Genomic DNA, 263,078 nt, shown 5'->3' with positions numbered 1-263,078 from the left:
TATCAAATAAAAGGTGTTAATGAGTATTTTAAAAGGGCGTGGGCCTTAGTTCTATATGTGGACGCCTTTTCGAGATATGGCCTAAAGGTGGACCAGGGATGACTTTAGAATTTATTTGTACGATATGGGCATCAAATAAAAGGTGTTAATGAGTATTTTAAAAGGGCGTGGGCCTTAGTTCTATATGTGGACGCCTTTTCGAGATATCGCCATAAAGGTGGACCAGGGGTGACTTTAGAATTTATTTGTACGATATGGGTATCAAATGAAAGGTGTTAATGAGTATTTTAAAAGGGCGTGGGCCTTAGTTCTATATGTGGACGCCTTTTCGAGATATCACCATAAACGTGGACCAGGGGTGACTTTAGAATTTATTTGTACGATATGGGTATCAAATAAAAGGTGTTAATGAGTATTTTAAAAGGGCGTGGGCCTTAGTTCTATATGTGGACGCCTTTTCGAGATATCGCCATAAAGGTGGGACAGGGATGACTCTAGAATTTATTTGTACGATATGGGTATCAAATGAAAGGTGTTAATGAGTATTTTAAAAGGGCGTGGGCCTTAGTTCTATATGTGGACGCCTTTTCGAGATATCGCCATAAAGGTGGGCCAGGTATGACTCTAGAATTTTTTTGTACGATATGGGTATCAAATGAAAGGTGTTAATGAGTATTTTAAAAGGGCGTGGGCCTTATTTCTATATGTGGACGCCTTTTCGAGATATCGCCATAAAGGTGGACCAGGGGTGACTTTAGAATTTATTTGTACGATATGGTTGTCAAATGAAAGGTGTTAATGAGCATTTTAAAAGGGCGTGGGCCTTAGTTCTATATGTGGGCGCCTTTTCGTGATATCGCCATAAAGGTGGACCAGGGGTGAATTTAGAATTTGTTTGTACGATATGGGTATCAAATAAAAGGTGTTAATGAGTATTTTAAAAGGGCGTGGGCCTTAGTTCTATATGTGGACGCCTTTTCGAGATATCGCCATAAAGGTGGGCCAGGTATGACTCTAGAATTTTTTTGTACGATATGGGTATCAAATGAAAGGTGTTAATGAGTATTTTAAAAGGGCGTGGGCCTTAGTTCTATATGTGGACGCCTTTTCGAGATATCGCCATAAAGGTGGACCAGGGGTGACTTTAGAATTTGTTTGTACGATATGGGTATCAAATAAAAGGTGTTCATGAGTATTTTAAAAGGGCGTGGGCCTTAGTTCTATATGTGGACGCCTTTTCGAGATATCGCCATAAAGGTGGACCAAGGGTGACTTTAGAATTTGTTTGTACGATATGGGTATCAAATAAAAGGTGTTAATGAGTATTTCAAAAGGGCGTGGGCCTTAGTTCTATATGTGGACGCCTTTTCGAGATATCGCCATAAAGGTGGACCAAGGGTGACTTTAGAATTTGTTTGTACGATATGGGTATCAAATAAAAGGTGTTAATGAGTATTTTAAAAGGGAGTGGACCTTAGTTCTATATGTGGACGCTTTTTCGAGATATCAGCATAAACGTGGACCAGGGGTGATTTAGAATTTATTTGTACGATATGGGTATCAAATAAAAGGTGTTAATTAGTATTTTAAAAGGGAGTGGGCCTTAGTTCTATATGTGGGCGCCTTTTCGTGATATCGCCATAAAGGTGGACCAGGGGTGAATTTAGAATTTGTTTGTACGATACGGGTATCAAATGAAAGGTGTTAATGAGTATTTTAAAAGGGCGTGGGCCTTAGTTCTATATGTGGACGCCTTTTCGAGATATCACCATAAACGTGGACCAGGGGTGACTTTAGAATTTATTTGTACGATATGGGTATCAAATAAAATGCGTTAATGAGTATTTTAAAAGGGCGTGGGCCTTAGTTCTATATGTGGACGCCTTTTCGAGATATCACCATAAACGTGGACCAGGGGTGACTTTAGAATTTGTTTGTACGATATGGGTATCAAATAAAAGGTGTTAATTAGTATTTTAAAAGGGAGTGGGCCTTAGTTCTATATGTGGACGCTTTTTCGAGATATCAGCATAAACGTGGACCAGGGGTGATTTAGAATTTATTTGTACGATATGGGTATCAAATAAAAGGTGTTAATTAGTATTTTAAAAGGGAGTGGGCCTTAGTTCTATATGTGGACGCCTTTTCGAGATATCGCCATAAAGGTGGACCAGGGATGACTTTAGAATTTGTTTGTACGATATGGGTATCAAATGAAAGGTGTTAATGAGTATTTTAAAAGGGAGTGGGCCTTAGTTCTATATGTGGACGCCTTTTCGAGATATCACCATAAACGTGGACCAGGGGTGACTTTAGAATTTATTTGTACGATATGGGTATCAAATAAAAGGTGTTAATGAGTATTTTAAAAGGGCGTGGGCCTTAGTTCTATATGTGGACGCCTTTTCGAGATATGGCCTAAAGGTGGACCAGGGATGACTTTAGAATTCATTTGTACGATATGGGCATCAAATAAAAGGTGTTAATGAGTATTTTAAAAGGGCGTGGGCCTTAGTTCTATATGTGGACGCCTTTTCGAGATATCGCCATAAAGGTGGACCAGGGGTGACTTTAGAATTTATTTGTACGATATGGGTATCAAATGAAAGGTGTTAATGAGTATTTTAAAAGGGCGTGGGCCTTAGTTCTATATGTGGACGCCTTTTCGAGATATCACCATAAACGTGGACCAGGGGTGACTTTAGAATTTATTTGTACGATATGGGTATCAAATAAAAGGTGTTAATGAGTATTTTAAAAGGGCGTGGGCCTTAGTTCTATATGTGGACGCCTTTTCGAGATATCACCATAAACGTGGACCAGGGGTGACTTTAGAATTTGTTTGTACGATATGGGTATCAAATAAAAGGTGTTAATTAGTATTTTAAAAGGGAGTGGGCCTTAGTTCTATATGTGGACGCTTTTTCGAGATATCAGCATAAACGTGGACCAGGGGTGATTTAGAATTTATTTGTACGATATGGGTATCAAATAAAAGGTGTTAATTAGTATTTTAAAAGGGAGTGGGCCTTAGTTCTATATGTGGACGCCTTTTCGAGATATCACCATAAACGTGGACCAGGGGTGACTTTAGAATTTATTTGTACGATATGGGTATCAAATAAAAGGTATTAATGAGTATTTAAAAAGGGCGTGGGCCTTAGTTCTATATGTGGACGCCTTTTCGAGATATCGCCATAAAGGTGGACCAGGGGTGACTTTAGAATTTATTTGTACGATATGGGTATCAAATAAAAGGTGTTAATGAGTATTTTAAAAGGGAGTGGGCCTTAGTTCTATATGTGGACGCCTTTTCGAGATATCACCATAAACGTGGACCAGGGGTGACTTTAGAATTTATTTGTACGATATGGGTATCAAATAAAAGGTGTTAATGAGTATTTTAAAAGGGCGTGGGCCTTAGTTCTATATGTGGACGCCTTTTCGAGATATGGCCTAAAGGTGGACCAGGGATGACTTTAGAATTTATTTGTACGATATGGGCATCAAATAAAAGGTATTAATGAGTATTTTAAAAGGGCGTGGGCCTTAGTTCTATATGTGGACGCCTTTTCGAGATATCGCCATAAAGGTGGACCAGGGGTGACTTTAGAATTTATTTGTACGATATGGGTATCAAATGAAAGGTGTTAATGAGTATTTTAAAAGGGCGTGGGCCTTAGTTCTATATGTGGACGCCTTTTCGAGATATCACCATAAACGTGGACCAGGGGTGACTTTAGAATTTATTTGTACGATATGGGTATCAAATAAAAGGTGTTAATGAGTATTTTAAAAGGGCGTGGGCCTTAGTTCTATATGTGGACGCCTTTTCGAGATATCGCCATAAAGGTGGGACAGGGATGACTCTAGAATTTATTTGTACGATATGGGTATCAAATGAAAGGTGTTAATGAGTATTTTAAAAGGGCGTGGGCCTTAGTTCTATATGTGGACGCCTTTTCGAGATATCGCCATAAAGGTGGGCCAGGTATGACTCTAGAATTTTTTTGTACGATATGGGTATCAAATGAAAGGTGTTAATGAGTATTTTAAAAGGGCGTGGGCCTTATTTCTATATGTGGACGCCTTTTCGAGATATCGCCATAAAGGTGGACCAGGGGTGACTTTAGAATTTATTTGTACGATATGGTTGTCAAATGAAAGGTGTTAATGAGCATTTTAAAAGGGCGTGGGCCTTAGTTCTATATGTGGGCGCCTTTTCGTGATATCGCCATAAAGGTGGACCAGGGGTGAATTTAGAATTTGTTTGTACGATACGGGTATCAAATGAAAGGTGTTAATGAGTATTTTAAAAGGGCGTGGGCCTTAGTTCTATATGTGGACGCCTTTTCGAGATATCGCCATAAAGGTGGACCAGGGGTGACTTTAGAATTTGTTTGTACGATATGGGTATCAAATAAAAGGTGTTCATGAGTATTTTAAAAGGGCGTGGGCCTTAGTTCTATATGTGGACGCCTTTTCGAGATATCGCCATAAAGGTGGACCAAGGGTGACTTTAGAATTTGTTTGTACGATATGGGTATCAAATAAAAGGTGTTAATGAGTATTTTAAAAGGGCGTGGGCCTTAGTTCTATATGTGGACGCCTTTTCGAGATATCGCCATAAAGGTGGACCAAGGGTGACTTTAGAATTTGTTTGTACGATATGGGTATCAAATAAAAGGTGTTAATGAGTATTTTAAAAGGGCGTGGGCCTTAGTTCTATATGTGGACGCCTTTTCGAGATATCGCCATAAAGGTGGACCAGGGGTGACTTTAGAATTTGTTTGTACGATATGGGTATCAAATAAAAGGTGTTCATGAGTATTTTAAAAGGGCGTGGGCCTTAGTTCTATATGTGGGCGCCTTTTCGTGATATCGCCATAAAGGTGGACCAGGGGTGAATTTAGAATTTGTTTGTACGATACGGGTATCAAATGAAAGGTGTTAATGAGTATTTTAAAAGGGCGTGGGCCTTAGTTCTATATGTGGACGCCTTTTCGAGATATCGCCATAAAGGTGGACCAGGGATGACTTTAGAATTTGTTTGTACGATATGGGTATCAAATGAAAGGTGTTAATGAGTATTTTAAAAGGGCGTGGACCTTAGTTCTATATGTGGATGCTTTTTCGAGATATCAGCATAAACGTGGACCAGGGGAGATTTAGAATTTATTTGTACGATATGGGTATCAAATAAAAGGTGTTAATGAGTATTTTAAAAGGGCGTGGGCCTTAGTTCTATATGTGGACGCCTTTTCGAGATATCGCCATAAAGGTGGACCAAGGGTGACTTTAGAATTTGTTTGTACGATATGGGTATCAAATAAAAGGTGTTAATGAGTATTTTAAAAGGGAGTGGACCTTAGTTCTATATGTGGACGCTTTTTCGAGATATCAGCATAAACGTGGACCAGGGGTGATTTAGAATTTATTTGTACGATATGGGTATCAAATAAAAGGTGTTAATTAGTATTTTAAAAGGGAGTGGGCCTTAGTTCTATATGTGGACGCTTTTTCGAGATATCAGCATAAACGTGGACCAGGGGTGATTTAGAATTTATTTGTACGATATGGGTATCAAATAAAAGGTGTTAATTAGTATTTTAAAAGGGAGTGGGCCTTAGTTCTATATGTGGACGCCTTTTCGAGATATCGCCATAAAGGTGGACCAGGGATGACTTTAGAATTTGTTTGTACGATATGGGTATCAAATGAAAGGTGTTAATGAGTATTTTAAAAGGGCGTGGACCTTAGTTCTATATGTGGATGCTTTTTCGAGATATCAGCATAAACGTGGACCAGGGGTGATTTAGAATTTATTTGTACGATATGGGTATCAAATAAAAGGTGTTAATGAGTATTTTAAAAGGGCGTGGGCCTTAGTTCTATATGTGGACGCCTTTTCGAGATATCGCCATAAAGGTGGACCAAGGGTGACTTTAGAATTTGTTTGTACGATATGGGTATCAAATAAAAGGTGTTAATGAGTATTTTAAAAGGGAGTGGACCTTAGTTCTATATGTGGACGCTTTTTCGAGATATCAGCATAAACGTGGACCAGGGGTGATTTAGAATTTATTTGTACGATATGGGTATCAAATAAAAGGTGTTAATGAGTATTTTAAAAGGGATTGGACCTTAGTTCTATATGTGGACGCCTTTTCGAGATATCACCATAAACGTGGACCAGGGGTGACTTTAGAATTTATTTGTACGATATGGGTATCAAATAAAATGCGTTAATGAGTATTTTAAAAGGGCGTGGGCCTTAGTTCTATATGTGGACGCCTTTTCGAGATATCACCATAAACGTGGACCAGGGGTGACTTTAGAATTTGTTTGTACGATATGGGTATCAAATAAAAGGTGTTAATTAGTATTTTAAAAGGGAGTGGGCCTTAGTTCTATATGTGGACGCTTTTTCGAGATATCAGCATAAACGTGGACCAGGGGTAATTTAGAATTTATTTGTACGATATGGGTATCAAATAAAAGGTGTTAATTAGTATTTTAAAAGGGAGTGGGCCTTAGTTCTATATGTGGACGCCTTTTCGAGATATCGCCATAAAGGTGGACCAGGGATGACTTTAGAATTTGTTTGTACGATATGGGTATCAAATGAAAGGTGTTAATGAGTATTTTAAAAGGGCGTGGACCTTAGTTCTATATGTGGATGCTTTTTCGAGATATCAGCATAAACGTGGACCAGGGGTGATTTAGAATTTATTTGTACGATATGGGTATCAAATAAAAGGTGTTAATGAGTATTTTAAAAGGGCGTGGGCCTTAGTTCTATATGTGGACGCCTTTTCGAGATATCGCCATAAAGGTGGACCAAGGGTGACTTTAGAATTTGTTTGTACGATATGGGTATCAAATAAAAGGTGTTAATGAGTATTTTAAAAGGGAGTGGACCTTAGTTCTATATGTGGACGCTTTTTCGAGATATCAGCATAAACGTGGACCAGGGGTGATTTAGAATTTATTTGTACGATATGGGTATCAAATAAAAGGTGTTAATTAGTATTTTAAAAGGGCGTGGGCCTTAGTTCTATATGTGGACGCCTTTTCGAGATATCGCCATAAAGGTGGACCAGGGGTGACTTTAGAATTTATTTGTACGATATGGGTATCAAATAAAAGGTGTTAATGAGTATTTTAAAAGGGAGTGGGCCTTAGTTCTATATGTGGACGCCTTTTCGAGATATCACCATAAACGTGGACCAGGGGTGACTTTAGAGTTTATTTGTACGATATGGGTATCAAATAAAAGGTGTTAATGAGTATTTTAAAAGGGCGTGGGCCTTAGTTCTATATGTGGACGCCTTTTCGAGATATCGCCATAAAGGTGGACCAGGGGTGACTTTAGAATTTATTTGTACGATATGGGTATCAAATGAAAGGTGTTAATGAGTATTTTAAAAGGGCGTGGGCCTTAGTTCTATATGTGGACGCCTTTTCGAGATATCGCCATAAAGGTGGACCAGGGATGACTTTAGAATTTATTTGTACGATATGGGCATCAAATAAAAGGTGTTAATGAGTATTTTAAAAGGGCGTGGGCCTTAGTTCTATATGTGGACGCCTTTTCGAGATATCGCCATAAAGGTGGACCAGGGGTGACTTTAGAATTTGTTTGTACGATATGGGTATCAAATGAAAGGTGTTAATGAGTATTTTAAAAGGGCATGGGCCTTAGTTCTATATGTGGACGCCTTTTCGAGATATCGCCATAAAGGTGGACCAGGGGTGACTTTAGAATTTGTTTGTACGATATGGGTATCAAATAAAAGGTGTTAATGAGTATTTTAAAAGGGAATGGGCCTTAGTTCTATATGTGGACGCCTTTTCGAGATATCGCCATAAAGGTGGACCAGAGGTGACTTTAGAATTTGTTTGTACGATATGGGTATCAAATGAAAGGTGTTAATAAGTATTTTAAAAGGGTGTGGGCCTTAGTTCTATATGTGGACGCCTTTTCGAGATATCGCCATAAAGGTGGACCAGGGGTGACTTTAGAATTTGTTTGTACGATATGGGTATCAAATGAAAGGTGTTAATGAGTATTTTAAAAGGGCATGGGCCTTAGTTCTATATGTGGACGCCTTTTCGAGATATCGCCATAAAGGTGGACCAGGGGTGACTTTAGAATTTGTTTGTACGATATGGGTATCAAATAAAAGGTGTTAATGAGTATTTTAAAAGGGAATGGGCCTTAGTTCTATATGTGGACGCCTTTTCGAGATATCGCCATAAAGGTGGACCAGGGGTGACTTTATAATTTATTTGTACGATATGGGTATCAAATAAAAGGTATTAATGAGTATTTAAAAAGGGCGTGGGCCTTAGTTCTATATGTGGACGCCTTTTCGAGATATCGCCATAAAGGTGGACCAGGGGTGACTTTAGAATTTATTTGTACGATATGGGTATCAAATAAAAGGTGTTAATGAGTATTTTAAAAGGGAGTGGGCCTTAGTTCTATATGTGGACGCCTTTTCGAGATATCACCATAAACGTGGACCAGGGGTGACTTTAGAATTTATTTGTACGATATGGGTATCAAATAAAAGGTGTTAATGAGTATTTTAAAAGGGCGTGGGCCTTAGTTCTATATGTGGACGCCTTTTCGAGATATGGCCTAAAGGTGGACCAGGGATGACTTTAGAATTTATTTGTACGATATGGGCATCAAATAAAAGGTGTTAATGAGTATTTTAAAAGGGCGTGGGCCTTAGTTCTATATGTGGACGCCTTTTCGAGATATCGCCATAAAGGTGGACCAGGGGTGACTTTAGAATTTATTTGTACGATATGGGTATCAAATGAAAGGTGTTAATGAGTATTTTAAAAGGGCGTGGGCCTTAGTTCTATATGTGGACGCCTTTTCGAGATATCACCATAAACGTGGACCAGGGGTGACTTTAGAATTTATTTGTACGATATGGGTATCAAATAAAAGGTGTTAATGAGTATTTTAAAAGGGCGTGGGCCTTAGTTCTATATGTGGACGCCTTTTCGAGATATCGCCATAAAGGTGGGACAGGGATGACTCTAGAATTTATTTGTACGATATGGGTATCAAATGAAAGGTGTTAATGAGTATTTTAAAAGGGCGTGGGCCTTAGTTCTATATGTGGACGCCTTTTCGAGATATCGCCATAAAGGTGGGCCAGGTATGACTCTAGAATTTTTTTGTACGATATGGGTATCAAATGAAAGGTGTTAATGAGTATTTTAAAAGGGCGTGGGCCTTATTTCTATATGTGGACGCCTTTTCGAGATATCGCCATAAAGGTGGACCAGGGGTGACTTTAGAATTTATTTGTACGATATGGTTGTCAAATGAAAGGTGTTAATGAGTATTTTAAAAGGGCGTGGGCCTTAGTTCTATATGTGGGCGCCTTTTCGTGATATCGCCATAAAGGTGGACCAGGGGTGAATTTAGAATTCGTTTGTACGATATGGGTATCAAATGAAAGGTGTTAATGAGTATTTTAAAAGGGCGTGGGCCTTAGTTCTATATGTGGACGCCTTTTCGAGATATCGCCATAAAGGTGGACCAGGGGTGACTTTAGAATTTGTTTGTACGATATGGGTATCAAATAAAAGGTGTTAATGAGTATTTTAAAAGGGCGTGGGCCTTAGTTCTATATGTGGACGCCTTTTCGAGATATCGCCATAAAGGTGGACCAAGGGTGACTTTAGAATTTGTTTGTACGATATGGGTATCAAATAAAAGGTGTTAATGAGTATTTTAAAAGGGCGTTTGCCTTAGTTCTATATGTGGACGCCTTTTCGAGATATCGCCATAAAGGTGGACCATGGGTGACTTTAGAATTTGTTTGTACGATATGGGTATCAAATAAAAGGTGTTAATGAGTATTTTAAAAGGGCGTGGGCCTTAGTTCTATATGTGGACGCCTTTTCGAGATATCGCCATAAAGGTGGACCAAGGGTGACTTTAGAATTTGTTTGTACGATATGGGTATCAAATAAAAGGTGTTAATGAGTATTTTAAAAGGGATTGGACCTTAGTTCTATATGTGGACGCCTTTTCGAGATATCACCATAAACGTGGACCAGGGGTGACTTTAGAATTTGTTTGTACGATATGGGTATCAAATAAAAGGTGTTAATTAGTATTTTAAAAGGGAGTGGGCCTTAGTTCTATATGTGGACGCTTTTTCGAGATATCAGCATAAACGTGGACCAGGGGTGATTTAGAATTTATTTGTACGATATGGGTATCAAATAAAAGGTGTTAATTAGTATTTTAAAAGGGAGTGGGCCTTAGTTCTATATGTGGACGCCTTTTCGAGATATCGCCATAAAGGTGGACCAGGGGTGACTTTAGAATTTGTTTGTACGATATGGGTATCAAATGAAAGGTGTTAATGAGTATTTTAAAAGGGCGTGGACCTTAGTTCTATATGTGGATGCTTTTTCGAGATATCAGCATAAACGTGGACCAGGGGTGATTTAGAATTTATTTGTACGATATGGGTATCAAATAAAAGGTGTTAATGAGTATTTTAAAAGGGCGTGGGCCTTAGTTCTATATGTGGACGCCTTTTCGAGATATCGCCATAAAGGTGGACCAAGGGTGACTTTAGAATTTGTTTGTACGATATGGGTATCAAATGAAAGGTGTTAATGAGTATTTTAAAAGGGCGTGGACCTTAGTTCTATATGTGGATGCTTTTTCGAGATATCAGCATAAACGTGGACCAGGGGTGATTTAGAATTTATTTGTACGATATGGGTATCAAATAAAAGGTGTTAATGAGTATTTTAAAAGGGAGTGGACCTTAGTTCTATATGTGGACGCTTTTTCGAGATATCAGCATAAACGTGGACCAGGGGTGATTTAGAATTTATTTGTACGATATGGGTATCAAATAAAAGGTGTTAATTAGTATTTTAAAAGGGAGTGGGCCTTAGTTCTATATGTGGACGCCTTTTCGAGATATCGCCATAAAGGTGGACCAGGGGTGACTTTAGAATTTGTTTGTACGATATGGGTATCAAATGAAAGGTGTTAATGAGTATTTTAAAAGGGCGTGGGCTTTGGTTCTATATGTGGACGCCTTTTCGAGATATCGCCATAAAGGTGGACCAGGGGTGACTTTAGAATTTGTTTGTACGATATGGGTATCAAATGAAAGGTGTTAATGAGTATTTTAAAAGGGTGTGGGCCTTAGTTCTATATGTGGACGCCTTTTCGAGATATCGCCATAAAGGTGGACCAGGGGTGACTTTAGAATTTGTTTGTACGATATGGGTATCAAATGAAAGGTGTTAATGAGTATTTTAAAAGGGCGTGGGCGTTAGTTCTATATGTGGACGCCTTTTCGAGATATCGCCATAAAGGTGGACCAGGGGTGACTTTAGAATTTGTTTGTACGATATGGGTATCAAATGAAAGGTGTTAATGAGTATTTTAAAAGGGAGTGGGCCTTAGTTCTATATGTGGACGCCTTTTCGAGATATCGCCATAAACGTGGACCAGGGGTGACTCTAGAATTTATTTGTACGGTATGGGTATCAAATGAAAGGTGTTAATGAGTATTTTAAAAGGGCGTGGGCCTTAGTTCTATATGTGGACGTCTTTTCGAGATATCGCCATAAAGGTGGACCAGGGGTGACTTTAGAAATTATTTGAACGATACGGGTATCAAATGAAAGGTGTTAATGAGTATTTTAAAAGGGCGTGGGCCATAGTTCTATATGTGGACGCCTTTTCGAGATATCGCCATAAAGGTGGGCCAGGGGTGACTCTAGAATTTTTTTGTACGATATGGGTATCAAATGAAAGGTGTTAATGAGTATTTTAAAAAGGCGTGGGCCTTGTTCTATATGTGGACGCCTTTTCGAGATATCGCCATAAAGGTGGACCAGGGGTGACTTTAGAATTTATTTGTACGATATGGGTATCAAATAAAAGGTTTTAATGAGTATTTTAAAAGGGCGTGGGCCTTAGTTCTATATGTGTACGCCTTTTCGAGATATCGCCATAAAGGTGGACCAGGGGTGACTTTAGAATTTATTTGTACGATATGGGTATCAAATGAAAGGTGTTAATGAGTATTTTAAAAGGGCGTGGGCTTTAGTTCTATATATGTACGCCTTTTCGAGATATCGCCATAAAGGTGGGCCAGGGGTGACTCTAGAATGTGTTTGTACGATATGGGCATCAAATGAAAGGTGTTAATGAGTATTTTAAAAGGGCGTGGGCCTTAGTTCTATATGTGGACGCCTTTTCGAGATATCGCCATAAAGGTGGGCCAGGGTGACTCTAGAATTTTTTTGTACGATATGGGTATCAAATAAAAGGTGTTAATGAGTATTTTAAAAGGGCGTGGGCCTTAGTTCTATATGTGGACGCCTTTTCGAGATATGGCCATAAAGGTGGACCAGGGGTGACTTTAGAATTTATGTGTACGATATGGGTATCAAATAAAAGGTGTTAATGAGTATTTTAAAAGGGCGTGGGCCTTAGTTCTATATGTGTACGCCTTTTCGAGATATCGCCATAAGGTGGACCAGGGGTGACTTTAGAATTTATTTGTACGATATGGGTATCAAATGAAAGGTGTTAATGAGTATTTTAAAAGGGCGTGGGCCTTAGTTCTATATGTGGACGCCTTTTCGAGATATCGCCATAAAGGTGGGCCAGGGGTGATTCTAGAATGTGTTTGTACGATATGGGCATCAAACGAAAAGTGTTAATGAGTATTTTAAAAGGGTGTGGGCCTTAGTTCTATATGTGGACGCCTTTTCGAGATATCGCCATAAAGGTGGGCCAGGGGTGACTCTAGAATGTGTTTGTACGATATGGGCATCAAATGAAAGGTGTTAATGAGTATTTTAAAAGGGCGTGGGCCTTAGTTCTATATGTGGACGCCTTTTCGAGATATCGCCATAAAGGTGGACCAGGGGTGACTTTAGAATTTATTTGTACGATATGGGTATCAAATAAAAGGTGTTAATGAGTATTTTAAAAGGGCGTGGGCCTTAGTTCTATATGTGTACGCCTTTTCGAGATATCGCCATAAAGGTGGACCAGGGGTGACTTTAGAATTTATTTGTACGATATGGGTATCAAATGAAAGGTGTTAATGAGTACTTTAAAAGGGCGTGGGCCTTAGTTCTATATGTGGACGTCTTTTCGAGATATCGCCATAAAGGTGGACCAGGGGTGACTTTAGAATTTATTTGTACGATATGGGTATCAAATAAAAGGTGTTAATGAGTATTTTAAAAGGGCGTGGGCCTTAGTTCTATATGTGGACGCCTTTTCGAGATATCACCATAAACGTGGACCAGGGGTGACTTTAGAATTTGTTTGTACGATATGGGTATCAAATAAAAGGTGTTAATGGGTATTTTAAAAGGGAGTGGATCTTAGTTCTATATGTGGACGCTTTTTCGAGATATCAGCATAAACGTGGACCAGGGGTGACTTTAGAATTTATTTGTACGATATGGGTATCAAATAAAAGGTGTTAATGAGTATTTTAAAAGGGAGTGGGCCTTAGTTCTATATGTGGACGCCTTTTCGAGATATCGCCATAAAAGTGGGCCAGGGGTGACTCTAGAATTTTTTTGTACGATATGGGTATCAAATGAAAGGTGTTAATGAGTATTTTAAAAGGGCGTGGGCCTTAGTTCTATATATGGACGCCTTTTCGAGATATCGCCATAAAGGTGTGCCAGGGGTGACTCTAGAATTTTTTTGTACGATATGGGTATCAAACGAAAAGTGTTAATGAGTATTTTAAAAGGGCGTGCGCCTTAGTTCTATATGTGGACGCCTTTTCGAGATATCGCCATAAAGGTGGGCCAGGGGTGACTCTAGAATTTTTTTGTACGATATGGGTATCAAACGAAAAGTGTTAATGAGTATTTTAAAAGGGCGTGCGCCTTAGTTCTATATGTGGACGCCTTTTCGAGATATCGCCATAAAGGTGGGCCAGGGGTGACTCTAGAATTTTTTTGTACGATATGGGTATCAAACGAAAAGTGTTAATGAGTATTTTAAAAGGGCGTGGGCCTTAGTTCTATATGTGGACGCCTTTTCGAGATATCGCCATAAAGGTGGACCAGGGGTGACTCTAGAATGTGTTTGTACGATATGGGCATCAAATGAAAGGTGTTAATGAGTATTTTAAAAGGGCGTGGGCCTTAGTTCTATATGTGGACGCCTTTTCGAGATATCGCCATAAAGGTGGGCCAGGGGTGACTCTAGAATTTTTTTGTACGATATGGGTATCAAACGAAAAGTGTTAATGAGTATTTTAAAAGGGCGTGGGCCTTAGTTCTATATGTGGACGCCTTTTCGAGATATCGCCATAAAGGTGGGCCAGGGGTGACTCTAGAATTTTTTTGTACGATATGGGTATCAAACGAAAAGTGTTAATGAGTATTTTAAAAGGGCGTGGGCCTTAGTTCTATATGTGGACGCCTTTTCGAGATATCGCCATAAAGGTGGACCAGGGGTGACTCTAGAATGTGTTTGTACGATATGGGCATCAAATGAAAGGTGTTAATGAGTATTTTAAAAGGGCGTGGGCCTTAGTTCTATATGTGGACGCCTTTTCGAGATATCGCCATAAAGGTGGGCCAGGGGTGACTCTAGAATTTTTTTGTACGATATGGGTATCAAACGAAAAGTGTTAATGAGTATTTTAAAAGGGCGTGGGCCTTAGTTCTATATGTGGACGCCTTTTCGAGATATCGCCATAAAGGTGGAACAGGGGTGACTCTAGAATGTGTTTGTACGATATGGGCATCAAATGAAAGGTGTTAATGAGTATTTTAAAAGGGCGTGGGCCTTAGTTCTATATGTGGACGCCTTTTCGAGATATCGCCATAAAGGTGGGCCAGGGGTGACTCTAGAATTTTTTTGTACGATATGGGTATCAAATGAAAGGTGTTAATGAGTATTTTAAAAGGGCGTGGGCCTTAGTTCTATATGTGGACGCCTTTTCGAGATATCGCCATAAAGGTGGGCCAGGGGTGACTCTAGAATTTTTTTGTACGATATGGGTATCAAACGAAAAGTGTTAATGAGTATTTTAAAAGGGCGTGGGCCTTAGTTCTATATGTGGACGCCTTTTCGAGATATCGCCATAAAGGTGGACCAGGGGTGACTCTAGAATGTGTTTGTACGATATGGGCATCAAATGAAAGGTGTTAATGAGTATTTTAAAAGGGCGTGGGCCTTAGTTCTATATGTGGACGCCTTTTCGAGATATCGCCATAAAGGTGGACCAGGGGTGACTTTAGATTTTATTTGTACGATATGGGTATCAAATGAAAGGTGTTAATGAGTACTTTAAAAGGGCGTGGGCCTTAGTTCTATATGTGGACGTCTTTTCGAGATATCGCCATAAAGGTGGACCAGGGGTGACTTTAGAATTTATTTGTACGATATGGGTATCAAATAAAAGGTGTTAATGAGTATTTTAAAAGGGCGTGGGCCTTAGTTCTATATGTGGACGCCTTTTCGAGATATCACCATAAACGTGGACCAGGGGTGACTTTAGAATTTGTTTGTACGATATGGGTATCAAATAAAAGGTGTTAATGAGTATTTTAAAAGGGCGTGGGCCTTAGTTCTATATGTGTACGCCTTTTCGAGATATCGCCACAAAGGTGGACCAGGGGTGACTTTAGAATTTATTTGTACGATATAGGTATCAAATGAAAGGTGTTAATGAGTACTTTAAAAGGGCGTGGGCCTTAGTTCTATATGTGGACGTCTTTTCGAGATATCGCCATAAAGGTGGACCAGGGGTGACTTTAGAATTTATTTGTACGATATGGGTATCAAATAAAAGGTGTTAATGAGTATTTTAAAAGGGCGTGGGCCTTAGTTCTATATGTGGACGCCTTTTCGTGATATCACCATAAACGTGGACCAGGGGTGACTTTAGAATTTGTTTGTACGATATGGGTATCAAATAAAAGGTGTTAATGAGTATTTTAAAAGGGAGTGGACCTTAGTTCTATATGGGGACGCTTTTTCGAGATATCAGCATAAACGTGGACCAGGGGTGACTTTAGAATTTATTTGTACGATATGGGTATCAAATAAAAGGTGTTAATGAGTATTTGAAAAGGGAGTGGGCCTTAGTTCTATATGTGAACGCCTTTTCGAGATATCGCCATAAAGGTGGACCAGGGGTGACTTTAGAATTTGTTTGTACGATATGGGTATCAAATGAAAGGTGTTAATGAGTATTTTAAAAGGGCGTGGGCTTTGGTTCTATATGTGGACGCCTTTTCGAGATATCGCCATAAAGGTGGACCTGGGGTGACTTTAGAATTTGTTTGTACGATATGGGTATCAAATGAAAGGTGTTAATGAGTATTTTAAAAGGGCGTGGGCCTTAGTTCTATATGTGGACGCCTTTTCGAGATATCGCCATAAAGGTGGGCCAGGGGTGACTCTAGAATTTTTTTGTACGATATGGGTATCAAATGAAAGATGTTAATGAGTATTTTAAAAGGGCGTGGGCCTTAATTCTATATATGGACGCCTTTTCGAGATATCGCCATAAAGGTGTGCCAGGGGTGACTCTAGAATTTTTTTGTACGATATGGGTATCAAACGAAAAGTGTTAATGAGTATTTTTAAAGGGCGTGGGCCTTAGTTCTATATGTGGACGCCTTTTAGAGATATCGCCATAAAGGTGGACCAGGGGTGACTCTAGAATGTGTTTGTACGATATGGGCATCAAATGAAAGGTGTTAATGAGTATTTTAAAAGGGCGTGGGCCTTAGTTCTATATGTGGACGTCTTTTCGAGATATCGCCATAAAGGTGGACCAGGGGTGACTTTGGAAATTATTTGTACGATACGGGTATCAAATGAAAGGTGTTAATGAGTATTTTAAAAGGGCGTGGGCCTTAGTTCTATATGTCGACGCCTTTTCGAGATATCGCCATAAAGGTGGGCCAGGGGTGACTCTAGAATTTTTTTGTACGATATGGGTATCAAACGAAAAGTGTTAATGAGTATTTTAAAAGGGCGTGGGCCTTAGTTCTATATGTGGGCGCCTTTTCGAGATATCGCCATAAAGGTGGACCAGGGGTGACTCTAGAATGTGTTTGTACGATATGGGCATCAAATGAAAGGTGTTAATGAGTATTTTAAAAGGGCGCGGGCCTTAGTTCTATATGTGGACGCCTTTTCGAGATATCGCCATAAAGGTGGACCAGGGGTGACTTTAGAATTTATTTGTACGATATGGGTATCAAATGAAAGGTGTTAATGAGTATTTTAAAAGGGCGTGGGCCTTAGTTCTATATGTGGACGCCTTTTCGAGATACCGCCATAACGGTGGGCCAAGGGTGACTCTAGAATTTTTTTGTACGATATGGGTATCAAATGAAAAGTGTTAATGAGTATTTTAAAAGGGCGTGGGCCTTAGTTCTATATGTGGACGCCTTTTCGAGATATCGCCATAAAGGTGGGCCAGGGGTGACTCTAGAATTTTTTTGTACGATATGGGTATCAAATGAAAGGTGTTAATGAGTATTTTAAAAGGGCGTGGGCCTTAGTTCTATATGTGGACGCCTTTTCGAGATATCGCCATAAAGGTGGGCCAGGGGTGACTCTAGAATTTTTTTGTACGATATGGGTATCAAATGAAAGGTGTTAATGAGTATTTTAAAAGGGCGTCTTTTCGAGATATCGCCATAAAGGTGGACCAGGGGTGAATTTAGAATTTATTTGTACGATATTGGTGTCAAATTAAAGGTGTTAATGAGTATTTTAAAAGGGCGTGGGCCTTAGTTCTATATGTGGGCGCCTTTTCGTGATATCACCATAAAGGTGGACCAGGGGTGAATTTAGAATTTGTTTGTACGATATGGGTATCAAATGAAAGGTGTTAATGAGTACTTTAAAAGGGCGTGGGCCTTAGTTCTATATGTGGACGCCTTTTCGAGATATCGCCATAAAGGTGGGCCAGGGGTGACTCTAGAATTTTTTTGTACGATATGGGTATCAAACGAAAAGTGTTAATGAGTATTTTAAAAGGGCGTGGGCCTTAGTTCTATATGTGGGCGCCTTTTCGAGATATCGCCATAAAGGTGGACCAGGGGTGACTCTAGAATGTGTTTGTACGATATGGGCATCAAATGAAAGGTGTTAATGAGTATTTTAAAAGGGCGCGGGCCTTAGTTCTATATGTGGACGCCTTTTCGAGATATCGCCATAAAGGTGGACCAGGGGTGACTTTAGAATTTATTTGTACGATATGGATATCAAATGAAAGGTGTTAATGAGTATTTTAAAAGGGCGTGGGCCTTAGTTCTATATGTGGACGCCTTTTCGAGATACCGCCATAACGGTGGGCCAAGGGTGACTCTAGAATTTTTTTGTACGATATGGGTATCAAATGAAAAGTGTTAATGAGTATTTTAAAAGGGCGTGGGCCTTAGTTCTATATGTGGACGCCTTTTCGAGATACCGCCATAACGGTGGGCCAAGGGTGACTCTAGAATTTTTTTGTACGATATGGGTATCAAATGAAAAGTGTTAATGAGTATTTTAAAAGGGCGTGGGCCTTAGTTCTATATGTGGACGCCTTTTCGAGATATCGCCATAAAGGTGGGCCAGGGGTGACTCTAGAATTTTTTTGTACGATATGGGTATCAAATGAAAGGTGTTAATGAGTATTTTAAAAGGGCGTGGGCCTTAGTTCTATATGTGGACGCCTTTTCGAGATATCGCTATAAATGTGGACCAGGGGTGACTCTAGAATGTGTTTGTACGATATGGGTATCAAACTAAAAGTGTTAATGAGTATTTTAAAAGGGCGTGGACCTTAGTTCTATATGTGTACGCCTTTTCGAGATATCGCCATAAAAGTGGGCCAGGGGTGACTTTAGAATTTTTTGTACGATATGGGTATCAAATGAAAAGTGTTAATGAGTATTTTAAAGGGCGTGGGCCTTAGTTCTATATGTGGACGCCTTTTCGAGATATCGCCATAAAGGTGGACCAGGGATGACTTTAGAATTTATTTGTACGATATGGGTATCAAATGAAAGGTGTTAATGAGTATTTTAAAAGGGAGTGGGCCTTGGTTCTATATGTGGACGCCTTTTCGAGATATCGCCATATACGTGGACCAGGGGTGACTCTAGAATGTGTTTGTACGATATGGGTATCAAATGAAAGGTGTTAATGAGTATTTTAAAAGGGAGTGGGCCTTAGTTCTATATGTGGACGCCTTTTCGAGATATCGGCATAAAGGTAGACCAGGGGTGACTCTAGAATTTGTTTGTACAATATGGGTATCAAATGAAAGGTATTAATGAGTATTTTAAAAGGGAGTGGGCCTTGGTTCTATAGGTGGACGCCTTTTCGAGATATCGCCATAAAGGTGGGCCAGGGGTGACTCTAGAATTTTTTTGTACGATATGGGTATCAAATGAAAGGTGTTAATGAGTATTTTAAAAGGGAGTGGGCCTTAGTTCTATAGGTGGAAGCCTTTTCGAGATATCGCCATTAAGGTGGACCAGGGGTGACTCTAGAATTTATTTGTACGATATGGGTATCAAATGAAAGGTGTTAATGAGTATTTTAAAAGGGCGTGGGCCTTAGTTCTATATGTGGACGCCTTTTCGAGATATCGCCATAAAGGTGGGCCAGGGGTGACTCTAGAATTTGTTTGTACTATATGGGTATCAACTGAAAGGTGTTAATGAGTATTTTAAAAGGGAGTGGGCCTTAGTTCTATAGGTGGACGCCTTTTCGGAATATCGTTATAAAGGTGGACCACGGTTGACTCTAGAATGCGTTTGTACAATATGGGTATCAAAGGAAAGGTGTTAATAAGTATTTTAAAAGGGAATGGGCCTTAGTTCTATGGGTGGATGCCTTTTCGGGATATCGCCACAAGCGTGGACCAGGGGTACTTAAGAATGCGTTGTACAATAGTTCTATGGGTGGACGCCTTTTCGGGATATCGCCATAAGCGTGGACCAGGGGTACTCTAGAATGCGTTTGTACAATATGGGTATAAAATGAAAGGCGTTAATGAGTATTTTAAAAGGGCGTGGGCCTTTGTTCTATATGTGGACGTCTTTTCGAGATATCGCCATAAAGGTGGACCAGGGGTGACTTTAGAGTTTATTTTTACGGTATGGGTATCAAATGAAAGGTGTTAATGAGTGTTTTACAGGGGCGTGGGCCTTAGTTCTATATGTGGACGCTTTTTCGAGATATCGCCATAAAGGTGGGCCAGGGGTGACTCTAGAATTTTTTGTACGATATGGGTATCAAATGAAAGGTGTTAATGAGTATTTTAAAAGAGCGTGGGCCTTAGTTCTATATGTGGACGCCTTTTCGAGATATCGCCATAAAGGTGGGCCAGGGGTGACTCTAGAATTTGTTTGTACGATATGGGTATCAAATGAAAGGTGTTAATGAGTATTTTAAAAGGGCGTGGGCCTTAGTTCTATATGTGGACGCCTTTTCGAGATATCGCCATAAAGGTGGGCCAGGGGTGACTCTAGAATTTTTTTGTACGATATGGGTATCAAATGAAAGGTGTTAATGAGTACTTTAAAAGGGCGTGGGCCTTAGTTCTATATGTGGACGCCTTTTCGAGATATCGCCATAAAGGTGGCCAGGGGTGACTTTAGAATTTGTTTGTACGATATGGGTATCAAATGAAAGGTGTTAATGAGTATTTTAAAAGGGCGTGGGCCTTAGTTCTATATGTGGACGCCTTTTCGAGATATCGCCATAAAGGTGGGCCAGGGGTGACTCTAGAATTTTTTTGTACGATATGGGTATCAAATGAAAGGTGTTAATGAGTATTTTAAAAGGGCGTGGGCCTTAGTTCTATATGTGGACGCCTTTTCGAGATATCGCCATAAAGGTGGCCAGGGGTGACTTTAGAATTTGTTTGTACGATATGGGTATCAAATGAAAGGTGTTAATGAGTATTTTAAATGGGCGTGGGCCTTAGTTCTATATGTGGACGCCTTTTCGAGATATCGCCATAAAGGTGGCCAGGGGTGACTTTAGAATTTATTTGTACGATATGGGTATCAAATGAAAGGTGTTAATGAGTATTTTAAAAGGGCGTGGGCCTTAGTTCTATATGTGGACGCCTTTTCGAGATATCGCCATAAAGGTGGACCAGGGGTGACTTTAGAATTTGTTTGTACGATGTGGGTATCAAATGAAAGGTGTTAATGAGTATTTTAAAAGGGCGTGGGCCTTAGTTCTATATGTGGACGCCTTTTCGAGATATCGCCATAAAGGTGGGCCAGGGGTGACTCTAGAATTTTTTTGTACGATATGGGTATCAATTGAAAGGTGTTAATGAGTATTTTAAAAGGGCGTGGGCCTTAGTTCTATATGTGGACGCCTTTTCGAGATATCGCCATAAAGGTGGGCCAGGGGTGACTCTAGAATTTTTTTGTACGATATGGGTATCAAATGAAAGGTGTTAATGAGTATTTTAAAAGGGCGTGGGCCTTAGTTCTATATGTGGACGCCTTTTCGAGATATCGCCATAAAGGTGGACCAGGGGTAACTTTAGAATTTATTTGTACGATATGGGTATCAAATGAAAGGTGTTAATGAGTATTTTAAAAGGGCGTGGGCCTTAGTTCTATATGTGGACGCTTTTTCGAGATATCGCCATAAAGGTGGGCCAGGGGTGACTCTAGAATTTTTTTGTACGATATGGGTATCAAATGAAAGGTGTTAATGAGTATTTTAAAAGGGCGTGGGCCTTAGTTCTATATGTGGACGCCTTTTCGATATATCGCCATAAAGGTGGACCAGGGGTGACTTCAGAATTTTTTTGTACGATATGGGTATCAAACGAAAGGTGTTAATGAGTATTTTAAAAGGGCGGGGGCCTTAGTGCTATATGTGGACGCCTTTTCGAGATATCGCCATAAAGGTGGACCAAGGGTGACTTTAGAATTTGTTTGTACGATATGGGTATCAAATGAAAGGTGTTAACGAGTATTTTAAAAGGGCCTGGGCCTTAGTTCTATATGTGGACGCCTTTTCGAGATATCGCCATAAAGGTGGACCAAGGGTGACTTTAGAATTTGTTTGTACGATATGGGTATCAAATGAAAGGTGTTAATGAGTATTTTAAAAGGGCGTGGGCCTTAGTTCTATATGTGGATGCCTTTTCGAGATATCGCCATAAAGGTGGACCAGGGGTGACTTTAGAATTTGTTTGTACGATATGGGTATCAAATGAAAGGTGTTAATGAGTATTTTAAAAGGGCCTGGGCCTTAGTTCAATATGTGGACGCCTTTTCGAGATATCGCCATAAAGGTGGACCAAGGGTGACTTTAGAATTTGTTTGTACGATATGGGTATCAAATGAAAGGTGTTAATGAGTATTTTAAAAGGGCGTGGGCCATAGTTCTATATGTGGACGCCTTTTCGAGATATCGCCATAAAGGTGGGCCAGGGGTGACTCTAGAATTTTTTTGTACGATATGGGTATCAAACGAAAAGTGTTAATGAGTATTTTAAAAGGGCGTGGGCCTTAGTTCTATATGTGGACGCCTTTTCGAGATATCGCCATAAAGGTGGACCAAGGGTGACTTTAGAATTTGTTTGTACGATACGGGTATCAAATGAAAGGTGTTAATGAGTATTTTAAAAGGGCGTGGGCCATAGTTCTATATGTGGACGCCTTTTCGAGATATCGCCATAAAGGTGGGCCAGGGGTGACTCTAGAATTTTTTTGTACGATATGGGTATCAAATGAAAGGTGTTAATGAGTATTTTAAAAGGGCGTGGGCCTTAGTTCTATATATGTACGCCTTTTCGAGATATCGCCATAAAAGTGGGCCAGGGGTGACTTTAGAATTTTTTGTACGATATGGGTATCAAATGAAAAGTGTTAATGAGTATTTTAAAGGGCGTGGGCCTTAGTTCTATATGTGGACGCCTTTTCGAGATATCGCCATAAAGGTGGACCAGGGGTGACTTTAGAATTTATTTGTACGATATGGGTATCAAATGAAAGGTGTTAATGAGTATTTTAAAAGGGAGTGGGCCTTGGTTCTATATGTGGACGCCTTTTCGAGATATCGCCATATACGTGGACCAGGGGTGACTCTAGAATGTGTTTGTACGATATGGGTATCAAATGAAAGGTGTTAATGAGTATTTTAAAAGGGAGTGGGCCTTAGTTCTATATGTGGACGCCTTTTCGAGATATCGGCATAAAGGTTGACCAGGGGTGACTCTAGAATTTGTTTGTACAATATGGGTATCAAATGAAAGGTATTAATGAGTATTTTAAAAGGGAGTGGGCCTTGGTTCTATAGGTGGACGCCTTTTCGAGATATCGCCATAAAGGTGGGCCAGGGGTGACTCTAGAATTTTTTTGTACGATATGGGTATCAAATGAAAGGTGTTAATGAGTATTTTAAAAGGGAGTGGGCCTTAGTTCTATAGGTGGAAGCCTTTTCGAGATATCGCCATTAAGGTGGACCAGGGGTGACTCTAGAATTTATTTGTACGATATGGGTATCAAATGAAAGGTGTTAATGAGTATTTTAAAAGGGCGTGGCCCTTAGTTCTACATGTGGACGCCTTTTCGAGATATCGCCATAAAGGTGGGCCAGGGGTGACTCTAGAATTTGTTTGTACTATATGGGTATCAACTGAAAGGTGTTAATGACTATTTTAAAAGGGAGTGGGCCTTAGTTCTATAGGTGTAATATCGTTATAAAGGTGGACCACGGTTGACTCTAGAATGCGTTTGTACAATATGGGTATCAAAGGAAAGGTGTTAATAAGTATTTTAAAAGGGAATGGGCCTTAGTTCTATGGGTGGACGCCTTTTCGGGATATCGCCACAAGCGTGGACCAGGGCTACTCTAGAATGCGTTGTACAATAGTTCTATGGGTGGACGCCTTTTCGGGATATCGCCATAAGCGTGGACCAGGGGTACTCTAGAATGCGTTTGTACAATATGGGTATAAAATGAAAGGTGTTAATGAGTATTTTAAAAGGGCGTGGGCCTTAGTTCTATATGTGGATGCCTTTTCGAGATATCGCCATAAAGGTGGGCCAGGGGTGACTCTAGAATTTGTTTGTACTATATGGGTATCAACTGAAAGGTGTTAATGAGTATTTTAAAAGGGAGTGGGCCTTAGTTCTATAGGTGGACGCCTTTTCGGAATATCGTTATAAAGGTGGACCACGGTTGACTCTAGAATGCGTTTGTACAATATGGGTATCAAAGGAAAGGTGTTAATAAGTATTTTAAAAGGGAATGGGCCTTAGTTCTATGGGTGGACGCCTTTTCGGGATATCGCCACAAGCGTGGACCAGGGGTACTCTAGAATGCGTTGTACAATAGTTCTATGGGTGGACGCCTTTTCGGGATATCGCCATAAGCGTGGACCAGGGGTACTCTAGAATGCGTTTGTACGATATGGGTATCAAATGAAAGGTGTTAATGAGTATTTTAAAAGGGCGTGGGCCTTAGTTCTATATGTGGACGTCTTTTCGAGATATCGCCATAAAGGTGGACCAGGGGTGACTTTAGAATTTATTTGTACGGTATGGGTATCAAATGAAAGGTGTTAATGAGTATTTTACAAGGGCGTGGGCCTTAGTTCTATATGTGGACGCTTTTTCGAGATATCGCCATAAAGGTGGACCAGGGGTGAATTTAGAATTTATTTGTACGATATGGGTATCAAATGAAAGGTGTTAATGAGTATTTTAAAAGGGCGTGGGCCTTAGTTCTATATGTGGACGCCTTTTCGAGATATCGCCATAAAGGTGGACCAGGGGTGACTTTAGAATTTGTTTGTACGATATGGGTATCAAATGAAAGGTCTTAATGAGTATTTTAAAAGGGCGTGGGCCTTAGTTCTATATGTGGACGCCTTTTCGAGATATCGCCATAAAGGTGGACCAGGGGTGACTTTAGAATTTGTTTGTACGATATGGGTATCAAACGAAAGGTGTTAATGAGTATTTTAAAAGGTCGTGGGCCTTAGTTCTATATGTGGACGCCTTTTCGAGATATCGCCATAAAGGTGGACCAAGGGTGACTTTAGAATTTTTTTGTACGATATGGGTATCAAATGAAAGGTGTTAATGAGTAGTTTAAAAGGGCGTGGGCCTTAGTTCTATATGTGGACGCCTTTTCGAGATATCGCCATAAAGGTGGACGAGGGGTGACTTCAGAATTTGTTTGTACGATATGGGTATCAAACGAAAGGTGTTAATGAGTATTTTAAAAGGGCGTGGGCCTTAGTGCTATATGTGGACGCCTTTTCGAGATATCGCCATAACGGTGGACCAAGGGTGACTTTAGAATTTGTTTGTACGATATGGGTATCAAATGAAAGGTGTTAATGAGTATTTTAAAAGGGAGTGGGCCTTAGTTCTATATGTGGACGCCTTTTCGAGATATCGCCATAAAGGTGTACCAGGGGTGACTTTAGAATTTGTTTGTACGATATGGGTATCAAATGAAAGGTGTTAATGAGTATTTTAAAAGGGCGTGGGCCTTAGTTCTATATGTGGACGCCTTTTCGAGATATCGCCATAAAGGTGGACCAGGGGTGACTTTAGAATTTGTTTGTACGATATGGGTATCAAATGAAAGGTCTTAATGAGTATTTTAAAAGGGCGTGGGCCTTAGTTCTATATGTGGACGCCTTTTCGAGATATCGCCATAAAGGTGGGCCAGGGGTGACTTTAGAATTTGTTTGTACGATATGGGTATCAAATGAAAGGTGTTAATGAGTATTTTAAAAGGGCGTGGGCCTTAGTTCTATATGTGGACGCCTTTTCGAGATATCGCCATAAAGGTGGACCAGGGGTGACTTTAAAATTTGTTTGTACGATATGGGTATCAAATGAAAGGTCTTAATGAGTATTTTAAAAGGGCGTGGGCCTTAGTTCTATATGTGGACGCCTTTTCGAGATATCGCCATAAAGGTGGACCAGGGGTGACTTTAGAATTTGTTTGTACGATATGGGTATCAAATGAAAGGTGTTAATGAGTATTTTAAAAGGGCGTGGGCCTTAGTTCTATATGTGGACGCTTTTTCGAGATATCGCCATAAAGGTGGGCCAGGGGTGACTCTAGAATTTTTTTGTACGATATGGGTATCAAATGAAAGGTGTTAATGAGTATTTTAAAAGGGCGTGGGCCTTAGTTCTATATGTGGACGCCGTTTTGAGATATCGCCATAAAGGTGGGCCAGGGGTGACTCTAGAATGTTTTTGTACGATATGGGTATCAAATGAAAGGTGTTAATGAGTATTTTAAAAGGGCGTGGGCCTTAGTTCTATATGTGGACGCCTTTTCGAGATATCGCCATAAAGGTGGGCCAGGGGTGACTCTAGAATTTTTTTGTACGATATGGGTATCAAATGAAAGGTGTTAATGAGTATTTTAAAAGGGCATGGGCCTTAGTTCTATATGTGGACGCCTTTTCGAGATATTGCCATAAAGGTGGGCCAGGGGTGACTCTAGAATTTTTTTGTACGATATGGGTATCAAATGAAAGGTGTTAATGAGTATTTTAAAAGGGCGTGGGCCTTAGTTCTATATGTGGACGCCTTTTCGAGATATCGCCATAAAGGTGGACCAGAGGTGACTTTAGAATTTGTTTGTACGATATGGGTATCAAATGAAAGGTGTTAATGAGTATTTTAAAAGGGCGTTGGCTTTAGTTCTATATGTGGACGTCTTTTCGAGATATCGCCATAAAGGTGGACCAGGGGTGACTTTAGAATTTATTTGTACGGTATGGGTATCAAATGAAAGGTGTTAATGAGTATTTTACAAGGGCGTGGGCCTTAGTTCTATATGTGGACGCTTTTTCGAGATATCGCCATAAAGGTGGGCCAGGGGTGACTCTAGAATTTGTTTGTACGATATGGGTATCAAATGAAAGGTGTTAATGAGTATTTTAAAAGGGCGTGGGCCTTAGTTCTATATGTGGACGTCTTTTCGAGATATCGCCATAAAGGTTGACCAGGGGTGACTTTAGAATTTATTTGTACGGTATGGGTATCAAATGAAAGGTGTTAATGAGTATTTTACAAGGGCGTGGGCCTTAGTTCTATATGTGGACGCTTTTTCGAGATATCGCCATAAAGGTGGGCCAGGGGTGACTCTAGAATTTGTTTGTACGATATGGGTATCAAATGAAAGGTGTTAATGAGTATTTTAAAAGGGCGTGGGCCTTAGTTCTATATGTGGACGTCTTTTCGAGATATCGCCATAAAGGTGGACCAGGGGTGACTTTAGAATTTATTTGTACGGTATGGGTATCAAATGAAAGGTGTTAATGAGTATTTTACAAGGGCGTGGGCCTTAGTTCTATATGTGGACGCTTTTTCGAGATATCGCCATAAAGGTGGGCCAGGGGTGACTCTAGAATTTGTTTGTACGATATGGGTATCAAATGAAAGGTGTTAATGAGTATTTTAAAAGGGCGTGGGCCTTAGTTCTATATGTGGACGCCTTTTCGAGATATCGCCATAAAGGTGGGCCAGGGGTGACTCTAGAATTTGTTTGTACGATATGGGTATCAAATGAAAGGTGTTAATGAGTATTTTAAAAGGGCGTGGGCCTTAGTTCTATATATGGACGCCTTTTCGAGATATCGCCATAAAGGTGTGCCAGGGGTGACTCTAGAATTTTTTTGTACGATATGGGTATCAAACGAAAAGTGTTAATGAGTATTTTAAAAGGGCGTGCGCCTTAGTTCTATATGTGGACGCCTTTTCGAGATATCGCCATAAAGGTGGGCCAGGGGTGACTCTAGAATTTTTTTGTACGATATGGGTATCAAACGAAAAGTGTTAATGAGTATTTTAAAAGGGCGTGCGCCTTAGTTCTATATGTGGACGCCTTTTCGAGATATCGCCATAAAGGTGGGCCAGGGGTGACTCTAGAATTTGTTTGTACGATATGGGTATCAAATGAAAGGTGTTAATGAGTATTTTAAAAGGGCGTGGGCCTTAGTTCTATATGTGGACGCCTTTTCGAGATATCGCCATAAAGGTGGGCCAGGGGTGACTCTAGAATTTTTTTGTACGATATGGGTATCAAATGAAAGGTGTTAATGAGTATTTTAAAAGGGCGTGGGCCTTAGTTCTATATATGGACGCCTTTTCGAGATATCGCCATAAAGGTGTGCCAGGGGTGACTCTAGAATTTTTTTGTACGATATGGGTATCAAACGAAAAGTGTTAATGAGTATTTTAAAAGGGCGTGCGCCTTAGTTCTATATGTGGACGCCTTTTCGAGATATCGCCATAAAGGTGGGCCAGGGGTGACTCTAGAATTTTTTTGTACGATATGGGTATCAAACGAAAAGTGTTAATGAGTATTTTAAAAGGGCGTGGGCCTTAGTTCTATATGTGGACGCCTTTTCGAGATATCGCCATAAAGGTGGACCAGGGGTGACTCTAGAATGTGTTTGTACGATATGGGTATCAAATGAAAGGTGTTAATGAGTACTTTAAAAGGGCGTGGGCCTTAGTTCTATATGTGGACGTCTTTTCGAGATATCGCCATAAAGGTGGACCAGGGGTGACTTTAGAATTTATTTGTACGATATGGGTATCAAATAAAAGGTGTTAATGAGTATTTTAAAAGGGCGTGGGCCTTAGTTCTATATGTGGACGCCTTTTCGAGATATCACCATAAACGTGGACCAGGGGTGACTTTAGAATTTGTTTGTACGATATGGGTATCAAATAAAAGGTGTTAATGAGTATTTTAAAAGGGCGTGGGCCTTAGTTCTATATGTGTACGCCTTTTCGAGATATCGCCACAAAGGTGGACCAGGGGTGACTTTAGAATTTATTTGTACGATATAGGTATCAAATGAAAGGTGCTAATGAGTACTTTAAAAGGGCGTGGGCCTTAGTTCTATATGTGGACGTCTTTTCGAGATATCGCCATAAAGGTGGACCAGGGGTGACTTTAGAATTTATTTGTACGATATGGGTATCAAATAAAAGGTGTTAATGAGTATTTGAAAAGGGAGTGGGCCTTAGTTCTATATGTGAACGCCTTTTCGAGATATCACCATAAAGGTGGACCAGGGGTGACTTTAGAATTTGTTTGTACGATATGGGTATCAAATGAAAGGTGTTAATGAGTATTTTAAAGGGGCGTGGGCTTTGGTTCTATATGTGGACGCCTTTTCGAGATATCGCCATAAAGGTGGACCAGGGGTGACTTTAGAATTTGTTTGTACGATATGGGTATCAAATGAAAGGTGTTAATGAGTATTTTAAAAGGGCGTGGGCCTTAGTTCTATATGTGGACGCCTTTTCGAGATATCGCCATAAAGGTGGGCCAGGGGTGACTCTAGAATTTTTTTGTACGATATGGGTATCAAATGAAAGGTGTTAATGAGTATTTTAAAAGGGCGTGGGCCTTAATTCTATATATGGACGCCTTTTCGAGATATCGCCATAAAGGTGTGCCAGGGGTGACTCTAGAATTTTTTTGTACGATATGGGTATCAAACGAAAAGTGTTAATGAGTATTTTAAAAGGGCGTGGGCCTTAGTTCTATATGTGGACGCCTTTTAGAGATATCGCCATAAAGGTGGACCAGGGGTGACTCTAGAATGTGTTTGTACGATATGGGCATCAAATGAAAGGTGTTAATGAGTATTTTAAAAGGGCGTGGGCCTTAGTTCTATATGTGGACGTCTTTTCGAGATATTGCCATAAAGGTGGACCAGGGGTGACTTTAGAAATTATTTGTACGATACGGGTATCAAATGAAAGGTGTTAATGAGTATTTTAAAAGGGCGTGGGCCTTAGTTCTATATGTGGACGCCTTTTCGAGATATCGCCATAAAGGTGGGCCAGGGGTGACTCTAGAATTTTTTTGTACGATATGGGTATCAAACGAAAAGTGTTAATGAGTATTTTAAAAGGGCGTGGGCCTTAGTTCTATATGTGGGCGCCTTTTCGAGATATCGCCATAAAGGTGGACCAGGGGTGACTCTAGAATGTGTTTGTACGATATGGGCATCAAATGAAAGGTGTTAGTGAGTATTTTAAAAGGGCGCGGGCCTTAGTTCTATATGTGGACGCCTTTTCGAGATATCGCCATAAAGGTGGACCAGGGGTGACTTTAGAATTTATTTGTACGATATGGGTATCAAATGAAAGGTGTTAATGAGTATTTTAAAAGGGCGTGGGCCTTAGTTCTATATGTGGACGCCTTTTCGAGATACCGCCATAACGGTGGGCCAAGGGTGACTCTAGAATTTTTTTGTACGATATGGGTATCAAATGAAAAGTGTTAATGAGTATTTTAAAAGGGCGTGGGCCTTAGTTCTATATGTGGACGCCTTTTCGAGATATCGCCATAAGGGTGGGTACTATATGTGGACGCCTTTTCGAGATATCGCCATAAAGGTGGGCCAGGGGTGACTCTAGAATTTTTTTGTACGATATGGGTATCAAATGAAAGGTGTTAATGAGTATTTTAAAAGGGCGTCTTTTCGAGATATCGCCATAAAGGTGGACCAGGGGTGAATTTAGAATTTATTTGTACGATATTGGTGTCAAATTAAAGGTGTTAATGAGTATTTTAAAAGGGCGTGGGCCTTAGTTCTATATGTGGGCGCCTTTTCGTGATATCACCATAAAGGAGGACCAGGGGTGACTTTAGAATTTGTTTGTACGATATGGGTATCAAATGAAAGGTGTTAATGAGTACTTTAAAAGGGAGTGCGCCTTAGTTCTATATGTGGACGCCTTTTCGAGATATCGCTATAAATGTGGACCAGGGGTGACTCTAGAATGTGTTTGTACGATATGGGTATCAAACTAAAAGTGTTAATGAGTATTTTAAAAGGGCGTGGACCTTAGTTCTATATGTGGACGCCTTTTCGAGATATCGCCATAAAAGTGGGCCAGGGGTGACTTTAGAATTTTTTGTACGATATGGGTATCAAATGAAAAGTGTTAATGAGTATTTTAAAGGGCGTGGGCCTTAGTTCTATATGTGGACGCCTTTTCGAGATATCGCCATAAAGGTGGACCAGGGGTGACTTTAGAATTTATTTGTACGATATGGGTATCAAATGAAAGGTGTTAATGAGTATTTTAAAAGGGAGTGGGCCTTGGTTCTATATGTGGACGCCTTTTCGAGATATCGCCATATACGTGGACCAGGGGTGACTCTAGAATGTGTTTGTACGATATGGGTATCAAATGAAAGGTGTTAATGAGTATTTTAAAAGGGAGTGGGCCTTAGTTCTATATGTGGACGCCTTTTCGAGATATCGGCATAAAGGTTGACCAGGGGTGACTCTAGAATTTGTTTGTACAATATGGGTATCAAACGAAAGGTATTAATGAGTATTTTAAAAGGGAGTGGGCCTTGGTTCTATAGGTGGACGCCTTTTCGAGATATCGCCATAAAGGTGGGCCAGGGGTGACTCTAGAATTTTTTTGTACGATATGGGTATCAAATGAAAGGTGTTAATGAGTATTTTAAAAGGGAGTGGGCCTTAGTTCTATAGGTGGAAGCCTTTTCGAGATATCGCCATTAAGGTGGACCAGGGGTGACTCTAGAATTTATTTGTACGATATGGGTATCAAATGAAAGGTGTTAATGAGTATTTTAAAAGGGCGTGGGCCTTAGTTCTATATGTGGACGCCTTTTCGAGATATCGCCATAAAGGTGGGCCAGGGGTGACTCTAGAATTTGTTTGTACTATATGGGTATCAACTGAAAGGTGTTAATGAGTATTTTAAAAGGGAGTGGGCCTTAGTTCTATAGGTGGACGCCATTTCGGAATATCGTTATAAAGGTGGACCACGGTTGACTCTAGAATGCGTTTGTACAATATGGGTATCAAAGGAAAGGTGTTAATAAGTATTTTAAAAGGGAATGGGCCTTAGTTCTATGGGTGGACGCCTTTTCGGGATATCGCCACAAGCGTGGACCAGGGGTACTCTAGAATGCGTTGTACAATAGTTCTATGGGTGGACGCCTTTTCGGGATATCGCCATAAGCGTGGACCAGGGGTACTCTAGAATGCGTTTGTACAATATGGGTATAAAATGAAAGGCGTTAATGAGTATTTTAAAAGGGCGTGGGCCTTTGTTCTATATGTGGACGTCTTTTCGAGATATCGCCATAAAGGTGGACCAGGGGTGACTTTAGAGTTTATTTTTACGATATGGGTATCAAATGAAAGGTGTTAATGAGTATTTTACAGGGGCGTGGGCCTTAGTTCTATATGTGGACGCTTTTTCGAGATATCGCCATAAAGGTGGGCCAGGGGTGACTCTAGAATTTTTTGTACGATATGGGTATCAAATGAAAGGTGTTAATGAGTATTTTAAAAGGGCGTAGGCCTTAGTTCTATATGTGGACGCCTTTTCGAGATATCGCCATAAAGGTGGGCCAGGGGTGACTTTAGAATTTGTTTGTACGATATGGGTATCAAATGAAAGGTGTTAATGAGTATTTTAAAAGGGCGTGGGCCTTAGTTCTATATGTGGACGCCTTTTCGAGATATCGCCATAAAGGTGGGCCAGGGGTGACTCTAGAATTTTTTTGTACGATATGGGTATCAAATGAAAGGTGTTAATGAGTATTTTAAAAGGGCGTGGGCCTTAGTTCTATATGTGGACGCCTTTTCGAGATATCGCCATAAAGGTGGCCAGGGGTGACTTTAGAATTTGTTTGTACGATATGGGTATCAAATGAAAGGTGTTAATGAGTATTTTAAAAGGGCGTGGGCCTTAGTTCTATATGTGGACGCCTTTTCGAGATATCGCCATAAAGGTGGCCAGGGGTGACTTTAGAATTTGTTTGTACGATATGGGTATCAAATGAAAGGTGTTAATGAGTATTTTAAAAGGGCGTGGGCCTTAGTTCTATATGTGGACGCCTTTTCGAGATATCGCCATAAAGGTGGCCAGGGGTGACTTTAGAATTTGTTTGTACGATATGGGTATCAAATGAAAGGTGTTAATGAGTATTTTAAAAGGGCGTGGGCCTTAGTTCTATATGTGGACGCCTTTTCGAGATATCGCCATAAAGGTGGACCAGGGGTGACTTTAGAATTTGTTTGTACGATGTGGGTATCAAATGAAAGGTGTTAATGAGTATTTTAAAAGGGCGTGGGCCTTAGTTCTATATGTGGACGCCTTTTCGAGATATCGCCATAAAGGTGGGCCAGGGGTGACTCTAGAATTTTTTTGTACGATATGGGTATCAAATGAAAGGTGTTAATGAGTATTTTAAAAGGGCGTGGGCCTTAGTTCTATATGTGGACGCCTTTTCGAGATATCGCCATAAAGGTGGGCCAGGGGTGACTCTAGAATTTTTTTGTACGATATGGGTATCAAATGAAAGGTGTTAATGAGTATTTTAAAAGGGCGTGGGCCTTAGTTCTATATGTGGACGCCTTTTCGAGATATCGCCATAAAGGTGGACCAGGGGTAACTTTAGAATTTATTTGTACGATATGGGTATCAAATGAAAGGTGTTAATGAGTATTTTAAAAGGGCGTGGGCCTTAGTTCTATATGTGGACGCTTTTTCGAGATATCGCCATAAAGGTGGGCCAGGGGTGACTCTAGAATTTTTTTGTACGATATGGGTATCAAATGAAAGGTGTTAATGAGTATTTTAAAAGGGCGTGGGCCTTAGTTCTATATGTGGACGCCTTTTCGATATATCGCCATAAAGGTGGACCAGGGGTGACTTCAGAATTTTTTTGTACGATATGGGTATCAAACGAAAGGTGTTAATGAGTATTTTAAAAGGGCGGGGGCCTTAGTGCTATATGTGGACGCCTTTTCGAGATATCGCCATAAAGGTGGACCAAGGGTGACTTTAGAATTTGTTTGTACGATATGGGTATCAAATGAAAGGTGTTAACGAGTATTTTAAAAGGGCCTGGGCCTTAGTTCTATATGTGGACGCCTTTTCGAGATATCGCCATAAAGGTGGACCAAGGGTGACTTTAGAATTAGTTTGTACGATATGGGTATCAAATGAAAGGTGTTAATGAGTATTTTAAAAGGGCGTGGGCCTTAGTTCTATATGTGGATGCCTTTTCGAGATATCGCCATAAAGGTGGACCAGGGGTGACTTTAGAATTTGTTTGTACGATATGGGTATCAAATGAAAGGTGTTAATGAGTATTTTAAAAGGGCCTGGGCCTTAGTTCTATATGTGGACGCCTTTTCGAGATATCGCCATAAAGGTGGACCAAGGGTGACTTTAGAATTTGTTTGTACGATATGGGTATCAAATCAAAGGTGTTAATGAGTATTTTAAAAGGGCGTGGGCCATAGTTCTATATGTGGACGCCTTTTCGAGATATCGCCATAAAGGTGGGCCAGGGGTGACTTTAGAATTTGTTTGTACGATACGGGTATCAAATGAAAGGTGTTAATGAGTATTTTAAAAGGGCGTGGGCCATAGTTCTATATGTGGACGCCTTTTCGAGATATCGCCATAAAGGTGGGCCAGGGGTGACTCTAGAATTTTTTTGTACGATATGGGTATCAAATGAAAGGTGTTAATGAGTATTTTAAAAGGGCGTGGGCCTTAGTTCTATATATGTACGCCTTTTCGAGATATCGCCATAAAAGTGGGCCAGGGGTGACTTTAGAATTTTTTGTACGATATGGGTATCAAATGAAAAGTGTTAATGAGTATTTTAAAGGGCGTGGGCCTTAGTTCTATATGTGGACGCCTTTTCGAGATATCGCCATAAAGGTGGACCAGGGGTGACTTTAGAATTTATTTGTACGATATGGGTATCAAATGAAAGGTGTTAATGAGTATTTTAAAAGGGAGTGGGCCTTGGTTCTATATGTGGACGCCTTTTCGAGATATCGCCATATACGTGGACCAGGGGTGACTCTAGAATGTGTTTGTACGATATGGGTATCAAATGAAAGGTGTTAATGAGTATTTTAAAAGGGAGTGGGCCTTAGTTCTATATGTGGACGCCTTTTCGAGATATCGGCATAAAGGTTGACCAGGGGTGACTCTAGAATTTGTTTGTACAATATGGGTATCAAATGAAAGGTATTAATGAGTATTTTAAAAGGGAGTGGGCCTTGGTTCTATAGGTGGACGCCTTTTCGAGATATCGCCATAAAGGTGGGCCAGGGGTGACTCTAGAATTTTTTTGTACGATATGGGTATCAAATGAAAGGTGTTAATGAGTATTTTAAAAGGGAGTGGGCCTTAGTTCTATAGGTGGAAGCCTTTTCGAGATATCGCCATTAAGGTGGACCAGGGGTGACTCTAGAATTTATTTGTACGATATGGGTATCAAATGAAAGGTGTTAATGAGTATTTTAAAAGGGCGTGGGCCTTAGTTCTATATGTGGACGCCTTTTCGAGATATCGCCATAAAGGTGGCCAGGGGTGACTTTAGAATTTGTTTGTACGATATGGGTATCAAATGAAAGGTGTTAATGAGTATTTTAAAAGGGCGTGGGCCTTAGTTCTATATGTGGACGCCTTTTCGAGATATCGCCATAAAGGTGGCCAGGGGTGACTTTAGAATTTGTTTGTACGATATGGGTATCAAATGAAAGGTGTTAATGAGTATTTTAAAAGGGCGTGGGCCTTAGTTCTATATGTGGACGCCTTTTCGAGATATCGCCATAAAGGTGGCCAGGGGTGACTTTAGAATTTGTTTGTACGATATGGGTATCAAATGAAAGGTGTTAATGAGTATTTTAAAAGGGCGTGGGCCTTAGTTCTATATGTGGACGCCTTTTCGAGATATCGCCATAAAGGTGGACCAGGGGTGACTTTAGAATTTGTTTGTACGATGTGGGTATCAAATGAAAGGTGTTAATGAGTATTTTAAAAGGGCGTGGGCCTTAGTTCTATATGTGGACGCCTTTTCGAGATATCGCCATAAAGGTGGGCCAGGGGTGACTCTAGAATTTTTTTGTACGATATGGGTATCAAATGAAAGGTGTTAATGAGTATTTTAAAAGGGCGTGGGCCTTAGTTCTATATGTGGACGCCTTTTCGAGATATCGCCATAAAGGTGGGCCAGGGGTGACTCTAGAATTTTTTTGTACGATATGGGTATCAAATGAAAGGTGTTAATGAGTATTTTAAAAGGGCGTGGGCCTTAGTTCTATATGTGGACGCCTTTTCGAGATATCGCCATAAAGGTGGACCAGGGGTAACTTTAGAATTTATTTGTACGATATGGGTATCAAATGAAAGGTGTTAATGAGTATTTTAAAAGGGCGTGGGCCTTAGTTCTATATGTGGACGCTTTTTCGAGATATCGCCATAAAGGTGGGCCAGGGGTGACTCTAGAATTTTTTTGTACGATATGGGTATCAAATGAAAGGTGTTAATGAGTATTTTAAAAGGGCGTGGGCCTTAGTTCTATATGTGGACGCCTTTTCGATATATCGCCATAAAGGTGGACCAGGGGTGACTTCAGAATTTTTTTGTACGATATGGGTATCAAACGAAAGGTGTTAATGAGTATTTTAAAAGGGCGGGGGCCTTAGTGCTATATGTGGACGCCTTTTCGAGATATCGCCATAAAGGTGGACCAAGGGTGACTTTAGAATTTGTTTGTACGATATGGGTATCAAATGAAAGGTGTTAACGAGTATTTTAAAAGGGCCTGGGCCTTAGTTCTATATGTGGACGCCTTTTCGAGATATCGCCATAAAGGTGGACCAAGGGTGACTTTAGAATTAGTTTGTACGATATGGGTATCAAATGAAAGGTGTTAATGAGTATTTTAAAAGGGCGTGGGCCTTAGTTCTATATGTGGATGCCTTTTCGAGATATCGCCATAAAGGTGGACCAGGGGTGACTTTAGAATTTGTTTGTACGATATGGGTATCAAATGAAAGGTGTTAATGAGTATTTTAAAAGGGCCTGGGCCTTAGTTCTATATGTGGACGCCTTTTCGAGATATCGCCATAAAGGTGGACCAAGGGTGACTTTAGAATTTGTTTGTACGATATGGGTATCAAATCAAAGGTGTTAATGAGTATTTTAAAAGGGCGTGGGCCATAGTTCTATATGTGGACGCCTTTTCGAGATATCGCCATAAAGGTGGGCCAGGGGTGACTTTAGAATTTGTTTGTACGATACGGGTATCAAATGAAAGGTGTTAATGAGTATTTTAAAAGGGCGTGGGCCATAGTTCTATATGTGGACGCCTTTTCGAGATATCGCCATAAAGGTGGGCCAGGGGTGACTCTAGAATTTTTTTGTACGATATGGGTATCAAATGAAAGGTGTTAATGAGTATTTTAAAAGGGCGTGGGCCTTAGTTCTATATATGTACGCCTTTTCGAGATATCGCCATAAAAGTGGGCCAGGGGTGACTTTAGAATTTTTTGTACGATATGGGTATCAAATGAAAAGTGTTAATGAGTATTTTAAAGGGCGTGGGCCTTAGTTCTATATGTGGACGCCTTTTCGAGATATCGCCATAAAGGTGGACCAGGGGTGACTTTAGAATTTATTTGTACGATATGGGTATCAAATGAAAGGTGTTAATGAGTATTTTAAAAGGGAGTGGGCCTTGGTTCTATATGTGGACGCCTTTTCGAGATATCGCCATATACGTGGACCAGGGGTGACTCTAGAATGTGTTTGTACGATATGGGTATCAAATGAAAGGTGTTAATGAGTATTTTAAAAGGGAGTGGGCCTTAGTTCTATATGTGGACGCCTTTTCGAGATATCGGCATAAAGGTTGACCAGGGGTGACTCTAGAATTTGTTTGTACAATATGGGTATCAAATGAAAGGTATTAATGAGTATTTTAAAAGGGTGTGGGCCTTGGTTCTATAGGTGGACGCCTTTTCGAGATATCGCCATAAAGGTGGGCCAGGGGTGACTCTAGAATTTTTTTGTACGATATGGGTATCAAATGAAAGGTGTTAATGAGTATTTTAAAAGGGAGTGGGCCTTAGTTCTATAGGTGGAAGCCTTTTCGAGATATCGCCATTAAGGTGGACCAGGGGTGACTCTAGAATTTATTTGTACGATATGGGTATCAAATGAAAGGTGTTAATGAGTATTTTAAAAGGGCGTGGCCCTTAGTTCTACATGTGGACGCCTTTTCGAGATATCGCCATAAAGGTGGGCCAGGGGTGACTCTAGAATTTGTTTGTACTATATGGGTATCAACTGAAAGGTGTTAATGACTATTTTAAAAGGGAGTGGGCCTTAGTTCTATAGGTGGAATATCGTTATAAAGGTGGACCACGGTTGACTCTAGAATGCGTTTGTACAATATGGGTATCAAAGGAAAGGTGTTAATAAGTATTTTAAAAGGGAATGGGCCTTAGTTCTATGGGTGGACGCCTTTTCGGGATATCGCCACAAGCGTGGACCAGGGCTACTCTAGAATGCGTTGTACAATAGTTCTATGGGTGGACGCCTTGTATCAAATGAAAGGTGTTAATGAGTATTTTAAAAGGGCGTGGGCCTTAGTTCTATATGTGGACGCCTTTTCGAGATATCGCCATAAAGGTGGCCAGGGGTGACTTTAGAATTTGTTTGTACGATATGGGTATCAAATGAAAGGTGTTAATGAGTATTTTAAAAGGGCGTGGGCCTTAGTTCTATATGTGGACGCCTTTTCGAGATATCGCCATAAAGGTGGGCCAGGGGTGACTCTAGAATTTTTTTGTACGATATGGGTATCAAATGAAAGGTGTTAATGAGTATTTTAAAAGGGCGTGGGCCTTAGTTCTATATGTGGACGCCTTTTCGAGATATCGCCATAAAGGTGGCCAGGGGTGACTTTAGAATTTGTTTGTACGATATGGGTATCAAATGAAAGGTGTTAATGAGTATTTTAAAAGGGCGTGGGCCTTAGTTCTATATGTGGACGCCTTTTCGAGATATCGCCATAAAGGTGGACCAGGGGTGACTTTAGAATTTGTTTGTACGATATGGGTATCAAATGAAAGGTGTTAATGAGTATTTTAAAAGGGCGTGGGCCTTAGTTCTATATGTGGACGCCTTTTCGAGATATCGCCATAAAGGTGGGCCAGGGGTGACTCTAGAATTTTTTTGTACGATATGGGTATCAAATGAAAGGTGTTAATGAGTATTTTAAAAGGGCGTGGGCCTTAGTTCTATATGTGGACGACTTTTCGAGATATCGCCATAAAGGTGGGCCAGGGGTGACTCTAGAATTTTTTTGTACGATATGGGTATCAAATGAAAGGTGTTAATGAGTATTTTAAAAGGGCGTGGGCCTTAGTTCTATATGTGGACGCCTTTTCGAGATATCGCCATAAACGTGGACCAGGGGTAACTTTAGAATTTATTTGTACGATATGGGTATCAAATGAAAGGTGTTAATGAGTATTTTAAAAGGGCGTGGGCCTTAGTTCTATATGTGGACGCTTTTTCGAGATATCGCCATAAAGGTGGGCCAGGGGTGACTCTAGAATTTTTTTGTACGATATGGGTATCAAATGAAAGGTGTTAATGAGTATTTTAAAAGGGCGTGGGCCTTAGTTCTATATGTGAACGCCTTTTCGCGATATCGCCATAAAGGTGGACCAGGGGTGACTTCAGAATTTTTTTGTACGATATGGGTATCAAACGAAAGGTGTTAATGAGTTTTTTAAAAGGGCGGCGGCCTTAGTGCTATATGTGGAAGCCTTTTCGAGATATCGCCATAAAGGTGGACCAAGGGTGACTTTAGAATTTGTTTGTACGATATGGGTATCAAATGAAAGGTGTTAACGAGTATTTTAAAAGGGCCTGGGCCTTAGTTCTATATGTGGACGCCTTTTCGAGATATCGCCATAAAGGTGGACCAAGGGTGACTTTAGAATTTGTTTGTACGATATGGGTATCAAATGAAAGGTGTTAATGAGTATTTTAAAAGGGCGTGGGCCTTAGTTCTATATGTGGACGCCTTTTCGAGATATCGCCATAAAGGTGGACCAGGGGTGACTTTAGAATTTGTTTGTACGATATGGGTATCAAATGAAAGGTGTTAATGAGTATTTTAAAAGGGCCTGGGCCTTAGTTCTATATGTGGACGCCTTTTCGAGATATCGCCATAAAGGTGGACCAAGGGTGATTTTAGAATTTGTTTGTACGATATGGGTATCAAATGAAAGGTGCTAATGAGTATTTTAAAAGGGCGTGGGCCATAGTTCTATATGTGGACGCCTTTTCGAGATATCGCCATAAAGGTGGGCCAGGGGTGACTCTAGAATTTTTTTGTACGATATGGGTATCAAACGAAAAGTGTTAATGAGTATTTTAAAAGGGCGTGGGCCTTAGTTCTATATGTGGACGCCTTTTCGAGATATCGCCATAAAGGTGGACCAAGGGTGACTTTAGAATTTGTTTGTACGATACGGGTATCAAATGAAAGGTGTTAATGAGTATTTTAAAAGGGCGTGGGCCATAGTTCTATATGTGGACGCCTTTTCGAGATATCGCCATAAAGGTGGGCCAGGGGTGACTCTAGAATTTTTTTGTACGATATGGGTATCAAATGAAAGGTGTTAATGAGTATTTTAAAAGGGCGTGGGCCTTAGTTCTATATATGTACGCCTTTTCGAGATATCGCCATAAAGGTGGGCCAGGGGTGACTCTAGAATTTTTTTGTACGATATGGGTATCAAACGAAAAGTGTTAATGAGTATTTTAAAAGGGCGTGGGCCTTAGTTCTATATGTGGACGCCTTTTCGAGATATCGCCATAAAGGTGGGCCAGAGGTGACTCTAGAATGTGTTTGTACGATATGGGCGTCAAATGAAAGGTGTTAATGAGTATTTTAAAAGGGCGTGAACCTTAGTTCTATATGTGGACGCCTTTTCGAGATATCGCCATAAAGGTGGGCCAGGGTGACTCTAGAATTTTTTTGTACGATATGGGTATCAAATGAAAGGTGTTAATGAGTATTTTAAAAGGGCGTGGGCCATAGTTCTATATGTGGACGCTTTTTCGAGATATCGCCATAAAGGTGGGCCAGGGGTGACTCTAGAATTTTTTTGTACGATATGGGTATCAAATGAAAGGTGTTAATGAGTATTTTAAAAGGGCGTGGGCCTTAGTTCTATATGTGGACGCCTTTTCGCGATATCGCCATAAAGGTGGACCAGGGGTGACTTCAGAATTTTTTTGTACGATATGGGTATCAAACGAAAGGTGTTAATGAGTTTTTTAAAAGGGCGGCGGCCTTAGTGCTATATGTGGACGCCTTTTCGAGATATCGCCATAAAGGTGGACCAAGGGTGACTTTAGAATTTGTTTGTACGATATGGGTATCAAATGAAAGGTGTTAACGAGTATTTTAAAAGGGCGTGGGCCTTAGTTCTATATGTGTACGCCTTTTCGAGATATCGCCATAAGGGTGGTCCAGGGGTGACTTTAGAATTTATTTGTACGATATGGGTATCAAATGAAAGGTGTTAATGAGTATTTTAAAAGGGCGTGGGCCTTAGTTCTATATATGTACGCCTTTTCGAGATATCGCCATAAAGGTGGGCCAGGGGTGACTCTAGAATGTGTTTGTACGATATGGGCATCAAATGAAAGGTGTTAATGAGTATTTTAAAAGGGCGTGGGCCTTAGTTCTATATGTGGACGCCTTTTCGAGATATCGCCATAAAGGTGGGCCAGGGTGACTCTAGAATTTTTTTGTACGATATGGGTATCAAATAAAAGGTGTTAATGAGTATTTTAAAAGGGCGTGGGCCTTAGTTCTATATGTGGACGCCTTTTCGAGATATGGCCATAAAGGTGGACCAGGGGTGACTTTAGAATTTATTTGTACGATATGGGTATCAAATAAAAGGTGTTAATGAGTATTTTAAAAGGGCGTGGGCCTTAGTTCTATATGTGTACGCCTTTTCGAGATATCGCCATAAAGGTGGACCAGGGGTGACTTTAGAATTTATTTGTACGATATGGGTATCAAATGAAAGGTGTTAATGAGTATTTTAAAAGGGCGTGGGCCTTAGTTCTATATGTGGACGCCTTTTCGAGATATGGCCATAAAGGTGGACCAGGGGTGACTCTAGAATTTTTTTGTACGATATGGGTATCAAATGAAAGGTGTTAATGAGTATTTTAAAAGGGCGTGGGCCTTAGTTCTATATGTGGACGCCTTTTCGAGATATCGCCATAAAGGTGGACCAAGGGTGACTTTAGAATTTGTTTGTACGATATGGGTATCAAATGAAAGGTGTTAATGAGTATTTTAAAAGGGTGTGGGCCTTAGTTCTATATGTGGGCGGCTTTTCGTGATATCACCACAAAGGTGGACCAGGGGTGAATTTAGAATTTGTTTGTACGATATGGGTATCAAATGAAAGGTGTTAATGAGTATTTTAAAAGGGCGTGGGCCTTAGTTCTATATGTGGACGCCTTTTCGAGATATCGCCATAAAGGTGGACCAGGGGTGACTTTAGAATTTGTTTGTACGATATGGGTATCAAATGAAAGGTCTTAATGAGTATTTTAAAAGTGCGTGGGCCTTAGTTCTATATGTGGACGCCTTTTCGAGATATCGCCATAAAGGTGGACCAGGGGTGACTTTAGAATTTGTTTGTACGATATGGGTATCAAACGAAAGGTGTTAATGAGTATTTTAAAAGGTCGTGGGCCTTAGTTCTATATGTGGACGCCTTTTCGAGATATCGCCATAAAGGTGGACCAAGGGTGACTTTAGAATTTTTTTGTACGATATGGGTATCAAATGAAAGGTGTTAATGAGTAGTTTAAAAGGGCGTGGGCCTTAGATCTATATGTGGACGCCTTTTCGAGATATCGCCATAAAGGTGGACGAGGGGTGACTTCAGAATTTGTTTGTACGATATGGGTATCAAACGAAAGGTGTTAATGAGTATTTTAAAAGGGCGTGGGCCTTAGTGCTATATGTGGACGCCTTTTCGAGATATCGCCATAACGGTGGACCAAGGGTGACTTTAGAATTTGTTTGTACGATATGGGTATCAAATGAAAGGTGTTAATGAGTATTTTAAAAGGGAGTGGGCCTTAGTTCTATATGTGGACGCCTTTTCGAGATATCGCCATAAAGGTGTACCAGGGGTGACTTTAGAATTTGTTTGTACGATATGGGTATCAAATGAAAGGTGTTAATGAGTATTTTAAAAGGGCGTGGGCCTTAGTTCTATATGTGGACGCCTTTTCGAGATATCGCCATAAAGGTGGACCAGGGGTGACTTTAGAATTTGTTTGTACGATATGGGTATCAAATGAAAGGTCTTAATGAGTATTTTAAAAGGGCGTGGGCCTTAGTTCTATATGTGGACGCCTTTTCGAGATATCGCCATAAAGGTGGGCCAGGGGTGACTTTAGAATTTGTTTGTACGATATGGGTATCAAATGAAAGGTGTTAATGAGTATTTTAAAAGGGCGTGGGCCTTAGTTCTATATGTGGACGCCTTTTCGAGATATCGCCATAAAGGTGGACCAGGGGTGACTTTAAAATTTGTTTGTACGATATGGGTATCAAATGAAAGGTCTTAATGAGTATTTTAAAAGGGCGTGGGCCTTAGTTCTATATGTGGACGCCTTTTCGAGATATCGCCATAAAGGTGGACCAGGGGTGACTTTAGAATTTGTTTGTACGATATGGGTATCAAATGAAAGGTGTTAATGAGTATTTTAAAAGGGCGTGGGCCTTAGTTCTATATGTGGACGCTTTTTCGAGATATCGCCATAAAGGTGGGCCAGGGGTGACTCTAGAATTTTTTTGTACGATATGGGTATCAAATGAAAGGTGTTAATGAGTATTTTAAAAGGGCGTGGGCCTTAGTTCTATATGTGGACGCCGTTTTGAGATATCGCCATAAAGGTGGGCCAGGGGTGACTCTAGAATGTTTTTGTACGATATGGGTATCAAATGAAAGGTGTTAATGAGTATTTTAAAAGGGCGTGGGCCTTAGTTCTATATGTGGACGCCTTTTCGAGATATCGCCATAAAGGTGGGCCAGGGGTGACTCTAGAATTTTTTTGTACGATATGGGTATCAAATGAAAGGTGTTAATGAGTATTTTAAAAGGGCATGGGCCTTAGTTCTATATGTGGACGCCTTTTCGAGATATCGCCATAAAGGTGGGCCAGGGGTGACTCTAGAATTTTTTTGTACGATATGGGTATCAAATGAAAGGTGTTAATGAGTATTTTAAAAGGGCGTGGGCCTTAGTTCTATATGTGGACGCCTTTTCGAGATATCGCCATAAAGGTGGACCAGAGGTGACTTTAGAATTTGTTTGTACGATATGGGTATCAAATGAAAGGTGTTAATGAGTATTTTAAAAGGGCGTTGGCTTTAGTTCTATATGTGGACGCCTTTTCGAGATATCGCCATAAAGGTGGACCAAGGGTGACTTTAGAATTTGTTTGTACGATATGGGTATCAAATGAAAGGTGTTAATGAGTATTTTAAAAGGGCGTGGGCCTTAGTTCTATATGTGGACGCCTTTTCGAGATATCGCCATAAAGGTGGACCAGGGGTGACTTTAGAATTTGTTTGTACGATATGGGTATCAAATGAAAGGTGTTAATGAGTATTTTAAAAGGGCGTGGGCTTTAGTTCTATATGTGGACGCCTTTTCGAGATATCGCCATAAAGGTGGACCAAGGGTGACTTTAGCATTTGTTTGTACGATATGGGTATCAAATGAAAGGTGTTAATGAGTATTTTAAAAGGGCGTGGGCCTTAGTTCTATATGTGGACGCCTTTTCGAGATATCGCCATAAAGGTGGACCAAGGGTGACTTTAGAATTTGTTTGTACGATATGGGTATCAAATGAAAGGTGTTAATGAGTATTTTAAAAGGGCGTGGGCCTTAGTTCTATATGTGGACTCCTTTTCGAAATATCGCCATAAAGGTGGGCCAGGGGTGACTCTAGAATTTTTTTGTACGATATGGGTATCAAATGAAAGGTGTTAATGAGTATTTTAAAAGGGCGTGGGCCTTAGTTCTATATGTGGACGTCTTTTCGAGATATCGCCATAAAGGTTGACCAGGGGTGACTTTAGAATTTATTTGTACGATATGGGTATCAAATGAAAGGTGTTAATGAGTATTTTAAAAGGGCGTGGGCCTTAGTTCTATATGTGGACGCTTTTTCGAGATATCGCCATAAAGGTGGGCCAGGGGTGACTCTAGAATTTTTTTGTACGATATGGGTATCAAATGAAAGGTGTTAATGAGTATTTTAAAAGGGCGTGGACCTTAGTTCTATATGTGGACGTCGTTTTGAGATATCGCCATAAAGGTGGGCCAGGGGTGACTCTAGAATTTTTTTGTACGAAATGGGTATCAAATGAAAGGTGTTAATGAGTATTTTAAAAGGGCGTGGGCCTTAGTTCTATATGTGGACGCCTTTTCGAGATATGGCCATAAAGGTGGGCCAGGGGTGACTCTAGAATTTTTTTGTACGATATGGGTATCAAATGAAAGGTGTTAATGAGTATTTTAAAAGGGCGTGGGCCTTAGTTCTATATGTGGACGCCTTTTCGAGATATCGCCATAAAGGTGGACCAAGGGTGACTTTAGAATTTGTTTGTACGATATGGGTATCAAATGAAAGGTGTTAATGACTATTTTTAAAGGGCGTGGGCCTTAGTTCTATATGTAGGCGCCTTTTCGTGATATCACCATAAAGGTGGACCAGGGGTGAATTTAGAATTTGTTTGTACGATATGGGTATCAAATGAAAGGTGTTAATGAGTATTTTAAAAGGGCGTGGGCCTTAGTTCTATATGTGGACGCCTTTTCGAGATATTGCCATAAAGGTGGACCAAGGGTGACTTTAGAATTTGTTTGTACGATATGGGTATCAAATGAAAGGTGTTAATGAGTATTTTAAAAGGGCGTGGGCCTTAGTTCTATATGTGGGCGCCTTTTCGTGATATGACCATAAAGGTGGACCAGGGGTGAATTTAGAATTGGTTTGTACGATATGGGTATCAAATGAAAGGTGTTAATGAGTATTTTAAAAGGGCGTGGGCCTTAGTTCTATATGTGGACGCCTTTTCGAGATATCGCCATAAAGGTGGACCAAGGGTGACTTTAGAATTTGTTTGTACGATATGGGTATCAAATGAAAGGTGCTAATGAGTATTTTAAAAGGGCGTGGGCCTTAGTTCTATATGTGGACGCCTTTTCGAGATATTGCCATAAAGGTGGACCAAGGGTGACTTTAGAATTTGTTTGTACGATATGGGTATCAAATGAAAGGTGTTAATGAGTATTTTAAAAGGGCGTGGGCCTTAGTTCTATATGTGGGCGCCTTTTCGAGATATCGCCATAAAGGTGGACCAAGGGTGACTTTAGAATTTGTTTGTACGATATGGGTATCAAATGAAAGGTGTTAATGAGTATTTGAAAAGGGCGTAGGCCTTAGTTCTATAGGTGGACACCTTTTCGGAATATCGTTATAAAGGTGGACCACGGTTGACTCTAGAATGCGTTTGTACAATATGTGTTTCAAACGAAAGGTGTAATAAGTATTTTAAAAGGGAATGGGCCTTAGTTCTATTGGTGGACGCCTTTTCGGGATATCGCCATAAGCGTGGACCAGGGGTACTCTAGAATGCGTTTTTACAATATGGGTATAAAATGAAAGGCGTTAATGAGTATTTCAAAAGGGCGTGGGCCTTAGTTCTATATGTGGACGTCTTTTCGAGATATCGCCATAAAGGTGGACCAGGGGTGACTTTAGAATTTATTTGTACGATATGGGTATCAAATGAAAGGTGTTAATGAGTATTTTAAAAGGGCGTGGGCCTTAGTTCTATATGTGAACGCTTTTTCGAGATATCGCCATAAAGGTGGGCCAGGGGTGACTCTAGAATTTTTTTGTACGATATGGGTATCAAATGAAAGGTGTTAATGAGTATTTTAAAAGGGCGTGTGCCTTAGTTCTATATGTGGACGCCGTTTTGAGATATCGCCATAAAGGTGGGCCAGGGGTGACTCTAGAATTTTTTTGTACGATATGGGTATCAAATGAAAGGTGTTAATGAGTATTTTAAAAGGGCGTGGCCCTTAGTTCTATGTGTGGACGCCTTTTCGAAATATCGCCATAAAGGTGGACCAAGGGTGACTTTAGAATTTGTTTGTACGATATGGGTATCAAATGAAAGGTGTTAATGAGTATTTTAAAAGGGCGTGGGCCTTAGTTCTATATGTGGGCGCCTTTTCGTGATATCACCATAAAGGTGGACCAGGGGTGAATTTAGAATTTGTTTGTACGATATGGGTATCAAATGAAAGGTGTTAATGAGTATTTTAAAAGGGCGTGGGCCTTAGTTCTATATGTGGACGCCTTTTCGAGATATCGCCATAAAGGTGGACCAGGGGTGACTTTAGAATTTGTTTGTACGATATGGGTATCAAACGAAAGGTGTTAATGAGTATTTTAAAAGGGCGCGGGCCTTAGTTCTATATGTGGACGCCGTTTTGAGATATCGCCATAAAGGTGGGCCAGGAGTGACTCTAGAATTTTTTTGTACGATATGGGTATCAAATGAAAGGTGTTAATGAGTATTTTAAAAGGGCGTGGGCCTTAGTTCTATATGTGGAAGCCGTTTTGAGATATCGCCATAAAGGTGGGCCAGGGGTGACTCTAGAATTTTTTTGTACGATATGGGTATCAAATGAAAGGTGTTAATGAGTATTTTAAAAGGGCGTGGGCCTTAGTTCTATATGTGGACGCCTTTTCGAGATATCGCCATAAAGGTGGACCAAGGGTGACTTTAGAATTTGTTTGTACGATATGGGTATCAAATGAAAGGTGTTAATGAGTATTTTAAAAGGGCGTGGGCCTTAGTTCTATATGTGGACGCCTTTTCGAGATATCGCCATAAAGGTGGACCAAGGGTGACTTTAGAATTTGTTTGTACGATATGGGTATCAAATGAAAGGTGTTAATGAGTATTTTAAAAGGGCGTAGGCCTTAGTTCTATATGTGCGCGCCTTTTCGTGATATCACCATAAAGGTGGACCAGGGGTGAATTTAGAATTTGTTTGTACGATATGGGTGTCAAATGAAAGGTGTTAATGAGTATTTTAAAAGGGCGTGGGCCTTAGTTCTATATGTGGACGCCTTTTCGAGATATCGCCATTAAGGTGGACCAAGGGTGACTTTAGAATTTGTTTGTACGATATGGGTATCAAATGAAAGGTGTTAATGAGTATTTCAAAAGGGAGTGGGCCTTAGTTCTATATGTGGACGCCTTTTCGAGATATCGCCATAAAGGTTGACCAGGGGTGACTTTAGAATTTGTTTGTACGATATGGGTATCAAACGAAAGGTGTTAATGAGTATTTTAAAAGGTCGTGGGCCTTAGTTCTATATGTGGACGCCTTTTCGAGATATCGCCATAAAGGTGGACCAAGGGTGACTTTAGAATTTGTTTGTACGATATGGGTATCAAATGAAAGGTGTTAATGAGTATTTTAAAAGGGCGTGGGCCTTAGTTCTATATGTGGACGCCTTTTCGAGATATCGCCATAAAGGTGGACCAGGGGTGACTTCAGAATTTGTTTGTACGATATGGGTATCAAATGAAAGGTGTTAATGAGTATTTTAAAAGGGAGTGGGCCTTAGTTCTATATGTGGACGCCTTTTCGAGATATCGCCATAAAGGTGTACCAGGGGTGACTCTAGAATTTGTTTGTACGATATGGGTATCAAATGAAAGGTGTTAGTGAGTATTTTAAAAGGGCGTAGGCCTTAGTTCTATAGGTGGACGCCTTTTCGGAATATCGTTATAAAGGTGGACCACGGTTGACTCTAGAATGCGTTTGTACAATATGTGTTTCAAACGAAAGGTGTAATAAGTATTTTAAAAGGGAATGGGCCTTAGTTCTATTGGTGGACGCCTTTGCGGGATATCGCCATAAGCGTGGACCAGGGGTACTCTAGAATGCGTTTGTACAATATGGGTATAAAATGAAAGGCGTTAATGAGTATTTTAAAAGGGCGTGGGCCTTAGTTCTATATGTGGACGTCTTTTCGAGATATCGCCATAAAGGTGGACCAGGGGTGACTTTAGAATTTATTTGTACGATATGGGTATCAAATGAAAGGTGTTAATGAGTATTTTAAAAGGGCGTGGGCCTTAGTTCTATATGTGGACGCTTTTTCGAGATATCGCCATAAAGGTGGGCCAGGGGTGACTCTAGAATTTTTTTGTACGATATGGGTATCAAATGAAAGGTGTTAATGAGTATTTTAAAAGGGCGTGGGCCTTAGTTCTATATGTGGACGCCGTTTTGAGATATCGCCATAAAGGTGGGCCAGGGGTGACTCTAGAATTTTTTTGTACGATATGGGTATCAAATGAAAGGTGTTAATGAGTATTTTAAAAGGGCGTGGGCCTTAGTTCTATGTGTGGACGCCTTTTCGAGATATCGCCATAAAGGTGGACCAAGGGTGACTTTAGAATTTGTTTGTACGATATGGGTATCAAATGAAAGGTGTTAATGAGTATTTTAAAAGGGCGTAGGCCTTAGTTCTATATGTGGGCGCCTTTTCGTGATATCACCATAAAGGTGGACTAGGGGTGAATTTAGAATTTGTTTGTACGATATGGGTATCAAATGAAAGGTGTTAATGAGTATTTTAAAAGGGCGTGGGCCTTAGTTCTATATGTGGACGCCTTTCGAGATATCGCCATAAAGGTGGACCAGGGGTGACTTTAGAATTTGTTTGTACGATATGGGTATCAAATGAAAGGTGTTAATGAGTATTTTAAAAGGGCGTGGGCCTTAGTTCTATATGTGGACGCCGTTTTGAGATATCGCCATAAAGGTGGGCCAGGGGTGACTCTAGAATTTTTTTAGTTCTATATGTGGACGCCGTTTTGAGATATCGCCATAAAGGTGGGCCAGGAGTGACTCTAGAATTTTTTTGTACGATATGGGTATCAAATGAAAGGTGTTAATGAGTATTTTAAAAGGGCGTGGGCCTTAGTTCTATATGTGGACGCCGTTTTGAGATATCGCCATAAAGGTGGGCCAGGGGTGACTCTAGAATTTTTTTGTACGATATGGGCATCAAATGAAAGGTGTTAATGAGTATTTTAAAAGGGCGTGGGCCTTAGTTCTATATGTGGACGCCTTTTCGAGATATCGCCATAAAGGTGGACCAAGGGTGACTTTAGAATTTGTTTGTACGATATGGGTATCAAATGAAAGGTGTTAATGAGTATTTTAAAAGGGCGTAGGCCTTAGTTCTATATGTGGGCGCCTTTTCGTGATATCACCATAAAGGTGGACCAGGGGTGAATTTAGAATTTGTTTGTACGATATGGGTATCAAATGAAAGGTGTTAATGAGTATTTTAAAAGGGCGTGGGCCTTAGTTCTATATGTGGACGCCTTTTCGAGATATCGCCATTAAGGTGGACCAAGGGTGACTTTAGAATTTGTTTGTACGATATGGGTATCAAATGAAAGGTGTTAATGAGTATTTTAAAAGGGAGTGGGCCTTAGTTCTATATGTGGAGGCCTTTTCGAGATATCGCCATAAAGGTGGACCAGGGGTGACTTTAGAATTTGTTTGTACGATATGGGTATCAAACGAAAGGTGTTAATGAGTATTTTAAAAGGTCGTGGGCCTTAGTTCTATATGTGGAAGCCTTTTCGAGATATCGCCATAAAGGTGGACCAAGGGTGACTTTAGAATTTGTTTGTACGATATGGGTATCAAATGAAAGGTGTTAATGAGTATTTTAAAAGGGCGTGGGCCTTAGTTCTATATGTGGACGCCTTTTTGAGATATCGCCATAAAGGTGGACCAGGGGTAACTTCAGAATTTGTTTGTACGATATGGGTATCAAATGAAAGGTGTTAATGAGTATTTTAAAAGGGAGTGGGCCTTAGTTCTATATGTGGACGCCTTTTCGAGATATCGCCATAAAGGTGTATCAGGGGTGACTTTAGAATTTGTTTGTACGATATGGGTATCAAATGAAAGGTGTAAATGAGTATTTTAAAAGGGCGTGGGCCTTAGTTCTATATGTGGACGCCTTTTCGAGATATCGCCATAAAGGTGGACCAGGGGTGACTTTAGAATTTGTTTGTACGATATGGGTATCAAACGAAAGGTCTTAATGAGTATTTTAAAAGGGCGTGGGCCTTAGTTCTATATGTGGACGCCTTTTCGAGATATCGCCATAAAGGTGGACCAGGGGTGACTTTAGAATTTGTTTGTACGATATGGGTATCAAATGAAAGGCGTTAATGAGTATTTTAAAAGAGAGTGGGCCTTAGTTCTATATGTGGACGCCTTTTCGAGATATCGCCATAAACGTGGACCAGGGGTGACTCTAGAATGTGTTTCTACGATATGGGTATCAAATGAAAGGTGTTAATGAGTATTTTAAAAGGGAGTGGGCCTTAGTTCTATAGGTGGACGCCTTTTCAAGATATCGCCATAAAGGTGGACCAAGGGTGGCTCTAGAATTTGTTTGTACGATATGGGCATCAAATGAAAGGTGTTAATGAGTATTTTAAAAGAAAGTGGGCCTTAGTTCTATAGGTGGATGCCTTTTCGAGATATCGCCAAAAAGGTGGGCCAGGGGTTACTCTAGAATTTGTTTGTACAATATGGGTATCAAATGAAAGGTGTTAATGAGTATTTTAAAAGGGAGTGGGCTTTAGTTCTGTAGGTGGACGTCTTTTCGAGATATCACCAAAGAGGTGGGCCAGGGCTGACTCTAGAATTTTTTTGTACTACATGGGTATCAAATGAAAGGTGTTAATGAGTATTTTAAAAGGGAGTGGGCCTTAGTTCTATATGTGGACGCCTTTTCGAGATATCGCCATAAAGGTGGACCAGAGGTGACTTTAGAATTTGTTTGTACGATATGGGTATCAAACGAAAGGTGTTAATGAGTATTTTAAAAGGGGGTGGGCCTTAGTTCTATAGGTGGACGCCTTTTCGAGATATCGCCATAAAAGTGGGCCAGCGGTGACTCTAGAATTTTTTTGTATGATATGTTTATCAAATGAAAGGTGTTAATGAGTATTTTAAAAGGGAGTGGGCCTTAGTTCTATATGTGGACGCCTTTTCTAGAAATCGCCATAAAGGTGGAACAGGGGTGACTCTAGAATTTGTTTGTACAATATGGGTATCAAATGAAAGGTATTAATGAGTATTTTAAAAGGGAGTGGGCCTTGGTTTTATAGGTGGACGCCTTTTCGAGATATCGCCATAAAGGTGGACCAGAGGTGACTTTAGAATTTGTTTGTACGATATGGGTATCAAACGAAAGGTGTTAATGAGTATTTTAAAAGGGGGTGGGCCTTAGTTCTATAGGTGGACGCCTTTTCGAGATATCGCCATAAAAGTGGGCCAGCGGTGACTCTAGAATTTTTTTGTATGATATGTTTATCAAATGAAAGGTGTTAATGAGTATTTTAAAAGGGAGTGGGCCTTAGTTCTATATGTGGACGCCTTTTCTAGAAATCGCCATAAAGGTGGAACAGGGGTGACTCTAGAATTTGTTTGTACAATATGGGTATCAAATGAAAGGTGTTAATGAGTATTTTAAAAGGGCGTTGGCCTTAGTTCTATATGTGGACGCCTTTTCGAGATATCGCCATAAAGGTGGGCCAGGGGTGACTCTACAATTTTTTTGTACGATATGGGTATCAAATGAAAGGTGTTAATGAGTATTTTAAAAGGGAGTGGGCCTTAGTTCTGTAGGTGGACGCCTTTTCGTGATATCGCCAAAATGGTGGGCCAGGGCTGACTCTATAATTTTTTTGTACAATATGGGTATCAAACGAAAGGTGTTAATAAGTATTTTAAAAGGGAATGGGCCTTAGTTCTATGGGTGGACGCCTTTTCGGGATATCGCCATAAGCGTGGACCAGGGGTACTCTAGAATGCGTTTGTACAATATGGGTATAAAATTAAAGGTGTTAATGAGTATTTTAAAAGGACGTAGGCCTTAGTTCTTTAGGTGGAAGCCTTTTCGAGATATCACCATAAAGGTGGACCAGGGGTGACTCTAGAATTTATTTGTACGATATGGGTATCAAATGAAAGGTGCTAATGAGTTTTTTAAAAGGGCGTGGGCCTTAGTTCTATATGTGGACGCCTTTTCGAGATATCGCCATAAAGGTGGACCAGGGGTGACTCTACAACTTTTTTGTACGATATGGGTATCAAATGAAAGGTGTTAATGAGTATTTTAAAAGGGAGTGGGCCTTAGTTCTATGGGTGGACGCCTTTTCGGGATATCGCCATAAGCGTGGACCAGGGGTACTCTAGAATGCGTTTGTACGATATGGGTATCAAATGAAAGGTGTTAATGAGTATTTTAAAAGGGAATGGGCCTTAGTTCTATAGGTGGACGCCTTTTCGAGAAATCGCCATAAAGGTGGGCCAGGGGTGACTCTAGAATTTTTTGTACGATATGGGTATCAAATGAAAGGTGTTAATGAGTATTTTAAAAGGACGTAGGCCTTAGTTCTATAGGTGGAAGCCTTTTCGAGATATCACCATAAAGGTGGACCAGGGGTGACTTTACAATTTTTTTGTACGATATGGGTATCAAATGAAAGGTGTTAATGAGTTTTTTAAAAGGACGTAGGCCTTAGTTCTATAGGTGGAAGCCTTTTCGAGATATCACCATAAAGGTGGACCAGGGGTGACTTTACAATTTTTTTGTACGATATGGGTATCAAATGAAAGGTGTTAATGAGTTTTTTAAAAGGACGTAGGCCTTAGTTCTATAGGTGGAAGCCTTTTCGAGATATCACCATAAAGGTGGACCAGGGGTGACTTTACAATTTTTTTGTACGATATGGGTATCAAACGAAAGGTGTTAATGAGTATTTTAAAAGGTCGTGGGCCTTAGTTCTATATGTGGACGCCTTTTCGAGATATCGCCATAAAGGTGGACCAAGGGTGACTTTAGAATTTGTTTGTACGATATGGGTATCAAATGAAAGGTGTTAATGAGTATTTTAAAAGGGCGTGGGCCTTAGTTCTATATGTGGACGCCTTTTCGAGATATCGCCATAAAGGTGGACCAAGGGTGACTTTAGAATTTGTTTGTACGATATGGGTATCAAACGAAAGGTGTTAATGAGTATTTTAAAAGGTCGTGGGCCTTAGTTCTATATGTGGACGCCTTTTCGAGATATCGCCATAAAGGTGGACCAAGGGTGACTTTAGAATTTGTTTGTACGATATGGGTATCAAATGAAAGGTGTTAATGAGTATTTTAAAAGGGCGTGGGCCTTAGTTCTATATGTGGACGCCTTTTCGAGATATCGCCATAAAGGTGGACCAGGGGTGACTTCAGAATTTGTTTGTACGATATGGGTATCAAATGAAAGGTGTTAATGAGTATTTTAAAAGGGAGTGGGCCTTAGTTCTATATGTGGACGCCTTTTCGAGATATCGCCATAAAGGTGTACCAGGGGTGACTTTAGAATTTGTTTGTACGATATGGGTATCAAATGAAAGGTGTTAATGAGTATTTTAAAAGGGCGTAGGCCTTAGTTCTATAGGTGGACGCCTTTTCGGAATATCGTTATAAAGGTTGACCACGGTTGACTCTAGAATGCGTTTGTACAATATGTGTTTCAAACGAAAGGTGTAATAAGTATTTTAAAAGGGAATGGGCCTTAGTTCTATTGGTGGACGCCTTTTCGGGATATCGCCATAAGCGTGGACCAGGGGTACTCTAGAATGCGTTTGTACAATATGGGTATAAAATGAAAGGCGTTAATGAGTATTTTAAAAGGGCGTGGGCCTTAGTTCTATATGTGGACGTCTTTTCGAGATATCGCCATAAAGGTGGACCAAGGGTGACTTTAGAATTTATTTGTACGATATGGGTATCAAATGAAAGGTGTTAATGAGTATTTTAAAAGGGCGTGGGCCTTAGTTCTATATGTGGACGCTTTTTCGAGATATCGCCATAAAGGTGGGCCAGGGGTGACTCTAGAATTTTTTGTACGATATGGGTATCAAATGAAAGGTGTTAATGAGTATTTTAAAAGGGCGTGGGCCTTAGTTCTATATGTGGACGCCGTTTTGAGATATCGCCATAAAGGTGGGCCAGGGGTGACTCTAGAATTTTTTTGTACGATATGGGTATCAAATGAAAGGTGTTAATGAGTATTTTAAAAGGGCGTGGGCCTTAGTTCTATGTGTGGACGCCTTTTCGAGATATCGCCATAAAGGTGGACCAAGGGTGACTTTAGAATTTGTTTGTACGATATGGGTATCAAATGAAAGGTGTTAATGAGTATTTTAAAAGGGCGTAGGCCTTAGTTCTATATGTGGGCGCCTTTTCGTGATATCACCATAAAGGTGGACTAGGGGTGAATTTAGAATTTGTTTGTACGATATGGGTATCAAATGAAAGGTGTTAATGAGTATTTTAAAAGGGCGTAGGCCTTAGTTCTATATGTGGACGCCTTTCGAGATATCGCCATAAAGGTGGACCAGGGGTGACTTTAGAATTTGTTTGTACGAAATGGGTATCAAATGAAAGGTGTTAATGAGTATTTTAAAAGGGCGTGGGCCTTAGTTCTATATGTGGACGCCGTTTTGAGATATCGCCATAAAGGTGGGCCAGGGGTGACTCTAGAATTTTTTTGTACGATATGGGTATCAAATGAAAGGTGTTAATGAGTATTTTAAAAGGGCGTGGGCCTTAGTTCTATATGTGGACGCCGTTTTGAGATATCGCCATAAAGGTGGGCCAGGAGTGACTCTAGAATTTTTTTGTACGATATGGGTATCAAATGAAAGGTGTTAATGAGTATTTTAAAAGGGCGTGGGCCTTAGTTCTATATGTGGACGCCGTTTTGAGATATCGCCATAAAGGTGGGCCAGGGGTGACTCTAGAATTTTTTTGTACGATATGGGCATCAAATGAAAGGTGTTAATGAGTATTTTAAAAGGGCGTGGGCCTTAGTTCTATATGTGGACGCCTTTTCGAGATATCTTCATAAAGGTGGACCAAGGGTGACTTTAGAATTTGTTTGTACGATATGGGTATCAAATGAAAGGTGTTAATGAGTATTTTAAAAGGGCGTAGGAATTAGTTCTATATGTGGGCGCCTTTTCGTGATATCACCATAAAGGTGGACCAGGGGTGAATTTAGAATTTGTTTGTACGATATGGGTATCAAATGAAAGGTGTTAATGAGTATTTTAAAAAGGCGTGGGCCTTAGTTCTATATGTGGATGCCTTTTCGAGATATCGCCATTAAGGTGGACCAAGGGTGACTTTAGAATTTGTTTGTACGATATGGGTATCAAATGAAAGGTGCTAATGAGTATTTTAAAAGGGAGTGGGCCTTAGTTCTATATGTGGACGCCTTTTCGAGATATCGCCATAAAGGTGGACCAGGGGTGACTTTAGAATTTGTTTGTACGATATGGGTATCAAACGAAAGGTGTTAATGAGTATTTTAAAAGGTCGTGGGCCTTAGTTCTATATGTGGAAGCCTTTTCGAGATATCGCCATAAAGGTGGACCAAGGGTGACTTTAGAATTTGTTTGTACGATATGGGTATCAAATGAAAGGTGTTAATGAGTATTTTAAAAGGGCGTGGGCCTTAGTTCTATATGTGGACGCCTTTTTGAGATATCGCCATAAAGGTGGACCAGGGGTGACTTCAGAATTTGTTTGTACGATATGGGTATCAAATGAAAGGTGTTAATGAGTATTTTAAAAGGGAGTGGGCCTTAGTTCTATATGTGGACGCCTTTTCGAGATATCGCCATAAAGGTGTATCAGGGGTGACTTTAGAATTTGTTTGTACGATATGGGTATCAAATGAAAGGTGTAAATGAGTATTTTAAAAGGGCGTGGGCCTTAGTTCTATATGTGGACGCCTTTTCGAGATATCGTCATAAAGGTGGACCAGGGGTGACTTTAGAATTTGTTTGTACGATATGGGTATCAAACGAAAGGTCTTAATGAGTATTTTAAAAGGGCGTGGGCCTTAGTTCTATATGTGGACGCCTTTTCGAGATATCGCCATAAAGGTGGACCAGGGGTGACTTTAGAATTTGTTTGTACGATATGGGTATCAAATGAAAGGCGTTAATGAGTATTTTAAAAGAGAGTGGGCCTTAGTTCTATATGTGGACGCCTTTTCGAGATATCGCCATAAACGTGGACCAGGGGTGACTCTAGAATGTGTTTCTACGATATGGGTATCAAATGAAAGGTGTTAATGAGTATTTTAAAAGGGAGTGGGCCTTAGTTCTATAGGTGGACGCCTTTTCAAGATATCGCCATAAAGGTGGACCAGGGGTGGCTCTAGAATTTGTTTGTACGATATGGGCATCAAATGAAAGGCGTTAATGAGTATTTTAAAAGAAAGTGGGCCTTAGTTCTATAGGTGGATGCCTTTTCGAGATATCGCCAAAAAGGTGGGCCAGGGGTTACTCTAGAATTTGTTTGTACGATATGGGTATCAAATGAAAGGTGTTAATGAGTATTTTAAAAGGGAGTAGGCCTTAGTTCTATATGTGGACGCCTTTTCGAGATATCGCCATAAAGGTGGACCAGAGGTGACTTTAGAATTTGTTTGTACGATATGGGTATCAAACGAAAGGTGTTAATGAGTATTTTAAAAGGGGATGGGCCTTAGTTCTATAGGTGGACGCCTTTTCGAGATATCGCCATAAAAGTGGGCCAGCGGTGACTCTAGAATTTTTTTGTATGATATGTTTATCAAATGAAAGGTGTTAATGAGTATTTTAAAAGGGAGTGGGCCTTAGTTCTATATGTGGACGCCTTTTCTAGAAATCGCCATAAAGGTGGAACAGGGGTGACTCTAGAATTTGTTTGTACAATATGGGTATCAAATGAAAGGTATTAATGAGTATTTTAAAAGGGAGTGGGCCTTGGTTTTATAGGTGGACGCCTTTTCGAGATATCGCCATAAAGGTGGACCAGAGGTGACTTTAGAATTTGTTTGTACGATATGGGTATCAAACGAAAGGTGTTAATGAGTATTTTAAAAGGGGGTGGGCCTTAGTTCTATAGGTGGACGCCTTTTCGAGATATCGCCATAAAAGTGGGCCAGCGGTGACTCTAGAATTTTTTTGTATGATATGTTTATCAAATGAAAGGTGTTAATGAGTATTTTAAAAGGGAGTGGGCCTTAGTTCTATATGTGGACGCCTTTTCTAGAAATCGCCATAAAGGTGGAACAGGGGTGACTCTAGAATTTGTTTGTACAATATGGGTATCAAATGAAAGGTGTTAATGAGTTTTTTAAAAGGGCGTTGGCCTTAGTTCTATATGTGGACGCCTTTTCGAGATATCGCCATAAAGGTGGGCCAGGGGTGACTCTACAATTTTTTTGTACGATATGGGTATCAAATGAAAGGTGTTAATGAGTATTTTAAAAGGGAGTGGGCCTTAGTTCTGTAGGTGGACGCCTTTTTGTGATATCGCCAAAATGGTGGGCCAGGGCTGACTCTATAATTTTTTTGTACAATATGGGTATCAAACGAAAGGTGTTAATAAGTATTTTAAAAGGGAATGGGCCTTAGTTCTATGGGTGGACGCCTTTTCGGGATATCGCCATAAGCGTGGACCAGGGGTACTCTAGAATGCGTTTGTACAATATGGGTATAAAATTAAAGGTGTTAATGAGTATTTTAAAAGGACGTAGGCCTTAGTTCTTTAGGTGGAAGCCTTTTCGAGATATCACCATAAAGGTGGACCAGGGGTGACTCTAGAATTTATTTGTACGATATGGGTATCAAATGAAAGGTGCTAATGAGTTTTTTAAAAGGGCGTGGGCCTTAGTTCTATATGTGGACGCCTTTTCGAGATATCGCCATAAAGGTGGACCAGGGGTGACTCTACAACTTTTTTGTACGATATGGGTATCAAATGAAAGGTGTTAATGAGTATTTTAAAAGGGAGTGGGCCTTAGTTCTATGGGTGGACGCCTTTTCGGGATATCGCCATAAGCGTGGACCAGGGGTACTCTAGAATGCGTTTGTACGATATGGGTATCAAATGAAAGGTGTTAATGAGTATTTTAAAAGGGAATGGGCCTTAGTTCTATAGGTGGACGCCTTTTCGAGAAATCGCCATAAAGGTGGGCCAGGGGTGACTCTAGAATTTGTTTGTACGATATGGGTATCAAATGAAAGGTGTTAATGAGTATTTTAAAAGGACGTAGGCCTTAGTTCTATAGGTGGAAGCCTTTTCGAGATATCACCATAAAGGTGGACCAGGGGTGACTTTACAATTTTTTTGTACGATATGGGTATCAAATGAAAGGTGTTAATGAGTTTTTTAAAAGGACGTAGGCCTTAGTTCTATAGGTGGAAGCCTTTTCGAGATATCACCATAAAGGTGGACCAGGGGTGACTTTACAATTTTTTTGTACGATATGGGTATCAAATGAAAGGTGTTAATGAGTTTTTTAAAAGGACGTAGGCCTTAGTTCTATAGGTGGAAGCCTTTTCGAGATATCACCATAAAGGTGGACCAGGGGTGACTTTACAATTTTTTTGTACGATATGGGTATCAAATGAAAGGTGGTAATGAGTGTTTTAAAAGGGAGTGGGCCTTAGTTCTATAGGTGGACGCCTTTTCGAGAAATCGCCATAAAGGTGGGCCAGGTGTGACTCTAGAATTTGTTTGTACGATATGGGTATCAAATGAAAGGTGTTAATGGGTATTTTAAAAGGGAGTGGGCCTTAGTTCTGTAGGTGGACGCCTTTTTGTGATATCGCCAAAATGGTGGGCCAGGGCTGACTGTAGAATTTTTTTGTACGATATGGGTATCAAATGAAAGATGTTAATGAGTATTTTAAAAGGGAGTGGGCCTTAGTTCTATATGTGGACGCCTTTTCGAGATATCGGCATAAAGGTGGACCAGGGGTCACTCTAGAATTTGTTTGTACAATATGGGTATCAAATGAAAGGTATTAATGAGTATTTTAAAAGGGAGTGGGCCTTGGTTCTATAGGTGGACGCCTTTTCGAGATATCGCCATAAAGGTGGGCCAGGGGTGACTCTAAAATTTTTTTGTACGATATGGGTATCAAATGAAAGGTGTTAATGAGTATTTTAAAAGGGAGTGGGCCTTAGTTCTATAGGTGGACGCCTTTTCGAGATATCGCCATAAAGGTGGACCAGGGGTGACTCTAGAATTTATTTGTACGATATGGGTATCAAATGAAAGGTGTTAATGAGTATATGCTGATTCGGTTGAAGCCACGCCCAGTTTTTATACACAGTCGACCGTATGTCCTTTCGCTCGGCCTTTAACACGATAACTTCAGCAAAAATTGATATATCTTTACTAAACTCAGTTCACATACTTATCTGGACTCACTTTGTATTGGTATAAAAAATGGCCGAAATCCGACTACGACCACGCCCAATTTTTCGATATCGAAAATTACGAAAAATGAAAAAATGGCATAATTCTATACCAAATACGAAAAAAGGATGAAATATGGTAATTGGATTGGTTTATTGACGCAAAATATAACTTTAGAAAAAAACTTTGTAAAATGGGTGTTGTGACACCTACCATATTAAGTAGAAGAAAATGAAAAAGTACTGCAGGGCGAAATCAAGGGCTTTGAATCTTGGCAGGAATACTGTTCGTAGTATTACATATATAAATAAATTAGCGGTACCCGACAGATGATGTTTTGGGTCACCCTGGTCCACATTTTGGTCGATATCTCGAAAACGCCTTCACATATACAACTACCACCTCCCTTTTAAACCCCCATTTATACCTTTCATTTGATACCCATATCGTACAAACACATTATAGGGTCACCCCTGGTCAACTAAAAAAAAAAAATAAATGTAAGGCGCGATAACCTCCGAAGAGATCTAAGGCCGAGCTTCTCTTCCAATTTGCGTCGTGCTCCTCTTGATTTTTCCCTACAAATTGGCCGGACGGGACCTACATGTTTTATGCCGACTCCGAACGGCATCTGCAAGGCAGATGAGTTTTCACTGAGAGCTTTTCATGGCAGAAATACAATCGGAGCGCTTGCCAGACACTGCCAAGGGGCGACCCCGCTTAGAAAAATTTTCTTCTAATTGAAAAATCTTATTTCTAAAATTTTGATGTTGCTTTGCCCGGGAGTTGAACCCAGGGCATACGGTGTGATAGGCGGAGCACGCTACCATCACACCACGGTGGCCGCCAACCTCCCCCTGGTCAACTCTTATGGCGATATATCGAAAAGGCATCCACCTATAGAACTAAGGCTCACTCCCTTTTAAAATACTCATTAACACCTTTCATTTAATACCCACGCCCTTTTAAAATACTAATTAACACCTTTCATTTGATACCCATATCGTACAAACAAAATCTAGGGTCAGCCATGGTCCACCTTTTTGGTGATATCCCTAAATGGCGTTCACCTATAGAACTATTGCCCACTCCTTCTTCAAATACTCTTTAATACCTTCCATTTGATACACATGTCATACAAACACATTCCAGGGTTACCCTAGGTTCATTTTCCTACATGGTGATTTTCCCTTATTTTGTCTCCATAGCTCTCAACTGAGTATGTAATGTTCAGTTACACCCGAACTTAGCCTTCCTTACTTGTTGTTATTAAACTTTGAAACAAACACAACACTATGTATTGCCAAAAAAAAAAATGCCATGAAAAGAATATATATCTTTTTGTTTGCAAGGTTTTTAAAAAATTTTATATTGAAAAGTAATAGTATTACAAATAGAATAACTCCGTGAAAACATGCGGTATAAAAACTTTAATATCTGAATTAAAAACACATTTACCTGTCCTAAAAGAAAATGTAACAAAATTTGATTAAGGCTAGGTTAGGTTAGGTTGAACTGGCCGGTCCATGAGGACCTCACATAGACTGAATAAGTCCGTAGTGTTACCAGACGTTTGTTTTAACGACCAAACTGAAAAACCCTATCAAAAGCCAGGACCTATGTTATAAAATAACTCCGTCCTCTTGGCAAATACTAGAAGCTTCCTAGGATTTAAGCCACTTGCTGCTTCTAGATCTGACAGCTGTATCACTCCTAATAGCTGGAGTCTTAGCCTGCCAAGCGCAGGGCAAGAGCACAGAACGTTCTCGATAGTTTCCTCCTCCAGCCCGCACTTCCTACATCTGCTATCACTAACCAAGCCTAATTTAAAGGCATGTGACGCCAGAAGGCCGTGTCCAGTCAGAATACCCGTCATGAGTCTACAGTCCACTCTTTTTAGTGGTAGAAGCAACTTTGTTAGTCTAAGGTTGTAAGACCTGCACATAATCTTTGACACTTTACAGCCCCACGCTTGAACCCACGCCTTTCATGCTTGGTCAATCATGTGCACCTCTCGTCTCCACCTTTCACTAGTCATCTGTCCGAAAGGACTGCTACGATCAACCAGCGCCACAGTCAGTGACTGCTTTACCACATCACTCATCTTCTCGGGAAAAGCCGGCGTCTTATTGTTAACTCCCTTTGGCCCCTCCGAGAAAGCTGGAATCTTAGCGTTAACTCCCTTTAGCACCTCCGAGAAAGCCGGAATCTTAGCGTTATCTCCCTTTGGTTTATCTCCTACTTCCGTAGTTGGAAATCCCCTCTAACTCGCAGCTACCTCGCTATTGGGGTCCATTTGTGTTACAGCTTTGGCCGACTTGTCTTGTCTATGCGACTGCCCTGCCTCGCGGCTCTGGGACTGGGTCCTTTCTGCCTCTTTGAAGCAGTCTTGTCGCCTTCTGCCGAACGTTGCCCCTTCATTCTGCCATTCGACACTTCTTCCTCCTAATATCGGTTTCAGAACCGGGTTTTTCTCGCAGCAAACCTTTTGAACTGCCTTCCACCGCCTCATGGGTCCATTCCAAGTGCTCGATCTCCACTTCTGTTGGATCGACCACTGCTCCCAGGCGTTGGACAATTCTTAGTGCTACACGGTACTGCGAGGGAGCTCTTTTACTTCCTCTGCTCCGCACCCTTCTCCACTCTTCTACTCCGTTTTCATTTGTGTGCTTTTCCAACACGGAGTTCATTGAATCAGCACTACTCTCGCTCCCCGAGTCCGACGCATCGCTTAGTGCGTATTTATCGTCCTTGGCATGCGACTCAGTACTCCTCTTATCATCCTCCTTATTACAATTTGGTTATGAGTCGTTCATCTTGGTCGTACGACCACCTGCCCGACAAGGTGGGCTCAGCGGTCCAGTACTATATACGGGGAAAGAACCGTCAGCCACAGTAGCGCCCCTTACTGTGGTAAGGCCATCAATACATTCCGAGGTGGCCCAGTATCCGGAAGGCTCCGTTCGAATACAGCCCAATTTATCCCCTGGCTGCAAATCGTCCAATAGGCACGGTCCGCATAACACCCTGGATTAGGGGGTTGACAGTTCTTGGTCACCGACATCCCGCCGTCAGTTCTCATATTCGAGCGCTATGGAGATCGGCTAAGCCTAACACCATCGAGAAGGTGCCTACCCTAGTGAGGGTTGATTAAGGCTAAACAAGTGAACAAATATTTAGGTTAGAAGGGTATATGCTTTTTAATCCGAAAATATATCGAACTGCACAAAATTTCTATACAATTTTAGAGGTTCGCGGTTAGCTCCGTTGACGTTGCAGATGGGTTTTTGGGTATGTATACTATTCAATGGACATCTGGAACGCCAGGGAGTATATTCAAAAAAAATTGAAATATTTTGAAAAATCTGTGAGTGGCTTTATTTCTTCTAAAACAAAAAGTAACTGGTATTTTACATTGTTACTTGTACAATCAATATTTTATAAAAAAAATAAATAAATGTAAGGCGCGATAACCTCCGAAGAGATCTAAGGCCGAGCTTCTCTTCCAATTTGCGTCGTGCTCCTCTTGATTTTCCCTAAAAATTGGCCGGACGGGACCTACATATTTTATGCCGACTCCGAACGGCATCTGAAAGGCAGATGAGTTTTCACTGAGAGCTTTTCATGGCAGAAATACACCCGGCGCGCTTGCCAAACACTTCCGAGGGGCGAACCCGCTTAGAAAAATTTTCTTCTAATTTAAAAACCTTATTTCTAAAATTTTGATGTTGCTTTGCCCGGGGTGCGAACCCAGGGCATATGGTGTGGTAGGCGGAGCACGCTACCATCACACCACGGTGGCCGCCGTGTTAGTTCATTATAAAGCCCTGAACTTGTTGGCAAAACTTCGCTCGTGTGTATGTCTATATCCGATCTACCTCATCCATGTTTCCATCACCTTACCACTATATTGGTTTCCTTATTCATCCATTTTTTGAGGTTTCAATTGAGTTAAACGCTTTGACCGATGTTACTTCTGGTTTCGGTTGTAACACGGTCGGTATGAGTGAGAATGGCAGGGAATATATTTGTCTTTTGAGCATGCCTCTCATAGCCTGAACTGACCTTCCCACTCAAGGCTGGCTCAATGCAAGTTCCAGGTCGGCATCTACCTTGTAGGGTGTAAATCATCGAAGCAGTCATGCCGTGCGGCATTTCGTAAGTCAACCATTTTATTGCGACCAGATATATTGGTAAGGCGGGTCTTTTTGTCGCATTGATTGCCGGATCCTTTTGCTACACAGCGCATCATCAAAAAATGTGCCCATGGCTATGGTTACTGTTGTTGGGCATGTTTCTGGATTTCACTTTTTTATCAGTTTTATTTTCGGGGGCTAAGCTTTGAGCTCGAGTACACCCGCATTCCTACTGTTGCCTCTATCCACTCACCCATTTGAACGCCCATTGCACGCTTTTTATTTTTACTCCAGCTTTTCCTTTTTTGTTTCCAAATTGTGTGGAATATTTTTCGGCGCGTACACCAAAACTTGATCAGTGAGATAGAATTTTTAGCACTGAGTTCAGAGCTCAGCAGCTGATGAAAATTGAAATTCAGAAATATGTTTTAGCACCCATCGCTGTAAGAACTTTTCTTTTATTTTATAAATAAAAATGGATATGTGTGTGGCTATGTGTGACCTTTGAACGTGCAAAGCACACAACTGATCTTGACAAAAATTTACCAATAGGTTTAAGTGGCCACCCGGTACTTTCTGGCTTTATAAGATTTTGAAATAGGGAGCGGCGCCCGTCCCTATTAGTAAATATTTGAATTACTTTTATTCTCGTATTATTTAAAGCAAATTGAGATTCCAAATATCAAATAAATTAAGTTGTATTGGTGAAGGTAATAGACATTAAAATCAAAGTAGGAGCAAGAGTAAAAGTAGAGGTAGGAATGAGTGGGAGTCATGGTATACATTTGCTTTTCCGTATATGAGCTTATTTAGGTTGGAGAGGTAGAAGGAATGAAAGTGGGAGTGAGGGTGGTGAATTGGAAATGAAAGTCGGAGTAGAACGGAAACAAAAATTTAAATTCGCTATATATATGTATCTGTATTAAGGAGGTATACAATATTTGGTATATATGTAGATTCTAAATATATATGAAGTAAATAAGGTGGAAGAGGTAGAGGCCCTGAAAGTTGGATTAGGAGTGAGATTGAGAGTGGAACAAAAGTGAAAATTCGCGATATCGCCGCAATTATTTGAAGGGGTATCTATACAATCCATATATGATGCTGTTTAGGTGGAAGAGGTGGAGACCGTAGTAGAAGGGGCTGGAGTGAGAACGTGAATGAAACAAAAGTTTTATTCTCAATGGCTCTATAATTCTTTTAAGTGGGTATCCATTATTTTGTATATAGATTTCATACATAAAGTAATTTAGATAGGAGAGACAGAGAGTGGACGAGGGAGTAAGAGTGGGAATGGGAATAAGAGAGGGAGTGGACATGAGAGTCGGAATGGGAGTGAGAGTGGGAATGAGAGTCCACTTTTCAAATACAGTGCAGGACAACGTCTGACGGGTACACTAGTAAATAATAAAATAAGGAAAATTTTATAAAACACTATAAGTCTGTCCCCCTAATCAAATATATATAAAATGTTGGCATTGGTATAAGAACATTTATTTCACTATTTTTAGCAAGAAATAATTAATATTGTAATGAATTTTGTGGGATTCCGATAATTATGCACCGTTTGCTAACGTTCGAATCACTAAACTGTCGATTAAATAACTCAAATATTCAGTATTGCATAATGGTCTCTATTTAGACTACTTTGAGAGAAGTACTTCACAATTATACTTCACTTCACAACTAATAGTGTGCTTAGATGAAAACTGATTATTTATTCCTCAGCTTGCGCTGCTTTTATACTCTCTGTTGCCTTGTTCTCATATTTCTGCTAAGGTCTACACTTTTCACGAACACGGAACAGTTATATCGCGTACTTGGTTATTTAGCTATATGCGTGTGTATGTGTGAGTAACAACTTCTGCTCATAGCTGATGACTACGTGTGTGTAGGTGAGATATCTGTTCACTTCGAGATGCTAGTTATGTGTGTAGAATATCCTTTGTTACCTTGTACATAAGTGTGGCTGCTTGCTTTAATGTGTACATGTACATAAGTGTGGCTTCCTGCTGTTGTGATTATTTACTTACAGCATAGTGATGCTAATATTCGCCACAATATGAGAATATTCGCATGACGTTATTAGATCATTTTGCAAAAATTTGGCGAATAAAATACTTATATTTCTTTTTATTTATGTATATCTATACATAGGATAGGATAGGATAGGTTAGGTGGTAGCTTCCCTGATAAGGATAGCTCACTTGGACAACACGAAGGTCCGTTGTGATACCACATACACCAAAAATAACGGTGACCTAGATCCAGCTACTTAGAGAATCGTTGGGTAGCAACGATAAAGCTCCGAATGATACCGATCTCAACTTTGGATATATCCTCCGGAGATCCAAGTGAGTCGCGACCGAAGTACTTTCGCCTAATTCTGGCAAAAGCTGGACAATCAAGCATAAAGTGATTTGGTGATTCCACCTCATCATCCTCCATACAGCTGCAGCAGGATGGAGTTTCCAGTATATTGAGACGTACCGCATGGATACCCATGGGACAGTGCCCTGTCAAAACCCCAATGACCATTGATAGGTGAGCCTTAGTGAACCCAATTATTTCAGCAGACCTCCTGCCATCCACTTTCGGCCAGAAAGATCTTGCTACCCTGCAAGACGTGGTATCCGCCCAACGTTTGCTGAGCTGATTCGAGGCCCAGCTATGGAGGAGCAATCCACAGGTGGCCAGCGGGATCCCGAAGTCCCTACAGCCATCTTCATCCGGTTCAGTTGTACCGATGCGGGCTAAGAGATCCGCTTGACAGTTACCCGGGATATCACTATGGCCCGGGACCCAGATAATCTTAATTGTAAAATAATTCGATGCAATCGCAAGCGAGGTCAGGCACTCCCAGACCACCCTCGATCGCACTGTAGTTGAGCTCAAGGCCTTGATAGCCGATTGGCTATCAGAGTAGATGTTAAATTCCCTAACCGTGGTAGCACTGGATAGCATTCCATCCACCGCATCCTTAATCGCAGCAATTTCTGCTTGGAATACACTGCAGTGATCAGCCAACTTAAACTTGCGGCTTAAATTTAGCTCTTGACAAAAGACCCCCCCACCAACCTTTCCATCCAGCTTTGACCCATCCGTGAACAAGTTAACCGGTCCCATGCCCCAGATAATTCCTCTTCCCCAATCCTCTCTCTCTGGAATAACTGGGGTGAAGGTTGTATAGGTATATATCTATACATAAGTATTAACAAAATACTTATTAACTATTGTAATTATTTACTATTATTAAAATCAACTGATGTGAATAATTGCGAATTGCTAAATGGAACACGCGTGAGGCTATTTCATAATAATTTCATAGTTATAAAACTGAGTAAAGGGCATTGAACTTGGTATATTTCAATCTATAATTGATCAGCTAAATTGGTGGCGTGTCACTAACTATGCATAACAGAAAATAAACAAATATAAGCACAAAATATTTTTCAATCTCTTTGCGATAAAATGTCTCTCATTTGTCACTAATCGAGAATAATCACCGGAATCATCTTCTTCTATTTGTATAGAACACATAATTTCATCTGTCCCCTTAATCAAAAACCTGACCAAATAAAACTTGAATTCATATGCCACATATTGCCTAACTACACCCAAAAGCACAGACAACTTCTTTTGGGAGTAGCCATTATTTAAATTGCATAAGTGCTAACACAAACACGATCTATGAACCGGACATGCGATCGAGTTCTTGGCTAAACGAAAACTTGCGTAATGGGTAAGAGATGGTGCGAACTGACGCTTTCAGCAGAACAATTTTTCGGTTTGTCCAAATTGTAGTGCGCTTTCTATTTGCTCTTTTGCATTCGAAGTCTATTATTGGGCAGATGCGATACAAAAATTAAACGGCCATCACTTAATGCCGCTAACAGTGACATTCTGACAGTTGCAGAGTTGCATTAAAGCAAAATGGTGCGATGTGGTGCATTTGCTTATCGCGTCCGCCTATCTGGAACAATTTCCACCAATTTGCATGTGCATAGTTGAGAAACACTTTTACGTTCACTTCTTCCTAAGTCCTCATTCTCTTGAGTTGCAGTTCAACGGAGTTTGATGCCGCCAGATTTTGTAAGCGTACTTGTAAGAATATCAAACGAGTTTTCCAAGAAACTTCATCCTGCTTCGAAATTGACCTAGATGAACGCGCGGTTCGTCCCTACACTCGCCCCCACCCCACCCCCCTGGGAGTTAGCATCACCGACATGCGCTTGATGTGAGCTACGAATTTAAACTGCCCGATCCCGGCAACGTGTTTCAGAGAAAACTGCCGTGCTTGAGCGCGCGGCGGATGGAAAGAAATCTAGTGCTACTACTCCTAAAGAACGACACATCTTCTAGGATAGCCAAGCGACTATTAAAGCCTCGAGTTCAATAGTGGTGAGCTCGAAGGAGGTGTGGGATTTCTGACCTCGCTCTCGATTGCCTCGAATAATTCTGAGATTAAGATCACTTTGGCCCCGAGTTATAGCACCTGACTCTCGAATCTCTTATCCATCATTGGTACAACTGAACCCAATGTAGATGTACGTATGGAGTCCGAAGTTCACCTGTTGTCCCGTTTCGATAGCGTATCTGCTTAGAACCATGGAGAATGATGAGGTGGAATCATATCGCTTCCTTCCAGGCGAAAGTATTTCAGTCTTGACGAAGGTCAAGATATGTCTTATTCGTTGCTGTCCTATGTTGTATCAGAACAGACCTTCATGCTATCCAAGTAAGCTCTACCTGGCAGGGTGCCTACTACTTTTCGCTAGGCCATTGCTGTGGAACGTGACCACTGATGAATCCGGGGTTGCAAGAACCTCTCTCGCTCCGACATCCAGAGCGGATTCCCACTTCACCCAAATCAGACAATCGCTATGTCGACTCAATATTCTAGCAAAGTTACCAGCCTGAAAAGACGGCTGGTACCGGTATTATTAATATCTAGTATGCTAAAGACACCTCTGGAAGGCGAAAATTTTGAATTGAAGCACATTCGCTCAGTTCGGAAACCACTTATATACAGACTTGACTGGAAGTGTTGAAGAGACCACCGCTCCCACTCCACAACCCATTTCACAGTCGTCCGTGAAAACTGTGATGCCGAATCTCTAAGCCGTAAATCCTTTCAGGGGCATGTCTTATTTCCTATGTGATCGCCTCATAATCAGATCCCAGAACTTTTCCTTGTGTACTATGCATCTAATGCACCTCGACTGCCTTCTATCACACCCGTGCCTCCTATGTTAGTATAGATCCTCAAATGTCCTCAAATCCCACTTTTTGTCTAGCGTTTTTTCACAATCCCACATTGCTCTGTAAGTTCTTTTGACTCCAAGGTCTGTATTTGGCTTCCAGTTCAGCATAGGTGACACAGACACTCCTAAGTATTGGCCACTATTAGAAAGACTTAGAACGTACCCATTAAATTAAGTGAGGTAAAAGTTAAGACTTTCGTCCTGGTGGCGAAGAGCACCAGTTGTGTCTGTTTCATCTACCTCAATTATACCTGCCTAGCCCCGCTGATCACGTCGAGGAACAGACCATGGACGCTGCGAGGTAAGCTGTTTGCAATTATCCAACCTGCTACGAATGTGGAAGTCCAGCAGGCCTTATTTTTTTTTTTTTGTTTTGGTAACTATCTGGAGTTTTTCCTGCAGGGTTATGGCTTTGTAGCTTCATAAGACTTCAATTCTAGTTGACGACTAAGACTTGCATTTCTTGCAGTTGTACTGCTATGCGATAACAATCTGGTACGTTCGATGAGCTTCGAACCACTTTGTATGTTAAATACAAACATTTTCGTGACCTTTTTAGTTGAAACTTCTACAATACCTGACGATAACTTTTGAGAATTTATGTTTTGATAATAAATTGATAATGCAAGGATAACATTCTAAAGCTAAAGCATCACAAGGCGTCTTTATTGACGTGGCAATCCGGCAAATTAAGGTATTGAGAATGAGCCACGCACGTCGTAAAAGGTGACTAAAGACTACATACCATAGAGTCCTGTAGGTAAAAAAAATTATTTCCGCGGCAATGAACTAGCAGAAGGTCATAATACCGCAGCACTTTCAAAAACTTTCGGGAAGTAGTTTTATGGTTACAACCACAACTGTAAACTAAGTGTGACACAGAATTCCGCAGGCAATAGGTGGTCTGAATCCTCCAGACTAGCTTACAGCCCCAACCGAAGTGAGCTTTAAACACTTGACTAGTAGTGGTAAAGGAACCAGGATTAGGAAAGCCTCGAAGGTAGATAGGCTTATTCTCTCTGTCTGATGTCTTAGTGAGCTTAAGATGTTCCTTGATAGTCAGGCCATTGTCGGCAAGTGTCTGAACTTGCTTGCGGTCGTATCGAATTATTTTTTGATACAAATTATCTGGCAAAGTGACACCGCTAACAATCTTCAAGCAGATCTGTTTGTTCGAGGTGGAGCTGTATGCCAAAGGAACATAGATGGCCAGTTGCAGTCTGCTTCTGGAAACATGGGCCTTGATTGGTCAGTCCAGTCATCTTGTCACTTGCCGGGATCCTTCTGGCCAGTTGTTGATGTCAAGCATTCTGCGAAACTACCAGGCTAATCACTCAATGCTGATTGGAGAGTTGATAACGCAGCGCCGGATAGAAATCCATATGGCTAGATTGCGTAAGGTTGGATGGTAGTTGTTCAGCTAAAGAGCAACTCACTTTCACAATTTTTTTTGATCCATTTCCTTTCCTTATAGATACCTTTTCTCAAAAAGTTGTTAGATATCACCGCAAGTGAGGCAAAGCAATGCCTCACCGTCCTCGGCTTCACAGTAATTGAACTTTGCGATTAGATGGCTGCCTGACTATCTGAGTAAACATTGAACTCTCTAAGAGTTGCAGCGGCATATCGCATTCTATCTAGCGCATCATTTATGATAGCGCTCTGGGTCTGGAAGACGTTGCAGTGATCGTGCAACCTAAATTTCCGAACTCATGGCTGAATACTTCATCCCAACTCTCTGGTTCAGAATGTATGCAGTCATGATCATGTTCACTGAACGGCCGTCCTATATTTATCCATCTTCCTATTCCTCCCTTGAAGACATGTAACGGTGAATGCGGCAGCCGGAGCGAAAGCCGACACTCACTAGTCTGCCCTGCTTGAGATGAGTCGGTCAGAATGCTGGAGTGCCCGTTAGGCATAAGCTCACTTCCCGCGCTACAAAGTTGCATTTCCTCCTGGCTGTGGTAATTTTGCCCCCCATGTCAACCGGGTACAGGCACAGCATTGCCTTTAATGTAGGTATTGAATTAAGCGGGTCGCTTATTCCCAATCGCAGTACTGCCTCCGCCCTTTTGACAGTAAAAGAAGTATCTACACCGTATGGAGTGGCTGAATATTTTTGAAAACCCCAGTTTTGTTTGTAGGAAGGCGAAGGCATAAAAATATATATAGGCAGGGATTCACATGACACTCCGGAGGAACACACTCCTAACTTAAGACATTAGGACTAAGGATACCATAATCTAATCGATTAGAGCATTTATGAATGAGCTCGAATTCGACATTCGAATTCGACATTCACCAACACTCACGACATACATATATTTGTAAATGCTCCCACCAATTGCATAGTATTTACAATACTCCACACACCAAAACCGCTAATGCCTTTTTATCTAAAATGCATTACATCTAAATATTTATGCCTGGTTCAAATTTATTTAACTGAATACATAATAAATAATAACCAAAAAACATTATAATAAGTCAAACATCTAAAAGAACTGGTAAAACTACTCACTTAAGCAGCCGATTTGTGTCAATCTTCCTTTTCGTTATATGAACTCGCCTCCAGAGACTTTGATGCATCTTATAGAAAGACTGCGGCTTACAGCAGAATTGGCAAACAACATTCGGAAATTCTAATGGTCGGTACACCACCTCCACTGAAGAAGGAGACACATGTCGCTGCGAAATAGTATGCGTCCTGCACGCTCGTAGAACTTGTTTGTCAGCGTTTCTTTTTTTGTGCCGCGTGCATCCAATTTTTGCCACAAGTAAACCTGTCCACTTAAGTTCCTTGGCTGGCGATTTACTAAATTAGAAAAAAATGAGTAAGAACGTTTCTTGTTCGCGTGAATCAGCATAATTTATAACTACCTGCGGGTGACATAACAAAATGTTTTTTAACGAATTATGGGGATTTCTGATATTTAGGCCTGCTGCTAACTTTCGAATCGCTAAACTGTTGAATAAATCACTCCAATATTCTGTATTGCAAAATGGTCTTTATTAGACTACTTTGGGAGTAGTACAATTATACTTCGCAACTGATAGCGCGTTTAAATCAAACTGATTACTGATTGTTCAGCTTGCGCTGCTTTTATACTCTCCGCTGCTTCGTTCGCATATTTCTCCAAATGTCTAGACGTTTTACCTTCTAGAACTCTTGCATCTCCTGCTTGATAATTAGTTATATGAGTACATGCATATTTGTAGTTTATAGCCGTATGCGTCTGTATGTGTAAGTAACTACTTCGGCTTATGACCACATCTGTGTGTGTGGGATAGCTCTTCGTCGCCTTCTACATAAGTGTTGCTAGCTTTGATGTGTACATGTACACACGAGTGGCTACATCATGTTTTTGTTATTGTGTGATTATGTACTAACAGCTTAGTGATGCTAATATTCGTCACAGTATCAATAGTATTGCTTGGGTCAACTTAAGCCAGACGCTTCGCTACTGAAACCCGAAAAGAAGTAAATGAGAGATTTTATAAGATTTTACAATAAGGTGAACGCCTCTAACTCCAACAACTCCTGGCTGCAAGAGCGAGTGTAGTGGACAACCACATTACTGCAAGACTTAAAAAGGACTACCCTTCAACCTTGTCTCAAAAGATGAACCGTAAGCTATCTGTGATGTCGGAAGTCATCACTACAGTTCAGGAACTAATATTAAACTAGGAGTGGTGTCCTATCCCACTATTGTTTAACTTTAACATATCGAAGCTCACTTCACCACCCGAAGGAGTCACCATTGTTTCCTATGCGCGGTAGGTATGCCTGTCGTAAGAGGCGATTAAAATACCGGATGGGGTTTTGTGTAGCGCAGTCCTTTCAGGTTGCCAGCGCAGTATATAGCTTCTCCAAACATAATTGAAAACCTCACCTATCTGTGGCGAATCCTGTTTCATTAACAATCGAGGCTCTGGCGACCCCGAACTCCTAATGGTTCTAGGGGGTGGGAGGGCGGTATGGCCAAGAAGGCCGCATGTGGTCATAACAAATCGTTCCCGAGATGGTCAGGCTTGGTACCGGAACGTGTCCTTATCGCTACAACAACAACATGCCGAAAACTGCGCTAAAAAGGCAACCAGTTCTGGCCCTTCAATATGATGAGCTATGCTATAAAATGAACAACAATACTCCTAGTATTTCCAATTTTTCTGCCTTGCCCAGTGAAATAGCTGTTAAAGTAGACGTACAAGTTAAAAAAGTTTAACAAATAATTGGTTTCAGGTGAATGTACATCATAAAAGTACCTTGTGCGCTAGTTGAGTCCGCTCTCAAACAAAAAACGATTGAAAAAGAAGTAGATCATCCCCAAAGTTTAAATCTTTAAAAGAGAGTCGTACATCATTTTTCTCTCTACACCATCCTGTAACCGTATATGGTTTTGCCCCAAATGATGTTTACATTCAAAAGCCAAAAAGCTTCGCTGGCTAAGTCATGCTATGCGAATGGACGAAGATGCTCCTGTCAAGAAAGTATTTAAATCGACGCCGTAGTTTGGAAGCAAATAAAGGGGTAGACCTCCACTGAGTTGGGGAGGCAGGTGCTCCCAGTTATCGCGAAACAGTTTTAATCTTAAATCGCGTATGCGGTTAGGGGTCAAACAATGATGATATTTTAGTTATCGCTTTCGGGTTTCATCGTACTAGTAGGCAATGAGGACGTTGGTGACCTACTGCATAAAATCATAATCATTTCTGAAACACTCTGCCTAGTATCTCAGTCGGTCAGACGTTAATTCTGGAGCGTGCTGAATTTAAATCCGGCAAAAGGCTACCAAAACCTTCGGAGGGAGTCTCTTTATCGTTACAACAACATAACCAGCAACAGCATATCCCTAAGCATTTTGCTGGTGCATAGTGGAGGTGGTTGTCATTCGGCTTCGGCTTGTTACAATTCCCAGAGATATCCAGAAACGATGCGCCGATGGATATGGATATGGCGAGCTAAGATATACGTAGTAGCCTATGTACAAACCCGCTGGTTATAAGTAGTCAAGATTAAAATTTCGGCACGAGGTGCTACGACTAATCTTCTTTGCTTGCACCACAGACACTCCTCGTATGGTCAGTGCCGCACAAGCCGCATATGACAAAAACAAAAACAGGATAAATAAATATATTACTGCGAGTCACCTGCAACACTTTAACAGCGTAACATTGTGAAAATAACTCACGGAGCAAAAAAATAAAAATGCAACAACAAAACGGGAAACGAATTCTTTGCAATCAACTTCGCACATAGCGCACGCTTTCGTGGCAGTGCGTAGTCGAACTGCTTCAACTTTGCATATGCCCCGGATTGGGTGCCTTCAAATTTTCGCCACATAATTTCGGCAACTTAAGTACAATTTCAGCTTGCAATGAGATGAAGCTTTGCTTGTGTGCATGCCACTTGAATGCTTGCTTGAATGTTGCGAGGACGATTTCATATTGCAACTCACACTTGTTGCACTCAAATGTGATCGCCATAAATCTATTTTGACGCGTCTTACAAGATCAGTTGCGGATGTTAGTCTACTACAGTCAAGTTACTTAGGCGGTTTGCGGTTGGCTGAATTATTTGAAGTTGTATTGCAAGATTGGCGCGTGCGGTCAACTTACTAATCCTGCAACACACTTTTAATCAGGAAACGGAGATGATCGAGATCTGTAGATCAATCTGCATATATACACACACATAAATACATAATAGCTGTTCATAGCGGATGCCAGCGTAATAAACAGGTTGTCGGGCCTGACGTTTGCATTGGCGTTCAGTTTAGTTGTTTCAAACTTTTGTTCGAACTCTATGTTTGTATATATATGTTTGTGTCAATTATTGTAATGACGTTGTTTCTTATGTTGGCTGCTGGTCGTAAATTGCTTTTTGATACGATCGCCGCTTGCTGATGTAACAACATTTGCGATCTCATTTCAATGTGGTTATTATTATTCCTTTTTATACTCAGCTGAGCAGAGCTCACAGAGTACATTAATTTTGTTCTCATAACGGTTCCCCGTAATGGCATAAACTAATCGAGATAGATATAGACTTATATATATCAAAATGATCTGGGTGAAAAAAAAAATTCATTTAGCTATGTCCGTCCGTCCGTCCGTCCGTCCGTCCGTAAACACGATAACTTGAGTAAATTTTGAGGTATCTTAATGAAATTTGGTGTTTAAGTTCCACTCATCTCATCTCGCTATATAAAATGAACGAAATCGGACTATAACCACGCCCACTTTTTCGATTTCGAAAATTTCGAAAAACCGAAAAAGTGCGACAATTCTTTACCAAAGACGGATAAAGCGATGAAACTCGGTAGGTGGGTTGGCCTTATGACGCAGAATAGAAAATTAGCAAAATTTCGGACAATGGGCAAGGCAACGCCCACTTTTAAAAGAATGTAATTTACTAGTTTTGCAAGCTGTAATTTGGTAGTCGTTGAATGATGAAATTTGGTAGGAAAATTTTAAGAAAAAATTGAATATCTTTACAGTATATGTATAAGTAAATCTTGTCAATATTCAACTCCAGTAATGATATGGTGCAAAAAAATACAAAAATAAAAGAAAATTCAAAATGAGCGTGGCTCCGCCCTTTTTCATTCAATTTGTCTAGAATACTTTTAACGGCATAAGTCGAACAAAAATTTACCAATCCTTGTGAAATTTGGTAAGGGTATAGCTTCTATCCTGGTAACTGTTTTCTGTAAAAATGGGCTAAATGGGTTGAAGCCACGCCCAGTTTTTATACACAGTCGACCGTCTGTCCTTCCGCTCGGCCGTTAACACGATAACTTGAGCAAAAATCGATATATCTTTACTAAACTTTGTTCACGTACTTATCTGAACTCACTTTATCTTGGTATTAAAAATGGGCGAAATTCTATTATGACCGCACCCACTTTTACGATATCAAAAACTTCGAAAAATGAAAAAAATGCCATAATTCTATACCAAAACGAAAAAAGGGATGAAACATGGTGATTGGATTGGTTTTTTGACGCAAATTATAACTTTGGAAAAAACTTTGCAAAATGGGTGTGACATCTACCATATTAAGTAGAAGAAAGTGAAAAAATTCTGCAGGACGAAAAAAAAGCCGTTGGAATCATGGCAGGAATACTCTTCGTGGTATTAGATATATAAATAAATTAACGGTATCCGACAGATGAGATTCTGGTTCACCCTGGTCCACATTTTGGTCGATATCCCGAAAACACCCTCACATTTACAACTAAGGGTCACGCCGTTTTAAAACCCTCATTAATACCTTTAATTTGATACCCATATCGTACAAACACATTCCAGAGTCAGCCCTGGTCCACCTTTTTGGCGATATCTCGAAAAGGCGTCCACCTATAAAACTATGGCCCACTCCTTTCTAAAACACTCATTCCAGGGTTACCCTAGGTTCATTTTCCTATATGGTGATTTTCCCTTACTTTGCCTCCAAAGCTCAGCTGAGTATGTAATGTTCGGTTACACCCGAACTTAGCCCTCCTTACTTGTTTTTGCTGACCATGATTATTGGCATTATGTAGAGTAACGAATTGGCCAACTAAAATATAGACATACATTTATATAGCGCAATTTTGTACGCCCAATTTCCACGTCAAGCGAAAAAAATATAGTTTTCAATAATAAATTTATGTATGTTAGCGGAATGCATTTAAAATTGATCAAAATGTGTTGTTGTATATGATTATTATGTCAGTGCCATAACTCAATGGCATTCATTTTACCTTGATCCTAATTTAAATTGCAAAAGATATTCTTATTCGATTGACCCACAATGCACAGGCGCGTTAAAAGTTTTTTCATTTTTTTTATTTATTTTGGAAGTGATGCAGACAAGCTGATGATCGAGCTACTGGTTTCTTTTCTATGGAAAGCTAGAGGAACTATGAAGAACTCACCTTAATATGGCGGCAGTACAAGAGCTGGGGTCCTCTTCGGAAGGAAGAATTTTTGTGCTTAACGTGTTTGATTTTATGATATGGCGTTTGTCAAAGGCTAAGGCAGCACTCATTTAATACAGATGCAAGTACAGGCTGCAACGATTAACGCCGTCTTTTGCGCGCATAGGTCGTTCATCATTAATTGGCGCTTAGCTGCCTTAGCGATTTCGTTCGTTTCGTAACAAGTCACCCAACTATCCATGTTTCGTAATAACTGCCGCCAATTGGAGCCTCAAGGGAAGTCTTCTTACGCCTGTCTCTCCAAACTCTGTGGACTCCTATTTTGCTTCCAAATGGCGGTGTTGATTGAAACACTCCGGCAAAGAGGAGCTGGACAGGAGTATAACAGCCACCTAATCTGCTATGGACAACATTTGCGATTCCGGGCAATACAACAGGTTAGGTATGATGATCGAACCTTAGAACGTTCGTCGAGAGAAGACTTTACTTTTTAATTTCCTACGTAGTAGAAAATAGCAAGTGTTGACAGAAGCTTTTTTTTCAAAGGAAAGCTTTCATTGTGTGACTGCGCGCACTTTCTTTGCCGCATAGAGAAGTGTACGTATCTTGGCTACCACACATGACGTTTGCATCTGAGCGCGGACATGCAGAACACTGAAAATAAGTCGGCTGTCGATCATGACGTGATGAACTTTGTACCATATTCTTTGATCGGGATATTCCTTTTAGCTTTTGATGTAGAACCAGGTCCTACATATGACCATATTTCAAGCCGCGGCGAAGTAAATCAGCATCAACCTGCACGCAAGCAAGCGATGATAGGGAAACAAAACAAGAGAAAAGCTTGACGTCGAAAATGTACAATCGCACGCGAAAGCCAATGATTTCACAATTCGACTCTCACTCCTGTTCTCCAAGGGTACAAGTCAACCCGACAAAAACAAACTGGTTCAATGCAGAGTGCAACGCAAAAAAAAAACAGATTGCCCGGAGGTCACCGTTGAGACCGAATAAAACAAAAAGGGTTGAAAAGGTAAGCGACCTTCTTTTAAATAAGAAAGTGAGAAAAACGCGTTAGTTGGAAGATCTTGATCTGGCTGGCAGCAAGTAGGAATGCCGCACATAAATTTTTCCTAAGCTATCAAGAGACTGGAGGAATGTTTTAAACTCGGGGAAATATTCTGGAAAAACAGGACGCCGATATGATAACAGATGGTTAGAGAGTACTTGGATTAAATGAAGACAACGAGCAAACGCAAAGGGAGTTAAGGACTTGAACCCACAAACTAATACAATGTTATTACTGTTTTCTTCGACTCGACTATAATGGGGTTAGAACACCAATATATGGATTAAAACAAACCTGCGACTTGCCAACAACCAGAATGGCTTCTGGAAATTTAATAGCACCGCCGCCGTGTTTAACGTAATCAGCACACAAATAAATTGTAGATTAAACCAAAAGCCCCAACATGGAATAGAATTCGTAGCGCTAGACTTATCAAAAGCTTTTGACAAAGTCACCCACGGCACATTACTGTACGATTTGGAAGGGTATATCCTTCCAGCTTGTCACAAGAGGGTATCGGTTCAGTACAGGATCGTCACAACAAAACCATAAAGAATTAAACAAGGCATGCTTTTTCGCCATTTTGTTTAATTTTTACATATCGAAGCTTCTTTTCCCACCCGAGTGAGTTGCCATTCTTGACACTTCCATTGGTGGGCCTTCCTTTAGAGTTAACGGCTTTCTCTCAAATGTTTCTACTTTTTCATCTCGCGTAGCTTGCGCTATCGCCGACCAAATCTTTCACGACCTTATTAACGACGTGGACGTGACAAATGTCAGCAGTATTGGACATTCACAAATACAATACCGACTGGCCGTCACCCAAAAATATTTGGTGCGGCGTTTGACCTGCATTTTGATGCAGCCGCAAGTGTGCTTTAGGTTCAGCGGTAGCAAAATCCTTAAGTCCCTCTCTGGCAGCACTCGTAACTACCTATAAAGCAGTTGACCAGCCACTTACGCACTACCTTTATCCAATTTTTTGCCGACCTTAAAAGAAACACACTGAAGGAATCTGCACGCCTGGTAAACCACCGCGAACAGAATTGCCATATCATATATTCTTATGTCACCAGAACATCATCTACACAGTGAGGTGAGAAGGGGGTGTATAGAGGTGAAAAACGAATTGCTGAATAAACAAGTTCTGTTGTCCTGTCAGAAGCCTTGCTATCCTAACAGACATCTCATGCAAGCAGCCCTGCCTCCCACTGACAGAAGAAGTCATCTCCGCAAAAACTATTTCGAGCATAAACAGGCCCACATCCTCATCTGCGATGAGTCGGAAAAGTCGTATGCTGATAAATACCCGGCGAGCCCCGTGCTCAGAATCGGAAACCCAAAACTTGCAGTTGCGTAGAGCTGATTACCAAGGGAGAAGCGCCTTACTATGGCACAACTTCGATCTGGATATTGTAATAGGTTAAATCCTTACTTAACCATAAACAACCTCGACATACGAAATGTGTGTCCTGCAGGTTATGTATTGAAACTACAAGTTTCCTTAGATTGTCGTTAGAAGATATCGGTGCAACTCGTGAGTGATCGTATCCACTGGATGGGGAGAGACTACTACAAACGAGAAGAAGAAGATCAGATTTTGACTATGCGCAAAAAACGAATTGCAGAACAAGGCAGAGGATTGACCCACATCAATACTGGTGATGGTTCAAATTATTATAATTATTTTTTATATTCCTCTATTCTGTGTAACAATTTCAAGATGCTCGCATTTTCAGTTTAATTCATTTATTATGATTATATTATTAAAAAATTGTATTCGCTTCATTTATTTTAGTGTTAAGCCTGACACATTTACACTTCCTTATGTAAGCAGTACGAGGTGTGTTCAAAAAGTATCGCGAATTTTGAATTTTCGCAGGTTACGTATATTCGAATTTCGATTTTTTTGTGGTGTTATGTTGGTAATGATGTCTCTCACTTATGCCGACAAGCTCAGCCATTTTGAATGTTCACTTAACTGTTGACAGCTGCTTTGCTTGCATGTGTTTTGGCTCGTCTTCGATTTTTACCTATTCAAAAAACTGGATCAAAGAACATGTATCACATTTTGTGTGAAAAATGAAATTAAGTGCGCCGGTGCATTCCGACTGTTGACTGTGGCATACGGAGACGCTACTTTGGACCGAAGCAACGTTTATCGGTGGTACAAAATGTTCTCAGAAGGCCGAGATGATGTGAACGACGAAGAGCGTGCCGGACGCCCGAGCACTGCAACAACTGACGAAAAAATTCGTTATTCGATTTTTATCAATGATTTGGGCATGTGACGGGTCGCCGCGAAATTCGTACCAAAATTGCTCAATTTCGACGCGACTTTTTGGCCAAAAACAATAACTAATGATGCCGCAGCTACCGTATTCCCTAGATCTGGCCCCCTGTGACTTGTTCTTGTTTCCTAAACTGAAGGGGCCCATGAAAGGGCGACGCTACGCCACGATTGACGAGATAAAGGCGCCATGTTGTTGTTGGGGATTGTTATCGATGTTGATGGTCCTTTGCCGGATGCATATTCGGTACATTCCGGTACCAAGCCCGGGAACAATTTGTTATGACAACATGCGACCTTCTTGGCCATAGCGCCCCCCATCCCCGAGATCCATGAGGAGTTCGGGGTCGCCAGAGCCTCGGCTGTTAATGAAACAGGATTCGCCACAGAAAGGTGAGGTTTTCAATTGGGATTGGAGAAGCTATATATTGCGCTGGCAACCTGAAAGGGTTGCGCTACACAACCCCTTGAATCTGGTATTTTAATCGCCTCTTACGACAGGCATACCTACGGCGGGTATATTCTGAACCCCAACCCGCTGGGGGACGCCATCGAAAGAGGAACTGAACAAGATAAAAAATTATTTTTTGAAGTGCTTCGAAGATTGGAAAAACAGTTAGTGCAAGTCTATAATATCTCATGGGGATTACTTTGAAGGGGACAAAATAGATATTCATGAATAAATAAATAATTTTTGAAAAAACACAAAATTCGCGATACTTTTTAAACACACCTCGTATGTACGAGTTACAAACTTATTCGCATAACTAATTATAGATATTGAAAATTCTAAGCACTCGCCATGATAAAAATACAATTTTTATACATGCAAATACAAGTTTTTTTATATGTTTAATTATTTAATTCAAACATTGCGCATGCATATGAGGCAATCAATGTGCAACATGTTAATATGTTGCTGCTATAAACAAATGTTGCAAAACTTGTTCGTTGACACGCTGCATGCAGATATACCCACATTATTGATCACTTGTTGTTGTTGTGTAATAGTAACCTTCTTAAGCCTGTACTTCGAATGCCAGATTTCGCATGAAAAAGTGTCTGTCTCCAACATTATTTTGCATAAAGATACCACATGGGGCTTACACACCTGACACATACACACACATCCATAAACATAGCCGTAGACTAATATGTTATTGGTCATATTTGGCAGAAGGTCCACCGCTCCGTTCCATTGCGCTTTAAGTGGTAATTTTTGATATTTTTCATAGACGTTTAGTAAAGCAGGCATGAGTGTTGCTTTTGTTGTTCTTACACACGCAAAAGTCCCTCACGTGCAACGCAAGCGAAGATGTTGCTAATGGTGCAACCTTTGTTGCAAGTCAACGACAATTTTTGCAGTGGCGTAGGCAGGCATTCTATAAGTGTTTAATGTGAAGGTTAGGTTAGGTTGCAAGGGCTGAGCTGGACACTATGGTAACAGCTCATTACTTAGGCCACTAATGGGCCCATTGTAATACCCTATACGGTTCCAAAGAGGACCCCTACCCTGCCTAAAGCGGATCTAACCACCTCGTGGTAATTATAAATTTTGCTAGAGCCTTTACTTCATAGCTAGAGACCTCAGCGAGGTCATGTAGAAAAGGTTTACCAAGGCTGGCCAACCTACGCCTACTAAGCGCTGGATAATGACAGAGAAGGTGCTGGACACTCTCTTCCTCTTCTGTACATCTGCAGCTGCGACAATAATCGAAGATCGTTACCGCGATTCTAGCACCATGAGTGCCTATTAAGCAATGCCCTGTTAGAACCCTTATCAGGGACTATAGAACTGATTTTATAAATCAGAAGTGCTTCTGTGCGCCCCTTGTCATATGGGGGCCAGGTTTGTCTGGATGTCTCACACGATGATATGGCTGACCATAGTCCATTTGCAATTCTTATAGTGCTTGTGTTCACACGAAGCCTGAAAGTGGCCATGGGTATACCTACCGAATCATTTCCCGGAAGGATATGGTCGGTGGTGCCTCTTCTGGCCAGCTCGTCTACTCTGCAATTGTCTTCAATATCCCTGTGCCCAGGTACCCATATAAGGCTGATACTGAAGTGCTGAGCCATCTCGTTAAGAGTTCTGCGGCATTCAGTGACCGAATTTGCGTTGTCGACGAATTAGTCCAGGGCCGTTAATGCGGCCTGGCTGTCTGAGAAAATAAACACCCGTTTACCATCCTTACGCATAGACCCGAGATGGTTCACAGGCCTGTGTATTGCCAGCATTTCCGCTTGGTAAACACTACAGTGATCTGGTAGGCGAAAAGAGACCTCTAGACCCAGATCCGGCGAAAAGAGGCCTGCTCCCGTTTAATGTGAAACTGCGAACAAAATTTTGGCAAAGCTGTGGAAAAGTGCAACGCATAGACATAAAGGTCAATGACTGGCGAAGAATTCCTTAAGTTTCTCCCAAATTTTTTCATATCTCAGATTGCGCATGAGTTTTTTCATAACCTAAAGTCTCTTGGACGGCACGATAAATTGTCGAATGAAACCAGGCTAATCCTGTTCACGCATCAACACCCTGTAGTACGCTAGGCATTACGTCCACGCTCAGCATGCGAGTTTCTCTGCGACCTCTTTCAGCATGCATGACTCACGTCAATGCCATTTTCTTCACAGTGGTGCCTCAATATGTCTGCACAAAAGATGACGTACTGCTCGTGACTTTTTAATTTTTTTGACATATTCAGACAGATGCCCGATTCCATTTTCAGACGTATCGGCCATTCCAGTCGGTGGTGGGTCAATTTAGATCCGTACAACACTTGTGCTGCTTATAGTATTATTGAGTTGGTTACTTTGGACAATATCTGGCTGGTAGATTCGCTAAGTGCTGAAGTCTGAAGTGTTCCTTAAAAGTAAGTTTTCAATCTTTACTTCTAAATATTCAAAGTAAGACCTGGATTTTTTCTCAATATCCTATGATTATGACTAATTCATTCACAGTCCGCTTTGAGCTCACTAAAACCGCTTCTTCCTACCATCTCCAGCTTTATATTTCTCAGCCTTTCATCTGCAAAGCCGACAATTTGCGTGTCTTCAGGACGCTAAATTTTAGCACATCGTCATAAATAGCATTCCATAGCGTCGGTGATGTTTTGCTGTCTATTTCCGTAGCAAAAATGAGCTCTCTGTCGCACAACTAGCTACCAGTTATTCTTCGTAGAAAGAATGTGCGCCAAAATATCGTAACGCTTTCAATATCTGCATCCAGTTCGCAGTGTTAAAAGCATTTCTAATATCCAAAGTAGCAAGTGAATGAAGCTTCCTTTTATTTCCCACGTCGCAGTCTATTTGGATTCGTAAGTGAAAAGTGAAATTGAGTCCCTCCTGTAGATCCCATCCCCCTCCACTAACATTTCGAGGAGAACTTTCCCTCATCACTCCTGCCAAAACCTAGCGATGGTGTGTGGTAGTCTGGAGCCCCACTAGGAGGCCTTCAGAGGATACTACTCTGACCATACTGCATCGAGTTCCAAGAGTCAAACTCACGAAAGTCGAACTGCTCAACAGTCTGCAATTTTACTTATATATAGGTCCAAAGAAAGATTGTTTAGGGTAAGATTTAGTGCTTCAGATGGGCACGACTGCTCCTTTTTTTCTCCCTCGTTGTACTCATTTATCTTTTTAATATTTATAGTTTTTCCATGGCCAGCCACGATAATATAGCCTCATGTTTTAAATCGGTGGACGACGTATGTATGCAGCCACTTGACAAGAGCCCAGTTTCTGAGCAGAATTTTTTGCATGAATAGAAGGATATGGCGGCCTTCTTCACCCAAATATCTATAGAAGTTTTCCATCTTTGTTTACTGTCCATTTCGACGCCCAGATACGTGACTTTATTGGAGAGGGGGTATTCGAAATTATGGTATTTGTTGTTTGATAATAAACAGTATCAACTCCGTTTTCCCAGGATTTTCGTTAAGACCGCTTTTGGTTGCCTAGGCATGAATTGAGGTCCTAGATGCCATATCTTTGATGAACATTTCAACTGTTAGCAACTTGTTAACCAAATACAGAGCGTCTGTGGAAACTGTTCTAATATCCCTTACTGTCACAATACAAGTAGAAAGTATTGACTGATTTCCTTGAAGGGCCTTGAGCCATTTGCCTCCTCCCCCTTCAAACGTCCATTCGCTGCCCATACTATGTAATCTACCTAAATACGTACTTGATTATAGTTGTTCGATTTGGTCAGTGCTGAAGTCAATGTTGTTTGCTGGCTTTGGAAGTTAAGCTTTACAAATTGCCTTTTTTTGATTGCCAATTGCAGCACGATTATAGTATTTTGTTTGCATATGCCAATCTTCTACTACCACATAGTATTTAATACTTATGCAACATACTTCGACAAATATACTTACATGCCAGTTCATACAAAAATATCCTCCGGTTATATGCGCAATCTTGTATGCGCGCTTTATTTTTAGATTTAGTCCTCCGCTAGCACAAAACTTTCCCAGCCACTTTGCCACAACGGCGGCACCTTCAACTTCAAATCAATTCGTTTGTGTCCATGTTGCCAAACCTACTTCCATAATTTTTTTCTCACCCTTTCTCTTAATCCCTGTTATGTGCCTTTTGTTATACTCAGTTGAGCAGAGCTCACAGAGTATATTAACTTTGATTGGATAACGGTTGGTTGTACAGGTATAAAGGAATCGAGATAGATATAGACTTCCATATATCAAAATCATTAGTATCGAAAAAAAATTTGATTGAGCCATGTCCGTCCGTCCGTCCGTCCGTCTGCCCGTTAACACGATAACTTGAGTAAATTTTGAGGTATCTTGATGATATTTGGTATGTAGATTCCTGGGCACTCATCTCCGATCGCTATTTAAAATGAACGATATCGAACTATAACCACGCCCACTTTTTCGATATCGAAAATTTCGAAAAACCGAAAAAATGAGATAATTCATTGCCAAAGGCGGATAAAGCGATGAAACTTGGTAGATGGGTTGAAGTTATGACGCAGAATAGAAAATTAGTAAGAGTTTAAACAATGGGCGTGGCACCGCCCACTTTTACAAGAAGGTAATTTAAAAGTTTTGCAAGCTGTAATTTGGCAGTCGTTGAAGATATCGTGATGGCAGGAACGTTACTACTATTACTATATATGTGCTAAATAAAAATTAGCAAAATTGGATGAAGAACAAACAATTTTTTTAAATTCAAATTTTAACAAAAAATTTAATATCTTTACTGTATATAAGTAAATTAAGTCAAAATTCAACTCCAGTAATGATATGATGCAACAAAATACAAAAATAAAAGAAAATTTCAAAATGGGCGTGGCTCCGCCCATTTTCATTTAGTTTGTCTAGAATACTTTTAATGCCATAAGTCGAACAAAAATTTACCAATCCTTCTTAAATTTGGTAGGGGCATAGATTCTATGACGGTAACTGTTTTCTGTGAAAATGGGCGAAATCGATGGAAGCCACGCCCAGTTTTTATACACAGTCCACCGTCTGTTCTTCCGCTTGGCCGTTAACACAATAACTTGAGCAAAAACCGATATATATTTACTAAACTTAGTCCACATACTTATCTGAACTCACTTTATCTTGGTATAAAAAATGGCCGAAATCCGACGATAACCACGCCCACTTTATCGATATCGAAAATTACGAAAAATGCAAAAAATTACATAATTCTATACCAAATACGAAAAAAGGGATGAAACATGGTAATTTGATTGGTTTACTGAAGCAAAATATAACTTTGGAAAAAACTCTGTAAAATGGGTGTGACACCTACCATATTAAGTAGAAGAAAATGAAAAAGTTCTACAAGGCGAAATCAACAACCCTTGGAATCTTGGCAGGAATACTGTTAGTGGTATTGCATATATAAATAAATTAGCAGTACCCGACAGATGATTTTCTGGATCACCTGATCCACATTTTGGTCGATATCGCGAAAACGCCTTCACATATATATCTAAGGGCCACTCGCTTTTAAAACCCTCATAAATACCTTTAATTTGATACCCATGTTGTACAAACACATTCTAGAGTCACCCCTGGCCCACCCTAATGGCGATATCTCGAAAAGGCGTCTACCTATAGACCTAATGCCCACTCCCTCTTAAAATGGTCAGTAACATCTATCGTTTGATACCCATATCGTACAAACATTCTAGAGTCACCCCTGGCCCACCCTAATGGCGATATCTCGAAAAGGCATCCACCTATAGACCTAATTCCCACTCCCTCTTAAAATGCTCAGTAACATCTTTCGTTTCATACCCATATCGTACAAACATTCTAGAGTCACCCCTGGCCCACCCTAATGGCGATATCTCGAAAAGGCGTCCACCTATAGACCTAATGCCCACTCCCTCTTAAAATGCTCAGTAACACCTTTCGTTTGATACCCATATCGTACAAACATTCTAGAGTCACCCCTGGCCCACCCTAATGACGATATCTCGAAAAGGCGTCCACCTATAGACCTAATGCCCACTCCCTCTTAAAATGCTCAGTAACACCTTTCGTTTGATACCCATATCGTACAAACATTCTAGAGTCACCCCTGGCCCACCCTAATGACGATATCTCGAAAAGGCGTCCACCTATAGACCTAATGCCCACTCCCTCTTAAAATGCTCAGTAACACCTTTCGTTTGATACCCATATCGTACAAACATTCTAGAGTCACCCCTGGCTCACCCTAATGACGATATCTCGAAAAGGCGTCCACCTATAGACCTAATGCCCACTCCCTCTTAAAATGCTCAGTAACACCTTTCGTTTGATACCCATATCGTACAAACATTCTAGAGTCACCCCTGGCCCACCCTAATGACGATATCTCGAAAAGGCGTCCACCTATAGACCTAATGCCCACTCCCTCTTAAAATGCTCAGTAACACCTTTCGTTTGATACCCATATCGTACAAACATTCTAGAGTCACCCTTGGTCCACCTTTATGGCAATATCTCGAAAAGGCGTCCACCTATAGACCTAGTGCCCACTCCCTCTTAAAATGCTCATTAACACCTTTCATTTGATTCCCATATCGTACAAACACATTCTAGAGTCACCCCTGGTCCACATTTATGGCGATATCTCGAAACGGCGTCCACCTATGAAACTAAGGATCATTCCCTTTGAAAATACTCATTAACACCTTTCATTTGATACCCATATCGTACAAACATATTCTAGAGTCACCCCTGGTCCACCTTTATGGCGATTTCTCGAAAAGGTGTTCACCTATAGAACTAAAGCCCACTCCCTCTTAAAATGCTCAGTAACACCTTTCATTTGATACCCATATCATACAAACAAATTCTAGAGTCATCCCTGGTCCACCTTTATGGCGATATCCCTAAATGGCGTCCGTCCATAGAACTATGGCCTACTCTCTCTTAAAATACTCTTTAATACCTTCCATTTGATACACATGTCATACAACCACATTCCAAGGTTACCCTAGGTTCATTTTCCTACATGGTGATTTTCCTTATTTTGTCTCCATATCTCTCAACTGAGTATGTAATGTTCGGTTACACCCGAACTTAGCCTTCCTTACTTGTTTTCCTTTTTCATTTAACGGTGTTATGCAAAACTTTGTACTCACGCACGCACACACAAACATTTTTTATTATCGAATTTCCAGACAATTTTAGATTTGTGAGCTTCTTCTATAGCTGTTTCTTGCATGCAATTCAGACTCGTCTTGTAAAAATATGTCTATATGTATGTAAGTCGTTTTGTCTATACAATAGAATGGGCCTTCAAAATAAACCAATGCCATTTTCTTTTGGGTCGTAAACCTCGAAGTTTTATTCGTTAACAATTTCATGAATGCCACCTGCTGCTGCTATCGACAAATAATTGTTACAGTGTTGGTTTAGCAAACACTTTTCTTTATAAACTTTTTATGGCCTTTCGACACATACTCATTAACACACACACACTCATAAGTGCATTCATACATTTGAGGCCACATAATTTTATTGAATTTTTTTGGCAGCGCTGTTAACACTCTTTTCTCGTTTAGAATGCACACAATGAATTGTTTTTTTTTTCGGCCTCGATTAATGTCCATTAAAAGTAACCTTTCTTTTGACACATGGTGACAGGCCACTTGTGCCTTGAATGGTCAACATTTTTTATACACTGTAAAATTGTGAATTGTGGCTGTGTGAATCACCGAAATGCTATTTTGGCAAAAACAAAAAAAAAGCAGGACGATTGTTTTCTCAATGTAGTCCAGTCCGTCTGCTCAAAATAGTACAACCTTTTTTTCGTTGGCCCTCTTGGAAAAAAACTCAAGTCAAAAAAATGTTTTCAAGTTGAAAACCCCCTAAAATCCAAAAAATTTTAATTGTGGTTTTCTCACTTTGGTTTGTTTGCCCGTGGTTAGCCCAGGATAGTCCACCTTTTTTTCGTTAGCCTTGGAAAAAAATTATCGTCCCCCTTTTTTGTTATCCTTTGCAACTTAAATCTACTTTTACGTAAACTGTTTTTCTAAGTTGGGCTATCCTGGGCTAACCTTGGGCAAATAAAACTCAGTGAAAAAACAATAATTTTGAATCTTTTTGTTTAATTGTTTTTTAATATGAAATTTTTTTTACGTACATTTTTTCAAGAGGGCCCACGAAACAAAGGTGGGCTATCATGAACTTACTTTGGGCAAACGAAAATATTCGCAGGTTTTTCCTTTTTATAAGGTTTTATTTAGCTTGACTTGACAGGCTGGCCGGCACGAATTTTGCAATTGAAATTTAAATAACTTCCCGATAAGCTACAAGCTTGAAACTTGTAATATAGTTCAGAAGCCGATGACAATGCAATAATAAGAAAAAAAACTACGATAGGTGCGCAGGGATCGAAATATTAAAAAACATCGTATTTGTGGTCCGATTTGGTTCATATTTGGAACACTTAATACATACATCAAGAGAAAGCGACCTATGAAAAAAATCGCCACTAGGTGGCGCAAGGATCCAGTTATTCAAAAAAATTGCATTTGTGGTCCGATTTGGCTCATATTTTTAACACATAATACATACAAGAATAGAAAGAGACCTATGAAAAAAATCGCCGCTAGGTGGCGCAAGGATCCAGATATTCAAACAAATCGTATTTTTGGTCCGATATGGTATTAGCAGAGAACTCACTGGGAAGCAATATAATGGACCAAAACCAATTAAAGATACAAATGGAAACTTTATCACTAACAGTGAGCAACAAATGAAGTTATGGGTGGAGCACTTTAAGAATGTTTTGAATAATCCTTTAGGTGCTCATAGCGAGAGCGCTGGCTACAATGATACTATCTTAAACTCCAACAACCAACCACACTTTAGTGAAGTGAACAGTTCGCCACCCAAAATGAAATTACAACTGCGATCAAGTCCCTAAAGAAAGTAAAAGCGCCAGGGATCGATAACATATAGATATGCTGAATACCTCATAGCAGATCCAGATACTGCAGCTGAAGCTCTACTTCCAATTTTTCGTCAGATATGGGAAGAAGAATCCTACCTCCATCAATGGGCCGAAGGCATTCTTGTGAAAGTGCCAAAAAAGGGGGTGCTTCAGATTGTAACAATTACAGAGGTGTCACTTTAGTCCCTATTCCCAGCAAAGTATTCTCTACAATTTTACTAACGAGAATTCAAGAGGCTGTGAAAACAACGTTACGGGAAAACCAGTTTGGCTTTAGACAAAACAGATCCTGCATTGACCTAATAAATACTGTTCGAATTATTGATGAAGAATGCTGCGAATATAGAACATCCGCCTATTTACTACTAATTGACTTCAAAAAAGCCTTTGACAGCCTTGACAGGCAATTCATATGGGATGTATTACGAAGTCAAGGTATGCCCACTAAAATAATCAACATTATAAAGGCCATGTATGCCGAGTTTAAAAGCCGTGTGAGTCACAAAGGATGTCTTTCGGTACCCTTCGATGTCAAAAGCGGTTTACGACAGGGTTGTGTACCCTCTCCGCTTTTGTTCATCGTGGCATTGGATAAAATCATGAAGCGTGCGACAAACGGAAGGCATGGAATATAGTGGACACCTTTGGATCAGTTAGAAGATTTAGAGTATGCAGACGATGTCTGTCTGCTAAGTCACAGAGGCACAGACCTACAATATGATTTAGAAGCCGTCGAAAGATACGCCAAAAGGGCTAAGTATCAATACCGACAAAACGAAAGTCATAAAATGCGGTTATAATGTTCCAGCAAGACCAACAATGTTCACTCTCAATGGAAACGAAATTGAATGTGTGGAATCTGCAGTTTACCTCGGCAGTATTATCTTAAATAGAAGCGGTGCCGACGAGGACGTTACATCCCGCATAAATCAAGCAAGAGCTGCTTTATGCCAATTGACAGAAGTATGCAGGTGCAGTCACATATCATTGAAAACTAAGCTGCGACTTTTTAATTCAAATATTAAATCAGTGCTCTTTTATGCTTGTGAGACGTGGAAAAGTTCAAGCTTAATTGAGAAGCGCCTACTATTTTTTATTAATAAATGCCTACGCCGAATCCCGAAAATTCGATGGCCCGAAACAATAACAAATGGCGAATTATGGCGAAGGACAAGCCAAACAAAAGCAGCCACAGAAATTGCAAAACGCATGTGGTCGTAGATTAGAAGGCCTCCAGAAAATACAGCAAGGCAAGCATTGCGGTGGAACCCGCAAGGGAGCAGAAGACCCGGGGCGCCAGCGAAAACCTGGCGTAGAACTGTCGACAAAGAATTGGAAGTTACAAGTTACACGTGGAATGATGTCACGAGGATAGCACCAAATAGAATAAAATTCAAATCGGTTGTCGAAGCCCTATGCTCCAATAGGAGTTAAGGAAGGAAAGAAGAAGAATACATACATAAATAGAAAGCGACCTATGATGTCCGATTAGGCTCATATTTGGAACAAATATTAAATACAGTCCAGTAGAAGTGACATCAAAATATTTTGGAGTTGGAGGAGGGACAAGCATACGCTGCGCAGAGTCGAGTAAAGACTTTGGAAGGATTATGTATTGAGGACTTAGATTGTAACAAATTGTCAGGAAAGAGTCCTTGTAATAATGGGTCACTAAATGAACTAAATAGAATGAGAAATAATAGGCAATTAAATAAAAGCGTTGGACGCGTAAAATTTCTATTCATAGTCATAAGTAAGACCAGCTGAACCTTAATCAGGTTATGCTACGCCTCACATTTTTAGAAATTTTACGCGCCCAACGTTTTTATTTAATTTCTGATCAACGCCCTAGATTGATGAGAAGTGTGATGACTAGTACCTAGGACCTACCTAATAATTATCTAGCTTTTAATATTGTTATTACTTCACGTAAGTATTGTTTCAATAAAACCGTTTAACTTGAAAAATATTTTTTTAAATTATTTTATTTATAACTTTATTTATATTATTGTTTTAAAAAGAACTGTATTTCGGGGTGCCGGCTTCTCACAATCGTGAGTTGTTTATGACGATAAGTATTTTCTTTCGAACTTGATGAAACTTTTGATATTTAAACTATATGATGACTGAACTCTTTCTGATGAGCTTTGCATCTGTGGGACCAAAATCACCTTTCTTGACCACCAAGACTTTAATCGACCAAAATCACCTTTCTTGACCACCAAGGCTTTAATCGAATTGACATTCATGAACTATGTTGCTTCTTTGCAATTTTTCGAAAAAGTAGTAAAAATACGAAGCAATACCCAATAAGTACTGAACTGAAAATTCCTTAGAGCAATTTTTTAATTTTATGATGAATTTATTAACTATGCCATGATCTATTAGTGTCGTATAGTGTTACTTAGGTAATTTTATGAAAAGTACGAACACCAATTTAAAATTCAACTTTCAACGTCAGGATCTCGACTAGTAAATCGATGCACGTAAAAATGTCATTAGAAAATAATGTAGATGCCTTAACGGAATTAACTCTTTGAGCATGTTAACTTATTCAATCCATATGGTGAGAACATTCGTCACCATTTAAGAATTCGGTGTATCTTTTTTATATTTGGAATATTATGTATATACTTATTTGGAATGTTCGGAACTCGAGAGGTAGTATCAATGGAACGTGTTCCGAATATTCCAAATTAACGGTTTATCCGGAACACTTTGATGATTATTAAAAAGAAAAGAGCTTTACTAAATTTCAGAATAAAAATGTAAACGCTATCCGCACAAAAGCTTAACTCTTCTTTCAAAGTCAATGCCGGAATATAAAGTTCTAAGACAATAAGCCATTTTCTTTTATTTTTCAGTCAGTTCATTGCAGCTGCTGAGTAGAATATAACCCCATGTCGGCTGCCAGTTCAGAAATCGTTTCAGTATTTGTTACAAAAACGCTCTATATCAGAATTAGGTTGAAGAGAGCCTTATCTAGGATGCTTTGCATTAACTCCCTCTTATGTCAAAATGCATTGAACTTATGCTCAGATAGGGAGTTTTTAAAACAAATTTTGAGATAGTGTATAAAAAATAAATAAATAAGGCGCGATAACCTCCGAAGAGATCTAAGGCCGAGCTTCTCTTCCAATTTGCGTCGTGCTCCTCTTGATTTTCCCTACAAATTGGCCGGACGGGACCTACATGATTTTATGCCGACTCCGAACGGCATCTGCAAGGCAGATGAGTTTTCACTGAGAGCTTTTCATGGCAGAAATACACCCGGAGCGCTTGCCAAACACTGCCGAGGGGCGGCCCGCTTAGAAAAGTTTTCTTCTAATTGAAAAACCTTATTTCTAAAATTTTTGATATTGCTTTGCCCGAGGTTTAAACCCAGGGCATCCGGTGTGGTAGACGGAACACGCTACCATCACACCACGGTGGCCAAATCAACATAACTCTTTATCAGTTCACGAAATATTTAGTAGAAAATGAATTATTTCCCTCAAAACCTGTTGGCATTTACAAATTTATTATCACTACTAATATACTACTAAAGGTACTTTTCTACTACAATTTTTCCTTACTTAGTAAAAGCAACCCCACAAGATTTTTGAATTTGGGAGTGTCAAAGCTCTGTCAGCATTGGAGAATAAACCTGTAGTAATGGAATCATGGTCCAACCCTAAATTCTCTAGCGACAACGGCACCATTTTTTTTCAAATTCTAAGAAAAAATGTTTATGAACTTCGGTACTGAAACTATTCAAACTAATCTCAAAAATCTCGAATTCTTTATTTAGCTTTCTGTGAATTTTTTTGATTATGCAATCTTGTGTCCAATCAACTTTAGTTTGATAAAGTACAAATTACAGCTCAAAGATCGCTTTTATTTTTGCAGTTTTCATCCAAAGGGGGGTCTCAGATTTTCTCCCAAAAAATAAAAAAATATCTTCTCACTTCCTGTCGCATATTTATATCACACCCCATCCATTCTTCCCTTTATTTAATATTAAAGTAGAATCTAGCAACAGAGGCTGAAGCCGGCGCATATTTACCTTTCTCGCCTGACAAAGATTTGAAACCGGTAAGACTTCCGCCGCCGCGCATTTTTCAAAAATTTGTTATCTTTGACGACTTATTATGATACCCTGTGTTTTCAAAAATTCAAAGCTTAAACAATTGGCTTTCAGGATTTGTTTAAATCTTTAAAATTACTTGAATGGTTCAAAAATTATGATTTTTTGCAAAGAAAACTCTTAAAAGGCACCACTGTGCGGCGTTTCGGGCGTTTTTTCTAACTATGATGTCAACCGGATACAAGCTCGGCATTGCTTCTACCGAATTTATTTTCAAAAGAGGGCAGCCCATATCTGTACCACTCACATAAACCTTCGAAAATATTTATGCGTTACCAACAACAAAAACGTGAAAGGAGAGTTTAGTGCTGTCCATCAGATGAGAGCTGCATAGAATAAAACTGGACTGGCCAATATATCATGCAGAAGTTATAAGAAGTTGCTTTACTCCTCCAACTTCCCGTCTATGAATTTCAGTTCTCTACCCGGGGAATATTTAAACACTAACACCAGGAGATCGTTCACAACCACCACCCTGTCGTCCTGCGGCAATCCTTTCTTATCTTTGCACATGAGCTTTCACTATGCACCTCGCTCTTCCACTCAGAACTTTGCTAGTCCGGAGTCGATTCGACTCCTAGTGATAGTAGACTCCGTTATAGACTCAAACAAACTGAAAAAGGTGCCCAGCACAAATTCTATGTGACCCTCTATCAGTTTGACGACCAAATAAAGAGAGTCAAAGATTATCAAATAATCTACAATAGAAGGTTGAAAGAAAAACGGTTTAGAAAAGGATTAAAGAGAACTTCAAAACTTATTCTTAAAACGGTATAAAACTTTCAGATTTTGACAACCTTTTGTAGTTTTATGGGCCTATTGATTTGAAAGTTCAAATCGTGCTCAACAAAAACGTTTTATCATTATAACAAATAAACAAAAAAATTGTAATCAAGAAAAAATATATCATAATAATAATGATTAAAAATTATGGTCAGGCTTTGAGCTCGGTTCGAGCCTGTGACCTTTTAGATTTTGATGATGAAAAATTGTATGAGTTTATTGTTCCTAAGGCGATCTTGTTTTTAGGTGGAATACATTGTTACTATTGTAGCGTTAAAGACACTCCGCGAAGGTTTTTGGGATGTTTCCGATGTTGATGATCCTTTGCCGTATATAGATCCGGTACGTTCCGGTAACAAGCACCATTAAGGTGCGAGCTCGACCATCTCGGGAAAGATTTAACATGACCAGATTGAACCTTCTACGCCATTCCATCCCCCACCCCCTAGTTCCATGAAGAGCAGGACTCGCCAAATCCTCGTCTACTAAAGAAGCAGGATTCGCCACGGGTAGGTGAGATTGACAATTAGGTTAGGGAAACGCTGGCAATCCCTTGAATCATTTCGGTATTTTAGTCGCATCTTACAACAAGCATACCTGCTACGAACATATTCTAATCCCCCGAACCCGCTGGGGGATGAAATATTTCAACTCATTTTCCCCAGTGTATATTCTGAATACTGTCTAAACAAATAATAAAATCTACTAGAATTTCTGGTAATCGCATAGCAGCACTTGCAACGCCTATGGATCAACGATTGATGATCATCATTAAACAGATATGGGAATCGCTAAACCGATCTTGTGATTTGGTGTGGCATAACTGGTAACGGAAACACCATGCAAATAAAATAGCAACATCTCGAAACATACCAGAAATAAATTTAAATTAAAAATCATAAACAAACAACAAAAATGATGCCATAAGGTGAAGTTGATCGTTGATGCGCAACTTAGATAAACGCTGAGAGCGTAACAACAACATCGATCACATAGCAGTAAAAAAAGCCAACTATATGACGACATAATACCTAATTGCCAGTGACAACAACAAGTGCCAAGGTACAATATTCGCACCAATACCATGGTCATACATCAGGCAGCCAGTCCGGTAGGCATAAATCAATAAAACAAACATTAGTCAGCAAGAAGCCCGAAACCACAAACTCCCGCGTTGTACAACAAAACCCAAACAAACACAACACTTGAGTATCAACAAAAGAACGCCAGCAGAAATTTAGAGAGAAGGGTTCCTGCCAGTCTCGCCGCCGTTAAGATTGCAGTTGCACTAACGATTCGTGACTTTCGAAATCGCGCATGAAATGAGGTAATAAAGTGATTTTTTCTTCTGTTCGTGTTCGTTTTGTAAAACCGAAAGAAGCTTTTGCGTTTGTGCATTCAATGTTGGCTTCATTGGGTGGGAGGCTGTGCCCGTGCAAAATAATTGGCCTCATCGATAACCCTAACACTTGCCGACTTGTTGTGATTATCATTTTTATTTGTTCGCATTTTTATTTGTTTTTTGTTGTTTTGTTTTTCATGTTTGTCTTCTCTGTTTTCTAAGTGACTGCTAATTTTGTTTGTTTTTATTTATTTTTTTTTTTTAATTCACTCACTACAATCTGAATTGGTTTTTGTTCGCATTTTCAATTTGCTGCAATAAGATTGTGTTAGATCCGCAATAACGATCGACTAATATGATCACAACTGATCAAATGCAAGACAATAATAAAAACAGCAGCGATGGTATGATTTGCGTGGTGTTAAGCTACTTGGCATTGTTTTTTTTTGTCAGTAAAAACAATTAAACAATCGTACAAATTTATTTGATTTTGCAGCTGGTCAAGTTTTGAATTCAGAGTTTTAAAATGCTTTGGTTCAATAAACCTATAACTTTAACGGTACTGAAAAGCTAGCATCATTAACGATAGACACAAAAGGGCCACATGTAGAGTGATTAACCCGGTTTATTCGGACCGGGTTTTTCTTAATTTTTTAGTCAGTTTAATTTAAATCTTAAAATTCCGAATATCGAATAACCCGGTTTTTTAACTTTTGTTTACCGGTTTTTCACAAGAACTATAAACGCCTTTGAAAGTTTATCTAAATACGGCAACATGTTAACTAGTTACATAGTCATCGTGCTTTACTGGAGCGGCAACTATAAATATGGGGTATTCTATCCCATTTCGAACAAGTGGATTTATAACAATAAATAGGAAAAAGTTTTAATTTTAAAAAATGGGCGTGGAGGTGCCACTCGAAGAAAAATTAGTTCAGAATAGAACCATATGTATATGTATTATTGCGCAGCCTTGTAACACTATTAATCACACAAAACGAGCAATAACAGCATTTCAAGTGTACAGCTGGGTATGTAATGTTCGGTTTCACCCGAAATTAGACTTCCTTACTTGTTTTGTTTTATTTTTAGCTGATCGCAGGTTTAATTATTTAAGGAAAGTACTAAAAAAAAGCGGATTTAACCGGGTTCCAGAAATAAAAACCGGTATTTTTTTAATGGACATTTTCAATAATTTAAAAAACGGTTTTTGGAAAAACTCGCTTCATGCCTAGAAAACTATAATTTTCTCGAAGTCGAGTATCTGAGTAAAAGCTGGGTATTTTTTTTTCTGTAGCAAAAAAAAAAACAAGCAGACCTCTTCGACTTGAAAAAATTAGTCAGAGCAAATGCTCGGTTTTCATGCATGAGACACAAAGAGTGGGGAAAATTAAGGAGGGTTGGTAGTGTAAAACTACGCTTGAAGAAGTGTCATCGAAATCATCTAAAGGAAGTCCGATGTAACTAGCACTTTCAGCAGAAAGGGACTCTAAAGTAATTGCGTTTGGACGTGTTGGCTCCGTGTTATTTTTATTTTTTTTACAGTGTGGCTTTCCTAATTGGTCTGAGTTTTTATCGTTTAAGAACTTAGGATACCAAGCCTCACTGTCAAAAATTTTAAATGAGAGTTAGTTTAGAATGTGCCAAATGTGTAAGAGTTTAACTTGCCTATGCGAAAGTGGGCGTTAAAATAAAAATAAAAATGCCGTGCTCACATTTATATGAAGAAAATTTAAAAGTTTTTCAAGCCGTAAATCAAAATAGGTTGACGATATGTTGGAATGTAGAAGTGTCAATGGGACAAGCGTCAATTGGCTTTAGTTCACTTTCGAAGGAGAATTAATGTCAATGACATTAATGCATGCAGGTATGGACCATGACAACATCAGATGAAGCGGCTCTGGGAGTGTTGAGAAAAGTTCTTCGAAAGATCTATGGACCTTTACGCGTTGGCGATGGCGAGTACCGAAGAAAATTTAACATTGAGCTGTACGAGCTCTACGCAGACATCAACATTGTGCGGAAAATTAAAACGCAGCGGGTACGCTGAAATGAAAGATAACGCTTCGGCTAAGAATGTGTTTTTATGGGAATCCGCCTATGGAAGCCAAGGAAGAGGACGGCCCTCACTCCACTGGAAGGGCCAGGTGGAAAACTATTAAGAAGCGACTGTCGCGCCTTGTTGGACGGTCATAACCGTTTGAACGGTTAAGTAAGTAAGTAAATCGATCGCGTGGACAGGATAAGCCTGGTTACACTGGGCCACTTGAGGGCAGCACGCTGCTACGACGAAAAAACAAGAAAAAAATGTTGGAATACTTTTTTTTTTTAAATGGGTTTGTCTAATGTACACATGCAAATATCTACTGCCATCAGCGACAAAAACCAATGTCACATTCGAACGGAAGGAAGTTAAGATTTGTTTCATTTATTGCGGATGTTTAACTAATTCACATCTTAACGTATCGATATAGTTAGTGAGTTATGTGACTTTGTAATGTCGGAATTTCTGTGATTGATATCGATCTATGTTTTTCTTGTTTTGCTGAGGTTTTTTGTTTTGTTTTGGTTTTGCTTGCTAAAATTTTGCTCGCAAAATACAAAGCCAAGTAAAAAAGATGTAGAAGTGGCATAGAAATTCTGAAAAAGAATGAAAAGCTTGCTGATTTGATTTGAAGAATGGTCTAAGTCGCTTTAGCCATCGCACACACGTTTATAGTTCATATCTGAACAGTGTCCAATTTAATGTTTTTAAGTGTTTTAACCTTTTTTCTCGTACTGCATACACATATTATTTAATTAGAAATTTTTTTTTTATTTTAAACACAATAAAGCGAGCCATCGCCTGCCGCTAATGGCTACTTGAACAACTTTTCTAGCCATATTAACTTTGTTAATGGTTGATCTTTATTTCCTGAAGCCGTACTGGTTTTCTGATATTCCTATCACCTGTGCGGTTTCTTTTTCAATGCAATTATTAATATCTCTTTCGAGAACTTTACCTGCGGCGCTTTTTTTACAAATGCTGGCGTCTTATGGGTAAAGGCCAATTTAAGCACTTTTCTTGGCATGCCATCTGATCCAGAAGTTTTTTTTTTGTCCTCAAGTCCTTTAGGCGCCTGAAGGACTTCATACACGGTTACTTCATCATATGATTAGAGTGGGATGTTTAATATGGGAGAAACCAACCTTCCTTGCATGGGGAAAAATAGTATCGACCCCGTTCTTAAGGAAAGATGGGCATGTCCTTTAAACTTTTTAGGACACCTTTGTAGGTTGTACCACATGGATCGTCATTATTGTCATTTTCGTTTTCTATACCTTATTGCAACCTTCAGTTAGTGACGAAGGCAGCTCTACACTCAAGATAATTAGGTCTTTCTCTTGAAAGCTTGTAAGCGTCTTCTAGCTTAAGAGCAGTCTCTTTTTAATGACTTGATGTCGTCATATTCCATTCTTATGCCAGCCTTTACTTTTTTGGTAATCTCGTTCGCGCTTTCTATGTATTCAGTTGTTGATGGCACAACCTTAAATGTTAAAGATTCGAAGCAGTTTAGGTTACGACTCGAACCTGATGTAGTGGAAGCTGATATCCACAACTATCGCTAAGTGATCACTTCAAATATAATTCATATAGACTTTATGGCACTCACTAATCTTCCACTCACATTGCCTGAAGAGATTGACACTGAAATCGTTTCTGCTCCTTTATGGCTTTTAGTTCTTCCTGAAAGACGTTGCAAGGCTCGGCAGCCAAATACTTACGGGTAGCAAGAGATCGTTTAAGTAGATACCACAACCTACATTGCCATTGTACTGTGGCTAGCTACGCTTTACTTCTCGCCGTAAGCAACTGCAACACTCTCGTTTTGACTTTCGTTGAAACTGAAATCACTTTCGCTGCTACAAAACGTTTTGCTTCAAAGAATTAAAGAAACCTTTATTGCAGGTTAAGCCCAGTGGTAGCACCAGTTGTCATAGAATGACTCATATATACATAAATACGACATCAATGTATTATTTAAAGTACCAATTATTTCAATTATCGAAAAATGGTATTGAAAAAAGTTAATTAATTAAATTGTTTTGAAAGTGATGCTATGAAAATTTTTACGAAGTATGTACTATAATTTGTTATGCTCTCATTTCGAACATAATTGTACAATATTCAGGTAATAAAACTGTAAATTGCCTCACAAAATGGCCTTACAAAAATATTAAGTTGTGATAATTACGAAAACTATGACCTTTTTTTGTTTTTGGAAATTTCTGGTTGATATTTTAGGGATTGTTCTGCATCAGTTAGGAGCATTGTCACGCATTGACCTCACTTAATTATGTTTTAGCGAAAAATTTTATTTTATTTGGAACTTTTCGAACCCAACAAATTCAACTAAACAACGAAGTTGATCACATCATTATTAACTGCCATTTGACCTTTGTTTGAAGTTGAATATTTTGCATATGTATGTATATAAATATATATTTATTGATAGATAATACGTATGCACATGTGTATGTATATATGTAGGTTTGGTTTGCCTTTGTTTAGGTTCGGATTGATAGACAGTATTTTTCTGATGGTTCTCTGAACTTCACATTCGAACAGCGAACTCTTGGCTTCCGGTTTAGCGCGAAGTCTGCTGATCATTGTTTTGACGCTTGGCGGAATTGACCATGGAATGGTTCACAATGGTTCAAAGCAGTCGCGGAACTTATACCGAAAGCTTTTCAATATGTTTACCAAATTTAGAAGCGTATAGCTTTATGTATTCAAATAAATGTGTGGCTCGAAAAAACGTTGTTAGCGACAAAATTAAAAGTTTACATATAACAGAAAATATTTACCCATACATCTCTTTTAAAACAAAGACTGAATTTACAATGGTGATAAAAACATGTTATATCCAAACTCCAGGGGATTAGCAATTATTTGCTGATGGCGCTTACAGCCGTTTGATATGTTAACACTTTTGGAACAGAAAGAAGGGAAAGGAAAACAAAGGAAAGGAATGGAAAAGGAAAGGAAATGGAAAAGAAAGGAAAGGAATTGCATAGGCAATGGAAAGGAGAGGAAATGGAAAATAAAGGAAAAGAAAGGAAAGGAAAGGAAATGAATTGCGTACGAAAAGGAAAGGAAAGGAAAGGAAAGGAAAGGAAAGGAAAGGAAATGAATTGCGCAGGAAATGGAGAGGAAAGATAGGATAGGAAAGGAAAGGAAAGCAAAGAAACGAAATGAAGGCAAATGAGGGGAAAGGAAGGGAAAGGGAAGAAAGGGAAAGGAAAGGAAAGCAAAAGGAAAGGATAGGAAAGGAAATGAATTGCGTAGGAAAGGAAACGAAAGGAAAAGGAAAGGAAAGTAAAGGAATGGAAAGGAAAAGAAAGAAAAGGAAAGGAAAGGAAAGGAAGGGAAAAGAAAGAAAAGGAAAGGAAAAGAACGGGAAGGAAATTAAAGCAAAGGAAAAGAATGTAATGGAAAGAAAGAAAAGGAAAAGAAGGGAAAGGGAAGGAAAACTAAAACAGAAACATAGAGGGAAAGAAAGCGAGATCAGAAAACAAAAGGAATACCGGGACAGGGGGTTATTAATTTGTAACATTGCACACCTAGATCAAAACAACCATAAACTAAAAAATCCCAATTGCTCAGAAAACGCGAAGAACTTACTGCTTTCCCCATAAATGAAGGTTGAGTTATGTTGAACTGGCTGGTCTGTAAGGACCTTATATAAACTGAATGTGTCCATAATGCAACCAGAAGTTTATTTGAAGAACAACTTGAAAGACAATATTAAAAGCAATGACCTATGTAATAAAATAAGTATGTCCTCTTGGAAAATACTAAAAGTTCTCTAGGCCCCACCCCCCTAGTTGTTTTTCGACCTGCAAATTTAATTTTGTGACACCCTGCAGCCCTGCGCTTGATTTCAAACCTTTCCTGCCAGATTTATCAAGTGCATCTATTGTATCCCTTTCCAATTCATCCGCCTTTTCTATGTCCATATTACCGGTGTCCTATAATGATGGAAGTTTCTCTCTGGTTTAATACTTCCACGTAATTATTTGCAACCTATCAAACTTCTATTTGTATTGCTATGCGAGATTATAGCCTCAATCACCACCAAAATGTCTTCCAGTATCTCTCCTGCTTGGATCCCGGCTTCCATATCTGCTTGAAAGACATTTAGGTGATCTGCCAGCTTGTACGATCTTCATATTACCGGATCGGCACAGTGTACCATTGACCATACCAATTCCATTACTTTGGTTTAATCGGCGTATTCGTGCATCGTATCTTCCAACTTTTCCGCCCCATTTTCCCGCCCTTGCACCGCTCTTGGGGTTCTTTGATCCAGGCTTACATACATTTTAGAGCATGTTGTGAGTACTTAATCTAATAAGTAGTTAATAAAATTTTAAAATAGCTCCCCGCACACATGAGCCGACACTTTTCATGGGCGGACAAAAGTTGCTAACGGTGGGTATCCGTCCGAAGGAGGTTTCGCTGTGTACATTTCGGTTGGTATTCATAACTTCGAGATTTTAGATTTTGGAGTTAATTCCCTGTTGATCTAGATGCGTGATATATGTCTTGTTGAAGTTAGACGAGTTAACACTTAAATAAATTTTCTATCGATAAAATATCGAAAAATTGTTAAAAAACATCGATTTTTTATCGAAAAGTTACAGACTTTTTATCAAAATATTATGGATGATTTATCAAAAAAGTAATCGATACCTTAACGAGAGTTTACAGATATGCTATCGAGAAGTTATCGATTTTTTATCAAAAAGTAATATTTTTGCTATCAACTTGTTATCGATATCAATTTTTTATACATATAATAATTAGCCAACGAATCGTCGAGAACAAACAGGAAACTCGGCGATTATAATACGCTATCGATAATAAGCTGATAGTAATATAGTAACTTGTCGGTATGGGTTGTTGCCGATAAGAAGCCGACAAGGCTATTCTCAAAAAGCCCGAAATTGTTAGGACAAAGTTGCCTCTGTTGTGTTTTACTTTAAACCTTTTTCGAGTTCGAATTCATTCGTTTTAAGCTCATGGGGGGAGTGGTTCAATCCCCCCCCCCCCCCCCCACCCCATGGACAATTCCTGTGCACGCTCCTTTTTCGGCGCATACAGAAACAAATGGAATCTGAAAAATTCCATGATCACATGGTAAACGAGTTTTTGATTTTAACCGTAGTTTAAAAAAATAATTTTTGAGAAAATTGGTGCTTAAAACATTTTTCGAGCCACCCATTCATATGTATGTAACATTTGATACATTTTATTTGTATTACAATTTTTTTATTCTTTATTTGCACAAAAAAGAGAACAATAGATTTAGTTCCGGCCAGTTAACCATAAACCTTCTTCATGTCATACTATAACAGCAATGACAATTGGCATTTTAGTATGAATGAGCTAGCAATATGAGTACATGCGTTTATATTTTATTTATGTATTAAAGTGGTAAAACCATGACAAATTTGTTTGTTCTTTTGCATTATCCATATATGAACTCAAATAGGTAGGTAGAACTAGATGTATTGTATTTTTGTATTTATGTTAATACTTCTGCTAACTATGTACTTTTGTAAATCACCACATTTGTAGATCTATAACGATCTCTGTGCAGATCCAAGCTTCGTTTAGGTGCGGGTGGTAGTACTTAAATATTTAAGAAAAAACCTTACCTTCATCGTAATTGTTTGACGTACTGTGGGTCAAGTACTAAAGAATCTGTGTAAGCGTCATTGCGCTGGATGAAATCAAAAATTAACAGGCTGAGTGAACTTCAAATTAAGGTCCTCTCACGATGAACAAAAATCAAGCTTTGCGACAATAATTATACTAGATGAAAACTATAAAGAAGAGTATCCACTATTTCATAGCCTGGTAGAGATCTCCACACAACGCTCAAATGCTGCAAAGGCAATAGGCTAGGGCTTCTCGGATAAAAGTTGCAAAAATAAATAAAAAAAACAAGTAAATGAGGCTAAGTTCGGGTGTCACCGAACATTACATACTTAGCTGAGAGCTATGGAGACAAAATAAGGGAAAATAACCATGTAGGAAAATGAAGCTAGGGTAACCCTGGAATGTGTTTGTATGACATGTGTATCAAATGCAAGGTATTAAAGAGTATTTTAAGAGGGAGTAGGCCACAGGTCTATAGGTGGAGGCCATTTAGGGATATCGCCATAAAGGTGGACCAGCGGTGACTCTAGAATGTGTTTGTACGATATGGGTATCAAATGAAAGTTGTTAATGAGTACTTTAAAAGGGAGTGGTGGTAGTTGTATATGTGAAGGCGTTTTCGAGATATTGACCAAAGTGTGGACCAGGGTGACCCAAAAGGTCATCTGTTGGGTACCGCTAATTCATTTATATATGTAATATCACGAACAGTATTCCTGCCATGATTCCAAGGGCTTTTGATTTCGCGCTGCAGAACTTTTTCATTTTCTTTTGCTTAATATGGTAGGTGTCACACCCCTTTTGCAAAGTTTTTTCTAAAGTTATATTTTGCATCAATAAACCAATCCAATTACCATGTTTCATCCCTTTTTTTCGTATTTGGTATAGAATTATGGCATTTTTTAATTTTTCGAAATTTTCGATATCGAAAAAGTGGGAGTGATCATAGTCGGATTTCAACCATTTTTAATACCAAGATAAAGTGAGTTCAGATAAGTACGTGAACTGAGTTTAGTAAAGATATATCGATTTTTGCTCAAGTTATCGTGTTAACGGCCGAGCGGAAGGACAGACCGTCGGTTGTGTATAAAAACTGTGCGTGGCTTCAACCAATTTCGCCCTTTTTTACAGAAAACAGTTACCGTCCTAGAATCTAAGCCCCTACCAAATTTCACAAGGATTGGTAAATTGTTATTCGACTTATGGCATTAAAAGTATCCTAGACAAATTAAATGAAAAAGGGCGTAGCCACGCCCATTTGGAAATTTTCTTTTATTTTTGTATTTTCTTGAACCATATCATTACTTGTGTTGAATGTTGACATAATTTACTTATATACTGTAAAGATATTAAATTTTTTGTTAAAATTTGACTTTTTAAAAGAATTTTTTAAAGTGGGCGTGGTCGTTCTCCGATTTTGCTAATTTTTATTAAACATATATAAGTAAAAGAAATAACGTTCCTGCAAAATTTCATCATGATACCTTCAGCGACTGCCAAATTACAGCTTGCAAAACTTCTAGATTACCTTCTTTTAAAAGTGGGCGGTCTCACGCCCATTGTCAAAAATTTTACTAATTTTCTATTCTGCGTCATACGTTCAACTCACCTACCAAGTTTCGTCGCTTTATCCGTCTTTGGTAATGAATTATCGCACTTTTTGGGGTTTTCGAAATTTTCGATATCGAAAAAGTGGGCGTGGTTGTAGTCCGATTTCGTTCAGTTTAAATAGCGATCTGAGATGAGTGCCCAGGAACCTACATACCAAATTTCATCAAGATACCTCAAAATTTACTCAAGTTATCGTGTTAACGGACGGACGGACGGACGGACGGGCGGACATGGCTCAATCACATTTTTTTTTTTTGATACTGATGATTTTGATAAATGGAAGTCTATATCTATCTCGATTCCTTTATACCTGTACAACCAACCGTTATCCAATCAAAGTTATTATATTCTGTGAGCTCTGCTCAATCAGAGGGGGGGTTGGGGGGTTTCTGAGGGGGCTCGCGATTTAGAGGTACTATGACATTTTTTTAATTCAGGGGAGTCTTTAGTTGTTCCATGTGCAATTTTTAAGCCGAATTTCAAAAGCAACGAAAATCTGCATTTCGTTTTAATATTATAGTGAAGTGTGAAAAATAAAAATCTATATATATAAAAAGAAAGGCTATAATGTGTGTTAGTTGGTCGCCGGTGTTTGAAGAGATGTGTCGGGCGATTTTGTTCAAACTTTCACACAAGTTGCGTAACCCTCACGCGGTGGTTACTACATAGGCGTGGTTGCGATCGACGTACAGGGTCTCGAGATATAGGCCGAAACGTGGACCCGAGTACTCCTAGAATGTGTTTATAGAATATGTGTATCAAACTGAAGCTGTTGATGAGTGCTTTAGTACATAGTAATATATTATAACGAATTTACTTGCAAATCCTCTTATTTGCAATCCTCTGCTAAGTTCGAATCACTAAACTGTTGAATAAATAACTCCAATTTGTAGTAATGCAAAATGACCTTTATTAAAGTACTTCACAATAACACTCCAACTGTACAACGAATAGCTTAATAACCAAACTGATAGCTTAAAGGAAACTGACTTTCAAAATAATAGTGCTATTGCTCGCTAGATATCGTCTTACTCGTAACTGCTTGACAATTCAAATCAAACTGAATCCCTTCTTACTCGCCTGCATCGCTTTTATAGTTTACGCTGCATACTTCTAGGCTCTTCGATTTCCAGAAGTTACTAGTTGTTTCGGCTACAAAATCGCCAGCCACAACTACGTGCACAAATTATTGCTCTCTCTTGTGACAACTCAGATAAGGTATATGCATGTGTTTGTAGTTTACAGTCTCCCACACACACATAAGCGTATAAGTAAATTCATCGGTGTGTGACATCTCATCTCTCGCTGCCTTGTATGTAAATGTTGCTCGTCGGAATGTGTACATATGTGTAGACGCAATTATTGATTCGTTTATGTAGATACATAATGATTGAATTATTGATGTGCATTCACGTCACTGCTTAGATCGGCTTAGAGCTGGCAGCACTCCTTAGTTTTGCTAATATTCGTAACACTGCCCTCCACCTAAGTCTGATCGTCCCGATCAGACAAATCTCTCGATCTAAACGCTGCTAATCTCTCCAAATGAACCACTTTCATTTTGGTTCGTGGTTTGGTAGTGGTTTGTATGCGGTACACTACATCGTTGATCCGTTTTACAACTTTGTATGGGCCTTCCCAGTTACACTGCAATTTCGGGGACAAACCTTTTTTTCGTTGTGGGTTGTATAGCAGCACCAAATCTCCTTCCTGAAACCCTTCCGAATTAATTGCTTTATCGTACCTCGCTTTCATCTTGTCACTCATAATCTTTGCTCGTTGCCTTACCAGATCGTGTATCTCTCTCAGCTCTTCTTCTAAGACATCAGTGGATTTCTTGACATTCCTCTCCGCATCGGCATCTATCCCATACTTCAAATCAGCTGGCAGTCGAAGGTCATTGCCAAAAATTACCTTTGCGGGAGTTTGGCCCGTTGTGTCATGTACTGCCGATCGGTAGGCCATCAAGAATAATGATATGTGTGTATCCCAGTCCTTATGGTACTTGTCGACTACTTTTCTTAAATGCTCCTCCAATGTTCTATTGAAACGTTCCACCATACCATCGGACTGAGGATGCAATGCAGTTGTCCGTGTTTTTCGAATGCCCAACTTCTTGCACAGTTCTTGGAACACAGCTGATTCAAAATTCCTGCCTTGGTCAGAATGTAACTCCATTGGTACACCATACCTTGCAACCCATTCGTTTTTAACCACTTCTGCTACTGTTTCTGCTTCTTGGTTTGGGATTGGGTATACCTCTGGCCATTTACTGAAATAATCCATAACCACCAGTACGTATTTGTTTCCGCGGTTGCTAGTAGGAAATGGACCTGCGACATCCATGGCGATCCTTTCAAATGGTGCACCTGAAATATACTGCTTCATCTGGCCACGACTTCGGGTTTTGGGCCCTTTCGCTCTGTTGCATACCTCGCAATTGGCAATCCACTCGGTGACCGACTGACGGCAACCAACCCAATAGAATCTCTGCTTAATTTTCTCGAGTGTCTTCGTGATTCCAAGATGGCCTCCACTTGGACCATTGTGCAACTCGCTGAGCACGTCAGGAATCCTCTTTCTGGGAACAACTATAAGTTTCTTCTTGCACTGACCATCCTCACTCTCCCATACTCGATGCAAGCAACCGGATATCAATTCCAAACTGTTCCACTGTGCCCAATATGACTTCGCAATGGGACTCTCTGTTGACATATCCTCTCTGCTTGGTCTTTCGTTTCGTTCGAGCCCTTGCATAACATGTGACAGATCTGTATCTTCTAGCTGACACTTTCTTAGTTGTTCCTTGTCCCATTCATCCGTACACGTTATAGTCATTAGCCGGACATCTATAATGTCTTCTTTAGCCTCGGCCTTTGAACAGTGCTTGCATTCCAAACTACATGGCCTTCGTGACATTGCATCGGCATTTCCATGGGTACTACCTTTTCGATGCTCAATGGATAAGTCATAGCTTTGAAGTCGCTCGATCCACCGTGCCAATTGTCCTTCCGGATTACGGAACTGCAGTAGCCATTTTAAAGCTGCGTGATCTGTCCTGACACGGAATCGCTGGCCGTAGAGGTATTTGTGAAAATGTTTAACGCACTCTACCAATGCCAACAGCTCTCTCCGCGTAACGCAGTAGTTCCTCTCTGGTTTTCCAATCGAACGGCTGTAATATGCAACTACCTTCTCCTGTCCATCGACCAGTTGTGATAAAACGCCTCCTATAGCATATCCACTCGCATCTGTATCTAGAATAAATGTTGCTCCTGGAATCGGATATGCTAACATTGGGGCAGTGCACAAACGCTCCTTCAATGTTTGGAAAGCCACTTCTTGCTCCTTCTTCCATTCAAAAGCTTTATTTTTTCTTGTAAGCTCATGGAGGCTATGGGCTACGCTGGAAAAATTTGGTACAAATCGGCGGTAATATGTGCACAGCCCAAGAAAACTTCTCAATTCATGTAGGTTCTGTGGTCTTGGCCAATCCTTTACAGCCTCTATTTTTTCGTTCGCAGTGCAGATGCCCTCTGTCGTTACCTTGTGACCCAAATAATTGACTTCCTTTTTAAATAGCGCACACTTTTTGGGACTTAACTTCAGACCAGCGCCAGCTATTCTCTGGAAAACTTCCTCCAAATTCTTAAGATGTTCATCAAAGTTCTTGCCCAATACGATGATGTCGTCCAGGTACACCAAGCATGTTTTCCAATGTAGTCCTTTCAGTACCTGGTCCATGAGTCTCTCAAAAGTAGCTGGTGCATTACAAAGTCCAAAAGGCATCACTGTAAATTGCCAAAGACCATCACCGACACTGAAGGCTGTTTTCTCTTTATCTTCCTCCTTCACCTCCACTTGCCAGTAGCCGCTTTTCAAGTCCAGCGTGGAAAACCATTTCGTACCAGATAGCGAGTCCAGAGTGTCGTCAATTCTTGGCAATTAGTAGCTATCCTTTTTCGTTACGTCATTCAACTTCCGGTAGTCCACGCAAAACCTCATTTTTCCATCCTTCTTTTTTACAAGTACTACCGGTGAGCTCCATGGACTAGCTGATGGTTCGATGACGCCGCTGTCGCTCATTTCTTGAATGATTTGACTCACAACTTCCCGCTTCGCCAGTGGAACACTACGTGGAGCTTGACGGATCGGCCTCGCATCGCCAGTGTCAATTTGATGTTTCACAACGTTGGTGCGGCCTGGTTTAGAATCATCCTGGTCAAATATGTTCGCGTACTTTAGGAGCAGTTGTTTTGCCTTACTCTGATATGCTTTCTCTAGCCCCTGCATCCATGCCGTGATGTCATTTGAAAGATCAGTATTACTAGCTGAAACGTGTTCCTGGAGTTGTTCACAGTTAATAACTACTTCAGCCTCTTGGCATCTTCCCAAAATAGCTCCTTTAGTCAGTTTGAGTGGTGACTTGAACTCATTGAGTACTCTTACCGGAATACGACCATCTTGTTGTGTCATAGCCAGGGTTTTTCCTACAAGTATGTTTAGAGCTGATTTGTTTGCTGCTTCGACAACCCACAATTTGTTTGTCCCACAATCTCCATCAACCTTTGCCCAGATGACTGCTTCGGATTTTGGTGGTATTTGCTGACTCTCTTCCACCAGCACTCGTTTACTGCTGTAGCCTCTCTCGTAGCCGAAATTAAGTGGTACATCCATGTTTTTACATCGCATCGTCTTGCTTTGCATGTCGATCTTGATGCCCTGGTCGATTAAGAAGTCGACTCCAATTATGATTTCATCAACAATTTCTGCCACTATAAAATTGTGTACTACCATGACGTTCCCAATTGCGACTTCACATTCTACTTCTCCAATTACCTGGGTGTCCTCTCCCGTGGCTGTACGTAATCTTGCTCCAAGCAATGGTCTTATCTTTTTGTTGACTAAATCCGCTCGAATGATGGAATGAGATGCACCCTTATCTACAGTCAGTAACCGTTCCTTTCCGTCCACATGTCCTCCAACAGTAAGATTGCTCGATCTTCTTCCAATCTGCGAGATAGAGATTATGGGGCATTCAATTGCGGGAGCCAGCTGTCGCCCCTTGCGGCTGACTCGATTTAGTTTAACGATTGAGTGGTCTTGGATATTTGCTCATCACCTTCTGCTCTGCGTTTACGACCACCCACATTGTTGGAGCTATTGGGACCGCTGCTGCAATGTCGTGCCATATGACCTGGGTTGCCACACTTGAAACATTTAATAACTCCGGCATTTTTCTGTTGTGATCCCTTCAGTGCTTCCAAAATAGTGTCTACCCAATCTGGTCTTTCCACTTCTACACGATGAGCTTTGTATGCTGGTTTACTCAATAGTGAGGCCGTTTCCTGAGTCAATGCATGTGATACCGTTTCAGCAAATGTCAGCTTTGGGTTTGCGTATGTAGCTCGCTTCGTTTCCACGTCCCGTATGCCATTTATGAAACTCTGGATTTTTACCCTTTCAGTGTATTCCACGGGTGCGTCCGCATTTGCAAGATGAGCCAATCTTTCAATATCTGAAGCAAACTCCTGCAATGTCTCATTTGCTTTTTGGTAGCGGTTTTGCAACTCAATTTGGAATATCTGTTTCCTATGCTCGCTTCCGTAACGTCTCTCTAAAGCGCTCATCAATGTTTCGTAATGGTTCCGCTCGTACTCTGGGATGGTCTGTAAGATTTCCGCGGCAGGCCCTTTCAGTGCCACGAACAGAGCTGCAACTTTATCTTCAGCATTCCATTGGTTCACTGCTGCGGTCTTCTCAAACTGTAGCTTAAAGACCTGAAAAGGAACAGAACCGTCAAAGGATGGTATCTTTACCTTTGGATTACTCGCTGAAACAGCTGGGCGATTTAGTTGTAACTGCTCCATACGACCTTTTCAATCATCTACTTCTGCCTGAAATTGAGCCATTTTTGCATCCTGCGCTTCCAGTTTTGATGATACCTGTTCCAAAATTTCTGCCGAAATTTCAGACATACGTGCCTCTTGCGCTTCCAATTGAGATGCCATATATGTCTTTTGGTCTTCCAGTTGAGAAGACACTTGCGACGTCATTTCTGAAATACGTGCCTCCTGTGATTCCAGTTGGGATGCCATATATGTCTTCTGCTCTGCCAGTTGAGTTTCCATCTTGGATGTAATATGTGTCTCCTGTGACTCCAGTTGGGATGTTATATTTGTCTTTTGTTCTTCCAGTTGTGATGACATGTTGGTGGATATTTGTGATGACATTTTGGACATTTGTGCCGATATTGCAGCCAATATCATGTTCAAGTCTGTGTTTGTAACTGTCTGCGATGTTTCGTTTTTCTCTTCAATTTTTGTTGTTGTTTCGTCCCCATCAGGATAAAAGACAAACTCGTCCACATCAATTCCTTGCGACTCCATTACCTCTCGTAGCCGTGCTTGAAGTTCGATCTTATTTCCGGTTGTATTTAATCCACGGTTCTCCAACTCCTTTTTCAGTTGCTGGATCTTCAATTCACTGAACTTTGCCATGTCCAAGTTGTATTCCCAATCTTCGGAATTTATTCAACAATTCCTCTTCTGACACCAATTGTAACGAATTTACTTGCAAATCCTCTTATTTGCAATCCTCTGCTAAGTTCGAATCACTAAACTGTTGAATAAATAACTCCAATTTGTAGTAATGCAAAATGGCCTTTATTAAAGTACTTCACAATAACACTCCAACTGTACAACGAATAGCTTAATAACCAAACTGATAGCTTAAAGGAAACTGACTTTCAAAATAATAGTGCTATTGCTCGCTAGATATCGTCTTACTCGTAACTGCTTGACAATTCAAATCAAACTGAATCCCTTCCTACTCGCCTACATCGCTTTTATAGTTTACGCTGCATACTTCTAGGCTCTTCGATTTCCAGAATTTACTAGTTGTTTCGGCTACAAAATCGCCAGCCACAACTACGTGCACAAATTATTGCTCTCTCTTGTGACAACTCAGATAAGGTATATGCATGTGTTTGTAGTTTACAGTCTCCCACACACACATAAGCGTATAAGTAAATTCATCGGTGTGTGACATCTCATCTCTCGCTGCCTTGTATGTAAATGTTGCTCGTCGGAATGTGTACATATGTGTAGACGCAATTATTGATTCGTTTATGTAGATACATAATGATTGAATTATTGATGTGCATTCACGTCACTGCTTAGATCGGCTTAGAGCTGGCAGCACTCCTTAGTTTTGCTAATATTCGTAACAATATTATCTAGAGACAGACTGGGACTGGATTAGGACTCGGACTGGGACTGAGACTCGGAGTGGGACCGGGACTGAGACTCGGAGTGGGACTTGGACTGGGACTGGAATAAAATACATACCACCCTCTGGGACAGGTAATAAGGGATACAGAAGAATGAGAAGGAATTGAGAGAAGAGAAAATAGAGAAGGAGATTGAGAAAGAGATAGAATGAGACGAAGATGGAGATAGATGAAGCGAAAAAGGCGGACGGAGGAGTGAATAAAAGGATTAGGAAAAAGTGTAGAGGGACGAGGTCAGAGTTAGACGGAAAGAGCTTATTAAAATGTATGCAGATAGGCCAAATTTCTGGAAAGACAACGTCTGCCGGGTCTTCTAGTTAGATATAAAGTTTCGGAGTTGTCACCAGCTACCCTATGTTAATCTGTCGCAAACACATATTAGCTGTTTTGATTTAGCAAGTTGCGGCCTTTAGCTGTATTTATGGAAAGACCAGGCAGGAATTTCCACTTCAAAGTGGAATATAGATGCAAAAATTAAACTTAAAAACTAGTTTCTTTTTTGATTCGCCGCTACGCCAACACATTTTCAATTTTCAACCAACTAATGCAGTTATTCAGGCAAAATATCCAGCTCTAGCAGAACGACAACGCAAATTTCGTTGGGAGACTCTCACTCTACTAATGCTAGTTTAGTCTGGTTATTATATATACCTCTGGCTACTCATTCAGATTGGCAACACACATCCTGGTTAACCTACGTTCAATTTGAACTATTCGAAATTATGTCTTCCTTAACCCCCGTTAGATTAGTGTGTAACCATCGGTACACATGGCTATTGTATTTCCCGCCATTTTCGTGCCCTTGTGACACCTTTTTCCCTCTATTGTGACTTTAACACCCACAACGAAATTCAAGCACGAGATCGGATAGTATATGAGCCCAACATTGGGCGCTGAAATATAAATATTATATATCCCTTGATCGCTACGGGGTTTGGTTGTTTTTTTTATTTTTGCCAATTGGTAGCACGTTGCAATTTCGGGCATGATCGGGCTGCGCGGTTAACTACACTCAGACAAAAAAACCGTTCAAAAATCCAGCACCACCGGACTCAATTTAAGCTTTTCATGTTATTACTTTTTAGTTCTAAAAACGGACGATCTGTTCTCAAAACAAAAACCTTTTTCTTGAACTGAGATGCATTTTCTTGAAAAGAAAACGGCTGGTCTTAAAATATGAAAAAATATTCTATTAATGAGAACAATGTTCTTAAATTAAGAACAATGTTCTTAAATTATGTTCAAGAAAAAAGAAACGGTAAAATTCGTGTGTACTACAATGTTAAATGCAACATTTGGCACAAGCTGTTAAGCAGTTGTAGTGGCCCAGCGGCTATGATGTTGCGGTTGCGATCGTGTGGGGCGACTTCGATCACCGACAAACTCTGAAGTTTTTTAAAACAATTTTTTTTATATTCTAATTTTTGAACTCTTATTTTTTATTGAGTTCCATTCACATATGCACAGGTAATTCTCAATCTTGTTATGCAATGTTTTAAATATATATTCAGATTGCATAATCAAATAAGAAGAATTTCTCAATAAGAGAAATATATGAAAAAATTAATGTTATGCGTTTTTTCTAATATTTTGCAATTTTAATAATAATTTTTTTGATATTAATATTTTTTAAATAAAATTATTTGGCGACCTTTATGTAACTAAACTTTGTTGTTAGGCTGGCTTTAGGTCAACTTTCGTAAAAATAAAACACAAGTGTTTTTCTTTTCTAACCAATATATTTTGGTTACTCCACGGTAACCGTCCTCAGGGTAAAAATTAATTTTCACGTCTGCCCTGTCTATTAATAAAAAAATAAATAAATGTTACCTTCCACCAATGATCAAGCACAAACCGTTCTTGAATTGAGACCGAGAACTGTTAAATCGACCACAAATCGTTCTCGAAGCGTGAGAACGAAAAGTCTTAAATCAAGTCCAAGTAGTGCTTGAAATGAGCACGGAAGGTTCACACATCAATACCAAAGTGGTCATAAAATACGAACGGTGTGCTTGGAAAAAGTGTTCTTAAAACAAGGCCATCGGTCACGAGTTAAAAAAAAACGTACTTAAGAGAATGTCAACGAATGTTCTTAATTTTGAACTTGTTCCGTTCGCTTTAGAACGATTTTTTCTCTGAGGGTATCAGGAAACCAATAAAAAATGTCAAGGATATGACATCTTCTTTGTAAAATTTATTTTATTTTTAATTCTGAAACAAATTTTCAGTTCTGCAGCAAATTAAAATTACGCACCTTGCAGACGATTGTGAAATAGTTGATACGAAAAACTCACTTCAATACTTATACCCAGCAAAATTCTCAGCAACCACTTCTCCTAGAATAGAACACGTAACGGGTGCCAATGTAATCAAGATATAGTTTCTGATGACCGTTTACATTACCAGCTAGAACTGCCACATTGCATTACAGAGGCGCTTCTGAGTAAAGCACAAATGAAGTGAACAAACGAAAAAAATTTCATACGCCTTTTTTTATTTAAAAACAAGTAAGAAAGGCTAAGTTCGGGTGTAACCGAACATTACATACTCAGTTGAGAGCTATGGAGACAAAATAAGGAAAATCACCATGTAGGAAAATGAACCTAGGGTAACCCTGGAATGTGGTTGTATGACATGTGTATCAAATGGAAGGTATTAAAGAGTATTTTAAGAGAGAGTAGGCCATAGTTCTATGGATGGACGCCATTTAGGGATATCGCCATAAAGGTGGACCAGGGCTGACTCTAGAATGTGTTTGTACGATATGGGTATCAAATGAAAGGTGATAATGAGTATTTTAAAAGGGAATGGGCTTTAGTTCTATAGGTGAACGCCTTTTCGAGAAATCCCCATAAAGGTGGACCAGGGGTGACTCTAGAATATGTTTGTACGATATGGGTATCAAATGAAAGCTGTTAATGAGTATTTTGAAAAGGAGTGATCCTTAGTTCCCTAGGTGGACGCCGTTTCGAGATATCGCCATAAAGGTGGACCAGGGGTGTCTCTAGTTGTACGATATGGGAATCAAATGAAAGGTGTTACTGAGCGTTTTAAGAGGGAGTGGGCATTAGGTCTATAGGTGGACGCCTTTTCGAAATGTCGCCATTAGGGTGGGCCAGGGGTGACTCTAGAATGTGTTTGTACGATTTGGGTATCAAACGAAAGGTGTTACTGAGCATTTTAAGAGGGAGTGGGCATTAGGTCTATAGGTGGACGCCTTTTCGAGATATCGCCATTAGGGTGGGCCAGGGGTGACTCTGGAATGTGTTTGTACGATATGGGTATCAAATGAAAGGTGGTAATGAGTATTTTAAAAGGGAGCAATCCTTAGTTCTATATGTGGACGCCTTTTCGAGATATCGCCATAAAGGTAGACCAAGGGTGACTCTAGAATATTTTTACGATATGGGTATCAAACGAAAGGTGTTACTGAGCATTTTAAGAGGGAGTGGGCACTAGGTCTATAGGTGGACGCCTTTTCGAGATATCGCCATTAGGGTGGGCCAGGGGTGACTCTAGAATGTTTGTACGATATGGGTATCAAACGAAAGGTGTTACTGAGCATTTTAAGAGAAAGTGGGCATTAGGTCTATAGGTGGGCGCCTTTTCGAGATATCGCCATTAGGGTGGGCCAGGGTGACTCTAGAATGTGTTTGTACGATATGGGTATCAAATGAAAGGTGGTAATGAGTATTTTAAAAGGGAGTAATCCTCAGTTCTATAGGTGGACGCCTTTTCGAGATATCGCCATAAAGGTTGACCAAGGGTGACTCTAGAATGTTTGTACGATATGGGTACCAAACGAAAGGTGTTACTGAGCATTTTAAGAGGGAGTGGGCATTAGGTATATAGGTGGACGCCTTTTCGAGATATCGCCATTAGGGTGGGCCAGGGGTGACTGTAGAATGTTTGTACGATATGGGTATCAAACGAAAGGTGTTACTGAGCATTTTAAGAGGGAGTGGGCATTAGGTCTATAGGTGGACGCCTTTTCGAGATATCGCCATTAGGGTGGGCCAGGGGTGACTCTAGAATGTTTGTACGATATGGGTATCAAAGGAAAGGTGTTACTGAGCATTTTAAGAGGGAGTGGACATTAGGTCTATAGGTGGACGCCTTTTCGAGATATCGCCATTAGGGTGGGCCAGGGTTGACTCTAGAATGTTTTTACGATATGGGTATCAAACGAAAGGTGTTACTGAGCATTTTAAGAGGGAGTGGGCATTAGGTCTATAGGTGCACGCCTTTTCGAGATATCGCCATTAGGGTGGACCAGGGTTGACTCTAGAATGTGTTTGTACGATATTGATATCAAATTAAAGGTATTGATGAGGGTTTTAAAAGCGAGTGGCCCTTAGATGTATATGTGAAGGCGTTCTCGCGATATCGACCAGGTGATCCAGAAAATCATCTGTCAGGTACTGCTAATTTATTTATATATTCAATAACACTAACAGTATTCCTGCCAAGATTCCAAGGGCTGTTGATTTCGCCTTGTAGAACTTTTTCATTTTCTTCTACTTAATATGGTAGGTGTCACACCCATTTTACAAAGTTTTTTCCAAAGTTATATTTTGCGTCAATAAACCAATCCAATTACCACGTTTCATCCTTTTTTTGTATTTGGTATAGAATTATGGCATTTTTTGCATTTTTCGTAATTTTCGATATCGATAAAGTGGGCGTGGTTATGGTCGGATTTCGGCCATTTTTTATACCAAGATAAAGTGAGTTCAGATAAGTACGTGGACTAAGTTTAGTAAAGATATATCGGTTTCTGCTCAAGTTATTGTGTTAACGGCCGAGCGGAAGGACAGACGGTGGACTGTGTATAAAAACTGGGCGTGGCTTCCACCGATTTCGCCCATTTTCACAGAGAACAGTTAACGTCATAGAATCTATGCTCCTACCAAATTTCAAAAGGATTGGTAAATTTTTGTTCGACTTATGGCATTAAAAGTATTCTAGACACACTAAATGAAAATGGGCGGAGCCACGCCCATTTGAAATTTTCTTTTATTTTTGTATTTTGTTGCATCATATCATTACTGGAGTTGAATTTTGACTTAATTTACCTATATACAGTAAAGATATTAAATTTTTTGTTAAAATTTGAATTTAAAAAAAAATTTTTTTTAAAAAGTGGGCGTGTTCTTCATCCGATTTTGATAATTTTTATTTAACACATATATAGTAATAGTAGTCACGTTCCTGCCAAATTTCATCATGATATCTTCAACGACTGCCAAATTACAGCTTGCAAAACTTTTAAATTACCTTCTTGTAAAAGTGGGCGGTGCCACGCCCATTGTCCAAAATCTTACTAATTTTCTATTCTGCGTCAAAACGTCAACCCATCTACCAAGTTTCATCGCTTTAACCGCCTTTGGCAATGAAATATCGCATTTTTTCGGTTTTTCGAAATTTTCGATATCGAAAAAGTGGGCGTGGTTATAGTCCGATATCGTTCATTTTAAATAGCGATCTGAGATGAGTGCTCAGGAACCTACATACCGAATTTCATCAAGATACCTCAAAATTTACTCAAGTTATCGTGTTAACGGACGGACGGACGGACGGACGGACATGGCTCAATCAAATTTTTTCTGGATCCTGATTATTTTGATATATTGAAGTCTATATCTATCTCGATTCCTTTATATATGTACAACCAACCGTTATCCAATCAAACTTAATATACTCTGTGAGCTCTGCTCAACTGAGTATAAAAACAGTTAATTTTCTTTACATTCCGATTACCTTATAAATTACTAGTAAGAATTGCTGTATTGCAATACAGAAATGCTTCTAAGCATAGCGGAATTATACAGGTGGCAGCATGCTGACATACCTACAAACATAAATACAAATTCCATGTACTTTGTTTTTGTAAATTCGATGGACAAATGTCAAAATCGTACTGCGCCTAAAGTTGATGTATCAAATCAAATAAAAAAGTTTGTAAACAGCTGTTCCATGCTGCCACCTTGTATCGTTGCGCCATGCTTCCAAGTAATGCGGAAAAGATGTGAACAATAAAAAATATTCGCATTTGCGTCTTTTAAAAAATTACAGTTATTTTTCTTTTCTGGCTTCATCATTTTCTACATTTTTTGTATACATAATTCGTATAAAGTTTGCGGTCGTAACTCACGCGTTTGACAATTTTATGAATTTAATTTAATTTAAGGTGATTTTTAAACAAAATGTACAGTAAAATACATATAAAACGCCTTGTGAAGAAGGAGAAATCTATTTTATGTGAAAAACTTGAAGCTAAAAGTGCTACATTTTCCGAAAGTGATTTTTCTATTGTGGATGATGCAAGGCATAATTTGCATCATCGTCAAAAAAATAGTTTAACGTGTAAACTTAGGCAGTCGTTTTTGGAGTGCAGTCCATTTGTCGAAACATGCACTCAGTTGTTAAAAATTTTAATATCTGAAAAATCGAAGTACCAATAAGTGTTCCCGGATTGGTGGGATCAACAATGCTTCCTACGAAACGTACCGTTGCTCCAGGAGAATATGTGCATATCGGTCTTCACCATAGTTTTGCTGCCTATACTTCATCACTGCTCTTAAAAATACAACAAATAAACATATAAAATAAACTTCTGTAAAATGGATGCACAACTTGGTGGAATGGTAGATGTCATGCAAAGTCTCAAAAACGAAATTTCGAATCTTATTTGTAAGTCACTGAAAAAATTATATTTCTTTTACGAAATGCTCATTTGCATTTTTTTCTCTTTTAAGGTAAAGTACAAATGCAAAATGATACTATAACACAGTTAGCAGCGGAGTTCGCTATGTTAAAATCTGTTCTCCTGAAAACTGCAGCAGATCAACCAACATATTCTCAAAGGTTTCCTTAAAAGTCCGAGGAGGAACTCATCCAGTTTGAGAGGGAAACAACTGAAGACAACAGAGCTGCAATGGTAAGAGTTTTAATTTCACACTTTAAAAACAGTCTCTTTGTGTTTCTTTCATATAAAGATTTTAATTTTGTCTTTATATTTACAGTTTGAAAAAGTTGATTATACCTGGAGGGTGGAGTAAAAATGTGGAGAGAATACTTGCGACCGAGGTTGTTCTACAATGTAATGTGGATGGAAAGAACTCCAAGAAAAGGCTACGCAATTTCCCGAAACTGCTCGAATACTTTTTGGTAATATTGACTATTATACGGCACAAAACTAAACAAAGTATTTATTATACTCGGTTGAGCAGAGCTCACAGAGTATATTAACTTTGATTGGATAACGGTTGGTTGTACAGGTATAAATGAATCGAGATAGATATAGACTTCCATATATCAAAATCATCAGTATCGAAAAAAAATTTGATTGAGCCATGTCCGTCCGTCCGTCCGTCTGTCTGTCCGTTAACACGATAACTTGAGTAAATTTTGAGGTATCTTGATGAAATTTGGTATGTAGATTCCTGGGCCCTCATCTCATATCGCTATTTAAAATGAACGATATCGGACTATAACCACGCCCACTTTTTCGATATCGAAAATTTCGAAAAACCGAAAAAATGCGATAATTCATTTCCAAAGACGGATAAAGCGATGAAACTTGGTAGATGGGTTGACGTTATAACGCAGAATAGAAAATTAGTAAGATTTTGGACAATGGGCGTGGCACCGCCCACTTTTACAAGAAGGTAATTTAAAAGTTTTGCAAGCTGTAATTTGGCAGTCGTTGAAGACATCATGATGAAATTTGGCAGGAACGTTACTACTATTACTATATATGTGTTAAATAAAAATTATCAAAATCGGATGAAGAACACGCCCACTTTTTAAAAAAAAATTTTTTAAAAGTCAAATTTTAACAAAAAATTTAATATCTTTACTGTATATAAGTAAATTAAGTCAAAATGCAACTCCAGTAAAGATATGATGCAACAAAATACAAAAATAAAAGAAAATTTCAAAATGGGCGTGGCTCCGCCCATTTTCATTTAGTTTGTCTAGAATACTTTTAATGCCATAAGTCGAACAAAAATTTACCAATCCTTCTTAAATTTGGTAGGGGCATAGATTCTATGACGATAACTGTTTTCTGTGAAAATGGGAGAAATCGGTGGAAGCCACGCCCAGTTTTTATACACAGTCCACCGTCTGTCCTTCCGCTCGGCCGTTAACACGATAACTTGAGCAGAAACCGATATATCTTTACTAAGCTTAGTCCACGTACTTATCTGAACTCACTTTATCTTGGTATAAAAAATGGCCGAAATCCGACTATAACCACGCCCACTTTATCGATATCGAAAATTACGAAAAATGAAAAAAATGCCATAATTCTATACCAAATACGAAAAAAGGGATGAAACATGGTAATTGGATTGGTTTATTGACGCAAAATATAACTTTAAAAAAACTTTGTAAAATGGGTGCGACACCTACCATATAAAGTAAAAGAAAATGAAAAAGTTCTACAAGGCGAAATCAACAGCCCTTGAAATCTTGGCAGGAATACTGTTCGTGGTATTGCATATATAAATAAATTAGCAGTACCCGACAGATGATTTTCTGGATCACCCTGGTCCACATTTTGGTCGATATCGCGAAAACGCCTTCACATATAAATCTAAGGGCCACTCGCTTTTAAACCCCTCATTAATACATTTAATTTGATATCCATATCGTACAAACACATTCTAGAGTCACCCCTGGCCCACCCTAATGGCGATATCTCGAAAAGGCGTCCACCTGTAGACCTAATGCCCACTCCCTCTTAAAATGCTCAGTAACACCTTTCGTTTGATACCCATATCGTACAAACACATTCTAGAGTCACCTCTGGCCCACCCTAATGGCGATATCTCGAAAAGGCGTCCACCTGTAGACCTAATGCCCACTCCCTCTTAAAATGCTCAGTAACACCTTTCGTTTGATACCCATATCGTACAAACATTCTAGAGTCACCCCTGGCCCACCCTAATGGCGATATCTCGAAAAGGCGTCCACCTATAGACCTAATGCCCACTGCCTCTTAAAATGCTCAGAAACACTTTTCGTTTGATACCCATATCGTACAAACATTCTAGAGTCACCCCTGGCCCACCCTAATGGCGATATCTCGAAAAGGCGTCCACCTATAGACCTAATGTCCACTCCTTCTTAAAATGCTCAGTAACACCTTTCGTTTGATACCCATATCGTACAAACATTCTAGAGTCACCCTTGGTCCACCTCTATGGCGATATCTCGAAAGGGCGTCCAGCTATAGAACTAAGGATTACTCCCTTTTAAAATACTCATTACCACCTTTCATTTGATACCCATATCGTACAAACACATTCTAGAGTCACCTCTGGCCCACCCTAATGGCGATATCTCGAAAAGGCGTCCACCTGTAGACCTAATGCCCACTCCCTCTTAAAATGCTCAGTAACACCTTTCGTTTGATACCCATATCGTACAAACATTCTAGAGTCACCCCTGGCCCACCCTAATGGCGATATCTCGAAAAGGCGTCCACCTATAGACCTAATGCCCACTGCCTCTTAAAATGCTCAGAAACACTTTTCGTTTGATACCCATATCGTACAAACATTCTAGAGTCACCCCTGGCCCACCCTAATGGCGATATCTCGAAAAGGCGTCCACCTATAGACCTAATGTCCACTCCTTCTTAAAATGCTCAGTAACACCTTTCGTTTGATACCCATATCGTACAAACATTCTAGAGTCACCCTTGGTCCACCTCTATGGCGATATCTCGAAAGGGCGTCCAGCTATAGAACTAAGGATTACTCCCTTTTAAAATACTCATTACCACCTTTCATTTGATACCCATATCGTACAAACATTCTAGAGTCACCCCTGGCCCACCCTAATGGCGATATCTCGAAAAGGCGTCCACCTATAGACCTAATGCCCACTCCTTCTTAAAATGCTCAGTAACACCTTTCGTTTGATACCCATATCGTACAAACATTCTAGAGTCACCCTTGGTCCACCTTTATGGAGATATCTCGAAAAGGCGTCCACCTATAGAAATAAGGATTACTCCCTTTTAAAATACTCATTACCACCTTTCATTTGATACCCATATCGTACAAACACATTCTAGAGTCACCCCTGGCCCACTCTAATGGCGATATCTCGAAAAGGCGTCCACCTATAGACCTAATGCCCACTCCCTCTTAAAATGCTCAGTAACACCTTTCGTTTGATACCCATATCGTACAAACATTCTAGAGTCACCCTTGGTCCACCTTTATGGCGATATCTCGAAAGGGCGTCCACCTATAGAACTAAGGATTACTCCCTTTTAAAATACTCATTACCACCTTTCATTTGATACCCATATCGTACAAACACATTCTAGAGTCACCTCTGGCCCACCCTAATGGCGATATCTCGAAAAGGCGTCCACCTGTAGACCTAATGCCCACTCCCTCTTAAAATGCTCAGTAACACCTTTCGTTTGATACCCATATCGTACAAACATTCTAGAGTCACCCCTGGCCCACCCTAATGGCGATATCTCGAAAAGGCGTCCACCTATAGACCTAATGCCCACTGCCTCTTAAAATGCTCAGAAACACTTTTCGTTTGATACCCATATCGTACAAACATTCTAGAGTCACCCCTGGCCCACCCTAATGGCGATATCTCGAAAAGGCGTCCACCTATAGACCTAATGTCCACTCCTTCTTAAAATGCTCAGTAACACCTTTCGTTTGATACCCATATCGTACAAACATTCTAGAGTCACCCTTGGTCCACCTCTATGGCGATATCTCGAAAGGGCGTCCAGCTATAGAACTAAGGATTACTCCCTTTTAAAATACTCATTACCACCTTTCATTTGATACCCATATCGTACAAACATTCTAGAGTCACCCCTGGCCCACCCTAATGGCGATATCTCGAAAAGGCGTCCACCTATAGACCTAATGCCCACTCCTTCTTAAAATGCTCAGTAACACCTTTCGTTTGATACCCATATCGTACAAACATTCTAGAGTCACCCTTGGTCCACCTTTATGGAGATATCTCGAAAAGGCGTCCACCTATAGAAATAAGGATTACTCCCTTTTAAAATACTCATTACCACCTTTCATTTGATACCCATATCGTACAAACACATTCTAGAGTCGCCCCTGGCCCACCCTAATGGCGATATCTCGAAAAGGCGTCCACCTATAGACCTAATGCCCACTCCCTCTTAAAATGCTCAGTAACACCTTTCGTTTGATACCCATATCGTACAAACATTCTAGAGTCACCCTTGGTCCACCTTTATGGCGATATCTCGAAAGGGCGTCCACCTATAGAACTAAGGATTACTCCCTTTTAAAATACTCATTACCACCTTTGATTTGATACCCATATCGTACAAATATTCTAGAGTCACACCTGGCCCACCCTAATGGCGATATCTCGAAAAGGCGTCCACCTATAGACCTAATGCCCACTCCTTCTTAAAATGCTCAGTAACACCTTTCGTTTGATACCCATATCGTACGAACATTCTAGAGTCACCCTTGGTCCACCTTTATGGCAATATCTCGAAAAGGCGTCCCCCTATAGAACTAAGGATTACTCCCTTTTAAAATACTCATTACCACCTTTCATTTGATACCCATATCGTACAAACATTCTGGAGTCACCCCTGGCCCACCCTAATGGCGATATCTCGAAAAGGCGTCCACCTATAGACCTAATGCCCACTCCCTCTTAAAATGCTCAGTAACACCTTTCGTTTGATACCCATATCGTACAAACATTCTAGAGTCACCCTTGGTCCACCTTTATGGCGATATCTCGAAAGGGCGTCCACCTATAGAACTAAGGATTCCTCCCTTTTAAAATACTCATTACCACCTTTCATTTGATACCCATATCGTACAAACACATTCTAGAGTCACCCCTGGCCCACCCTAATGGCGATATCTCGAAAAGGCGTCCACCTATAGACCTAATGCCCACTCCTTCTTAAAATGCTCAGTAACACCTTTCGTTTGATACCCATATCGTACAAACATTCTAGAGTCACCCTTGGTCCACCTTTATGGCGATATCTCGAAAGGGCGTCCACCTATAGAACTAAGGATTACTCCCTTTTAAAATACTCATTACCACCTTTCATTTGATACCCATATCATACAAACATTCTAGAGTCACCCCTGGCCCACCCTAATGGCGATATCTCGAAAAGGCGTCCACCTATAGACCTAATGCCCACTCCTTCTTAAAATGCTCAGTAACACCTTTCGTTTGATACCCATATCGTACAAACATTCTAGAGTCACCCTTGGTCCACCTTTATGGCGATATCTCGAAAAGGCGTCCACCTATAGAACTAGGGATTACTCCATTTTAAAATACTCATTACCACCTTTCATTTGATACCCATATCGTACAAACACATTCTAGAGTCACGCCTGGCCCACCCTAATGGCGATATTTCGAAAAGGCGTCCACCTATAGACCTAATGCCCACTCCCTCTTAAAATGCTCAGTAACACCTTTCGTTTGATACCCATATCGTACAAACACATTCTAGAGTCACCCCTGGTCCACCTTTATGGCGATATCTCGAAACGGCGTCCACCTATGGAACTAGGGATCACTCCCTTTTAAAATACTCATTAACACCTTTAATTTGATACCCATATCGTACAAACATATTCTAGAGTCACCCCTGGTCCACCTTTATGGCGATTTCTCGAAAAGACGTTCACCTATAGAACTAAAGCCCATTCCCTTTTAAAATACTCATTACCACCTTTCATTTGATACCCATATCGTACAAACACATTCTAGAGTCACCCCTGGCCCACCCTAATGGCGATATCTCGAAAAGGCGTCCACCTATAGACCTAATGCCCACTCCCTCTTAAAATGCTCAGTAACACCTTTCGTTTGATACCCATATCGTACAAACACATTCTAGAGTCACCCCTGGTCCACCTTTATGGCGATATCTCGAAACGGCGTCCACCTATGGAACTAGGGATCACTCCCTTTTAAAATACTCATTAACACCTTTAATTTGATACCCATATCGTACAAACATATTCTAGAGTCACCCCTGGTCCACCTTTATGGGGATTTCTCGAAAAGGCGTTCACCTATAGAACTAAATCCCATTCCCTTTTAAAATACTCATTATCACCTTTCATTTGATACCCATATCGTACAAACACATTCTAGAGTCAGCCCTGGTCCACCTTTATGGCGATATCCCTAAATGGCGTCCATCCATAGAACTATGGCCTACTCTCTCTTAAAATACTCTTTAATACCTTCCATTTGATACACATGTCATACAACCACATTCCAGGGTTACCCTAGGTTCATTTCCCTACATGGTGATTTTCCTTATTTTGTCTCCATAGCTCTCAACTGAGTATGTAATGTTCGGTTACACCCGAACTTAACCTTCCTTACTTGTTTTTGCTTAACTTTCTTATCACTTTAGATGCGACAATTGTGGATGGAAAAACATTTACAGATTTCTTGAAGGACGTACGACATGGACTGCGGTGTGTCAAAAATAAACACTTCAAAAAAATATGTTTAGAAAATAAGGCAAATTAAAAAATGTATGCAAATATTTACTTAAATACATATGTGTTCGCTTTAGTTTTAATAACTTTATGTAATTACATTTTATGTATTTTATTTTAAACTAATACAAAATAAATGAAATAAAACAAATAAAAATGGGTTACGTAATGTGATTTAGCAACGCATTACAAACCCGCTTTCCAGTAATGCATTTAATCAGCGTTTTTAAATCTTCATTTAGAATACGTTCAGGAAGCGCTTTTAGCTACAAAGTAGGAAGGTATTATAACATAGTATCTAATCACGCATTACAAAAAGCCTTCTTAGTAATACAAAGGCAAGCGCTTTCGCCTAATGACATGCCTGTGTTAATATAATCGGTGGTTTCATGAGGTTAGTAATGTGTTCCACAACATTCGTTGGATTACAAATCCGATTCTAGGTAAGCAAAAATTTTGCTGGGTAGTAGCACACACATACTGCATACGCACAATAAAAGTCACACCAACAAATTGATAGTCAATTGCGACTTCAAAGCAAATCATTTGATCATCATATTAATAGCCAACGATGAAATTTAGTACCTATCGCCACTGTGAACATCAGTCGCCAACTGCTGCCCATTTGGTGGGAAATCTACAGCGCTTCAGAAACCATTCAAACAAAACCAATATTACATATATGGATTGTACATTGGTATGAAAATTCATATGCGATGCTTATTCAAACATGACCAACAACGACACTACCATGACAACATGGCTGCGGGCAAACCTCGGTGGCTATTGAACTCCATTTGTGAATAATTCAACAATAATTGCTCAGAACATAAATGATATTCGCTGAAAAAGGCAGTGCGATCTGGAGCCCTGAGTAAAACCGAAATTTTACTCGCGGCATACTCAGTAGAATTTCAAAGTTTGATGACATCAACGCGTTCGCGTTGTGATCGGTTTTGGTCAGGAATCGGACTGTCGGTTTATGTGTGTGTGTGTGTGTAACGTGTGAGGGCGTTGTGCGAAGATTGGGTGTGGTGCTTAAAACTTGTTTATGCTTAAACATAATTACAGGTGTAGTGGTGTTGCAGAGCTCGCTGCAAACTCCCACAATTGTCGCCTCGGTATTTTAGTGCCAGAACTATTTCGTTTCGAGGTATTTCATACGTTGAACGATGGGCAAAACGCGTGTGCTCCGTATGTGCTAGTAGTGGTGGTGCATTTGTGTGCGTTTCGCCGCACGGATTTACATGACAATAGAATTTTCATTTATTTGTAGTTTTTAGAGAACTTTTTTTTTTGTGCGCTATTATGTGCGCGCATCTAATTAATTTTTTATTTTTGTTGTCTCCCTGTATTGAAAGCGTGGTTCACTTTTTTGTTTGTGTTAATGTTAAACTCTATTATTCATTTCGTGCACTTGTTGTTGGTATTTGCTATTAATGTCGATGCCAATCTTTGTGCGCTGCTGGCACCAACCTAAAATGGCCATCCATCCGCAACGTCAGGGATTTGTGTTCTGATGAGCATTTCAGCATTTTCAGTTCAACGCGAAATTTTCTAACGATCGGTCGAGTTTTCCGGATAAAACGCTTCGACAACGGTAAATGTGCAGTTGGCGCCAACTGTATATAAGTAAATGTTGAATATATCCAGTATCCTGTGAAAACTTGTGGTGAAGTGGTGAATAAAAAAACACTTGGATTGAATTAAAAAAAATGTTGAATTGAAATATTATCATTTATCATAAAGTAAAATTATATCGAATCAGTGAAAAGATATATACCTAATTTACTAAAAACTCGTCAAGAAAGTGTTCTTTGCATTAAAAAATAATTACATATGTTATTTAAAATATTAAGAGAAACACAATGTTGAGAAAGTGAATACTCAGATACGAAAATAAGTGCTTTAAACCCAGTGCTGAAATCAAACAACGAGTTTAAATTGAATCTAGTTCTCGAAGCAAAAAATTTTTATAAAAGTAAGTTCAAGAAAATCGGAATTATTTACAAAAAGTTACTTTAATTTATTTTATTTATTGAATAAAAAGAAAACTTGGTGCGAGCTAACTCGGAAGTTTAAGTTTGCTTATCACTGCAGCGTCTTCCAAGCGGCAGTTGCCGATATTAAGGACGCGGTGGATGAAATGCTATCCCGTCCTACTACGGTTTACGAATTTAATATCTACTCGCATAGCCAAGCAGCTATCAAGGCCTTGAGTTCAACTAAAGTGCAATCGAAGGTGGTCTGGGAATACCTGACCTCGCTTGCGATTGCATCGAACTATTTTATGAGTAAGATTATCTAGGTCCCGATCCATAGTGATATCACGGAGAACTGCCAAGCGGGACTCTTTGCATCGGTATACCTAAACCGGTTGAAGACAGCTGTAGGGATTTCGGCACGTCTCAATATACTTGAAACCATTTTCTGCAGCAGCTCTGTGGGGAATGATGAGATTGAATCATCGAGCCACTTCATGCTTGACCGTCCAGCTTTTTTCAGAACAAGGCGAAGGTATTTCTGTCTCTACTCAGTTGGATCTCCGCAGGCTTTATCCAAGGTTGAGATCAGTCTCATTCGAAACTATATCGTTTCTATGCAACAACTTTTTAATTAGTTATAGCTTATGCCATCGTTATTTTATGTGGTATCACAACGGAAATTCATGCTGTTCAAGCGAGCTTCCTCTACCTGGGCAGCTACCACCTAACCTTACCTAGCCTAAGAGGGTTTCCCTGGCGTATGGGAACAAAGCTCCTGCCGTTAAACTCAAAACCAAAAAAAGATCGATCACAAGTTTTCCAATTTAGCAGGAGTTTTCTGAATATTTTGTTTGGTTACCTGGCATTGTCACTCGAATCTGAGCCATGCTATAAATTTCAAGTTTTTTTGTCCAATGGAAAGTTTCTTAAAAATGGATTCAAGGAAAAAGTACAAAAGATTAAAACCACCTACAACGAAGTTCCTACCATCTCACCTAAAACCAGGTTAATAGTTGCCATTAAAGCCAAAAACGTGTATAATTCGTACGCTGACATCAGTTTATATCCTAATAACAGTACCATCTAAGAGTATCCAACACAACATTGTTTAAAATAGAATCAGACACTTTTTAAATCGTAAATTTTATTACAAAAGTTGACAATATTATAGTGTTGCAAGATTTTTCATCCAAACGTACTGCATACATATTAGGGTGGGTCGATTTGTATGAACGAAAGTTAACCGGTCTCGCGCCATCGATTTTTCGGGCTCAGGAAAAAAGTTCCACTACGCATACCCAAAAATAATAATTTTCGAGCCTGCGAAATTTAATTTTTTTGACTTTTTTTCGACTTTGATTTTAAGGTTTTTTTCATGACCTACTAAACAAATTTTCATTTGATTGGACAATTTTCATGTATACCAGGGATCGCCACGAGCTTCTTATGGAAGCGTGACCACACCTACTATGAAATCCAAAAATAAAAAAAATGGCGACGGAGCTAGTAAAAAGTACACTGTAAAAACCTCGAAAATTCATAAGATACGATTTTTTTTAATATCTCGATCCTTGCGCCACCTGGCGGCGATTTCTTTCCATATATCGCTTTCTATTCGTGTATGTAATATGTGTTCCAAATATTAGCCTAATCGGAGCACAAATACGATTTTTGAAATATTTCGATACATGCGCCACCTAGCGGGAGTTTTTTCACAAAGCGATTTCTATTCTCGTATGTATTACGTGTTCCAAATATGAGCGTAATTAGAGTACAAATACGATTTTTTGAAATATTCGATCCATGCGCCACCTATCGGAAATTGTTTTCTTATTATTGCATTGTCATCGAGTTCTGAACAATTTTGCAAGTTTCAAGCTTGTAGCTTATCGGGAAGTTACTTAAATTTCGATTACAAAATTCTGTTCGCTACACAGGGTCAAGCTAAATAAAACCGTTTAAAAAAACACGGCTATTATTTATTATATTATATTAGATAAATGAGTGATAATCTTAAATTATCTTCTTACTTCAAACGTTTCACTAATATGTATATTCCATATTCAATTTTTAAGTTCAAGTGAGACGAGATAAATTTTTGTCAGTGCACGTTTATTCTTCATTTTGTTTTCTAAAAAAAATAGCTACAACCATTCAGCGAGCAGAAATGGCGCTGTCACGTACACAAACCCAGTCGGACTTGGTAGTTTTCAAAAATAACGTATCGCATTGTTTTCTTGAATGCATTTAAAAATACTTTTACATGCGTTAAATTCAAATTTAATTTAATTAAAATTTTAATTATTAAATAAATCAAACAAAGCTTCACTGTTTTCGTACAGGCGAAATAAAAATATAACCAAAAATAGTACCTGAATAGTCATATTACACGAAATTATAGCAGTTCAGTTCCTAACGGGTACAGCAGAATACATTCGGTTGCTGGCGAGAAGATAGAGTGCGTGCGCGCGGGGATGTGAGGTGCGCTTGCCTATGCGGTGCGCTTGCCTGGGCGTTTTACTAAAACAATTGCGTGAAAGCGCTTATGGGCTGGCGATCCCTGATGTATACCCTGTCCGACCCAAAAATGTCCGCTACAAATGTTGGCCAAAAAATATTTTTTTTTTTTTTCAAAAAACTGTTATCGCCAACATTTTGAGCGGACATTTTGGGGTCAAATGCAAATTTTTTTAGTAGGTCATGAAAAAAACTTAAAAATCAAAGTCGAAAAAAGTAAAAAAAAATTAAATTTCGCAGGCTCGAAAGTTATTTTTTTGTGGGTATGCGTGGTCGAACTTTTTTTTCCTGAGCCCAAATCCTATCGATGGCGCGATATCGATTAATAAATCGACCCACCCCAATATATGTGCTTCAACGTATTTGTATTTACATATATGTATACATATGACATAAAAATAATGTGAAAGTATTTGAAAAGGCGTTCGAAGAATGCCAATGTCGTTTAAATAAGCCAGCCACAAATGTCTATCAATAAAAGCTTACAATGCAAATAACTTTATAATGTGGAGCGAATGGAAATGTGGACAGTAAGTGTCAAAGTGACAGTTGACATTTTTTAAATTTTCAACTTACACACACTTGGTGTATATAGCAGACAAAAACCGGAACTAACATCCGGCGATGCTGTCAACAACAAAATTGTTGTCAGCTTTAAATGTAGAACTCAAAAAATCTCTATGGGCGTGCGTGTGTTTATCACATCACTTGATGGTTGGTTTATGGTAATCAGTTTGTTCGTTGTAGTTGTTGCTGCGTTACGCATTATGCACATAACGACCAAAGCTCTAGCTCTAAACTGATCAACCACTAAGCACCAACAATAATGCGACAGTTCAAATATGCGCTTACTTTGTTTGTACTTGGATTTGGAACGAAATTTTCTGATATATAAATTTTTATTTGTGTTTTATTTAATTTTAGTAATTTCCATTTATTGAGGTCAAAATCATTTTTCCAAATTTTTACAAAAAAACAATTAATGATGAAATTGGTATTGTCATAACAATTAGTTATATAATTATTGACATGAGATAGAATAATAATTGCAAAAACTATTTTTTTTTTTGCAATTTTTTGGTAATTTAAAAAAAATATATATTTAGGACAGAGTTGTTTTGAAATGAATTAAGCTGGTATTTAGCGCAGCAAAATAGATGGTCGATTTAGCACCCTTCTTCTGCATTGTTCGAATTTCAAAGATTTTTTCTTGTTTAATATTTTAGGAGTATGAATAGTTCGTAAATTCGGCGAAATTTGCTATCAATTGGTATATGTAAGTAGCAGAGATGGGGGTAGTGCATTAATTCACTCCCCCAGCGGGTTAGGGGTTTAGAATATACCCGCGGTAGGTATGCCTGTGGTAAAAGGCGACTAAAATACCAAATAGATTCAAGGGGTTGTGTAGCGCAACCCTTTCAGGTTGCCAGCGCAATATATAGCTTCTCCAAAACCAATTGTCAACCTCACCTATCCGTGGCGAATCCTATTTGATTAACAGCCGAGGCTCTGGTGACCCAGAACTTCTCATGGATGTAGGGGATGGGAACGCGGGATGGCCTAGAAGGTCCCATGTGGTCATAACATATCGTTCTCGAGATGATCGGACTTGGTACCGCAACGTACCGGATCTGCATCCGGCAAAGACCATCAACTCGATAACACTCCCCAACCCCTTCGTTACTACTTTTACTTTTGTACCTCCTTTTTAAATTTATTTATTTTTTTTTTTTTTTTTGTTAATGTTGTACTTTTTTCACTTTATTTTACTTTATTTTAGTAAAATATATTTCGTTGTAATTTTTATTACTTAATGAGGTGGATGGCAAATAAAACAGCTATTTCACACTTCAGCCCGACGTTTCGTTAATAATCTCCATCTTCTTCAGGGGCGCAGTGCGACGGGGATATAAATATTTTTCGAACTTGTTCACTTATGCCGTTTTCTTTTCTGCGGGTTCTTCTCAGCTTTCTCGTGAGATTGAGGAATATTCCTTGTACAAAAAAGTGCCCACTGAAAAAGAAAAGGGTTACCATTAGTTAGAGAAATTTTGCATAGCATCAGGTAACTTAGTTCAAAAGTTTATATTTGAGAGTGCAACATGAGTGTAAAATTTTTTCCAAAAAATAAAACGCCATGAGTTACATTTTAATTCTACCATTGTTGCTTGGTAAACTTGGGTGTGACAAGAATATAAGGATGAAATATATCTACTTTTTTATGTAATATTTTGGAAAAACATTAAACAATGCGACATAAGGGCAAGCAAGGCCACATCTGTTTTGACAATACTTTGTAAATGTCTTTAGTGACTGTTTTTTCACGGGAGTAGGATTAGAGCCCGCAATGATAGATTTATTGACAAACAATTGAAAAAACAAATTGAGTCCTAGATTGTTTGTCAATAAATCTATCATTGCGGGCTCTAATAGTAATAAAATGGCTGATTGAGAAACAAAAAATTGTTTTTATTTATAAAAACATTTATATTCTATAGTCCGAATTTCGAAAAAACTCTGTTTTAGGATGAAAAAATTCATTGCAGGAAAATATTAATATTTTTTATATTTTTTTTTTTTTTTTCAAGAAAATTGTAAAAAATGAACTTTAAGAAAAAAAATTATTATATTTTCTATAATTTTTTTATAAACAATTTCTTTTTTTTCTTTGTTTGAAGTTCGGAGCGAATAAAGGAAATAATGAAATATTTTAAAAAAATTAAATTATAATTTTTTTTCTTAAAGCTCATTTTTCACAATTTTCTTGAAAAAAAAAAACATTTATAAAAAATATTAATATTTTCTTGCAATGAATTTTTTCATCCTAAAACGGTTTTTTTTTTGAAATTCGGACTTTGGAATATAAATGTTTTTATAAATAAAACCAATTTTTTGTTTCTCAATCAGCCATTTTATTACTATTTTTAAAACTTATAGCAATTATTATAATATTTTTAATAAACATTTTTTTCGAAACTCCGTAAAAATAATTTAATAATAAAAGTTTTTAAAAAAGAAAAAAAGCTTTTTTTTGGTGGTAAACAATTTTTTCTCTTTGTTTTCAAAGAGTAATAGTTCTTCGAAATTTTTTTTCTTAATATCTTTTTTCTTACAAAAACTTTTTAACAAATAAAAATTTTATAATTTTTTTTATTAAAAAAATTTGTATTTTGAGTTTTTATATTAACACGGGCTTTTCGGAATTCGGACAAAAGTATTAATAAAATGGTTTTAAAAAATCAAAATAATTGAAAATTTTTGTTTAAACTTAAAAACTAAAATTAATTATGTTCCTTAAAATACCCATTTAGCTATGTGTGCATAAAGAATAAAAAAGTCGTATTTTCTATTATTTACTAAAATCTTTTTTTCTTGATGAACATAATAAAGGAAGTGTATAAGAATGAAAGTTATTAAGTTAAGAAAAAAATCTATTAATGTTTTTTTCTTTTTGCAAAAAACTTTAAATTCTTTTATTTAACAAATTCTTTATTTTTAATCTTTATACGTTTATTTGACTATTAGGATGATAGAACTAGTAGAAAAGCTTTTAAAAATTTAAATAATTATTATTTTTTCATTTTGATGTTCAACTTTTTTCATAATTTGTTTTAAATAAAAAAATAGTTTTTTTAACTATGTGTACAGTTTGTTTTGTTAAACAAATTTTTAGAGTGTTTGAAAATAAATATTTGAAAACACAACAAACAACATTTTTTTATTAAAAAAGTTTAGTTTCGTCCAGCTGGATTTAAGTCTTTTGATTAACTTACCAAATATAGATTAAATAAATTCATGATTATATCGAGGACGGAGAGTTGTCTCTTTGTTTCTAAAGTTTTTTATTTGCTGAGCTAAAGAAGAGATGGTACCATATAAATTAATAAAAAATTATAGTCATCTGGCAACTCAAATACCTCATGGAACTTGTATTTCACAACGAAATATATGTATGTGTATTATAGTGGATCAAATTTTTTTTCCATCAGGAGTATAGCAAAAATATGTTATAGAAAAAAAATGTGAAGGTCTTATGGCTGTTACAGCAGAAATTCGTGAAAAACCACCAAGAATGAAGAGCAAAAAAGATTTCAAAAATTAATAACATAACATTACTTTTATTTTGAAAAATACGTTAAAATGGTCAATTCTAAGTAAAAAAATAATTTTGTAAATAAATTACATTAAAATTATAAAAAGTGCGTTTTTTTTTGCTTATTACTTGAAAATATAGGTTTGTTTTTTGAAAATTTTTGCCTACTTAAACGAGTTCGAAAAAAGAAAAACTGTCTGAAAGAAAGTTGTTGGAAATATTCTGAACTTATTTTAGCTGTAAAGAAAAAAAATGTCCATAAGAAATATGTCAAAAATTATAGTTAAAAGTACATTTTAGGCTAATTTCTCATAATTTAAGCCTAAAATTCAAAAACACTATAGATATTTATTTATTTGTTTATTTATTTATTGATTTATTTATTGATTTATTTATTTATTTATTTATCTATTTATTTTTTTATTTATTTATTTCGATCTAAAAAGTACAGACTTACTTACAGACTAGTTAAAAATAGAGAAAAGTTCAAGCTTAAATTTATAAATGCTATTATTATAGTTAAGAAGACCACTATATCGATTAGCTAGGTGCAAAGCCTTGGATATGGGTTCATTCAACGCATAATTTGTACGATAAGTTACTTCAACAAAGAGATTGACGTGCCTTAGATCACGTGGTGGAATGTATGGAACGAATAAATTAGATAAATCAGAGCAGTTTATATTATCGTTGATAACGTTATAGGCAAGCATGAGTGAGATACAAGTTCTACGGTCATACAAAGCCTGGAGACCAAGCAATTTACGCCTGCTGATATACGATGGGAGGACATTGGGCCAGTGAAGCATACGCAAAGCAATTTTGGTGAAAATTCTTTGAACTCTCTCGATTTTATGTGAGCTCCCTTCATAGAATGGACTCCATAAAATATAGCAATATTCCAGACCACTTCTTACCAATGCCGTAAAAAGTGCCTTCAGAGTCATCGGATCCTTGAAGTCACTGGAATTACGTCTAATAAACCCAACCATTGCAAAAGATTTGGAAATAATAAATTCGATGTGACCAGAAGAAGAGAGTTGGTTGTCAAAAATTACACCCAGATCTCTTATCTCTCGACAACGGTTTAAAGATCCAGCATTTAATTTGTAGTTGAAAAAGGTGGTAGTTACCTTTTTTGAATAGAAAACCACGCAGCATTTGTTAGTATTTAAAAGTAGGTCATTACTTGTACACCACTCATTAAAAGAATCGAGATCATATTGGAAGTTAATGCAGTCAGAAGTATCCCTTACGGTTAGAAAGAGTTTGACGTCGTCTGCACACATTAAACATTTGGCAAATTTGAATTTTTGAGGCAGATCATTAATACAAATTAGGAACAACAGCTTTCTATTCGATAAGAAACTTGAGAAGAACTTCAGAAAAATTCCAGTCACTCCGTACAACCCCAGTTTGTGCAATAGTATAAAGTAGTCGACCTTGTCAAATGCTTTCGAGAAGTCAGTATAGATGAAGTCTAGTTGCGCATGGTTCTCAAAGGCATCTACAATTTGGCTAGTGACTAAATCCAAATTGGTAGAAGTAGACCTGCCAGGAAAAAACCCATGCTGACACTCAACAATCGTTTTGACTATGTAGTCAAACAGTTTGCTTTGAAGGATACTATCGAATAGTTTTGCCAGAGTACTCTGTTTAACAATAGGTCTGTAGTTGCGTATATCATTGCGGTCACCATACTTCAATACCGGATTTATGGAGCATAACTTCCAAGAGTCTAAAAAGATCCCATGGTTCAAGCAAGAAGAACTTATTGAGACAGTTAAAAGTCGATTTAAGCCTGACAAAGGTAAGACGATCAGATTCACTCCGGCTCCTTTTATATTTCTTGAAGGCCTTACATTTTTTATTTTTATTAAGTTTAGTGTTGAACCAGGGTGGCCTATTTTTCAGAATTTTCCGTTTTCGCGGAACAAAATTCGAGACTGCTAATGAAAGTCTTTGCTTTAAGAGTTCATAAGAAGCCTCAGGCCCATTAGTGGAGTCCAAGAAGGACAAATCAATGTCTAGGAAAAACTCGTTTATCGCCGGAGCATCAGCCTGGGAATAATTATATTCTGAAATATTTGCAGCTGGGTTTTTATCAAGCATTGTGATGTTAACTGTTTTCCAAGATTGGAGATAGACACTCCAGGCAAGATATTCTTAAATCATCAGATCCAAAAACGAGATCAAGGAACCTACCATTACTGTTTGTTTGAGTATTGTATTGTTTTAAGCCATACGAGAACAAAGTGCTAACATCAAGCACATCGATATCGGATCTGATATTTGTGGGTAAAGTATTACAGCCGCTTGACCAGGAGATATTACTTAAGTTAAAGTCACCTAAATATATAATCTACTCAGATGGATTAGCAGTACTTATGACACTGTTTACATTATCCAAATGTTTTCGAAGACAGCAATTTCACTACTTGGCGGAATATAAGACAAAACGATTATTATTGTTTTATTGTCATTAAACTTAACGCTTACACAGATTTATTCAACGCCACCATCTATCAAATCATTATTAATTAGTTAGTATTACATAGATCTGCTCTGATAGCAATTAAAACACCACCACAGATTCTGAAATGTATGTAATATACCTTTAAAGTAAGCCCAATATGATATTTTTCCTATAATTCTATCAGATGCTACCCTACATTCATATGGCAAAACATCTATTTTGCAAAAGTGGGGGACTCGAAATCAGACTTGGTGTCTCAGCAATTTTTCTTAGAATCATCTGTAGATTACGTTTGCTATACTCCTGATAAAAAAAATGTATCCATACAATTTGACCCGCTCTAATGTGTAGGTAATTTGCTAGCAAATTGTTTTAGTAAAAACAATAACCATAAACGGTAAAAAGAAATGAGCTAATTGAAAGTAAAATTAAAATAAAATTTTGACACATTAAATTTGAGGCAAATTATTCCATTGACTAAATCCCAAAAAAACTGACATTAGAAAGATGTACTTCTAAATCTGGCTTAGTATTATTTTTTTGTTAACTGGGTGATACCTACCCAAAACACAGGAGTACATAAAGCAGGAAAAATGGACACGGATTTATATCCTGGATCTGCTTCGGGGCAACCTGAACACAGACGATACGGTAGTACAGCGTCATCAAATATTGGACGAAAAGACTACATAACCCCGTACCTGAACTTTGATGATACTCTTAAAGGCACAATGGAGGCGTAAGGTTGGCGCAAGCACTCAAATCGTGAAAGAGGTGATACACAAATACACCGATAGTTTCAAACTCATAGACAGGGTAGGGTCTATGGTGTACTGTGCTACTCCAGTTATAAACCAACCTTACAAGCTGTCAAATGTCAGCTGTCAATGTAATGCTTTCATATTGAAAGCCGAGCAGCATTCAATGCAATAACCTCAGATAGCACAACAAATAAAAATGTGTAGGTGGGTATGGGGTCCCTAAAAAGAAGTTGGATGGGAAAAAATATAAGTACATCAATGTTGAGTCCCGGGCATTTGGGAACATATGTAAATGAAAACACGGACGAAATAATTAAAAAAGCCGCAGCCCTCGAAGCTTGTACCATAGTCGTCTTAAACAAATTGGACGAAACTAAAAGACGGCAGGTATGACACGTGACCAAGAAGGAAATCTGTAAAAACCAGTGCGGGGCAGCGAAGTTTCGAAAATCATGCGCAGTTCTTTCGACCTTAAAAAACATCCTGCGGGTTGCAGGATGAAGCGATCAACCACGTACTGTGCTCATGTCCTGGGCTCGCCAGGCTTAGACTTCAGCTATAAGGAGTCACACAGCTATCAATTCTAGAAGCAGCAGGAAGTATTTGCCAAGAAAGCGGAGTTATTTTATAACACAGGTCCTGGTGTCTTATAGGGCTTTTCAGTTTGGTCGCTGAACCAACTCCTGATTACACTATGGACTTGTTCATTTCGCTAGGTTGAAGGCCTCTTTAAAAACTACATTCTGTGAGTCATGAGACCTGATTGCATTTTCGAGTTAATAACTTTCCGCGTTTGGGTATCAACCAGAGACACCACGAAGCTCGCGAAGGGCCTATTTCAGTAAGCAGATTTTAGCACGCTTCAGAGATATTCTGCTTCCCGTCTTACCAGCTTTTGAGTAAGCCAAAGATTACTCTGAACAGTGCAACTGAACTTGCCGGGACCCGATTAAAATTAAAGCTCAGTGTCCGCGTCTACGCTAAATTCTACTGCACTCTCTTTATTGGCAGTAGCTATGACTACCGCGTCATGAGAATGTGTTACTCACAGCGTCGTTGGCATTATCATATGCGACCAATGGGAGGCTATCTCCAGATTCGCTCAAAGTGCTGCCTGCGGGATCAACACAGCCTAGAGATAATTCAGATTGGTGGCTGCCAGACTAGTCCGCTCGAGATGTTTCTATACTCCCAGACTATGCTCCATCTCCGCTTTTGAATGTGGCAGATTCTCTCACTACTGCACTGCTCACCATTGGATCTTCAATCCTTCAATACTGGTTCACTCTTTGAAAAAATAGGTGCTTATAATTCAACACAAGGCTTAAAACCGGGGAAAGATTATTCTCTAATGAACAGTCATGCATTTCCAATATGAACATTCACCTGAATAGCCTCCGTTACGCTGCTGATATCCAAGCTTAGGCCCTTAACCTGGAAGGAATCTCGTGGTTCCACACTCTTTCCTAGAACATAGCAACGATGCGATCGCTTTTAATGTCAACAACAATCGGAGTAACGGGTGGAGCGCCCGGAAATTTTTTCAGGATATCCCCATAGGCCGCTATAGTATTGTTGTAGCATGCTCCGTCTACCACACCGATGGTCCTGGGTTAAAGTCCGAGCAAATTAACGTCAAAAATTTAGAAATTGCAAAGGCTGCAGCCAAATGCCTATTCATCTTGAATCAACTCAAAATAGTTATTCTACGAGCACTTACGGTCCAGTACCTGTGTTCTAGCAGTTTTCCTCTACTCTTGTCTTTCGTTGTTTCGGTGGATGAAACGCTCTCGAGCCTTGCATTAATTTTAGAAGCTGATCGATGCTTTAAAGTTCGTGCTACCAGGCACCTAGAGTCCATATCGTTACAATATTAGCCACAATATTTTTTTTTTTTTTTTCAAATAATTAAAAGCTACAATGAGAACCCACACGTCATTTTCAGCAAATTAATTTAATTCCACCAAATTGTAATTTTTACCATTATTATTATTTTTCATTACAGCTCGAATAGTCAATTTATGCGCCGTAAGAATGCGGCTTAAACCACCGAACTTCATACATAAATAAAAACTGTATCCAAAAAGAAACAAAAATTGTGTTCCATTACAACAACAAACAGATTCACTATTAAGGCTACTTAACAAATATAATGAGGAAACTCAAGAGAAATTTTTTATACTTAGCAATAGTATTTAGTCTAGGCATCCAAGCTAGTTATGGTAAGTAACGACTAACTTTATCCAAAAGCGCAGATGAGCGTCCATCTAACCCTTCATTTCCATTTACTTCGCCCACATTCTTCTCGCACAGCGCAAACAACCTGCAAGAATGGTTTGGGACGCGTACTCTACGAACGTTTGCCCAACCAACAATTACAGGGCTACGATGATGATGTGGTGCGCGATACAGCGCCGCCCTTTCGTGTTCTGGAAAAGTGTCAAGATTTGTGTCTGCGTGATCGCACCGGCACCAACAATTTGGTGCGCACATGTACCAGTTTCGACTTTCAGCCCGGCAGTCGTATCACCTCATTTGGTGGCACATCCGAATATGAAGAATCCCTTTGCTATTTGACATCAGAGCAGGCGGGTCCTGAAGGCATTGGCAGCTTGATGTTAGTGCCCAACAGTGTACATTTCAATGAGATTTGTTTAACTTGTAAGTGTAATGTTTTGTGCGGGGGGAAGGAAGGGGAGGCGTTGAGCGTTAAATACTCAGTGCGTTAATAAAAGAAATATATAATTAATCTTAACATTTTTGTTATCTCACATTTATACAGCCAGTCGCCCGGAAAGAGAATGTCCCAGTCGACGTTATGTATTTGAACGTCATCCACGTAAGAAATTGAAATTGCCAATATCGGATGTTAAGGAGGTGTGTGATTTCTATCAGCAAATGCAACTACAACTGTTGCTTTGATTACCTATTATTATTATTATGTTGTTTGTGTTTTTTTTGTTATTATGATTATTGTCTTTTGTTGCAAGTTGTAATACTTTTGTTGTTAACACATTCAAGTTTGTCTTCATACAGTTCACAGCAGCAAATCGTTCGGATTGTGAGGATAAGTGTTTGAATGAGTTCGCCTTTGTTTGTCGTTCCGCCAATTTTGATTCAACAATGCGTTCCTGTACTCTGAGCAGGTGAGTAAACAAAACAAATTTTTATAATTTTCATATTTAAGGCAATTTCACACTTCCTTAAGCCACAATTCAAACACGGCTGAATTTATTTATTAACTTCCAAAGTTCTCTCGATGATCGGTAAAACGATCCTGAAACTGTTCCGAAACCAAAATCGAAATAATCGCGAATTGATAAGGTAAACACTCCCAAAATAATCCGGAGATAACCGCAAAATTGTCTATTGATAATGCGGATAGTTATCACAAGATGATATGGGCATGACCCAAAATAATATGAATAACATCCCAAAAGCAAACACAACAAGTAAGGAAGGCTAAGTTCGGGTGTAACCGAACATAACATACTCAGTTGAGAGCTATGGAGACAAAATAAGGAAAATCAATCTGGGGTAACCCTGGAATGTGGTTGTATAACATGTGTATCAAATGAAAGGTATTAAAGAGTATTTTAAGAGAGAGTAGGCCATAGTTCTATGGATGAACGCCATTTAGGGATATCGCCATAAAGGTAGACCAGGACTGACTCTAGAATTTGTTTGTACGATATGGGTATCAAATGAAAGGTGTTACTGAGCATTTTAAGAGGGAGTGGGCCTTAGGTCTATCGGTGGACGCCTTTTCGAGATGTCCCCATTAAGGTGGACCAGGGGTGATTCTATAATGTGTTTGTACGATATGGGTATCAAATGAAAGCTGTTAATGAGTATTTTGAAAAGGAGTGATCCTTAGTTCCATAGGTGGACGCCGTTTCGAGATATCGCCATAAAGGTGGACCAGGGGTGTCTCTAGAATGTGTTTGTACGATATGGGAATCAAATGAAAGGTGTTATTGAGCATTTTAAGAGGGAGTGGGCATTAGGTCTATAGGTGGACGCCTTTTCGAGATATCGCCATTAGGGTGGGCCAGGGGTGACTCTAGAATGTTTGTACGGTATGGGTATCAAACGAAAGGTGTTACTGAGCATTTTAAGAGGGAGTGGGCATTAGGTCTATAGGTGGACGCCTTTTCGAGATATCGCCATTAGGGTGGGCCAGGGGTGACTCTAGAATGTGTTTGTACGATATGGGTATCAAATGAAAGGTGGTAAGGAGTATTTTAAAAGGGAGTAATCCTTAGTTCTATAGGTGGACGCCTTTTCGAGATATCGCCATAAAGGTGGACCAAGGGTGACTCTAGAATATTTGTACGATATGGGTATCAAACGAAAGGTGTTACTGAGCATTTTAAGAGGGAGTGGGCATTAGGTCTATAGGTGGACGCCTTTTCGAGATATCGCCATTAGGGTGGGCCAGGGTGACTCTAGAATGTGTTTGTACGATATGCGTATCAAATGAAAGGTGGTAATGAGTATTTTAAAAGGGAGTAATCCTTAGTTTTATAGGTGGACGCCTTTTCGAGATATCGCCATAAAGCTGGACCAAGGGTGACTCTAGAATGTTTGTACGGTATGGGTATCAAACGAAAGGTGTTACTGAGCATTTTAAGAGGGAGTGGGCATTAGGTCTATAGGTGGACGCCTTTTCGAGATATCGCCATTAGGGTGGGCCAGGGTGACTCTAGAATGTGTTTGTACGATATGGGTATCAAATGAAAGGTGGTAATGAGTATTTTAAAAGGGAGTAATCCTTAGTTCTATAGGTGGACGCCTTTTCGAGATATCGCCATTAGGGTGGGCCAGGTGTGACTCTAGAATGTTTGTACGATATGGGTATCAAACGAAAGGTGTTACTGAGCATTTTAAGAGGGAGTGGGCATTAGGTCTATAGGTGGACGCCTTTTCGAGATATCGCCATTAGGGTGGGACAGGGGTGACTCTAGAATGTTTGTACGATATGGGTATCAAACGAAAGGTGTTACTGAGCATTTTAAGAGGGAGTGGACATTAGGTCTCTAGGTGGACGCCTTTTCGAGATATCGCCATTAAGGTGGGCCAGGGTGACTCTAGAATGTTTGTACGATATGGGTATCAAATGAAAGGTGGTAATGAGTATTTTAAAAGGGAGTAATCCTTAGTCCTATAGGTGGACGCCTTTTCGAAATATCGCCATTAGGGTGGGCCAGGTGTGACTCTAGAATGTTTGTACGAAATGGGTATCAAACGAAAGCTGTTACTGAGCATTTTAAGAGGGAGTGGGCATTAGGTCTATAGGTGGACGCCTTTTCGAGATATCGCCATTAGGGTGGGCCAGGGGTTACTCTAGAATGTTTGTACGATATGGGTATCAAACGAAAGGTGTTACTGAGCATTTTAAGAGGGAGTGGACACTAGGTCTATAGGTGGACGCCTTTTCGAGATATCGCCATTAGGGTGGGCCAGGGGTTACTCTGGAATGTTTGTACGATATGGGTATCAAACGAAAGGTGTTACTGAGCATTTTAAGAGGGAGTGGACACTAGGTCTATAGGTGGACGCCTTTTCGAGATATCGCCATTAGGGTGGGCCAGGTGTGACTCTAGAATGTTTGTACGATATGGGTATCAAACGAAAGCTGTTACTGAGCATTTTAAGAGGGAGTGGGCATTCGGTCTATAGGTGGACGCCTTTTCGAGATATCGCCATTAGGGTGGGACAGGGGTGACTCTGGTATGTTTTTGTACGATATGGATATCAAATTAAAGGTATTAATGAGGGTTTTAAAAGCGAGTGGCCCTTAGATGTATATGTGAAGGCGTTCTCGCGATATCGACCAAAATGTGGACCAGGTGATCCAGAAAATCATCTGTCGGGTACTGCTAATTTATTTATATATGCAATACCACTAACAGTATTCCTGAAAAGATTCCAAGGGCTGTTGATTTCGCCTTGTAGAACTTTTTCATTTTCTTCTACTTAATATGGTAGGTGTCACACCCATTTTACAAAGTTTTTTCCAAAGTTATATTTTGCGTCAATAAACCAATCCAGTTACCATGTTTCATCCCTTTTTTCGTATTTGGTATAGAATTATGGCATTTTTTTCATTTTTCGTAATTTTCGATATCGATAAAGTGGGCGTGGTTATGGTCAGATTTCGCCCATTTTTTATACCAAGAAAAAGTGAGCTCAGGTAAGTACGTGGGCTAAGTTTAGTAAAGATATATCGGATTTTGCTCAAGTTATTGTGTAATTGGCCGAGCGGAAGGACAGACGGTGGACTGTGCATAAAAACTGGGCGTGGCTTCCACCGATTTCGCCCATTTTCACAGAGAACAGTTACCGTCATAGAATTTATGCTCCTACCAAATTTGAGAAGGATTGGTAAATTTTTGTTCGACTTATGGCAATAAAAGTATTCTAGACAAACTAAATGAAAATGGGCGGAGCCACGCCCATTTTGAAATTTTCTTTTATTTTTGTATTTTGTTGCATCATATCATTACTGGAGTTTAATTTTGACTTAATTTACTTATATACAGTAAAGATATTAAATTTTTTGTTAAAATTTGAATTAAAAAAAATTTTTTTTTAAAAAGTGGGCGTGTTCTTCATCCGATTTTGCTAATTTTTATTTAACACATATGGAGTAATAGTAGTAACGTTCCTGCCAAATTTCATCATGATATCTTCAACGACTGCCAAATTACAGCTTGCAAAACTTTTAAATTACCTTCTTGTAAAAGTGGGCGGTGCCACGCCCATTGTCCAAAATCTTACTAATTTTTTATTCTGCGTCATAACGTCAACCCATCTACCAAGTTTCGTCGCTTTATCTGTCTTTTGTAATGAGTTATCGCACTTTTTCGGTTTTTCGAAATTTTCGATATCGAAAAAGTGGGCGTGGTTATAGTCCGATATCGTTCATTTTAAATAGCGATCTGAGATGAGTGCTCAGGAACCTACATACCAAATTTCATCAAGATACCTCAAAATTTACTCAAGTTATCGTGTTAACGGACGGACGGACGGACATGGCTCAATCAAATTTTTTTTCGATCCTGATTATTTTGATATATGGAAGTCTATATCTATCTCGATTCCTTTATATATGTACAACCAACCGTTATCCAATCAAACTTAATATACTCTGTGAGCTCTGCTCAACTGAGTATAAAAATAATGCTGAAATAGCTTTAGAATTATGGAACATGACAACATCAGATGAAGCAACTCTGGAAGTGTTCGACTGAAAAGTTCTTCGAAAGATTTATGGACCTCTATGCTTTGGCGATGGTGATTACCGAAGAAGATTTAATGAAGAGCTGTGCGAGCTTTACGCAGACATCGACATAGTGCAGCAAATTAAAACGCACCGGTTACGCTGGCTAGGCCATGTTATGCGAATGAAAAACTACGCTGCAGCTAAGAAACTATTTTATCGGAACCCGCCTATAGAAGCAGAGAAACAGGGCGGCCCCCACTCCGCTGGAAGAGCGAGATGGAAAACGATTTAAACACCCTTGGCGTGACCAATTGGCGACAGTTGGCAGAGCGAAGAAATGAATAGCGCGCCTTGTTGGTGGGCATAACCGTTCAAATGGTTAGGCGCCAATTATGTAAGTAAGTAAGTAATGATGATCCAAAGAAAGTCCTGAAGTTTTACAGGAGATAGTCATTTTGTACAGGAATAATCATTAAATGGCGGCCACCGTGGTGTCATGGTAGCGTGCTCCGCCTACCACACCGTATGCCCTGGGTTGAAGCCCCGGGCAAAGCAACATCAAATTTTTATAAATAAGGGTTTTGAATTAGAAGAACATTTTTTTAAGCGGGGTCGCCCCTCGGCAGTGTCTGGCAAGCACTCCGGGTATATTTCTGCCATGAAAAGCTCTCAGTGAAAACTCATCTGCCTTGCAGATGCCGTTTGGAGTCGGCATAAAACATGTAGGTTCCGTCCGGCCAATTTAGGGAAAATCAAGAGGAACACGACGCAAATTGGAAGAGAAGCTCGGCCTTAGATCTCTTCGGAGGTTATCCATTGTACAAGTTTACAAGTATGATATGTATGAGAGGGAAACAATTTCTTTCCCTTTCTAACACACGGCAGTTTGACATTTCGGTCAGTGTCAAACTAGCGTGGAACATGAGTTTTGACACTGAACGAAGTGTCAAAATTACCGGTGTTGCTTCGTCGAAAGCGACACAGGGAAGCAAAAAAGGGATCGGAATATCAGATATGGGTTGCTGTGATGGTAAATTTTTTTGAACGAATTTAGTAGGAAATTTTAAGTGCACCCATATGGGTCCTTCAGAAAATTATAAAAAAAGTCTTCAATTGGGGTATCTGAGGACGCGTAGTTATTCCAGTATTAAGAATAGAAACACGGGAGTTAAGTTTTTCTACCCGTTCAAAAGTTCTCCGCGAAAATAAGTTTGAACCCGAGGTCGACTGCAATAACCCGTCCAAAAAAGCGGAAAGAAAAATGAAAAGACGCGTTTTGTCCTGTTATCAATAGTCCAAAGGCGGAAAAGTATTCGAATTATGCGTCTATTAATACCTCCCCCGACGGTTTTGGTCGTGTTTTGGCAATCGTCCCCGGTAATAAAGTATCACAATTTGTTAATTATAATTGTCCAAAACATATGGATTTTAAAGAGAGATGTAATTAAGTGCTCCTTTGAAAATAAATAAGGATATTTCTTTGTAATTTTGCAATAAAAATTTTACACAGTTTTCGTTAGCAGCTACTACACTTTTCATGGACCTAAGAAGTACAACAGTGTCAAATAGCATCCACACAAAAAACTAACAAGAACAAGCATTTTATCAGGTGAGCGTGGCTGTGTGTGTGCGCGCTGCTACATATCCTACTTGTAGTCCTGTACTATGGAGGTTATCGCGCCGTAAAACTTCACGATCAGCGCCCGAAATAAAACCTGGCGATGTCTCAAATCACCAAAATAGTCATAAAAGATACCACTTCGAGGCTGCTCACTTTTTCACAATAATTTTTGCTTTGGCCTATAGGATTTAGAAATATCATGGGTATCAATAAGGGCAACGTTAAAAGCAAGCGAAACAAGAAGAGTGTTTGAACGCTTTCGCGAGTTGAAAATGAAAGCGAGACGCCTCTACATTAGGGAAAAGGCAGAGGCAGAAAGGCGTGAATGCGACCCCGGGAAGATCCCGAGGGAGTCCTCATAGCCATCCTCGAATGCCCCCAACTAACCGCGGGCAGACCCGAGTACCAGATATGACACCAACATACCCCGAGTGTGTCCCCGAAATTACCCCCAAAAACCCCCCAGGAATACGCCCCAAAATCATCTCAATACTACCCCAAAAATCTTCAGAACATCACGCGAACTGTTTACGCATATGGGTATATTTTCAGCGCATCTCGACGGTTTACTTTTTTATTTTTGAATAATTGTATACAAATTTTAATTTCATTTTTATTTCATATTTTTTAAATAATGAATAATAACTCAAATCGATACACAACATTGCCAAAAATAAGAATGTCCGGATATCATTACTCAGAATATTTTGAATAACGATAAAATGTTATTCATCACTCAAGTTTTCTTGATTAATGAATAAAAATTTATTATTATATATTTTATTATTTATTTTTTTGTGAACTGTTATTCAAATTTGTTGATAACGCCCATCTCTGTTTTAAAAAATGAATTAATCAAAAAAGTACAAGCTCTGAAACTGTAAAATAATTAAATAAATAAAAGTTATCTGATTATAAAATCCAACTAAATAGTCATGTGAGTGCCAAAAGTTAGTTAAATAAAATAAATCAAAAAATTATTTTTGTTGTTTACGGCCTTTGAATTATAACTTTTTAAATATAAACGAACTCTAGGCCAAATATTTGTATATTCTTAATAAAACACAATACGTGAATTTTTGATATACAATTATATTATTTAATTTGTCGATATTTCGACTTCAGTCTGAAGTCATCATCAGGACTAGGTACGAAAAGAACAAACATACATATTAAAATCATAAAAATACACATTTGCACAAGTACAGAACTCACATTGTCGACTAGTGTAACAAAAATATAAGTTTACGAACAGTGCAAAGCAAATAACAATAAATTGTAAATAACACAAAGCCGTTATCATAAACAAAAAATGAACATAAGCAGAAAGTTATCTAATGAGTAGTGAGCGCCGCTCAAGTGATATCAGCTGCAGCCTGCAGGTGAACTCTTTGGTAAACAGTGGGATGCTCTTATCTATTATTGTTGTTGTTGTTGATCAGCTGCCTAAATACAGAGGCAATACCAATTGTATCAGATTTGAAGTTCATGCGAGTTAAGTATGTACTTTCGATTTTAAATAAAACAATATACTTTATTTGTATCTATTTGTACTTTAATGAATTCTAAACTGAAGTTCATATGCTTCAGTGTAATAGAAGACTAACTTATTTCTATGCTTAATCGTCTATTTATATGCTCTGGTTTCTTTTGTTTAGTGGCTGCTGATAATGTTCAAAAAAAGGATCTTGCTGATAATGTTTAAGTAGAAATCTTATCTATGCTTACAATGGTTGAATAGGAATCTTTTGTTCGCTGATAATATTTTATTTGGTTTTGTTTATGTTTTGTTTATGTTTGTATTTGGTTTATGTTTAAATAGAAATCTTATCTTTGCTTACAATGTTTTGGTTTCTGATAATGGTTAATAGATAGATAGACAATGTTTAAAGAGGACCATACTTTTTATGTAAACTACTGATTCTATATCATACATGGGATGATGTTATCGGTACAGTAGTGTATTTTCTGTTGCACTAACTCTCCTCCCTCTTAAAATTAAATGTCCTCATTTACAATTTGGACTCTAGTAATTTTTGTTTGTTTTCTTTCTTCATGGTCTTTTTGACATTGTATTAGTGCTCTTTGATAAAGTATATTCCTTCTCCTTACTCTAAATTCTAATAATAGTTTGGTTATTGTGATTAATAGGGTTATAATTAATATAGTTATAAATGTAGTCTTGATTGGATTTTGTTCAATTGGTACAAATATGGATAATATTTCGTCTAGATTATTGAACTTGTATTCTGATTGAGATTCTAAGTATTCTAATATATCTAGATTTTCTTTATGCTTTTTATGGAGTATTTTTACCATAGTTTCCCTAATGTTTATATATACTTCGTTATTTAATGTTATATTGGTTTTGAAATAAATTGAAAAATCTCCATCTAAAATCTCGTTGTTTAATATATTCAATCCGCTAATAATAATGTTTCCGTTACCATAATTAATAAAGGGTGGATTCTTTCTTTTATCATTTTACATTGAGCATTATTTTTCTCTAATATTTGTATTGTACATCCGTCCTTTTTATTCTGCTTACATATAGTTTGATCTATAAAATCTTTACATTTATTGATTCTTACGTATTGATTTCCTTTACATAAAGCAATATTTTTATCCATAACTAATTTTCCTTTTTTTGAAGCTAATGAGTGGATGTAGAATTGTTCACATTTTTCTTTGATTTTTGGGTATTTGTAAACTGTTACAAAGTTTTGTTTGAATTTAACAATTTTAATTTCTGCATATTCTAAAATATTTATGGTTAAAACATTTGTTTTTTCTTTCGCAATGATTTCTGTAATTTCTTCTAAGTCCAATGAAGTTGACGGGAAGTTGTTATTTTTTGCTAAATTAATTGTATTAAGTATTAAGTATTAAGTATTAAGTTCATTGTAGACTTCTGTGAGTATTAATTTTTCAGAGAAATCCTTGGGGTTTAATTTGTTTAACATTTTTTCGAAATTACTATTTATTATTTTTTGTTTATTGTGTCCCTCAATTAGTTGATTGATTCTTGTCTCTATCTCTACTTCATCAGCGTAGTCTGGTGTACCTGTTATCCATTTTAATATTGTCCCTAAAGCGTTTAATCCTCTTTTAAATCTATTAACTGGATTAATCTGTTTTATTAATATTTCAATTTTTCGGTGTAATATTTTCATTTCAGGATTTGAATCTAAATTATATTTTGAGTTTAATATATTTTGGTAAGGTGTTAATATTCTAGTTAAATTTGTAATATGATATAAATAATCATAGCTATCAAATATAAAAGCTGGATTCGTTTCTATTAATATATAATCTTTTCCTTTCAGGTCTGTAATACTTGTGTCTGAACTAATTCTGTTTATGCACAGCAAGATTATTATTATTGTGAGATTCATTTCTAGTTCGTACGGATGTTATCTTTGTGTATTATTCTTTTATCAGTTGTTGTGACTGTTTTACCGTTATCCTGTTCAATTATTTTTTTCATAAATCTATCGTGTTTTTTATTTCTTCGGCTTCTCTTAACGTAAATAATATCACCTTTCTCGTAAATAATTTGTTTGTTCGGTGCCTTCTGTTGGGTGATATCTCTTTCTTGCTTATAACGAATTCTGTTTCTGATGACTGTATAGTCGTATCCTCCCCTGTTGAAAAAAACGTCCTCGGGTTTATGTCCTGTGACCGAGTGAATGGTTTTATTGTACTGTCGTACTGCTTCGAATATTACCTCTTCGTGTTTACCTTTGGTTTCCTTTACTGGTAAGTTAGTTAGATCCACTATTGTGCTGTGCGTCCGCTCTACTTGACCGTTCGTTGTCGAATGTTGTGGTGGCACTGCTGTGTGCTGTATATGTAGTCGATCGTATAAGGATTTTGCTACTACATTAACATATGTCGGGTCGTTATCAGTTGTTAGGTTCGTTGCGTATGGGAATATTTGGGATAGTATTTCATTCAAATATATGTATGAGTTTTTCTTATCTGGTATTTTTCTTATATAGCAGAATTTTGAGTATCTATCTACTGTAGTTATATATATTTGGTTGTCCATAAAAAATGTATCCATGTGCAGATATGTACCTACTTCATTTGGGATTGGTGTTTTTCCGTAAAGTAATTTATTAGGACGTCTGTCGTATTTACATTTTTTACATATCTTACATATTTGTGCTGCCTTCTTTGCCATATCTCGCATGTTAGGCCAGTAATAGCTCTCAGACAGTTCTTTTATATTATTTCTATAATTTCTATGTGCTCTTCTGTGTATTTGTTCAACTATCTCATTCTGTTCATTTTCGTCAGTGATGTCTCTGACTAATGCATTTGTTATTACAAAATTAGTGGTTGGGAAAGTTTGTACTAGTGTAGTTTTTATTTTGTATGGAATTTCTTCGGTAGTGATTATGGCGTTAATATTGTTTGGGTGTAGTACGCCTTTAATATCCATTATCAATTGTTCTATAGTTGTGAAGTATATGGTATGTCTAAATTTTCCGAATATATTTTTACTTTCTATTCTTACTAATCCATTGTTAGTTTGGATAATAATTTGATTATTAAAATGGTTTAAGCTAGTGCCTACCCTTCTTATGGTTTCAGTGGGTGAGCTGAGTTGAGAGTGCTACGATTCTGAGTCGGTTAATTGATTAATTTGTTGCCGACTTAGTGCATCCGCAACGATGTTTTGAGAACCTGGTTTGTATACCAATTTGGCACCGTATTCTTCTATTTGGTTTTTCCACCTTTTTAGTTTATTATTAGGGTTCTTCTCTGAAATAGAGTAGGTTAAGGACTGATGATCCGTATAGATTGTAAGGTCTGATCGTCCATATAAATAGTTTCTGAGTTTTTGTAGTGCCCAAATTATGGCTAATAACTCTTTTTCGTTTGTGCTATATTTTTGTTCCGTCTCGCTTCCGTTCTGGATATAAAACAAATGGGATTTCTACCTTGGGATAACACAGCTCCTATGGCAAAATTACTTGCGTCCGTGGTTAAATCAAAGGGTTTATTGAAATCGGGTTGAAAGAGTTCGACTTGTGCTTGTAATTCCTTTTTTAATATATTCATCGCTTTTATGGCTTCCTCATCTAATTTTATTTGCATTCTTTCACTTTGCTTTTTCTTTACGATACCGTTTTCTCCTCTTAAAAACAATGTTAGGGGTTTGGTAATCTTGGCGTAGTCTTTGATGAATTTTCTATAATATCCTGCTAGCCCTAAAAATGATCTTAATTCTTTCAGATTCATAGGCACAGGGTAGTTTTTTATGGTCTCAATTTTTTGTGGGTCTACAGTTATTCTGTTATGTTTAATAATATGTCCTAAATATTCAGTGCTGTCTTTGAAAAAATGAGATTTTTCATATGAAATCTTCATATTTGCTTGACGCAGTGCATTTATAACAATTCTTATGTGTTCCATATGTTCATCATGTGAGGATGAATATATTAACACATCGTCTATATATACATGTACGAATTTTCCTATGTAATTTCTTAATATGTCATCTACGCATCTTTGAAATATTGAAGGTGCATTCTTTAGTCCAAACGGCAGCCTTAAGAATTCATATTTTGCTCCGTTTATGCTAAAGGCTGTCTTTTCGGTGTCTGACTCCTTGATTTTTATCTGATGGAAACCTGCTTCCAAATCTAGGGTTGTAAAAACAGTTGCTTTACCTAAATTCTGTATTGTCATGTTGACATCAGGTATGGGATATCTATCGGTAATGGTTTCGCTATTCAATTTCTGGAAGTCTATGACCATTCTTCTCTTAGGGTTTCCTAACTCGTCAGTTCCTTTCTTTGGTACAGTCCAAACGGGTGAGTTATAGGGACTCTTACTGGGTTTAATTATATTATTCTCTAGCATTTTATTTATTTCTTTATTTATGAAATTATTGTCTGAAAAGGAGTAAGGGTACTGTTTCGTCCATATTGGCTCTTCAGTTTTAGTGCGAATCGTGGCTTCAATTGTTGTTGTAAATGGTAAAATAGGATTTGTTTCCTCATTAATTCTCATAATTTCTTCCACCTCTTTTTTATATTTGCTCTCATCTATTGTGAAATTTACTTGACTTACATCCATTTCTTTTTTCTTCTGCTCTGTTCTCCTGACATACATCATTTTATATTCGAACAGATCTATCTTAGCCTTCATTTCTCTCAAGGATTGTTCTCCTAATATCATATCAAATTCTTTTAATTCTTCGATTTCAAAAAATACTAATTCTTGTCCTAGCTTTCTTATCTTCTTAGCTGAGTTTATTGTGTTTGAACCATTCAGAATTCTACTAACAAATTGTTTAACTGGAAAGGTCTTTCCATTTGGAATATTTTTCCTAATATAATTTAATGTCGAGCCTGTGTCTATTAAAACTAAAAGTTTTTTATTATCATGTAAAATAATCTGAAGACACGGCAGATTATTTACTCGTCTAAAAAAGTAGCTCTATTTTCAAATTCACTTTCATCTATATTTACCTTTAATGACTGATCACTATTATTATCCGTTATTTGATTGATCCTTTGTAGTTTCTGCGGTACTATATTATATCTTGATGACGTTGGTTGGTGGTTTCGTTTAAATGGTTCTCCTCTATTGGGATTAAAAGGTGCATATCCTGCTCTTTGTCGTTCATAGTTGTTTCTGAAAGGATTCTGTTGATACGATTGCTGTTGTTGATGCTGATTATTCGTGGATTGCCGGAATCTTCCTATTGATGTATCCACGTCTATTGGTGTCGGGTTTGATCTTCCCATATGGGGAATAGGTTGAACTCCTGGTTGATACCTCCTTTCATTTTGTGGCTGTTTAGGGTAGTTATACGCTTCTCGTCGTATCGGATTATTCTGCCTTTTATAAAGAATCTCCGTGGCAATTGCGTATGCACTTTCTAAATCTCTTGGTTTTGCTGCATATAATGTGTGTTGAGTAAATTCATCATTTATGCCATTGCGGAAGCAATCTATGGCCATTTCTTTTGTGACCTGCTGTAGAGAGTGAGTATTCCCTGGGTAATCAATTTCACATTTAGTCATTGCTAAATTAAAGATTTGACAGATCTTGCTGTGGAATTCGGATAGCGTCTGTTTTCCTTGTATTTGTCTTTTCATTTCCTCTATGAGGGCGTTATAGCTTCTAGTATCGGCGTAGCTGTAATCTAGGCGATTGAGTATTGCTTGTAAGTGGAACACTGTGCCATGATTCTGTAGAAGAGTTGCTGGTTCTCCATCGATCTTCGTGTGACGTATTATAAATAATGCATCGTAATATGGTTTGGTATTAATAAAGGCTTCTATGGGACTCATTGCTGATATAATGGTTGCCCTCCATGTCCTGTATTTGGATGGGTCTCCGTTGAACACTGGTAGCCGTTCGAATAGTCTCAGATTTATTTCATTTGCATTGTTTATCCTGGGACTTATCGGTTGGAATTTTTCGATATTAGGTACTTGCGCTTGCCGCAGCTGGGCTAATTGTGCTTCTATAGCGGCATGAGCTTGTTCCAAGGTTACTAACCTTGCTTCCATAATGGTTCCCCTGCTTTGGTCAAACACTTGTAATCGTTTTTTGCGGAAAACGTCCAGTTTTATTTTCTGGTTCTCCTTGTCCTCGTTTTCAGGACGTGTGGAATTTGATTTTTTAGGAGTTCCTTTTATTATTCACTTATTCACTTATTGAGCCCCCAGTTAAGTATGTACTTTCGATTTTAAATAAAACAATATATTTTATTTGTATCTATATGTACTTCAATGAATTCTAAACTGAAGTTCATATGCTTCAGTGTAATAGAAGACTAACTTATTTCTATGCTTAATCGTCTATTTATATGCTCTGGTTTCTTTTGTTTAGTGTCTGCTGATAATGTTCAAAAAAAGGATCTTGCTGATAATGTTTAAGTAGAAATCTTATCTGTGCTTACAATGGTTGAATAGGAATCTTTTGTTCGCTGATAATATTTTATTTGGTTTTGTTTATGTTTTGTTTATGTTTGTATTTGGTTTATGTTTAAATAGAAATCTTATCTTTGCTTACAATGTTTTGGTTTCTGATAATGGTTAATAGATAGATAGACAATGTTTAAAGAGGACCATACTTTTTATGTAAACTACTGATTCTATATCATACATGGGATGATTTTATCGGTACAGTAGTGTATTTTCTGTTGCACTAACTTGCGTTTGTCGCTGGGTGTATTTATGATGTGCAGCATCTCTAATATGTAGCGTTTGTTGTAATTCCTCTCTTGCTGTAGAATTTCTACATTTTCTAAATTGGGAGAGTGTCCAGTTTCTCTGCAATGCTGTGTTAGCGCCGTTTTGCCATCATTAGGGTTGTTGCGATTTTTAATATTCGTTTTATGCCCGGAAATCCTCGTTTTTAGTTTCGATTTAGTAGTCCCCACATATACTTTGTCGCATACGTGGGACCCGTCACCATTACATAGAATTTTATATATCAAGTCCGATTTCTCATATTTATCTATTCTACTCTTGGTATTACTGAAAATTTGTCGCAACGTATTATTGTAGGTAAAGGCTAAATTACATTTCTCTTTGTCATAAATATTTGAATATTTTATTCTGTTAGACAGGCCTGACACATATGTAGTCGATTTATATATTTTATTATTTTCGGCATTTTTGTTCGCAGTGGGTTTCTTATAATAATCTCTTATAAAGTTTTTTATTTTGCGTGTAGGAAATTCATTATTTTCTAGAACATTTATTATTATTTTAATGTTTTCTTTATGATAAACTTCATCGCTGATCGAGAGAACTCTGTTGATAAAATTTCTGGCCGTATTGACTATTGTAGATTTGTCATGTTTAGAATTAAAGTTAATTAATCTACCTGACGTGGTAGGTTTTTTATACCAATCAAAATATAATTGGTTAATCTTTTTTATAACAAGAGTATCGAGAAACGGTAGTTTTCCATCCTTCTCCACCTCAATTGTAAATTTAATACTCCTGTTGTATCCATTAAGGGTAATCTTACCGTCTTAATGGATAAGTCGGACTATGAAAAGAACTTACAACTTTTGGTAAATGACATTTCGGCATTCCGGGTATTGAAACGAGATCCCACTAATAAATTACAAGACAAAAATAACGAGATTGTAGAAAAATTGTTTAAAAACAAGGTTATAGATTTAAAAGAGAAATACAAACTAATAAGCAAAACGTCCAATGCGCCTAGATTATATGGCCTGCCCAAAATTCATAAAGCAGATATCCCATTGAGACCTATTTGTTCGTCTGTCAACTCCCCTTCGTACAATTTATGCAGGTATGTGGTTAATATTCTCACAATCATAACCAAATCGTTCAAATATAACGTAAAAGACTCAATTGAATTTAAAAACAAAATAAAAGATACATACATATATGATGATGAGAGTCTCGTGTCATTTGATGTCATCTCACTTTTTCCCAGCATTCCCGTAGATCATGCCTTAGAAATTATAGCATCCAAGGGAAACAGATAAAGAACCACACCACACTCACAAAAGATCTTTTTCTAGAAGTAGTTCGTTTCTGCATTAGAGATAATAGATATTTTAAATTAAACAATAAATTTTATGAGCAACGTTGCAGTATTCCCATGGGTTCCCCAGCATCCCCCGTCATAGCGGACATTGTAATGGAAGAATTACTGGAGAAATTTGAAGATGACTCCCCTTATAAGCCACGTTTGCTTACCAAATACGTCGATGACCTTTTCGCAATTGTGAAGAATTGCTAAATATTCTAAATGGATACAACAGGAGTATTAAATTTACAATTGAGGTGGAGAGGGATGGAAAACTACCGTTTCTCGATACTCTTGTTATAAAAAAGAATAACCAATTATGTTTTCATTGGTATAAAAAACCTACCGAGTCAGGTAGATTAATTAACTTTAATTCTAAACATGACAAATCTACAATAGTCAATACGGCCAGAAATTTTATCAACAGAGTTATCTCGATCAGCGATGAAGTTTATCATAAAGAAAACATTAAAATAATAATAAATGTTCTAGAAAATAATAAATTTCCTACACGCAAAATAAAAAACTTTACAAGAGATTATTATAAGAAACCCACTGCGAAGAAAAATGCCGAAAATAATAAAATATATAAATCGACTACATATGTGTCAGGCCTGTCTAACAGAATAAAATATTCAAATATTTATGACAAAGATAAATGTAATTTAGCCTTTACCTACAATAATACGTTGCGACAAATTTTCAGTAATACCAAGAGTAGAATAGATAAATATGAGAAATCGAACTTGATATATAAAATTCTATGTAATGGTGACGGGTCCCACGTATGCGACAAAGTATATGTGGGGACTACTAAATCGAAACTAAAAACGAGGATTTCCGGGCATAAAACGAATATTAAAAATCGCAACAACTCTAATGATGGCAAAACGGCGCTAACACAGCATTGCAGAGAAACTGGACACTCTCCCAATTTAGAAAATGTAGAAATTCTACAGCAAGAGAGGAATTACAACAAACGCTACATATTAGAGATGCTGCACATCATAAATACACCCAGCGACAAACGCATGAACTTCAAATCGGATACAATTGGTATTGCCTCTGCCTTTAGGCAGCTGATCAACAACAACAATAATAATAGATAAGAGCATCTCCCACTGTTTCCCAAAGAGTTCACCTGCAGGCTGCAGCTGATATCACTTGAGCGGCGCTCACTACTCATTAGATAACTTTCTGCTTATGTTCATTTTTTGTTTATGATAACGGCTTTGTGTTATTTACATTTTATTGTTAGTTGCTTTGCACTGTTCGTAAACTTATATTTTTGTTACACTAGTCGACATATTGCATTCAACAATGTGAGTTCTGTACTTGTGCAAATGTGTATTTTTATGATTTTAATATGTATGTTTGTTCTTTTCGTACCTAGTCCTGATGATGACTTCAGACTGAAGTCGAAATATCGGCAAATTAAATAATATAAGTGTATATCAAAAATTCACGTATTGTGTTTTATTAAGAATATACAAATATTTGGCCTAGAGTTCGTTTATATTTAAAAAGTTATATATCAAAAAAAATTTTACATTTTTTTGGAAAAATGAAATTAATTTACTTATATTTAAGAATTCATGAGCTTAACACCGGCTTATAATAATAGAATTTCAATTATTATGTTTTCCTAAGAGAAACTGAAAAGAAAGGAACATTTACTGGCATATTGCGATGGGCCCATTTCGAAAACCGCCAACGTAATCATCATCAGGCAATTTTGTAATGTTATCAAAGGTTTCACCGGGATTCGAACCGTGATTCACATTGTGAAACTGCAGTGGCCTTTAACCACTAGGCCATCCTGCTGGTATTTGTTTTCATGCTTAATTCAGTTTTTCTCATTTCTACACTAACAACACAATTGAGACGTTTTGTCTCTATATTAATTTGTGTGCCATGTAGATTTGTTTTTGTAAAGTTCTTCTTCGTTGCGAATGAGAAGCTTTGTAAACTCGGGCTCAGTTGTATATATTTATGTATGTTTGTTTAATGGTGTGTTCAGATTATACTTATATTTAAGAATTCATGAGCTTAACACCGGCTTATAATAATTGAATTTCAATTATTATGTTTTTCTAAGAGAAACTGAAAAGAAAGGAACATTTACTGGCATATTGCGATGGACCCATTTCGAAAACCGCCAACGTAATCATCATCAGGCAATTTTGTAATGTTATCAAAGGTTTCACCGGGATTCGAACCGTGAATCACATGGTGAAACTGCAGTAGCCTTTAACCACTAGGCCATCCTGCTGGAAATTAATTTACATATATATTTCAAATATTAGAAATTAAAATTATTAAGCAGTAGCAATTTATATAAACGAGTAAATTTTTTTTTTTTTTTTTTTTTTTTGCATAACAAAATTAAAAAAAAATATTTGAACCAGTAAAAGCATACAAAAATTTGTATAGTTAACTAAGATTTAGAGACTATTAAATAAATTCAAATAGTTATGTAAATAAAATTAAAAAAATAATAATAATAAAATGAGTTAAACAATTTAAATTAAATTTAAACAAATTTTTTAAATATTGAAAAATAAACCGCTCCTAACGTAAAAAGGATTTCAGAGAATTTTGAGAGAATTTAGAGAATTTTAAATAATACGATTTCATTATTAAAAATAATCAAATAGCTTAAGGTTATTTAGTTTACTATTAATGAAAACAAAAACAAAATATGATCAAGTAATATAAATAAAATAATTTAATCGCTTAAAGACAATCAATCAAATTAACAAAAAGTTTGAAACGATATAACATAAATCATCTAGCAATAGTCACAAATTAAAAAGATCACTTTAAATTTTATGATTTCTTTTTTTAAAAGCAAAGCAAATTAATAAAGCTTAATTATTCAAATTAATAATATTATGAAAAATTATCAAAAATTTAGAAAAAGTGAAGCAGTTATCTGACCAAAACAGTCAAATAAAAAAAAATGGTCAAAAAATTCAAAATAATCACACAAAAAATAAAAATTTATTAAAAAAATTAAAATGTATTTTAAAAATTTTTTTATTAATTTAAATAATTGAATTTTTTGTTCTTGATGACAATCAAATAATAAAAAATGGTCAAATAATTCAAAATAATCACACAAAAAATAACAATTAATTTAAAAAAATAAAAATGTATTTTTAAAAAATTTTTATTATTTTAAATAATTGAATTTTTTGTTCTTTGATAAGTGCGTTTGATCGGTTAAAGGGAAATTAATCCATACTTTTTCTAAATAATCAAAAATATTTATAAGTAAAACTAAGATTAATTTCATACAGTTTACTGAAAACAATATATATTTAAATATGAGAATTTTTTTATTCCTTACGAGCATGCTTTAAAGTAAATAAATATTGATTACATATGTACATATGTAAATTGATGTAAATAATAATAGTCACTTCTAGATCTTTTAAATAAATCGCAAGTAATTATTTTCCAATTAATTAAGGAACCAAATTTTTATTAATCAATAAATTCAGTTAGTTGATTGATCGCTCTTTCATTATTTAGTGCCAATAAAATTTTATTTAAATAAGTTTATTAGTTTTTTTGCTGGCTTAATTATATATATAAATTTGAAAATATTTTTAAAATAAAATATTAAATTATATTTATGGAAATTTAAAAATGAACTAAACTATTGATTAAGTTACGTCTATGTATATACCTTTGTATGTACATATGCATATGTGAATATGTAACACGCAAAAAATGTATAAAATAGCAACAATTAAATATTTATCTCCTCATCAACAGATTCACACGTCGGACACATCCAGAATTGCTTGAAGATGATCACAACTCTGATTATCTGGAGAACACCTGCTTGAATGGTATGCAAATTCCTGTTTTTTCTTCAAAGCTACTACAATTCCTTTACGAGACTTGATTACATACACATGCTTGCAAAGATTAAATACATGTGCACATACACATATACGCATAAGAATATATGTATTCACTCTGTAGGGAAAATCTCTAGTTCAAAACTAGTGCGCTTCCAGTGCATTCTGAATTAATACTAGTTCGCCCTCTATCCATTTTACATGCTTTCAACTGGCCAATTCAACATGGCGATGTCCTAGGCGGTGGAAATTTCCGAGCTGCATTACCCTTTCACTAGATCCGAGCTAGATAAAAATTTCGACTTTAGAACTAGTACTTTATTAGTTACTTTCTTGGTACTATTTCGTTGGCTCCGAACTACACTGATATTCTACAAGTTCCTTCTAATACGATATTATCCCCTTTTTCCTTAAAGCTGGTAGCAGTTGTTTTCTTGGTGGCCTATTTCTCAAACAAATGTTAAATATGATATATAAAAATCTAAACTGTCGATTTTATAACTGAACAAAATCTAACTACTTACGAACCAGTACTTATTTACCACTAGTTCCGTACCAGGAATTTGTTTCACTAGTTACTAATTTCCCTTCATGACAGTTATAGTTACGTGCTTTCTTGGTATCAATTCCAAATCAAAACAAATGACACCTATAAAATAATTACATACACACATAAATACATATATGTAAAAATATACATCTGGACTTGTAATTATATTGCAATTACTACCACCCCATAGCTGAACGGCGCTGTGATGGTCTAGCCGTCTTTGTTAAGGAGGAAAACAAACGATTGGGCGGTCCCTTCGAAGTGGATATTTTCAATAATATGACACTGGAAGAATGTCAGACGATGTGTTTGCGAGCTGAAAAGTAAGTAACGGTTTTATGTGTATGAATGTAGATGAACAGACACATACATGTACGCATTTATTATTATTTAATTTACTTAGTTGTGCAAATATAGATAATTAAAAAATTACCAATTATTGTTTATGTACATAATCGTTATTGTGTTTTTTGTTGTTGTACAATTTCAGATATTTTTGTCGTTCTGTTGAGTTCGATGATCAAACAAAGCAATGCATTTTATCTGAAGAGGATTCCATTTCGCAGAAAGACGATATTAGCATTAGTTCGAGTCCAACGCATCATTTCTATGATTTAGTTTGTTTGGATAATCGTAAGTGAGGGGCGAAGAGGGAAATGTGAAGAAAATAAATGCAGTGAGCGTAGTGTTGTTGTGGTATTTTTCAGGGATCGTAACAGTTATAAGTTTTATTTTTCGAGTCTTTCGTATTTTTTCCACTCCATTCATAAATATATACAATTCTAAGATTTTTTTATATCGCTCTCAAAAGAAGTCATTTACTTCCTTTATATTAGGTCGGTTGAATGTTTGTCCGCTTTTCATACAATGCAACAAAAGGAGAAAAATCCGTTTGGTGGCGCACGGATCGAAATAATTAGATGGGAATTTGAAAAGTTTTAAACCAGCTTTTAAGTAACTTCTCGATGAGCTAGAGACTTGAAATTTCAAACTTAATTCAGAGGTCGATAAAAGCCGATGACACGATACAAAAAGATTCGCTAGGGGGCGCAAGGGATGAGATATTTAGAAAAATCGTACGAAACGGAGGGAATTTGAGGATTGATTTTTATGTAAGTTCTCATTGAGCTACAATTGTAAAACTTCACAGTGAGGATAAGACGCCGAGAAAATTTAAGAAAAAGAGAAAAAAATTCCGCTAGGTGACGCACGGATCGAAATATTTAGATAAGAATTTGGAAAATTGATCGATTTTAAAATAACTTCTCATTGAGCTACAAGCATTAAACCTCAGAGGTAATAATTTGGAAATTTGAAACCGGGTTTTAAGTAACTTCTCGATGAGCTAGAGGCTAAAAATTTAGAGCTTAGTTCAGAGGTCGATGACAGCCGATGACAAATTAAATTGGGTTGCACTATCTATTCCAGGAATTGCCCGGCAAATCCTGTACTCAAAGAACAATACCCTAAGCTTGCAGAACAGGAACGCACACTCCCTAGGGAAACGCGAGTCACTCTAGCTCAACTTCGATCTGGACACTGTAACAGGTTAAACTCTTACCTATCCAGAATCAACCCCGACATGCAAAACACATATCCTGCTTGTAACATGGCCCCACATGACACCATCCATCTCTTCAACTGTATTGTGGAACCAACGCCTCTAACACCCTTCTCATTATGGTCCACCCCTGTTGAAATAGCAAGTTTCCTTGGACTCCCGTTAGAGGATTTTGATGGCAATTTGTGGTCGGTCACACCTATTCAATGGGGCGAAGCAATTCTACAACATCAACAGCAAGCCGATGACACAATACAAAAAGTTCGCTAGGGGCGCACGGACTGAGATATTTAGAAAAATCAAATGGAACGGAGGGAATTTTGGGATTGATTTTTATGTAAGTTCTCATTGAGCTACAAGCGTAAAACTTTACAGATAGGTTAAGACACCGGGAAAATGTAAGAAAAGGAGAAAATAAAAATAAAATAAAAAAATTTTAAGCACTTCCTTTATATAAATGAACAAAATCAGAGAAAATTGTCTCCTTATATAAAGACATATTCTTGCTAAACTTTGATTTTTAAATTTTGACATAGAAATTGCAAAAATATTTATGAGAAGTAACTTTCCAATCCAAGTAAAGTGCGCTCCACTTTTATATTTTCGCTTCTCATAAATACTTTTGCAACTTCTGTCAAAATTTAAAAATCAAAGTTTAGCAAGTATATGTCTTTATATAAGGTGACATTTTTCGCTGATTTTTGTTCATTTATATAAAGGAAGTGCCTAAGATTTTTTTATTTTATTTTTTAAGTTTTTTATTTTTCCCACATTGATGAATTGGCCTAGAAGAAATATCTTAAAAAATTTCAAGTCAATACTAGTTAAATGCAATCCACAAGTCCTCTGGAGTTACCTTAAATCGAGGAAACAAAACTCCATCATCTGTTTTTTATTAAGATAATCATGCTTATACTCTGTCAAAAGCCTTTTTGTAGAATTTTTTTGTTCGTGTTTCGTTCTTGATTTTCAATATATGTTTGTGGGAATGACGTTGTCTTGGAATCCTCTCTTGGATTCGGTTTCCTTATTTTGATAGAAGAAGAGTTCCTGAAAGACATGCCCGTTATAAAATCCGCCAGCCATTGCATAGAGATGGCCTCGCAGCAATCATCAATTAAAAAGTGTCCCTCTCTCAAGGTACCGTTAACAAAAAATTTTCAGTACGTCACTGCCCTCAGGCGGGTTTATCGATGACTGGAAAATAACCTCTAGAGCTAAAATTATCTACAGTTTTTTAAATTTTCGAGCCAATTGTTAAAAACTGCTTTTCGCAGTAAGTTGTATAATATGCACCAATAGTGTCTAATCTAGCCGTATTTGCCGAAGACTGTTTTGCAGCATTCCAATAAAGCTTTCAAGTTATTGCGATCTTCGCAGACTTTTCAAAGTCGTTCTACATAGTCTTACACAAGATCTTGTTTCAAAAGTGGAGAACTTTGGTTTTCATTCTACTTTTCTTGAGTGGCTAACAGGGTTCATAATATCACTATTGACCATAATTATCCACCATTTTTATGGCAACTTCTGGTGTCTCTCAAGGCAGCATCTTATTTATGAGTTACATCGTGTCCTGCTTTCAAAGCTTTGTGCTCATGACCTTATGATATATTCTGTCATTCGAGACTGGGATGACTAGCTTTCTCTTCAAGATGACCTTGATAGACTTTATTTATGGTGCATCCGAAACCATGTGGCTTTATATGTCGAAAAGTGTTCCTATTCCTCATACTACAGAAGGCTTAGCCCGTTTTCTACAGCGCTAATACATTTCTGGGGTAATTCATACATTCACTTCTAAATATAAAGATTTGGGCGTTCATTTTGATACAAAAGATAATTTTCGACCAATATCAACTACATTATCTCAATGCTATAAAAGGCTTCATCCAGGGAAATAGCATTTCCTTTTTCGATCAATAAACTTTATGTATCTCTACTAAGATCCACGCTCGACTATGCGTCTCCATCTGTAGGCCTTACTATTCCTTTTACACTACTCGATAGTTTGAATAAAATTTGCATTGCGGTCTTTGAACTTCACTGAACCGATACAAGTCTTACGAATCCCGCTGTCTACTTCTCAATGTTAAACCGGTAAGGAGTACAGTCTCATTTCTTGCATCCATTTTCATCATATATGAAAGGCTGGCAAAAAAATGTATTTATTTCAAGAAGGAATCAAACCGAGACTATAAAACAGCAGAGTAAGCTGGATTTGCCATTTTTTCTCGTAAAACATGGACTCGTCGATTTATACAATAAAACGTGGACTTATTGTTTTGTTTGCATAAGAAGCAGACATACGGGATTATTCAATTCGGTAAAATTTCACATTCACTTCGGGACTATTTTAGGTATCATTTCGGAACAACTTCAGGATAATTTCAAGACTATTTCGGGACAGCTACAGGATCACTTCAGAATCATTTCTGAACCAGTTGTGAACAATTTGATGATAATTTTTTTATGATCATGTAAGTGCCCCAAAATGGTTCCGAATGGGTCCTGAAATAGTTTCGGAATAATTCCAAAAATAGTGCCGGATTGTACCCGAAAGGATGCTTCAGCTACCCAAAAATTGTACCGATAGAGTCTCGAAATGGTTTTGAAGTTTTCTCGAAATGCTACCTAAAATAATCCCGAAGTGATCCTGAAATTGTTTTGAATTGACTGATCCCGTATGTGTGCTTCTATTTTTTAAATTTTATTTCGGTCGAAAATTATAGCCCACTTTTAGAGTTTTTGTCTCACTCGGAAATAGTAATTGTTTTTTGAGTTTTTTTTTTTTGTTGTTGGGAAATATTTTTATTAAGTATTTTTTTTAATATCTCTTACTATTCAGGTTGCAAAAACATCAAGATATTTTTTTTAAGTTTTTTATTTTGCTAGGAAAATACTTTTTTTTGGTTTTTTATTTCAGTGCGTTGTTTTTCGGTTCAGATTTTTAGCAATAACAGTTACGAGCCGGACGCGTGCGCATCTTGCGCAACCAATATAAAAGTATCTTATTAAATACCAACAAAAATCAGCTGTTCCATCAATCAATTAAAACTTACAGTACAGCTTGCGCTGCCATCTAGCGTATGATAGCAACTTCCAGTAATGCAGTGCAAATATTCACAATAGTGTCATAGTACAAATAGATTTTTTGTGTGCTCACAATCGTTTATTTTTAACAAATTATTTTAATAAAATATAGCTAAACAAAAGCTCTGCGACCAAAATTGCCCAAAGCTCGCTAATAGCCCGGATCTCCATTTTTGCAACCAAACCTTTATTTATAGATTTGGATTCCAAATAAGAGCGAAAAAGGGAGCCGTACATTACAACAACAATTAGAAAACATATATATGATGATTCGCAATCCCTGGTATTTGCAGACAAAAGTGGTAAAAGTGGACAAAAGTAACAGGTAACTAGTAAACTCGCCTGTTACCTTGCTCCACTACACTACGCTCACCCATTGTAAAAACAGGCTGCTTTTAACTTAAGCTTAATTGGCCTTTACTATTATTTTTTATTATTGTTGGATATCATATTTTTTTCATAATAGCAGTCATTATAGATCTTTTATGATTCTGTTATCTTGTCTTTTTTCTTTTCTTTCATTGCAGAACGCACTACCGATTATCCCGATAATTCTGTCACATCGCATTTATTCTCATCGGGTCGTCGTCCTGATACGGCTTTTCAGCGCTATCGCAATTCGCGTTTAGGTGGTGAATTCCATTCTGAGATTACTGGTCGTTCATTAAGCGAATGCCTGGATGAGTGCCTACGTCAAACGAGCTTTCAATGTCGGTAAGTAGATTTGAATGATGTTTTGTGAAAATAAGATTGTACAGGAGAAGTCCTATAGTAGGTGAGGTGGGTATATGTATAACAAGTAAGGAAGTCTAAGTTTGGGTGAAACCGAACATTACATACCCAGCTGTACACTTGAAATGCTGTTGTTGTTTGTTTTGTGTGATTAATAGTGTTACAAGGCTGCGCAAAAATACATATACATATGGTTCTATTCTGAACTTATTTTCATTTAAAAGAAGCAAAAACGATACAGAGGGTAACACCAATGACCTTGAGTGGGAAATAATGCAGTTTTCCTTCAGATATGGGGATTTCCCTACTGTTAATTTTAAAATAAAGATATAACAGAACAATAAACATAAACACACAAGTGTCATTGTACTAAAAATCGTTATTGCAAAAAACAGGGCAGGGTTATTCACGAAATTCTTCAACTTTTACTAGAAATAGCTTATTACCTGCATCTACTCACTTTTACAAAATCTTTTATATAAAAGTGGGCGTGATCCTTAACCAATCTTATCCATTTTTACTAGAAATACTAGAAATATTTCCTGCTGTAAGGAAAATATGTCCACCCAATTTTATTACGATCCGTTAGTTTTTCTTCGAGTAATGGCTCCTGAAACATAGAAAACTGTTTAGTCATAAAATGGACGGTGCCACGCCCATTTTTTTAAATTTGAAGTATGTACTATTTATTGTTGTAAATCCACTTGGGAAATGAAATACCATTGATATAAGTAAAGCTCGTTTTTGCAAAGATATAGCATAAAAGCGGGCGTGGTCCTTAACCGATTTCGCCAGTTTTTCTTCAAAGCATTCCTTATAGTAAGGGCAACCACTCTGCCGAATTTTGTTACCATATATTTAACCATTGTTGATTTATGATTAATAATATTTGTAAATTTATTTTATCACAAGTGGGCAGTGCCACGCCCATTTTAAAAGCTTTTTTCAAATTTTTATCAAAAGTCTCAATATCAGCCCACGCGTCAAATTTCAACATTCTAGGTGAATTATTTTCTAAATAATCAGGTTTTTTGTGTTTTTCAAAATGTTATATATATAAAAAGTGGGCGTGATTATCATTCGATTTCGCTCACTTTCAATACCAACCTATTTTGGGTCCAGATAAGCTGTTTCAAATTCGGACGGACATGGCTCAACCAAATTTTTTTTTCGATACTGATGATTTTGATATATGGAAGTCTATATCTATCGCGATTCCTTTATACCTGTACAACCAACCGTTATACAATAAAAGTTATAATACCCTGTGTACAAATCTTGGCATAACTTTCGTGTGTATATTTAGCGTTAAAACAACAACAACAATAAAAGCTGTGTTGAAAAAACAAAAGATGGTCCTTAATAATCTCAAAACAGTTTTGCACCTCAACTTGGCAAGAGCAGGGCATCTGCAAAGAATGTGCTCAAAACTTTCTATCTCCATTTCATACCTATGGCTTCGACAGAAATAACGAGACGGTCGGTATAGCATAGACTGGTTAACGAAACTTTTCGGGAATGATTCCCAAAATGCTTCGCTAACTTCCAGAGCCGTTAGGAGTGTTGACGAATCTGCCCTTGATGTATGCAATAATTCTACAGACTATGTATACTGTTTCTTACGAGTTTCGGCTACCAAACCGCGCTGCTATAGAATAAGTGGTCCTATGTTAGGCAGAAGAATCCCTAAAAGCAGTCTTGTGGACGCATGAGCTTATCCTGAAGCGCATTTTTCACATGGCGTCATCAAAGCAATTAAGACAGGTTAACTTGTAATGAAACCTGATCACAGTAGGGTATTTATAGCATGTTACACAATTTGTTCGCGATCTCATCGTGCAAGGCCACCAGACAGCCAGTCAAATTTACTGAAGATTGATTTTTGTTATCATCTGCCTCTAGCCTCGATAACCGAAGAGAGGAATGCTAAAACTCATTGCGAGCTGAGAAAATTTCAGATCAGAGGCTAGCCTGGCTTACTGATCAGAAGAATCTTCTCCGAGATTTCCCTTGTGACCCATTACATATTGTATAGTAAATAATATGATTAAGCCTTAACTCACATTTTCGAACGATTTTGAAAAATTTAAGGTTCAACCAACCCCTTTAGTACTACTTCGCTATCCCCGCTGAATACTATCTCTCCATAAAATTACAATGATATTAAGAACTGCTGATATCTCAGCTTAAATGACCATACTATTTAAAGGGGAGGTCCGCACGATGTTCACCCCTTAGGGCATTGGTGGCGCAAAGTTCCCCCACCCCACTCAGCATTGCAGGAGTCAGAGACTTAGCAGGCACTGTAAAGACAGCACACAACGCTGATGTTATGTTTCTAAAAATACACCCCGAGAGCTTAGAATAGTGTCACTGATATTCGCATTCATTTTTCGGATATGAACGCCATAGACTTATGAAATCGTACTAGCACTTTCTCCTACAAGCGCGAACTCTGTATGAACGACAGATTTAACCCGTTGAACCTTCAGGTCGAGTAGCTTTGCTTCTCTGTTCTCCAAAAGATATGAGCTGAGAGCCACTACTCAACTGGCTTATAATAAGAGAAGCTTCATCGTCCGCATAGGCTTCAATACGGAAACCCGACTCATTGGTGAGTCAAGTACAGGGAAAGAGCATTCCACTATTTAGAGGAATCGCTTGTTGATAGCGTAACCTTTTGCCCCTCTTCTTGAAACTTAATAAGTGAATCCGTGAATTGAATCAAGTGAGCTATAAGGCAGAATTTAAAAGGAATTTTCCCAATATGCTTCGAAAATCGCTGTAGACGCCACAGGGAGCCTCTTGTCTCAAATTTATTCCTTTCGATGTTTCTATGCTCTGGAAACAAAGCATTGTAGCATTGGAAGGTTGTTAAGGTATCATCGAGCCTCTATACAGAAATATATCGGATGTGTTGGTTGATTGCCTTGTCCCCCAGTCAAGAGGATCGGTCCCAAGTAAATCAATTAAACCGTTTGTGTTCACTGGTTGTGATTTTGCGAAACCCAACTGGTTTAGCCTAAAAACCTGCTTATATCATTTAGCATTTTGACATGCCCTTTCCGTCAGGTGACGGAAACCTTCCTAAGGTCTTATGCGTTATATGAGCTATACTCGCAAAAAAAAAGAATGGCCTCTCTTCTTTTGCAACTTTCAAGGGCGTAACTTCTGAATCCCTACATGAAAGGGACCGCATTCTTTTCATGTGTAGGTCCAATTGTCAGTTCCTTGATACTGTGGCAGTAATTCCGAAGGTTTATTTTCTAGACCCACCAAGCAGGCTTTCAGTTATTTCTTTATTCGAGACGAGTCATATGTGTTTGGTAATCATACAAATCTGCTAGCAATATCTTCTGATGCTCCTGCCTTTGCTAGTTGGATCACTTTTTAGTTGCCTTTAATGTTCCTGTGACAAGAAATCCAGGTAAGGGTGATAGCTACAGAATTTGCTGCTGATTTTACTTCTCTCTTACTGATCACGTAGGTGAATGAAATCGGGGGGTTTAGCGCTATTAATGCTGTTTGACTGCCTGCAGAAGCAACTTGATCTCTCTTTGGCTTAGACTTCAGCTTGGAGAACTGAGCGACTAACAGAACTGTAAATTAGGAATTACTATTATTTTTAGGGCTCTGCTCCTTTATTTAGATTGTGCCTAACTTTTCAGCCTTTAACTAAATGTTGAGACTTTTAATGTATCTCACTACCTCTTTAGTCTTTTTCACCATATCATGAGGAGATTAGGCGTCACTGCACCAAAATCAGTGCTTCTGCCTTACCAGAGCGATGCATTCGCAGAGAATCTGAGCTGGCCATTCATCCTCCAGCCCGCAAAAGCGACAGATTTGTGTATGGAACAAATGAAACTTACTTACATATCTAGACCACAGTATCCCGTATAGTAACCAATGTTCGTGGGCCTTTTCAGCTTAGATAAATGAGTTAGGCTGATATTCTTGTTACTGGGACTATAAACAATTTGGCCTGTATTTTCCATGGGCATTAATTCCAGATTTGTCTGAACTGATTTGTTCCATTTACTTAAAATTTCCCTAATATGCGTATTTCTGTTTCTACAGCAAGGCTCTTGGCCGTAGAATGCTGCTAAAGCACACAGCTTGATTAGGTAGTCTGTCTGTTCAACATATCAAAATCTTGTTTTTTGGCTCCCAGATCATTTAGGACTTCAATGCATTCATTCACTTGCTTAGAAGTAGTAAGTTGAGCAATGCGCCAACTCTTGAAAAAAAACCCGCGAAAAAAGCATCGACACACATCACCTCTTCGTCGAGTTTAAAGCCGCCTTCGACAGCACGAAAAGGAGCTGCCTATATGCCGCTATGTCTGAATTTGGTTTCCCCGCAAAACTTATACGGCTGTGCAAAATGACGTTGAGCAACGCCATCAGATCAGTCAGAAATGGGAAGGACCTCTCCGAGCCGTTCGAAACTAAACGAGGTTTCAGACAAGGTGACGCCCTATCGTGGAATTTCTTTAATTTGATGCTGGAGAAAATTATACTAGCTGCAGAACTTAACCTCTCTGGAACAATATTCTATAAAAGCATGCAATTATTAGCATATGCTGATGACATTGATATCATCGGCCTAAACACCCGCGCCGTTAGTTCTGCTTACTCCAAACTGGAAAAAGAAGCGGTAAAGATGGGTTTGAGGTGAATGAGGACAAAACGAAGTACCTGCTGTCATCGAGCAAAGAGTGAGCGCATATGCGCCTTGGCCACCACGCTACTGTTGGCAGCCATAATTTCGAAATAGTAAAAGACTTCGTTTATTTGGGAACCAGCACCAGCATTAACAACAGCATCAGCTCTGAAATCCAGCGAAAAATCATTCTTGCCAATAAATGCTGCTTTGGACTAGGTAGGCAATTGAAAAGTAAAGTCCTCTCTCGGCAAACGAAAAACATACTAAACAAGTCACTTATCGTTCCCGTCCTGCTATATGGTACAGAAGCACGAACCCTGACAACATCAGATGAAATGGTTCTGGAAGTGTTCGGGAGAAAAGTTCCTCGAAAGATTAATGGACCTTTACGCGTTGGCGATGGCGAGTACCGAAGAAGATTTAACGATGAGCTGTACGAGCTCTACGCAGACTTTAACATAGTCCAGCAAATTAAAACGCTGCTGGTATGCTGGCAAGATCATGCTATGCGAATGAAAGGTGACGCTACGGCAATTGGTGTGACCAATTGGCGCCGATTGGCTGAGAAAAGAAGCGACTGGCGCGCCTTGTTGGACGGCCATAACCGTTTAAACGGTTTAGCGCCAATTAAGTAAGTAAGTAAGTTGTGGTATCGATCTCTTGAAGTTCGGTCCATAGATGTATGGCGTATATATGTATGTATCCATTATAAATTCCCAATAACTCTATTGAATAATATGCCTGAGCTCTTTCTGAATTAAGGCTGTCTTTGGAAATCGATCTCCGTTCTCCAATTTATATTCTATCAAACCAAATTTTGCCTGAAATCAATATCATTGGCAACTTTAAAGTTCACTTATCTACTTACTTTTTTTTCTTATCAACTAAGTATGAAAGATGCTCCTTTGGTACGACTAACAGACGTGTCAGCCGTTCATTGCCCGCTACAACCAGCAAACACTAAATCAATTATAATTGCTCGCCGGCGTTTGTGCTGACGAATTAATTAGCTCAACAAGTGGAAAGTCAATAAAAAACAGCAACATATTATTGTCGTCATACATATGTGTAACTGTTAACTATAACTGTTGTTCCGCGTTGACCGCCATTAAAATGGATGTACATTTATAAAATTGTGACCGGTAAATGGTTCAGCGAACAAATGTGACAATCCATTAAATAAACTTGTCTTATTTAAAATTCCTTACAACATTCCCATTTTATCTTCGTGTTTTGCAAATGTTTCAACAATTTTATTTATTTTGCCTCCCCAACAGATCGGCTGTGTATAGTGATCGCTTTCGCACTTGTCGCCTAAGCCGCTACAATCAAAAAGATGGTATGCGCATTATTTATGATGCAGATTATGATTATTATGAGAATCTAATGTGTAAGTGATTAATAATGAAATTAAATTGCAACTTTCCCACTTTCCAATTGTGAATAAAAACAAAATTATTTATTCTCCTTTGAAATCAATGCAGTAAATGTGGTCGGAAGCGGAGATTCTGAAAGTCATAGCGGGTCTGGTAGTGGCGGCAGCCATGGCAGTAGGCCTTCTGAGCATGGAGGCGCTAATTGGCGTCCGCCTAATAAAGATAATGATCGATATGGCACTGGAGGAGGTGGAGGTGCAGGTGGTGGCAGATATCCCAGCAGCGGTGGCGCAGCAGGCACAGATGGTGCTGGTAACGGTGTTGATGATTACGGGCGTCCATACGATCGCTATCCGATCGCTCCAAATGATTACGGTAAATATGAGATGAACTTTTATTTTGATAAATGTATTTGCAAGATCAACTTTAACTGCAATAATTTCTTTAAAAAAAAAAAAATGGTTAAAGCGCACTACTAACTTACGTCTCTAACTAACTAACTTCTAACAAACTAACAAAAACTTTTTATTAACACTCATTTCACAGATCGCTATCCAGGCGGTGAGCGTTACCCAGCAGATGGACGATATCCACCACCGGTCAACGGACGTGATCCCTACGACGAAGGTTATCCACCACCTGGACGTTATCCGAGTGGTGATCCTGCTGATCGAGATCGCTATCCAGGTGGCGGTTTTGATTTATATCCTGGCGAACGAGACCGCTATCCAGGAGATCGTGATCGTTATCCAGGCGGTGAACGTGATCGTTATCCGATTGGCGAACGCGAGCGTGAACGCTATCCAGGTAGTGATCGTGAACGTTATCCATTAGGTGATCGTGATCGCTATCCAATCGGTGACCGTGAACGTTATCCATTGGGTGATCGTGAACGTTATCCAATTGGTGATCGTGAACGTGTTCCAATTGGTGATCGTGAACGCTACCCATATGCTGATCGTGAACGTGATCGCTTTGCTGGTCCTGGGTTAGATGAACGCTATCCACCTGGTCGATATGGTGAGCGTGAACGTGAGCGTTATCCCATTGGTGGTTATCCACCACGTGGTCGCTATCCATATCGTCCTATAGATCGTTACCCTTTACCACCCATCACAGACAATGCCATAACAACAGATTTACCTCACACTAGACCTTATCCACCAGATGATGAACTTTCTTATCGTCCGTATGGCACAGGCGGTCGTTATCCTGCCGATCGCTACGCCAGTCGTTATCCTTCGCGTTATCCACCATCGAAAGAAACGGGAGGTGGCTATACTGGACGCGATGCGCCTGATAGTTTTTTTCTCGACAAACGTTTTCGTCCATCCTCATTCGATTCACGTTATCCCCTGATAACGGATGGGCGCGGTGGAGTGCCGCCACGTTATGGCTCGGATGGACGTTATCCTATAGATGATATAGTACATAGTGCACGTCGACCAGAACCCGACTCAGCAAAGCGTTTTCCGCCTGCACCTTTAGTGCCTCCAACAACGGTCAGCAAATATCCGTCATCAGCAAATCGTTTTCCGGTAGGTACAGATCGCTTCCCCATCGATATATATAAATATGGCAATCGCGGTAGCGGAAGCGGCATTCGACCAGGTAGGCTCCAAAAAAATTTAATGCATACACTAATCTCAACTAGCATAACTTTTGTGTGTATTTAACCGATCGCGACGCGCATAAAATAAATTTTACTCTTCCTTGTATTTAGGCTATGAACGACCACCGCCACCATCAACGTACTATGACGACTACGACGATCGATATGGTGATCGCTATGGTGGCTATGATCGTGAGTATGAAGGTCCAATTGGTAGACGGCCGCCGGTAGGTGGTGGTTATCCACACTACGAAACTCCATTTAATCGTCATTGGGGCCATCATAGTGTCGGCTCTCTAACGCCACTTGATGACAATCGCCCACTACCACCTCCATTGCACCCCTATGGCGCGGCTAGTCATGGAGGCGTAGGCCCAGTTGGTGCTGGTGTTGGCGGTGGTGGCGCACCACGGCCACCGGTGACGCGATGTGAGGAGACTGACAATTTCAAACAAATTGCAGCACGTCACAAAATGCGACGTCTCTATGTACGACGCGCCCTGGTTGTACCCTCACTCATTCAATGCGAACGCGAATGCATCGAGTCGCGCGACTTTATATGTCGCAGTTTCAATTACAGGTGAGTCCTTTTCATTCGTATCAATAGGGAATATTTGAATGTAATTTCTATGTCCACCTACGCAGAGATGCTGCAGCTACCAATTATGATGAACGCGATCTGCCCAACTGTGAGCTGAGCGATCGAGATTCACGTGAACTGGACGTTCATGATCCGAGTAACTTTGATGCAGCCAATTATGATTATTACGAACGCAGCTTAGGACGCACTGATGGCGAATGTATGGATGGTGAGTTAAGGAGTTTGTTAGGGAAAAATAATTTAAATTTAATGAATTCATTTTATAGTAACACAAACCTGTAACGAGGAAGGCATGGAATTCACGATACGTACGCCGGAAGGTTTTCTAGGACGTATTTACACCTACGGTTACTACGATAGGTATGAGTGTATGTTGGTTTCCTAAGAGTGACACCAAGTCTTGCGTGATAGATCACTGGAGGAACTCAGCCAAAATGTCGTCAGCTCTCTTTACAAGTCTTTAGGTAGACGAGCGAAACTCGATGACACTTATTTCTGCAGAGTTTCCCAAATGATGAATAACCTCAGGCTTAGTGGCCCTATTGTCTATCTTTGTATGTATGTATACTTATATTTAATTGTCTCCTGTAGATGCTTCTTCCGTGGCAATGGCGGCACCGTAAATGTCCTACGTATCAGTGGTCCCCAAGGTTATCCCGATTGTGGTACACAAAGGGTAAGTTCACTTCTAAACTACTTCAATTGTATAATTTATTGCTTATAAAAAATATATGTATGTATGTACATTAATTTAATTCTATTCACAGTATGGCGACACGCTTACCAACATTGTTGTTGTTCAATTTTCTGACAATGTGCAAACCAGTCGCGACAAACGTTATAACTTGACTTGTGTTTTCCGTGGCCCAGGTGAAGCTGTAGTTACTTCCGGTTATATTGGTGCAGGGTAAGAAAAATGAGATGAAAATATGCAATTCGTTGCACAAATTTGTAGAAACATAAAAAAATGTTGCATATATTTAGGCGAACGCGTTGTTAATGAGTATTGAGTCGCCGTGTAGCTTTGCGTATTTTTTGATATTTGGCATGTCTATAATTCTTTTTGTTGGTTTCAAAGCGTTACGCACTTGTTGAAGGAATTTTTCTGACTAAAAGAAAGTTTTTGACTGTTAGCCCTACATTTAACACTACCAAAATTTTATAAGTCTTAAGGCCCCGGAAAACTTGCCATATCCATAAATCAAACAGCTGTAGTCGAATTTACTAACTTTTTTTACGACATTTGCCCTCGCTTTATTTGCGAATCGATAATTAATAACGATTTCGTTAACTATTTTATATCGATATTTGTTTATCGACGATCAGTTGTTGTTAAATAAACGGCAAGTAAATTTACTGCTTTAAAATTCACGAAATTAATATTTCTGGCAATTTTAGTTAAAAAAGAAAATCGGAACTTTAATTAAATACTTTAAAACACGAAAAGCCGCTTTATTTATAAATCAAATGGCATTTGAGTATTTGGCGTACGTTTTATGACAAGATTAAGAATTACTAAGCCCATCCATCGCCAGTGGACAGAAGCCTTGTTTGAGAAGTAGATAACCCATTCCACTTGAATGCAACGGAGTTTCGGAAGCTGTCCCGACTAACCCCAGACTTGGCTCATGATATTATTTCTCAACTTGACTGTCAATTAAGGGGTACAAGAATAACTGTGATATCAACAGAGAAAAAAATAAACTAATACCGCATTTACTTACCTTTTGTTAAAATATGTAAAAACTTGCACAATAATGACTTTAAACAGCAGTTGGTATACGGAATTTATTTATTTTTGGCATTCCTTTTGTGCTTTTCGCATTTTTTAGTTTCGTTAAGCTGTGCTGCCACCTTTCTACTATTAAAGTGAAATTTAAATGTCATTTATTTCGAGTCGTTAAAACTAAGTGAATAGTACAATCGATAAGGCAAGCGCCAAAATCGTTAATTAAAATCTCGATAAATCGCATCGTTGTAAGTGAGTGAATTCCACTACTGATCAAACCAACCTTTTGCAAATCAATTGCCGTGTTGCAATGGGCAGTGATCCAGATCCCTATAAAAATTAAATATGCAAATGCAACCACAAATTGATCCATATGGATTTATCGGAATCTGGGTCACCGGCCATTGGTACATAGGGAATGTAATTAGTCAATGGTGCTACATATACCATAACGTCTTAGCCATAATCAAACCATAACCACCAATTGGTTGTTCGGTATGCCCATATCCTATAGATATTTGAGTTGGTGAATATATGAATTTATTGCATATTGTAACGAATATTAGCAACATTAAGGGGTACTGTCATCTCTAAGAGGTGCTAAGCAGTGACTTGCATGCCCATCCATAAATGAATCATTATGTATCTACATAAAAGAATCAATAATTATGTCTACACATATGTAAGTACACGCAGGGAGAAGCAACGCACAAACACATGCATATATATTATCTGAGGTGCTCACAAGAGAAGGCAATAATTTGTGCAAGTATTACTCACGCGCATATGAAAAGCAATAAACATAGTTATGGCTGGTGATTTTGTAGCTGATAACTGACTAGTGAGTTCTGGAATGGAAAAGTCTAGAAGTATGCAACGAGGAAATTAGACAGTATAAAAAGGCGACAGTAGAGGCGCGAGAGTTTAGTTTCATTGAAGCTATCAGCTATCAGTCAGTTTTGATTAAGCACGCAATCTGTCGGGCACTAGTAGAGTTATTTATTGTGAAGTACTTTAATAAAGGCCATTTTGCATTATTAAATATTGGAGTTATTTATTCAACAGTTTAGTGATTCGAACTTAGCAGAAGGTTGCAAATAAGAGGATTTGCAAGTAAATTCGTTACAATATTTTATTTTTTGTTTTGGGTACATTTTGACAGTGTTAATTATTATTTGTGCAATTTTTAAGGTATGTAGTAACTTTTTGACTATTCTCTTCTTATTATGAAATTTTCACATTTTAGGTTAATGCTACGTTTCCACCAAACCCAAACTCCGTGTTTTCCAACTCTTTTATCCAAAATATCTCTTGGCAGAAATGCAGCTTTTGATTTTTGCTTTCGCATTATTGATACCGAAGTTAAAACGCGTTTTTCGATAGCTTTCGCGATATTTTTAGACATGTTTTAACAGTCTTACGAAACTGGCAAACACGGAGTTTGGGTTTGGTTGAAACGTAGTATAAGGCACCAATATCCGATGCCAGTAGATATGGTTAAGTAAAGATGTGATTATGATTAAGACGTAGTGATATGGTAACTTTGTCAGGGCCATTACAGCTACAAAGCTATCGATGGTACTATTGATAATATCGATCTTCTTATTTTTGGGAAAGCATAAATTTCCTCGCCCAAAATTCGATAGTAAGTTTTGCATGAGAAACTCTACAAATCTCATATGCGACAAACATTTCTGCATCTTTTGATGTATATTTTTGCCTAAAACTTTTGATCAGAATTCAAATCTTGACAGTATACTTCGGGTGGTAATTTAAAAACAAAAACACACATTTTTTACATATTTTGTTCAGAGTTGAAGATAACCAACATTGAAAATCCAATAGCCTTGAAACTATGGATGCAATTTCCTTAACTATCGAAAATATCAAATATCGATGGTTTTACAGCTCTAATAAATACCCCGCTGACACGTTTCCATGGTAACATTGTTCTTCCTCGAAAACTTTACGTTTATTTTCATGAAGTAATGTCAGATTAGTAATAAATAAATTCCATTATTGATAAGCGCAGCCAATTGTTCCGTTTTGCACTGAGATCCCCAGTGTTGCCAAAACGAGTTATTTTCTCCTTTTTATGAGACTTTTAATTTAAAAAAAAATTGCCGATTTGGAAAAATCAGAAAAGTGTTTCAAATCGAATTCGGAGAATGGCTAAATTCAAGGGACGAAAATGTCGGCCAACAACAAAAAATGCCACCTTGTTCCAAAAAAAAGATGTACGAACAGTACAGCCCTATATTTTGTTAACATTTGCCCTATATGTGTGAGCAGTATGGACAATCGCATATGGAAATAGGTACGATACGGAATAGAATGGTCGCCAAAAGTTCCCGATGCCCCTAAAAAATGTTACTGAAGATTTTACGTGTTTTAATGTAAAATGTAACTAAAATTAAGGAATTTTGTGCATATTCACAAAAAAATTCAGCATATTCAGTGGCTAGTTCAACGAAGGGTAATGAACTGATAGCAATGCGAGTTGATTATTTTTTTTTTGTCTGGCCGTGATGGACCTCAATGTCCCCAGCCAGAAATGTGTTTTATACTTTAATTGCGATTTTGTCCAGCACTTCCCAACATAGATTAAGAAGAAAGTTTGCTACTACATTTTTCAGAAAAGTTCTTTAAATAGTAGAAAAAAAACTTTTCGCTTCTTTGGGTTTTTTATCAAACGCATGCAAAACTAGTAGAAACTCTATCGAAACTCTAAAATTAATTTTATTTAGTTTTCACTAATCCAAATATTTTATTACAACAAAATGATAGAGAGAAAATCATATATATAAGCATTACTGAGTACATCTGATTGCTTAGCGCTTTTTAAGATCTTCATCGTCATTTTGTTGAACGTTTAACACAATGTGTTTCTGTATGAAGTCTCTCTGATTCCGACAGATCTGGCAGTCCAATACCAATCGAATATTTACCTGCTGAAAATACGCTTAGCTCTAAGGTACGCCTAATGATACTCTATCAAGGTCGCCCAACAACAACAATAGCAGTTGGTGATCCATTGACCTTCCGTTTAGAGGCACAAGATGGTTACAATCATGTGACGGATATATTTGCAACAAATGTGGTGGCACGCGATCCCTATTCGGGTAGGAGTATACAGCTTATCGATAGATTTGGGTGAGCAAAAACGCGCACTTTTATCGTGAAATTTGAAATAATAAATGTTTTAACTCATTTTAGCTGTCCTGTTGATCCCTACGTCTTTCCTGAATTGGATAAACTACGCGATGGCGACACTTTGGAAGCGCGTTTCAATGCATTTAAGATACCAGAATCCAATTTCCTCGTCTTCGAGGCTACAGTTCGTACTTGTCGTGATGGTTGTCAACCGGCTTATTGTCCAGGTGCGGCTGGTCGTCAAGAGCCTTCATTTGGCCGTCGCAGGCGCTCTTTGAATGACACAGATGCTGGGGAAGTAGAGGCAAATACCGAACCAGTGGCAGAGCGTTTTATGGATGATATGTCAGAAATTAATGTCACTAAAGTGACTGGGACACTGGGAGATTTTAATAAAAGTGAGTATACCTTACTGTTAAAGCCTGCATTATCATCCCTAAACCTCACCTGGAGAAGTCGCTGGTGGAAACTGCAGCAAGCACCGTTGCGTTTCTTTTCCTTTTTTGGACTTTGCTCTACGAAAAACGGTTCCGTTAAATGGCGCCAGCTCCTTGGGGCCTATAAAAGGGACGAACAGCTATAGACTCTCCCTTATTCTTTTACCAGCGACCACCAGGTGAGTGTTTTACCATACATTTTGTTTAATCATTTCATATTTTTAATAGGCCTGTGCGACATAAAAGCAGAGTGGTTTTGCTTCTTGTTGTTGGACAGCTAGGCACAGCTGGTAGGTTTTCCTTTTCATTGTCGGGCGTTTCAAGAACCGGCTCCCCCAAATTTCTTCGTTTCCGGAATTCCGGCTTCATTTGTCCCCGCTCGAACACCTTACAGTTTTTAAGTTTTAAAAGCTGACTCAAATTGTTTAACCAATAGAGGTGCAGCCAGTGGTAAGACTAGATTGAGACATTTTCACTTTTCCACTCGGGTCTATTTTTGTCCATTGTCACATTCGTCCAACTATACACTGGCTTAATAGACTTCAATAAACCGTACCCATATGAAATTAGGTAGAAGATCCACTTTCCTCGGCAAGGTTATCAAAAAACCGCGCGCTCGTAAATCTTATTCGTCTTGGATTAAGTAGGGAACGTTGACAGAGAAAGTTGTAAATCGGCGCCTGAGACCTCACAATCCCTCTGGTTGGTCCACAGCAAGTTCGTTACCCTAATACTGTATTCCCCGACTTTCCTCAGGAGATAGCCCCATGGTGGTTATAAGGAGCTGTACTACGGAGATGTCTTGGAGCCTTTGAGAAATTGAGACTGGTCTAACTGTGCTCTCTATGGCATAGACCCCCGGATGGAAGACGCTAATAAATAACTAAAAAATGACTCTTATTTTTTGAGAAAAATATAGCTGTTACGAACCCTGGCTTTGATGAATATGTTTCATAACAAATTTCCCTCAGTATAACCTAAACATGAAAAGCTCGTATATTAACTTTTATTATTTTTCAAAGCAGCTTCCACAGGTGATGATAAATCTAATCAGGAGATGGAAGAACCGGAGCAAGTACGCGAAATGATAGAGGTAAATATAAAAGCCCATAAAAAAAATATTTTCTTGAGTTCTAGAATATCTGACCTCACAATCCACGTCTATTTTCAATCTACTTCAATGTATTAAGGTATTCGAAACACGTGAAGAAATCGAAAAGGAATCTTATCCACGCAAGCTAGTTGCACCAATAGAAACCGTTTGCATGACACCCTCCGAATATCATGGTCTTATAACAGCAATTGCATTGCTCATGATTCTACTCTTCAGTATAACTTTACTTTCCGGTTTAGCTTACAGGTAATTTTGTGAACTGCTTTACGCAGCTGCGATAAATTTTGAAAATATATTTTTTCATCATTTGCTAAAAAAAGACGTTATTGGAGCACTATGTCGAAGAATCGTATTGCCGATCGTCACTCACCAATCCATTCGTTAGGCACGTCTTCGGTACGCACACACGAACGTTTTAGTGAGATTGGTCAATCGCCGAGTGGCAGCGGAAATGCTATGCCGAATCGTTCAGCGAATGGATTTCGCACAAATATGTCAATGTTTGGCGGAAGTTTACATAAAACTTTTGCAACTGGGTAAATGTAAATTATTTACCTCTAATATCACCAACTTATTTCTAGTTCTTTAAATTCACAGCAATCTAGCTCGCATGTGTCAATTACCTGTAATGAATCCGATGCGCAATAATGCTTATAGAAGTCACCAATTCGAAGATCCAAGCGAACCAATTTATACTGATCCATCACTTTTCGAACGTTCTAGGTTCGTAGATTTGAATTTTTATGGAGCGTCAAATAGCAAATCACAGAAAAAATAATGAATTTTGTGAGTGATATATAATCGAGTCATTATTCATACTTTCGACGCATATTAATACTAAAAAAATTTCGTGATTAAACTAAAATTTATTAATCATATTTACAAAGTAATTTTTTTATAAGTAGTTATCTACTAAGATGTGTTGCAATAAGCTTCTAAATATTTAAAAAAAAATGATTTCAATATATGCACGCAGCGATCAACTGCACCTTATAAACCGTGCAACTTTATGGGAAGAATAGGACAAGAAACAATACCTAGAATAAAATATTTTGACAGAGAAACATTCCTACAACCTTGAGTGCCAACAAGACACATTCAAGAAAAAATTGTTTGTAATAATAAAGCATCCCTTTAAACATTCTAGGAGCGGTCATAGTTAAAGAACCAAAATGAGTACAAAATCACATCTTTGAAAATCAGAAATCCACCGTTTCGGACATGCTTGCCAAATGTCATGGTCCTTATCGGAACGTTAAAAATTTACTTTGAAAACAAAATAGCAAACTTTAGTAAGTGTAGCTCCAAAGTGTTAAATAAAGAAATATTTTCAGAGTCCACGAGGTGCTGAAAATGAGCTGTTTCATATATGACTCATATTCAGGCTGATCTTAATATACATATTGTAACGAATTTTGGGAAATTCCGCTTATTCGAAACCTTCTGCTAACGTTCGAAGCGGTAAACTGTTGAATAAATAACTCCAAAATTCAATAGTGAAAAATGGTTTTTATTAGACTACTTTGAAAGTACTTCACAATAACATGTATACTTCATAAGCAATATCGTGCTTAAATCTAAACTGATTACTGATTCCTCAGCTTGCGCTGCCTTTATACTCTCAGTTTTCTCGTTCATCCATTTCTCATAAGGTCAAGTCATTTCAGAACAATTGTATCCCTTGCTTGGTTATTAGCTATATACATGTATATTTGTAGTTTGTAGCCATATGCGTGTGTTTATGTTAGTACTACTTCGGCTGATGATGACATGCGTTTGTGAGTATCTCTCCGCTGCTTTGTATATATGTGTATAATTGATGACTGATTTGTTTACGTACATACGAGTGGCTGCTTAGTATCGGCTTAGTGATGTGAGTATCACTTAGTGATGCTAATATTCGTCGCAATATATATTTCGTCTGTACGTGTGTTTCTGATTTTGATGAAACTTTGTGTGTGTGTTTGAAGGGGACTTGAGAATGCTTTAAATCACAATTGGTCCGTTTTCTTTCCTTTTTTCCGAGAAGTCAACAAGGAGCGGACCTGTTCTAAACTAATTGTAGAAGCGATTTCCTTGAAATTTGAGAAACTATTCTTTCCAGAAAGAGGACCAGGGACCGACCCATTCCAAAAAATATAATTTATGATGCGATTGGCTTGTGAGTTGGTACATGGTTTCCCCTTAGACAAACTTAATATTTGGGACCCTTTCTCTCCGGAAAGTGGGCCAGAATGGTGCGGTTTGTTTGAAATTTATTATTTAGGCATCATTTCGAAGAGGTTAATTTTATATATAAAAGCAAATGCCAAATTTGTTGGTAATTGAGGGGGAGATAGGAAGGAGAGGTAGGTGAAAGGCAGAAGATATGGAGGAGCGCCAGGTGTCAAACATGGAGAGAAGTCGCGAGAGGCAAGAAGATATAAATATTTTCTTCCGCCAGAAGCTACAATATGTACTGAGAAAGTTCATGCATCGCAGTGAGAGATATTATTCGGCAAGAGAACGTCTCAATTATCTATATATATCTTACATGTAAAGATATGGGAGTAGGAGTGGGCGTGAGAGTGGGAGCGGTTGTTGTTGTTGTAGCAGTACTTCCTCTAACGGGAGTCCAAGGAACGGTCATTGGAGTTGGTTCGGGAATGGGGGGAAGATAAATGGAATGTATTGTGGCGAATTTTAGCATCACTATGTTATTAGTAAATAAAGGCACAACAACAATAAAGCAAGCTGCCATTCTTGTGTACATGAACAAATCAATCATCGTTTACACACATACACACAAGGCAAAGAAGAGATAACTCACAAACACATATAATCATCAGCCGAAGTAGTTACTCACACATACACACGCATATGACTATGAGAAACGCATAAACTACAAATGTGCATGTATATAGCTGGTGACCAAGCAGAAGATTCTAGAAGGTGAAACGTCTAGACCTTTGTAGAAATATGCTGACGAAGCAACAAAGAGTATAAAAGCAGCGCAAGCTGAGGAATGACTAATAAAAAAAAAATAATAAATGTAAGGCGCGATAACCTCCGAAGAGATCTAAGGCCGAGCTTCTCTTCCAATTTGCGTCGTGCACCTATTGATTTTCCCTACAAATCGGCCGGACGGGACCTACATGTTTTATGCCGACTCCGAACGGCATCTGCAAGGCATATGAGTTTTCACTGAGACCTTTTCATGGCAGAAATACACCCGGAGCGCTTGCCAAACACTGCCGAGGGGCGACCCCGCTTAGAAAAATTTTCTTCTAATTGAAAAACCTTATTTCTAAAATTTTGATGTTGCTTTGCCCGGGGTGTGAACCCAGGGCATACGGTGTTGTAGGTGGAGCACGCTACCATCACACCACGGTGGAATTACTAATCAGTTTTGATTTAAACACGCTATTGGTTGTGAAGTATAATTGTGAAGTACTACTCCCAAAGTAATCTAAATAAAGACCAGTTTGCAATACTGAATATTGGAGTGATTTATTCAACAGTTTAGCGATTCGAACGTTAGCAGAAGGTTTCAAATAAGCGGAATATACCCTAAATTCGTTACAATATATAGGATGGGGAATAATAACAAAACAAAATTAAAGATAAAGTAGAAAGTTATAGTATAGTTGCAGGTAGGAAGTGAAGTGCAGCTTAATTTTGAAATGTAGGTAAACCAGTTTTCAGACAGAACAAAGTGTACCGCGTACTCTAACATAATATATAAAGTTCATGCTCATATCGGACTAGAGGTGCCTAGCCACAAAATTTTGTTCGGCCAATTTATAAAATATTAAATTAACTTCCATTTTTTTGAGCCCACCCTAATAGTGATTTTTAGGTGTTGTATGCCTCATGCGGCATATTCTAATCGGACTGTATCACAAATTCACCAGCTAAAAAGGAAATGTTAGTAACGAATTCCCAAGCTCATAAAAACAGACCAATGTACAGACCCAACCTAAACAAAAAGTTCCATTTTTTATTCAAAATCGCAACCATTTTCTCAATCGCCATTTGTTGGCAATAGTCAATGTGATTTGAAAAAAATTTTATCTGGAACGGTGTAATGTATGTACATATATGTATGCCTTACGTAGTAAATGTGTAATACAGCATTATTACATTTAACAAGTAAGGAAGTCTAAGTTCGTGCAGCCGCATATTACATACCCAGCTGTACACTTGAAATGCTGTTGTTGTTTGTTTTGTGTGCTTAATAGTGTTACAAGGCTGTGCAATAATACATAATACATATATATATGGTTCTATTGTGAATAAAAGTTGAAGTTTTTCCTATTTATTGTTATAAATCCACTTGGGAAATGAAACACCATTGATATAAAGCTCTTTTTTGCAAAGATATAGCTTATTTTATTCGTCCAGGACCCCTTTAAAAATCTTTTATATAAAAGTGGGCGTGGTAATTAACCGATTTCGTTAATTTTTTTTCAAAGCATTCCTTATAGTAAAAGCAACCTCTCTGCCGAATTTTATTTTTGATTTATGATTAATAATATTTGTAAAATTGATTTTATCACAATTGGGCGGTGCCACGCCCATTTTAAAAAAATCAAGAATCTCAATATCAGTCCACACGTCAAATTTCAACATTCTAGGTGAATTATTTACTAAATAATCAGGTTTTTTGTTTTTTCCAAAATCTTATATGGATAAAAAGTGGGCGTGGTTATCATCCGATTTCGCTCATTTTCGATACCAATCTATTCTGGGTCCAGATAAGCTAGTGTACCAAATTTGGTCAAGATATCTCAATATTCACTCAAGTTATCGTGTTTAAGGAGAGACGGACGGACGGACGGACGGACGGACGTACATGGCACAATCAAATTTTTTTTCGATACTGATGATTTTGATATATGGAAGTCTATATCTATCTCGATTCCTTTATACCTGTACAACCAACCGTTATCCAATCAAAGTTATAATACCCTGTGTATAAGTACAGCTGAGTATAAAAATATATATATATTAAAACAATCGTGTACACGGTACATACATATGTACGTGAATGCATTTACTAACACACACAATTGAAAATATCGAAATATTGAAAAAAATGCATAACCGCATAAAAATTTATACACATTTTATTTATATAAATTCCATTTACATTTGCCTACAATTACACATTTTTGCTTTATCGCAGTAACCGCCACTTCCACCAGCAATTTGGCACTTAAAGCTGCATATATCACCCTTCTCCTCGCAAACGCCTTCAAACTGTAGCAAATTAACTGAAAATATAAAATTAAAAATAAGTACTTAAAATGTTTAAAAAAAAATTGCGTAGCTAACAATCGAAGGTCATAAAAAAATTAATTTCTGTGGCAAAATGGTAAAGTTGTTGTAAGTCGAGTTTTTCAATTCTATATATCTGCATAGTAAACCCAGTTTCTGCATTGTGCTACATTCGGTGTCCTTATTTGTTCTTTACATAACATAAAATTTTATCCTACCGTTATAAACAATCTACCTACATACCTACCAGCTCACAATGGACCCAAACTGGAATGAATACAGCCTTCATTTTTTAAAATTAAATATTTTGAGATGTAGAATAATGTAATCGAGCCAGGATTTTAATATTTAAAGTTTGGAGAATTTGCATACGGCGATGATTGCTAGTACATGTTTCTGAGCTTCACTTCTTCATCAGCTAGCTTTATGGGAGCTGAGTTTTGAACTCGAAACCACCAACATCCATACTTCATACTATTATAAAGGCAGAAGCCTCTATACACTCATATATATTGTATAGTTTTAATAAAAATGGTGTGGAATATTTTCAGGCACGTTCAACAGAACTGATTGATAACATTGGATTTTTTGTAGTGTGTTATTACCATTGCTTCCACTGTTCACTATTATATAAATATTATATATATTATATATAATATTTAATTAGTGAGTCAGGCTCATATAGTACGCCTATATACTCGATTTGCTACCACATCCAGTTAAGAGACAAAAATTGCATCGGAGAGACAGTCAGTTTTTCGCGTTTTCTGAGCATTGCGATTTAGAGTCAATTCTAGACAGTTTTCACTTTTTGAATTAAGAGATTTTCAATAGCATTCCTTATTTAATATACCCCCTTATACTATCCTTGCTTGTATGATCAGAATAATGAACGGCTTGGTTTCTGGTCCGTTTTCTTTTAAGCGAAGCTGACTTTAATGTTCCTTTTCGGTCAACTAAACATTTGAAGCCCCTTTTCCTTAAACAATGCAAAACCTATTATGAATAAAATGAGTGCTTCCGCAGTTGGTGTAAAGTGCAATTGATTTTTCGGGCTCTCATTTTTACTTTCTTTCTTACTTAATTGGCCCTTACTGGTATGGTCGTTCAACAAGGCTCGCTAGTCTCTTCTTCGCTGGGCTAACTTGAGACTCGCTTTTTTCCATTAAAAAATACATTATATTCTCTAGTAATAATTAGCAATTAACTCATCGTTATCCTAACCTGGTCATTTTTCGCTACAATAGAAACTGTTTTAGCTTTTTTCTAACTTTGTTTTATGTCGAGTTTAAAAACTATCTGAAGTTAATCGGTTTTAGATCGCAATGCTTAAAAAAGCCCTGCCTTTGAACTACTCGGCAAACAAAGAGATTACAAATCCGTTAATGTTTAGTAATAGGCTATCACGCATTAAACTTCCAATACAAGGATATGAGAAAAAAAAATAGTTTGAAATAAACTATAACTGTAAAGGCACGGTTTTTCAGTACAAGTTCAACTCAGTTTGTCATTTAAATTACGCCTAACTTATTTGCAGTTTTTCAGTCTACTGTAACTGAAGTTTAAGCTGAGCTTAAGCGGCCCATCTGGCAGGGTTAAATCATAGTTAACCTATCAGTTATTTACGTTCGTTCGCAATTACATCGAATATACCCTATAAGCATTTGGGCTTCAGTACCATTAGAGCTCATGTTGATAACTACGGTACTTCTAAAGTCTCAAGAATTGTTTCTAAAATCTCAAGACTTGTTTTAACTTGAGAATCATAGTATTCTCAGCATAAGAGGGAATTTTTTGTACTTAAGTGTGGTTCTCTAATTGAACTCAAGTGTAAGATTTCAATACTACAGTATTTTCACGAAAATAAAATAAAACATGTTAAATTTATTTATATAACTTCACTACTGCTTCCAACCAGGTGCTTATTTATCACAATAGACAGCTATTGGCTTGTAGAACATTTTTTTTTCAACCCCATCTCAACTCGATATCCAATGTAGCATATCAACTATAGAAATGTGTTGAATATTCATATAAAAGCTGTACAGTTCTCAAAATCTCTCAAAGGTTGAAGAGTGATTCGATAATGACGTTGGAGATCTACTGGAGAACTATAAATTTTTCAAAATATCTCAACGAATAAGTAGAGAATGATGTAGGATATCAACTCCAGAATTAGACATACATATCTCTAAGGCTTAAGAAATATTTGTTCCATGTTTGTTGAGTAAACACGAAATCCAGCTGTTTACGTATGTATAAATTGTCTAGATAATAAAAAAACAATATTGCCGTACAAAAAAATTTACCAAAAAGGCGGTCTTAAACTGTGACTGAAAAACTGCTCTGTAGTTTAACTGGGGTTTAAATTTGACTAGAGTTTAAGCAAACTTAGTTTAAGATGAGGTTAACGACTTAAAATTTGAACTTTATTTTTATTATCGATGATTTTAAAAAAAGTTAAAAATAAAATAAAATAGCTTAAATATTTTAGTACATTTTTTTAAACTTTTCTTGCGTAATTTTTTTTTTTTTTTTTAGGACAATCCTTCAATTGTTTTAATTTATTTTGAAAACTTTATTAAGTAGATCAGCAGAGTGAATTAATTTTATCATCTAGGATTTCTTGCCACTTTCCGCAAAAAAAGTATGTAAACAAACAAAAATCAAAAAAGATTGCTCAGCAACACCCTCCTAAATCTCAAAAATAAAAGGTGGGTCCTTATTATGTAACTTTATTCGTAAAAAGGAGATGGCTTTCGAGAGCTGTTAAATTGATTTTTTTTTTTTTACAAATCTTAACAAAATTTCTTTAACATTGAGGCCACTGCAGGGGATTATGAACTCTAAGTTCAAATTTGAGCCCATTAAGCCGCATCTCATTAGCTGAACTTAAGCCACAGCAGGGAACAGAAAAGTAGCAGTGGCAATTTTTATCAAATTTAAAATGATGCAATTTGAAATTATCCTTTTTATTTTCGATTTTTTAGGAAAAAACTTTTACGAATTTTGTTACTGAAACTATGCGAACTGATATCAAAAACGTTTTCGAAAAAATTCTAATTCTAATTGGAGAAAAGTTATTTAGAGTTTTCTGAATTTTATTGAGTAGGTGCATTTTTGTAGCCCAATCAATTTTAGACAAAATATAAACTGTGGGCCTCTCAAAATTAAGTTTGATTTTTGACAATTTTTTTCCCGAAGGATGTTTTCGATTTTCCATCATACAAAGTATGGAAGAAAACCTAAAACACCCTTCGGAAAAAAATAGTCAAAAATCAATGCGAAATTGGAGAGATCTATAACTTGTACCTTGTAAGACTAAACGTGATTAGAGTACAAAAAATCATATTCAAAATAATTCAGAAAACTCTAAATTAAAAATTCAAAATTTTCATAAAATTTGCTAAACGTTTCAGATTTTTTCGAAAACGTTTTTAAGATTGGTTTGCATGTTTTAATTAAAAATTCATAGACATTTTATCTTAAAATATTGAAAGTAATTTTAATAATCTTAAACGAGCTCTAGGCCACACATTAAATAAAATACACACACTTGTTGTATATATTTAGTGATATATTTAGGTCGATATTTCGATTTCAATTTGAAATTATCTTCAGGACTGAAAAATGTTGTTATAATATTAATAAATAAATACATAAAACCAAATTGCACAAAAGTATATAATCATATACGTACATTCTTGACTTCACCTAGTCGACTAACTTAATATTTAAAGTCAATACCACAGGAATATGAACACAAAAAAGGTAAACAAACAAAAGGAAACACCGCTATGGTAAACAAAATTTGATACAAACAACAATACATGAAATGGTAAAATGCATATGGGGTATTCCATCCCATTTCGACCAATTTTGAACCCGACCCCTTTAGAATTGGCTGAAATTGCCTTCTTTTTCTAGCTTACGAAAGACGTTTTTCAGAAGTTTTTCAAATTTTTTCATCCAACTCAAAAAAAGTTATGAATTTAAAAAAAAAACACCGTTTTTTTTCAAAATATTTAAAACATATTTTGAGTTGGAAAACGGTGTTTTTTCAAAATTCTATAACTTTTTCAAAAATTGACCGTTTGGGATCATTTTTTTTTTTAAATGTACTTTTCGGAAAAAATACAAAAAAAAATTTAAAGTTTTTTTTTTCAATTAAATAAAATAAAAATAAAAAAATTCTCGGCCTACTCCGGGATTAGTGGGGATGCTTGCAGAATTGATTGAAGTTTTTTATGAGAAAAAAAAGGGCGAAATTCGAAAAATCTCGAAAAACTGAAAAATTACAAAAAAAACTTTAAAAATTTTTTTGAATTTTTTCCGAAAAGTACATTTAAAAACAAATTTAAAAAAAAAAGGAGATCCCAAACGGTCAATTTTTGAAAAAGTTATAGCATTTTGAAAACAAAAACGGTGTTTTTTTAAAAAGTCATACCTTTTTTGAGTTGGATGAAAAAATTTGAAAAACTTCTGAAAAACGTCTTTCGTAAGCTAGAAAAAGAAGAAAAACTTTCAGCCAATTCTAAAGGGGTCGGGTTAAAAACGAATTGATGTCACTCTCAGCATTTCTGGTTACTGTTCTGCGTTATCAGCTGTCTGTATGCGTGGGCAACTCCACCGTCAGTGTCGGACTTGAAATTCATGCGATTTTCGTTGTGAGAGCCGATAATATACAACATCTCTAAAATGTAGCGTTTATTGTAATGTGATTCCTGTTGTAAAATTTTTACATCATCAAAATCTGGAGAGTGTCCCAAAGTTTTACCATCCTGAGAAAGAGCTGTTTGGTTGTCATTATAGTGATCGGGATTTTTAATATTGGATTTGTGCGCGGAAATCCTGGTTTTTAGTCTGGATTTAGTGGTCCCAATATATACCTTACGGCAAGGTACCTGGGATCCGTCACCGTTACATTTAATTTTGTATATAACGTCGGATTTATCGTATTTCCCGATCTTACTTTTCGTGTTGCTATATATTTGTTGCAAAGTGCTGTGATATTTGAAGGCAATTTGAAATTTTTCCCTGTCGTATAGATTTGAATATTTGATTCTGTTAGATAGGCCATGTACGAAAATTGCCGATTTATATATCCTTTCGTGCGCAATTCTTCTGTTTTTACGCGGTTCGAAATGATCACGTATGTACCGATTAATTAGATGAGTGGGAAATTCATTATTTTCTAGGATATTTCTTATTATTTCTTTATTTTTCGCGTGGTACATCTCATCACTGATTGAGAGGACTCTTCTTATAAAATTTCTTGCCGTGTTAACTATTGTTGCTTTGTCATGTTTGGAATAAAAATTCAATAATCTCCCGGAGGCTGTGGGTTTTTTATACCAATCAAATGTAAGGATGTTATCTTTTCTTACAACGAGTGTGTCTAAAAATGGTAACTGTCCATCACTCTCAATTTTTAACAGTAAATTTTATGGACTTGTTGTAGGCATTTAGTTCGGCCAGCACTGCCTCTATCGCGTCAGTTCGCCCAAAAGCAAAAATATCGTCTACATATTTACTGAGAAGGCACGGTTTATGGGGTGATTTTTCTTCAAATTTGCATAGTAATTCTTCCATTACGATGTCTGCTATGACCCGCGATGTGGGCGACCCCATAGGCATTTCCGCACGTTGTTCGTAAACCCTGTTATTAAACTTAAAATATCTATTTTCTTTGATACAAAACCGTACCACTTCTAGAAAAGTTCTTTGGTTAAATTTGTGTGCATTTTGATAATATTCCATTTTGACGCAATGATTTCTAAAGCATGATCTACCGGGATGCCGGGGAATAATGAGACGACATCAAACGATACCAGGCTCTCGTCGTCAAATATATATGAGTTCTGAATTTTATTCTTGAAGTCAATCGCATCTTTAACATTATATTTTGAGGTTTTTGTTATATTCTCTAAAATATTTACAACAAATTTGCATAAATTGTACGAAGATGAATTAATAGACGAACACCTAAATTAATAGACGAAGACCTAAATATATCACTAAATATATACAACAAGTGTGTGTATTTTATTTAATGTGTGGCCTAGAGCTCGTTTAAGATTATTAAAATTATTTCAATTCAAAGGCCGAAAAAGCTCAACAAAAACAATATCAATATTGAAAGTTTAAAAATAAAAATTTTACTGACAAAAACTGCCACTACTATTTCTCTGTTCGATGCCTTATAGCATATTTCCCCAAAGTGAATTCAGTACCAGGTGTTGTTATCCCAACAGTTGATTGCTTCTTCTTAATTATTTTCCATATAACGCCTTGTTCAACAATAAGTCGAAATCAAGGAAAATTTTTTTTTGACTTGACATTCTGCTGCACGGCGAATTGGTTGAATTCGCTTTGCCACCACCTTGTATGGATTCGCCTTGCTATTTCCACAGCTTTCATTTTTGTTTCTCAATACAACTTTTGACATTTCTAAACTTTTAATATTCGTCCATATCAATTTGATAAGCAATAACGCAAATCTCACATTTTGCTTGTTAAAAAAGTTTATTTTATTTTTTTTTTTTAAATATCTACTTACTTTCAACAGGCAAAGCAAAAGCTCCAACAAATACAACACATATCAAAAATATTCTAAAAAAGATAAATGTTTTCATTTTAGTTAAAATTTTTCTTTAACACGTCAGTTATTATGAGTAAATTATTAAAATTATTTCTTAATTTCTGCCAAGTATATGCCCAAAAGACTTTTGCAGCAAAGCACGAACACCAAAACACTGATTACATTTTAAATAAAGTCAACGTGATTTTTAAAAACAAGCGATTTGTGTTGATTTATGAAGATGTATAAACATATGTATTTAGGAAGATAAAAAATTGTTTTTATCGCATTGTTATTTTGTGGGTGTATTGTACAAATGTTGCTTTCTATTTTTTGATAATTTTTCAACCGACTTGTTTTTTCGCAAACAAATTTGTATATCAATTATTACTCAATGTACGTTTTGCATTTTTTAATATTTAAGATAAGACGACCACAGTATGACTTTGACAATTCTACTCTTATTTTCGGGTTTTCAACTCAGCTCGTCAGTTAAACTATGCTTTAACTTACTATGCAGTTTTTCAGTCAGCTTTAACTAAATTTAAACTAAGCTTAAGCGGCCGATCTGTTTAGAACACATTCAAAAGTTAGACCTGGTTTACATACAACGAGATTATAATAATTTGTACTTAACTGCTAATCGGTAAATAAATAACTTTACTAGATGCCGATTTTGTTCCTCCATATAGAACCATCTAGAGGGAATCGTGAAAATTTGAACAGCTAGCAGGGGCGGCTCCACGTGTGGATAGGGATTTTTGCAGTCCTCTTGTAATTTTGGAAAGAAAATTACATAGGTTATTTTATTTCACGTTTGCAAAATGTATGTAAGAATTCGAATCAATTTAATTTGTGTTTCAAAAACCATTCATCTCTTACTTAATCGCTTTTAAATTTTCGAGGTTTTTGCAAAAATTCTTTCAGGATTTCGTCTACATTCAAATCAATCCGATTATGTATATTCAAAGAAGCTCGACCATTGAGCCGCTCTCGTTCCATGGTATTTCTCAAATAATTTTGGAATCTTCTCAAGGTTGAAAATGAACATTCCGAAGTTGCTGTAGTAACTGGTAATACTGCCATACTCGCAATAACATATTTATATTTTTGAATGCCTTAAAATTTATTACCTTCAAAAAATCGAATATAACAGGATCCTCAATACTTTGATTTTAAGATCGCAAATTCGTTGCCTTACTTTTTGACTTCAGAGATGAAATCACTTTCGGAACAATGCAGTTACTCTTCATAAAAGTTATAGATTTCTATGTATTTCCCTTCGTAGAATTCTTGATTGCGAAATAACGGACCAAAACTTTGGAAAATTATTATTTTTTTTATGCTTTTCGAACTGAATTTGAAGGTGAAATGTATATGTCGAGAAATGGCACATAAAATTTGGTTCCATAGTAATTCTCAGTCGGACAACCCGGCGACACTGCGTACCTTGCAATCCTACACAGTTACATCTAAGCTAGTGGATGAATGCACTGAAATCCTTAATGCCCTGGAAGCCAAAAACAAGGTTTTGTTGGGATGGGTTCCCGGACATCAGAGACATGAATGTAATGAACATGCAGATTACCTAGCAATGCAGGGTGCTATATCAGCATTCTATCTGAATACCCAAATTTGTCGTTTGCGTGAGCTGGATGATGAAACGCCGGTTCACATTCTCTGCGAATGCGTCGCTCTAGCTAGGCAGAGACTATCGCATCTAGGTGGTGGGACTCTTAATCCCTATGTGATATGGAGTAAAAAGCCTGAAGAGGTACTTAGATACATCAAGAGCCTCCAGATACAAAATTGGGATGAAAGGTCTTGCACAATAGATCTGCACAAAGGTCGCAGTCCTTCGCAGTAATTCTCAATTCGTTTAGGTCCAATATTGGGCGAGTTTTCTTTGATGATTGCATAAACGTAGTTTTTTGATTTTAATATCATACTTGCAACATGTTTCAACAACCTTCTCAAAGATGAACCGAAAGTCTCAGTTAGCGTTTTGCCGTTTTTCCTTGAATTCATTCAACCAACATCTGCAAATTTCGTAGCTTCTCCCAGGTCTTGATTTTTCAACTGAATTTCTCATTGCCAATACCAACAAATACTTTATTTGAAAAACAAGCGAAAAAGTCCACCCTGACGTTATTTAAAAAATAATGGCGCATAGTCAAAGTCAAAGTAAAATAGGTTTTAAATTTAGGTACAGCTTTTTTGACAGATAGCTCATTGAAAACTATGTCCAAAAAAGGAAGGAAGGCTAAGTTCGGGTATAACCTAACGTTACATACTCAGCTGAGAGCTTTGGAGACAAAATAAGGGAAAATCACCATTTAGCAAAATGAACCTAAGGTAACCCTGGAATGTGTTTGTATGACATGGGTTTCAAATGGAAGGTATTAAAGAGTATTTTAAAAGGGAGTGCGCCATAGTTCTGTATGTGGACGCCATTTTTCATCTCTTTTTTCATATTTGGTACAGAATTATGGCATTTTTTTAATTTTTCGTAATTTTCGATATCGAAAAAGTGGGCGTGGCCATATTCGGATGTCGGCTATTTTTTATACCAAGATAAAGTGAGTTCAGATAAGTACGTGACCTAAGTTTAGTAAATATATATCGATTTTTGCTCAAGTTATCGTGTTGACGGCGGAGTGGAAGGACAGACGGTTGACTGTGTATAAAAACTGGGCGTGGCTTCGACCTATTTCGCCATTTTAACAGAAAACAATTATCGTCATAGAATCTATGCACCTACCAAATTTCACAAGGATTCGTAAAGTTTTGTTCGACTTATGGCCTTAAAAGTATTCTAGACGAATTAAATGAAAAAGGGCGGAGCCACGCCCATTTTGAAATTTTCTTTTATTTTTGTATTTTGTTGCACCATATCATTACTGGAGTTGAATGTTGACATAATTTACTTATATACTGTAAAGATATTAAATTTTTTGTTAAAATTTGACTTAAAAAACAATTTTTTAAGTGGGCGTTTTCGTCATCCGATTTTGCTAATTTTTAAGAATTCATGAGCTTAACACCGCCAACGTAATCATCATCAGGCAATTTTGTAATGTTATCAAGGGTTTCACCGGGATTCGAACCATGAATCACATGGTGAAAGGCTACTGCAGTTTCACCATGTGATTCACGGTTCGAATCCCGGTGAAACCTTTGATAACATTACAAAATTGCCTGATGATGATTACGTTGGCGGTTTTCGAAATGGGTCCATTGCAATATGCCAGTAAATGTTTCTTTCTTTTCAGATTCTCTTAGAAAACATAATAATTGAAATTCAATTATTATAAGCCGGTGTTAAGCTCATGAATTCTTAAATATAAGGAAATGAATTTCTTTTTTCGCCCAGATCGTTTTGATATATAGAAGTCTATATTTATCCCGATTAGTTTATGCCGTTACGGATTACCGATATGCGAACAAAGTTAATATACTCTGTGAGCTCTGCTCAGCTGAGTATAAAAATGCAACTAAATTGGAAGCCTACTTTATTTTGGCTATGGCTATGGCCAACAAGTTTTGAGGAACTGTAGATAAAAGATTTCCTCGAAATTTTAAAAAGTTCCCAAAATCCTGGTTACGACACCGGCATCTAGTAACTTAGCTTCTAAGGATGAGAGATATGTATGATATACGCGTTTACATTAACAATTGTGGATTTATTGTAGATTAGTGCATGTGTAAAAGTGGTATAACTACATTAACTAACATTTATGTAAAAGAGTAATATTTTCTCTAACGAAAGTGATGCTGAGACAAACGAATTAATTTATTTATACACAGATATATCAATGCATCCTCTTTTTACCTTTTTTTCTCAGAAATGGCGTCGAATATGTAAACCAATGCCAGCTGTTGCCATCATCTGGATAACAAAAAATAATTTTAAAAAAATTTTAAATTAAACGGTTTTATTGAAACAATACTTACATGAAGTAATTATTATTATTATTATTTATTTATTATTACGGCGTTTTAAGCCTAAAACTTAGATTATTACAAATTACAAATATATTTTAATAATAATAGGATTTCTAGCGTTTGGGGTGTCGGAATGCATGAGATTCCGATCAGCACGGGAACTGGTGGTCCCAACGGGCGAGTCTTGGAGTCATCTCATTGGGAGGTTGGAAGAACGTGTTCTCAATTCTGCCCTACTCCAAGACGTATGATTACACAGTTTCATTATTTATGCTGTCGGAATGCATTTGATTCCGGTCAACCCAAAAGCTAGCAGATCAGCAGAACGAGCCACTCTTATCGGACGGTTGGAAAGGTCGCGTTTCCAATCCTCCCTGTACCAGCTTTTATGTACACACAACCAACTATAATAAATCATTGTTGTAGGAATATACGTGATTCACATGAACACTCCAACTGTTTGTCTGGGACGATATTTTCCGGAATTCTTTCCCAATTTGATTGCGAGCGATATATGTTTTTGACCTGATGCATAAGGTTCCTCTGTGTCTATTTGGATTGCCATGTACGCTCAAGGATCAGTAACATGAAATACAGATACAAAATATTTTATCTTATTGGAAGGGTTTTGCAATATTCTAATAAACTTTTTTTGAAGGTGTTTAAGTTTTCACAATTTTTAACATGATTAGGTAGTTCATTAAAACATTTCAGGCCTTTGTAAAATATATTTTGCTTGTCCATTTCTGTTTATAATAATAACACTAAAAGCTAGAAAATAATTAGGTAGGTCCTAGGTACTAGTCATCACACTCCTCATCAATCTAGGGTGTTAATCAGAAAATTAAATAAAAGCGTTGGGCCCGTGAAATTTATAAAAATGTGATTGGGATTCAGTTGGTCTTATATATGACTATCAATAGAAATTTGACGCTTCCAGCGTTTTATTTAATTGTCTGATCAACGCCCTCGGTTGATGAGGAGTACGATGACTAGTACCTAGGACCTACCTAATTATTTTCTAGCTTTTAGTATTATTATTACTTCATCTAAGTATTGTTTTCAATAAAACCATTTAACTTAATTTTTTTTTAGTTATTTTTTTTTAGTCTTTATTTAATTGCCTATTATTTCTCATTCTATTCTATTTAGTGACTCATTATTACAAGGACTCTTTCCTGACAATTTGTTACAATCTAAGTCCTCAATACATAATCCTTCCAAAGACTTTATCCGACTCTGCGCCGCGTATGCTTGTCCCTCCTCCAACTCCAAAATATTTTGATGTGAATTCTACCGGACTGTATGTAATGTTTGTTCCAAATATGGGCCAAATCGGACCACAAATACGATTTTTTTTAATATCTCGATCCTTGCGCCACGAATCGGCAATTTTTTTCACAGGTCGCTTTCTATTCATGTATGTATTATGTATTCCATATATGAACCAAATCGGACCACAAATATTATTTTTTGAAATATTTCGATCCATTCGCCACCTATCGGGGTTTTTTTCTTATTATTGCATCGTCATCGGGTTCTGAACTATATTCCAAGTTTAAAGCTTGTAGCTTATCGGGAAGTTACTTAAATTTCAATTACAAAATTTGTGCCGCCCAACCAGCCTATCAAGTCAACCTAAATAAAATCGTTTAAAAACCAGAGCTGCCGTAGAAAAAAGCCTAGCCCAAGAGCGATGGGCCAATGTTTATTTCCTTTGAGTTTTTTTATAAGAGCTATTTCGCTGCGCTGGTTAACTACAAACAAAGTTTTGCTTAACATTTCTGCCACAGTTTTTCCAAACTTTGTATTATATATTGTAACGAATTTACTGCAATTCCTCTTATTTCCAACCTTCTGCTAACGTTCGAATCACTAAACTGTTGAATAAATAACTCCACTATAATGCAAAATGGCCTTTATTAAAGTACTTCTCAATAACAATACTATTGTCTGCCAGATAGCGTCTTAAATCAAACTAATTGTCGCGCCTCTACTGTTGCTGCCTTTTATACTCTGTGATTTCTCGCTCACTTCCAGAATTTAATTAGTTACTGCTAAAAAATTATAACTACAGATGCACGTGTATAGCTTCTCATATGCGCGTGTATTTGTGAGCGACACTTCCACAATTATAATTGCCTACTTTTGGGAGCATCTCAGATAATATATCTGCATGTGTTTGTGCGTCTCTTCCCCGCTGCGTGTACGTACATAATGATTGATTTATTGATGTGCATACAAGTCACTGCTTAGCATCGGCTTAGAGATGATCGTGCCCCTTAGTGTTGCTAGTATTCGTCACAATATGTAGTTTAAGTTAGAATACTAGTTTAAGCTTAGTTTAACCAACTACTGAAAAACCGTACCTTAGATGAAGTTAAAATAGCTCAATAAAGAGAATAATAATTTATCGATAGACCTGTTGTTTATAGAAAATTTATATAGTTGAAATTAATAAAACTATTTAAAAATATTTTATTCATTTCAGATCATTGCGTAGTCTAACCACTGATAGTGAAGCTGATGAACTTCATGCTGTCTAAGGAAAAAATTTTGAAAAATCTGAATTAAGAAGACTTTTACGCACAACTGTGCTGTAAATACATACGTCCACATTTACAACTACTTAAGAATGCATAAGTTTATACTTTTACTATAAAAATGACAAAGCAAAAATAAAACATATAAAATATTGAATAAAATAACGCCTGCAATTTGAACGCCTTAAAACATTTCCATTTTAATTTTTATTAAATTGTTTTAAATAACTGTATTTACTTGATGAAATAAAGCATTTTTAAATATATAAGGAGTGAAACAACAATTTAAATTTTTTAATACTAGCTGCAAAATATCGACAAAAATCTAGACAGATATGAATAATAACGCCTTGTGTTTTAACTCGGTTTAAAGGAAACCTTTCCTTATAGTGAAAATAAAAAAAACTTGATCGAGCCCTTTTCGAAATAATGGATGGTTTTGATTTTTTATAACGGTATTATTACTACCTTTATCTTCAAAAAATAATCTAAATAAAGGGTGCCCACGTAATGGCTCCGTATGGCTCCCAACAAGATCACTTTAACTCCGGCTCGAACCCAACAACAATCAAATCGATGTTGGTAGGTTAGGTTTGTTCAAACTGGCCGGTAAATAAAAACCTCACATAGACTGAATATGTTCACAGTGTTACCAGAATTTGTTTGACGACTAAACTGAAAAATCCTTATAAGGGTTCCATGACTTATGTTATACAATAACTCATTCCTCTTGGGAAATAATAAAGTTTTCCAGGACCCAGCTTAATTGCTGCCTCGATACCTTACCGCTCTGCCTCCCCTAGTAGCCGGAACATTGAGCTCACGAGCGCAGGACACCAACACAGAACGTGCTCAACTCTTTCTTCCTCCAACTCGCATTTCCTATATCTGCTGTTACTGACAAGGCCGAACCCCTAAGTGTGTGCCGCCAGAAGGTTGTGTCCAGTTAGTATGCTCGTCGTGAGCCTAAATTCTTCTTTCTTTGGAGATATGAGCGACTTTGTGAGTATAACGTCTTAGGATTTGCACATTGTATTAGAAATTTTACAGCCTCGTGCTTCTATCCACGCCTTTACTGCTTGGTCGATCAGCTACTGTCTCCTTTTCTCCTAAACGGATAAGAGCGTCTACCGTCGATTGTTTGAGTGCTGCACCCTCCTTGGCTCACAAATCTGCCTTATCGTTCCCTTCTATCACTCTGTGACCAGAAAATTTCTTGAGGAAATACTGTGAGAGATTATTGCCTCATCCGCACCCTTGCGTCAAGCCTTTTCTATTGTGACCACAAGATCTATTTCGAAGCTTAGGCACGGAACCATGTAGTCTGCGCTATACTGCTTTGGCCACACGGCCTGCACTCAAAGTTTCTATTGCTAGCGCTATATCTTTGGCCTTAGGTGTGCAAGTGGTGTGTGCAAAATGACATGTAATGCTGCAGTCGGGATAGTACGCTAATCACTGATAATCCAAACCTAAAGTGTGGTTGTCCACCGAACAGGGTCTCATAGTGAAGTATGGGGTTGATATTTGCCATTAATACTCACTGAGATAGTTCGGACGATAGGCCCCACGTGCATTTCAGCAGCCTCTGGCATGCAAACAGTGCCACGAAGGCTCTTTTGGCTCTCTCTTCCACATGAAGCTTCCACGGCAACTTACTACCTAGTGTAATTCCCAGATATATTGTGTTGTACTTTTGTTTTAGAGTTACCCTTCAAACTTAGGCTTAGTCCAATCAGGGACCTTGAATTTCCTAGTAAATAGTACTTGATCGTTTTTTCCGCGTTGGCGGTAAACCCGACTCCTGATGGTCAGCCATGTACATCCCAAAGCCCCTGTCACAACAAAGAGCTAATTTTTGGTAAACATCTGCCGCTTATGATGACTGAAATGTCATCAAAATCCATCTATTAATCTCTCTAGGGTTTTGAGCAGAAAAGATGACAAAGATGACGGAAAACCGTTTCAAAATAATTCTAATATGTAAAACTCGTATTTTAATGAAACTATAGCGAATATAATTTAACTTAAACTTAATTTGCTGAATATTGCGAAAAAAGCCTGACTAGAACCAAGATAATTGGCATATGAAATTCAAGGTTCTAAGCATAACGAAAAAAAGAAAGATAAGTATTATTTTTCAATATTTTTATTTGTATAGTAGGTTAGGTTTAAGTGGCTGCCGTCCGCATCGGAGTGGCACACCTAGGCCTTCATTGGCCCATTTTGAAACCACACGGATTTGTTCCTTTGTTCCTAATCAAACCACTTTGTTGAATTTGTGAAGCTAACTAAGCGTTGTGTATTGACCTCAGCTATATCAGTCAGATCTACGATAAACATCTTGCCCATAAAACGTTGCCTTCTTCTACCGAGCGCTGCACATCCACATAGTAGATGCCTAACAATTTCAGGCTCTTCTTCATTGCCGCAGCTTCTACAATGATCATTAAATGTGAGTTTTTCCGTGTGATATCTATCATGATGCTTCCACCTGGCTTCCGCTTCCATCAGTAGAACCTCCTTTATCTTGAGCTTGCAGGTGGAGAGCGGCATGCCCAACCTCTTCCAGGATGGCGAAAGTGGGAGGGAGGTACCCTTTCTTGCAAGCTCCATCTCATTACCTTGTATTCCCTTATGTCCCGGGACCCATATCAGATGCAGAGTCAACTGTTCAGCCATCACGTTAAGTGATCTGCGACAGCCTACTACAGTTTCAGAATTAGTTGTGACAGAGTCAAGGGCTTCCAGTGCTGCTTGACTGTCTGAGAAAATATAAATGTGCTTCTGAGAGACTGCCTTCTGCCTAAGGCAGTCCACAGCGTCTTGTATGGCCGCAAGCTCGGCCTGAAATACGCTACAGTAATCCGGAAGGCGAAACGATCTTTGTAGGTCCAATTGTTCCAAATATACACCCCCTCCGACCCTGTTATCCAGTTTAGATCCATCTGTGTAGATCTGAATGCTCTTAGTGGGCCAATCTGGGTCATTCACCCACTGTTCCCTCTCAGGGATTAATATCTCGTATGCCTTGTTAAAGTTGGTATGTGGTTTGCAGAAATCTGCCCATTCTGGTATGCAGATTCTGTCGAGAATTCCAGTATGGTTGCAGTGAGGCCATGTGGTCAGTTTCCTCAGCCTAATAGCTGCACATGCTGCATATTTTATGCGTATTATATCTATGGGAAGTAGGTTCAGTATTACATTCATAGCCTCCGTTGGCGTTGTGCGGATGGCTCCGCTTATGCATAGTAGTGCAGATGTTTGCACCTTTTGAAGAGCAAGAACCGTCGAGGATTTGTTCAGGGCGGGCCATCATACCGCCACCCCATATAGCAATATTGGCCTAACTACGCCGTGTATATCCAATGCACTATCATAGAGGACATACCCCACTTCCGACCAATTGCCCCTTTACATGTGTAAAGGACAACCGTGGCCTTACGGACACGTTCCGTTGTGTTTTGTGTCCAGTTCAATTTCTTGTATAGTAAAACTAAACCAATTTGAATCAATTCATTTATCAATAGGCTGTATAATAAGGAGAGTATTGTTACATTTACCCAGCAATCACTGTAGTTGGATATGGATTAGAGAAAGATTAGAAAACTAGCTCAGTTCTCTAATCTTTAACGTTACAGAAAGAGTCGAGAAATACTGGAGAGACATAGCGTTCTCAAACAAAATGGTACATAGATCTCCCATTGAATTCTAATGTAATTCTCTAATGAGATTCTAATGTAAATTATAAATGCAGTTTAATATAACTGAAACCCTGCTTTATTTTTACTTAAATATTTTAATATTTTTTCAGCTTCTTCGAGATTTTACATACATACATTTAATAAAAATAAATTTATCACATGTACATGTTTATGCAATAATATTATCGGAGTTCTTCAATTCGGTGTTTTCCGCGTTGCTTTGAAACTGAGTTGCCGGACACGGTACTGGTACTTCTTGAACTTTTGCACGTTTGCTTGCAAATAGCAAGTGAACAACTTGCTAACTTTCACTTTTAAATTTCTTTCTATTAATTTTATTTTCACTTAATACTTTACGCGCACAGCATGTTGGTTGAAATAAAAGATGGGATGTGAACAGCTGTTCCTGATCAGAAACATCTATCGATAACGATAACTTGTTTGCGTTTTGGCTCTTTCTCTAATGAGTCTCTAATTGAATTCTAATGTAGTTCTATATTATAGTTTTCAAACATATAAACGTTAGATAATTACACTAGTTATATAATGCACTAACAATGGTCGTCCTATGTGAGCCTATTAACATATATCATTTTAGCCTAAATAAAAGTCCGATATAAGTATTGAAAGGCTTTTAAACAGCTCATATTATACTCTACTGGAACTCTCCGGCGTTATTTTTAACTCTAATAAACTCTGATTATCTGACACCTATATGGCCTATTTATTAGGCATTGTCAGCGCTTATTGGGGTCATATATAGTTCGACACACCTGGACAGAGCGTGACAGCTTTGCGGTCACATTAAAAATGTCGAGAAGCTTCCATGAGCCGAAAAACGTCGATGCTTATACCAAAATAGAATAGCAAGGGTAACAATAATGTACAAATGTAATTAATTTTGTATTAAAATGAAAAATTGTCGTAACAAAGTTTCAAAATGTGTTCCAAACTCGCTGTGGCGAACATTAATAGTTGATAAATGATAATTTTTGCATGCTAGGTTGGGAGCTTTTAGGCCGTTAAATAAAAGGCAAAAATTAAATTTTCTTTTACCCTCCTACACGTTTCGACGCTTTTCTGACTCCTACATTGCCCACTTATTTTGGACTCGTTTCGGATTCTTAAATTATGAGCGCCGTGAGCATGTTTGAGGGGTGGCTTTGTTTGCGTAAATAGTATGTATACCTATAAACATTCTCTTACACTTCTGGAGTTCAATATGGGTCCGAAAGATATCAACTTCAAAAATGCTATCACCTTAGAGCCTTTTGTGACTCCAATTTGATAAAATTATGAACAAACGAAAAATAACAATTGTTTTTGTTTTTATCGGCCTATTGATAAATCATTCAAGGTTCGAATCGAGCTCAAGGCCAGAAAAATAGGAATAGAAGTAGCAAATTTGCCAGTCAAACAAACCACCGCTGTATAGCTAAATGGTTAGCGCAGCATGCCTAAAGCGTACTGATGATGAAGGCTTAGCACCCTTCGAAATGGATCTATCTGCGCAGCTATGGCAGGTTGTCTGAAAAATTTTCTACTTACTATTCCAAAAACAAAATACAATTTTTCAAATTTAGAAAAATTAAAAAATAACAATAATTATCATTAGAAAAAAATTATTGTTCTGGCCTTGAGCTCGATTCGAACCTTGAATGACAAACGAAAAATATTAAAATCAATAAACTGCTGCTGACAGCTCCGGAATAAAAACTCAGAAATTTTTCTGCGACAATTTATTCTAAATAAATAATTAATTCAACTAATACTTATTTTATTTCTATCTTATCCTAATGGAAGTTTTATCACAACAATTTTCTCCCCTAAGTTTTCCGCTTCGGATATATGTCAAAAATTCTTCCTAAAAGCCCTGGAGTAGTGTCATTAAAAGGCTCAAAATTAGCGTATATGACGCCAATATGATATCGGAAGGAGGCCTGTATAAGACTGATGTTAGAGGCAAAATATGAGCATAAAGCATTCGCTTCAGGCTCCTAAATCAGTTCATAACGAGTGCAAACGATCCAAAGTTTGGACTCCTTTCATACTAATTGATGATTCCGAGTGTTTGCTGGATTGTTTGTTTAAAATCAACACGAAATTTTTTTAATTTCTAATGACGTATAAATTTAATTGCTGAATTGTAATTCCAAGCAGCCTCGATTCAAATGATTTTTAAATACCCAAAAAAAAGATACAAAAAAGGAATACTTACTTTACTTACGTAAATGGCGCTTAACCGTCTAAACGGTTATGGCCATCCAACAAGGCGCGCCAATTGGTCACACCAAGGAAGTTTAAATCGTTTTCCACCTGGTATTTCCAACGGAGTGGGGGCCGCCCTCTACCTCTGCTTCCATAGGCGGGTTCCGATAGAAACACTTTCTTGGCCGGAGCATCATCTTTCATTCGCATAACATGGCCTAGCCGGCGCAGCCGCTGCGTTTAAATTCGCTGGACTATGTTGATGTCTGCGTATAGCTCATACAGCTCATCATTAAATCTTCATCGGTACTTGCCATCGCCAACGCGTAGAGGTTCATAAATCTTTCGAAGAACTTTTCTCTCGAACACTGCCAAAGCCGCTTCATCTGCTGTTGTCATGGTCCATGCTTCTGCCCCATATAGCAGGACGGGTACGATAAGTGACTTGTAGAGTATGATTTTCGTTCGTCGAGAGAGGACTTTACTTTACCTAGTCCAAAGTAACATTTATTGGCAAGATTGATTCTTCGCTGGATTTCAGTGCTGATGTTGTTGCTAGTGTTGATGCTGCTTCCCAAATAAACGAAGTCTTTTACTATTTCGAATTATTTTCAAAAAAGGAATATTCCGGGTATTTACCCATAAAAATTGTAAATAACCGGTAGAATCCCAACTCTGCCCTACATTTATGTTAATATGTAGAACGTGTATTTTCAAAGTTTTATTATTCATATGAATCAAGTAAATATTTAAAATTGTTTATTTAGTTATTTTTTTTTTGTCAATACGCCTCGTCGCTCTTAGCACATTTTAGCAGCTTTATACATATGTACGAGCGTGTGCCAAAGCACTTACCGGTAGTAGCCCAGAGTCTTGCATGACCTTAAGAAACATATGTAGTATATTTATGTACCTATACGTATTGAGTCTACTTTCTTCCCACAACAGATATTTTCTTTTGTTTTATTATTTTTGCGCAAATCGGCATTTTTTGTCGGAAATCGATTCTATATTCTTTTATATATTTGTACATAGCTGCACGTTTACAATTGTAAGCCGTATGTGCCTTTTTCCATAAGTTAGCCAACCTGACATTGCACTGAAATTACACAATTTAAATTTGAAAAAAAAAAAAAAAAAAACACGGTAATAGGTAGCTGTAATTTATAAGTAAACAGTAAACAATATTGCTATATATTAGAGTGTCTTATAAAGAAAAAATCGAATTAAATATGTACATTAGACTGGGTCGATTTATTAGCCGATATCGCGCCATCGATTTTTCGATAGAATTTGGGCTCAGGAAAAAAATTTCCACTACGCATACCAAAAAAAAATAATTTTCGAGCCTGCGAAAAAAAAATGGCGAAAGAGTAAATTTGTCGACCAAAACACTCCCCAAACCCCAAAAAATGTTTTTTTTTTAACTGTTATCGCCAACATTTTTACAACAGTTTTTTGAAGAAAAAAAATAATTTTTGGGTTTCGAGCAGTGTTTTGATCGAAAAATTTACCCTTTCGCCGTTTTTTTTTCACAGACTCGAAAATTATTTTTTTGGGTATGCATAGTGGAACTTTTTTTCCTGAGCCCAAATCCTATTGAAAAATCGATGGCGCGATATCGGTTAATAAATCGACCCAGTCTAATATACATATATCACATCTGAAGATTTCAATGACGACACCATGTCGCAGATATTTGTACAACACATACTTTTAATGGTGGCCGCCGTGGTGTGGTGGTAGCGTGCTCCGCCTACCATGCCGAAGATACTGGGTTCACGCCCCGGGCAAAGAAACATCAAAATTTTAGAAAGAATGTTTTTTAATTAGAAGAAAATTTTTCGAAGCGGGGTTGCCCCTCGGCAGTGTTTGGCAAGAACTCCGAGTGTATTTCAGCAATGAAAAGCTCTCAGTGAAAACTCATCTGTCATGCAGATGCCGTTCGGAGTCGACATAAAACAAATAGGTCCCTTCCCGCCAATTTGTAGGAAAAAATGAACACGATACAAATTGGAAGAGAAGCTCGGCCTAAAATCTCTGCTGCGGAGGTTATCGCGCCCTACATTTTTTTTATTTTATACTCTTAATAGCACGAGAAAGGGTATCGGTTTTATTTTGTTTTCCCGGGTCCAGATGGGAGAAGGGCCATAAAAGTCTTAATCATGTGCCGGACTTTTAGAATCGCGTTATTACCAAAGGCACGAAAGGTCAACCATTTGTAACCGAAAGACCAGAAGCCTATTAGCCGAACATTTTGCTTGTTAAAAACTCTTGAAAGAGTTATCGATGTGCATATGAAGCCGAACATGGACGAAAGTATGTTTACTTCAGCACAACACGTGGCATCTTTTGATATTCAAACAAAACTTGTGAAAAACAAAAAAAAATTGTGTTAACCCAATAACCCGAAAAACAGCCCCCCGGTATCACAAGTTTCTATGTATCAGAAGAGTTTTGCAATAACGTCCTATATTTAAACCAGATATTGCAGTTACCGGTTAACCGGAGAAGGCCTTTTGCCTTATCACGGATAAAAACCGATTTCCAAAAACACAAAAGGGCTTTATCACTGAGACATGTTTATATTTGTTTTTTTTTCTGCATTTCACAGGGATTACTTTTTATTTCAAATGTTTTCCCACTATCACTGTGATCATTTAGTGTGATTTATTTCCAATGTTTTTTTTTTTTTGTTTTAACTGTCATTTTATGAACAAAAAAAGCTTTGGAAATGATAAATCTCTCGTCTGCTCAGTTAGAACTAACATAATGTAAACTTAACTTTGTGGGTGTTGACATCATTATCACGGTTGCCACACCATGTTTCCATTTCGGTCCAAAATTCATCGAAAAAAGGACCAAATCTCAGAAAAAAGGACCAAATTTTTGTTTTATTTGATTGTGATACAAGCAATTCACAAAAGTGTTGTAGCCGTTGTTAAATATAAAATTTCAGGATGTTTCCATGGTTTCCTATACAAAATTTTAATAAACTTAACGAATAGGAGACTTAGTTCAAACTGCACAAACAAAAACACTACTTTTAGGTATTACATTTTCAAATTTCTAGGATAAATCTATGCCCTCATTAACTATACGTTTTGAACTTAGTTTTGCTGACAAAGCTCTTAGTTCCAGCATTATGTTGTTAATTGGAAAGAAATAAAATGTACAGTACAGTTAGATTTTAGTAAGAAAAGGCTCAAAAATTTGCGTTTTGGTGTAGCCGAACTATGAGCAAACTCAGTAAATCATAAATGATGACTTATTTTGTTTTGTTGATTTTCCGACAGGGTGGATATATAATGTATATTGGAACCATTTTCCGTCATCCCTTGTCAAATTTGGTTTTGAGACAAACCGGTTTCAGATCAGAACGAAAATCGACACTGATGATGGCACAACGCCGAAACCGGTTTGTCTCGAAACCAAATTTGACAAGGGATGACGGAAAATGGTTCCAATATACATCATAAATGATGCTTACTTTTTCCCCTGAACGTTGAAATTTCATACCAAAGCCTAGATTTAGTAAGTGTGATTTTTGAAAACTCACATTTACTGAATCTAGCCCCAGGCTTCAGATTAAAAATCAAACGGCTTAAAAGTCTCAGCTGTGCAATAACGGAACCTGATTACATTTAAGTAGGTACTAGAAATTAGTTAACAGCGTTGTTATTGAAGTTTATGTGGTTCTGTGCCTACGAGAATAAAACACAAAACACTTCAATTTTTTTACATTGGCTTCAAAATTTGAATATAGAAGTAAATTTGTTCAATCGCCAATCGTTATTCATTTATAAAGTTACCGCTTTCAAGAAGTATTCCTGCCTTACTTACAGTTAAAATATTTCTTATGCCAAGCTACTTAGTTTTCAAGTATTCGACGTGCCTTAACACCACAATACTCCTGCAATTTTTGCATATGATTTCTTTGTAAAAAATTTTGAAAGTGTTAAAATAAAAAATAAATGTAAGCGCGATAACCTCCGATGAGATCTAAGGCCGAGCTTCTCTTCCAATTTGCGTCGTGCTCCTCTTGATTTTCCCTACAAATTGGCCGGACGGGACCTACTTGTTTTATGTCGACTCCGAACGGCATCTGCAAGGCAGATGAGTTTTCACTGAGAGGTTTTCATGGCAGAAATACACCCGGAGCGCTTGCCAAACACTGCCGAGGGGCGACCCCGCTTAGACAAATTTTCTTCTAATTGAAAAACTTGATTTCTAAAAGTTTGATGTTGCTTTGCCCGGGGTGCGAACCCAGGGCATAAGGTGTGGTAGGCGGAGCACGCTACCATCATACCACGGTGGACGTGAAAGTGTTACCAAACATAAAACCAATTAGTTTCATTATTTTATTTAGTTTTCAATTCAAATTCTCGACGGCCATTTTAATGGCTACATCAGTGGATAGCCCTGCCAAATTTCTGAGAGCCACACGTGCATTTGAGAAAAATTTTCTTAGCTCAACTAGTGAAAAAAATCTATCACGAAAAGTGTTTGATAACCGAGCGAAATATCTGGATACTAAAACAAGAATTTTTTCTGATAAGTCCGTGTATTGTGTTTGGCCTTAGATCCAACACGTTTCTTATTAATGCCTCGCCTAAAATATCTTCTATGAAATGTCATTGGTCTGCTAAAGTGGCAACCGTGATCATTATTATTCCTCAAAATTTTAACCAGAAAATCATATTGCGTCCTGATCATATATTTTTGAGGCATGCAGAAACTGTTTGGCCCTTTTTTCTTTGTCATGCTGGGATCATTCCGCGACTATTTTAAGTTAATTTCGGGATTACTTTAGAGTTTTTTTCGATTGTTTTAAGAAATATTAATTTAATTTGTTATCGCGGTGTTATTAAAATCGACAACAAGTCGATATTTCTGCAACTTTTCTTTACGTAGCGCAAAAAATTCACAGGTATGTTATTCGCTTACAGCAAATCTGTAAGCTAACATGTATTAACAGAACGTAGCTTATATTTTTTCGGTAATCGGTTGTTGTTGTTGCTTGTGAGAAACCAAAACCACCAGTACCGATATGTAACAGTTATTTAGAGAGTGGCCATAAAATAACGGTTTTAATTGAAAATATCGGTTGTGGGAATTGTTTTTTTTTTTATTATTTAGTAAAAATGTTTGTAATTAGATTCCTCCAAGTTTAAACAGACTCGACTATATAGCCGTGCTCTTGGAAACTGTTCTTCTTAAAATCTTATGCTGAATCCAAATGTGCTGGAATTTATTGGCCCACCCTTATGTATATATTACAAAATTGTTATCTACTTTTCTTAACTGCAACATATCCAGATTTGTATGAAGGTATGTAAAATAGGGTGGGTCGATTTGTATGGACGAAAGTTAACCGATATCGCAATGGCGGATCTAGGATTGTAGGGGTTACTTCATTATTTTATGTCGTATATTTGATTGTAACATGATGTATGGAGGGTGCATTTATTTTGATTTTTACCGATGGCCAAAAAGGCAAAACGTTCTCCAGAAAAAAAACGATTATGCAAGAAGTAAGGATGTCTAAGTTCGAGTGAAACCGAACATTACATACCCAGCTGTACACTTGAAATGCTGTTGTTGTTTGTTTTGTGTGCTTAATAGTGTTACAAGGCTGCGCAATAATACATATACATATAGTTTTGTTCTGAACTAATTTTTCTTCGAGTTATGGCTCCCGAAACTTAGAAAATTGCTTAGTCATAAAAGAGACGGTGCCAGGCCCATTTTTTAAAATTTGAAGTTTTTCCTATTTATTGTTATAAATCCACTTGGGAAATGAAATACCATTGATATAAAGCTCTTTTTGCAAAGATATAGCTTATTTTATACGTCCACGACCCTTTTAAGAATCTTTTGTATAAAAGTGGGCGTGGTCCTTAACCGATTTCGTTAATTTTTCTTCAAAGCATTCCTTATAGTAAGGGCAACCTCTCTGCCAAAGTTTGTTACGAGAGGTTCAACGATTTTTGATTTATGATTAATAATATTTGTAAAATTGATTTTATCACAAGTGGGCGGTGACACGCCCATTTTAAAATTTTTTTCAAATTTTTCAAAAGCCTCAATATCAGTCCACACGTCAAATTTCAACATTCTAGGTGTATTGTTTACTAAATAATCAGGTTTTTTGTGTTTTCCAAATCTTATATATATGAAAAGTGGGCGTGGTCATCATCCGATTTCGCTCATTTTCAATACCAATCTATTCTGGGTCCAGATAAGCTCGTGTACTAAATTTGGTGAATATATCTCAATATTTACTAAAGTTATCGTGTTAACGTACAGACGGACGGACATGGCTCAATAAAATTTTTTTTTTCGAAACTGATGATTTTGATATATGGAAGTCTATATCTATCTCGATTCCTTTATACCTGTACAACTAACCGTTATCCAATCAAAGTTATAATACCCTGTGTACAAGTACAGCTGGGTATAAAAAGAAAGTCGAAGACAAAAATTGCAAAGCGTCTGCCCAACAAGATGGGTTAATGTTATGAAACGGTATCCACTTACATTGAACTTCAGCCAGCAATATTCGAAGCCTTTGTAGAGATAGCAGAAGGGAAAAACGACAAAACTTCAGCACAAGCTTCTCAGTTTCAAGCTACTATTTCTAGCGTTCAATTCCAAACGTTGCTGTTGTTGTTGTATCGATAAGAACACTCCCGTAAGGCCTTGGGGAGTGTTATCGATGTTGATGGTCCTTTGCCGAATGCAGATCCGGTACGTACCGGTAACAAGCACAATAAAGGTGCCAGCCCGACCATCTTGGAAAACGATTTGTTATAACTACTGCTCCATCAGGAGTTCGAGGTCGCCAGAGCCTCGGCTGTTAATGAAACAGGATTCGCCAGGGGTAGGTGAGGTTGACAATTGGGTTGGGTAAGCTATATAATGCGCTGGCAACCCCTTGAGAGAGTTGCGCTACACAAGAAAGCACGCATCAGTAAACATCAATTAAATAGATGCAACGTTGATACTGAGAGCGTCGGAGATTATTATAGAATCGCATTCTATATTCCATTCCTTGATGCATTCATAACTCATATCAAGAGCAGTTACATGAAACACCAACTAATTTCCGAAAATTTCGGTGTTTTGTTCCCCAAAAATGAATACAACGCTGAAAAATGCAATAAACTGCATAAAGTTTATGAAAGTGTTTTGAATTGTTCCAAAGCCGAGTTTGCAATGGAAGTCAAAATGTGGAGAAGGCGAGTCGATGGTCAGAATTTTAAAAACGTGATTGATGCACTTGAGGTGGTACAATTTTGATGATTACCTACAAAATTTGTATGCTATATTTCTTATTCGTCTTATTTTTTCAGATGGGCCATATTGATACACCGCTTTCGATAAACGAAGTACTAGAAGAGTTTTTCAAAAACCCTAGACGATTGTTGGGAAATAGTTATGGGAAAAATTTGTTTCTTTATGCTGTATGTGTATAGAGCTTGAATATACAGTCATATTTTGCTGACCGATTTTGGATACGAACAAATTTTCATGTCATAAAAAAGGAACCCGAACCCCGCCCCCCCCCCCCTCCCCCCCCCCCCGTAAATCCGCCACTGCTCATGAAAAAGAGTTGCTCCACTGCGCATACCCAAAAAAATTATTTTCGAGCCTGCGAAATTCCTTTTTTTTTTTACTTTTTTCCAACTTTGACTTTTAAGGTTTTTTTAATGACCTACTAAAAAAATGTTCATATGTATACCCTGTCCTACCCAAAAATCTCCGCTAAAAACGTTGTCGATAACAGATTTTGAAAAAAAAAAAATTTAAATTTTTTTAGTAGGTCATGAAAAAAACCTTAAAAATCAAAGTCGAAAAAAGTCAAAAAAATTTTATTTCGCAGGCTCGAAAATTATGTTTTTGGGTATGCGTAGTGGAACTTTTTTTTCCTGAGCCCAAATCCTATCGAATAATCGATGGCGCGATATCGAGTAACTTTCGTCCATAAAAATCGACCCACCGTAATGTACATACTTATGTATGTGCATAGCATGCAATATGTAGGTGAAGTAAAATTTCTGCAAAAAGTGTTCAAATTATAGGGAATTATTATAAACTTAATTCGTTAGAAATGTGAACCTGCTTCAGCTCTTGTTGTGGCTTTGGCGACCAGCCAATATATGTTGATGAACGCAATCATAGATAATATTAAAGGGTAGATCATTTGATATTTATTATATATTTCAAAAAATTTGGCTTAGTCAGTTATAGTAGATGTAGTCAGTGTGGCCTGTAGGAGGAATAGATTGTGTTCGTGTCCGGTGCTCGCCAAATTAAGAATCTAGCTATTTTGTCATTCCGTCTGTCATTCTGCCCTTCCCTGTGTCTCATGTGTCTGCCCCTGTCCCATTCCGCGTCCCCAGTCCCGTCGATCTCTCGGTAATGCACATCGTCTTTTTTCGTTGCCACTTCGTCTCTTTCTCGGTACCGATCCTTTTGACTCTCCTGCTTTCTCGTCCCCTCCCTCCTCATTCGATGTTTTCGAAAAGGACCGTTTTTGGAATAGGGCGGACTCTGATCGACTTTTTAAAATCATAAATACATTTTTTTTTACCTACCTTTTTTTTACTTACCTGGTCCACTTCGCCGAAAAAACGTTGCTCTATAAAAAAAAGGAACTTTCATGTCAACTTTCAATCAAATCGGATAATTAGTTTCGGAGTAGTCTCGTATTACTCCGAAAACATGCAATATTAAAGATTTTGATGGTACGCCCGCTTATTTGAAAACAATTTGACCATCAACATCTTCGAAGCGCAAGTAAAAAATTGTTGCAGTTTTATTGCAATTGGATGAATAAGTTGATTGATTTTTTTGTACGCACAAACAAATATCCGGCGCTAAAATTTGTTGGCTTACATTTGTCCTCCCTTCCCCCATGACTCTCTATATAATTGTATATACAACTTTTCCTACTTGTTCTTCCATTTCTCCTACTTTTTGTTGTTCTTCCCTTTTTCCCTTCATATCCATGCCCTTCTCCTTCTATTTCTTCGTCTCACTTCCATACGCATTCCTATTCTCACTCCCACTCTCACTCCCATTCCCGATTTTTCCCACTCACTCTTCCACTCTATCTACCTACATTACTTTATGTGTGGAAATCTACACACCAAATATTGCACGGTCTCATCAAATAATTACGGAGGTAAAGCGAGTGTATGTATCCTACTTTTTACGTCATAAGGGGGGAATTTATACCAAATATTGGATACTCCCTTCAAATAATTACGGAGATCTAAGACTTGGTTTCACTACACCTCAAAATGTTGTTGTTATTTTTGTAGAAGTGCTTCGCCCCATCCAAAAGGTACGACCGATCACAAATTGTCATCAATATCCTCTAACGGGAGTCCAAGGAAACTTGCTGTTTCTACAGAGGTGGACCATAATGAGAGGGGTGTTAGAGGCGTTGGTTCCACAATAGAGTTAAAAAGATGGTTGGTGTCATGTGGGGACACGTTACAAGCAGGACATATATTTTGTATGTCGGGGTTGATTCTGGATAGGTAAGAGTTTAACTTGTTACAGTACCCAGCTCGACGTTGAGCTAGAGTAACGCGCGTTTGCCTAGGGAGAGTGCGTTCCTCCTCTGTGAGTTCTGGTTATTTTTCTTTAAGCACAGGATTCAGCGGGAAATTCCAGGCATAGCGGTCGGACGCTCGTTTGTGGAGTTCACTGAGGACTTGCTTATGTTTTTTTCTTCATACGGCTGTGTCCTCAGGTGCCGTATTTCCTCATAATGCTTACGAAGATGACTCCTTAAGCCCCTGGGCAGTGTTTACTGATCAATCAGATGTCTGTTGGGATGCCCAGGTTTCTGGGTATTCAACAGGAACTGCTTGGTTAGGATTTCATTTCTCTCCCTAATGGGGAGTATTCTCGCCGCATTATGTTGATGGTGTTCTGGGTACATAAGACAACCCGTGGCGGTTCTGAGGGCAGCAATTTTGTAGGCCTGTAGCTTCTTCCAGTGAGTAGTATTTAAGCTTAGCGCTTCCCGGGACGACTCGTGATTTTTCCCGATCAAGGGCTGTTAATTTGTTGCATCCCTCCCACAAATTGTCATCTTCCCAGCAGCTGCTTGCAGCGGGACTGCGCAATACTCTCCTGCTCCGGGAAGATATCGAATCCAATCCGGGTCCTTCTCCAGCTCTGCTGCTCTGCAAGCCACAACAAGTACCAGCTGCTGCTCGCACCCTACGGCGCCACCAGCTCATACGGCCGCTCCCACTCATAACTAAAATCTCCGTAGGAGAGTCGGTAGCAATGCCGATCATGAGCCGCGCCCCATCTTCTCCCCTCTTTTCTGGCAGCAGTCGTGTAAGTCAGGGATGCAGACTCCTATTTCCTACCACCTTTTGCACCGTTTGCCAGTACATATTATATATCTTTGCGTCATCCGCCCAATCCTGCCTTGGACGGTGCCACTTTCCTAGATGTTCTGGTCTCCGCGACGGCGACCCCCGACAGGCTTCATTGCGCCATGTTCCCAAGCGGCAAACCCAACTACAACGTCAATACTTACCCAGGGACGTCCAGTCCCAGGGCCACAACAGCAGTTGCGTCCTGGCCTGCCACAACTCAGGCGTAGTAACCCGTCACCTAGAGTGACGACTATAGATATCCAGTTAAGGAAGATAGGAATTGGTTTTATTTAATATATTTTATTACAAAAACTATAACGTATGATTTCCAGCATGAAAAATTGAATAATTCTCAAACCAGAAAATTTTTGAAAAACAGAAAAATCAAAACTGAAAATTAAATAATTTGTTACATTTACAATAACAAAATTTTAAAGTAATAAATATTAAAGTAGAATAAATATAACTTAGTATGAAGAATAAACGAATCAAATATAAGAACCCTACAACGACGTCTCCCCCGCTGCACAACTCAAGATCGACACTCCTTCTACCTCTCTATACCAGATATTGGGTACCAGCTAATTTAAATATTTCCTTGTACGAAGCGTGACACGGTTCACTTTTCTTAAATATTTATGTAGCCAGAAAAACAAATCTATTTTTATTTATAAAATTATACCTTAATGGCGTTATTCAGATTCAATTGGGTAACACTGTGAATACAGTCTATATTTCTAAATTTATGTGATGTACTTACATCCGTTCGGTTCAACCTAAGCCAACCTCACAGATTACAGGCACGACTTAGCCGACAACCATCTCAAGTGCTCATATCCTTAAACTCTAGCTCAGTAAGCAAGTTAAGAGACGATTGGTCAACCCCAGCTCATGAAGAGCTCTGAATAAAGCTCTTAACTATTCAGACTGGGCACAGACTTTCCTAATAAACAATCCGCATGTGAATCATCACTTCACATGATGTCCTAAGCCGATTCAGCTACCCTCACTATTATTTTGGTCTACCTTTGTAGGATCAGCGCGTTTCTGTGCTGAGTCGTGTGTTTAACCTGATGGCTTCAAACAAGTACTTTCTTATCGGATTGCCAAATCAAATTTTCGAAAAAGGTGATAGTGAACGTCCGCTGCATTTAAGCGAATTTTGTTACTCACTCATAAATGCATTGAGCGCCAGCGATAGAAAAACAACACGTTCTGATCTCACTACGCTAGCACAAACACAAAAAAAATTTCAGCAACAAAAAATCATTAAAAGCGCAGCACAAAAAAGTTAAATAGAACAGTTGTGGGGAAACGTTTCGTATAAGAAGAACTAAAACAACGCAATCAAGGCCACCCACGCAATATAACGGAAACCAAACGGCAAACATTTAAAAGCCGGAAACGGAAGTGTTGTTGAAAAAATATACAAATCAAAATGAAAAACAAGTGCCACGAAAAAGGACATTTAAAATCATGAATTTTACACAAAGTGAAAAATTTAAATAAAAATTACAACAAAAATCATTTGAAAAATGTTACTAGCATGTGATTAAGTCGGGCCAAAAGTTATTTATTTCGTGTAAATAAATAAAATTTTGAAAACGGAAAAAAGAACTCATCACATTTTTAATTTATTTGAATTAAAATTGTTGTGTAAATAAATTAGTGTTTTAAAAGAAAAACTTAAAAAATGGCTAAAACTGATTATAAATTGAGTAAAATTTTTTTCAAAATTATAATACTCACATATTGTGGACATGTTGTGACGCGTTCTATACCATCTAGAAATTTACGTTATCACAATGCACCATCACATTTACCTTATCCTTTAACAGGAAGTTTACCAGTGCAACCAATCTATTACAATCCGATACCTCCTCAAGTTTATCAGGTGAGTTTTGTATGTTCGTGCAATGTTGTGTGTGGAAGAGACAATTTCGCGAAAAGTTAGAAAACCTATTAAATGAATCTCCTAGAGTCTCGAGTGTTGCAATATCGTATATATTTCGTGTGTATAGTCTGATTGTAGGTAGCACATTTTTGTGCTCTTGCAAATGACCTTGAAGTGAGCTGAAAAAATGTAGAACTTAGGAAGAGAAAGTTATTCCTATTCACACTGTTTTTTATTTTTGTTGTAACCGCAAATACAATTTCCGAAGGTTTAATGGATATAGGTAGTGCTTTACAGGATATGACTCCGGCACTGTAAACGATTTTTTCACCCTCGAACCTTCGGTAGTCGCCTCTTACAATTAACATGGCTTAGGTTAGGTTAGAATGAGTAGTATCTACAGCGGTAAGAGAAGCTCACTTGGCAACAAGAAGCTACGTTGTGATACCATATAAGATAACGGTAACGTAAGATATAAGTAACTTGAAATAAAAGCGATCTCGCCCCTGAATAAAGCCTTCTAAAGGAGATCCAAGTCAACTAAAACCGAAATACTTTCGTCTAGTACAAGCAAAAGCTGGATTGTCAAACATGATGTAATGTGATGATCTCCAAGCAGTTGCAGCAAGCCTAGTATATCAAGTTATACCACAATGCCGCAAATGAGCATTGACACGTTAAAACGCCGAATCACCACGGATAGCCGTCCAAAAGTATGTACTTTCATTGAAAAAGGAAGTGTCTCGCCTGCAAAAGAGCAGACCAACGTCATTTGTATTTGCAGGGATCAATAGAAATAAAATACGTCGTCCACCGTGGTGTGGTAGTAGCCTTTTCCGCCCTCTACACCGAAGATTCTGGGTTGAAGTCCCGGGCAAAGAATAGCAACATCAAAAATTTAGAAACAAGTTTTTTTTTTCAATTAGAAAAGAGTTTTTCTAAGCGGAGGCACTCCTCGGCACGGATTTGGCAAACACTCCAAGTGCATGCCATGAAAAGCTTCTCAGTAAAAACTCATCTGCTTTGCAGACATCGTTTGAAATTGATGTGAAGCATGTAAGTCCCGTCCTACCAATTTGAAGAAAAACTAAAAGGAACATTACGCAAATTGGAAGAGAATCTTGACCTAAACCCTCTTTGTTATTTAATAGAAATAAAATAAAAATTTGCCGATCTCCTTTCAACACGAGCTTCACATTAATGGACGAACTTTTGCACCATTTTTTCGGGCTTGTTATTGGGTGCCAAGGTATGTTTGTTCTAAGAGCGCTGTTGAAACCAACCAGCATTGTCCATTACCTCGATACTTACTTTTTGGTAATGCTTGCTGCGACTAATGCTATTCGCCAGACCGGCAACTCATAGAGCAGAATCCAGTTGACTACCATCTCATAAAGCACCAGCTCTAAATGATGCAGCAGTACACGGCAACCGAGGCCATCCTGACCATATCTTGCACATTGGACCTCTAGGGCAATCTTCAGACATTAGATTATATCAGAAAGTGGCTTTGATATCGCCTTCTGAAAAGAACAAGTAAGGTTTGGACAGGGTTGACAACGATTCTACTCAGCCCACATAGGATTCTAGTAGGAGTTGTGTAGCGCAACACATTCAAAGGAGTTGGTAGCGCAATTTATAGCTTATCTAACCCATTTGTCCACCTAATTTACCCGTGGGGAATCCGGTTTATTTGGCAGTGAAGGCTCTGGCAAATCCAAGATTTTCAGACATGAAGGAGTTTGGCAAACCCGGAAGTTTCCACGTGATCACATCAACTTATTCCGGAGATGCTTCGAGTATTACCACAGTGGTGTTATTTTCCGGGGACGTGTCGGATAAATATTCTTACTTGCTACAACAAGGAGAAGAAAACTTAGCCCACTTAGCCACCGTTCCCATATAGCCTTGCAAAAAAAGCACATTACTTACTTACTTAACTTGAGCTTAACCGTTTAAACATGACATGGTGTCTACAAATTTATCCCAACCAAGATTTCTAGATCAATCCCGGCTTTATCGATTTGGTTTGCTCTTCTGCAAACACGAGACGAGACAGCTAAGTATTGGTGAAATTCGACCCTGCATGCGAGCATATTTCGAGCTGCGGCGAAGTCAATAGACCTAACCCATACTTTGCGCTCCCTTTCTCATTACCTCTGGTGAAGACGCGGTATTGCATAGCGGTGATGTCAGGATTTGCATTCACGAGGCCATCAACTAATCAGCAAAGAGTGTTTTCTTCTGAAAGAGTCCAGACATTCCAGGCAGATGCTCACACGAACGTCGTGTCAGAAAAAAGAGATCTCATTGTGTACAATGTACATAAACACGACTTTCCCTTAGCCCATATCAAATTTGGTTTGGAAACAAAACGACTTCGGCGTTGTGCCGTCTCAAGTGGCGTTTTTGATACGCCTGCGAACTCACATTCACCATAACCTAAAGCAGTTGGTATTCTAATACAGTAATTTTCAAAAATCTATATTGGAAAGGATTTTTATAACCATATATATAATATATACGAGCCGTACCCGTGCGCATCTTGCGCAACCAATATAAAGGTCTCTTATCAAATATCAACAAAAATCACCTCTTCTATCAATCAATTAAAACTTTCACCTTACACTTTGTGCTGCCATCTAGCGTACAATAACAACTACCGGTAATGCTGTGCAAATATTCACAATAGTGCCATAGTACAAATAGATTTCTTTGTGTGCTCACAATCGTTTATTTTTAACAAATTATTTCGATAAAATATAGCTAAACAAAAGCACTACGACCAAAATTGCCCAAAGCTCGCTAATAGCCCGAATCTCCATCTTTACAACCAAAACTTTATTTATAAATTTGGATTCCCAATAAGAGCGAAAAATGAACCCGTACATAAAAAAAGGGAATAAAAATAATATATATGATGATAGTATCTAATATGTTTTGGATTTGTATTTATTTCCCCACAGCACAACATAGCACCTACTGGCACCTTTTATGACAAAAAGCGTGGCATATTACGATCCTTCCCAGGAGGTGGAATACCATTATTAGTCGATTATGTAAGTAAGCAACTAACTAATATGTAATTTCTTATTTTTAGTGTAATAACTGTTTCCAAACCCACAGCAAAAGCGTTGTTCCAACAATTATGTAGGCATTAAGCCGCATCCCAATCAAAACCAGTACTACTATGTTTGCAAGCCTGATTGTGTGGTTTTCGGAAAGTGTCAAAATTTACAGGTATGTGCATAGATTGAAAAGCTACTCCAATAGCCTTTATAAAATAGAGCCTGACCCGTGCGCATCTTGCGCAACCAATATATAAGTATCTTATTAAATATCAACAGAAATCAGCTGTTCTATTAACTTGCGCTGCCATCTAGCGTACAATAGCAACTGCCGGTAATGCAGTGCAAATATTCACAATAGTGCCATTGTTCAAATAGATTTCTTTGTGTGCTCACAATCGTTTATTTTTAACAAATCTATATACATATATAAAATTCAAATTATGTATGTATGTAGGTATAGATCGGGTTGCATCCTAAACGGATCACCGATCACAACCAAATTTGCACAACCCACTCGAAACCATCCAAGGGTGGTCATAGGCTAAAAATAATTTCGATATATAAAAGGGGCGTGGCACCTGCCATACAAATGGAATTTTTGATACTGCATAACTCTTGAGGTATTCATGCTAGAACATTGAAATTCAGTAAGGAGTTATATGAGGTCAATCCTTAACACCACCAAGAAAATGTGGGGTAAGGGAGAAGGGGCGTGGCACCTCCCATACAAATGGAATATATCATACTGCATATCTCTGGATGTAGTAATGGTAGGATAATGAAAATTGGTAAGGAGCTATATGTGGAATTGGGGAAAAGTGGGCGTGGCACTTTCTTAAAATGGGATTTTTCAGAACTATGGCTGCCGTAAAAACTTAGGTTATTATAACAGCTAAAGTTTGACTACAGAGTTCTTTGGCTGTTATTCCTTTTGGGTGTTTAGTAATCTTCCGCCGTAAAAATTGTTTGTTAACTTCAGTCTATCCACATCGACTATCTATATATATATAAAGTTAAAATTATGAATGTTTGTATGTAGGTATAAATCACAACTAAGTTTGAATCACCCACAAGAAACCTTCCAAAGATGGTCATAGGCTAAACATAACTTCAATATAAAAAAGTATTAAAACCCGATTAAATAATAAAACGTTCCGAGTTATGTTTATGTAATTTAATAAAAGTAATTGAATTTGACATTTATGTTAAAGAAAGAATAGAAAATAGAAATTCATATGCCGATTGTCGTGAGCTTATGCACGCTCGCACGTCTGCACTCTTCGAATGTTCACCCGTAACTAACTGTCTTTGACAGCTCGGCCTTTCCTGACATTCGTCCTCCTAGGACGTCTCATCCTCGGTACTTTCGTTTGCTTCATTATAGTCGCCTTCGAGATCTGGACTTAAACGGCACCATGGTTTCATATGGTCGCTGGAGACTACATTACAGTATCTTCGTTGTGTACGTGGTGCGTCGGGTAGATCTTCCACAACGTATCGATCATGAACTAGCTGTTTTGTGACAATATAAGGCGCCTTGAATTTCGGATCGAGTTTGTGTGTGTCACCTGTTGCGGTTGGTACATGGTCAATAACGACCAATTGTCCTTCGTTGTATACTGGTGGACTCTGATGCTTTTGGTCGTATCTTTGCTTCCATTTTTGCCTCTCGTTGCTGATATTCTGTATGGCGTTCTGTAGCTTCTCCTGTTTGTCGTCGTCATCTGACATGGATATTTCGTCGCTTAGTGCTTGTATTAGTCGATTATCGCTGACGCATCGTAAATCGAAATTGAACACAAGTTCGTTGGGACTTATCTTTGTTGTGCTATTGTTTTGCGAGTTAATGCACCACTGGATGTTGGAAAGGGTGCTGTCCCAATCTTTGGTGGTCTTTGTTGAGCATCGAATTGCTGATAATATGGTGCGGTTGACGCGCTCTGCCTGGCCGTTTGCTCGGGGCGTTCGTACAGCTGTTTTGACGTGCTGAATCCCAAAGCGTGTCATAAAGGATTCGAATTCCTTTGATGTAAAGGCAGTTCCTCGGTCAGTGGTAATCCGTAAAGGCTGCCCGAAAATTGCCATAACTTCTTGCAGCATTGATAGGACTGGTGTCGTCTTTGTGTTACGTACCGCTTTCAATATCGTGTATTTGGTGAAACCACAAACTAAAACAATGACGTATTGGTTTCCTCGTTTGCTTTTGGTGAACGGTCCGAGATGATCCATATACATTGCTCGAAATGGAATTGGTAGAACTTCGGTGAGATGCATTTGACTTTCCAGTTTGCCTCCTTTAATCTTATTTAAACAGCATTCGGGACAAGCTGCGATATAAGACTTTACGTATCGCCTCATTTGCCTAAACCAAAAATACTTTTGCAGACGTTGTAATGTTTTCTCGACTCCAAAGTGGCCAGCGTCGTCATGACAAGATTTGGTGACACGCCACCTGATAGCATGAGGAATAACTAGTCGTCGCTCATCTTGGACAATTCGATATAATCGACTGTTGTGAATGATGAAGTCATCCCGGAACTGAGATGCTCCATCGCCGTTTGTTTTCAAAGCTGTAACAATTGTTTTCACATGTTCATCCTGCATCTGCATTGTATAAATCCAGTCGTCGCTGTTTTCACTGGTTATAGCTAGAACTCTTTCAGCTACAGTCTCCGGCTCAGATGGAGGTAGGGTAGGCGAACGGCTTAAGCAGTCGACGTGCTGCATCTTCGAGCCTTGACGATGCCTACACTCAAATTCATATTCTTGTAGGCGTAGCCACCATCTGGCTATACGTGGTGGTAATTTCGACGTTGCTTTTGTTGTCACGATCGCATTGCAGTCCGTAACTACGGTGAACTTCGTGCCTAATAGATACATTCGGAATCGGTCTAGTGTTTCCACTATGGCTAGGACTTCTAATTCATGGCTTGCATAGCGTGACTCTGCATCATTGCACTGACGGCTATAAAACGACACTGGTTTAAGACCATCAGCTTCCTCCTGCAGCAATATGCCTGACAAACCAAGGTGGCTGGCGTCCGTATGCACCTCATGTAATTTACTTGGATCGTACAAGACTAGTACTGGCTTAGACGTGATTGCTTGCTTTAGCTGGTCAAACGCTCTGTCTTGTTCTTCTGACCAAATGAAGACTGCGTCTTTCTTTAACAGCTTTGTTAGTGGTGCTGCGATGTGGCTATGCTTCTCTACAAACTTTCTGAAGAATCCGGTCAGTCCCAGAAACTGACGTACTTCTACGACATTCGATGGTTTGGGAAAATCGCTGATGCATTTCGTCTTGCCATCACCTGGACTTATGCCGGTGTCACCTACATTGTGACCTAGAAATTTGACGGTCTCGCAAAGGAAGTTACATTTGGAAGGTCTGAGTGTGAGACCACATTGACGTATCGCCTCCAAGACTTCTTTTAGCACGATCTTACCTTCGTCCACTGTTGGTGTTGCTATTATCATCTCATCGACGTAGCTGATGACTCGGTCTCGATTACATAATTTTGACGTTACTTTGGTGATCATTTCCTGGAAGTACATTGGGGCATTGACTAATCCGAATGGCATGACATTATATTCGAATAATCCATCATGAGTAAGGAAGGCAGTATATTTCTTGCTGCTTTCATCCATCGGAATCTGGTAATAGCCAGAGGTCATGTCCAATGTAGTGAAGAATTTCCCTCCAGCTAACTTAAAGAGTTGCTCTTCGACCACAGGCATTGGGAAGTTCTTACGTTCAGTGACGGCGTTCAGTGCCCTGTAATCGATGCACATTCGGCTCTCTCCGCTGGCTTTGCGTACTAAAAGTGCCGATGCAGCGTGTGGTGATGTACTTGGACGGATTATATCGTTGACCAATAAGTTGTTTAAAATTGACGTTAATTCTCGTTGTTGCGATAGTGGAACCTGATATCGTTTTCCGACTATTGGTCCCGACTGTGTCACTTTAATTTCCATAGTGGTAGTGTTACATCTTCCCAACGTTGACACATCTTCCGCAAAGCAATCTTCATACTCATGTAACATGGACTTTACATCGTTACGTTGTGTATCATTCAGCTGATCGTTGATTTTAAACATGTTCGGTTTGACTTGTAACTGTAAAGACCCATTGTCGATGACCAGCCGTTTGTTGGCTCCGCACAAAATATCTCGTCCAAGTAGTAGGTCATACCCAAGTGTATTGCCCGGTACTACGTATAAGTTTGCGTGGACATTTTCGTTATTGATCATTAACTTTACGTCGGCCTTTCGTGTAGATTCCACAGTTGAACCTCCGAAACCTTTAAAGCGCTTATATGCAGGGATGCATTGCATCGTTGGTATTACTTGTTCGCTTATTAGTGAGTGGTCGCTGCCTGTATCGACCAATGCGTCGTAAGATTTACCATCAATTGTGACGTGTTGAATTATAGGTGGCACTTGCGAAGGTTTTTTCGACTCCACAATTTCTGCTACGTTTGGCTTGGTGTTTACTCGACATTCCTTGCTGTCATGGCCCACTTTCGAGCACTTAGAACAGCGTTGTTTCTTTTGTGGTTGCGGACATTTAACAGCGATATGTCCATGTTCATTGCAGTTGAAGCACTTCACTGATCTTTGCGATTGTTCAGAGCGTCCACTGCGCATGTTAGTGCTAAACGTTGACGTTGGGTTTGGCTGTATCGAATTTGTTGACTGTACCGTTTGTAAGTTTTCTAGTGACTGTAGCAGCTCATTGCTGGTATTTAGATTCATTGCTAATAGCGTACGTGTTGTTTGTGGATCGCTTATACCATTGATCGTATAAAAGTTTATAGATGCGTCATCTAAATTACCCCGTCTTCCGAGCGTTAACATCTCGTAGTAATATTCAATCAATGTCTCGCCAGATTTTCGCTTGCGTCGGTCAAGTTCCCTGTGAATTTCCGCAGAATTTACTACACACGGAAAATCTTTCAATAGCATACTCACCAAATCAGTCCAAGACTGGAACACCGGTTGAGCATCCAGCCAGCATTTGCTACGCCTACGAGCTTTTGTTGTGCCGCAAAAAGTAGCAAATTGTCACTCCATAAGTATGTTCGTTGCAGCTGCTCAGCCTTCGTTACAAATTGTTGTGCAGTGATTAATTTCTTCAACGGGTTAAACTCTGGTAAGATTCCAACAATGTCTTGTATTTTGTACGTGGATGCCTGCTGTGTGGTCGATTGTACATTGGATTCTCGTACTGTTTCTTGGGATGTAACAGGTTCAACGGATGGTCGTGATGCATTTTGCGTTTGCAATGACCTTGTTAATTCCGTGATCATATCCCTCAACTCACTGATTGGTCTTTCCCAAGGTTCTTCCTGATCGATCTCATTGGCATCAATTTCATCAGAATCAAAATGTTGAATTAATGCCGCAACTTTGTGTGCTTTATTGCCTGTCGCTGAAATATTTGCGTTTCGCAATAGTTTATTTATTTGTGCCACGGTTAAAGATTCTATTTTTATTTGCATGGTGACTTTTGCTTCAGTTTTTTTCCCTTTATTTTACAAGCCGTTGCTTAAGCAATTAACTTTTGCTTCCTTTCGTCGCCGTTGCTTGCCAAAAACTGTCCGTTCTTGTCGCTGTCTGCTTGCCACTCCAGTATTTTTCCACTTCGACCCCAAGCAAGCATGCCAACAACAACTTTCGTTTGTTTTCCCGTTAGGCAGAACAATTCTGCGTAGCGTCTGCTGCCGTTGTCCAATTCCTGTAAAGCTAGATAGCTGCGCCGTCTCTGCGTTAGCGTTGATTTGCGCCGCTTAAAACGTTGAGTAGTGTTTATGTGTATGTTCGCTTTACTGCTTCGTTTGCACCAGTAACGTTGATTGTCGTTGGCCTGTACACACATATACACATGTGACGTTGCTGCCTTGCCTTTAGCAGACTTAATTCGCTGAATTTTGCACTGTCTTTCGCTACAACAATAACGTTGCTGTTTGCTGTGAAAGACTAGCCGTTGCCAGTGCCGTTTGAAATATTCTCCGTTGAGCCAAGTACGTTGCTCCTTTTGTTAAGCTTTTCGTTTTAAGTATTTCGTTTGAGCAGAGAACGTTGCTCTATTTTGGTACATACATCTGTACGCGTTGAGGAGAAACTTCGTTTTTGTACATTCGATAGGTAGACATATATGTATGTACGTATGTCTAAAATATTTTGTAGGCCCGCGCGAATCCTACTTCTGAACTATTAAAACCCGATTAAATAATAAAACGTTCCGAGTTATGTTTATGTAATTTAATAAAAGTAATTGAATTTGACATTTATGTTTAAAGAAAGAATAGAAAATAGAAATTCATATGCCGATTGTCGTGAGCTTATGCACGCTCGCACGTCTGCACTCTTCGAATGTTCACCCGTAACTAACTGTCTTTGACAAAAGGGAGTGGCCCCTACCATACAAATGGAATGTTTCTAACACCACTAAGAAAATAAATGGTGAGTAAAAAGGGGCATGGCACCTCCCATATAAATGGAATAATGAAAATTGGTAAGGAGCTATATGACGTTAAGCCCTAACAACGCCAATAATATATGGAATTGAAAAAAAAACAAGACAAATGGGACTTTCAGAACTATGGCTGCCTTAAAAACTTAGGTTATTTCAACACTTAAAGTTTGATTGCAGAGTTGGGTTTGGCTGTTATTCTTTTAGTATTCCTATATGTTATCTTTAGGGTTGGTGTTTTTGGATACGCCCTGGAGGAACCGGAAAAAACATTTCTGTTTAATTTGATATTAATTGATTTAAGAGGAAAAAGAGATATTACCATGGCAGTTGCTTTATCAGATACGCGGATACTCTTTGTGTAGTGGACGTACAACTCCGCATTAAAATTACCACTGTCTGCAAACATCTGTTACACCGATGTCCAACATAAGCAAACGGTCAGGCCAAAGTGAGGGTGTGCGATGTGTGCACCATGACTCATAAACAGTCGCCGCAAGTTTCAGACCAAACGCTTAAGAATTTAAGGTGTAATGACCATCCCAAAGGTGGTGCTTTCCTGTTACTTGCTGGAACAGACGCAGTTTAAGTAAATGCGTGCTTTTTCGTCTATAGAGGGCTTTACGTACAAAAATTTACTCTCTTTAGAAATATGAGAGACCAATTTGGCGGAAAGACTTCAGCAGCAGCTTTTGCTAAACAACTTCTTGAAATTAATTATGGAAAAATTCCTATTTCTTTACTAACAGATTTGATTCCTTTTCCTGCAAGTTTTTGAGAAATTATGATATCACCTGAAGCTTTAATAGCTAATGTTTCTTCCAAATATTAAATCTATCTTTACAAACTTTAAATGACTTTGAGAAAAGGCATTTTAGGCACATTATGAGGATGTTAATATCACTAGAACTAGAGCAACTTATGACTCTATTAACACAGTCGTGGAAGAGTCCTAAGCTGTGCATATCCGATTGAGTTTATTAGCTCTTTTGAGTCATCAGAAATTTCTCCTCATGGATTGATCCTTAAGAAAGGGCCCATAATATCATAGTATATATGTTTCGTTATTTCGATTATCCACGCTTATGTAATGGGACAAGGCTTTTCATCACAAAACTGTTACGAATGTCATTTACACAGTTCATTTTATGGGAAAATTTCGAAAACAAATAAGTTTAAAACCAAGGATTCCATTGATATCGATAGAATTGTCTTTTCAATTTTAAATGCCTCAAATTTCCTATCCTATCAAAGAAGCTCAAGGACGATCATTAGCTGCGATTCAAGGGATTGATGAGCGCAATACAAATCTTTATAGCTTCAGAGCTTCTGCAACTCAATTGTCAATCTCACCTACGCGAGGGGAGTCCTGTTACAAATATGAATATATCATACAACAACAGTCATTAGCTGTAGCGGAAGTCAATGTTACCAACTCATATTTTAACCATGGCCAGTTACGCGTAGCCTGCATATTGTTATAGAAACGTGGGGTAAAACTCACTGGCATAAGCTAATCATTTTAATAAAATATAGCTAATCAAAAGCACTACGACCAAAATTTCCAAAAGCTCGCTAATAGCCTGAATCTCCATCTTTACAACCAAAACTTTATTTATTGATTTGGATTCCAAATAAGAGCGAAAAATGGACCCGTACATAAAAACAGCAATTAGAAATAATATATATGACGATACTAAGGCAACTCACTCGCAAATGCCTTATAGCCATGGAAACTTTCCTCGGATACGAACGTTACTACTCATTTTTAATTTATTCGCGATTCGTTTGGGGGCAGCAAATCACTTGGACTTCCTGACGAATTTCATTAGGTTAAGTTGGACGGACCTGTGCGTGAGGGCCTCACATTGACATTGACCACATCCATATGTGGTATAAACTAGCTCGGTATTCTGGGCAAATATAAGATGCTTTTCTTTCCAATTTCATTAGCTTCCGATGATAATTTGAGAAACAAATGAATCGTCACCGACAATTTTTTATTAAAGTGTTATCAGTGTGAACCCCGTATGAGTGGTTCCACATCTTATTAGCATAGTTCACGACATGGTTTAGGATGAATTATCACCAAACTTGTGGATTCCATCTGAACATTTTGTATGGCATTTGAGTTAGTTCGCCAAATATTTATTTGAACAGCAAACCACCAATGGCATACTGAACTTCGAATCAATGATTACGGGTGGACATCGTATTGGCGTTGTACGCGACGGTTTCCCTTTAATATGGTTCGAACGCAGACAACTAATGGGAGAATAAACTACGAATGAGTGGTAATGTGTGGGCAAGACAAAAGGTAGATCTCAGCATGGTTTAGATTCTAAACATTTGAATTTATAATCATCGAATGAGAGGGCCCGCTCTCAAAATTATAGTAGAGGCCGAAGTTGGAATGGGAGAGTGAACTGCCAATGAATGATTCCCAGTAGGCATCATCCCCCAGCGGGTTAGGGGGTTAGAATATACCCGCGGTAGGTATGCCTGTCGTAAGAGGCTACTAAAATACCAAATAGATTCAAGGGGTTGTGAATCGCAACCCTTTCAGGTTGCCGGCGCAATATATAGCTTCTCCAAACGCAATTGTCAACCTCACCTATTCGAATACTGTTTCATTAACAGCCGAGGCTCTAGCGACCCCGAGCTCCTCATGGATCTAGGGGGTGTGAGGGCGGTATGGCCTAGAAGGTCGCATGTGGTCATAACAAATCGTTCCCGAGATGATCGTGCTTGGTACCGGAACGTACCGGATCCGGCATCCGGCAAAGGACCATCAACATCGATAACAATCTCCAAGGCCTTCGCTACAACAACAACGTTTACGCGCGGCTTACTAATTGGCTCAGCATGAATTATTACCAAATGAGATGGTTCGGCACATAGTTCGAAACCGAATAGCGAATTGGAGAATGAAATATGTAGAAGATTCTATGTTCTATATAATATTTTCTTATCCTCTTTTTTTCAAGGCATTCGATCTATCCAAAGGCCAATGTAGTTCTTATCCACAACCGGATTATACACCGATTTGCAAGAAACCCGGACGTTTCCCCATTTTAGCTGATTGCACCATATACTATAGATGTGATACACGATTGAGACCACAAATATTTTCTTGTCCAGAAAATACGGTATTTTCACCGCATGACGGCAAATGCATTTGTGATACCAAATGTAGTCCGACTATTGTGTCGCCTTACGGTACGTACATACCACAAGATTGTGTACATAAATTTCCACCATGCGTACAGGCTGGTACCTACCGTACGCCTACCGATTGCTCGCTTTATTACTCATGTGCTATACAACCGAATAGGGTCTACCTACAGACGCGTTACAGGTTTGTAAAATAGAAGTAATTGACTACTAATTCGAAGAGAAGATCAATCGATGTATATTGGAAGGACTTTCCGTCATCCTTTGTCAAATTTGTTTTGGAGGCAAATGAGTTTAGGTGTTGTGCCATTTTTCTTTCGAAAGTCGAAAAGTCATTCCAATATACACAAACTAAAAGGAATATCAACGTATCTCCGCTGCGTGCTCGCATACTAACCTATTTTAAAATTTGTATGGGTAACGTCTTAACTCGATAATTATTTCCAACTTCAGCCAATAAAAAACTTGTCTGAAAAACTAGTCACCTTTTGTGTTTCAACTACCAGCAGACACAGTATGATGTTCCACTTAGCCTTTGTCATTATTTATCAAAATTAGCAAAGAAAGTTTCTCACATTTCCCTACTTATAGATGTCCAGAGCTTACATTCTACGACACATCCTTAGGCGTTTGTCGTCCTCAGCATGAGGTTGCATGCGACGCTATACAACTTTCAGAGTTGGTATATCCAAGACAACCGGTACAATCTCATCTACCAATCGTTTATCCGCCATATTATTCTATGGACTCGCTTGAAGATAACCAATATCCGATAGAGAATTCATTGTCATGCTCCAAAGAGGGTAAGATGTCGATCAGTAAGATATTGTATGAAGTTCAAAAATTTATTTGTTTTCAACTATTTTAGAGAGCCAGAGCGAAAGTGTTGCTTCAAATCAAGACTCCCACTCGCCGGAAGACAATGATGAAGTGATCAATAGTTCGATAGAAAAAATGTATCCCCGCTTGTCTCAACACACAACAGAGCTTACAATACCGTTTACGACTCAGTCTCCGAAAACTATTCCCCATCCTACAACGACGCTCTCCACATCACCGACAGACTATACTACATTGAATAGCCTCGTTGCTACTGAAAATCCTTTATACACAAATACTCATCCTACAGACAACATGGTTCAAAATTATCCAAGTACTCAGTTTACATTACCCCCACCAGGTATGTTAAAGTGTGATTTATTTAGAATTTGTAGAGGTAAATTTTTATTGCGCCAAATGTTTGATTTCCTAAGCGGTGTTAAGAATTCATACCAAACTCAAACCAAACCCATAGAAAATGTGATTCCAATTGGACAAACCTCAAGGGACCGATACAGCATAATGGGTAACGCCCTAAGCCCACAAGCTTTTGGATGCAGTTTACAGGGACCGAAATATCAAACCGGCTTTTGAAAAATATTTGTCCAACAGGGGTCGGCCTTTGGGTATATTCGGTAAACCCTTTCAAGATATATTTTCCCTGAGAAAGCTTGTCGCGAAAACTCAAAGCGCGTGAAATATGCCGCGAGAGGTCATCCAATCTGTATGAAAACATTGGAATGGCGTAGGATATGTCGGAGGACAAACATCACGTAATACTCGCCGGAGTTGTTCATCCTTTTTTTTTTTTGCATATTCAGTAGAAGTCTAACAGAAGAACTCTAAACACAGCGGAGAGGCTAAGGTGCCTCGCTCAGCGAAAAAGACGAGCGCCCTGTTGTTGCCATCAAAACCCTCTGCAACCACCTCTGTTAAAAACCAACACCTTAGCTGCAACCACCTCTGTTAAAAACCAACACCTTAGCTGTATTTGCCTTAACAATGCTCAAACCAGACGGAGCTTCAAATTCTTATGGGTTCTTTACACAGCTGCAGTCTCTGGAGTTCGAACAGAAGCAATGACAGCAAGAACCTCTGCTCCCGTCGTTTATCCCCTTTTTCCTCAGTAGCAATCGTATGAGACAAGATCATCAGTATCTGATCCCTCGCACGATATGCCAGCGCATAATATAAACGATTGTAACATCTGACCAATGCACTTCTTGCCTTGGGCTATGTAACTTTCCTAAAATATGAAGGAATAGCAACGGAAATCCGCTGGCTGACGTCTTTGTCAAGCTGTGATGCAGAGACTCTCTGCCTTCACAACGGGTAGATCGGTACCAGGACCGCGACAGCGCACAGGACAAAACCTCATCCATCTATTATCCCCAATTTGACGAATTACATTGACGAAAAGACTTATTTAACCGCCGATGACTACAATGTCTATTAGAAAAGTAACAAGAAATGTAATGGACCCGGTCCAAGTTTCACCGTTCACCCCAATCTCGTCATATATCTCCATCCACTCGTGATTTGCATCTGATCACCTTCCCATAATCCTTACTCTAGACCGACCGACCTTAACCTTAACGGCCAGAAGCCGTGATCTTATGCGACAACTAAATTCGCATAACCCCGTAAATTAAGGAACCAAATTCAAAGATCAGTTTCCTGGTAGACCCACATAAGCCAATTATATGGCAGAAGCATACCAACCACTATAACCTATCTGCTGCTGCTGGTAAACTCTAACCAACCGTGAAGGTGCAACGCAAGCGCTCTCTGCATACGCTTTCTGAGGCATCCTTCGTTTTACAAGGTCAGGCGAATAATAAAATAGGTTTACTTACTTTCTCAATTGGTGCTTAACCGTTTAAACGGTTAAGACCGTCCAACAAGGCGTACCAGTCGCTTTTTCGCTCTGTCAACTGGCGCCAATTGGGCACACCAAGGGAGTTTAAATTGTTTTTCACTTGGTCCTTCTAGAGGAGGCGAGGCCGCCCTTTTCCTCTGCCTCCATATGCGGGTTCCTATAGAAACACTTTCTTAGCCGGAGCGCCATATTTCATTCGCAAAACATGGCCTAGCCAGCGTAGCCACTGCGTTTTAATTCGCTGGACGATGTTGATGTCTGCGTAAAGTGCTCTTTGCCATCCCGACCACAGAAGTTCGCGTAGCAATCTAAAAGCATAAGCCCTTAAAATCAGTAAGCATAGCCATGACGTTATTAAAAGATGAGGGGATGAGGGAGTCACTGTCCTTCTCTGTTATTCCTGAAAATTGGAAAACCATCTAACCTGGAAGAGTAATATCGATCGATATCGCTCATGTCGCCAGAGAGCTCTTCTCGCTTACTAGAACGCAAACTTTCCACTAGCCATATATCGTCATATCTCGAAAATACACAACACTACCAAGACAAGGCACTTTGAAATTTAAGTCAAAAGTATGCCTCGCAGAGTTTTCATGCCGTAATTTCGTACGACTCGATTCGATTGCGTAAGATCATTAGTTATAACTTTCTTTGTTATTGAGATCAACAGCGTTCTTGAGTTTTGCTTAGAAAAAATCCATTTTAATTGTATAATCTTAAATATTTAACTCTTTCGAACACAACTTCCCGTACAGACCACATCAAATATGTAAGACTTTCACATCACGTAAGACCCAACGTTATCAAAAATACTTTGGACGAGACAGACCTCAGAAATATAAGATCGAGTGCAACAAATACAGCGACGGCAGAGAATTTCTACAAACGCAGAAAAGGCCATTTGAATACGAAGGATTTTCACAACGTCATTGACTCTTACAAATTTGACTACGGCTTACCAACGACAGCAACACAAATTCCTATACATTACAAACTGACAAACCACGGAAGACATGCAACTATTCAAGTACCCAATAAGATTACACTTGCTGATAGCTATAAAATAGGTATAAAAGCAACAACTCCAATGTCCTTGAATGAGCATAAAGATGTCAATAGAAGTGCACACTTCAATGAAACAGAAAGCGTTGCACACGACATGCAAAGCAACGAAGCCCTGGATGTGAGTTACTATGATGACGATATGGAGCTTACGCGGGTATTGTCTTCCACAGAAAAATCAACTCCCATTGAGGGAATGGTTTTAACAACACAATCTACAAATATTAACAACATCCATCCCACTAAGCCTTCAACTCATTTAGATGAGTCTCAATCCTCTGCGGACTTAGATGATGGTCATTTAATTAACAAAGAAGCATCTCAACTACAAAGTCCTTTGGAAGCTGATATAATGAATAAAAATGAAATATCGCCACCAAAGGAATCAACTACTACAAACCTTGACGACGTTTCAGTACCAATCGCGTTTGAAGAAGGAATTTCTTCACAAGATAGATCGTCCTCATCTATTGAGCCAACCCCTAGAAGCCTTGTTGAGGAAACGTTGAAAACAGATGAAGTTTCGGACATTCCACATGTTTTAGGACAAAAACTCCCTCCACAAGAAAAATCAGCTTCGTCTTTTGAGACAGCAACAACAAACTTTGTTATCGACCCCGAAACTCAGTTTGTTTTGAAAAATGAAATTGCTCCACAAGAGAGGTCATCTGATCCACCACCTAGTCCAGTTATAAGTAACATGGAGACATTTGATGAAGGCTCGGAAACTCTTCCCGCATTGGGGGAAGACATTTTCCCACAAGAGGGATTGTCTCCCTCTATTCAAACAACACCTATAAACTCCGCTAGCGTCATGGAAGTTCCATTTGTTTTTAAAGCACCAGCTACAACTGACACTATACTCGTACCAGGAGAAGAAACCGCTCCGCGAAAAGAAGTATCACCGTCAAATGATTCCACTCCTACAAACTTCGCATTAGGTGAGGAAATTTCACCACAACAGAAATCGTTACCATCTATTGAACAACCACATACAAGTCAAGATGGTTTGTCCCAATTTATTGATCCCACACCTGTTCACCCAGCTGAAGGAAACTCAGATGTAACAAACCCAGAAACTCATTTGACATCGAGGGAGGAAACTCCTCCACAAGAGAGATCGTCCTCCTCTGTTGATCCAACACCTACAAGCTTTGTTAGTGAAAAGCTGGATGTAATAAATGAAGGCTCGGATATTTCACCTGCATTAGGACGACAAATGGCTCCACAAGAAGAAGCGTCACCGCCCACTGTTACTCAGTCTAAAGGCATTGCCAAAGAGAAGTCAAATGCAATAGACCCAGAAACTTCATTGGTATTTGGCGAGGATATTTCTCCACAAGAGGGGTCGTCTCCAACAATTGATTCCACACCTACAAACCTTGCTCCAGAAAAGCTGGATGGAACAGATGAAGACTTGGGCATTACAATGTCATTAGGAAAAGAAATTACTCCACATGAGAGATCGTCACCATCTATTGAAACAACGTCTACCAAGTTCGTTACGGAACCGGAAACTCCATTTGTTTTGAGAGACGAAATCACTCCGCCAGAGATGTCATCAGATACACCACCTTCAAGTGCGGAAGCCCTTCCAGGGAAAGAAGGATCGTCGGGTGCAGAAATCCCATCCATCTTAGGCGAAGAAATTCCATCCATATTAAGAGAAGAAAATGTTCCGCAAATAGTATCTTCACCTCCTATTGAACCAACACCTACAAGTCTAGTAAGTGAAAAGTTTGATGCCGAAACTCCAACCGTACTAGCGAAAAACAATGTGCCGCCTAACGAGTCTTCAGCCCCTATTGAAATTTCTTCTATACTAGGGGAAGAAAAAGTTCCGCCAAGGGGATCTTCACCTTCTATTGAACCAGCACCTACAAGCCTTGTAAAAGAGAATTCATCAGGGCTACAAAGCGTTACGTCAACGGGATCATCGCTATTTACGAAAGTTCCGCCTTCTATTGAACCAACACCTACCAGCCTAGTAAGGGAAAAGCTTAATGCTGAAACTCCAACCGTACTAGCGAAAAACAATGTGCCGCCTAACGAGTCTTCAGCCCCTATTGAAATTTCTTCTATACTAGGCGAAGAAAAAGTTCCGCCAAATGAATCTTCACCTTCTATTGAAACAGCACCTACAAGTCTAGTAAGAGAAAAGCTTGATGCAGAAATTCCACCTGTATTAGGTCAAGATAAAGTTACAACAAAGGGATCTTCACCTCCTATTGAACCAACACCTACAAGTCTAGTAAGAGAAAAGCTTGATGCTGAAACTCCAACCGTACTAGCGAAAAACAATGTGCCGCCTAAGGAATCTTCAGCCCCTATTGAAATTTCTTCTATATTAGGGGACGAAAAAGTTCTGCCAAAGGGATCTTCACCTTCTATTGAACCAGCACCTACCAGCCTTGTAAGAGAAAAGCTAGAAGCAGAAATTCCACCTGTATTTGGTGAAGATAAAGTTCCAACAAAGGGATCTTCACCTCCTATTGAACCAACACCTACAAATCTAGTAAGAGAAAAGCTTGATGCTGAAAGTCCAACCGTACTAGCGAAAAACAATGTGCCGCCTAACAAGTCTTCAGCCCCTATTGAAATTTCTTCTATATTAGGCGAAGAAAAAGTTCCGCCAAATGAATCTTCACCTTCTATTGAAACAGCACCTACAAGTCTAGTAAGAGAAAAGCTTGATGCAGAAATTCCACCTGTATTAGGTCAAGATAAAGTTACAACAAAGGGATCTTCACCTCCTATTGAACCAACACCTACAAGTCTAGTAAGAGAAAAGCTTGATGCTGAAACTCCAACCGCACTAGCAAAAAACAATGTGCCGCCTAAGGAGTCTTCAGTCCCTATTGAAATTTCTTCTATATTAGGGGAAGAAAAAGTTCTGCCAAAGGGATCTTCACCTTCTATTGAACCAGCACCTACAAGCCTTGTAAAACAAAATTCATTAGGGCAACAAAGCGTTACGTCAACGGGATCATCGCTAGTTACGGAAGTTTCGCCTTCTATTGAACCAGCACCTACCAGCCTTGTAAGGGAAAAGCTAGATCCAGAATTTCCAGCTGTATTAAATGAAGGTAAACTTCCAACAAAGGGATCTTCGCCTCTTATTGAACCAACATCTAAAGGCTTTGTTATAGAGAAATTGAAGGTAGACCCAATCCAAGGTTCACGTCTGGAAAGCATCACAACAGATCCAGAAGAAGTAAGTCTTTCCGACGGCTCCACGGGTACTTTAGCTGTAGAACACAGCACAATTAAATATGGGACCGAGAGATACACCCTAGCGATGGATATCAAGACCAGTCCGACTACTGGAGGCTCAAAATATAAAGGTAGTTCCTTACCAGGCATGCACCAAAATGTAATTACTAACATTGAAGCGGGCTGGAAAGAAAGTCAAATTAAAGACCTACAAACGCGAGTGGTGAAATCTGTCAGCGTTACAAAGGCTCCGTTGGCTGTCCTGCCAAATGATGAAGCTAAAGACTTCAAATTCCAGCAAAACTCTGCACCCGCCCATACCATATTGGATTTTGAGGCACCTCTAGTCACAGAACCAATCTCTGCAATTCCAACTTCAAATGAAGTAAGGATTGTGAATATGGGCGCAGGCGGTAACAGGGTCACAGATGAGGTTTTACCTAAAACGAATGTAGAATCTTCCACCAAATTCGTTGAATTTGACGACGAGATCACCGAGATCATAAGCTCAGTGAGCCTCTTGCCGAAACATTTAGTAACGAGAGAGTCTGTTTCTGAAATTTCCAAGAACGGCAGTTTCGGCGAAGTGTCCGAAACTCCATCGTCTATGGAGAATGAAATCTCACACCAACACGATAAGCAGGGCAAGCTATCTACGAAAGACAACTGGACCTCAGCCAAGCCGGTTACTGATAAATCCCAAAACTCTGAGAAAAGTAGCGGTATTGAACATCAAACGGAGCCCACAGAATCCGAACATACCACTCAGTTAATAAGCACTGATAACCAACTACAGACACTTTCTGACATATCAATATGGGAACCCGAAGACTCGACAGCACCTACTCAAGACATTCTAGATACGGACATGAAATCAAGCATATTTAGACCGATGCAAAATGCTGCAATGGAACAGGGCGAGATCCAAACACAATTTACTGTAGAACCAGTTGAAAACAATGGCCCTCTAGGCGCCGAAAATACTGAGAATACTTCAAAAACTCAACTTCCCCTCCTCACAAGAAGGGAGGAGGAATCAGTAAGTAACTCCACAACTCATTTTTCTCAGGGGTCGAATCAGGTGGTGCCTAATAATATCAACGTGCTCGAAGTATCGATTCCTGCTGAGCCAACCATGGCGGCCTTTGTAGAGACCGAGGATTCGGATAGATTACATGAATTGGAAGAAGAGGCAACAGGTTCCAAAGAGAAGTTTTTCCACCTTGGCGTATTGAAAGGGTCTGTAATAGAGAAACCTAAAAAATCTGAAGAAGTGTTTATTATGGAAAGCAGTACGGATGATGTGAGAACAGAATTTAGTAGCACCAAAAGTTTCACAGATATTATTAAAGCGAAAAATACTTCGAACAGAGACAAAGAAAGAGATACACATTCTGAGCTCAAAGAAAATATCAGAGATAAAAAATCGGACAAGTTAAGGTCAAAAAATTTTAGAAGTGGAGGACCTGAAGCTTTGATGCCAAATTTTGTGAGGGGTATTGATCCGAACGAATCAAAAGAGAAAGAGCCGACTTTTCGTCCAGACCTTGCAGAAAACAGTTTCTCCAATACCATTGACGAGATAACGACAAAAACTCTTGATGAGTCAATTATCACTACCCTACCGTTAGACGCGAGCCTCGCAGAAGAAAAAGAACAAACGACAGAAAGTACTGTTAGAGATTCCAACAATCGCATCAATATAGTACCAATTATACAAAGAAACAGTTTAATTGATAGCGATATGGGTTGGGGTAAAAACCAGACTAAGGATTGGCAGGTACGAGTAGTAAAAGAAGCCACACATGCACCCCAGACAAATCATAGAAATGCGGGAATCAAAGTAAACTTAATGATGAATGTGGAGGGGACTACATTTAAAAGCACACGAGATGCTGAAATCAGACATGATTTTAAGCAAGACCAAGAGACATCTAAACGTACAGACCAGAAAGAGGCCTCAAATTTTATTAGACACCAAGTGAATCGTAACTGGAATGAAATAGCTGAAGCAGTACCTAAAGTTCACAACGTCCCGACTACAGGAGAGGACTCAGTAGGTACTGTGGACGCATGGACAACAAAATATGATTTTAGAAACTTTGCAAAAAACCCAATTTATTCAACAGAGTTTCCGAAATTTGCTAATGAAGCAAAAGTCTCTGCGGCTGCTCTAGAACGAGCTACTGGTCTTATAAGAATACACGATTCTTCAAATTTTATAAAACCAGCCCTATTACAATCAGCTAATTTCATAAGCAACAAAGGAAACTTATTATTACCAATGCAAAACAGTTTCTTTGCGTCAATACCAACTACAGGACCTACAAATACAAAATTTCAAGATATACCTATAACAGAACAAGCTCATCAAACACCCTTCGAGCAATTATCTCGCATAACTACAATGACAATTGCCGAGACAACAACTCCAGACCAAATACCCGGCGAAACTACAGAAAATCTTGAAACAACAACAGCTCCGAAACCCAAAACGGGCATACAACTCGACAACCCTGTAGACTTCACATCGGACAATGTCCGTATCGTACGTTATACGAAAGATACCACGAAACAATGTCCAGAAGCAATAAAAAGACAATATAGACAAAATCCAATGCGTAATACAAATTCTCAAATAGTTACAGAAATTCCATTAAATGCTACAGACATACCAAAAATGGAGGTTGTTGTCTTTGGAGATCTCGATCTGTCGGTACTTTACTGCGGCAACGAATGTAATGCAACTCATGAGCATAAATTTGGTAAGTTATATTAAAAAAAATACTGTGTATAATAATTTAGAGAATGAAATGGTCGTAGGCTAGAAATGCAATTGGGAACGTTAATAGGGAGAGCACTAGACCGGGTCGGTCCCCATACAAAACAAAAATAGCAGTGAAAGTCCGCTCCTAAATTTGAAGCTTATGTTGAGTGGATTTTGGAAAGACATTTTTTAATTTTTCTTGATCCTCCGAAATTGTTTTTTTTTATTATAACTAATTGATTATTTGGCATTCGATTTTTTTAATTGATACGTCATTATTTTGATCTTGTAAATCAGCGTATTTGCTTTAATAGTCCTTGTCAGCTATGAAATCGTTTCGGCTGTATTTCGAAGGATTAAAAACATTTTTTTTTTAATTTTCCGAAATCCTCTCAACATAAGCTTCAAATTTAATGACGGACTTTCACAACGTTTTTTGCGACCCGGCCACTTTTCAAAGCGAAATTTAGTCTCATGGAATTGTTTCGAATAGTGAAGAAATCCTTGTATGCTTCAATTTATGCATGCATACCACATCTTGAACGAAATTTTGAAAGAATGTGAATATTGATAGAGGAAATCATGGCGGAACGATACAAAGTGGCAGCATGGTGACATACCTACAAACATAAATAAAAATTCCATGTACTTTGTTTTTGTAAATTCGATGGACAAATGTCAAGATCGTACTGCGCCGGAAGTTGATGTATCAAATCAAAAAAAGTTTATAATCAGCTGTCCTATGCTGCCGCCTTGTATCGTTCCGCCATGGAGGAAATTTTCAAATAAAACAATGCCAAGTTGGGTTACACTGATGACAAAATTTCTTGTACATTTTCTTACGATGTGGATCCGCGTTTAATTTTTAACTTCGGGTTTTTGTCGCTTTTCAGTTTCCAAATCGCTAGATTCAGTATTAGCAACCTTCACGATTATTATCAGAAAATTAGATCAAACTAGTTATAAAACTAGTTAGATAAATCTCAGAATACTACAATCTGAAAAGCAGTCGCCAAATATTAGAGTACTTATTATTTTCACGCTGATAATGGAACTAGCTGGGAAAACAGTAACCAGTGATACAAATTTCTGGTTCGGAACCAGACCTAAAGTGCCAAATAAGAACTAGTTCAGTAGTAACTAGATTGTCTGCAATTATGAAATCGACAGTTTGGGTTTTTATGTATCGGACGCTACCAGATTTAAGGAGCTTCGCCTTTTCCTACACTTTCCCACTGGTTCGGGACTATCGAAAAAGGGAATAATATAGAAGGAACGTGTAGAATTTCGGCCCGGTTCGGAACCAACGAAATAGTACCAAGAAAAGAACTAGATCTAAACTGTACATTTTTCAACTGGTTCGAAGATATTGAAGTAGTGCCGATAAACCCAACTAGTTCTAAAATGGAAGTTTGTATCTTGCTCGGAACTGTAGAAAATATAATCCAGCGGGGACCATTTCCACCGCCTAGGTAAAAGATATAGAGGGAATGCACTCGACATTTTCCCTAAAGGGAAGTTCTCACCTCGTTAGTGTTGGTCCAATTAAATAATATCAATAGAAAAACCGTTAATAAAAATATCGAGGTCGAGATTTTCAGTACAAGCTTAAGCTCCAGTCAAAGTTTACTTGAGTTTAACCCTGCCACTTCGGCCGCTTAAGCAGCAACAAAATTTTATGTTATCGAATAAAGTGGTAAAGTTAATCAACTTTATTTGGAGTTTAAACTAGCATTGAAAAACCGGACCAAAAATCGGAGCCGATCGATAATTACAACAATTTCAGTATTCAGTAACCGTTCTATATCGTTGCAAAATAATTAGAGTATGCTTTTTTATACTCAGCGTGCTTTGCACACAGAGTATATTAACTTTGATTGGATAACGGTTGGTTGTACATGTATAAAGGAATCGATATAGATATAGACTTCCATATATCAAAATCATCAGTATCGAAAAAATTCGGTACACGGGCTTATCTGGATCCAGAATAGATTTGTATTGAAAATGAGCGAAATCGGATGAAAACCACGCCCACTTTTTATATATATAACATTTTGGAAAACACAAAAAACCTGATAATTTAGAAAATAATACACCTAGCATGTTGAAAGTTGACATGTGGACTGATATTGAGACTCTAGGTAAAAAGTTGGAAACATTTTTTTAAACGGGCGTGGCACCGCCCACTTGTGATAAAATCAATTTTACAAATATTATTAATCATAAATCAAAAATCGTTAAACCTATCGTAACAAAAATTCGGCAGAGAGGTTGCCTTTACTATAAGGAATGCTTTGAAGAAAAATTAACGAAATCGGTTAAGGAACACGCCCACTTTTACATAAAATATTTTTAAACGGGTCGTGGACGAATAAAATAAGCTATATCTTTGCAAACAAGAGCTTTATATCAATGGTATTTCATTTCCCAAGTGGATTTATAACAATAAATAGAAAAAACTTAAAATTTAAAAAAATGGGCGTGGCACCGGCCCTTTTGTGACTAAGCAATTTTCTATGTTTCGGGAGCCATACCTCGAAGAAAAATTAACGGATCGTAATAAAATTTGGTACACATATTTTCCTTATAGCAGAAAATATGTCTAGTAAAAATGGACGGGATCGGTTAAAGACCACAGCAACTTAGATATAAAACAAGTTTAAAAGGGTCGTAGACTAGAATGATAAGATATAACTTAGCAAAAAATAGTTTTGAATCAATGATATTTCACTTATCAAGTTTTATTGTAAGAGGAAATGGGGAGATTTTTTTTTTAAACGGGCGTTGCCACGTGTTATGTAGAAAAGTAATTTATCTGAAATGAAAGATCACGCTGAGTATATAATATTCGGTTACACCCGAACTTAAACACCTTTACTTGTTATACTTGATTTTTTATAATCTTATCTTGCAACTTCTCTTATATAACGACCGTTACGGTATGGGAGAAAATGCACAAGATCCTTCTTCATGGAACACCGTACTACCCTCTATTATTTTATTTTGCTTTTGGTTATTAATTTACAGGTAAAAATGCACTGGGAGAACAGCATGCTGTGGGGATTCAATGGGATCCAGTCAACTCAAATAGAACAATGAGCCTCGTAACGGTTTAGCCGAGTGAAAACAAACTTTGCTTTTATTGATACTCGTATTTTTAAGTAAATTTTAAATTAAATTATTATAATTTAGATTAATTTTGTAATCAGTGTAGTTGGAACATATATATATTTATTTACAAATTAATTTAATAGATGTTAAAAAACAAAAAATTATGTACTTCTTTTATAATTTTATATTTTGATAAAAATGAGTAGAATACAAATCTTAATATATAAAAAACACGTATCACAAACTTTTTGGGCGCGATGGACTCCTAAACTACTGAACCGATTTTCTGAGGGGCCCGCGATTTAGAGGTACTATGACATTTTTTTTAATTCAGGAGAGCCTTTAGTTGTGTAGAGGGTAATTTTCATACCCCTGGGTGACTAGGGTCTCGAGATATAGGCCAACACGTGGGCCAGTGAATGCCTAGACAGTGTTTATACAATATGAATATCAAATGAAAGCTGTTGATGAGTGCTTTAGTAGAGAGTAATATATTATCCAGAGACGGACTGGGACTGGGATTAGGACTAGGACTGGGACTGAGACTCGGAGTGGGACTGGGACTGGGACTGGAATAAAATACATACCACCCTCTGGGACAGGCAATAAGGGATGCAGAAGAATGAGAAGAAATTGAGAGAAGAGAAAAGAGAGAAGGAGAAGGAGATTGAGAAAGAGATAGAATGAGACGAAGATGGAGATAGATGAAGCGAAAAACACGGAGGCAGGAGTGAATAAAAGGATTAGGAAAAAGTGAAGAGGGGGAGGGCAGAGTCAGACGGAAAAAGCTTATTAAAATGTATGCAGATAGGCCAAATTTATGGCAGGACAACGTCTGCCGGGTCTTCTAGTATTTAATATAATGGTTGTTTATCTCATCTTAATTATCGCTAGACAATTTAGATCCACTAAAAGAAAGTACGTAAGCGTTAGTATTATTTTACGGTTGTTGATATTAGCTTCTTCATAAAGGTGGTATATTGAAGATGATAGATTGCCAAACTTGGAGGTCTGGGGAGTGTTATCAATGTTTATGTTGGGGTCGCCAGAGCCTCGCCTGCTAAACATGCGTATGATACATGCATATTTGTAACATGATTCGCTTCGCGTAGGTGAGGTTGACAGTTGGGTTTTGGAAGCTATGAATACCGCTTATCAAACCCTAGAATCCCAACTTGGACGTCTCGGATCAGACCGTTGCAATTAAATGCTCCCTTTATTAAATAACTAGCACTTTTTTGTAAAACAGCTGATCGAACCTACCTTATGGAAATCAATGTAATCGGTTAATGGTGCCATACCGTAAAGCTAACGCCATAACCATACCATTGCCAACCAATTGGTTTTTGGTTTCTCGCCATATCCATAACCTAAAAATATTTCAGTTGGTGAATTTAATAACTTTTTGTATATTTTATTCATTGTTTTGGATACGTTATGATTATGGGACTTATTTTTTGGGGAATATGTTTGTAATTTTTTGCGTTTTCATCATTTTTATGAAATTTTCACGATTTTTAGGTTAAGGCACCATTAATCGATCACGTTGGAGATGGATATGATATGGGTATGGTTACGACTATGGCGTTAGGGTTAAGGAAGTTTAATTAGCCTTTAATGCTCATACAGTGTTAAACCTCATTCGATATACAGCGTCGGCCACGGACAGGACCATAAATCTTGCGATGAACTTTTTTCTCGACTACCGCGAGGACTATCCATCTTCTTTCCACGTCGTTCATTAGAGTTGGATCCTTTCGTTCTGAACTTGTTCAATTGACCGGGTCTCTCAACTGAACAAGTGAACTAGATCTTCGATTTCGGTTCTATTTGTTCTTTCTCTCTTCTCGCTCGCGAACATTGTAAATTGATACATACATATGTACGTAGAATTTCACAGTGAACACGAATGTCCATGATGCCACTTACACTAAAGATATTGTTACGAATATTAGCAACACTAAGGGGTACTGTCATCTCTAAGCGATACTAAGCAGTGACTTGTATGCACATCCATAAGTCAATCATTATGTCTACACTGATGTACGTATACGCAGCGGAGAAGAGACGCACAAACACATGCAGATATCTTGTCTGAGATGCTCCCAAAAGAATGCATTTATAATTGTGTTCACATATACACGCGCATATGAGAAGCTATAAACGTAGTAATTTTATAGCTGATAACCAACTAGTTAATTCTAGAAATGGAAGCGCCTAGAAGATGCGAACTAGAAATCAGAGTATAAAAGGCAGCAACAGTAGAGGTACGACAATCAGTTTCAGTTAAGCACGCTATCTGTCGGGCAATAGATCAGTTTCGTTTAAGCTATCAATCAGTTTGAGTTAAGCAAGTTATCAGTAAGCGAAATATAAGTGTTATTGTGAAGTACTTTAATAAAGGCCATTTTGCATTATTGAAGAGTGGAGTTATTTATTCAACAGTTTAGTGATTCGAACTAAGCAGAAGGTTGCAAATAAGAGGATTTACGGTAAATTCGTTACAATATGTATGTGTGGCACTGCTACAAAAAGATATGTGTGGACTATTTATGAAAAACATCTTTTATAAGAAATTAATTATTGAATTAATTAAACTTGAGAAGTTCATATTTACAATTTGTGTCTGTACTCTTTCAACTTCCTGGATCTTCCGAAATTTGTAGTTTTTTTTTTTTTTTTTGAAGCTAATTATACATACATATTGTAACGAATTTACCTGCAATTCCCCTTATTTGCAATCTTCTACTAAGTTCGAATCACTAAACTGTTGAATAAATAACTCCAATATTGAATAATGGAAAAATGGCCTTTATTAAAGTACTTCACAATAAATAATACTTCTATTGCTCGACAAATAGCGTGTTAATCAAAACTGAATTATTGTGCCTCTAGTGTTGTTGCCTTTTATACTCGTTGGCCATCAGCTATCAAATTTCTCAGCTGTAACTACAATTGCACGATTTTATAGCTTCTCTCATTGCATACTTTCGGGAGTATCTTAGATATATGCATGTGGTTGTGCGTTGCTTCTCAGCTGCGTGTATATACATATGTGTAGACATAATGATTGATTCGTTTATGTAGATACATAATGATTGATTTATGGATGTGCATACAAGGTGCTGCTTAGCATCAGCTTAGAGATGGCAGTACCCCTTAGTGTTGCTAATATTCGTAACACTGCCCTCCACCTCAACATCGTCCCGATCAGACAAATCTCCCGATCTAAACGCTGCCAGCCTTTCCAAATGAACCACTTTCATTTTGGTTCGTGGTTTGCCAATGGTATGTATGCGGTACACTACATCGTTGATCCTTACCTTACCGGGAGTTTGGCCCGTTGTCTCATGTACTGCCGATCGGTAGGCCATCAAAAATAATGATATGTGTATATCCCAGTCCTTATGGTACTTGTCTACTACTTTCCTTAAATGCTCCTCCAATGTTCTATTGAAACGTTCCACCATATCATCGGACTGAGGATGCAATGCAGTTGTCCGTGTTTTCCGAATGCCCAACTTCTTGCACATTTCTTGGAACACAGCTGATTCAAAATTCCTGCCTTGGTCAGAATGTAACTCCATTGGTACCCCATACCTTGCAACCCAATCGTTTGTAACCACTTCTGCTACTGTTTCTGCTTCTTGGTTTGGGATTTGCTATACCTCTGGCCATTTACTGAAATAATCCATAACCACCAGTACGTATTTGTTTCCGTGGTTGCTAGTAGGAAATGGACCTGCGACATCCATGGCGATCCTTTCAAATAGTGCACCTGAAATATACTGCTTCATCTGGCCATGACTTCGTGTTTTGGGCCCTTTCGCTTTGTTGCAAACCTCGCAGTTGGCAATCCACTCGGTGATCGACTGACGGCAACCAACCCAATAGAATCTCTGCTTAATTTTTTCGAGCGTCTTCGTGATTCCAAGATGACCTCCACTTGAACCATTATGCAGCTCGCTGAGCACGTCAGGAATCCTCTTTCTGGGAACAACTATCAGTTTCTTCTTGCATTTACCATCCTCACTCTCCCATACTCGATGAAGGCAACCGGATGTCAATTCTAAACTGTTCCACTGTGCCCAATATGACTTCGCAATGGGACTCTCTGCTGACATATCTTCTCTGTTTGGTCTTTCGTTTCGTTCGAGCCCTTGCATAACATGTGACAGATCTGTATCTTCTAGCTGACACTTCCTTAGCTATTCCTTGTCCCATTCATCTGTACATGTTATAGTAATTAGCCGGACATCTATAACGTCTTCTTTAGCCTCAGCCTTTGAACAGTGCTTGCATTCCAAACTACATGGTCTTCCTGACATTGCATCAGCATTTCCATGGATACTACCTTTTCTATGCTCAATAGAAAAGTCATAGCTTTGTAGTCGCTCGATCCACCGTGCCAATTGTCCTTCCTGATTACGGAACTGCAGAAGCCATTTCAACGCTGCGTGACCTGTCCTGACACGGAATCGCTGGCCGTAGAGGTATTTGTGAAAATGTTTAATGCACTCTACCAATTCCAACAGCTCTCTCCGCGTAACGCAGTAGTTCCTCTCTGGTTTTCCAATCGAACGGCTGTAATATGCAACTACCTTATCTCGTCCATCGACCAGTTGTGATAAAACGCCTCCTATAGCATATCCACTCGCATCTGTATCTAGAATAAATGTTGCTCCTGGAATCGGATATGCTAACATTGTAGCAGTGCACCACCGCTCCTTCAATGTTTGGAAAGCCACTTCTTTCTAGTTCTTCCATTCAAAAGCTTTATTTTTTCTTGTAAGCTCATGAAGGCTATGGGCTACGCTGGAAAAATTTGGTACAAATCGCCCGTAATATGTGCACAGCCCAAGGAAACTTCTCAATTCATGTAGGTTCTGTGGTCTTGGCCAATCCTTTACAGCTTCTATCTTTTCGTTCGCAGTGCAGATGCCCTCTGTCGTTACCTTGTGAGCCAAATAATTTACTTCCTTTTTAAACAGCGCACACTTTTTGGGACTTAACTTCAGACCAGCGCCAGCTATTCTCTGGAAAACTTCCTTTAAGTTTTTAAGATGTTCATCAAAGTTCTTGCCCAATACGATGATGTAGTCCAGGTACACCAAGTAGCTGGTGCATTACATAGCCCAAATGGCATTACTGTAAATTGCCAAAGACCATCTACGACGCTGAAAGCTGTTTTCTCTTTGTCTTCCTCCTTCACCTCGATTTGCCAGTAGCCGATTTTCAAGACCAGTGTGGAAAACCATTTCGTACCAGAGAGCGAGTCCAGAGTGTCGTCAATTCTTGGCAATGGGTAGCTATCCTTTTTCGTAACGACATTCAACTTCCGGTAGTCCACGCAAAACCTCATTTTTCCATCCTTCTTCTTTACAAGTACTACCGATGAGCTGTCGCTCATTTCTTGCATAATTTGACTCACAACTTCCCGCTTCGTAAGTGGAACACTACGTGGAGCTTGACGTATCGGCCCCGCGTCTCCAGGGTCAATTTGATGTTTTACAACATTGGTGCGGCCTGGTTTGGAAGCATCCTGGTCAAATATGTTTGCGTACTTTAGGAGCAGTTGCTTCGCCTTTCTCTGATAATTTTGATCTAGTCCCTCCGTCCATGCCGTGATGTCATTTGAAAGATCAGTCTTGCTAGTTGAAACGTGTTCCTGGAGCTGTTCACAGGTAATAGCTACTTCAGCCTCTTGGCATCTTCCCAATTTAGCTCCTTTGGTCAGTTTGAGTGGTGACTTGAACTCATTGAGTACTCTCACCGGAATACGTCCATCTTGTTTTGCCATAGCCAGGGTTTTTCCTACAAGTATGTTCGGTTTTGATTTGTTTGCTGCTTCGACAACCCACAATTTGTTTGTCCCACAATCTCCATCAACCTGTGCCCAGATGACTGCTTCTGATTTTGGTGGTATTTGCTGACTCTCTTCCACCAGCACTCGTTTACTGCTGTATCCTCTCTCGTTCCGAAATTAAGTGGCACATCCATGTTCTTATATCGCATCGTCTTGTTTTGCATATCGATCTTGGTGCCTTGGTCGATTAAGAAGTCCACTCCAATTATGATTTCATCAACAATCTCTGCCACTATAAAATTGTGTATTACCGTGACGTTCCCAATTGCGACTTCACATAATACTTCTCCTAGAACCGTGGTGTCTTCTCCAGTGGCTGTACGCAATCTTGCTCCATGCAATGGTCTTATTTTTCTTGTTGACTAAATCCGCTCGAATGATGGAATGAGATGCACCCGTATCTACAGTCAGTAAACGTTCCTTTCCATCCACATGTCCTCCGACAGTAAGATTGTTTGACCTTCTTCCAATTTGTGAGATAGATATTATGGGACATTCAATTGAGGGAGCCATGTGACGTCTTTATTGATCGGCCAGTTCAACCTAGCCGGGATAGTGACTTTCTCACTTCTTCATATTCGGACTAAAGACCCCTTCATTGAACACCCTGTCGTTAAAGTCGCATAGAAGTCGCCTGTCGTAGCATGAAATCCGCGAAGAATGGATTTTGAGTCATTTTAACTGTGTTTTTTTTACATCTATATACATTTACGTTTAAACTTTATATGGACTGCTAAGCGTTAAACTTTAAGGCCAAATTAAACTTCCTTAACCCTAACGCCATAGTCGTAACCATACCCATATCCATGTCCATCTCCAATGTGATCGATTAATGATGCCCTAACCTAAAAATCGTGAAAATTTCATAAAAATGATGAAAACGCAAAAAATTACAAACATATTCCACAAAAAATAAATCTCTTAGTCATAACGTATCCAAAACAATGAATAAAATCTACAAAGAGTTATTAAATTCGCCAACTCAAATATTTTTAGGTTATGGCAAAGACTATAAATATATAATAAATAAGTATAATAAATATATATATAAATACATATAATATACATAATTTACTCTCTTTGCCTCTACACTAATTCCATGTATTACCTCTTCAAATGGCGTGTGTCCACTATTCACCGCAACCGATTCAGCTATAGGTTTGTGTCTCCGCTTTTCGGTACAACATGTTTTGTAGCTACTTGCCGCCAGATGGGCCTCCTAAGTCAGCTAAGCGTTTTTACGTGCAAACGTAGGCGTATATACGTTTAAAAAACACGGCTATTTGCCGTCTTTCAGTGAGTTTTACAGCAAAGCCGTCCAAAAGTTGCACATTGTGCAATTTGAGTTCGTATTTTCACACAGACACTAACGATGTGCGATCACGATCGTTTGCTTTCGCTTGTCACTCACTAAAATCAACAGTGAATACAAAAGAAAAAGTCTATGCTACTTTTTGGGCGCATAATAAAAACAATATTCTGCAATGCTAAATTGACTTTTAATACGTTTTAGTTAGTATTATTAAGTTCCTTTGAACATACATATTAATTTTGACAATTTAAATATTAATTACTAATAATTTATTAATTATTAATAAATATTGACAATTTAATATAAATATATTTTTATACGTTCTCCTTAGTTTTATTAATTTTCATAAATTTTTTTTATTTAATAACTTTATGTTTTATCTATCTTTACATTTACTCTGTTTTATAGTTCTTTCTTAATGAAAAAGTGAATTTTTTTAAGTAAATTTTGCATTGAATAAACACCATACCTTCTTTTATAAAAAAGTTTTATCTGACGAATATAAGTAAATATAGTCAGAATTAGCTTGAAATCAAATAACCAAAGTCCTTTTTAATTTCAAACTTCACAGTCCACATTTTCTTTTAGCACACTGTGGGGAGTTGTCACTCGAATATAAGTAAATATAGTCAGGATTAGCTTGAAATCAAATAACCAAAGTCCTTTTTAGTTTCAAACTTCACAGTCCACATTTTCTTGTAGCACACTGTGGGGAGTTGTCACTCAATTTTTACAGACACTTATGCAATTGTATTAGTATTTGTGTGGCCGGTTCTGTTTTACAGCTCCGGCTCACGCTCACTTCTCACGGGAATGCTCTGGATCATTGAGAGACTTGAAAAGCAAATGTCGTGAAATTTTCGCACACGTGAAATGTGATAGGCAGATTTCGCCATATGGCGAAAGGCTAAGCACCGACATCTATTTTTGAAAAAGTAGGTTTATTAAAGGCCGCGTTGCCAACGTAAAAAGAAGTAATTAATAAATTATCTGGCTCACAAATTGAACCAGACATCTATCTGGATTTATCTGGCTCAAATCGTTGTTGTTGCATTTACATGCAAAATTATTTATCTGGCTCAAGATTTTGCCACCGGATGACGGCAATTGTCTGTTGTCATCTTAACCATGGTTGCCTCTTCATTCCATTTGAACCAAAACTTGTACCTACCAACCCTATATGGTCCGCTGGTCCCTTTTTCTCAGTTTTGGTGCTTTTTCGGCATGGTTTTGGTACCTTAATTTCTTTTTCACTGAAAAAAAATTCAAAACACTGCTAAAAATATTTGCCGCAAATCTATTACCCACATATAATTTTCAATTTACTTCAATGGAATTCTTACCACGAAAATTGCTCTATTAATAAAATGTAGCAGAACAATGACATTTCACTTGGGAGATAATTTAGGCGAGGCATTAAAAAGGAAGTGTTGAATGTTCGGGCAAACACATTGTCATTAATTTTTGATGAAACAACGGACTTACCAGAAAAAGACTTGTTTTAGTGGTTATATATTTCGATCGGTATTCAATTACACTGTGGAACAAATTCAGGTTAACAAAAGTTAGGTCGATTATGAGAGTGAGGGTTAAAAATAGGGGCTAACTTGGAACACCCGTAATGCGGCGTTTGTTTATGTTAGTTCGAATTTTTTTTTTTTTAATCGACCTTCGAACTTTGCAGTCAAATGCAGTAAATTTCTTCCCCGTCTTCCTCTTTTTTTGTTTCCAACCACCGCAGCGATTTTTATTTATTTCGTAAATGCGAAGACTCGAAACTCAGCCGAAGCTGATGTCTTTTAATTTTCGCTCGGTGGTGATAAAATTCGCTATTAATTTTTTGGAACTTATTTCATTTTGTAATGTTTGTGGACGTTTCATTGCAAGCGGAGAAAAATGTGGCAATGGGAGTGATTTTTTTTGGAAGCCTATAAACAATATTTCTCGCAAGAGTTTATCACTGACGTAAGCTATGCCCCTAAAAAAGTTTGCTTTAATTGATATTCAAGTCTTATGCAATGGAAGAGTGAAAAGAAGTAGGCCATGCCTTTTGGTATACCAATGATATGGTTAGAAGACAACAGCCCGCATCAACAAGAAAATTGCTATGGATATATCAACTACCATAAAACTTTGAATAAAAGGAAAGCAAAGAATAAAACTTATGTAGCAGTGCCAAGTATCCAATTACCATTAACGAAGTATTGAAGAAGAGGAAGAAGAGGAAGACAAGGATGAAATTCCAGAATATCAGTTGGACGAATTTATCGACCTTTCTGGTGATGATGACAATGACCAAGATTTTATAGAGAGCAGTGATGTTGATTCCCAGCCGCCTGCTAAACGGCGACTGGCCAAATCATTAATTTAATTTATCTAATTTTTTTTTTAAACTTTTCATAACTAACTTTTCTCTAGCAATCATTTGGCTTTAACAGATTGAAAAATATCAATTATTCGACGAGTTATAGCCAAAAAACCATACAACATATATGCTGAAAATCGGCATTTGCTGCAAAGTTCGAAGGTCGATTAAAAAAAATTCGAACTAACATAAACAAGTGCAGCGATACGGATCTTCTCATTTAGCTTCTATTTTCACCCCTCACTCCCAGAATCGACCTAACTTTTGCTAACCTGTTCCACAGTGTTTTTATACAGTTGAAACTTTTAAGACACTTCATGTTTAGTCTGAGTTCAAAACTCACACTTACTGAATCTAGGCTCTGGTATGAAGTTTAAAGTGTTAGGGAAAATGTAAGCATCTATAAAAATAGCATTAACACAATTGCTTAGTTTCATTTACGATTTATTGAGTTTGCTACAACGCAAATTTTTTAACTTTTAAAACCTAACTGCGCTATACATTATATTTCATTGCAATCAAGCAAAACAAGGTTCACAACGTTTTATTAGTGAAAGACATAGTCTTATCCTAGAAATTTTAAAATGTAATACCTAAAGGTAAACTTTATTTTTGTTTGTGCAGTTTGAACTTAAGCCAAGTCTCTCATTTATTAAAATTTTATATAGGAAACCACTGAAACATCCTACAATTTTTGCTTTTTACAATAAATACGATACTCTAGTAACTTGCCGAGTTGTTTGTATAGATACCAATACAATAAAAATCAAACTTGGTCCTTTTTTCGATGAAATTTTGTCCCAAATGAAAACATGGTGTGACAACCGTGATCTTAAAACTTGACAGCTCTGTTGGCGTTGCAAATTTTTTTCAGAGTTTTGTTATCTGGCAAAACCATGGCGAAACGATTCAAGGTGGCAGTATAGAACAGCTGATTATAAACTTTTTTATTTGATTTGATACATCAACTTCCGGCGCAGTACGATTTTGACATTTGTCCATCGAATTTACAAAAACAAAGTACATGGCATTTTTATTTATGTTTGTAGGTATGTCACCATGCTGCCACCTTGTATCGTTCCGCCATGGGGAGAGCAGTGTGTGTGGTGAAACTCAAGACGTGTGTGGTGAAACAACAACTAAAAGAAATCTGGCGATAAAGTACAAGACAAAACCACAAATGTCATTTTGCTATTGTCAAACAATAGAGTTTTTGTGTCACTACAGCTCTTACAATTATTCATTAATTTGTTTTTATTATACCAGCAGCAGTAATTAATTAAGTAAAAGTTATTTGTGCAAACGAAAGCTAAAATTTATAAGTGTCAAAGTGCGTGCGTATATTCACTTTAAAGTAGTTTTTTCTGGCACGGTTGGTTGGGCTTATCGGTCGGTAAAGAGTTTCTCCACACTAATTAAAGCAAATTTAATTAACCGATAATTAAAGTTCATATACACACAAAAGAGATTGGAATTTTAATTACATCAATTAAAGTTTAAGAAAAAATAAATAAAAATTGATTACAACGCGCAAAAAATGATGGACGAACAGTTAATTGATGAAGTTGCACAACATGGAGTTATATTCAATCGACAAAAGTATTATCAAAATGGCAGTAATGGACCTGGGAGTGGAGGGGGCAAATACGAAACCAAAGATGAAGCTTGGCAAACAATCGCTATTAAATTACGAACAGATGGTAGATGTTTATTTTATCATTGTTTTGCAATATTGAACTTACAAGTTATAAAAAATATTGAATTATTATTTTTAGTTGAAACATGTAAGAAACGCTGGAAATACTTAAGAGAACGCTATGTTTCACAACGAAAACAAGGTGACCCACCAGTTTATGAGCATCTTTCACGTCCTTATCTGGAAAAAATGAAATTCCTCGATCAGCATATACAGCCTCGTAAATCCTATCGCAATGTACCCAACTTCCTCACATCACCACACTCGGTTAACAGTTCCAATTATAGTGAGTTCAATATGGACTCCAAATCAAATGGTTCTATAAAAAATATAGGACATTTTGGTAGCTCAGCTGCCGTTGCGCAACATCATTACCATCAACCAGATCCTCAACATACTATGAATACTTTGAGTGCTGCTAGCGAAAACGGCAATGGTCAAGTTAAAATTGAAGCAGATCAAATGTTTCGTGACTTTGCTGCTGCTGTAGCATCACAACAACTACAACAAATATCACAGACACAATTGCATCATCATCAGGCTGCTGCGGTGGCAGCTGCTATGGCCGATTCCTCCCAAAACTATAATGAGAACTTTCGTGATAGTGTTAGCAGTTGTAATGGAAATGGTATACATCATAATGGCAATGGTAATGGTGGTAACGGCAGTATAGCGATATCGTCGTCTTCATCTTCAATGAAATCGCCTTTATCTTCACCAATGGAAGGTCTGAATGGAACGAATAGTGGTGGTGCAAGTAAGTGTGTGTATAGGCTCCATTACTGATACTTGGCATAGACTTGACTTGACTTGGCGTAAACTTAGCAACTTAGCCACGATACAACCTGGCATCATTATCAATAAATGTCAATTTGTATGACAAAATGTCAAACAGAAATGGAAACGAACAAATGGCATCTCAAAATATAAACGTCACTTAGAACTTACATAGAAAATCAAAATTCAACAGGCTTCTAAGTCAAGTTAAGTGTTGCTAATGCGGCAATTACCCACCGACGTGTGCCGTACGTACGGCCGTTTGTCGTACGAAGCACGTTTGACCGAACTCTCAAGCCCGTAGGAATCATTGTGTGCGTCTGTGTACATGTACATAACATATTTGTGTGTGTATTGTTTACAGATAAGCACTGTTGCCATTGACCATTTTGCATGCATGTTTATGGAAACATCAACTTTTTCCAATTTAATTTTTGATGTTGTAAAAGGCTGGAATTAATATTAATTAAATATAAATAGATTACATATTTCTAATCTGCACTTTTACATAATTATTTCGAATTATTTTCACAATTTTTCAAACTTTAATTAGGTGTTTTTGTAAAAGACTGCAAACGGTCAAAAATTAGCGCACAAAAGTTTACTGGGCAACCCTGTCTAGTGAGAGAGCGATCAGCTGACACGTTCTTACGGAAAAAATCAAAATTGTTTTGATTTCTACGTTCCGGGCTACGTACGTACGGGCGTTGCACGTCGGTGAGTTTTCGTTTACATTGCACACTCATAAGATAGGTCGTGTCAGCTGACACGTTTTTTCTACGTACGTTCGTGAGTAACCACGGCTTAAGTTTTGAGTAATCAGTAACAATGTTCATTTAACAGAACTGTAAGTGACAGTTCTCAAGCCAAGTCAAGTCTATGCTAAGTAACAGTAATGGGGCCTTATCTCAAGAGCTTTGTTAAAAATTTATTTTATACTAAAATCATGTAAGACCTTTTTTAATGTATTCGTCGTATTATGCCCTGGTATTTAATCCTGCAAAACTCATGCAATTTAAGCACTTTGAAATAGCCGTACATTTTTCTTTAAGGCATATGGAATGTCTGGTTACAAAAATTTCATCACAACAACAACAAAATTTTTATAGTTGTTGTTGTAGCGATAAGGTTGCGCTCCGGTACCATAGCACCATTAAGGTGCAAGCCCGACCATCTCAGGAACGATTTATGTGGCCACATTAAACCTTCAGGCCATTCCCTCCCTCCCTACCCCCAAGTTCCATGACGAGCTTGGGGTCGCCAGAGCCTCGTCTGTTAGTGAAACAGGATTCGCCGCGGATAGGTGAGGTTGACAACTGGGTTTTGGAGAAGCTATATATTGCGCTGGCAACCTGAAAGGTTGCGGTACACAGCCCCTTGAATCTGGTAATTTAGTCGCCTCTTAATACAGGCATACCTACCGCGCGTATATTCTGATTCCCTAACCCGCTGGGGCAAATTTTGATAGTGGAAAGCTTCCCTAAAATAATTTGAGAAAAACACTTCCCACGCAAATAGTTCTTTAGTGGTAGTGGAAAGTTGTTTCACTAATAGGTTTGCATTATTTTAGATAGCGTTCGCCGTGGTGTAGTGGTAGCGTACTCGTCTACGCAAAGAACTTGTGTTTAAATTCCGAGAAAATCAACATCAAAATACTTTAGATAAAGTTGTTTCCATGCAGGGCAGCCCCTCGCCAAGTGTCTGGACCACTTTCCAGTATATTTCCGCCATGAACAACTACTCAACCAAAATTCATTTGCCTTGCAGATGCCATTCGCAGTCGGTATAATACATTTGGGTACTTTCTCGCCAATCTGTAGCCGTGCTACTTAAACGGCGCAAACAAAAGAAGCTTAGCATAAATCTCCTTACACGTATATCGGGTATTGTATTTATTTATTCTTCATTTGATTCGTTAAATTTTTGAGGTGATAGATTTCCACTATCACTGAATATTTTGTGGTATCTAGTAAACAATTTGTCCACTTCACACCTTATTTGCTTTTGCGGTAGTGACAAAGATTCCAGTTCCACTACATTGTGTAGTGATAGTCAAGGGCATACTAGACTAATTATTCTATCGAACACTTGCTAAAGTCGGCTATGCATCTTTTTCATCCTATGCTTAGAGTAACTGTGGTGGTAATACGGTACTTGTACTAGCCAAACTGTCGCAGGAAACAATTTTTGACCTCTCCAGCTTTGGGGTCGGGATTTTAGTCGTTTCTTACCACATTTCGACCGGCATATGACTTTACCGCGGGAACAATCTAAACCAATTAGCCCCCTGGGGAAGTGGATGAGAGCCTCTTCAGTCTCTGTGGGTAATATTTAAGGTACTGGAAAAGCGTATCATAATTAGGCTACTACTTCTGGTATTAATACAGGCCCAATTGTCTTCCTCAATTGTTCGCAGATTTTTCTGTTTTTTTGCTATTTAAACCAAATTCGAAAACATTTATTAACGACGTTTTGTTTCTTTCCGACAGATCACGTCACAGGTAGTGCAGCACATCAAGGAATTGCACATTCATCTTCCTCCAATCATATAACCAATCACACATATAATAATGACACAACTAATGATGAGCTGGACTCATCTGTAGGCAGTAATGGTTATAATACGAATTCGAAAAAGCCACGTGTTCAGTTAAATTCCAATGTCGTTGCCAATATTTCTCACAACAATCAGACACAGCCACAAAATTCACACACTACGACACCACACACTAATACAGCTACAAATGGCGCAAATGGTAATTACATGATTGTTTCTGATGATGATTCAGAAGATAATAGCAACAGTATATTACAACCGCAAGCTATACTTAATGAAAATCAAAGTAATCATTATGATAATGTCGCATCAACATCAACTGCAGCAGCAGCAATACAACGTAATTCTAATTCTACTAATAATGGCCAACAACAACAGCAACAAGGCATGTTTCCTGCAAATGCTGATTTCCTATTTCAATTGTATCAGCAATTGCCACATCAACAACAACACCACAACCAACAGGTAGCAACATCATCTCAACAACAGCAACAACAACATTTCAACAAATTCCAAACGCCACAAAATCCTGCTGTAGCGCGTACTTCAGAGCATTTGCTTGGCGAATTGGTAACAACAGAACTATTGAAAATGTCAAAAGAACGACGCAAACATGTTCAAAAACGTATTTTAGAAATACTTTTCTTTGATGATTAAAGGCGATAACAAGTAGAAATAGAATTAATTATATGTAGGTTAAAAAATGTGCTCCAGAGCATAAAACTATATAAAATAGTATGTATTGCCAGCACTAAATTATTGGCATAAAAAGGTATAAATTCATTCCACACAACTAGACTTAATCATATTAGTTATATGCCTTAAATATCCCATCAATTTTACTTTAGTCTGTGCAGAACCCACCTAAATTAAGTTTAAATTTTTTATTACATATGTTTTAATTAACGCTGCCGTAGCAACATTCTTCTATCTAGTCAGTCTGTGAACTTTTTTCTTTAGATTTAACTATCACCAGCTCACATTTTTATTTTTAAAGAAGTGTTGAATCCTTTATTATAATAACAGGTATTTTTTTTCCTTATACATGACATGTATGAAAATTATGTAAGCATATTAAAATTAAGTCTATATTTAAAAGTATGTACGTATTTTCTTATAACATTAGGTACCTATTCCTAAATTAAATATTGAAACAAAAATGAATACACGCAACGTAAAATGTGCGCTAATTGTAATGATGTAAAACGCATTCATAAGATACATTGATATGTATTGAAGTCCTATCAGCATCGCTTATATGTAGGTATTAAAATAAAATTAAAATAACTTTATTTCCAGTTTTATTTCTTAAGCAATGCTGCATCAAAAGGAGGACACCATGCCGATGATGGAAGGGCTTTAGAGAACTGCATGGAGCCTCACTTTGGCTGAGGTAATTGAATGGTTTGCAGACAGGGTAACTATGCTATGGCATTTCAGCGGAGTCGAGCAGATGGGCGTACGACCAAGATGAATTACTTAAAATCTTATAATGTAGATAAGAAGAGGGAAAGAGGGAGAATAGTCATAAGCCAGAGAATGACACCAATTTTGGTTTGGTTGGTCCTAAGATTTTTGCCAACACAGCTCCGATGCCTGATTGAGACTAGTCGTTTTTTTTTCTTCTGTAGCGATAAGGAGCCATCCCGAAGGTCGTGGTCCGTTGTTGTTGTTGTAGCGATTAGGTTACTCCCCGAAGGCTTTGGGGAGTGTTATCGATGAGATGGTCCTTTGTCGGATACAGATCCGATACGCTCCGGTAACACAGCACCATTAAGGTGCTGGCCCGACCATCTCGGGAACGATTTATATGGCCACATTGAACCTTCAGGCCATCCCTCTCTCCCCACCCCAAGTTCCATGACGAGCTTGGGGTCGCCAGAGCCTCGTCTGTTAGTGAAACGGGATTCGCCGCTCGAAGGTGAGGTTGACAATTGGGTTGGAGAAGCTATATATTGCGCTACACAACCCCTTGAATCCCGTGGTCCGTAGTCTTAGTATATTTCCATCACATGGCCCAACCAGCGAAAAACCTTGAGCTTTTTTTCGTTGAACTATCTTCATATTTGCGTACAGCTCACATAGTTCATCATTATACCTTCTTCGACACCGCCATTGACATCACGGGCTCCGTCGCAGAACTTTTATTTCAAACACATCGAAGGCCGACGCATTGTCTCGAGACTATCCCTGGATACAGGCCATCCATTCGGAGAGGTATGATGAAAGACTTAGGTAAGTTCAGATGAAGCTTTTAAAATAACTCCGTCCTATAGGCAAACACTAGAAGTTTTCTAGGGTCTATGCCACTTGAAGCTTTTAGATCTAAAAGTTGTATCACTTCTAACAGCTGAAGCCTTAGCCTGGCAAGCGAAGGGCACGAGCACAACCTCCAGCGGGTTAGGGAGTCAGAATATACCCGCGGTAGGTACGCCTGTCGTAAGAGGCGACTAAAATACCAGATTCAAGGGGCTGTGTAGGCAACCCTTCAGGTTGCCAGCGCAATATATAGCTTCTCCAAACCCAGTTGTCAACCTCACCTAACCGCGGCGAATTTACTAACAGACGAGGCTCTGGCGACCCCATGCTCCTCATGGAACTTAGGGGTGGGGAGGGAGGGATGGCCTGAAGGTTTAATGTGGCCATATAATTCATTCCCGAGATGGTCGGGCTAGCACCTTAATGGTGCTGTGTTACCGGAGCGTACCGGATCTGTATCCAGCAAAGGACCATCACATCGATAACACTCCCCAAAGCCTTCGGGGGCAACCTTATCGCCACAACAACAACAACAGCAGCACAAAACGTGTTGGTATTGTTGTCGTAGCTATAAAGCCACTCACCGAGGGTTACTTACTTAATTGGCGCTTAACCGTTTAAATGGTTATGGCCGTCTAACAAGGCGCGCCAGTCACTTCTTCTCTCTGCCAACCGGCGCCAATTGGTCACACCAAGGGAGTTTAAAGCGCTTTCCACATGGTCCTTCCAGCGGAGTGGTGGCCGCCCTCTACCTCTGCTTCCATAGGCGTGTTCCGATAAAAATATTTTCTTAGCCGGAGCACTATCTTTCATTCGCATAACATGGCCTAGCTAGCGTAGCTTTTTTTGCGTTTTAATTCGTTGGACTAAGTTGATGTCTGCGTAGAGTTCGCTTCATCTGATGTTGTCATGGTCCATGTTTATGCACCATATAGCATGACGCGTACCCCCCAGCGGGTTACGGAGTTAGAATATACCAAGAGTTGTGTAACGCAACCTTTTCAGGTTGCCAGCGCAATATATAGCTCCTCCAAACCCAATTGTCAATCTCACCTATCCGTGGCGAATCCTGTTTCATTAACAGCCGAGGCTCTGGCGACCGGAACTCCTCATGGATCTAGGGGGTGGGAGGGCGGTATGGCCTAGAAGGTCGCTTGTGGTCATAACAAATCGTTCCCGAGATGTTTTTGTTGTTGTTGTTGTTGTTGTAGCAATGCTTCGCCCCACCTAATAGCTGCGACCGATCACAAATTGTCATCAATATCCTCTAACGGGAGTCCAAGGAAGTTTAAACAGGAGTGGAACATAATGAAAGGGGTGTTAGAGGCGTTGGTTCCACATTACAATTAAAGAGATGGTTGGTGTCATGTGGGGACACATTGCAAGCGGGGCATACATTTTGTATGTCGGGGTTGATTCTGGATATGTAAGAGTTTAACCTGTTACAATATCCAGAACGAAGTTGAGCCAGAGTGACTCGCGTTTCCCTGGGGAGTATGCGTTCCTCTTCCGCAAGTTTTGGGTACTGTTCTTTGAGTACTGGATTCACCGGTCAATTCCTGGCATAGAGGTCCGACGCCTGTTTTCGGAGTTCACCAAGGACCTGCCTGTGTTTTTTTGCTTCATACGGCTGAGTTCTCAGGTGCCGTATTTCCTCAAAGTGCTTACGGACCTGAGAACTCAGCCGTATGAAGCAAAAAAACACAAACAGGTCCTCAGTGAACTCCACAAACAGGCGTCGGACCTTTATGCCAGGAATAGCCCGCTGAATCCAGTACTCAAAGAACAGTACCCAAACTTGCGGAAGAGGAACGCATACTCCCCAGGGAAACGCGAGTCACTCTAGCTCAACTTCGATCTGGAAACTGTAACAGGTTAAACTCTTACCTATCCAGAATCAACCCCGACATACAAAATGTACGCCCCGCTTGCAATGTGTCCGCACATGAAACCAACCATCTCTTTAATTGTAATGTGGAACCAACGCCTCTTATACCCCTCTCATTATGGTCCGCCCCTGTTGAAATGCAAGGTTCCTTGGCCTCCCGTTAGAGGACATTGGTACCAATTTGTGATTGGTCGCACCTATTGGATGGGGCGAAGCACTGCTACAACAACAACAACAACGTAGATGCGCAGAACGAAGCAATTTTGAACTGGTGGATGCGCAATCTGGGTACGTGATTTGTGGCATAGTGTACATATACCAAGTGTGTTCACTAAGCGATAAACGTCAAAACTACAAACAGCCTCGCTCACCTGATGGAAATCTCAGGTCTAGAGTCGCATTTTTGGTCTCAACGACAAAATTTTTGACTACCAATCGTATGGACTTTTTCAATTTTTCAATCATTCGGAGCATTCGGTAATGGTATCCATTTTGAATTCGCTGTCATTCCGAATCCAGCGAGTGCCTGTCAGAATGCTTGACAGATAAGTCAACACACTTGTACTTGTACACTATGATTTGTGGTGTTGATCACTGTAATCATTGTAAATTTTACCAAGTAGCGCAAC

General features: G+C 38.4%; 4 protein-coding genes and 1 long non-coding RNA gene across 11 annotated transcripts; 4 read left to right on the top strand and 1 right to left on the bottom strand.

Moving 5' to 3' along the window:
- Nucleotides 1-119,517: 119,517 nt before the first annotated feature.
- On the top strand, nucleotides 119,518-127,019 carry LOC137246904 (uncharacterized). Its single transcript, XR_010951737.1, has 4 exons — nucleotides 119,518-120,052; nucleotides 120,118-120,299; nucleotides 120,385-120,529; nucleotides 126,810-127,019. It is a non-coding gene; the product is annotated as an uncharacterized lncRNA (long non-coding RNA).
- Nucleotides 127,020-128,490: 1,471 nt separating this feature from the next.
- Nucleotides 128,491-200,216, top strand: nompA (no mechanoreceptor potential A). Of its 7 annotated transcripts, XM_067777929.1 has the most exons (25): nucleotides 128,491-128,878; nucleotides 140,735-140,951; nucleotides 141,043-141,390; nucleotides 141,512-141,606; nucleotides 141,766-141,875; nucleotides 160,902-160,978; nucleotides 161,731-161,863; nucleotides 162,031-162,173; nucleotides 166,719-166,905; nucleotides 172,869-172,981; nucleotides 173,076-173,342; nucleotides 173,514-173,774; nucleotides 174,087-174,578; nucleotides 174,691-175,159; nucleotides 175,225-175,388; nucleotides 175,447-175,540; nucleotides 175,772-175,856; nucleotides 175,948-176,087; nucleotides 179,808-180,062; nucleotides 180,126-180,460; nucleotides 181,522-181,592; nucleotides 181,690-181,859; nucleotides 181,934-182,149; nucleotides 182,211-182,336; nucleotides 199,889-200,216. In XM_067777929.1, the coding sequence occupies exons 2-25, from the start codon at nucleotides 140,882-140,884 to the stop codon at nucleotides 199,941-199,943; spliced, it is 4,476 nt and encodes a 1,491-aa protein (XP_067634030.1). In that variant the 5' UTR covers nucleotides 128,491-128,878; nucleotides 140,735-140,881; the 3' UTR covers nucleotides 199,944-200,216. The 7 variants fall into 7 exon arrangements, with proteins under 7 accessions (XP_067634030.1, XP_067634027.1, XP_067634026.1 ...); XM_067777926.1 differs by having other exon boundaries at nucleotides 173,514-174,578; nucleotides 179,826-180,062; nucleotides 181,525-181,592; XM_067777925.1 differs by having other exon boundaries at nucleotides 173,514-174,578; nucleotides 179,826-180,062.
- LOC137243572 (uncharacterized) lies at nucleotides 186,680-188,563 on the bottom strand. Its single transcript, XM_067771397.1, has 2 exons — nucleotides 188,515-188,563; nucleotides 186,680-186,868 (listed from the first exon to the last, which is right to left on the bottom strand). Exons 1-2 carry the CDS (start codon nucleotides 188,561-188,563, stop codon nucleotides 186,741-186,743), a joined length of 177 nt encoding a protein of 58 aa, XP_067627498.1. The 3' UTR covers nucleotides 186,680-186,740.
- A 17,359-nt stretch (nucleotides 200,217-217,575) lies between the features above and the next one.
- LOC137244890 (titin homolog) lies at nucleotides 217,576-243,951 on the top strand. Its single transcript, XM_067774600.1, has 8 exons — nucleotides 217,576-218,155; nucleotides 221,122-221,214; nucleotides 221,282-221,395; nucleotides 230,689-231,059; nucleotides 231,467-231,678; nucleotides 231,744-232,055; nucleotides 234,329-240,613; nucleotides 243,646-243,951. Exons 1-8 carry the CDS (start codon nucleotides 217,955-217,957, stop codon nucleotides 243,732-243,734), a joined length of 7,677 nt encoding a protein of 2,558 aa, XP_067630701.1. The 5' UTR covers nucleotides 217,576-217,954; the 3' UTR covers nucleotides 243,735-243,951.
- A 10,511-nt stretch (nucleotides 243,952-254,462) lies between these two features.
- LOC137246902 (putative uncharacterized protein DDB_G0285119) lies at nucleotides 254,463-259,594 on the top strand. The gene is made up of 3 exons (XM_067777921.1): nucleotides 254,463-254,972; nucleotides 255,048-255,725; nucleotides 258,235-259,594. The coding sequence occupies exons 1-3, from the start codon at nucleotides 254,810-254,812 to the stop codon at nucleotides 258,957-258,959; spliced, it is 1,566 nt and encodes a 521-aa protein (XP_067634022.1). The 5' UTR covers nucleotides 254,463-254,809; the 3' UTR covers nucleotides 258,960-259,594.
- The last annotated feature ends 3,484 nt before the right edge of the window (nucleotides 259,595-263,078 follow it).

Source organism: Eurosta solidaginis, chromosome 3, assembly GCF_040869045.1.
Source record: "Eurosta solidaginis isolate ZX-2024a chromosome 3, ASM4086904v1, whole genome shotgun sequence".
Classification (NCBI taxonomy): Eukaryota; Metazoa; Arthropoda; class Insecta; order Diptera; family Tephritidae; genus Eurosta; species Eurosta solidaginis.
The sequence above is the reverse complement of the archived record's forward strand: the minus strand, read 5'-3'. Positions and strand labels throughout refer to the sequence as shown.

Coding starts and splice junctions, on each gene's coding strand:
- nompA (XM_067777922.1), top strand. CDS start 140,882: ATGAGGAAACTCAAGAGAAATTTTTTATACTTAGCAATAGTATTTAGT. Junction 175,389..175,446: donor TGATGGCGAATGTATGGATG/GTGAGTTAAGGA, acceptor TTCATTTTATAG/TAACACAAACCTGTAACGAG. Junction 176,088..179,807: donor TCCGGTTATATTGGTGCAGG/GTAAGAAAAATG, acceptor TTCTGTATGAAG/TCTCTCTGATTCCGACAGAT.
- LOC137243572 (XM_067771397.1), bottom strand. CDS start 188,563: ATGAGCTCTAATGGTACTGAAGCCCAAATGCTTATAGGGTATATTCGA. Junction 186,869..188,514: donor GCTTATAGGGTATATTCGAT/GTAATTGCGAAC, acceptor TTATATTTTCAG/TTAATTTGCTACAGTTTGAA.
- LOC137244890 (XM_067774600.1), top strand. CDS start 217,955: ATGGCTAAAACTGATTATAAATTGAGTAAAATTTTTTTCAAAATTATA. Junction 221,396..230,688: donor GAAAGTGTCAAAATTTACAG/GTATGTGCATAG, acceptor CTTTTTTTCAAG/GCATTCGATCTATCCAAAGG. Junction 232,056..234,328: donor GTTTACATTACCCCCACCAG/GTATGTTAAAGT, acceptor CTTCCCGTACAG/ACCACATCAAATATGTAAGA.
- LOC137246902 (XM_067777921.1), top strand. CDS start 254,810: ATGATGGACGAACAGTTAATTGATGAAGTTGCACAACATGGAGTTATA. Junction 254,973..255,047: donor TATTAAATTACGAACAGATG/GTAGATGTTTAT, acceptor TATTATTTTTAG/TTGAAACATGTAAGAAACGC. Junction 255,726..258,234: donor AACGAATAGTGGTGGTGCAA/GTAAGTGTGTGT, acceptor TCTTTCCGACAG/ATCACGTCACAGGTAGTGCA.